The sequence below is a fragment of the Saccopteryx leptura genome, chromosome 11 (genome assembly GCF_036850995.1).
Source record: "Saccopteryx leptura isolate mSacLep1 chromosome 11, mSacLep1_pri_phased_curated, whole genome shotgun sequence".
In the NCBI taxonomy this organism is placed as follows: domain Eukaryota; kingdom Metazoa; phylum Chordata; class Mammalia; order Chiroptera; family Emballonuridae; genus Saccopteryx; species Saccopteryx leptura.
In genome coordinates, this window is record NC_089513.1 from 67022446 (window position 1) to 67310803 (window position 288358).

The 288358-nt window shown below is 42.0% G+C and overlaps 1 protein-coding gene and 1 non-coding gene across 5 annotated transcripts; both read right to left on the bottom strand.

The window, feature by feature from the left end:
• Window positions 1-6939: 6939 nt before the first annotated feature.
• MAGI3 (membrane associated guanylate kinase, WW and PDZ domain containing 3) lies at window positions 6940-222519 on the bottom strand. 4 transcript variants are annotated; one of them, XM_066352791.1, is made up of 23 exons: window positions 221673-222519; window positions 89785-89901; window positions 75846-75965; window positions 70056-70265; window positions 66457-66631; window positions 63273-63352; window positions 62539-62565; window positions 53607-53664; window positions 47453-47547; window positions 43390-43578; window positions 40347-40952; window positions 39098-39129; window positions 36700-36856; window positions 33850-33941; window positions 31559-31751; window positions 29285-29473; window positions 23971-24156; window positions 14608-14710; window positions 13726-13849; window positions 12994-13137; window positions 10214-10352; window positions 9366-9457; window positions 8696-8793 (listed from the first exon to the last, which is right to left on the bottom strand). In XM_066352791.1, the coding sequence occupies exons 1-22, from the start codon at window positions 221986-221988 to the stop codon at window positions 9408-9410; spliced, it is 3402 nt and encodes a 1133-aa protein (XP_066208888.1). In that variant the 5' UTR covers window positions 221989-222519; the 3' UTR covers window positions 8696-8793; window positions 9366-9407. The 4 variants fall into 4 exon arrangements, with proteins under 4 accessions (XP_066208885.1, XP_066208886.1, XP_066208888.1 ...); XM_066352788.1 differs by lacking the exon at window positions 9366-9457 and having other exon boundaries at window positions 6940-8793; XM_066352792.1 differs by lacking the exon at window positions 62539-62565.
• A 55780-nt stretch (window positions 222520-278299) lies between these two features.
• TRNAA-GGC (transfer RNA alanine (anticodon GGC)) lies at window positions 278300-278375 on the bottom strand. Its single transcript has one exon. It is a non-coding gene; the product is annotated as a tRNA-Ala (tRNA).
• Window positions 278376-288358: the final 9983 nt, after the last annotated feature.

Sequence of the window (288358 nt, forward strand, 5' to 3'; positions counted from 1 at the left end):
GTTTTGTCACAAATCATCTCTTTTGATGTTGTGCATTCATCACCTCCATTAGCTTTGTGTTATAATTATTTAATACTCTATTCTGAAGTAGACTTGCAGTTTCCTGTTTCTTCTGTCAGTCATCTTATTTGTAGTTTTGTCTGTCTACTTTTGTCTTTTTGTTTCCGGTAGAAGAACTTTCAATGTTTCTTGTAATGCAGGGCTTGTAGCGGTAAATTCTCTCAGTTTTTGGAAAACCTTTATTTCTCCTTCATCACTAAAGGTCAGCTGTGCTGGATATATTGTCCTTGGCTGACAGGTCCTCAGTATTTTGAATATTTTCTTCCACTCCCTCCTGGCTTGTGTCTATAATTAGAAAAAATCGGATGGTAAGCTAATGGACATTAGTTTCCTTTGTAGGTGATAGTCTTGATAGTTTTGATATAATGTGTCTTTGGAGAAGGTCTTTAGTGTTGATATAATTGGATGTTCTGTTAGCTTTCTCTATTCTAAAGTCTGGTTCTTTCCACAGGCTTGGGAAGTTCTCATCTACTATTTCTTTGATTAAGCTCTCCATTCCCTTTTCTCTCTCTTCTCCTGATCTACCCATTATCCTTATGTTGCTCTTTATAATAAAGTTAGATAGTTCTTTTTGAGTTCTTTTATTTTTTAAACTATTACTTCTCTCTCATCTTCCTTCTAGTCCATTTCCAGGTTTCTGTCCTGGAGCTTGCTGATTCTGTCTCCTGTTGTGTCTGTTCTTTTCCCTGTGCTCTCTGATGTATTACTCATCTCATTGAGTCTCAGCTCTAGAATTTAGTTCCTTTTTAAATTTCCATCTCTTTGGTAAAGTACTTTTCTTTATTAATTTTCTTCCTGAGCTCATTGAACTGCTTTTCTGAGTTCTCTTGTATCTCATTGAGCTTCTTAACTGCAGTCTTAAATTCATTTGAGTCACTGTCTTCCATGACATTGAAGTTGGCTGCTGGGGACCTTTCATTTTCTTTCTGTGTTCCCATGTGTACCTTGGTTGTTAATGGCATTTGGATTATTGTTTCTCTGCCTGTGCAGAGGAGGTAGTGAGGTCTTGTCTTGTTTAGATACTGTTTTGCTGTCAACAATTCAGTAGGTTGATAGGTGGGGTACTTGCTTTTGTTTTCCAGCAGGTGGCGTTATAGCACAAGTTGTTTTCTCTTACCTGCACTATTTGCTCCTCTGGGATCACAATGGAGTGACATCTACACTGGTACACCCTGGGATGGTGGATGTCCCCTCTTGGCTTGCTCACCTTGGTTATGGGGTACTACCAGCGTGGTGGGGGTACGTGGAGGTGGCGGAGAAGCAGTTTTGCGAGCTTCCAGTGCATCTTCCTTTTTACTAAGGTTACTGGGCCTGCTGTTTTTGGAGGCGTTTACTGCCCACTGGTCTCTGACAGGAGGGGTGGGACAAGAGGGGGCAAATTCACATTTCTGCGGGCTGCACCCTGCCAGAAGTACCGTTGGTATGCTGTGCTGTTCAAAGCTTCCCAGCCACCTCTGTGGGGGTCTCCTGTGATGAGGAAGGGACTGCTTTTCCCACCATCCAGGCCGCAGTGGGAGGGCCGTAGCTGCTGCTCCACTGCCACTGTGGGAGCGGGAGCGGGGAGCGGGAGCGGGGCGGTGCCATCCCGCAGCCATGGTAACCGTTCCTCCCTTCCCGAACCTGCTTTTCCAGGCACTTCAAGTATGCCCATCTTCAGATGTTCCGCTGTGTGGGGAGGATCTTCTAGGCACGTTTGTGTGTTAGTGGGGGATCCTAGTTGTAAATTGAAGGGGAGAAAAAGGAGTCTTCTCATTCCGCCATGATGCTGACATCCTCATCTTTATTGTTTCTATTGATGATGCCCCCCCCCCCCATTTTGAGTCTGTTCCTCCTCTGCATGCCTGGTAATTTTTTGGGGGGTATGGATTTTATGTTGTTGGGTGTTGGGTTTGGTTTAACTATTTATTTATTTATTTATTTACAGAGACAGAGAGAGAGAGTGGGATAGACAGCGACAGACAGGAACAGAGAGATGAGAAGCATCAATCATTAGTTTTTTGTTGTGCATTGCAACACCTTAGTTGTTCATTGATTGCCTTCTCATATGTGCCTTGACCGTGGGCCTTCAGCAGACCAAGTAACCCCTTGCTCGAGCCAGTGACCTTGGGCTCAAGCTGGTGAGCTTTTGCTCAAACCAGATGAGCCCTCGCTGAGGCTGGCGACCTCGGGGTCTTGAACCTGGGTCTTCTGCATCCCAGTCCAACACTCTATCCACTGCGCCACCGCCCGGTCAGGCGGGTTTGGTTTATATGTGTGTGTTCTCTCCTTGTTTAGGAATGCATCTGTTACTTGGAAACGCTTTGATCATTTCAAGGCTTGCTTTTAAGCTCTGTTAGAGCAGCCGTTAGTCTAGGCTGCTCCTCTCCACTGCTGAAGCGGTGTCCTCCTAAGTGTCTACCCGACGCCCTGTTCAGCGGCGGCTTCCAACCTGACTATAGAACATGATCTGATCCCACCGAGAATTGTTCCGCCTGCTTCCTTTTGGAGTTCCTTTCTCTGTTCCTGGGTGTCTCCTTGTGCTGATCAGTACTCACCTGAAGACTGGAAAGACAAGCCCCGGCTGTTTCCGGAGCTCTCCCCGCAGCTGTCTTCCCTCTGGGGCTCTGCCCTGCAGCATCCAGCAGTCCGGGCCTCCCTCCAACGTGGCAGGACTGCTGGGTCTGGTCGGGGTCCCCTCCTGCAGCCCAGCCGGGAAGCGGCAGGGCTCACCTCGTCATTCCACTCTTCGGTCCTGCCTGTTGTCCAACACCTAAAAACCAGTTCTCAGCTATTTTTTCTTTTCCTTCCTTTTTATTTTAAGGTGGAAGAAAAAATGTTTTTCTCACCTGAGTACACAGAACGAAGTTTTCCCAGTTGTTCAAGCCAGAGACTTCGGGTTTACTCCTGGTTCTCCCCCCGAATCCACCTCCAGGCCCTGCGGGTTCTCCACCCACTGCGACTAGGCGAGGCCTCCTTCAGGTCCAGTGGGCCGCGATGCTGACCCACTGGGCCCTTTCTCCATCCCTGCCTCCTCGTCGGTACTCCACAGCCACGTGAACACACGTAACATCTGGAGACTAATTCCAGCATTCCTACTGAAAGCTTTCCTGGCTTCCCTGTGGTGGCCTCCAGGCTGTCCATCATGGAGCCTGCCTCCCTTCCCAGTGTCACCGTTTCAGACCTGGCCACCAGCCCGGCCTCCCTCTGTCCCTCCTCGGCACCATGTTCTTTCTCAAGTGTTTTCCTGGGTTCTCCCTTGGATGGCGCTTGTCACAACCTGATCACCTGGTTTGTTTTGCCTACTTGCTTCTGTCCTTCCACACTAGAATGCAAGCTCCTTAAGAAAGGGACATAATTTTTTGTTCACTTCTAGGTACCCAGAACGTAGAAGAGGAAGTACCTGACCCCATAATAGGTGCTCGATATAAATCTGTAGAGTAACTGAAAAAATAGACCTCAAGTGATTTCCCATTCCTGCGGCTGTCTCCTGTTAGGATGGCCTCACGCTTGTCCTGTCCGGGGCGCTTCGCTTATGTCTGTAGAATGTTTTCTAGGAACTGGGGCTTTCATTTTGCTCCCCAAAAAGTAACATACTTTGATGGTATTACCTGTTACTGAGAAATTAAACAAAATGTAAACAGAACTACAACAGGCTATTCATACATTTAATCGGGATAATAATAACCGTGAAGGCTAAGAAGAATACCTCTTAATCTGTTGTATTGGGAAAAGTACCCTCCCTAAAACTGCTGTGGAAGTACCACCTCAGACTTCCCGAACGTGAACACTATGGGCCATGTATTGTATAATTTAAACTCAAGACTGAAAAGTTGAATAACCAAATACTTGTCTCATTGGAGTATGGTCTTCTTGACTTTCAGACACGTAGAAAAACTCTCAATACTAGTATGTCTCACAAAGTATAAGCTGGTGGATCCATGTTTTTCTTTTTGGTTAATTGCATTCAGACATAGACTTATGCATTATAAAAATAACCTTGTTTCAAATTAATGAAATTCACTTTTGAAATTCACTTTTAGATCTATGGTATATACTCATAATGGACCAAATGGGTTTCACTTTAAAATATCAAATGTAATCTCCTCTATATGTGTTGTTGACTGGTTGAGTCATTTAAAGTAATTCTTTGCTTTTTGCAGTTACTGGTGCCCATCTTTAATGAAGTTTGAATTTCACATGTGAAATACTTCCATACCTTCCCTGCAACACATCTAGGCCTATAAGCTGCAATGAGGTATTACTCAAGGTAAAAAATGTTGGTGGTTAAGGACAAAATACGCCTCTTGGCTTGTGTATTTGCTTGACTTTGATAGAAGCGTTTTAAGGTAGGCAAATACCCAAAAGACTCTATAGATTAGACTCAGTTCAAGCACTTGGCTCTGTTTTTGTATTTTAATGTGTATGTGAAAAAGATTCAGAGTTCTCTAGTAGACAGAATTCTATTCTTACCCTTCTTCAGGCTCTACTTGCATAGCAACATCGATAACATGTCCAAATTAGTGGATATCTTAAACCAACCCAGTTAACTAAAGCAAAGATTGTAGATTTCATGTAATAATTATGGCATGCTTTAAACAAGTCATTGTATTGCTGACAACCCTTAATAGCACGACCAGTAAAGAACTGCCTGAATAAATCAGTTGTTTAAAAAGTACGGCTAGTTCTTAGCATTGGCATGTGCCATAATGGTGTAAAACGTTGCTCTGATGTGTTCTTCATACCAGATTGCAGCATCATGTTTTGTGAGCGACATCTGTGTTTATACCAGTGTTCTGTAGTCAGGAACACACTATGAACCTAGCTTCAGCTTAAACACATCTTTGTGTAGTCGTTAGAGTGTCACACAGTTTAACTAATTTGAATACTCATGGCTTCTTTAAAACCCAGTTCTCTTTGAATGCTGGACTTGTTAAACATGACCTTCATGTATCCACATGTTTAAAAGCACTCAGCTTTTTATCCATAAGAATATCTTACTATTAAAAAGGAATAACCAAGAAGGAAATAACTTTTTCTTTCTCATGAAGCAATCAAAAGTCAAATGCTTCAGGACTTCTGAAATAGTTGACTCTCTTCAAAAGCTACTTATCCGTAACATTTGATGAATTAGGTTAGAGAAAGAAAACGTCTAGGAGCTTAGTCTAGTCTTTCTACTGAGACAGTGTAACAGCATCCCAGAACATTTCTGCGATTGTAAGAAAATACCTACTAAAATAACCCAAACACTGTGTTGCTGCTACTTCCTGTCCCTTTGGCTCTGATACACTTCCCCATTGTGTGGCTTAGCTTTTATTCTTAGTGTTGACTTCATGCAGTGGGAGGAATTTATTTTTCCCCTTAAGAGTATTAAATTAGCCATGTCTAGGAAGAGGTTTTAGGTATATTTATACTAAACATTAAATGAAATCAAATCAGAACACTTCATTCTAAAAGTAAGAGTAATCTCTAGCAAATAGAACTGACTTAAAAATAATGTCACATTTCACAGTCTGATGAAATAGAACTGGGACCTTGTGATGACTGGGCTTACCCAGAAGAAACGTCCAGTAGCTGTGTTTCCCGTAAGATAAGCCCTTTTTTCTCCCTGACCTGCCAGTGTAAGGAAGGAGTTTTACGGGCAGTAAAGTACTTTGCAAAGCTGTTTTCTTTTCAATAAGCTTGAAATTGGTTTGAGTTAAATGTATATCGCTAAAAGTATAGCTATCTAGGTCAAGTCATCATTACCAGAGTTTTCTTGATTGGAGGATTGAGAGTGTTATCTGGAGAGACAAAATCTGTTTGAGGCTTCAGACCGTGAGGAGAATTTGGCTATTTGTGGAGCTAACAGTTGAAGAAATGCAGGCCATGAATTGGTTTTTGTTTTTTTAATATCTATATAAAAAATAACGAGCGATTTACAGATCTCTTTCTCTAATCAGAACCTCAAGTGTGTATATATAAAGGTATGTACAATATATAAACATTTACAACCAGTACATCCATATTTTGCTTAGCATTCCAAGGCCACGTTGCTAAGTCAGTATATAATCAATAAATGACAGGTTACTGAGAAAGGAAAGAGCCACATCAGACTGACAACATATGACATCAAAGTTATGTCACAGTTAACAATAAAAATAGGATTTTTATCACTAATTGTGGACTATCGGGAAAATAAATCATTTCTGTGGTACTAAACTTAGTGTTTATCAAGCCTTCTAATTTTGCTCTATTCAAGTAGTTACGATAGGTGGGTAAATACAGGTCTGGATGAAAAGAGGGTTTCAAAACTCACTCTGGGAGGCATGTCTTATCTACAGGGACTGAGTCAGTTGTCATATTAGAGAGGTCACACTCGACTCCGGGAGGGAAGGGCCTGGACAGAGTGTTTCACAACAACAGGACGAGCCCAGGGTGACGGCACACGTGTGTTCACATACTCCAGAGGGTGGTTTTATTCTGAGGAGTTCCTGTAGTTATAGATGCTACTGAATGCTGCTTCAGGGGACTGGAAAACTGGATCTGTTTTATGGAGTTAAGAGCTGTCTCCGCCTTCCAACAAACATCTTTCATTAGACTTGAAAGAACTGGAAATTTCCTGTACAAGCTAAGCAGATGTTTGGTCTCCCTTTCTTGTTTTTAAACAAGAAAGTTAACTAAGTAAGATCCAGCAAGTACTGTGTGTTGCCATGTTTGTCCTTACCTGCTGAGTGGGTCTGACAAGGGTTCGGCTTCTAAATGCCGGACCAGTACCGCTGCTACCAGCAGGGCTGGCTCTCTTGCGGGCAGTGGACTGTGAGACAGCGTCCTTAATTCAGCCCCTCATGCAACCTGTATCAGGCATTCTGACTCTTCAAGTAAGTATTAATGACTCGTGACTTTGTAGGTACAACCAAAGTAGCCAGAAATAGAAATCTGGTGGTTTTTCTTCAAATAGCGATACGCACTATTTCCACGTGAGGTGCTGTCACTACGGCAGGGCTGGACGACCCAGCAGGAGGCGGACTCTTAACTGCTCGAAGCACTTCCTGCTTTTGAACATTCAATAGTAAGTAAGACCTTTAACAGTCAGTTATTTGAAATACCCAGCTGAATTAAAATACAAAACCGTAAGATGGTCCATATTTGACTACATTTTTTTTTTTCTTTACAGCAGTGATGTCTGAGTGGTCTTTTTAACCCGGATGTCATCTGTAGCTGTCAGAAGAGGTGACTGCCATCTCTAACGATGAGTTGACAATCTCCTCTTCCGCAGGGACTCAAATATTTCTCTCTGTAAACATGCAACATGCTATTGATAATATCAGCTTCCAAGCCAAACCTCATTTTGTCATTACCGTGAAAATATGAGAAAATAGACGCGATACAGTAGGTAACTTGGCACAGATACAAAGTGAGTTGTGACCACATTGTTAACATCAGCGCATGTCATCTGTGCAGACGCCGTGAGGACGAGCAGGGCGTGTCAGATGAGCGTGACAGAGGGCCGCTAGCCAGGGACAGTGGCTTCTTGGTGAACCTAAAGGCCCTTCATGCATTTGACGATCAAATCAAAATGTACTTACGTGTGTTTCAGAATTCCTGGAAAATGACTTTTGGGGGAGAAAACGCTGCTTTTTTTAGTAAGGAAAGCTTCCAGCTCGTTTTCCTTTGTTTTATACTAAAGTCACAGCCGCTTCTCAGCCACCCCAGCCACGCCTGTGGCTTTATTTGCACTCGGCACCTTCCAGGGCCCCGGAGTGATGGGCGCTTTCCTGGCTGGGGAGCCGCGTTCAGGTCTGAGCCCGCCGCTCTCTCGGCTTCTGTCCCCTTCTGTCCTGTTTAAAGCCATTCTCTCCGCTGGGTCCGCCTTCGCCTTCCTGTCTAATGTCTTGACACCATCTCCCATTTTTTCTTTGCCGGAACTCGCTCCCCCGAAGGTGGCCCTCTGTCCTTTTTCAGCGTCAGATGCTCCTCTGCTGCTGCTGTGACTCGTCTCTTTGGAGGGAAGGGGCGCGTCGTCCGTCCTCTTGCTTTTTTTCTCCGGAGACCTGGTTCTGCTTTTCCCAGACTGCCCCTGCCTGGGCTCCTTCCTGGCGACAGCCGCCTTTTCTGTGCCATCCGAGACGCGCTCAGCACTGTCGCCAGCGCGGGGCCCTGCTCCACGACTCTCGGCCTCGGGAAATTGGCCTTCCCTGCGCGGCTGGTCTTGACTGCCCTCCGCTCTCTGCTGCTGCTTTGGGCTTGAAGAGCGTCCTCTGCTTTTTCCTGCGCGATCGTGTCCAGGCCCCGCCCTGGGGCTGACCTGCCAGCTTTTCTTCTCCCCTTTCCTGGGGCTGAGTGACCGGTCCCTGGGCCTCCTTTTGGGGTCATTTTTGAGAGGGCCAGGAACCTTTTCTAAATGTTCCTCTGAATAGCGACTGGCTGGCTTCTTGGGACTCGCAGACCTGCCCCTGCGGGTAACGCCGTTTTCTACTTTTAAGAGGTTTTTCTTGTCACTGTGCCCGTGAGTGCTGGGTGGGTCCCTTTTACTCACATTCTTCTGGAGGGGAGACGGATGCTTCATATCAGGCTGATCTAAAGTGCTTCTCTTTTCAGGCACCGGGTCCCTGCAGTCCTCGGCCTTGTCACAGACCGGGACTCGCGCTGAAGGGCCCTCGGTTCCTGGCACGTGGGGCTCGTCAAACCCGGAAGCAGGCGGTGGGGGCGGGGCGAGCGGTGACTGTTCATCGTAAATCACGTGTGAAGATGAAGGATGAGGCATCTCCCAATCGCCTAAGAAAAAGGGATTTGAGTGGAACATCGTTAAGGCTTAGAATTACATCTCAGGAGCAGTAAATTGAACTTTGACAGCCATCTGAATTGTTCTGACTGCCTCAACAGTACGAGGAGCTTATAACTAGTTTATGTCTCTCTCTCTAAAGGCAGATGTATGCAGACAGCTATGTTTGATCATCACAGCTAGGTTGTTTATAAGTATTTTTTCCAATTACATGTTATTACGCATCATATATTATCTCACTAAATTCTTTACAAGTTGTAAAGCCCAGTAAAAAGCTTATACTCAGACCAAATGACCTGGTCCAAGCAGCTCACTATTTTCGCTCTTAGCAACGAACACAACTTAAGGGTGCTCCGCCGTCACCCATAAAGGAGACGGGACTGTGGGAACCCCAATGAGGTTCGTGGGCATCTGTAAATAATTTTCGTGCATTAAGCTGTCAAACTTAATGTCAAAAGGAAACTGAAAAGTGCAGAAGATAGAATTAGCTGTATTTAATAGCATCATTTTTAATTCAAAAGAAAAAAAACAAGGAGGAAGTGATTTACAAGACATGCAGATTTACCAAGTCTTTTTAAGGAAAGACCAAGAAAAGCCCTGAAAGCCTTTAATGTTGCTCAGGTTTCACGTAGGAGCACAGCCCGGAAGGAGCCAAACCTGAAGAAGGAAGAGAAAAAGCCTCGGACTAGGTAAAACAATCACAGCGCAGTTAGCAAAGACGTCACCGGGGCATTGGTTTACAAGCAGATGGTGGAAGGTCATACAGTCAGAGAATTACAGGCTGAGCGGGCTGGAGGAGGCCGTGTCTACACCCGTCCCTCGGATGCTCTCTGGGGGGGGGGGGGAGAAACCGCACAGGACAAGCACTCGTGGTGGGACGCCTGAGTTCGAGACTAGTGCACTCACTTGAAACAGGGATTTTTCAAAACCACACAGTAAAACCCAGGAAGTTTACGTTCAGCACAGGAGCACAGACGCGGCAACACCTTTTCTCCAGGTAGGACTACAGCCACTTGTCTGGGACAAGTGACCGTAAAATCCTCCAGTTCTTACGCTTCTCATTAAGAGAAGTGTATCTCGCTACACGAAAGTAACATTTGAAGAGATTTAAAATGTTTTTCATGACATTGAAATCATCTGCGTCTAATGCCCTGGTTTTTACAGGCACGCTTGTTTTCTGTTGGAATTAGTTGATGTATATATTCCATCCCAGTAGCAGCCCCACCCGCAGCCACTTACTTTGTAATATGATTTGTAACTAGTAGTAACTGTGCTGTGTAACTAGCTTTAGGCGACTCTGGTGTTTCCACCCTTGACTTCGCTAGTAACATAGCCCTTGCAGGTAGATATTCCTTCTGCCGACCCCTCCCTAACACGCTCAACTTTTCAGCTGCTGGGAGCTGCTTTTCTCACCGTGGTCAGGTATCAAGCCTGTTCCCGGCCTCAGAAGAAGAAGAACTTTATTCCCACCGGCCTGGATGAGCTCAATTGCGCGAGTATGCGTGATGCCTTGTGTCGGCTCTCCATTGATTTCCACGATCTGGTCACCAACCTAGACGGGGAACATTCACAGGGACAACATGAAACTAGGTGTCTTTCGCCAGGTTTGCTTCTGTCCATCTGGAGTCACTCAGCTTTGCTGAGCGCCTCTTTCATTTGTTCACTAGTTAACTTGCACACAGTGCTGCTGTGCCGGAGCTGAGGACCGGACAGACGGCAGCAACAGGAGGAGACGACGTCTGGTTTTCTCCACTGTACAACAATCCTACATGGGAGAGTCTTATATGGCTGGTAAGCAGGATCTGGGGATCTGGGGATCTTGAAATCAAGAACCAAATGAAACAGTCATAGATTAAACTTCTGAAAAAATTCACCTTGGAGAATATATTAATATGAGTACTATTTAAATCCAATAACTGGCTCACACTTCATTAACTTCAGTGTAAAATGAACTCTAAAAAAACAAATTATAAAAAAACTAGGGATTAAAATAAGACGCCTTAGTACCACTGTTACTAGAAATGCAGTTATATTAAAAGCAAAGGGGAAAATATGGATGAGTCAAGTATAACCGCGAAGGGCCTCATTAAAGATACTGATGGTAGTGATTTCATGCCATATTGAAAATACACTGCAAGGTGCCAAGCACTGAAGGGTGTTGGCTTCAAAACGGAAATGGACAATGGAAAATTACTGAAATTCCAAGAAGTGTTCAAATATTTAGAAGAGCTACTAAAACAAGGCAGGAATAATAAATGAGGAGGACTCATAATTATTCAGTGAAGGTTAGTGGGACAACTATGTCCCCAGGAAAGCCCAGGGGCCCCCTGGCAGCGTGGTCTGGTTTCCTGCTCCGTTAAAGGGGAAGGGTGGGGACGGACCTGCGGCCCCGGGGAGGATTCCGTGAGATGAAACTTGGTCGCACACCAAGCACAGATACATGCTCTGTATCCTCTGCTTTTCCCCAAACAGTTGTCAGTGTGTCTGTAGAAATCAGATTGAACTGCAGTGTAGACTGTACGATGTAAAAACTTCTAGTAAATCTATGAAACGAGTTTGTTGCATCTTATGAAAAACATGAGCATCTCACTTGAAATGGAGGGTATCAGATACAAGATTAATTCGATTTAACAGATAAAGTGGAGAAGAAATGTTTAAAATAAAACCTTATATCTGGAATATATAAGTGAAATGAAAGTTAATGTCCAGAATTCTCTTAAAAAGTGACTGAAGAACAATTTCCATGAGGAAATAAAGATGGCAAATGAGCCCAAGCTGGATTATCCTGCTGATAATTAGTAGAGAAGAGAAAATTCAAGTGTTTGAAGAATGCTTTGGGTATATATTGTAAAACATGATAGAAGTTACAATTAATTTTAATCACATTCTTTGGCTTGTATTAACTGTCCAAACCTGCATGTCTTATTGTTTTAGCACAATAAATTACAATAAAACCTGTAATTGAAAGATTTGCCACCAGGTGTCATTTTTGTTTATAAATCAGGGGAAGAGAGCCATGGCTTTAAGATTTATGGCAGGCAGGCCTGTGCAAAGCCAGGCAGAAAACAGCAGGCTGGGGAGGGAAGTGTAAATAGTCTTTTAAAATGTGGTAAGAATTAAATGAGAAATACATCTTTTGGTAAGGAGAATAAATTCATGTTTAGGTTTGTATTATTAAAAAAGTGTGAAAAAAAAATAAGTGTGGAGGACGGAAGAGAGGAGAGAGATGAAGAAAAAAAAAATAGGAAAACAGGAGGAAGAAGGGATAGAGAAAAATTAGGCTCCTTTAAAAAAAAAAAAAGACTATTTTTAAGGCAGTCTGTTTTTAAAACCTCCACTAAAGATGTAACACTATTATAAAATAACATTTGAACACATTGTTCACATTCTCTCATAACCTGATAAGGAATCAAACATCAGTGGACACTAACTGGGCTTCAAGGACGGCAGACCTGGGTCACAGGCTGAGCCCAGCAAGTGTCCCTGTCCCTGAGCCTCAGCTGTAAATCTGTGAGTGAGGATGATGGCACTGCCCTCAGAAGTTTTGAGACCTACTGTCTGCAAGATAGCGGACTCTTGCTATTTTTGAAGTCTGACTTTGTTCTGTGTTAAGTGTTAAGGCTAATACTACTCCCTAATACAAACTGTTTCCACTCAGCTGATCTCATTAGCTTTGCCCAGAATTTATTTTCTACTAAACTTCAAGCAGATTTAAGGATCAGCTTAAGACTCACTAAATTTACAGATCCTCTTAATGACTCTCAACACCCTTCCGTCTATTTACAAGTTAACATTTTGTTTTAGTGAATTAGTTTGCTAATCGTTTCCTATAACCCAAGTCCTGTCTACCCAGTATAAGTTCTATGTATTAAAAATAATTCATTAGAAGTATGATCAATCTCTTCTCCACTTCCGACAAAGACCTGCGAGCACGTACTACGAGTATCCAGGCACCGTGCCAGGTGCCGAAGACGCCGCACTGACGGAAAAGGAACACCGTACAGCACAGAGGGCGGGCAGAGGAAACGACGCCCGGGGGTTGGAAAGGGGTCTGGCACGCGCCTGCCTCAGGTTTCAGCAATGGGAGACTTTGCTTCTCAGATTCGAGAGCTTTCCGCGTTTCCTTTCATCAACCATCTTCTGAAGTTTCCAGTCTGGAGCCAAACTAAAGAGAGAGACAGAAGCCAACTCACGTGGATCCTGCCGTCCTTGATGGCGGGCCCGTCCTCGGCGAGGCGCAGGATGAACAGCCCCATGTTGTACTCCTTTCCCCCGCGGAGGCTGAACCCGAAGCCCCGGGGGCCTCTCTCCAGCTCCACGGGGTAGCAGCCCAGGCTCTGCAGACAAGTGTGGGGAGAGTTTGCACGGGCTGCTTTGTTTGCGGCGTGAGAACTTTCATAGCAGGGGGGTGGGACTTAGCTACACGCCCAATGTGCGTCTGGACATCATAGGAAGGAATGGGTGTTTCAGCGGAAGGACCGCGTGATCTAAGTGTAGCCTGAATGTGGAGAGTACAAGTCCTCTCTGCTAGCTGGCCAATGTGCAATGGAGCAGAGAACAGAATTTTGGGATGTGCTTCCTTTAAGTAGATTCTGACTAATTTTCCTGAAAACAAAACATAATGAAACAAAAAACAAAACCTCAAAAAAACCCCCCAATCCCTACTCTGGTGAACTCACACACTGCTCCTCGTAAGTATTTAACCAAGGGTCCAAATTTCTTCAACTGTTGGGCAAACTTCTTTCACCCTACATTCTCTCCTGGAAGCTTACAGAACACCAAACACACAGTAGGGCCTCAAGAATGATTGATTCGAAAACAAATTTATCTGATTTGCAATAAAAATTCACCAGAGCTAGAAACTCACCAAATGAGAAAAACAACCGAGCAGTTTGCGTCTGGGGTGGGGGCTGGGGGCACCGTACCTGGTTGTGCCGACTGCCCACGATGGAGATCACTGCGGTGTCGGGCTGCGCCAGGTGCTTGTGGTCAGACCACGAGTGTCTGTAAGAAGAGACGTCTTTTCCGATCTCGCCTTCCAGGGCACTCCTACAAGAGAAGAATCAAGGCTCTCTGAACTGAGCAAACAGAAAACAGGCTAAAAGGAAAGGCAGGTTCATTTCATTTTTTTAGAAGCTGGACCCGGCCATTCTCATCCGCCAGACCGCTATAGACAGATGGTGTCCCGAACCAGAGATGCTGGGCGTGAACCGGGTGGCTCACTCCAGCAGAGCTTTGAGTCTGTGAGCGTCCTGGCCTGTTTGTTTTTGTTGTGAGGGCGTCTCAGGGCAGCTCATATCAAGGAAACTGCACTCAAGCAACAACCCGAGGGCGCAGAGGCTGACCTTGTCACACAGGGCGCTCCTGTGGTGCCGGCGCCCATGAAGATGCTATGCTGAACTTCTAGAAATCTAATTTTTGTTTTATGGCCAATATTTTCAACAAAAGAGGAAAGAAATAGATACAAATATTGCTCTGCTTTGCTCAGGTCATCTGAGAAGACCGCAACCTTTGTGGTCGGGGCTTCCCTCCCAAAGTCAGGACCAAGAGCAGAAGCAGAGGCACCGTGGCTGTTTTCTCATCCCCGCTCGTGGGTGTGAAGGGATGATGAGGCCATGCCCAGAGGTGGCTGGCCCGGGGGCTGGCGGGAACAGGGAAGGCCCCCAAAGGTGGAAAATGCAAGAGCTCTGCGCTCACTCAGCAGCTGTTTCTACATCACTGTGGGGCCCGGGTGGGGGGGTGAGTGGGGTGGGGTGGGGGGGTGGAGATGAGGAGAGAATAATGCGGAAACCTGAGAACAGCCCCACCTGTCTCCAGGTATGTGGTTGGCCTGTGACTGTCCCAGGGGCCTGTGCTGCAGGGCGGGGCTTTGCCTGGCTGAGTTTGTGCCCGATGGTGGACCATGATGCTCTGTTCAAATGAGAAAACAATAGAAAGAAACATCTGTGCATAAAAATGTGAAGGTCAAGAGGATCTATGAAAACGAGACAATAACAAATGGCTGCTGCTTTACCGACTTCTGCTTTTTCGTGGACAGCGTGGTTATCAGCAGTCTGAAAATGAAACATGACCACCTTTTTCCCTGTGTCTTTTGATACTGTTTATGTTTGAAGAGAACAGGAGTCATATTCTTACTACACACACTTTCCCTCTTCCACCTCTGTTTGGCTTATCCATACAACAGGAAAATCAGAAATAAACACACTCAAGAGTAATACTACATTGAGGACAGAACTCCACGAACTATCTTGTAGCCCATTCATTCTGTGGCTTTCCAGGGCACACTCCCCATGATTGTAAACCACTAGATGACAATGACAGGCCTCAGGAATGCTGGAACGGGCCCGTCTGCAAATTGCACGCACATCTTTGAACTGCATCTTTGCAGTTATCTCGGCTGGCGCTGAATACCAACAACAAACTTACAAAATCATCCCCAGTGTTGACAAATGTTTATAAAGATTTTCCTGCTTCTGTTTTCTAAGAGCACAAATACAGGTGAAAAAAGGAAACACTGTCTCTGAATCTTTTGCAACAGCTTCAGATCTGTTGTTTTTTGAAGGCACATTTGGTAATGAAGCATTGCATCTAGAAACAGATGACGAGCCATGGGAGATGACAGTTAAAAGACTTTTCAGGCTGCCCGACTCATATTTTTAAAGCTGAAAAGTCCTAATGTTTTATGTCATCGAAATACCAAACACAAGATATTTAAAATATCAGAGAGAGAGAGTCTCGCTTAGTGATTAAGAGCATGAACCCTGAAGCAAGATTGATGAGGCTTCAGCTTGACCCCATCATTAACTACTTTGTGCTCTTAAACTACTTAAATTCTGTGCTTCTAATCACCTCATCTATACAAAGGGAGTCAAAGCTACTTTGTGGGGTTGCTGTGAGCAGTAAATGAGCTGATAAAAGTACATGTTAAGAACAGTTGTCTGACATCTCATATTCACTATATAAATATTTCCGTTATCATTATTGTCATTATAATCATCAAAATGATAAGCTCACAAGTATACAGTCTAAAATATTTACCTTTTTTAACAAAAATGCTTGATGCAGATGCCATTTTTAGATTAGAACAGTGGAAACGGATATAAACTGAGTCTTGGAACATAACAGATAAAAACCGACGTTGAAGACTAGGGATATGCATGTATAGGAAATAATTTCTATTGAGGAAGCTGAAATTTCAGGCCTTACTACATGCATCAATATTTTATGGCTTGGGTTAAATTTCTCTTCAAAGTTCTTGGAACTAAAAACCTGGATAAATTATATTTAAGAACTTCTTGCAATTGAGCTAGAGCAGCGGTTCTCAACCTGTGGGTCGCGACCCCAGCGGGGTCGCCTAAAGCCATCGGAAAATATATAATGCATATCAGGTATTTACATTTCGAATCATAACTGTAGCAAAATTACAGTTATGAAGTAGCCACCAAAATTATTTTTTGGTTTGGGGTCACCGCAACATGAGGAACTGTATTGCGGGGTCACGGCATTAGAAAGGTTGAGAACCACTGAGCTAGAGACTACTCTGAAAACACAGGCAAGAGTATGGAGAGCAGGAGGAGTCAAGGTTCGTGGTCAAGCTGTGGCCACCCCTGCAGGTTTCTAAGGCTTCGACTCGGGCTGCTGGGCTGTCTGCATGGGTTTCCACAACGTGTACCAGACGTAGAGACAGAGGGCCAACCTTTGCAGAGCTTAGTCAAGGGTTGTCTTTCCTCTTTAAAATCAAGTGTTCCAGGAAGGAAGAGTAGAATATGAACTTCTGGGGGGTGGAGGGGGTGGCCTGCAAATTTCTCTGTTGCTCTTATAGGAAATAACTTTATTTTCCTAATTAGACGAAATTACTCACATTGGCCTCCTTACTGGTCTCCTTGCCGTTGATTTTATCTCCACTGTGCCTCCTGCATTGCAGTCCTGGCACATACATTGACACACACACTGCCTTGCTTAAAAATCTCTTAACTTTTAATTGTATACCTGAAGCCTATATAATTTTATTAACCAATGTTACTCTAATAAATTCAATAAAAAAGAAAAAAAATCTGTTCCCTTTTTATGGCTAAGATACTATTTAAACTTGTCACCTGGGCACCCTTGCCTTTCCACTTCGCCTCCTGTTCCAAATGTCACCTCCTCTGTCAAATGGTCCCTGGTTCCGGAAGCCCAGTTTTCACAGCATTTAACACAGTGTTCCAGAGCTAGGTGAACACCTGTCTCCCCTGCTAGACTGTGAACTCCCTGACTGAAGGAATCACACCTCATTTGTCTTCCTATTCCCAAAAGTCCTTCGACCTTTGTGTACGGAGTATTTCCATTTCAAGGTACTGACCTCTAAACTTGGGAGTCCACTATAGAGTTGAATTCTGTCACTAAACTCATGGTTAGTATTAAGGGACTGGAACCTAATGGAAATAATTCCATCTGTGAACAAGACTGGAAGACACCTGTCCCTTTGTGTGAGTTCAGTAGATCATGTTCTGCCTTATCACTGGTGGGGCTAGAGCACTGGGTGTGAAGTTTCGGAACAGGACAGTAAAATAAACTGCCCAATCTCAGGTTTTCCTCTGCCCCCTTCCCCCTGGACGAGATGTCACTAGAGGCAGACGGCGCCACAAATATTATTCTTTCTGTTACATGGTTTTCGTTGTCCTTGTCAAGGTTAAATAAAACTTTCTGTCATTGCTATTCTTTTCATTTTGTTATTCTTTTCATTTTTAGTCATCCAAATTATTTCTGTTAAAAGCTATTCTACTTCTCAAAGTTAAATATTTATTCTGAGATGTCAAACAGGCTTGTGTTCTCTCTGAGTTTTATCTGCAATTTCTTCAACTAGTAAAGCAATAGGTTAAGTGTCCTTTGCCCTCAATGATCACTGAACTTTCTCTGGAGTTTCTGTACATAACTACTTAGGAAAAAATGTATTATTATCAAAGATAAATACAAAATCCCATAGTTAAACTGTAAGTGACAATGTATTGGTAATCATCTTTACCAAGAATAAATACCCTATGAGAGAACTTTCCAGAACTCTATTAAAGAACATAAAAGATGATCTAAATATTTGGAGACATTCCATGCTCTTGGGTGGGATGACTTAATATTTAAAGGTATATATTTTCCCAAAGTTAATATGTAGTTAACATATATTCCAATAAAAAATATATTCCAATAAAAATTGCAGTTGGATTTTTTTGAAGGAGCTTAATAATTTGCTTTAAAATTTTATATGGAAAAGTTTCATCACTATCCAGAGTATTTGGAACACGAGAAGGGTTGGGGAAAGATGTGCCTTAACAGAGACTAGGATGTGCCAGAAAGTTACAGATTAATATATATATTAACACACTCGAAAAACATTATATGTGAATTAGCCCAAGAACAGATAAATCAATAGAACAGAATACAAAGCTTGGAGATTCATGCTTAAAGGGGTCATTAGTAGGCCCTGGCCAAGTGGCTCAGTATATAGAGTGTTGTCCCAGCCTGCAGAGGTCACAGGTTTGATCCCCGGTCAGGTCATGTATGAGAAGCAACCAATGAGCATACAATCAAATGGAGTGACTAAGTGGAACAACAAACTGATGCTTCTCTCTATCTCTCCCTTTCCTCCTCTCTTTCCTTTCTCTCAAATCAATGGAAAAATTTTAAAAAGAGGGAGAGAGTTAATAACACAGATGGCGGCCCTGGCCGGTTGGCTCAGCGGTAGAGTGTCGGCCTAGCGTGCAGGGGACCCGGGTTCGATTCCCGGCCAGGGCACAAAGGAGAGGCGCCCATTTGCTTCTCCACCCCTCCGCCGCGCCTTCCTCTCTGTCTCTCTCTTCCCCTCCCGCAGCCGGGGCTCCATTGGAGCAGAGATGGCCCGGGCGCTGGGGATGGCTCTGTGGCCTCTGCCTCAGGCGCTAGAGTGGCTCTGGTTGCAACATGGCGACGCCCAGGATGGGCAGAGCATCGCCCCCTGGTGGGCAGAGCGTCGCCCCATGGTGGGCGTGCCGGGTGGATCCGGGTTGGGCGCATGCGGGAGTCTGTTGGACTATCTCTCCCTGTTTCCAGCTTCAGAGAAATGCAAAAAAAAAAAAATAATAATAAAATAAAATAATAACACAGATGGCTCCACATATGAATAAGGAAAAGGAATACTATCTAATAGCCAGTGCTAGAAAAACTGGCTCACTGTAAGAAAAAACCAGATCCCTTCTAAAACTACATAAAGGGAGGCTCCAGATGGATTAAAGGCCTAAATGCAAAATTATAAATCTAATACACCGGTGGTTTTCAACCCTTTTGCACTTGGGGATGGGTGAAAATAGAATTATTTTGGGGACCGCTAAGGCAGAAATCAACCCGAGCATAAGCAAATTTGACTAAGATCATTGGGTCTGTAATCTTCATACAGCATCAGGATGGCTGTCTTTTTTGGAAAATGGCATGAAATGTTTGGTGGCCCGGTCTGCGGAACAGTGGTTGAAAAACATGTAACAGATGACATGGTAAGAGAAAAATCTCTGTGACACAGGGTGAGGAAGGATAATTTTCCTTAAATAAAACTTCAAAAGCACAAGTCACCAGGTAAAAATTTTATGTGGATTTGTTTGATTACATGTAACTAAGACTCTCTGCATAATGAAGGGCACCATGTCAAAAGTTAACAGATGACAGGGAAAGATATTTGTACTTTCTAAAATTAAATTGGACTAATGCCTATATAATTCATAACTACTCATTACATATCAATGAGAAAAAGACAGAAGTTCCGCAGGAAAAATGCATAAAGGATGTGAGGAAGCAATTCACAAGAGCGAAAAAAAAACCTCTAAAAAACAAGCATCTAATCAGAGAAATGCAAATTAAATACCAACAAGATAACAGTTTCCAAACTTGAGCCAGCTGAAAAGCTGGATAGTGCCAAGCACTGGTGGGTGTGAAGGTACAGGAACCCTCAGTGTTCCGCCTGTGGGAGTTCAGGGGACGCAGCGATTATGGAGGACAGTGTGACAGTGCTCGGTCAGACGAAGCATGTGTAGATGGCGTATGTTCTCATCAAGCAATTCACTGCAAGAAATTCTCAGTTTTATAAGGTACACATATGAGGGTCTATCAGGACAGTTTGTGATAATGTCGAGTTGGAGACAATATGGCTTTTGAGGGTGGGGTGGACACGTAATATGTGGTAAATACACATTTTAAAAACCTGTCAAGCAGTTAAAAGCTATTGATTATGCTCACCCAGCAACATGGATCAGTCTTAAATATACATGAGGCTATGATACCAAAAGCACAAGCAACCAAAGATCTATATCTACATCTAATAAGGATCTAGTATCAGAATATATAAAGAAATCTTATAATTCAACCAAAAGACAACCTGATTAAGTGAGCAAAGGCTTTAAACAGACACTTCTCTGAAGAAGATACACAAACGTCCAGCAGCACGTGGAGGGCCACTCAGTATCACTAGCCATCAGGGAAACTAAAATAAAAACCACAGTGAGGCACTGCTCACCAGAATGGCTAGAATAAAAAGATAAAAACAAAGAAAATATACATTGGTGAGGATGTGAGAAATTGGAAGCCTCATGCACTGCTGGCGGGACTAGAAAACGGAGCTAACAGTGGAAAACAATTTGACAGTTCCTCGGAAAGTTACACAATTACCATGCCCCAGCAGTTCCGCTCCCAGGCAAGTACCCAAGGGAAGTGAAAACACATCTGTAGAGAAACCTGTACACTGCTGTTCACCGCATTACTCACAATAGTAAAAGAAAGAAAAAAGAAAAAGAAATAACTCAAGTGTTGCATTGTGGGTAATGCCAAGACACAGAGATAGTCACAAGTCTCGAATATGTTTGAGAGGTTTTATTTATTTATTTATTTATTTATTTTACAGAGACAGAGAGTCAGAGAGAGGGATAGATAGATAGGGACAGATAGGAACGGAGAGAGATGGGAAGCATCAATCATCAGTTTTTCACTGCAACACCTTAGTTGTTCATTGATTGCTTTCTCATATGTGCCTTGACCGTGAGCCTTCAGCAGACCGAGTAACCCCTTGCTCGAGCCAGTGACCTTGGGTCCAAGTTGGTGAGCTTTGCTCAAACCAGATGAGCCCGCGCTCAAGCTGGCGACCTCAGGGTCTCGGACCTGGGTCCTCCGCATCACAGTCTGACGTTCTATCCACTGCACCACTGCCTGGTCAGGCTGTTTGAGAGTTTTATACCAGACTGGACATACATAGGTTTGGGCACTTGGTTAATCATTTCCCTGGCAAAATAAACACAAATATTAAATGCTATCTTGGAAAAGGAGACAAGGAGGATGATGGGAACAAGCCTTTCTTTCGCCAGGTCTTATCCATCATAGGGAGTGGCTGGTGGAGCACAGAGGAGGGGTGCGGGGGAAGGAGGAGGGGAGAGGGGGGAGGGGTGGCACAGCCGCTCCAGGCGCTGATCTGAACGTGATTTCTGAAGGCAGCGCTGTTCTGTAAATACCCACTTGACATTAGTGCAGTTGGTAGGTTTCACACCAAGTACAATGAGAAATTCAGAAGACTTACACACTCTCTGGGATTTTTATGAACAGAAGAGAGACGTCATATTTTTTTTTCTGAGAAAAATAAGAGATTCTAAATGCTTCCACTGAATAAAACTCACAGTATAATAAGCTAAAGTACAATCACTGAAATGTGATTGTGGTTTAAGAGGCTGCACCCACACATAAAATACTTTTTAAAGAAAAACGACCAAGACAGCCTCTCAGAGAAAACACCATGAACAATAATGGGTAATTTGGGGGCGGAGGGCTCCTGAGAGAAAGAAGTGGTCTCCTGAGACTAAACTTCCAGTCTCCACGCCACTCACCATGTGGCTCATGGGTCAGAGAGCAACAGGGTGTGTACAGACGTTGAGAGTAAGAATCTACAACATTTTATAACACTTTGACAGTAATTTAACGTCTTTGTTTTTCATTTAGTTGTTATTATATTTCACAAAAAATGCTGTCTGTGACGGACGGGAAAATAACCACCAGCCCTTTCCTATAGATGGTTCGAGAAACACTGACGGACACTCCTGCCAGCTCCACCCACTCCTTCTAGCAGCTTCCAGACTAGGCACGCCATGCAGGGTGATGTAAGTGCCCTGGATATATCATTTTCAGAACAACCCTGAAGTGTTACTTCTTATGGTACTGAGGCCCACTTTTCTTTTTGGGTCACAGAATGAATTTAAAGCTGAAAAGTAGGTTCGAGAGATAATAGTAAATAAAGAAAATGAGATAAAGAAATTTGACCAAAATCACATTAAGTGAAACTAATTCTTCATTCAGAAAAATATTTTAATTGACCACTTGCTATATGCCTAACATTGCATTAGACCTGTGGGATTTATCAATGAACATCTTAAAATCTCTAGTGTCACGAGTTTACGACTTGACATTCTGGTGGTGGAGGTGACAGCAAAGGGTTCCACGATCCCAGCAGAGATCAGTGCCATGCAGAACAGCACAGCGTAGACTGGGAAGAGAATGGTGCCCACCTATGGACTCGTGTGAGCGTTGTATGAGTTAATCGATTTAAAGCCTTTAAAGACAGTACTGGCCACAGCCAGTGTTAATTAAATACTATTATTACTTCCTTAGGTGGTGAGATTTCGGCAGAGCCCTGAATGGGGGAGCCCGTGTGGTCAAATAATGATGACTGTCATCAGATGAGCACCTTGGAGAATTTATGCAGATTATGCACACTTTCACTCTTATTCTTCACAATGATCCTGAAATAGGTATTATTATTCCTGTTCTATAGTTAAAAAGCCAAAGGGCGGAAACGCTAAGTGGTGCTCAAAGTCATACGAGCAGCTGACAGTGTCGGTGAGCGCTGTCAAAGCCTCGCTTCTCCTGCTGGGTTTCTGTCGCCTCTGCCTGGGCTCAGGAGGCACCGTGCAGCTCCACTGACTTTTACTCTGTTCATTCATTCGATCGTTTGCTTTTCATTTACTCACTCCTTCATTCAAAAACTAACTGGGCACCTAACCTACTAAGTATCATCTGCAATTGGTTATATATATATATATATATATATATATATATATATATATATATATATATATATATATATATATTTTACCTTCAAAAACCAGATAATCCTTTTTAAAAGCAAGACAGTTATGTAAGAATGGTACTCTGGATCATAGGGATAAGGAGGCCGCAGTTGGGGGGGGGGCGCAGAGGCGTGCTCAGGAGAGGGTCTGAGAAGAACACTGGGAGGCAGATCAGAAAGGCAGGTGGGAGCAAAATTATAAAAAACCACCCTTCTGTGCAAAGAGGGGGCTGCGCCGGAGCACCCACGAGGGTTTGAGGAGGGGTCCCCGAGAGGGGCCAAGTCCTGCAGAGTGTAGAGCAGTGACAGGGAGGTCACAGGGCCCTAGATCCAGGACCTGCAGTGGGCAGCCCGGAGAACGCCCGTCCGATCAAGGACCCTGGACAGAAAGCAGGTTTCTGTAACACCTTAGACCCAAACGTATGACAGGGGACAGTGTATGACAGGGGACAGTGTATGACAGGGGACAGCAGGAGGAAAAAGCAGGGAAGCATTGAGAAGGAACAGACCCGAAGCCTACTGGACTGGAAGACCCCGGGGAGGGGACGGGACATGAATACACACTGCAGTGTAAGCCATTTTAATATGCAAGACTGGCCCTTCAGAATTCTGCTGTTTGTGGCTTCAACTCATTAGCTTTACAAAATGAGGAAAAATGAGATGAGTGTTATGTAATGGTCACCTTGTAATTCATCAACAAAGAATATGAATGGCTGCTATTCAAAATGGTTCCTAATTAGAAAGACCTAATGATCAAAAGACAACAGCAATCAAAGCAGGACACTGGTGCGTGCATGCCTCATGTACGCCCCACTCCGGCCGTTCCCACCCCCTGCCCCCCACGCACAAGGCAGCTCTGAGCAGAACATAGCCTGTGGGCCCACAGGAGGACTTCCAGGGCCCTCTGGGCACTCCTCAGGGACGGTCTCTCACTCACGCAGAGACATCGGCCATTATTCTAGAAGAAAAGATCTGAAAAGTCTCAGCAATCTCTTTCATTTCTCTGGCACATAAATGTTCTCTGTGCCCCTTCGATCCCCTGGGGAAGCTCGGTCTACTGGTCCCTTACCTTCTTCAGCGATGACCGTCAGTGTGACAGTGACGCCGGCATCCTTGATCAGCTGAACAATATTGTCATGGGACAGTTCGATGATGGACTGCCCATTCACTGCTGAGATGTGGTCCCCAACCTTCAGCTTCCCACAGCGGTCGGCGGGGCTTCCCTCTATGACTCGGCCAATTTTATGAGGAATGACTGTAAGAAAAATCCCCAGGCTTTTCAGTTATTTAAGATATCTGCTAGTGTTGGATTTGTCATCATCATTATTTGAAAATTCAACATATCAAAAAAATTCCTTTAAAAATACAGTAAAATGCATGACCTGTAAGCATCCTAACCGGACGCAGCTGTTCCCATCTCTCTTCTCTTTGGGCCACATGCCTTCTCTTTAGGTAGGCCTCTTTGCTGCGTACCATTTACCATAAACAAAATGTACACCTCTTTGCTGCGTACCATTTACCATAAACCTTTTCCCAGTTTTTCCACTGTTCTCCTAATACTCCTGTTTAAAGACTACCGACCTCACTGAGCCTGACAACAGTCTCTCTCTGATCTGCTGTTTCTTGTCTGATGTTGGTATCCAGGCTGTCACATTCCCGGCTATTTCAGAAACTGATCAATGAGACCATCTTCGGCTCTTGACTCCCACAAGGGACCTTGTAAATAAGTGCAGTTCAAACTCAAGTTGAGGGCGCAGTTGTTCTTGGTCAGAAATCCGGGGACAATGAAAGGACTGACCATTGAAATGAATCATACTTAGTAGGAGAGTAAAATTAACTCTTTTATTTAGGCCTTTAGATCTTTTTTAAAACTAGAAAAGCTGAGTGGAATTAGAACATTAATGTTTTATGTTCATATTTTTTGGTTCATGGGTAAAATCCTACCCCAATGTACAAAGCTGAGCCTAAGTAAGCCGTTTCCATAGACTCTGTGAGGTTCTACTAGAAACTCTACTAGCTCATCATGCTAAAGGCTTTCCTGACTATTAAAACACTGGCTGTTATTATGGCTTAAAATGCGTTCTCAGACACTCAGGAATCTTGCCTGAGTATGTGCACCATTTGCTAAGGGCCATTTCTATTAAGACACAAATGACCCTCTTATGTTCTCCAAGAAGTGTCTTACCTAGGTCAGTAAACTATCAGGCACTTGGGCTCCTGCTGACTACTGATTGTTATGAAAGGGAACAATTAATATTTTTAATGGCACTGTGATTATGTTTAATTCCCACAGTAAAATGGGCTCCTTGGTATTTCTGAGTCTTATTTGGTGTATTTTAGGGACATTTTAATAAACCTCCCTTTGGAACTGGAAGTTGTTGTTGGCTGTGACTTCGGTCCCCGTGGACGCTGCCATTCCTCGGCTCTTCTCGGACTGATTACACAGCGAGAGATTTTATCTCAAAGTAGAGGAAGTCCGTGTGGGAAGCAAGTGCCTTTTGCTCTGAATTATGTCAGGCACTTATTATGCCGTCTTCCTGACAAACAAAGCAATCAGAAGAGTGCCAGGTGGCGGGAGTTGACTCACTGACGGTACAACAGGTGGCCTATCAGAAACATGGTGACTCACACGGTGGCCCTGTGGTGACTTTCCAAATCAATACCTTAGTTATTCTCCTTCTCAGAAGAGGTTTACTCATACATAGTGTTTGTTCATTCTAGAGCCCCTATGAAGGAAATTATTCAGCTCCGTGGCCCATTGCAAGGGGTTTGTTCAGACCTGGGAAAGCATCACACAGAATTAATCCCTGGAGGCCCAGCGGCTCCTTTCTCATCAGGTGAGCCATGTGGTCAAAAGGAATTGGCCGATTTTAGGACAGGGCTTCCTGGAGGGTTAGCAGTCTGGGTGGGGGACGGTAAACGTGGTCAGACTGTCCTTGCCTTGGCATGTAGAGCCGTACCACCAGATGGTCAAAGATAGCAAACAGACCAGTAGAAAGATAGCTTCTGAACATTCTCGGAATGAACTGGGGAGTGTGCATGGTAACCCCGTTGGGTGCATGTAACTAGGGAAAGTCTGAAGCCTGCCTGGGTTTCGCTGGCACACAAAGTCTACAGACATTTGCCATAAAGTCAGTTTATCCATCTTCATCCATCTCTGGGTCAGTCTGTCCCGCAGACTGGCTTGCCCAGCTTCTGAGATCACTTTAGTGCTCTTAAAACATTTCACTTCAGGAAAAGAAAGGACAGTAACTGGAAACATCCCCTTCTCAAAGAAATCAACCAGAACTGAAAAGTATATGAGAAAGAGGAACACGAAAACTTCTGAAGAACTGGAAAGGCAAAAACTAGCCCAGCCCTTTCCATCTGAAGTAGAAATCTCTTCTAAGTACTCCATCCATTCAGCACCTGTTCCAGCCAGGTCCGGGGCAATACAGGTGCTTGACCTGGATCCCTGACTTTTGAAAAAGTCAATGGTAGGGAATCTCAGAACTTTCTAACAAGTATTAGAGATGCTCTTGGGAACCTTTCTTGTGACAAATGTCACTAGAAAATACATTTTAATCAAAAGGAAAAAATATACTGAGCAGAATATCAATCTATACCAAAACAAGGTCCTTAAAGAATGATCCGTTCGGACAGACAGGTTCCCCGCCTTGTCAAGGATGCTAAAACTCTTCCAAACCAAGCCTTCCCTGTTACATAGTCGGAAGCACTGGTTCATGTCTGAGCGAAAGCTCCTCATCCCAGCTTATCCTGGGCCCCTTCTTCTGTTGACAAGAGATGAATGGAGTTCCCAGAAGACTGCTTGCAGGGCTCAGCAATTTGTGAGATTGCTAACTAGCATTTCAGTGAAATTAGCAACTTTGGTTTTGCACCATGACCGAAAATCTCAAGTACTTTATATAAAATTCATTGCTAACCTAAGCCTAATTTACCATTCAAGCTGATAATTAATGAGCTGCAAACACTCATTTCCTGCCACACATTAGCTGCAGCCTCAATCTTACATTTTAATTGGGCTTTCTTTCCCATCTCATTATTCAAGCATTAATAAACTTTTAAAAGTTTCTTATAAAAAAAGATCAAGAGACAGTGTCAATTTTATAAACAACGATGACGATAATGGCAGCAGAGGCCAACCCAAGCAACAGCAGCTAACATGTATTGCAGGTCTCGGCTAAGGGCTCCAGTGCATCCTCCCCTTTAATCCTCAGACTCACAGGAGGCAGCAAGTGGAACCGCCATCCCCACTGTACGGTGGAAACTGGAGCTCCTAGAGGGGACGTAATTTGCCCGAGGTCAGACAGCTATTACAAGGGTTAAGCGGGGCTTGAATCCAGGTCTGTCCGACTATGAGGCCCAATACTTAATGAAACCACCTTAAACAGAGATCTACGTTACACAAAGCCATCAAAGTACTAAGCAACAATTTAAACGAATAAGTATAAAAGATTTTAAAATTGTAGATATAAACTAATACAATATACTCAAATAAGAATATATTTAATATTTATTAAAATGTAATATAAAATTTAAATATAATCAAGATAAAAATGTTACACATATTTAAGTAATGCAACTTATTTTACTGAATTCCTCTATATTAGTTTTATGTGAAAATCAACTCTCCACCCTAATTTTTACAGCGCTAGAAAAGGAGTATTTTCAATATAAAAAGTGCTTAGCATCTAGCACACTGAATCACAATCGTACACCATTTTGGTTAATCTGAAAGCCTGGGATTACTGCATGGTATCAGAAGGAGAATTTAATGACCTAAAATGGTTGTTTTTGGAAATCCTGATTTTCAATGCTCTAAGATAAAATCCACCTAAAAGCTGCTTTCTTTAATTTTTCTGAGACAGGCCACATAATCATCCTCACAGCATCAGAGACAGTTCCGGTTCCAAGTGTTACCATAGCAACTGCTTATGGAAAACGGGAAGTAGCCGCAGTGAGCAGTGACCTGATGCTAGAGTAATAACTCATCCGTGTCACGGAGTCTTCATCCTTTACACACTGGTGTTGGTTTCAACAAGGCCCCTGCAAATTCGTTTGGCTTACAACACTTTCCTAGAAGTGCCTGCTTTTTTCACTAAGGTTTTCGTGACCATCTCGTCTAAAAGGATCTCACGACCCAAGAAATAAGCAAATCCACTGGCAAAAGCAAGAAGCATTTTCATGTGATCAAAGATTTTTATCATTGGACTTAGAAAAATAAAGCTACCAGACAAACCAGACCAACACAATACATAAATATTCATTGGTTGGGTCTCATATTCATAATTATTTCTTAGAAACACTATGAAGAGACTAATACTTGATCTGTTGAATCACAATAGCCCTGGACATACTTGAGGTAATTCCTCTTCGTTGAGGGAATATACACATTCATCCTTCACAGATGAGAATATTCTGTTAAACCAGGTTCAGAATATTTAATTTTTAAAGGTTCTGACAAAAGTTTTACCTTTCAATGAAACATACATAAAAGGGAAGAATGTCTCTTATCACTCAGAAAGGTCACTTCAGGGCTAGAATATGGCAATTATTATTAAGTAACACAAAAGGACAGTTTAAGACATATTTGGGTCGAGACTTCTATTAATCTGTTTTGCTTTTCAACTGCTTCTAGCATTTAATTCATTTCTGTATATATGATATCTCATAACAACAAAAACCCTATGTCCGGCCCTGGCCGGTTGGCTCAGCGGTAGAGCGTTGGCCTGGTGTGCAGGAGTCCCGGGTTCAATTCCTGGCCAGGCCACACAGGAGAAGCGCCCATCTGCTTCTCTACCCCTCCCCCTCTCCTTCCTCTCTATCTCTCTCTTCCCCTCCCGCAGCCAAGGCTCCATTGGAGCAAAGATGGCCCGATGCTGGGGATGGCTCTGTGGCCTCTACCTCAGGCGCTAGAATGGCTCTGGATGCAACAGAGCGACGCCCCAGAGGGGCAGAACATCGCCCCCTGGTGGGCATGCCGGGTGGATCCCGGTCGGGCGCATGCGGGAGTCTGACTGCCTCCCCGTTTCCAGCTTCGGAAAAATGAAAAACAAACAAACAAACAAACAAAAAAACCCTATGTCCCCATATTAAAAAAATTCAGCACTAGTAAGTAATTAGGTCCTGTCCCCAATATATTGCCAAATATCATTTTGATGCAAACTAAGCTACTAATACTTATTTTCTGGAACTGAGATGATTTTGTAAACCTGACCCTTAGGAGGTTTGGTTCAGATTACCTAATTTTGAAAATCAAGAAAATACTCATCATTCTTAAGTCTAAGGCCTTTTATGCATAATTCCTAACCAGTTTCATAAACCCCAGTGGGGACTCGGAAACTGAAGTCATCGATAGGGACAACAGGACAGGAAGCCCTTACCTCCTGGAGGCGGCTTGTTTTTGGAGGTGAGGATGACAAAGCCAAACCCTTCGTTTTCCTTTCGTTGCAAGATGACATCGTAGGCCTCCTGGGGCGCAGTCCTGGCCGGGACTTCCCCTCGGTTCAGGCGGGGAGACCCGTTCTGTGTTGAAAGGAAGGCTGGAGAGCTGTCGTCCTCTGGTTGTTTCTCTACAATAAACGTGACCAGTTTTGATATTTCTGGGACATCATCATTTTTGATAACTGAAGTGCTTTTGTGCTCAGCCTTCCACAAAAACTGTAGCCTCTAATTAACAGAATAGAATAGCCCCCCCCCCCCCCCCCCCGGGAGCTCTGGACACAATGTGAGTGCAGATGTAGGCAGCAGCAGTCCGTCTGATGTCTTAAATACCCTTAACATAAACAAGTGGAAAAATACACAATGTTTTCTCACTTTAAAGGGGGCTTCTAAAAATTTCCATGAAACTGGATGGTAAAAAAACTCTTGGACAGTAAGAAAGCTCTTCTTGAAATTGTTCGAATTCCAGAAAGGTTTTTAACCTCCACCAGGAATTGTAACAAAAGTTGATGATAAGAATGACCCAGTAAGCTTCCTTTTAAATATATCAACTTTAAATGTAATTGAGCACAAGGACAGAAGTTTGTGACGTCGGGGAAGTCGTTGCGCCGGGTCAGGGATGCTGCCGGTTACAGGCTGAGGGCAGCGGCCAGCCAGGCCGGATCTGCCTCCCAGAGTGCACTTGACAGCTGCAGTTTCCTGATGGAGATTCCGGGCGAGATAACCAGCAGCAGCTCACAGGCACGACCAGCTGTCCACACCAGCAGCAACCCCCTAGGCAGAGATCAGGCCCCGTGGAATCCCCAGCACACGGCCAGTTAACCCACACCTTTTCCTCCAAGCATGACCTCAGAATTTGAGAATGAACAACACAAGTTAGTCCTAATTGTGTGTTTTTTTAAGGCAAATTTTGTGCCACCGATTGATACAAATCATCACGAACAACTACGATGAGCTGCCATTGCTGAATACACACTTATCTCACCTGCTGTGGCTCAGAATCTACACGATTCTGAGGCTGTTTTGGAATCTCAACAAAGTGTCACCAACAGCCCAATCATTAATGAAAAAGGATTTTTTGGTATAATTCATGGTTACTATGAATTAGCTAAATGCCTCCAATCATAGCAAATGAGTAGGAAGCCTCCTCAAGATGCTGTCCGGGAGACAGCCCAGCTCTAGTCTACAACACCCCCTGCCCCTGTGTGTGGTTACGTCTGACTCCAGAATGACCAAACGGACACCACACTGCATTCATATCTGCCCGCACGCTAAGCGCCTGATCTGTACGGAGAGAGGCAGCTCTCTGCTGAGGATGCTGCAATCAAGCACGCAGCGCCTCATTTTTTAGGAGGGACATGAACATTCATCAAGTTGACAAACACGTCCAGACGCCCAGTCGGTGCAGGCAGGCGCTGCCCCAGTGCCGGGCCCAGCGCTCTCCCGAGTGGCTGCACACCCCTGCCTCCAGGAGGCTTCCAGTCCTGTGCTGCAGGGTTGTCTTATTAACATTGTAAGTGGCAAGAATTCACTTCTAAAAAATCCTATTTAACAGTCACAAAGCTGTTGATGAGAGAAATGTAAGAGAGCTGCATATCTGAGGGTTTATGATAGTAAAAAAGGTTTAGACCCAGGCTCTATAAGTTAAACGCCCATTTTAATCCTGGCCCTACTACCTACCAGTTATGTGTCTCCCAGCCTGTCCGTGAGTAACTGGAAAACTAGATAATGGCAGTATTTACATCATAGTGTTGTAAGGATTAACTAAAAAATCCATAGACCTGGGACAGAGTAAGCCCTCAGTAAATGTTAAATTATATAAATTATATTATACTAAAACTTCTCAAGTAGAAATGTTCTGTCTTCTGAATATTTAGGATTTCATTAGGATCCAAAAGCTTTTGATGTTCAGCTAATGGGATGCCTCAGTATGATCAAATGACTTTGTAATCTGTTTTTAAGAAAACAGATTTCACCTGGTTAATTCATCAATATATTACTATAATCCTAATATGGGAGCCTCCAATTTCTCTTTTTTGACAATAGTAGGATCATTTTCGAATCCTTTTCACAGCAAGGCCCTGGATCCTGCCAAATGGACTGTCTCAGACACTATTAACCACAGAATGTAAAATAACCTGGAAAACCACACAGAAAGTGGATCAAATCTGTTTGATTCTTCTGTAACTTATCAGGGCAGGACCGCGTTCACCTACCCCCATAGAAGATCTTTCTTCTGACAGTTAATAGCACGTGGCCGTTGCGAGCAGCAGTGGTCATTAGGTCTAAGACTTGCTTGTGTGACTTCCCTTTAACAGGAATCCCATCGATACACATCAACTCATCTGCCGCCCGGAGCCGACCGTCCTTCTCGGCTGCACCCAGAGGGATGATGGCCCCGATGTATATCTGGTAAGACAACAAAGGGTAGGTTGGTCTATGCAGTCTGCCCAATCTACTAAGGTCCTTAACTGCTAAGTGAAGGGCTTCCTGACTCAGTGCTGTGCCGCCGACAGATTTTTGAGGTTCAACTATGAAAACCGTCAGCTATTGGAAAGGTGATGTCTCAGAAAGGGAACATCCTCCAAAAGGGCCCTTCAGATAACCACACCATCCCCTCCAGATCTCTGCTTGAGTACAGAGAAGACAGAAAGCAAAAAGGTGTTCTGTAACTTTAAAGAGTACCTCCGTCACTACCATCACTACAACAAAACAAAAACGTTAAACTCAGAAAATGCATTTCTGTGGAGTAGCTATCACAGACAAGTCTATTGCCATGAGGAAAACTTTTCACACGCTGTTCACAGCAGCCTGATGGTTCTTACAATACTCCCCTCACACAGCTCTCCGTACAGGCTCAGTATGTAGAACAGAGAAACGTTTCAGGTTCCTAAACCTCAAAGCGGTAAATATTTGAAGGGAACAGGGTGGCCTAAGGTTCACTGGCATCTAGGTGAACATGTCCAGGTCATTCTGCTGACCAGCAATTAAAATCCTAGAACTGGGCGATCCTAAAGGTTGGGGCTAGTTTCAGAGCTGTTAAAACCTGACATTTAAGAGAAAGGTTTCTCCCGAGTTGTCTGAGATAAATTCTTAAAATGTTTAAGGGAGCCTGACCAGGTGGTGGCGCAGTGGATAGAGCGTCGGACTGGGATGCAGAGGACCCAGGTTCAAGACCCCGAGGTCACCAGCTTGAGTGTGGGCTCATCTGGTTTGAGCAAAAGCCCACCAGCTTGAACCCAAGGTCGCTGGCTCCAGCAAGGGGTTACTCGGTCTGCTGAAGGCCCGCGGTCAAGGCACATATGAGAAAGCAATCAATGAACTAAGGTGTTGCAACGCGCAATGAAAAACTAATGATTGACGTTTCTCATCTCTCTCCGTTCCTGTCTGTCTGTCCCTGTCTATCCCTCTCTCTGACTCACTCTCTGTCTCTGAAAAAAAAAAAAAATGTTTAAGGGACCACTATGAGTACTGACCAATGGGAAGCAATAAAAAAAACTACCTCAACTGTCAGAAACAATTACTATTCCATGTTTGGCCCACACAAGGGGATCTATACTGCTCACAAAAATTAGGGGATATTTCAATAAGAATATGAAACAATAAAATATCCCCTAATTTTTGTGAGCAGTATATTAACAGTAACCGATATGATGCATTAGGGCACATTTATACTAAAGAAATTATATGTTCTATTCAGAAATAGAAGAAAGCCTGTCATTTGAAAAGACTGTTACTCACCCAACTTCCAAGCATGATAATAATGTAGTCTTTCTTGCTATTATACAAAAAACCCCCAACTTAAATATATTCTTAAATTCTACAAAGCACATTACTTAGCTGTCATTCAAACTAAGGGCAAAATTTAAAAATAATACCTACTACACTGCTCTCTAACTTTATGTGAGACTCGTGTATAAATAAAATTCTAGATTTCAAATGTTTTACAAATATAACCTGCATGCTTTCTGGACAGAAACATTATTTTTTATACTTCCAGTTTCACAGGTAACTTCAGATGGAATGCAAAATACTGAGCATAACAATGGCAACTCATTAACAATATGGTGAGTGACACGGACTAGGTGACATAATCTTCATGGCTCATGCCCACTGTTCACGGAACATTCCGAAGATAGAGTGACAATGGCAAACAGGATTTTGAGTTAGAGGTTTCATGGAAAAGGAAAATATCTTAAAATCTGTTAAACGAAGGTGAAAGGAAATAAAAATTTCAAATAAGGCACATAGAGGAAGCTCATCACTGTCCAATTTATAGCTGACATATCTAACTTTTACCTAACAGTTTTAGCCTCAGCTGCCCCAAGTTCATTGAGGAACTAGGACACTAATCGATATGCTATTCTTTTCATGTTAGTGAAACTGTCAGAGAAAGCAAAAGCTTTTAAAAAAAATCAAACAAAGCAGAAAACAACAAAAACACCATATTCCACCAAACTGCCACTTAAAAGCTTTTATCAGGGACAGCCAAAGTATTTCAACTCACAGACTGGTCAGGTCCGTCTCCGCCCAGCACCCTGAAGCCAAAGCCCGACTCCTGTTTCCGGAGAAAAACATCCAAATCTTTGGTGTTCGGTGCTAAGGAAAACCAGAAAACATTTAAAATAAATACATACATACACTGGCTTCTTTTAAAAGGATTAAAAAAACAAAGTTCAATATTTAGTAGGATAGTATTATAGAGTTTAATAAACTATATCCTCCAAACTTTGTGAGATGCAAAAATTTACACAGAGGTGTAACACCACAAAAAAATTCAACCATAAATCTTTGTTTTGTGTTGCCAACAAAACTTGGCATCGAGATTGCTTTGGGAGTAGCTACCCTCACGTTCATGTGCCCAGTGCTACACGGCCCTTAACTCCTCGTGTCTTTAAATCAGTATTACAACGTTAAATTCAGAATTATCCCATTTGAGTTTGATATTTGACAAATTATCTAAATTAACACATGGGCAAATCCTGGAAAAAAGAGAGCCCATGAAATGCCTTAATACCCTACATAAGTGAAATGTAAAACTGAGACTCATGGACACAGATAAAAGTGAGTGGTTACCAGGGGGCGAGGCTAGGGGGCAGGGCCAGGGGCAGGGAGTAGAGAAGGACAAATATACGGTGACAGAAAATGCTCTGACTTTGGGTGATGGGCACACAACACAATCAACAGTTCAAATGCTATAGAGATGATCACCTGAAACCTATGTACGCCTATTGATCAATGTCACCCTGTTAAATTTAATTTCTAAATTTAAAAATAAGTAAAAAAATGTAAAAAAGTTATCTTAATTCTACTCCTAACCATTTAATACTGTACCTTAGTTTAAGAAAAGCACTCCACCTGACCTGCTTTCTTAGCCTAATGTTGCAAAATGAAAGTATTTTAAAGGAAAATAAACAGTAACAGCTTTTATTAGCCCCATTTTCTAGCTGGGGAAACTGAGGGTCCAGAGGCCCACAGCAGGGAGATGGCACAGCTGGGGCTTACACGCAGCGTGGTCTCCATGGTCCAGGCTCTTAACCCGAAAGGGGGCACCCCTCAGAGTATTAAGTCAGGGAAGCTACTTCATGACTAAAACTTTATCTCTGTGAAATATTAATGTGATTTATAAGTTAGGAGCATTTGCTAGAAAGGACATGAGAGAGACATGTCAGGAATGTTATAGACAGTGAGATACCAGACAGGGTAAATCCTGGCAATAGTCTTTCGAAGCCATCTCTTTTGAGAAGTATTTCCTATTAGATTTATAGAACTTTAGGGATAAGAGGACTCATGAGTCCAACTCATTTATTTATGGGCGAGGCCCAAAGGGACTGACTAGTCTCTACCAAGTCTAAGACTGTTCCACGCCATAGACGGAAGTCTGCAGGGATTCTCTGTAGTTACACGAATTCAAATTATTGTATCCGTCTTTCTTAAATATGGCCTTGGGTGGATTAAGATAAAGATCTACAATTGGTCAAATAAGTATGAAATTAATTATATATATATAATATTTCCATCTGTGTACATCTTTGCCAAGGTGGGTTTAGAGCTGTTTCTTAAAACAAATACATTAAAAAAATTAAACCTAGTCCAACCTGCAGTTTTTCTTCGGAAAGGATTAGCATTGGTCAGTGTATTAATGTGGACCTGAATTTCTGCCTCTCACACTCTCTTCTCATCAGCTTTCAGATGGACTCCATACGGGGCCTGCGCTGGTTTCCTCCCCAGACTGAACTGAACGCCCCTCTGAGTCATCATCCTCTGTACCCCTGCCGGGAAAATCTGTCTGAAACACAGTCCAGTAGTATCATCCCAGGAGTTAAAACCATTCTGGGACTCCCCGTCATTCACCTGACCGACTCCAGTCCCTCAGAACGGCACTATCGACCCTCCGCAATCAGCCCCTGCCCTCTGGCTCCCCTTGACAACCACACTCAGCCAAACACAACATCTTTTTTTTTTTTTTTTTTTTTGGCAGAGGCAGAGAGAGTCAGAGAGAGGGACAGATAGGGACAGACAGGAAGGGAGAGAGATGAGAAACATCAATTCTTCGTTGCGATTCCTTAGTTGTTTATTGATTGATTTCTCATATATGCCTTGACCTGGGGGCTACAGAAGACTGAGTGACCCCTTGCTTGAGCCAGTGACCTTGGGCTCAAACCAGTGAGCCTTGCTCAAACCAGATGAGCCTGTGCTCAAGCTGGCGCCCTCGGGGTCTTAAACCTGGGTCCTCCACATCCCAGTCCAATGCTCTATCCACTGCGCCACCACCTGGTCAGGTCCAAACACAACATCTTGCAGAACCCAGGTCATGCAAGACCAATGTGCAAATGCTATTTCTTCTTTCTCTCCCTTCTACCTGTCCCATAAATACTTGTCTTGGAAGACTTGGTTAAAACGGAACTTCCTGTGTGAAGCGTGCCTGACCCTTCCTTCCGTCGTGGTGGTAAAATGGACGGCTTCCTCCTTTGGTCTCGGTTCATCCAGCCATCCTTCTGTTACTGCACCTGTTTGGCCTATTTGTACACATGGGCACACTTGTTTGATTACATACTTGTTTCTCTTTTAGGTTTAATCATCTTTTTGGGTGCAGGTCTTACATAACCTATTTATCTCTTTATTCCCATTACTTACTTTGATGTTGGATAGTAGGCACTTAATACATGGTTTAAAAAAAAAAAGAATGAATGAATGTTGAATGTAAAATGGAAGAAGTCCTGAGTCACACAAAAATGGGAATGAAGGAATAACTTTTCAACATGGTTTTTGAAAGTCAGGAAGGTGCCAGTTATTTTTCTTTTAATTCAGATTTATTCTGTCGCATGCCCTCCTAAAATATTCCACAACTACTTACGTTTATCTTCATATAAAGTCTTCGATTTCAGGTAGACCTCGGAAGGATCCAATTTCGGGGACCCCGACCGGATAATGCTGGGAGGAAAAGGCATTGGCTGGGGGATGGGCTCACTGATGGCCTCCAAACTTCCCGAATTGTCCTTTTTTTCTGTTTTCTGAAATGGGAAAGGGCCTTACTTAGTATTTTTAAAAACCAGATTGTTCATTAGTTCATAGAACGGTTGTCTAAACTGGGCGTGTCAACCGACTGCAGTCGCAGAGGCTGCGCGTCAAAGCCACCACGCAGCTGCGGTCGCACCGGAATGCGCTCTCGTAGCTGCGGGTATTTGGTGGAAACATATTTAACTGGAATTAAAAAAGGCTTATAGTGATGTCAACAGAAGGGCCTTAATTAGTCCTATGTTTAAGTCCTTTTGCCCTTTTCTCTAAGAGCAACGCACAGGTACCCTCAGAGAGGGCTCGCAGCGATGCAGAAGGCGCGTTTCCAAGTAAAACACAAGGGAGACCAAGAAAGTTCCCGAGAAACCCCTCCTCCCCACCCGATGAGTTTAATTCCCAGTGAAGACGTTTAAGGTAACATGCTTTCTGAGCGAATGGAGTAGAAAGTGTTAACTAACAGAGGCTGTGAGGATGAGCCTGTGAAAACCTGCCCAGCCCGTTCACACACATTAAGGAGAAGTGCACCACCGCTGGGCAGTCAGCTGAGGGAAAACGGAGCTGTGCGCTTCCACACTTTTCCCATTCAGACAGAACTTACGTAAAATAATATCCCAGGAAATTAAGTTCTTTAACAACATCTTAAAAATGAAATCCAATAAACAGCCTGAAAAAATAAATACAGTGTTGAGAATAGCTTGTTGCCCTGAATTACTGCAAGGAGGATTAGAGGCGTGTGTGGAGAAAGAATTCATGCTGGCTAGGAGGCAGGGGCAGCCACTGTGGAGAAGTAGTGAGGGGCCAGTCACTACAAAGCGTTGTGCCCGAGGGGCCCCTTCCCTGACCCAGACCCAGTCTGATGGTGTGGGGGTGGGGGGGGGGAGACAAGGGTCCCCTGGGGCTCTGTCCGAGCACGGAGGGTCATCCGAGCCTTCTACCAGTAGAAAGTGTTCGGTCCCCGTGGTGCACTGGCATCCATCACAAAATAGATATGGTAGCACGGGAGTGAGAAATTATTACCAGGGGACCGGAGAAATGTAGAAAACTACAGTGCAATTTTCACTGTCCACACCAGCCCTAAGTGGTACAGTCTATTAAAGTGCAGAATGCTTCCTTCCTCTGACCCATAAAACAGCAAACTTGCAGAGGATCCTATATGGTGGGCTAGAAAGATTTTATCCATTGTACAACTGATGGACTTTAACAGTCTATGGTTTATGGTTATGGACGGCCATCTTCAATTGTGAGATGACAGACTCCAACTCAGGCAAACTAGAATTAGGATTTCATGCATAATTATCTGTATATCCAGATCCACATAATTGTAGGGACGTAAGTAGCTACATGTGCAGCTAACAATTTTTTTAGAGCAGTTATTTGATGCATTCTTTTTTATTAGGTCTTATTCTCCATACAGGCCTTTACGTGGGCTACTCACAGTTATTCAGAAGAATGCCAGAGAACACATTTTTTTTTGTTTTGATAACAAGCAAATTGAATATAGGAGGCCAAAATTTTCTAAAAAGTCTTGCTTAGTCCGAAATGTGAGAAGATTATCTAAATGTGGGTATTTACAGCCCCCATGAAATTATGTGAGGCAAACTGTCTTCCCCTTGGGCACGAGGGAGATGATGTCACGGTGCCAGTCCACCCTCCACGTGCTCCTCCCAAACACAGAAAAAGGACTCCTGAGTAGGCACGTCTACGTGGCCATATTTCACTGTTTAGAGCAGTGATTTTCAACCTTTTTCGTCTCATGACATAAACTAATTACTCAAATTCTACGGCACATCAAAAATATGGTTTTTTTGTCAGATCAGCAAAAAATAGGTATAATTTTGATGCATTCACAGTGTGTGGCTATTGTCATTTTTTAGTTTGACAATCTAAGGGAAAAGAAGTCAGTGCCCCTGACTAAACAGTCAGGTGTTGCATATTTTAAACATTCTTGCAGCAGACTGGTTGAAAATCACTGGGTTAGAGGACAGAATTACCGTTCGTACGGGTCTCTAGAATTCCTCCAATAGAAATGCTTAACCAGGAGAGCACATCTCTCCTCTGTGGGGCTGTTTCTAACTCCCACACCTCCCTCAAGTGTCCGTACAAGCCCAGGGCAGTAGGGCTCCTGACTTCCCTCAGGGGGAGTCAACCCACCACCAGGGGGGGCTGCCCTAACAGGGGGACGAGGCATCTCTTTGGATGTGTTGGGAAGAAGCATTTGAGGACCCTTGTGTACTCACCATTTTGGCAGTTTTAGTTGGTGAAGGAGGACCTTAAAAAAAATGAGCCAAATTTTAAAAACAGAGGAAACATTTCCAGATCACAAATACTGTTAACATTGAGGATAAACTAGCTTCCACTTTTGGTAAGCTGGTAAATTCTCTGTCTGACACCTGCTGTGAACTAGGCATTACACATACATCATCTCGTTTTATTTTAATGACATTCCAAAGGCATCAATGTTACTACCATTTTATAGAAAAGATAACACCAAAGACTCAAACAGATGACCATTATTTCCCTATAGCGAAGAACCAATAGGTAGCAAGGCGTGAAACCGACACCCAACCTCGGGCCCAATGCGGCCGCTGTTGCATCTGCTGACACCCTGAGAACTACAGCGATCTCCACCTTACTCTGAGCACATTCCACATCACCCAGAGAAGAAATTTTAAAAGTTCAAAGAAATAAGAATTAAAAAAATAAGTGCCCCAATGATGTTAAACTGCTCATTTGCCTCAAAGATGAAAACTAAAAGCCAGAAATGTAAAAGAGTGAAGGGCCAGATTTTTTTTCTTTAAAGTACCCATCTTTCATAGGTATGGACCTAAGAAAGCCTATTAAAATGCAAACTTTGTGATCAGTCCTTGGGACTGGATTTATAATGTCTGGGAGCAGTTCATGCCAGCTGATGACCTTGGAAAATAAAAATTATATTTCTTCCACATAAGCACTGTGGGGTTTAATTAACATTTATGGATAGAGACTAAAGCTTAAGATAAAAGCTTTATGAGCACAAGTGATCATGATTGCTCTTACAGAACAGATTAGCACCCCATCCAACATTGTGCTCATTCAGAGACGCTAGCTCTCTCAAACATCTCTGGTACAGTACAGAGGTCCGGAGGAAGTCCTGGTGATGGAGAGAGTCAATTTCTACTGTTGTCATCAACAGAGAAAATGAAAGTAAGAGGATATATTTCATTTGAAGTAGCACAATGCGACTTCACAGTGTGACTCTCTCCTATCATTAAAGCCATAAATCAGATTTGTACAAGAATCTGGAGGGAAAGAAATCCATCATGTAGATGAATGAAACAGACTCTGCCGCAGAAGACGCTGCTCATGGAAGCAGCCGGACAGACCCGTGGGGGAAATGCCCACGAAGGACCAGTGAACTCGGCTGGGCAAAGACATCTGACCTGTAAGGACAAGTGACATACAAATGCATGAAGAGCGGCGCCTTTTGCTCCTTGTGCTTTTACTCACCTCCTCTCAAGATAAGCAAGGGCACGTCTGCACCTACTGGAAACTGCTTTAGCACCTCTACCACTTGGAGATGGGTTAAATTCTGCACATTTTGATGGTAAATTTCCTTAATTATATCCCCTTTCTGTAGGCCCGGACACCACTGACTATCCAATATCATTTTCACCTTCTGTCCGGTTGGGCTGTCAGCAATTGCAAACCCAAAGCCTTTGGGGCCCTTGACCAGAGGGACAGTCACTAGTTCCGGTTGGGAGCTGCCTGACGATGCCATGGACGCTCTCTGCTCGCTCGGATCTGACGGTCCGTTGATACGATCACTGACCAAAACGTGCCCCGATTTTCCATTCTGGTCCAGAACCATTGCTCCCGACTTAAAGTCCTGAGTGTGCATGCAAGTCTCTCCCTTGGTTAATGACTGTCCATTGATGACAGGGGTGGCAGCAACAATGTCCCCAACAGGGTCTTCATTGTCATCCGGGAGTGGATACCCACGACATAAAGTGAGGTTTACGTACTGATTGACAGGTACCAACTGAAACATCTGGACGACATCTGCGTGGGTGTGACCAAGGACACACTTGCCATTGATGTCTACAATAACATCACCTGGTAAAAGATAATCATGTTCAAAATATGAAAACCACCAAAGAAGTTAAATAGCTTAAATTCAGCATCTAAAGTTGAATTCTGGAAACTGAAAAGTTAGATTTTGAACACAGACATGTCATTCTCCCTTCTGTGACTCCTCTCTAGAAAGAATATATAAATCTTAATTATCTTTGTAATAAAGAGTTATGACCTCAAGCTCAAGGGAATCATAACAAAAATAACTGCAAATTCATGTTATCATGATTAATATATCCTTTGAGTCCTTACTACATGGCCATACAAGCTAGATACGTTGTAATAGGTGTAAGAGGAGAAAGGAACTCCATTGACTACTTGTACAAACAGGTCACCTTTAAATACCACCTTATTTCTTGACCTTTAAGAAGCCATTAAGATGTAATTAAAAATTCATCAGGTAGGGCTAAAGATTAGAATAACACTGTATTGAAAGTATTTCCTTTTAGCATTTTTCTTTAGATTTCACAAAGAGAAACAAGCAATAACTAAAATTCAACACAAGCAAAAAACATATTCAGACACTAAAAAGTCAGCTAAATTAATCTTATAAAAGTTGGTTTTGCTTCCTTGATTTTACATTATTATGACCACAACCACTTGACATTCATCAGCTGTGTTTTTAAACACAGCTTTAACTTAAAATTTGTCCTCTGTCTCCTCCATTTGCTGCTTTTATTTGAATATAATTACTTAAAAGGTTATTGCCAAATAGAGGTGCTTTATTTTGTTCTGATTGCATGTCGGCATTAAAAAAAAATCCACATGAATGGTATTTAAATACATTAGTCTGTGGAAATTTGTTTCATAATCTAAGAAGACACAGAAATTAGACTTAATTAGAAACAAAGTTTTGACTTTTTCCTCCCCTGAATAAAATCTCAGAATTTTCATGGAAGTACTGTATTGCTGTGCAAATTAGATAATTTTAGATAAATCTGAATATTAGGAAATCCCAACAGCATATACAGTGGCTATGAGATATGCTTCATGGACAAAATGTTCAACAAGTCAAAACTGAAAATATACCCTTATTATTAATTTTAATCTCTAGAGTTTATACAGTAATAGAGCTAAATAGTAATAGAGCTAAAAATCATTTTCTTTATAAACATAATTTTTGATTATTTAAATTTTCTTGTCTTAAGTTTCTATCACCTAAATGAAAAGGCATGATTTGAGAGATCCCATATCCTAATTGGAAATAACATCCTCCACAAAAAGCATTATGATAATGGGATTGTCCAAATGTGGCTACATTTACATGATATGTGAAATACCAGAGGATTAGAAAAGTCTAGTCCTGGCTGGTTGACTCAGTGGTAGAGCGTCAGTCCGGCATGTGGAAGTCCCAGGTTTGATTCCTGGCCAAGGCACACAGGAGAAGCGCCCATCTGCTTTTCCATCCTTCTCCCCTCTCCTTTATCTCTATCTCTCTCTTCCCCTCCCACAGCCAAGGCACCATCAGAGCAAAGTTGGCCTGGGCACTGAGGATGACTCCATGGCCTTTGCCACAGGTACTAGAATTAGAATGGTTCTGGTTGCAACGGAGCAACATCCCAGATGGGCAGAGTATTGCCCCCTGGTGGGCATGCGGGGTGGATCCTGGTCAGGTGCATGTGGGAGTCTGTCTCTCTGCCTCCCCGCTTCTCACTTCAGAAAAATACAAAAAAAAAAAAAAAAAAGTCTAGTAAACGGTACATAAAGCAACCTCAGTGGGATACTAAAATTCTTCTGGAAAAAGTGTTTAAACCTCCCTCATCATATGTAACTAGCCTCGAACTTCCTGTCAGCCATATAAAAATTTCTAGAAATCACGAGTTAGGAAAACTATAGAGCAGACAAACTTACACACAATGAGTCATTTTCAAAAAAAGATATAGATCAGTATGAGATATATTTCCAAAAGTACCCTACATAATCGAAGAAAACCAGTCAAATAATTTTCTAAGACGATTCACATATCTTCAGCTTAGTGCAGCTTAAGGGCTATCTCAAAATTATTCAAACTATTTAAAAATTAATAAATGTAATACCATTTTCCTAAGTTTCCACTTACTTGTAAAGATGCCCCTCGCTCAAAACCAGTATGCGCTCAGTTTAAAGAATAAACTATTTTAATCCAGAAATCTTCACTTGTGTAATTGAATTCTTTCTATGTATGTATGAAATTATATCTATGTACACATATGTTGGTATTATTTATTATAGACTTATTCATACATTTTTGCTACAGAAGTTGAAAAACGCTTGAGTCTGGGGTCCTGCCCTGGAAGCAAGAGGCCATGTAAGAGCACATGTATTTATGACACATATACAGACACAGTTATTATCTATATGTGTGTGTGTGTATGTATCGTTTTGCTCTAACTTTCGTTACTGAATCACTACTGTCCACGTCCCTCTGGAGAAGGCTCACCCGGTGCGATTTTCCCGTCCTGCGCTGCGGGGCCGTCCTTCAGCACGTTCTTCACCTGCAGGAACTCATCGGGCCTGTCGCCCCCGATGATGGTGAAGCCAAACCCCATTGTGCTTTTCTTCAGCGACGCTCGGACGAGGATGCCCTTCAGCTGGGAGGGGTCTCGGGTGAAATGGGACTTTTCCACATCTGCGCCAAAAGGAGTGGTGGGTTTGAGAACAAAAGTCATTGCAATTGCATAAGTAAGAGTCTATATAATCCTCAACAAGAAAAAGTTAGGCTCCGATGTTACTGAACCGAATTTAAATTCTGAAACAAAGTCACTGAAAAATAAACGATCATTTCTCTTTCGTATGATTCTTCCAAGCTATTTGAAAGTAAAAGCGCCTCCTTTTTCTCCCCCTGTTGCCTTATTTGTGCTTGCTTTCTCTCACCCCAGAGTCCCTTCTCTGGAGTCAGGATGAAAGGGACAGCCTTGTCATTAAACTCCGGAGAGCCATGGACACTCGGGCAGCGGCCCATTTCACTGGAATAGGCAGCCTGTGAGCTCGACGTGGGAAACACTGTACTAGGACGACGAAGAAAACGGTCACAGCCCTGGCCGGTTGGCTCAGCGGTAGAGCGTCGGCCTAGCGTGCGGAGGACCCGGGTTCGATTCCCGGCCAGGGCACACAGGAGAAGCGCCCATTTGCTTCTCCACCCCTCCACCGCGCTTTCCTCTCTGTCTCTCTCTTCCCCTCCCGCAGCCGAGGCTCCATTGGAGCAGAGATGGCCCGGGCACTGGGGATGGCTCTGTGGCCTCTGCCTCAGGCGCTAGAGTGGCTCTGGTCGCAATATGGCGACGCCCAGGATGGGCAGAGCATCGCCCCCTGGTGGGCAGAGCGTCGCCCCTGGTGGGCGTGCCGGGTGGATCCCGGTCGGGCGCATGCGGGAGTCTGTCTGACTGTCTCTCCCTGTTTCTAGCTTCAGAAAAATGAAAAAAAAAAAAAAAAGAAAACGGTCACAAATCTGGGAGAGAGACTATATGGGGAACTCCTTATAATTCACAGGCTTTCTGCAGCCTTGAATCTGTATCTGATGAGAGGAGAGAATCCTTAAACTCGGGAAACAGCTTCCGTTTCTTTCCCTTTCCCTGATGTTTAGTGGATACTTTAGGACAGGATTAACTTTTCCTGTCACTTCAAGATCAGCTCAAATGTGATGTGTCCTCTGCTTCGCCAGTACCCGTCCTGTGACTTTCTCCACCAAGCAGAGGTGACCTCCTCTATGCCACCACCGTACCCCGCATGTCTCCATTAGTAACAATGAAAGCTATCATGTCACCATTTGCCAGGTACCATCGTAAGCACTTTATAGGTATTAATTTGCAACTCAGTGGTTCTCAACCTTTCTAATGCCGTGACCCTGCAATACAGTTCCTCATGTTGCGGTGACCCCAAACCAAAAAATAATTTTGGTGACTACTTCATAACTGTAATTTTGCTACAGTTTTGATTCGGAATGTAAATACCTGACATGCATTATGTATTTTCCGATGGCTTTAGGTGACCTCGCCGGGGTCACGACCCACAGGTTGAGAACCGCTGCTTTAGGAAGAAAAAAGGCCAGCTCCATTGAAAAGCCTCTTTTTAGAGATTTCCTCAGAAGATCTAAAAGTGATCCATACTTGCACAGAACACCTCCCTTCCTTTCTCCAGAACCTTTCCCTCCCCGCCCCACATGGCCACCATCAGCACACTTCTGAAAACTCTCAGACGACCAGCGGCAAAGAGCTATAATTCACAAAGCATTGTCAAAACTAACTTTTCAAAAAATGGTTTAAAATTTCCTGCCATATATTTTTAATAGTTCTATTCAGCTATAATTCACATACAACAGAAATCAGCCACTTAAAGTGTGTAAGTCAGTGCTGTGTAACAATCAGCACAATCTAATTTTAGTAAAATTTCTCCTTCCTCAATAAAGAAATCCCAGACCCATTAGCAGTCACACCCCTTTCTTCCCAACCGGAACTCCACCCTCATCTTACACAACCGCTAATCTACCTCTGTCCATAGATCTGCCCACTCTGGACATTTCATATAAACAGAATCATGTACTATGAGGTCTTGTATGGCTTCTTTCACTTAGCGTAATGTCTTTGAGGTTCATTTGTGTCACAGCACGTGTTACCACTTTATTTCTTTTTCTTGCCAAATATTATTCCACTGTATAAATGTACCACATTTATTTATCCATTTATCAGTTGATGGAATTTGGGTTGTTTCTACCTTTTTGGCTCTTATGAATAATGCTGCTCTGTCCTCTGTCATTCATGTCCTCTAAAATTTCTACCTTTTGGACGTAACTTTTCCTGTCACTTCAAGATCAGCTCAAATGTGATGTGTCCTCTGCTTCGCCAGTACCCGTCCTGTGACTTTCTCCACCGAGCAGAGGTGACCTCCTCTATGCCACCACCATACCCCGCATGTCTCCATTAGTAACAATGAAAGCTATCATGTCACCATTTTCCAGGTACCATCGTAAGCACTTTATAGGTATTAATTTGCAACTCAGAACCACCTTAGGAGATAAGAATTGATATCCCTATTTTCTTAGATAAGGAAAAAGAGGCACAAAGAGTTTAGGGAACTCAAAATTAAATATCTGAGACTCAACCTGCTCTCCCCCCTGCACATTTAACTACTATTCTAGGGTGCCACCTGTCACCATATATTGTAACCATTAGTTTCCTACATTAGACTGTGAACTCTTGAGGGCAAGGCTTGTCTTACTCCTGGTTGCTTTTGAACACCACATGCCTCGCAAAGTGCTGGGCATATGGTAGGTGCTCAAAGTATTTGTTACACTAAAAATACCGTATTTGCGAAATCAAATGTAAAACTTAAGGAACGAGACTACATTTTTGAAAAGTAGCTATACTATAAGAACGAACTGTTTCTCTCATAGGCGGCAGAGGTGGGGAGTCTACCCAATCATTACAATATGACCAGATAGGCCATTAATATGGTTCTTAATGACAGATGGAGGAGGGAGGAGGAAAGAGGGAGGAGGGAGGGGTAAGAAGAAGGAAGGAAGGAGGAAGAAAGGAGGAGGGATGAGGGAGAAGGAAAGAGGGAGGGGGGAAGAAGGAGGCGGGAAGGATGTGTGAACAGAATGTAAGAAATTGCTAGGCAGCTTTTTCAAAATACACATGGCTAGATTCCCCAAACTCTCAGGACCTCTCTAGTTTAAAAATGTTGCCCAAATGAGCCTACTGTTATTAATACCATCCTATTTGAGAGACAAATAATATGGTGGGGATTTATTTAGTGTTCGTTCATATCAGTTCATGAAGAATCCAGAATGGTTATTGGTATCAGACCTAAGCAATTAACTTGGGAAACACCAATAATGACTCAGAGATCTAATACCGGCCTGGCCTTAAACCAGGGGTAGTCAACCTGGTCCCTACCGCCCACTAGTGGGCGTTCCAGCTCTCATGGTGGGCAGTAGCGGAGCAACCAAAGTATAAATAAAAAGATAGATTTAATTATAGTAAGTTGTTTTATGAAGATTTATTCTGCCAAACTTAGCAAAAATTTGACACAAAGTACTTGGTAAGTAATTATTATTATATGCTTGAACTTGCTGTAACTCTGCTTTATACATTTTATAAAGTAAAGTTACTTCCCTACTTTATAAATCACCATTACTGTGGAACTGTAAAATTAGAACATTTTACTACTTACTGAGATACAAAAGTGGGCGGTAGGTAGAAAAGTTGACTACCCCTGCCTTAAACATAAGAAAAGAATACAATCTTCAGACGGGAGCCTCGAACCCATAACAAAACTCTCCAGTCCCTTTCCCCAACAATTTCACTTTCTCTACAAGAAGCATGAGAAAAATCTCAGTATCCTCAAAATATTCCAATATTTTAAGATTAATTAATTAATTTTATCTTGACTGTGACACAAATCAGACATTCTCTGTTGAATTTTAGCACCTCAACAACGAAAAGCTCAGAGTCATGTTTAATTCATTTGGTGTATAAACTTCACACACTAGGAGAAAGTTCTACCTGGTTTTGAAGACCCGGTATCAGCCTGTCCTGACTGCTTTTTCCTTTTGGCTTCCTCCACTGGATTCTCAAACTGGGTTTTCTGGTTGAGGTGACTGTAAAATGTAGAAAAATACGCATTTCAGTTGAAGAGGAAAGATTTACATTATTTTAAAACCGACTCCCAGCCCATTCCGTCACTGGCGTAAGGGACGGAGCTGTACCTTTAGGCTGACTGGTCACACAGGGAGGGTTTGGCAACTAAAGAAAAGCCCACGGACGGTGCCTGGAAGTCAGAGCCGCTGAAGCAATCACTGTAGCTTCTTCATAAAAATACCCCAAATAGCCAATGACAGTTTTCAAAATTACGGCAGAAGCCCTCGTATCTAATGCAATCAGAACTGTTGGTAATTGGTTAATTTTTTTAAAGGCACTTAATAGTAGGAGGGTTTTAAGTTTCTCTAACGCGAAGCAGCTGCGAAGACACTGTTGAAGAAATGTGAGTCCAGAAGCCATCTACAATTTTACTTTGTTTCTTTTTCACTGACTCACCCACATCGATCAGCAGCAACTAAGGGGTTAGCTTTTATCAAATTACATCACCAAACAACTCTTCCACACTTAAATTTCTTCCTAATTATATAAGTAGTAAATGAATTACATAATTACAACATAAGATTAACTGGTATTTCTGATTTGGGGACAGTCATCATTGACTCTTGGAAAGCAGACAAGTCTGTGGAGGAAAGCAGAGAAGAGGGAGGTGTAGAGGGGAAGCGATTAGCCAACAGCTGCCGATACGCTGCAGGCAAGAGTATGACACGGAGGGGACAGGGCACTGGGGACTCAGCAGGTTACTGGACATTCACTGGACGTTGGTTAAGGATGCAACTACCGAACAAGATGTTTAGGAACACAAACAGGTCTGATACAGAAGCAATGGGAACGATATCCCAGCACTTTCAAAGCGTAAATATATTTCAGCCAAGTGACATGCATTTTCCAGCAGAATCCATTAGAATCCATTTTTAAAAAGTGACATTAGTGAACACCAGCAATTAAACATCAAGTCAACAGAATTTCAGATTATGATTGTCTCTAGATGGGCTGAGTATAATAACAGCTGCATGAAAATAGTCATACAACTTGAATAATTACTTTGCCATTTGTGAACATTAATGGTGGTGGCGGAGGAGGGGGCAGCTGCTGGGTTTCTCTATTGTTTCATTTCCGAGTGCATTAGTACCCTGCCACAGACACAGTTATTTTGTTCAGAGCTTTTTTTTTTTTTTTTTTTTTTTTTTTTAACAGAGACAGAGAGAGAGTCAGAGTGAGGGACAGTCAGACAGGAACGGAGACATGAGAAACATCAATCATTAGTTTTTCGTTGCACATTGTGACACCTTAGTTGTTCATTGATTGCCTTCTCATATGTGCCTTGACCGTGGGCCTACAGCAGACCGAGTAACCCCTTGCTTGAGCCAGCAACCTTGGGTCCAAGCTGGTGAACTTTTGCCCAAACCAGATGAGCCCGCGCTCAAGCTGGCGACCTTGGGGTCTCGAACCTGGGTCCTCAGCATCCCAGTCTGACACTCTATCCACTGCGCTACTGCCTGGTCAGGCTTGTTCAGAGCTTTTATTAAAGATGGCAGGTCTGTCTGCACAACACTTTTTTTTTTTTTTTAGCGAAAGAGAGGCAGAGATAGAGAGAGAAATGAGAAGCATCAACTCGTAGCTGCATCACTTTAGTTGTTGACTGCTGTTCATTTGTACCTTGACGGGGGGGCTACAGCATTGCGAGTGGCCCCTTGCTCAAGCCAGTGACCATGGATCAGATTGACGATCCCACACTCAAGCTGATGAGCCTGTGCTAAAAGCCAGTGACCTCAGGGTTTTGAACCTGGGTCCTCAGTGTCCCAGGCCATCTCTCTACCCACTGTGCCACCACTGGTCAGGCTGCTCAACATTCTTTGGGTTCTGATGTCACTAAAACTCCAGTGTGCTTCTGCCTCTAACAACAGGGGTGAGGGGGTGCTTTTCAACTGAGCTCTTAACCCTCTGGGAAAATGAGAGCAATAGTGTTAAGCTAGGTACTATTATTAAAGTGATTTATTAAATATTGACATTTTCATATTCTTGAAAAAAATCAACTAGAAACTGACACATAAAAATGAATACACCTGTTTAGAGAGGACCTTGGCTCCCTCCAATGTCATCTAAAGCCAGGATGACGCCCTTTGCCACCCAGGCATTAGAACATAAAAGTAGTCATTTGTGTTTGTTCTCTTTGTGATGTGTGGGGGAAGGGTACAGAAAAGAATATAAGGTCATAGTGAAGGGACTAACTGCATCTGTCCCCTTAGACTACCTAGATTAAAATGCCACCCCAAACCAAAAGAGGAAAAGCACTCTGCTTTTCATTTACTTATATCCACAACATTGTTAAGATGTAACAGATTTTGTTTGCCATAAAACTAGCTATATGAAGAGAGAGGAGATTAAAGATTATCAGAAAAATTAAACAAGGGCAGCAAACAAGCATGATTAAATATATATAATTTGGAATCTCATCCATATTAAAGTTCTGTGTCTACTATATGGATGTTTAAAATTCATCTCAGCAAACAGCACCATTATTCTTTATGAAGACTTTGATACACTAAAGCAGACACGTATTTTGACTTTGTCACTGATGTGCACTAAGACATTTCATGCACTACAGTAAGACAACATTCTTAATATATAGAGGCACTCTTATGGAAGGCCCACCATTAAATTTTTGGAACATTTTATTCTCAAAAGTAAATTAATCCACTTCAGAATCTTGTACTCCGAAATAAATACTTACCAAGAAACGCTGCCATTGCAGTTGGTGTTACTACTACAAGGCTCCTGCCAAGAGCAATCACTGTGCCATCTGGTGTGACTAACTGAGAGAGCCAAAGAGTAGCCATTCAAGTAACAGCTCTTTATCTCCACCAGTCAACTCGCTGTGGATTACTGTGGTCGGGATTCAAAACCCCAGCTAATCCGGGAAGCCTGCCACATTCCACAGCTCAGCTGGCTCCGTCCTGATGTGCATCTTGAGCACAGACTGCTCTTTCTTAATCTAACAAATTATCCTCCTGCAAAATGAGCTCGTTCTGGGAACAATCATACAAAACCCGGTCACCGCTGCTGCTAATGCGGGCTATTTTCACAAACCTCCATGACAACTGGGCGCAGGTCACCGCAGGGTTGGCCCCAAAGTTGCTTCAGGATTTTAGCTTTGTTTAATGAGAACCAGCTCATTTAGTCCAAGATTTTATAACAGGCAAATGACTTTCACCTCTTGCCCAAGTATTCAGATTCATTTGGAATGGACAACAAGAGAATGAGAATCGTTATCTCAGAAATGTTCAGCGGTGTCCACGGCACATAATGGTTGACTGAAGCCAATTTAAATAGACTAAATTACGGGGGGGGGGGGGGGGGGGGATCTCACAAAACCCTTTTAGTTGGCCTTTAAATGTCCCTTAGACTTGAAAATGGTTTCTTTTTAAACTAAATATGCTTTTGGGGGAAAAAAGAAAAGAACCAAAGAGCTGTTGTATTCACATCACAGCATTAGTAAGACAGGATATAGCAAAATGAAAATAAAATTATCAGAGCCTTTCATAGGAACCAAATATTTCCATTGAGAAGTTATAGACCTAAGGGTCAAACTGAGTTGTTTCATTAGGGTACAAATTATTTTATTTTTTTTTAATTTTTTATTTATTCATTTTAAAGAGGAGTGGGAGAGAGAGAGAGAGAGAGGAGAGACAGAGAGAGAGAAGGGGGGGAGGAGCTGGAAGCATCAACTCCCATATGTGCCTTGACCAGGCAAGCCCAGAGTTTTGAACCGGCGACCTCAGCATTTCCAGGTCGACACTTTATCCACTGCGCCACCATAGGTCAGGCAGGTACAAATTATTTTAAAGGATTTCTAAAACTCTCTCTAAACACAGTGACACAAGGAACAATCCACACATTAGAATAAAGACTGAAGTCAGAGGTACTTCTTTTTTTTTTTTTTCCTTTTGCATTTTTCTAAAGCTGGAAACAGGGAGAGACAGTCAGACAGACTCCCGCATGCGCCCGACCGGGATCCACCCGGCACGCCCACCAGGGGCGATGCTCTGCCCACCAGGGGGCGATGCTCTGCCCATCCTGGGCATCGCCATGTTGCGACCAGAGCCACTCTAGCGCCTGGGGCAGAGGCCAAGGAGCCATCCCCAGCGCCCGGGCCATCCTTGCTCCAATGGAGCCTCGGCTGCGGGAGGGGAAGAGAGAGACAGAGAGGAAGGCGCGGCGGAGGGGTGGAGAAGCAAATGGGCGCTTCTCCTGTGTGCCCTGGCCGGGAATCGAACCCGGGTCCCCCGCACGCTAGGCCGACGCTCTACCGCTGAGCCAACCGGCCAGGGCGTCAGAGGTACTTCTTTAAGGATACATACCAGGAAGTGGCATTTGTTTATGCCAACAAGTAATAAAAAATTAATAAACAATCATAAAACTAGAAGATTCTCAGGTTTGCTATTGTTTCCTTCATTTTGCTTCACTACTCAGGCAGCAGGTGCAGACTCCCAGTTTCCAGGAAAACAGTAACATTTCTGATGCAATTATTTGCCTGGTACTAGACACCTGAAGTCAAAACTGTATCTACATCATTTGGAAGGAAAGTAACTCCAACGGTCATAACAATGTAGCAATTCGATAAAGGAAGAAAAGGGAAAGAAAAATTAGATGTGACCTTTTTTGTTGTTTGTTCTTATTTGTTCCTCTTAGAAATGTCTCATTTTAAGTGGACTCAGGCTTAGAGGGAGAAGCTCTGGGAGAGGACAGCCCATGTCCCTTGGAGCTATGTTTCTGGCATTTTCCCTTGGCCTCCTTTATTCTCTTAGCCAAAAGTTTAGCATATTCATCGTGGCCTCTTCCTTGCTTTTCTTAGTACGTCGTTATTTCTTCTGAGAAACACACAGCGCTCCTGCTGCAGGACACGTGGAGTAACAAGATGCTGAATCCTGGGTGCTTTGGCCTTAGGTTTCTTACTTTCTTTTTTTCACAACATATTGGTGGACACCACCTTCTTTAGAGATTGAGAAGTTCGCGGGTTCTGCTAGCTCCTTTGGGCCCCAGTCAACAAGGCACAGTAGCATCAGTGAGACCAGGGTATCTTTCTCCCCTTTTCTTACACTGACCAAGCTGAGAACACCAATGGCACCGGTAGCGCAACCCTGAACAGATTTGCACTTTCTCTCCAGTCCTTGGCGTGTAACAGGGATGCCTGTTACTCAGCAGCAGGGGGACACCGCCATGGGTCCAGACACCTGCTTCCTGGGGAACCTTGTCTGTCGCTCCCACCACTGATGTGACCACATCACCTTTCATCCCCCCCCCCCCCCGCATTTTTCTGAAGTGAGAAGCGGGGAGGCAGAGAGACTCCCACATGCGCGGGACCGGGATCCACCAGGAGAGCCCGCTAGGAAGTGATGCTCTGCCTACCTGGGGCATTAATCCATTGCAACCGGAGCCATTCTAGTGCCTGAGGTGGAGGCCATGGAGCCGTCCTCAGTGCCCGGGCCAACTGTGCTCCAGTGGAGCCTTGGCTGAGGAAGGGGAAGAGAGAGAGAGAGAGGAAGGAGAGGGGGAGGGGTGGAGAAGCAGATGAGCGCTTCTCCTGTGTGCCCTGGCCGAGAATCGAACCTGGGACTGCCACACGCCAGGCCGACGCTCTGAGACCACTTTTAAACATATACTTCAAAATTTGGGATCACATGGTACACTGCCCTTACAGTTCTCTCACATCAATTTCAGATCTATACAGTATTAGTGTCGGCAGTGCCCTCATCCACAGTGTCCTATCTATTACCGTTCTTTCCAGAGGCTGGAGTGGTGAGGGTTCATGTCCAGCTCGCCATTGTCCGGTCATTCCCTCCAGTTGTCTGCATTTACTGCAAAGCCAACTTCCGGAGGCCCAGCCAATGACGTGAACGCTCAGCTAGGGATGTGAATGCGCAGGCGCCACCTTCTCCTTCCCTCCTGGAGCAACTCGGAAGCCGGACGCAGAAGGAGCTGTGCTGGACCCGGTATCCCCTGACACTAAGCAATAAGGGGAGTGCGTTGGGGAGAAGAGCAACGGAGGTAAGAGACTTACTCAACATAGTACGTCCCGTACTGGGGGTCCTCTATCTTCTCCCAGCCGTAAGGAAGCTCTGCAAAAAAAGAAAGAAAAAAAAAGGAAAGAAAGCAGAGCCAAGTGAAATGCTGGATTCAAAACCAACAGAAAAGAATTTGCCAGTAAGCGAATTTAAATACTTGGGAGACAGGAAGCCGAGGGCTCACTTTCAGTGACCCAACAGTTGCACCTGAGTGGCTTCAGCAAGTAATTAGAACCTCAGATCATAAGATGACATTAAACTCAAAGGTGTTTATCTGAATCACAAGCCATAAAATGTTAATTATTTTAAAAATCATCTGGCATAGAGTAGGCCCCCCCCCGTTATCTTTGGGGGGTATGTTCCAAGACCCCTAGCAGATGCCTGAAACTGCAGATAGTAGTAAATCAGTGGTAGTCAACCTGGTCCCTACCGCCCACTAGGGGGCGCTCCAGCTTTCGTGGTGGGCGGTAGCAGAGCAACCAAAGTATAAATAAAAAGATAGCCTGACCTGTGGTGGCGCAGTGGATCAAGTGTCGACCTGGAACGCCAAGGTCACCAGTTCGAAACCCTGGGCTTGCGTGGTCAAGGCACACACAGGAAGCAACTACAGTGAGTTGATGCTTCCTGTTCTCTTCCATCTCTCTCTCTCTCTCCTCCAAAAATCAATCAATAAATAAATTTTTTTAAAAAGAGTTAACTATAGTAAGTTGTTTAATAAAGATTTATTCTGCCAAACTTAGCAAAAATCCGACATAAAGTACTTGGTAAGTAATTATTATTATGTAATTATTATTATATGCTTTAACTTGCTGTAACTCTGCTTTATAAATTTTATAAAGTAAAGTTACTTCCCTAACTTTATAAATCACCATTACTGTGGAACCAGTGGGCGGTCAGAAAATTTTACTACTAATAGAGATACAAAAGTGGGAAGTAGGTATAAAAAGGTTGACTACCCCTGTAACTAAACCCTATATGTACTATATATTTTTTCTTATGCATACAAACCTTTTCACTTTAAAAAAGCACTTTATGGCTTCTATTTGGCATATCTGAATTGCCAGCATCATTACTCTTGCATTTTGGGGCCATTATTAAGTAAAATAAGGGTGATGTGAACACAAGCACTGTGATACTTAGTCAATCTGATAACCTAGATGGCTACTAAATGACTAATGCGTGGGAAGCGTTTACAGTGTGGATACAATAGTCAAAGGGATGATTCACATCCTGGGCTGGACAGAGCAGGACAACGCGAGATTTCATCACACTGCTCAGAACAATGCGCAATTTAAAACTTATAAATTGCTTATTTCTGGAATTTTCCATTTAATATGATATATTTGGACCGTGGCTGCCTGCAGGTAACTGAAACCGCAGAATGTGAAACTGTGGGTGGGGATGAAGGACTGTTGTGTTTCTTTCATTTAAAAAGCTCGATAATGCTGATGTGAGACACAGCTACCCCGCCATCTGACACAAGCAGCTCTTGCTCAGCAAATTCTTCACTATTACACCTAAGATGTATCAGTGATTTCTACCACATTCTAACCCACTTCTCCCCAGACGATAGCCCAGCCTTGGATTTTTACTATTTCAAGTGGGCAACCTCGATTTGCTTAGAATCTAAGAAAATACCCACTTTCCCTTGCATTAACCTGATCTGAGTATCAGAAGGAAATTTTATGTAACTACTACAGTGCCTGGTTATAGAGTCTGTATTTGTGTCTTACATAGGATTATTATATATTATTTATTCCAAGTAACTGACCCATAAAATATAACCAGAAAAGCTGACAATTTCCCGACATAAACTGATCCTGTCAAGAAAAAGAAAATCCTCTTTTCTCCCCCACTCTGTTTCCAAAGGTAAGGCTTCTAAGAATCAAGTTCTCAGTCAGATGTGGATTAAGCTGGCATGGATGTTCCGAGCACGTGGTTTCAGAGCTATCAATTATACACAGGAGCCCAGCAAGAAGGGATTAAAAAAACACACAGAGAAACCCACAGTTGTACACTATGATGACCCCACTACCATTTTCAATTTTTTATGGAGTGTTTTTCTGCTATGCTAAAACACACACGCGTGTGTACACACATACACACGGTGTATGCTAGACAGAAAATAAGCTTAGATACATCGAAAGATTTGTTGATGTTATATCACTTAGCCAGTTATGATATTAGTGACTTTATCAGTAAAAATTCCAATATAATGAGCCTAACAAGCCATACAGCCTCTTATGCACTAATAAAAATTATTATTCCACACTCAAAATAAAAAGAGAAAACAGATGACCAGTCTCGCAATGAAGAGCTCTCAGTCACCCCCCACCCCCTTTCCCCAACAGGCTTTCTGCCTGTGTGTTCTGTGACTGGGGGTTTTGAAGCATGGTGTTTGTGGTTTTCGTTTGAATACCTGGGTGAAAAGTCTGAGGCGGGAAAGACAATAGTTGAAAAGCAACCACTGGGTGGAAACAGGAGAACTGAATCCACTCCAGCTCGCTTTGATCCTCCAGCTATGAAGCCAACCATCACCAACTCACTGGGAACAATATTTTACAACCAAGCAACTGTTTCATGGTTAAGAATACTTGTTGGATTATAGCTGTAAAAAATGCTCCATAATAATATAACCAAGGTGTTATCATTAAGGATCACTCACAAAAGAGTTTTTCCTTTAATAGGAATTCTCTTGCACCAGCATGGACACTGGATGGCGTTGTATAAAGTTGACTTGTACAACCACACACAACTGGATTATGCACGGTCTTTAGAGAAGTTTGGAAAATCAAAGATGCTATAGAAATAGGCGAAACATTCCATTTGACCTCTGAAAAATTCACTGCAAAGGATGTATCAATACTTAACAAGGACAAAAGATCAACATATATATACTTTAGAGTTAACCTGGAAATTAATTCAGCAGCAATAGAGGATGAAATGGATGGAGTGGAGTGAGAATAAAGGCAGACCAATAAAAAGTATTAATAGCCTTGATAAGAAATTATGAAGGCTGGAACTGAGGGAGTGGTAGTGGGAATGGAGAGAAAGAATGAATAACAGAGACAAAGCAGTCACAGCGACAGGGCTCAATGGCTAACGAGCTGATCTGAGTGAGGAAATGAAGGCACGAGGCAAAGGTGATTCCGGGTTAATGGCTCTTCTAGTATGAAAATGATGAAAATAAAGAAGTCATCGAATATTTATTAAATATCTACTATGAACATAGCTGTGGGGGTAGGAAGAAGGTATGAATTTGGGCCCAGAGGCATTTGGGGATAGGTAACATGTAAAACATGCCTGGTGCAGGGCCCAGCACCAATGGACACTCAGGGACGGCAGGTTTTTACCAGTCAGAGTGGACAGAACGTGGTAGTTAACGGCAACGGAGAGAGTGTGGTGAGAAAAAACGTTGAGGATGGTGATTGGTTTTCGGGTACTGGGAGGATGTGATGTCACTTGCTGAGGACCGGAGCGTATGGGAGGATGTGATGTCACTTGCTGAGGACCAGAGTGTATGGGAGGATGTGATGTCACTTGCTGAGGACCGGAGCGTATGGGAGGATGTGATGTCACTTGCTGAGGACTGGAGCGTATGGGAGGATGTGATGTCACTTGCTGAGGACCAGAGCGTATGGGAGGATGTGATGTCACTTGCTGAGGACCGGAGCGTATGGGAGGATGTGATGTCACTTGCTGAGGACCGGAGTGTAAGGCATGCCCAGGAGTGAGCTCAGGTCAGGGAGGGCTGCCATTGAGGGGCGTGTGCGACATGGTGGCAGAGAGATCGAATGATCTCCTCAGACTCTGACCCTGGTCCTCAGAAGAGAAATGTAGCAGACAGAATTTGGGGGATACTAGTGAAAGCTATGGCAGTCGACAAGATCACCCAGACTAACTATGAATAGAAAAAGGGAGGGAACAGTACCGGAGGAGCACTGCACTGACAATTTAAGGAGAGCACTGGAGGCAGCTTGGGATGCTGTCTGGAGAAAGCTATCGAGGATGACCATGTAATGTAGTGCACACTCTGGAGAGTCAAGGGGGCACTATTTATAACTATGCTGGGACAACAAGAATGAGTTGGATTAGTCCTCAGCTAACCAAGACATATGGTCATTCTTACTGTAAAGAGCATTAGGGGACAAAATTATCCAATTTTTCAATCTTCTATAGAGAAGAAAGAATGGGAGATATGTTTCCAGTGTTTCTGAGCCCTTTCATTTTCTTCTTCAAGGACGAAGAAACATCTTCTTTAATTGGTGAGTTTAGCGAATGAATTCAACATGCTCGACTCAGGTCCTCGTGGGTCTCCTCCCTGCTGTAGATGTCGGCCTGCCTGTAGAGAGGGTGCAGTCTGGTCTGGTCTCCACCATGCCTGCCTGGTGGGTGGGGCTCTGCAGCTGAACACAGGGGCCACACACTGAATACCACGTCCTCCTCCTCTAGGCGTAAAATGTTAGCAAGTCCACACAGACGCAGAGCCAACGCCACGTCGGTTCACTCGGCAGCGACGAGCCTCGTTCTAACCCTATCCCTCTGTGCCTGTGTTTCCTTCCTCTACTGACTCTGAACTAGTGAATGAAGACAGGCTTAGTATTTATCGCCTCACCCCAGAACTTTATCAAGAAGGACGGCCAAAATAATCTGGGGGCGTAGAGTAGCCTTTCATTCCCTCCTTTCTCCCCTCCTTTCAAACATTGCAGTCTCTCTTGAAGGGATGTACAGACGAGTAAGACAAAACCACTGCCCTTCTAGATACAAGTATGTAGTAACAATGCACTTATTAGTGTGATAATGGACACATGTCCTATGGTACTACTGAGCACAGAGGAGAGAATACCTATTTCTGATCTGGAAGAGAATGACAGAGGAGGTGACAAAGAAATTGTCTCCCCCCCCCCAATTCATTTTAGAGAGAAGAGAAAGAGAGAAAGAAGAGGGGAGGAGCAGGAAGCATCAACTCCCATATGTGCCTTGACCAGGCAAGCCCGGGGTTTCGAACCAGAGACCTCAGCATTCCAGGTCTACACTTTATCCACTGCACCACCACAGGTCAGGCCAAAGAAAGTGTCCATTAGATGTGAGTTTAGAAGGATGCGTGGGTATGAGCCAGGTGGACACAGGGCACAAGGCTGGTTCCTGGTAGACAGATGGGCATATAGCAAAGGCAAAGACAGAATTATGTCATATGTATGACATGAAAATGCTGAGGGGGAAATATCGAATATGGTTCAATTATAAAAAATCTTCACTACTTCCCCAGGAAGTCTAGATTTTATTCTGCTGACAGGAGGGGGCCAATATGGGTGTCTGAGCAAGGGAGACATATGAAGGCAGTTATCTGTCAGAAAGATTAATAGGCAGAATAGCCAGTTTTTGATCATGTAGCCTTATCAGTAAAAAAATGTGAACACATACTTCCAAGATCTATGTATTTATGCATAAATACAGTGTGTCCGTAAAGTCATGATGCACTTTTGACAGGTCACAGGAAAGCAACAAAAGATGATAGAAATGTGAAATCTGCACCAAATAAAAGGGAAACCCTCCCAGTTTCTATAGGATGATGTGGCAGCATGTGCACATGCGCAAATGATGATGTAACACCGTGTATACAGCGGAGAAGTTCACGGCCATGCCAGTCGAGATGTGGACGGTACAGAGGAAAGTTCAGTGTGTTCTGTGGCTCGCTAAATTCTAATCCGTGACCAAAGTGCAACGTGAATATCGGCACGTTTATAATGAAGCGCCACCACATAGGAATAACATTACTCGGTGGGATAAGCAGTTGAAGGAAACCGGAAGTTTGGTGGAGAAACCCCGTTCTGGTAGGCCATCTTTCAGTGACGAGTCTGTAGAGGCTATACGGGGTAGCTACCTAAGGAGCCCTAAAAAATCTGTGTGTGAGCCCACATCAAACTGCACCGAATAGGTATGAAACTGGGAGAGTTTTCCTTTTATTTGGTGTAGATTTCACATTTCTATCATCTTTTGTTGCTTTCCTGTGACTGGTCAAAAGTGCACCATGACTTTAAACACACTGTATGTGTGCTACTCTGCTAGTGTATGTAATAAAGCATACACAAAACATGGACACTGTCAGCTCTGCCGTTTTCTCACTGTTAGCTTGGGTTTGTGTATTTTATTATTTCAACTGGAACTATCTTTGCTATCTTTAAGGTCACACTTCAATTTTGTCTGGATTAAAAACTATGTAACATCGTCTCTAAATCCACTGAACTGGGCACAGGAAACTGCAGAACCCCACAGTGCCTTCGACAAGAGTAAGGCGCTCAGGGTGTTGCATGTGATAATCACATAGAGAATTGCCAACCTGTGCCTAAAATATATAATAAGAGAAGCTTAATTTTTTTTTTTTTTGGTATTTTTCTGAAGCTGGAAATGGGGAGAGACAGTCAGACAGACTCCCGCATGCGCCCGACTGGGATCCACCCGGCACGCCCACCAGGGGCGAAGCTCTGCCCACCAGGGGGCAATGCTCTGCCCCTCCGGGGCGTCGCCATGTTGCGACCAGAGCCACTCTAGCGCCTGGGGCAGAGGCCAAGGAGCCATCCCCAGCGCCCGAGCCATCCCCAGCGCCCGGGCCACCCCTGCTCCAATGGAGCCTTGGCTGCGGGAGGGGAAGAGAGAGACAGAGAGGAAGGAGGGGGGGGTGGGGAAGCAAATGGGCGCTTCTCCTATGTGCCCTGGCCGGGAATCGAACCCGGGTCCCCCGCATGCCAGGCTGACGCTCTACCGCTGAGCCAACCGGCCAGGGAAAATTAATTTTTACCCCTGAAAAGAAACATTATGAAACAGTACGTTCTAACATTTCTTTTCCTGCCCACCAAAAGAGAGTTTGAACACCAACGTTGTGAAGACCGCTGGTACAAAGGCTGTATTACTAGTATATTGGAGAACTGTCGGACACAGTCTCGGGATAATGCAAATGTGTGGCAACCAGAGGAATGGAGAGAAAGACAGAAAAGGAAAAGCATGGATAGAAAGAGGACAGATGGGCAGAGCTGTGTGAAAAAGAAACAGAGCAAAATGTTCACTGTGACATCTCAGTAGTGGACATATTTGTATTCAGTATCTGTATGTATTCTATCAATCTGTCTATGTGTTGGAAAGTGGTCACACTGCTATATTGCCAAATTATAGGAAAAATAAAGGGCACCGTGGATTGGTAACTATATAGGTAACAGAGCAAGAGAGGGAGATGCAAATCTGAATGCAGGGATTTGGGCGCAGATGAGGAGGAGGATGGTGACAATGACAGAAAGAGGAATGGGTGACATCAGGAGAAAAATGTTTAGTTCTAAATACTATGTTTATTTGAAGTATGAGTAGGACAATCAAAACAAAAGTCAATAGGAAATACAGAAATAGCATTTGGAATCAGGGACAATACTAGAGATTTAGATAAGGGACCCGACTACAGTAAACTAATAGTTAAAGCTTTGAAAATAAATACACTCTACACGGGAAACAGGAAACAGCAGAGAATTGAACTGAAACAATTAGTGGGCAGGAAAAGGATGGAGACCAGCAGAAGGGGCATGCCTAAGAAGACTAATACCACATTCACAAGCTTGGAGAAGTCAAATCCAAAGTGGTATATACCCTAGTTTACCTTTACAGTGGCTGACTTCACCATAAAGAACTTACTGTTGAAAGCCTTAGAAAAAAGGGAAATATGTTATAAAAATGATTTAAAAATTATTTCTTAATGTAATAAGTGTTGGAGGGGCTGTGGAGAAGAAGGAACCCTCCTGCACTGCTGGTGGGAATGTAACTGGTACAGCCACTGTGGAAAACAGTATGGAACTTCCTCAAAAAATTAAGAAACAGTTACCATATGACTACCTAGCAACCCCTTTTCTGTGCATCTACCTGGAAAAACTTTGAAAATACTTATTCATAAAGACATGCACCCCCATGTTCACTGCAGCATTATTCACAGTAGCAAATACATGGAAACAAAGTGTCTGTGGATACATGATTGGATAAAGATGTGGTACATATATACAATGGAATAGAGCCTTTGTATTTACATACATATTTTAAAATCAGCTTGTCAATTTCTTCAAAACAAATTTGTAGGATTTTGATTGGAATTATATTTAATATAGATGTCAATTGGGATAGAATGAACATCATTAATGATATTATGTCATCCAATCTATGAACATAGTATAGCTCTTCAATTATTTTAGGTCTTCATTTTTGCTCCAAGTTATGTAATTTAAAAAAAAAATCACTAGAAATAGAATTTTAAATAATTTAATTTTCCAATACAGGGAGTCCTTGGGTTACGACACCTTCGACATAAGACATTTTGAGTTTACAATACTCACTCCCATAAAAACTTTTAAAAATTGAGATGTGAGTGTTTTGGCTTACACTATTAGCATTGTACTTATGAACTATGTGGGCAAACTAGTTTGAATGTGCACAGCAGAATATGCAGTTAATGTGGCATATGAGGGAGGGAGCTGGCATCCCCCGTATGCTTACCTACGCCATTTTGGACTGTTAAAAGGGCAAGTGCACAAACTAGTGTTTTGTTTGAGTTAGGCTAGGATGTGTTTCGACTTACGCCAAAATTCAGGTTATGTCACTGTTATAGGAACGGAACTGTGTTGTAACCTGAGGACCCCCTGTAGTTTGTTCCTATGAAAATTTTTAATATTGCAATTATGCTGAACAAAATATGTGTAAATTGTTTATTTTTTTTTAAAGATTGAATTTAATCTATAGGGGGCTATCTGAACCTCATTCTAAGCCACTTTTTTTTTTTAGCTAAGATAATTAATTTCTGATGAGTGATAACAAAATTAATGCAAATTTTATTCACCTGCACCCCATATTCAAGAAGGCACAGCAAACAACTTTAGTTAGGGTAAATTCTATACTTACTTGTAAGACTATACCACCAAACACAATCTGTAATATATACAAGATAGACAAGCATTACTAACCAATAAAGAGAAATAATTTTACTACTAAGCAGTAAGAATTGTTTACAGGGTGGGGGGTTTACTAAAGAATTTCATCAGATTTCTAATGCTGCTCTAAATGGCTAAGGATCAGCCATAGAGACTAGCATATCTTCCTAGTGATACTGAATTAAATATATTTTTGAAGGCTCAGTAGGCATGATGAGGCTACTCTGGGGTTGAGAATGTACCTAACTTATTAAAACATTTATTTTGAATTTTTAAAGTTTGTCTTTAAAAATAAATGTAAAAAGGGGGACAAACTGATTTTTATGATGGAGGGGGACTTGACTTGGAGTGGTGAACACACAATGCACTATCAGATGATGTATTATACAATTGTCCACCTAAAACCTGTATAATTTTACTAACCAATGTCACCCCAATAAATTCAATAACACATTTAAAAAAAGATTTTTACAAAAGGGATTTAATTGTATAATCCTTAAAAAAAGAGAGAGAGAAATAAAATCTCTCCTAAAATCAGACACAGTGACATAATTACTAGCCAGCTGATTACAGCGTCCACCCAATGGCTGCGTGCGAATGCACACGATGGTTTGTTCGAGATTTCAGAAAACTCATTACCGAAGCAAGAAGAGCAAGAAGGGATTAGGAGAATAAGTATAGTACAAAAGGTTTCTGAATCCCTACCTCCATCCTCACAGTCTTCAGGGGCTTTGGCTTTCTTACAAAGACGCGGATCCAACCAGGTGGTTGTTTTGGTATTGTGGCTGTAGAATAAAGATTTCAATTAGAAAGGGTAAAATAAAGATGGAGAAAAACATATCAAAAGCAAAGATTAAAAGTGACTGAAAGGTGCATGATGTTAGAATATCTGTCTCCCCCTGGCTCCACTGGTCGGCCTCTGATTCAATAATCCCACTGTTATCAGTCTGTTACTTCAAAACTGCCTCAGAGGAGCAGTAATGCTGCAGGCACTCATTTGAGAAGGGAGATTCTAAAGGAGGGATAAGATGCCAACCCCAGAATAACAGACGCTTATTTAAACCGTCCAAATGTTTCAAAGGCTGAGCCAACCCCATACTGTGCATGATCTACCAGAAAAAGCTGTACTGAAAACCATGTTTGCTGTCTGGCTGGATGCCTTCCTCCTTCCCTTCGAAACACGCTATATTGCTTGAGTCCCTGTGATGTGTGGCCACCAGGCTGGGGGCTGGGAATATCGAGATGAATGACTGGAGAGAGCCTCTGGACTCACAGGGTTGTTTCGAACAAAATGATGGTAAGGTTAAAGAAAATAAAAAGTTTAACAGTGTCTGTTTCTGCAACGCCCAAGTAAAAATGACAGGTATCATTAAACTCAACTTGACGAAACTAAGTTCTCATCAGCATGGACCATATATTTGATAGAAAAAGAAAGGTGGAACGAAACATCTCCCCACAGATGTTTTCAAAGAGCAGTGTCTGTTTAATTTCATTTCAAGTCACAACCAGCTGGCTTCAGATCAGGTCACCATGCAGTAGATACTGATGCTAAAACAACTGGCACACCACACTGTGGGTAGACAGTGTTATAGTTGAGGAAGCTGAAATATGAGGATAGTAAAGAAAGCAAAATCATAGAAGAAAATATATATAGGAAGGTAATTAAGTGTGAAGTTATTATCAAATAGTATGAGAATAACAATGTGAACAAGTTATCTTTTCTTGGTGTGTTTATCATCAGATTAACTCACTAATCTACACGGGCCTTAGTCATGTTTTCTATGCCTTTTGACTCCTGAGCTACTCACAGGGCTAGCTAGGGAGCCCCTTCCTACACATCGCCGGGTAGGACACTACTGTGGTGGAAACACTCTCTGTATGCTGAATATGGACAATCTAAGGAGGAGAAATTGGGATTGTTTCTAGAAAGTCTGTTACCTATTCTGTCAGAGAGAGAATCTCCCCCAACTAAAACCAGTTGAATCAATTTTAGCAAAATGAGAAGAGTCAGGACTCCAAAGAGGCCTAGCAGCATGCAGATTGTTTTAAAAAAAAAAAAATCATGGACATATCTTACAAAACCAAACTCAAAACTGCTACTTCAGAAATGCTTAACTTTGGTTTCAATGATCCAAAAATTTCTACTGCTACATTAACAGATGTAGGCAATCCATGGGGATTTTACCCACTATTTCTCAAAGGAAAGAAATGCCCACAGGGGCTACACCCAAAACATGGCAGCTAGTAGCTAAAGACTATAGACCAGTATTATCTACTTATAGATGCATGATTTAACAGCAACCATAACTCAGACCAAACACATTAGCTATCGCAAACAAGAGAGCTTCATCTAGCAGCAAATCATATTCAGTTCTGGTCTGGATAGTAACCCCGTTAGACAATGGTTTGCAAATATTTTCTATTATCCCTTAGGTGTTTTTTTCACTCTGTTGACGGTTCCCCTTCACTGAACAGAGGTTTTTAAGTTTGATGTGATCCCACTTCTCTGTTTTGTCGCCTGTACTTTTGTTGCCAGACCCAAGCAGTCCTTGCCAAATTCAACATCATAAAGCTTTTGCCCTCTGTTTTCTTCTAGAAGTTTTATAGTATCAGATCTTATATTTAGGCCTTTAATCCATTTTAATTATGTTCACCTAGAAAGACATTTCTTGTATAAATTCCCCACCCCTATAATTTAGTAACTTACCCCTGTTTGCAGGGTAAAGTACTGTCAGATTCAAAGCCTCTTAATCTGTTTCTAAAGATACTCTAGCTACTTTTAGTGACTACACATCTTACTTGGGGGTTTAGTTCTAAAGTCAGCATGAAAGTCAAAATTACACTTGAAAAACTTCTGAAGTTGTCCACAGAGAAAGGTATATCTGATTTTATTTATTGTGTATAATCCTGGTCATTAATGTTTATATAACTGTATAACATAATAATTTACCACACATGGTAAAAAGAACACCAGGTACACACAATCTATGTCTTTTAAACACTAGAATCTCACTTGATACAGCAAGATGCTCATTCTATGCGACGGATGTGCAATTTGGGACCAATTAAGGAAACTCATTCAAATCTCCCACCCCTAATTTATTTCTGAGTACATGTTCTTTTGAGTGTAGTACTCAGCTCACAGCATTTTAATTATTATATTCTGTAACTTCACTACATTGATATTCTACCTCTGGGTAAATTAGTTTAAAGATGAGAATTACAGCTTCATGAGAATATAAAAATACTTCCTAATGAAACTTCGAATAAATTATTATATAATATTCTCAGGTGTAAGCAATATAAAATTTTAGGTTGACAGAATACATATGGATGGTATTCTACATATCTCTGTAAATATAAGCACATTAGTGGTGCTTTTTCATAAAATGGGTGTTTTTTTATGTGTGAATTTATACCAATTACTCTGAGGATCAATGATTTTTCCCCCTCCTATACTATTTAACTATGTTGCCTGAAAACATCAGACCCAAACTCGAGGGCTGAAAATATTTAGCTCAGGTAAGAAATATATCCGGCCTCATGTAATTCCCGAAATGCTTATTAAGCGGGACAGTATACCCAAAGTTAAAACAAGTAAAGCAAAACCCTCTTTATTCCTTACATTTTTCATTCTTAGTGATAAATCTGTTTTTCATCCTCTTGTTTTTATAAAACCAGAGGTCAGACACCCTATGCCTTTATCTAAGTCAAATAAAGACAAAATACCATCCAGGGAAAAAGTCAGATTAAGAATCAACTGTAATGTGGATGAAAAATATTTTTAAAGGAGGAAAAAAGACACGGAAGCCTTGAGAAATGAGGTGAAACATTTTTCAGATGAGCCTCGCGACGGCAGGGCACGTTGGGAGGACACACATGTGCTTACTCGATAAAGTAGATCATCCCCGTGTCAGTGTAGGCCATTTCCCAGTTTTTGGGCAGTGGTTCCAGATTCTCATCTCTCATCATGTAATTTCTGAAGTCCATGGAGCTACTGGTTTGGTTGTAACTCGGGACGGTCTTCATCCAGTCAGATAACTCAGAATGCCTCTCTCTGTTCTCTATTCAAAACAGAACAGCGTGAGAAGGAGGGAAACACATCCTCTTTTCAAACAGCCCTCTTCATCTCCAACAAAATGCCCAATATTTATTACAAATTTCCTTGTCTTTAGTGTCCATATTCTGCTATAATTTTTGAAAAAAAAACAAACATACTGGATTTTTTTTCTTTCACCAAGTGACATTAACCCTGTATAGCATCCCAGATGCTAGCCTGGGAAAGAAACAAGAAACGACTCTAGAATCAATTCAGTAGACGCTGAACTTACATCAATCTATAGATTACTAACAACAACAGCCTTAGCAGCACTTACATAGTCCTTGAGTGTATCAGGCTCCATTTTAAGCACTTTAAATGTTAATTCATAACCCTTGCTTAACCCTCTAAGTATTTATTGTTCCTATTCCCCTTTTATAGAGCAGAAACTAAGGCACAGCAAGATGAAGTTAACGTGGTCACAGCCACACAGCTAATAAACAGCAAAGCCAGGGTGCCAACCCACGTGGTCTATGCTCTTAACTGCAGTACCGTGCTGCCCCGTATACAGTTAACCTAGGCCTTTCAAATAACGCCGATTAAAAAAAATTATACTCCATATTTCCTGTTGTTAAAGATCATTCTGTTGGTGATATTAAAATGCTTTTAGAGTCCTGAAGTTCATAAGGTACCAAATTTCAGAATACTGAAATTTGGGGACTGTCTAGAGCAGCGGTTCTCAACCTGTGGGTCGCGACCCCGGTGGGGTCCCCTAAAACCATCGGAAAATACATAATGCATATCAGGTATTTACATTCCGAATCATAACTGTAGCAAAATTACAGTTATGAAGTAGCCCCCAAAATTATTTTTTGGTTTGGGGTCACCGCAACATGAGGAACTGTATTGCGGGGTCACGGCATTAGAAAGGTTGAGTACCACTGAGCTAGAGAGTGCACAATTCATGCACTTGAAGCTCGTTTCTAGAACTTAAAGGATAACACAACTGTAGTAACTCCCGACTGCAATCAGTGCCTCAGAGACTCTTAGAGGAGGCCTCAGATACATTCTCCTGCATTCCTTATCTTTATAGTACTTACACCCATCCATCCCTTATCCAACCAAGCTCTATAATCCTTTAATCCTTCAACTTACCCCCTTTCTCCGTCCCTCACTCCCATCCCTGCCCCAGCCCTGTCCCGCTTCCCTACCTACTCAAGAACATGAGTTCCCACACTGGGACAAGTTCACGGTCTCTCATCCCAGTCTTAAGCATTTAAAAATGTTAACAGACTTAAATTTTGTGGGTAAGCAAAGCTGGCACCAACATCAAGAGGCTCTACGATAGGATGGTTTTCCTTCACAACCCCTAAAAAATGGGATGCAAATTTACCTAAAACTTTTTAGACTTGTTTTTACCCAAACACACTGAAGTAACACATTAAACATCAAACATATCATGTGGCATAACAATGTGAGATGACTAGAATATGGGACTCACTCTTGAGGGAGATGCAAGGGATGACTGTAGTCAAACAATAAATACAGAATATATAGTAAATTTTAATGATGGATAAAGGAAAATATCAAGACGGGAACGGGTTCTCCAAGTCTGGGGATGTGATCAAAGTCATTTAGTTACAGGGTACTAGTAAAATACACTGCTCACAAAAATTAGGGCATATTTCAAAATGAATATGAAGCGATAAGAGCATTTGATTTTTTTTTTTTATTACAGAGACAGAGAGAGAGTCAGAGAGAGGAATAGATAGGGACAGACAGACAGGAACGGAGAGAGATGAGAAGCATCAATCATCAGTTTTTTGTTGCGAGACCGTAGTTGTCCACTGATTGCTTTTTCATATGTGCCTTGACCATAGGCCTTCAGCAGACTGAGTAACCCCTTGCTCGAGCCAGCGACCTTGGGTCCAAGCTGGTGAGCCTTGCTCAAACCAGATGGGCCCGTGCTCAAGCTGGCGACCTCAGGGTCTCGAACCTGGGTCCTCCACATCCCAGTCCGACGCTCTATCCACTGTGCCACCGCCTGGTCAGGCTGATTTTTTTTTTATTATTAAACAAGAACATCAGAAAAGCAAACGACAAGTCAAAGAAAGTTGTTCTGTTATGCAAATGAGATGCAAACCCAACTGTTATTTCATTGGTGAAAATGCACTATACAAAAGGCTGAAAGTACTGGAGTATCTGCATGTTCCCTGATCCCCTAATTTTTGGGAGCAGTATATGTATTTTTAGTTCCTACTTTGTGCCAGGCATTGTTTATGGTACAAGGGATAAAACAATGAATAAAACAAGCAAAAATTCCAACCCTTATGAAGCTTCTTTGTAGTATTTGGAATGGAATTATTACCATACCCAGCACTGAAATGAGTTCTGCTGTGTTTCTGTGGTGTCTTCCTCAGACTCTCAATGACTAACCTAAGTCTCCCAGGCACAGATGTAGGGGTGCTCGAAGGAAGAAGATTCTCCAACAGTATATGTCTCGGGGTGTTGCATTTAATGAAAAATATGAGAGTTGCATTTCAAAATTTTCTTTGAGTGATTCTGAATTTAAAGTCAAAGTAGTGCTAACAAACCTAATAACCTGATAATGTGTACTAGCGTATTTCAAAATCTTCATACTTTGTTTTAGTTGAAGGTTGTCTTATTTATTTATTTATTTATTTATTTATTTATTTATTTATTTATTTATTTTTACTGTATTTTACTGAAGTGAGAAGCAGGGAGGCAGAGGGACAGACTCCTGCATGCGCCCGACCAGGATCCACCCAGCATGCCCATCAGGGACTGATGCTCTGCCCATCTGGGGCGTCACTCTATTACAACGGGAGCCATTCTAGCATCTGAGGTGGAGGCCCTGGAGCCATCCTTAGTGCCCGGGCCAACTTTGCTCCAATGGAGCTTTGGCTGTGGGAGGGGAAGAATCAGACAGAGAGAAAGGAGAAGGGGTAAGGATGGAGAAGTAGATGGTCGCTTCTCCTGTGTGCCCTGGCTGGAAATTGAACCCGGGACTTCCACACCCTGGGCCAACACTCTACCACTAAGCCAACTGGCCAGGGCCAAGGTTGTCTCTTATAACATCTACATTTTGTCCACATCTTATAAAGCAGGACATAGGCCAACAACACTTCCATATTCTAGCATCAAAAATGAATCTTAAATCTTTTAAGTAGGAGGGTAGCGTCATCTTACATGATTACTGATGACAGCTTATTACTGATTTATCAAAATGGCCACTTGGGGCAACTCACTTCAACTTACGAGATGATCACCAATGACACATTTTGTTCCGCAAAACCTTCACCAGAAAGTATTAGAATCCCATCACTTACTCTCTGTATGCTTGGTGAAAAATGTTACTACTTCCAATTCCATGTCAAGTAAGAGTCAACCTGGAAGGTCACTTAGATGCTGTCCATTTATTTACAAACCTGCATTTCCAGTGCCGTTAACAGCTTCCTTGTCTTCCTCTTCCTCCTCTTCAGGAAGAGAGCTGTCCATTCTTTCCATCTTGCTGACAGATGTTGTGCGTTTTCTTTGGGATTCTGTGTCAAACTCATTATCAAAGAGGACCTGATCGACAGGATCGGGCTGGAAAGGGCTGGGCTCTGCTGGAGGCTTGGGAGTCCCATAGAAATTTCCTGGGGTGAACAAAACAAACAGTAGCTCTAAATACCAATGTTGACTTGAGAATCAGAACAATACGATCTAGTGTCTGTCTCTGCCCTGTTATCTGTTATACCAGAGTTTTTTAATAACCTACCAAAAGGAGGTGAAAACACTTCTTGGAAGAGAAGGGGGCAGAAAGAGCAAAAATAACTAATTTCCAAGTGCCCCTCATCATGTATTTTCTAACATTTTAACACTATTTGTACTAAAGCCAGGATATCCAGGACTTTATGTGGATAGCTTATTTATTCTAACAGATCCGCCTTTTTTGCATAGCTTCCAGAAAAGGGACGACTTTGTGACTTTAAGTGCATTACTGCTCTCGTGTGAGCCTCACTGGCATACAAGTGGAAGGAAGGGGGAAACAAACTCCAGTAATTTCATTCTGAGTGTAACATAACCAACTCTGTTATGAAAGGAGGAAATCTGTGGGCAAAGGATAAAGCTAAGAACCAACCAGGCTGTGTTGAAATGTAGGCTATTTATGTAAGTGATTTCTGAAAAGTTTTCCTGAGATTCTCATTATATCACTTTATCTGACAATTTGTTGGACAAATAGAGACTTTATTAGCATAATTCAATATTGGCTTACTCTCAGGAAAGAAAGGAATGCTTTAATATGGTAAGTCTTGAGGATCAGTAATTTTCGCAGTTAAAATAAATGTTCCAGAATAGAATGAAAACAATTGAGTGTCGTCTCCATTTGTCACGGAGCTCTCATTAGGCAGCCAGATACAATGGGAAAGTGCTCAGTAGATCTAGCTACGGTAACAGTGTGTGGCTCCTGCTTGTTTTGACCTGCTATCAATCACTACGCTTATGTTACAGAAAGATAAATATGATTATGGAGTAAAACGCTTAAGACCTTTTATTTTTTAAATCACATTTTTCTAATCAAGTTCCTTGGCTCCTAAGGAGGTAATTAAGGTGCTCATTCTCATAAGGTAAATTAATGGGGCAAGGAATAGATTATTTTTCCTGACTGAAAAAAGCATGGGTTGTTGATCATAACATTGAGGCAAATCTACAAATAACATAGTTTACCTTAGGCCGGGCATGCTTTGAAGGGAAAAGTATTAAAATGAATCTTTTGGAAATCTGACTTAAGGCGGTATTGTTATTAAAATACTCAAGACAAAACGGTGGAATCAAACTAAAAAGCTTTTCAACTATATCTTGCCTCCCCCACACTCCACTACTCCTTTGCTTTCAAATCCATGTTTGAAATGGAGATACTCCTGTCAGGAAGACGGATGCAAAGGTTCGTAAAACAGACTAAGCGGATCTCAGCAAACTTTCTGACCCGGAAGTAAAGCAAGTAACTGATGAAAAAGCCAGTTCGCACTTCTCTAGAGCAAAGGGCAGAGAAATGCCCCAAATCAAGGTTTGGCTGGGGGAAAGGATGCTCTAGGTATTTTGCGTTATATTCAATACTCACACTACCGTGGAATTTGGATGTCAAAAATCAAAAGTCCAGTTTTTCTAAGGATGATATTTTTATAGAAACACATTTTATTCCTAGTAATTCCTAGTGTGTATTCCTAGTAATTATTAACTAGTTCTAGGAAGTTCAACTTTTTTTTGAGGGTGAAAATTTTAAAAATTCAGGATATTGTGATTGGTATCCATAATCATTGATAAGATTTTAGGAATTCTTAATAAATTCTTGCAGTTTCCTCATTTAAAAAAATTATTGGTTTTAATAAGCATTGCTTATAAGTGAATAAGGTCCTTTATTTTTTTCTGGAGTTGTTGGTAAATATTAAGATTGCAATTGTCATCTTGCTGTATTGGCCAAGAGTTTGCTTAAAGGCTTTAATCACTGTAAAAAAAAAAATAGAAGACTGGATAAAGAAGATGTGGCACATATACACCATGGTATACTATTCAGCCATAAGAAATGATGACATCAGATCACTTACAACAAAATGGTGGGATCTTGATAACATTATACGGAGTGAAATAAGTAAATCAGAAAAAAACAAGAACTGCAGGATTCCACACATTGGTGGGACATAAAAACGAGACTAAGAGACATGGACAAGAGTGTGGTGGTTATGGGGGGCAGAAGGAGGGAAGGAGGGAAGGAGGGAAAGGGGGAGGGGGGGAGAAGGAGGGGCACAAAGAAAACTAGATAGAAGGTGACAGAGGACAATCTGACTTTGGGTGATGGGTATGCAACAGAATTGAATGACAAGATAACCTGGACATGTTTTCTTTGAATATATGGACCTTGATTTATTGATGTCACCCCATTAAAATTAATAAAAATTTATTAAAAAAAAAAGATTGCAGATTACAGTAAGGTATAAAATGAGAAAGTTTGTGAGCCCTGACTGTATAGTAACAGAAAAATTTTTTCATCCTTTTGAAGGTGTTTTGAAGATTTTCATTTTTCTCTTTTTTTTTTTCTTTTCTGAAAGTGTTTTCATTTGTACAATAGAACTACCATAGATACTAGTAACGCCCTAAATTCCTGTCTGTCCTTCCCACTCTCTCCCTCTGAGTTACCCTGAAGTTAGTATGTATTCATAGAGGACATATGCATAAGCTTACATAATGTATAAATACACTACTGTTCATAAAACATCATTAAGTGTTCTTTTACTATTTCCATATCTTGTTTTTAAACAGTATACTGTATGTGTCCATCTGCAACCATTTTTTATACTATTCTATTTCTAAGACTTATTCCTGTTGACACGTAGATTCTGGTTCATTTAACTGCTGAAGAATAGTCTATTTTCATGAACAAGTAAAAATGTATTTTACTCATTCCCCTATTAGAAGAGAGTTGTTTCCATCTTCTCGCTGTTTTAAATACTGCCTTAGCGACAACTCTGGTACTGTCCATACATGCACACAGACGAGGGCTTCCCTAGAGCAGGCATCCGAGAGGGGACCGCTGGGTCACACTGTGTGCATCTCTGAATTTACAAGCTATTGTCAAGATGTTCTCCAAAGGGATGGTATCATTTGATACTCTCACCAGCTGTGCATGGGAGTTTCCATTTCCCTCAATTATCAGACTTCAAAATTCCTGTCACTGTGATGGATGTGAAATGGCGTGTGATTGTTATTTCAATTTGCATTTTCTCTGACTTGAGCACACGGTCATTAATATCACACAGTATGCCTCTTTATCATATACCTAATTTGTTCTTATCCTTCACTAAAGAAAAAGTAGGAGAATATCTTTGTGACCTAAGGGCAGAGAAAGACTTCGCAGACAAAACTTCCAAAGTGCAGATCATAAGGAAAACAGTGATAAAGCTGATAGATGAAAATTAAGGGTTTCTGTTTACTGAAGAAACACAGGACAAGGTGATTAGGTGAAAGAATGAGAGAAAATATCTATACCCGATAAGGGGTTAATACCTAAATAGGTATCTAAATGACTAAAAAATGTCTGCAAACTGAAGTGACTGAGATGCCATTTAAGAAAAAACAAAACAAAACAGACAAATAGACCATTTGCAGAAGTCCAAAAACCTAACAAGGTGCTCAAACTCCCTGTCTTCCAGAGAAACTAAAATTTAAATGAGATGCCACTTCTACAGCCATCAAACTGGCAAAATTACAAAGCTGGATAATGCCAAGTGGTGTTGAGAATGCACAGTCATTACTACGGCTGCGACAGGAAGCAAAGCCTCCTGCCCTGCTGGTGGGGACCGAGTAGGCAGAGCTAGCTATCTGAAAGTACTTCATCAGATGGGTATACAACCCAACAGTTCTATGCTTTGGGTATAGACTGCACAGACACATGGGAGAATGTGTGCTGTAACTTTCTTGGTGGTGGTGGGTACGGGAGGCAATCTGGAAGTCCATCACTAGGAGAGTGGTTAAGTAAGATGCAGTGGCTTCATTATAAAATACTGTGCAGCAGTTAAAAAGCAATGAGGTACATGCAAGTATAGTATAGCAACATGCGAATACAGCGTAGCCACATGGATGAACTAAAAACAAAGTAGTAAGTGAAAACAGTTAAAACTGAATGAAATCTAGAACACAGACCAGATGTAAATAGTAAATACACGCACATGACACACATTTTTCAAGAACACATGCAAACAAAAGCATGCATATGAAACACATCGGGATGGCTGCCATTAAGAGGGAGGCAGAAGAGAGTGGGCTATTTGCATAAAGTAAAAAATAAGTAGCTGTCATTTCCTCTGAAAAATCTTCACTGGCCACCTTATGTAAATAAGATATTCCTATTATTTTTCTTGAATCTCATTTTTTGGTTTCCCTCATATCATCTCAATTTATAGTTACCCTGTTTGTTGTGACTGCCTTCCCCACAAGGATACAGGATTTACTAAGGCAGTATCATCTCAATATTGTTCATCACAGTATCTCCGGACCCTCTGATAATGTTGGGCACATAGAGGTACTTACACATAGGTTGAATGAATGAAAAAAGGAATGAATGAATGAATTTGTTGGAGCTAAGTCCACAAAGGGTAGTTGGCTTGAACTTAGCAGGCAAAAAAAATCACTGAAGATTCTGAAGAGGAGAGAGACATGCCCAGAGCTGTGCTTGAGAGGGCAGCAGGGGACCAATGGGCAGGACAGAGTGTAGAGAGAGAGAAGAAATGGAAACAATGGTACCAACTCAACAGCCGAGACGTGAGCTAGTTCAGTGGGCCTACCAGGAGGTGATGAGGCGAGAAGAGGGGCACTGAGAGGCTGTGACACAGGAAGAAGTAACTAGATTTGGTAACAGAGTGGACGGGAACTGTGAGAAAAAGGAAGTAAGTGACCACTCCAGCATTTTGAACTCGTGCTGCGACTAAAGAGAGAAATTATGCAGACTTACTCTTTCAGACAGAACACATACACATATTTGGATATGTTGAAATCAAGCTGAGGTATGTATTGAACCTCATCTCTAGGCAGTGAAGATAACATTGAGTAAGAAAGACATGATGTGAGCCTTCCCTGAGCGTGTGAAAAAAGACAATTACAGTAGCATGATGAAGCAATGCTATGAGCATGGACCTTGCCAGGGAAGAGTGTTAAATAAGGGGAACAAAAGGATCTAACAGAATCATTTAAAAACTGGACTTGATCTTAAATCTGTACGTTCTAGAATCAAGTAGGTCAAGAGACTGAAAAGGAAACCAATTACTCTGTGTTGATGTCCCCCTCAATCTATATTCTTTTCTCCAAGCTAGCTAAGGTATAGATTTTTTAAAATGTTCAGTATTTGAATTCTCAATTACAAATAGAAAACAATCTACAAATACTTGCTGAGTTCATATAATGAATGGGAATTACTACAAAATATGCAAATTAGCTAATTTGAATAATTCCAGCATATTGTTCATAATCAACTTCATAATACAATGTAATTCTTTTGCTTACTGTTTAATCCTATTTTAACTAGTAAATTACAAATGTCTTGATTAAAAGAAAAAATTTCTCCAAAACCGAGAGAAAAAACTTTTTTGTCAAATTGAGTATTTTACTGATCAAATTCCCTCTGAAATAATTCTGGTCATTCTGATAGTTTCCTGGGTTGCGATTGTCAACATTTGGGGACATACCATCATACGTTCCACTTTCTAATAATGCTCCACTCTCCTCCAGGGCTTTGAACTGTTCAACAGAAATGAAATTATAGTCCACCCCTGGTACTTCCCCATCCCTGGGGGCCCTTGTGGTGCCTAAGGAAAGAAAACAAGAAAAAAAAATAGGTTGTAAAGTGCTTTTAGACTTAAAAAATATCACAAATAATAGAACACACAGTCCATAGAGAACACCGGGGACAAACTGACCATTGAATACACTGTACCTACTAGAATGAGGATCAGAAAATTTGAGGCGAGTTAACATTCCTCAGTGAAAGCAGAACAATAAATGTAGGATGAGTCAACATATTTCAATAAAATCTAGAGATAGCTGTGAAATTCAAAGCTACAAAACCCACACAATTTTAGTGTCAAAAAGATCTTAACTTTCCAAGGCACAACAGTTCATTCTCCTTTTAAACTTCAATGATCATTACTTAAAATGATCCACCAATGATAGACTTTATTTTTATATAGCTATCTTAGGTCTTTTTTTTCTTCCAGAAAGAAAAGAAACCAACATTGTACTTACTAGAGGCCTGAAGGACAATTAAAAGAGAAAAGAAAAGTGTAATTCTTTTAATGAATCTTATTTTTAAAACTTGGACAAATATTAATCTTGAAAGTATTTTAGACAAACGAATAAAAAGCCTTTCAATATTCACATATTGCTTCTTAGCCATTATTCTCTTCAAGTAATTTGTAAGAATTAAGCAGTAAGTAAACTGTTTAATGAAATTCAGCAACAGAGCACTAAATCTCTATCTACTAAGAGATTCAGGCTCAAGTACAATTGACCCTTGAACAGCGTGGGGATTAGAGGCACCGACCCCGGATACACAGTTGAAAATCTGCGTATAACTTTTCACTCCCCCAAAACTTAACTACAGCCATCCTTCAGTATCCTGGGGGTTGGTTGCAGCACACCTTGTGGACACCCAAGTCAATGGATACTCAAGTTCCTTATATAAAATGTTGTAAAACAATGCATATAGTCAGCCCTCCACATCTCTAAACTCCCAACTGCAGATCAAAGATACTGTTTTTAATTCACGGTTGGTTAAATCCCAACACAAAACCTGGGGATATGGATGGCTGACTGTATATTTACTGGAAAAAAATCTGCACATAAGTGGGTCTGTGCAGTTCAAGCCTGTGTTGTTCAAAAGTCAACTGTAAAAATCTTTCATTCAGACCAAGAAATCCAGATTTCTCCCTTTTAATTTTACTGAACAAGAATCGATACTTTTAGCCTGACCAGGCGATGGCGCAGTGGATAGAGCATCGGACTGGGATGTGGAAGGACTCAGGTTCGAGACCCCGAGGTTGCCAGCTTGAGCGCGGGCTCATCTGGTTTGAGCAAAGCTCACCAGCTTGGACCCAAGGTCACTGCTCGAGCAAGGGGTTACTCAGTCTGCTGAAGGCCCCCAGTCAAGGCACATATGAGAAAGCAATCAATGAACAACTAAGGTGCCGCAATGAAAAACTGATGATTGATGCTTCTCATCTCTCTCCGTTCCCGTCTGTCCCTATCTATCCCTCTCTCGGACTCTTTCTCTCTGTTAAAAAAAAAAAATTGATACTTTTATGAAACATTAAAAAATGTTGTTTCAAGTGCTAAAGAATATGAAAAAGAGATACAGGTATTTAACCCGGAAATAGAGCTGGGATGTTGCAGCAAGTCTCGTGCAAGGGGCCTCCCTAAATCTGCCCCGTTCATGGAGGGCGCTCCAAGCCAGAAACCTGGTCATCACTTTGGGGTCTGCCTCCCCATCCAGTCACCAAATCTGGCTGATTCCATCTCCAAACGTCTCTGGGGTTTATATACTTTTCTTCATTCCCACACTCACCCAATTCATATCATTATCTAGGTGTAGTCTGTATTGTTGGTCCCGTGCATCAACCCTGTCTTCTCCCTGGCTATATTCCTTACCCAAACTGCTGTCAGTGACTTTCCTAAAATAATAATCTAAGAAAAAACTCTAAAACCATCCAGTTTCCATGAACCTCAGCATAAAACCCAGACTCTATCTTCCCAGTTTCACTCTTGCCGCACTCCTTCCACATTGAAGGCGTTAGCTTGATAGATTGTTTTCCAATTATTTTAATGCTCCTTGCACGCACTTACCTCCAAGGCCTTTGACCAAGCCGTTCTCTTCCCTGGAAGACGTCCTATTCCCTTTCCCCCCCTTACCTCAGCTAACTGCTACTCACCCTTCAGGTCCTGGCTCAGAGTTTCTGTAAAGAACCCTGTCTGTTCCCATCTAGGGTATGACAGTATGCAGGGACCATGTCTACATGGTTCAGACTAAGAGCCCCCAAGTCTTGGCACAGTGTGAGAATCAGAACAGGTACACAATATAGATAGTTGTTGAGTAAATTAAATTTTGTGTGTGTGACAGACCGAAAGGGAGAGAGATGAGAAGCATCGATTCTTCGTTGCGGCACCTTAGTTGTTCATTGATTGCTTTCTCATATGTGCCTTGACTGGGGGGCTCCAGCAGACCGAGAGACCCCTTGCTCAAGCCAGCGACCTAGGGCTCAAGCTAGTGAACCTTGCTCAAACCAGATGAGCTTGTGCTCAAGCTGGTGACCTCAGGGTTTCGAACTTGGGTCCTCTGTGTCCCAGTCTGACACTCTATCCACTGCACCACCGCCTTGTCAGGCAAATTAAGTAAAATTTTATAGCAATGTAATTAACACTGTTTGGCAATCACTATTATTATAAGTTAATTCATGGGAAATTAGTAATTGCTCTTATTTTTTAATTGTATTACATTCTATTATAGTCTGCAATGTGAAAAAATTTACAAACATGATGATAAAACATTAATGGTAATGATATAAATATATAATGGTTAAGCCAACATTCTAAGCAACAAAGATTATATTCAATGAATTCTGCCCCCCCCCCCATATTTTTATAAAAAATGAACATTTCTTTTTGTTTTACACAAAAGATACAAATCTGAAAAAAACATCTTTTTCAAACATAGCACTTTTTGTTGTCAAATTTGTTTCTCACATTAACTAAAGCTACATTGTTAGATTCCTCCAAATCAACAGCTTTTAGCTCCATATTAAGTAAAACTTAACATCAGAAGACAAATTCAGTGATTAAATTTAAAGTGTATAATTATCTATAATAGATGAAAAACATGGCCACAATATTTTTTACCTCATTCTATCAAGAGATGGGGCCTGTTGTTTCACCTCTTGAATTTGGACTGGATTTTTGACTTGCTTTGAATAATTTAATGTGAAAGATATGAGGTATAAGTTCAAGAGTAGAGACTTCCATCTTGGCTGCCCTGGAATGCTCCTACTACCATGTATGGAAGTCTAGTCTAGACTACTGAATGATGAGATCCAAGCCAACAAATAACATCAAGGCCCCAGACGGGTGAGTGAGGCCATCCTAGTTCCTCCAATCCCAGTTGAGCTACCAATGACTACATGAGGGATCCCAGTTGAGCTCAGCCAACTCATGGAATCATGAGAAATAGCATATGAAGGTTAGTTATTTATTTTTGTATTTATCTGAAGTTGGAAATGGGGAGGCAGTCAGACTCCCGCATGTGCCTGACCAGGATCCACCCGGCATGCCCACCAGGGGGCATTGCTCTGCTGTAACCAGAGCCATTCTAGTGCCTGAGGCAGAGGCCATGGAGCCATCCTCAGCGCCCAGGCCAACTTTTTGCTCCAATGGAGCTTTGGCTGTGGGAGGGGAGAGAGAGACAGAGAGGAAGAAGAGGGTGAGGGGTGGAGAAGCAGATGGGCGCTTCTCCTGTGTGCCCTGGCAGAGAATCGAACCTGGGACTCCTGCACGCCAGGCCGACACTCTACCACTGAGCCAACCGGCCAGGGCCTATGAAGGTTATTTTAAGTCATCAAATTCTAGGGTGATCTGTTATGCAGAAAAAGCTAACTGAAATATTATCCAAATAAACTTTACTATAAAATCTAATGATTGCCTGACCTGTGGTGGCGCAGTGGATAAAGCGTCGACCTGGAAATGCTGAGGTCGCCGGTTCGAAACCCTGGGCTTGCCTGGTCAAGGCACATATGGGAGTTGATGCTTCCAGCTCCTCCCCCTTCTCTCTCTCCTCTCTCTCCCTCTCTCTCTCTCCTCTCTAAAAATGAATAAATAAAATTAAAATTAAAATAAAAAAAAATTACTAAAAAAATAAAAAATAAAAAAAAATAAAATCTAATGATTATATAAAACCCAATATAAGAGCAAACCATATTATAGATAATACTATAAAAAGAGTACTGACCCAAGGAATAAGATTACTATTAATGTTAAAATTTTAAGCAGGCACTTAATCCCTCTGGGTTTCATTCTCTTTCTGCAAAGTGGTGGTGAGCAAGATGGTGTTTGTGCTCCTTCCCATCGGTAACTATGAAATGTTCTGTGTCATCCCAGCATACATATTTCCAGACTCACAAAGTAGCTTTAATGTTAATTTTCTTTACAAATATAAATAGTATATGTTTTCACTTCCTTCCCCTAAATAACATCGCATGTACCTAAAAAGTTCTCTCCCTTCCCTTATCCTACACCCCACTGCCTTCAACATTGCAGAAAATTTACCTTTATATTATCTTGATGCTCTACATATTTAATAGAAAGCTTTCTACATCCCCTCCAGTTGGCACTCTATTTTTCCTTTTTTTTTTTTCTTTGTATTTTTCTGAAGCTGGAAACGGGGAGAGACAGTCAGACAAACTCCCACATGCGCCCGACCGGGGTCCACCCAGCACGCCCACCAGGGGCGACGCTCTGCCCACCAGAGGGCGTTGCTCTGCCGCTACCAGAGCCACTCTAGCGCCTGGGGCAGAGGCCAAGGAGCCATCCCCAGCGCCCGGGCCATCTTTGCTCCAATGGAGCCTCAGCTGCGGGAGGGGAAGAGAGAGACAGAGAGGAAGGCGGGGGGTGGAGAAGCAAATGGGCGCTTCTCCTATGTGCCCTGGCCGGGAATCGAACCCGGGTCCCCCGCACGCCAGACCGATGCTCTACCGCTGAGCCAACCGGCCAGGGCCTATTTTTCCTTTTTACATAAAAATTTCTCCAACAAGTTCCGTTGACTCACCATCTCCAAACCTCTCCTCTCATTAATGCTCTCTGGAGCCCAGGCCTGTCAGACCCTTGGCCTGACCATTCCACTGAGACAATCAGCTATGTTCATCAGTAGTCTCCACCTGGCTTAACCTCCAGTGGTGGCGACTCCGGCCTCCTATCACCTGACCTATCAACGACATTTGACATGCCTGATTGTTCCCCCTTTAAAGTTTATTCTGAAATCCACAGAAGAGTACATAAAATGTGTATGTAAAGTTAAACAAGTTATAAGAAAGCAAACCATCCAGGTAAAGAAACAGGACGTTACCATTATACCAAAGGCCCCTTCGTACACCTCCAATCACACCTCTCTCCCTCCCTTTCTCCACTCCCAAAGGTAGCCACCAACTTTACATTGGTGATGGTTTCTTCTTTTATTAAAATTTTTTTTACTAAATAAACAATGTATTTAAAGAAATTTTATTTAAAAAATTAAATTTAATGGGGTGGCATTGATCAATAAGAGTACATAGGTTTCAGGTGAACAATTCTATAGCATTTGAATGGTTCTGTTCTGTGCCCATCACCCAAAGTCAAGCCATTTTCTGTCACCGTATATTTGTCCCTCTTTACTCCTCTCCTCCAAGCCCCCAAACAGCGCATTTCTAAGCAACACAGTTTAGTTGTGCCTGTATTGTAACTTCATGTGAAGGGAATCATACCACATGCATCCTTTCATGTCCACACCAACACTTACCAGGTTTTTAAACTTCTGTCAACATGCTAAGTATGTGAAGGCATCTTGGGTATTTACTGAGCAACTGCCTTATGAGATAAAACATTCCTGTTCATCTGTTTACTAGCCATAGAGATTTCTTCTGTTGTGAAGTGATTAACAAGTCTTCTTGCCACTTCTCACCTGGGTTGCTTGTCCTTTTCAATTTGCTTTGTAGTTCTTTACTCTCTGGATACTACAGTATTTCATCAAATGTAAGGAAACACCAGGTTCTAAAATGTACCATTATTGTCTGACCAGGCGGTGGAGCAGTGGATAGAGCGTCGGACTGGGAGGCAGAAGGACCCAGGTTCGAGACCCCGAGGTCGCCAGCTTGAGCGCGGGCTCATCTGGTGTGAGCAAAAAGCTCACCAGCTTGGACCCAAGGTCGCTGGCTCCAGCAAGGGGTTACTCGGTCTGCTGAAGGCCCACAGTCAAGGCACATATGAGAAAGCAATCAATGAACAACTAAGGTGTTGCAACGAAAAACTGATGATTGATGCTTCTCATCTCTTTCCGTTCCTGTCTGTCCCTGTCTATCCCTCTCTCTGACTCTAGCTCTGTCTCTGAAATAAATAAAAATTTTAAAAAGAAATAAAAATTAAAAATAAAATATACCATTACTTTATTGCCCCCCCAAAAAAGAAAAAAAACTTTGCTATTATAATCGAAAGATTCCATCTATTATAAGATGCATCTCAATTGTACAGAGGTCAAAATGAGAAAAAACTGTCTCAGTCCTGCCGAAGCACAGCAGATATATGTGTTGTGAATGGGGTGTTTCTGCTAAAATGTGAAACCGTGCTTTCTGCAAAATCATGCGCCAGAAAGAGAGATGATGAGAAAACACAGAATCAGGGTTGAACTCTCAAAACCTATGGCAACTAATACCACTAAATCAATAACAATTTTAATTAAAAATACTAATACAGCTGAAAAGCTAGTTACATTCCTAATTACAAATACTAGAGTAAGTAAAATATTTAGTCTTTAAAAAGAAAAAGAAAAAAAATGAAAAGCTGGCTTGACAGAAAGGGGACCAAGGGAGCGTCGAGGCTACTGGACAGGGAAGATGAGGCAAATGCGCGATGAACAATTTTAAGATAAAGTACGCGTTCACACAAGAAGAGAAGCCACACTGAGCTGAATGGGCGTCCTGCGTAGCCTGCGTCACTCAGCTGTGTCCGCCTCTTCTGTGCTGGCTTGCTGCTACTTGAGGATGCAAGCCATGAGCCTGTTCGGGAGAACGGAATAAATCCAGCACTACCTCAGTCACACTGACATCATTCTCCTGCTGTTTACCAACGACATACGGGCTTAATTGCATAGAAACAAACGCTGTTGCAGAACAGACAGTATCTTTCTCCAATCTGTATTTTCTTTCCACTTTTTTTAATAGCCTTTTGATGACAGAAGTTTGTTTTCATTTTTATGTTATCAGATTTATCAATCCTTTCCTTTATAGCTAATGTTTTTGGTGTCTTGAAGATCTTTTCCAAGACCGTGAGGATAGCCTGTATTCTTTATAAAATAAAATAAAAATTATAGCTTTGCCTTTCATACTCAATACTTCAATGCACTAAAATAGTTTTTTTGGGGGGTGGCTGAGGGGAGGTAGTTGCCCACTTTCCTTTTTACCAAACGGCTGCTCACCACGCTTTATTAAGCCGTCAGTTATGTGCCTTCTGTTCAGCCACAGCGCTTCCGTCAGAGAAACCTGCCCGGAATGTCTGTGTAAGACTGGGTATCTGACCCTGGACTGCCTCCCACCATCGCTCCCCCTCTGGCCATTCCTGCACCATCATCAGTGTTGGAATTATTACATTTTCGTGGTAAATCTTGAGCTATAGGACAGCAAGTCCCCTGAAATGGTTTTTTCTCTTTGTAGCCTTTCCATATAAATTCTGGTACCAGATAAACAGGCTAAAAAAGCTGGAATTTTTATGGAATTAGAGTGAATCTACTAACCAATTTGCAGAGAACTAAGTCTTTAATCGGTGAGCAAGAATTCTCTGCCAATATATTTAGATCTTTAATGTCCCTTCATTAACCTGGTAGAGATCTCTGTACTTCTTTAAGGATTAATTTCCAAGTATTTCAAATATTTTTATGCTATTATAAATAATATCTTTTTGTGAGCTTTCATATTGTGGATGGGATAAAAATACAATTGTGGAAATTTATTGGGTCACTGAATTCAGATATAATTTACCTACAATAGAATTCACTAATTCTAACAGCACAATTCTATGAGTTTTAGGAACCATCACCGCTGACAAGGAAAATGAGAAAAACATACTATAATTCTCCTGTGAGAATTAAATGTTAACAATTTGATGCAGAGATGTTATAGGTTTGAAGGAATCTGTAGACATCAACTGAAAGCAAAAACAGGCAACACTGTAAAGTAGAAGCAAATGTTAAAGTTGACATTTTCAGGGACCAGGACAGAACTGCGTGGGGGCGGTGGTCACCATCTGCTCAGTCTTCCTTGTAGCTGTTCCCACGCTTTAAATGTGTGGTCAAGGCCCCGCTTCTAATGGTGGGTCTTTCTTGCAAAAACAATATTATTAAGATTATACACATTTATACTCCATATAATTTCTATGAGTGATATTCAAAAAAATCACAACTTTTGAAAGCTAAATAAGCCCTCAGAATTGACAGTTTTGACATGTGATTCTGTGTACTGACATTAGCCTTATTAGGAGTTCTGAATGTTATTTGAATACTGTTCAACAGTGCTCTCCGGCATTTTCCACTGTTGGGAGTATTTGCTACGTGTTTCAGTGCTTTGCAAATACTTCAACAGAAGATATGCAAAGAGAGGATGTGAAGGTTGACGAGGGATGCTCCAACCTGAATTCTAAAATCAGGAGGAAAAGATTTCAAAGGCAAAACCAAAATCTGGGCAAGGAGACGAGTATTTTCATCCTTAAAAAAGAAAACAGGCTTATAGGAATGACCAGGGACTGGTGCTCAGTTGAAAGATGCTCTTCGATCCACACTTTCAATGTGAGGTCTAGCAATGCAAACACAAGAAATTTTTTCTACGTCTGGATTATCTGTTACGCAACAGAGATAAGACCATCAGTAACTGATACTTCGTGTGCTTTCAATTTTCATTTTCGGCTTGAAAAATTCAAATAGTGTGTGTGGTAAGAGCTTTCAAATTTTAAAATTCTTTTTATTGTATTAATGCTCCCTTCTTTTAAGGTTATTTATTTATTTGCAAATGTCACTGTCAGGTAATTTTAGTGTTATTATAACCTTGTTATAGGAGTACACGATAATAACAAACCGGCTGATTCCATACCACCATTTCCTCTCTTTAAGCACGTGGAGTACACGAGAGGCACCCTCAGCCCGGTGTTTGCAGCCATTATTATTGCCATAATGGTCACATGCCACAGTCATTTTGGGTCTCAAGGTACCTGGTTCAGCTGGCACTTTATCACAATCGACCACCAATTACACTGTGATTAAACTGCGATGCCACTTCTCATCATCAATTACAAACACCGTCCTTCCACTGGAGGAGCTTGACACTGCACTACGCTGAAGAACACAACCCAAACCCATTCTAAAACTCCTTCTTGCCGGGTCAGTGTCCTGGGACCACTGCCAGTACCAATTCTGTATCAGCCAGGGTCCCAACAGCAGAGAGAAGCCACATGGCAATCTGAACAAGGACAGCTTAACATAAAGAATTAACGCCCTGGCTGGTTGGCTCAGTGGTAGAGCGTTGGCCTGGCGTGCAGAAGTCCTGGGTTCGATTCCCGGCCAGGGCACACAGGAGAAGCGCCCATCTGCTTCTCCACCCCTCCCCCTCTCCTTCCTCTCTGTCCCTCTCTTCCCCTCCCGCAGCCAAGGCTCCATTGGAGCAAAGATGGCCCGGGCGCTGGGGATGGCTCCTTGGCCTCTGCCCCAGGCGCTAGAGTGGCTCTGGTCAGCAGAGCGACTCCCCGGAGGGGCAGAGCATCGCCCTCTGGTGGGCAGAGCATCGCCCCTGGTGGGCGTGCCGGGTGGATCCTGGTCGGGCGCATGCGGGAGTCTGTCTGACTGTCTCTCCCCATTTCCAGCTTCAGAAAAATACAAAAAAAAAAAAAAAAAAAAAAAATCTCCAGCAAGCTCCTTGTGGTGGTGGTGCTGGTAGTGGTGGTGGTGCTGGGTGTTTTTAACTTACTAGAAAACCAGCTGGGACACTAGCTGAACTTGCCACAAACCCACTGGAAAAAAACCACTTGCAGGGCAGAGTGCTAAAACATGGGGAGCCAACTGGGGTGGCCATGGAACACGTCAGGAAACAGAGGCAGGCAGCTGGTGCCCTGGGGAACTCCTGACGCCACCTGGGAACGTGCTGCTCATTTGGCTTCGGGGCCCCGACAGAGGCGCCACCCACCAGCCTCTGGGAAGCCGACAAGTCTGCTGCTGAAACTTGCTGAGTAGCTTTCTGCAGGCAGGAGCCAAAAATAAAAAAATAAAAAGACACTGGAAACTTCCTTTCTTTGTTTTTGCTACCAGTTAAGTTACATGCATATTCGCTTGATCCTTTGCGGTTGCTTAATTAAGCCCTGTTAGGGCAGGCCTGGAGGAGCTCGTCTCCGGCTCTGTTAGCCCTGCAGGTAAGCCACCAGCCTCCTGAGCTCTTCCACTCAGGCTGGCTGGAGCTCGGATTTCTCCCGCTCCCGGGAATCGTTAAGCGCCCGCTCCCAGAGTTCCTTGCCTGGCCATGTGGAAGGCGACACATTCTCGGCTTAGTGTTCAGCAACAGAACAGACGGGGACACTTCTGTAGACTGCTTGAGCTCTCTCCTCTCTGACACCTTCCTGTGAATTCCAGGTGCCTCTGACCTCAACCTTCTGTCCCCTCCACTCAAGAGTCTGCTGTGCTCTGCATGGCGCCTCCACCCCCAGCCGCGGCCCAGAAACTGTATCCAGGCAGAGAGTCAAGGAAATCCTGGGACTCTGCTGTGCGTGGTCCCTTCCCTCTTCTCCCGGGACCACGGTCCGGTTCTGTCTGTAACACAGCGCCTGGCCGCTGTACATTTATTCTCGCTCTTGCATTTATTTCTTTGCTCTAATTGCCTCAGATTTCGTCAATGGAAACTCTCTAGGTGGCTTTTTTTTTAAGTCCTTCAGATAGGTCCCCATAAATTTTTATGCCTTTATATACTTTATGGTACAATTAGCTGTCCCAACCTCATCTTGTATTCCCTGGCCCCAGGCCTGAAATCAGAATTTTCTCCAAGAAGCTCTGGTATCTTTCAGTAAAGAGTCATATTCAGAGATCAGATGGGGTTGTAGCCACTTCAGCGCGTAAGTGAAGAGGTCCTGTTAGGATCTGAAAGGCTGCAGCGGTTTGCACCCTCTGGATGAAGACGACATAAATGGCAGCTCCTTTCTAGGACAAAACCTCACACTGAGGAGAAACTGCAAAACTGGGACAGGAGTAAATGACAAAGAATATCCATGGAAAAGTGGCAGCGGGCAGCCGAACGCACAGCTGTGTTTTTATTAACTTGTTCTAACCAGGAGGAGAGGGCTCTCAGGCTGGGAGGCAGAGACAATGCTTTCCAAGACGACACCCCATGCCGACAACACGCCGAGCTCCCTCCGAGGAAAAGCAAATCAGGCTGCTTTCTGACTTTAGAAGAGCAAGGCGTTACAGCAGAAGACCATTATCTAACTGACTAACAGAATTAAGATAGACACGGAAAGACAATGAGCCCAAGATTTCATATCTGTCCAAACAAACGCTGAAGTATAAAAACCATACGCGAACTGCTCCCAGTGATGCTCTGAGCCCTCCGTGGGGGGTCTAGTGGAGGACAAGCATCACTGAAGACAACCACGGTCACTGAAGACACAATACTATGGGTCGATGGTTAGATTAAACTACCCACATAATAAATAAATGATGGTTATGTGGGGAGAGCGCAGTATTTAATGGCTCTTTACTTTGCCAATATAGATATGGCTCAAATAGCAAAATATGGTGAGAGGACAGCATATGCAAAGTAGAATACACCTGCCGATGACCTCACATTTGTTGGGGGTAAAAAGATATTATGCTAAGTCAGGTGGAGGAAGAGGAATAGGGAGGGGTTAGAAGAGACAAGGTAATTTGCAATTGATCACAGCAGGGAGGAGGAACAGGGTATTATATAAAATAATGGTTGCCATTAGAATAAAGATACAAACCTTTGTAAAAAGAGAGAGATCAAATAAAATAGACTACACGGTGGAAAGCTTTTAGATAAAAGACTTGTACGTGGGTAAAACAAACAAAAAGCCACGAGGAAACAGAGTCAAGCTATTGAGGACGCCAATACATAGAGAGAAAGTGTCACACTGGCCACAAGGAGGCTCCGGGAGACAAAGGAGAAGAGGGACAAGGCTCGAGCCGGCAAACGCAGAGAACAGCGGCAGGAGTTCCGACTCAGAAACCTGACAGGGCAGATCACAGGGGGGAATCACAGACGAGGTCAGGTTTGAAAGCAAAATGCAAAATATTTTACACCATGGAAAGGACTCTAGACAGGCTAGACTGAGGTGACAGAGGTGACATGGGAGACGGGACTTGTGGGAGTTAGATTGGGGAACACAAACACTGCGTGAGTGCCTACAGCAGGCCAGGTAGCTTGCATTCATGTCTTCACTTTAGTTTGAATAGCAACGGTATGAGTCTCATTCCCATTTTAGACAAAGAGATGCTGAGGCTCGAAGATTAAGTAACTCACCAAGTGAAGCAGTGGGAAGGCTCTAGAACCAGGACCTTGCGCTCAGTTTTACCTAGCTCCTTGCCGCTACATAATGCTATGGTTTTGTTTATATATTTTTTTAAGTCCATGCAAGAAAGGGTGAGGGTCTGAAGCAGCTTGGAGGGATAGATAACGAAGAAGTTTAATTAGAAAAGATTGGTAATGGACTGGCCATTGTGTAAGATTACATAACAAGAAAAAGAAATCAAGAATTTCAGAGCCATTATAAAAGCTGGTAACCGCAAGGAGACAAATATACTGAAAAGGAAAGCAAACCAGAATGTCCTTCTCCGTCCTTTTATTGTTTGCTGCTTTCTTTATTCACCAGACCTGCACTAACTAAAGCTAACACTTAAGCACACAAGATTTCTTCTTAAGGGTTTTATAAAAACCTCCATAACCGCTTGACTGGGCGGTGATGCAGTGGATAGAGCATTGGACTGGGATGCGGAAGACCCAGGTTCAAGACCCCAAGGTCACCAGCTTGAGCGCGGGCTCATCTGGTTTGAGCAAAGCTCACCAGCTTGAGCCCAAGGTTGCTGTCTCGAGCAAGGGGTTACTCGGTCTGCTGAAGGCCCACGGTCAAGGCACGTATGAGAAGGCAATCAATGAACAACTAAGGTGTTGCAATGCGCAACGAAAACTAATGACTGATGCTTCTCATCTCTCTGTTCCTGTCTGTCTGTCCCCATCTATCCCTCTCTCTGACTCTCTGTCTCTGTAAAAAAAACCAAAAAAAACAAAAACAAAAACAAAAAACTCCATAACCAAAACACCGTTACAGCAACAGCCAGGTCCCATGAAAACTATTCAATATTAAGACGGGAACAGAAGCACCAACATCCCCGTAAACATTCAAAATGGATTAGCAAAGAGAAGGCACCGCCTTTTTCTCCCCTTTTTCCTGCGGGGAAGGGGCAGACTTTAAAATCAGTAACATCCTAGTAAGTAACACAAAACTGTCTCAGTGTACAGGCATTGCGATCAAAGAAGTCTTATTACTGCATAGGCTGCAGAAATTGACTTATAAGAGTAAAATCTAGTTAGCAACACATACATAATCTTAAGTTTTTAAAGTCTAGTGACTTCTTAAAGTCACAATATAGAATCGTCTGGTTTTTCTGCTTTGAAAACAAAACCCCTGAAAGTCCTCTGAAAATTTTTCTTCTTATCCAACTTTTTGTTGCATCCTAGTGGCCTGACTCAGACTTCACAATTTCATCTGAGACACTCCACTGAATTATTTCTAGATGTTGGATTGGTTACATAAGGATGTCTCGGCCTCATTTCTTCTATTCCATTTCCTACTCACATGGAATGGTTCTCAAGTAGAGGTTGTCTCTGATCACTTGCTGCAGCTTGTGGTCAATGGATCCTTTCTGAAACTGAAGACTCAGGTAATGTCGCAAATCTTTATTAATGACTTTGCCTACAAAAGAAAACAACAGAAGACAAAACACGTAACTGTTAGACTCTAGTTAAATATGCATATAGGCTAGTGATCAAATACCCTTAAACCATAAAACGAAAGCAGAATATTTTACTAAAAACAAGATAACACCAAATTACTAATGGCACTATAATTAAAATAGATAGATGTAACGGGGGTGTGATTTTACAATGTAGGAGAGGGAGATGACAAATATACAAAGTAGTTTCACTCAGTCCCATGGCTTTAAATACCATCTCTATACTGATAACTTCCAAATTCTTACGATGCCTCTCTTCCTGACCTATCTACACCAAGCTCCAAACCCAACAAACTTGTTCACATATAGTCAGATGTATTTACACATCACATAAGCACCTCAAATTTCAGACAGCCGAAAAACAGAACTCTTCATTCCACCCTTCCCCAAAGTTTCTGTCTCCTCTGGTTTTCCCCATCTTAGAAAATAAAACAGTAGCCCTGACCCAGTAGAATAAACTCAAACACCAGAAGTCCTCCTTGATTTCTTCTTTCACTTCTACTCCCAGATCCAATCCATTAGCAACTTTTGTCAATCCTGCCTCCAAAACATCTCCCTTCCTGTCCATTTCCCTCACTTCCATTGCAACCCTAACCTCGGCCACCAGCACCTCTCATTTGGAACTCTCCAATAGCCTTCTCGTTGGTCTCCTGGGTCCATTCTTGCTTCCTTCCTGCTCCCACCATTCATCCAGATGCCAGAGTGAGATTTAAAATATAAGCAGAGGCCCTGGCCGGTTGGCTCAGCAGTAGAGCGTCGGCCTGGCGTGCGGGGGACCCGGGTTCGATTCCCGGCCAGGGCACACAGGATAAGCGCCCATTTGCTTCTCCACCCCCACCTCCTTCCTCTCTGTCTCTCTCTTCCCCTCCCGCAGCCAAGGCTCCATTGGAGCAAAGATGGCCCAGGCGCTGGGGATGGCTCCTTGGCCTCTGCCCCAGGCGCTAGAGTGGCTCTGGTCGCAGCAGAGTGACGCCCCGGAGGGGCAGAGCATCGCCCCCTGGTGGGCAGAGCTTCGCCCCTGGTGGGCGTGCCGGGTGGATCCCGGTTGGGTGCATGCGGGAGTCTGTCTGACTGACTGTCTCTCCCCGTTTCCAGCTTCAGAAAAAATACCAAAAAAAAAATAAAAAAATAAAATAAAATATAAGCAGAGAGTCACGACTCTGTTTAGCGCCACCCAACGAATCCTTGTTGCACTTGGAATAAAATCCAAAGTTCTAAACAGGGTCTAGAAGGCCCTGTATGTTCTGGCTCTGGCCATCTTTGACCCAAACTCCCCCCCCCCCCCCCAGATATGCTCCAGCCACGTATTGGACCATCTCTCTCATCTTCAAAAAGGCCAAAGGGACCCTCGGTATCTTCTGCTAATCACTAAATTGAACAGGCACTTTCTGTGCACTTACTTAACTCCTTGATACAATGTGAATAAGACTGAAATATTCTTATTTGTGGGGGAAATAAGAGGTATAAGGAAATATTAGGGGCATCTCCAAGAAATAGTAAGCAGAAAAATAGGAGATTGAAGAAATCTGAGAGCAGCAAATTTGTAGTAAAGGTTGAACTTAAAATTAAACACAAAGCAATCAAATACTTCTCAGTAGATAGGACTGCAGATAATTAGAAAAGAGCAACGCTAATCTAATTTAGATTACTAAAAGAAAAATAGTTGATTAAAAGACACTCTTTGCTTTATTTGAACAGCACAGTTATGACAAGGTTAGATGAATTAAAAGGTTACTATAGATCCATTCATTCTTTTAACTACGCAGTATTCCATAGTATAACATTTCTAATCCCCTCTTTTGCTCTTTTCATATTTATAAATAAACATAACCCTTAGGAAAGGGTGTTAATATAATCAGGAAATCAGAGTCCTCCTAAAGTTAGAGATAATATTTAGATCCTAAACTAATACACACAAGCCAAGAAGTCCCTGTTCTGCCAAAACCAGACGCTGAGGAAGCCGGAACTGTCATGATGAAGGAGAGACCCTGAAAGGGATCTGGAAGACTCCCTAATCCCCCAAGCTGCCTCTGCCAGGCATTCAGGGGCCCCACTGACTGGAGTCCAATCTAGATGGAATCTTATTATTTCACTTACTTATATTATAGCACTTGTTTGCTCCTAAGTTGAAGAAAACCCTAATTCATAATCAATGTTGCACAGCCTCACTGTTTACTGAATAAAAACATACCCGATAATGGGTTTATTACGTATTCTAAAAATTAGGCAAGGGGTGTGTGTTTCAAATGCTTTCTAGTAAATATGCAAAAATCTGGTAGGTTGTTACATAGGTGCTTAAAAGCGTTTCAGTCTTATTTGTGGGAGTTTACTTAGGGTTTTTTAATAGGCAGAGAATGCATCGTTTTTTTCCCATTTAAAAGAATATAATACAGGCTCTAATATCTAAAAATCTGTTACCTGACATATTTCCAGGAATCTATTTAATTTGGATAAAGGATAACGCCTGCATACTTAAAGAAGACAACGTGATTCAATACTTTTTAATTTAAGATTTTCTTCTTTGTTATTTTTTAATTTGAAGCTTTACTATAAGATGTGATATAAGTCACAGAGGTAACTCTAAAATACTAAGAAACCAGATTGAATTTTCATCTATAAAAATAGCAACCATTAAATTAGATATAATTAAAGTCAAAGCCATAATAAAAATCATAGATCATAAATCATAGCATGAGGGTTTTTTTTAAGAGAAAATGGAGTTAAAACAGCTCAGGTCCTGTTTCAAGGGTCTGCGAGGTCTTAGACTGCGAGGCCAGTTAGAGCAGAAAGCCACCCAGATTTAAAGAAGAAAACCTCCCATTCTCAGGCTGGAAAACTGCCCTTTCAGTCTTCACCCTCAACTTCCACGGGGTTTCTGGATGTTGACTGAGCAGTTACAAAGAAAAGAGGGACAATCTCATGAGAGTGATAATGTTTATTTAACACGTGCAACTAGTCAAAAAGCATTATCATGCTTTTTTTTTTTAAGTGCGAGGAAGGGAGATAGTGACACAGTCTCCCACATGCACCCCGACCGGGATCCACTCCCCACAACCCTCGTCTGGGGCCAGTGCTCAAATCAACCGAGCTATCCTCAGTGCCCAGGGCCTGCGCTCTGACAACTGACTGGAGAGGAGGCGAGAGGGAGGAGGGAGAGGGAAGGGGGAGAGGGAAGGGGGAGAGGGAGTGGAAGAGAAGCAGATGGTCGCTGCTCATGTGTGCCCTGACTGGGGATTGAACCCGAGATGTTTGGAACCAGGCTGACACTCGATCCACTGAGCCAACGAGCCAGTGACTATCATGCTTGATTGAGGTTGGAGATAAAATATTACAAATATCAATGAAACGTCATTTATAAAAGGTTAACAAACTATATGCGTTGGCATTCTTTGAGATTAAGAATGAATAGTAAACTGTATTAGCTATAGCAGTCATCACAGACTCCCTTGCCTCAGGAAACAGAAAGAATTTCCTCAGGGGAAAGGATGTTACTGTTCTCTCTTTGGTATGATTCTATGAAATTTTTTTAAAGTACAAATATCTTGAACAGGCAGATGACTAAAATTACTGAAGGGTCAACAAGAACATCATCTCGCAGTTCCCGCAGTGTAATCTACACTATCCACTTGTATGTGAACCTCTGCCTTCTGTTCAGTGAGTTACACATTCACTTGGTATTCCAAGGGTAGGAAGCACATCTGCTGGAAGTTAATGCAATTGTTGTGAAACAAATAAGGAAAAAGATGCTTCCGAATAGCATTCTCGCACAGCCAACCTTTGCTTTGAGTGTTGAGATTGTTCTATGATTTATAAGTCAAGTTGATTTATGAAACTTAAAAATAGATCTATATATCTTACAAATACAGCTCAGGTGAGGAAAGGTCTATAAAGAAAACTTCAATCACATAAATAAATCCAGGCACTCAGGTTTCAATATATAAATTCTTAGTCAAAAGAACTCATAACTACAAATTCATACTTTCTGAATTACATGCTGATTAATATTCATCATTCGTTCTCCTTGTGGAATCGGGGTATGGAGTCACTGATTATGATTTAGAACAACCCTGTGGCTTGCCAGCATAGGTGTGGCCACATGAGCAACTGTCAATCAGTCTAAACACCAACATGTCACCGTACTTCCTATAAGGATAGTCTAGGAGACTTTACCAACCACTTGCTAAAGTCAAGCTAGACATGCCTTTAGTATTCTCTAATCCAGTAATTATAAAGTCAAAAAAAGAAAAAATGAGGTCTGTTTGACATGTCTTATTCTTATAAATTCACATGGATTCATGGTGATCATCCCAATCTTTTCTAAACACAATATTATATATTTTTTAATCTCTTCAAATTCTGCCACAATTTAAATTTAGGGAAGTGAAGAGAAAGACATATATCATATGATTTCACTTCTATGTGGGATCTAAAGAACAAGATAAATGACTGAAACTGAAACAGACTCCTGACACAAAGAGCAGACCGGTGGCTGCAGAGGGGAGGGGCGCTGGAGAAGGAGAGGGGTTGGGAAGTAGATTGGTGGTTATAGAATACGTAGTCCCGGCGACGTGGAGTACCACACAAGGAATACAGTCAATAATATTGTAATGACCATGTACAGTGCCGGGGGGTACTGGAAGCATCAGGGGGGTCATTAGGACCATTAAGGCTCATGAGATGTGACATTCTGGGGAAAGGACTGTCAATCAATGCTATGGAAGAGAACCCCAACAGAGAGAACCAGCCTTGTCTCATACTACTCTATGTTCCTGAAATTAATGCAAAATCGTATTGAAAGTAATCTGCAATTGAAAATATAAATAAAGTTAGGGAAGCAGACTTGCATTTTCACAACCTACTTTAGGTCCTTTTGAAAACTAGGACATTCGTTTCTCTTCATTCTCCTGGTACTTCGACAATCTCCGTGATTTCTCAAAGAATACTGACAACAACCCTGAGGTCCTATCTGAGAGTCCCTTCAACTCCTGTGAGCCAATTCAATTGAGTCCTAAAAACTTAAATTCGTTTCAAGTAAATGATATTCTTATAATCTCCTAATCTTTTTAAAATTTAATTTCTCCTGTTTTGGGTTGTTTTACCTTTTACTGTTGGAAAAATAATTCTCCTAGCTTGAGATTCTGGAAGCTAGTAAGAATGGTATTGATCCAATCATCTGCTTATTGCTGGTCACATTGCTTACTGCTAATTTTATGTATGCTATCTGACTTTGGCTATAATCAGCTAACATTAACAATATCTTCTGATAGTAAGCCTACTTTTTCCTGGGTTTTTTTCCCCATTGATTTGAGAGAAAGAGGAAGAGAGAGAGTAAGGAACAGAGAGAGTGACAGAGGGGAGGGAAAGAGAGAGAGACAGAGAGAGAGAGAGAGAGAAAGAAAGAAAGAGAGACCAAAAGAGAGAGAAGCAAAGACTCATTGTTTTACTTAGTTGTGCACTGATTGGTTGCTTTTCTTCCGTGCCCTGCATGGGGATCAAACCCACGACCTCGCATGCCGGGCTGACACTCTGTCCACTGAGTAACTCAGCCAGGACTACCTCTTCCATCCTGTCTCTTGTGACAAACACAACCTTGAAAGCTCTCCGTGCTCACTGAAGTGGCATAGCTCCTTGTAAGCTTTGGCCTAAAGAGAAGAAAACCCCTAAATAGTTATTTCTCACAGTCTGCTTAGCACTGTATAAATGCAATTATGTCTCCTTCCAGCTGTCAATCATACACATCTTTTAGAAAACCCGAGCTGCTCCGAGCATTCTGTGCACCCTCAAGGATTTCTTCATGTACTTCTTCTTTTAGAGATCACTAGTCTTGCAGCCATACCTGTGGATACTATGAACTTTTTTCCTCAAAGGCAAAGTATGGACATGACCATGCCTCAGTTCTCTTCCTTACCACGACTCAAGGATGGCTTAGTGACTTTCCCCAATCAACTGTCCAATCTAACTAGCTCAACACAGCCAATGTTACCAACTAGTCCTTTCCCGTCAGACCTAGACACGGAAGAGCGGTGCGGTTTTTGACTCTTCCGCCACCTCCTGAGCGCCGTAGCATAGAATGGTTCAAGTGACACCTGTAAGCTGAACTCCACGCTGGCTTCTTGGCCTAAGGCAGGGCGTCCCTAAACCAAAATTAACTGAACTGTAGTCCACTGTGAAAGGTCTTTGAACAGGACTTTCCTAGATAATCAGTATCTACACACTTCATATTAAAATGTATCCTAAGACACAAAAGTTACTTAAAAATATCTTATGCATTGTTAAACAAAAGTTTGTAATTTGAGAGTCAAGGCCATGGTTTGTTTTACAGGTTAATTCCCAGTATCTAGCACATGAAAGCAGTGAATCAGCTTAATTTTGTATTTTTAATTGTTCATTTGACCCTCCACAGCTCGGATACCTGAAATATCAGAACACTCATTCACTTCACCACTACAGCACTCTTTAATAGTCGGTATCAGCGATTTTCAACCGGTGCACCACAAGACTTTTTAAAACATGAATTACTTGACTTGTCAGTCAGGGGCAATGACCTCTTTAACCTTAGATTGTCAAATAAAAAACTGACAACAGCCAGCACAGCAACAGCCATCTGGTGTGACTGCCCTGTCTTGAACCATAAATATACAGGTCATATAATAAAGTTGCATCTTATTGGTCACGTCACATAATAAAGTTGCATCTGCTTGGTTAATTCTTGGTACCAGAAATCTTTATACACAAGTATAAAAACCTGATTTTTCTATTTGAAAGTCACTTTGGAGCAAAAAGGGTAGGTAATTACTGTTATGATTTTTCTTTTAAATCAAAATTATACCTATTTTTTATCGGATCACCAAAAAATTTTATTCTTTGGTGCACTGCAGAATTTTAGTAACTAGTTTATGTGTGCCATGAGATGAAAAGGGCTGAAAATCTCTGCACAACTCTATCTTAAACGATGTTTCTTTCTTTTTTTTTACATTTTTTTAAAATTTCTACTTATTATCTTTTTTTTTTTTACAGAGACAGAGAGTGAGTCAGAGAGAGGGATAGACAGGGACAGAGAGACAGGAACAGAGATAGATGAGAAGCATCAATCATTAGTTTTTCATTGCACGTTGCAACACCTTAGTTGTTCATTGATTGCTTTCTCATATGTGCCTTGACTGCAGGCCTTCAGCAGACCGAGTAACCCCTTGCTGGAGCCAGCGACCTTGGGTTCAAGCTGGTGGGCTTTTCATCAAACCAGATGAGCCCGCACTCAAGCTGGCAACCTCGGGGTCTCGAACCCGGGTCCTCTGTATCCCAGTCCGACGCTCTATCCACTGCGCCACCGCCTGGTCAGGCAAACGATTTTTTTTTTTTTTTTTTTTAAGACTTTATTCAATTTTCAGAGAGGAGAGAGAGGGAAAGAAGGAGAGAGAGAGAGAAGGGGGAGGAGCAGGAAGCATAAACTCCCATATGTGCCTTGACCAGGTAAGCCTGGGGTTTTGAACCGGCGACCTCAGTGTTCCAAATCTAGGCTTTATCCCACTGCGCCGCCACAGGTCAGGCCCAAACGATGTTTCTTAAACAATGAAATTGACTTTGACTCTGTCCAAATACTAAAATAAATTCTTCACTAAAACAATGAACTAAGTCTTTAAAAGTAAATTTTAATTATACAGTGGTACCTTGAGATACAAATTTAATTCATTCTGTAACCGAGGTTGTAAGTCAGTCAACTTGTATATCAAACTAATGACACTGGACCCGTGCACCAACGCGCCAACTAGCAGCAGCTTCCCGACTCATGACTCGTATCTCGGAATTTCGCTCAGATCTTGAACAAAAATATGGACCGAGTCATAGTTCGTATCTTAAAAAAAAAAAAAAAAATCATATGTTGGTCTGTTTGTATCTCAAGATACCACTGTAGTTTATATGTCAAATCTTCAAATTCTATTCTTTATTAGTATTTTAAAATGTATTCACAAGTGGTCTCTGGCTCTCCTGAAATATAAAATAAGGCTAAATTAACCATGTGAATCTACTGTCTTCTAGGTCCACTAGGGATAACAAAGTCTAAAACAGGAAAAAACCACCTTCTCCTGCTTTTTCTGGGGGGCAGATGGAGAAATGAGAGACAATGGGGACTAGAAAGAGAACACTGATGCCCAGGACTGTTATTTTAGTATTAGCATTATCATATCATACATATTATAAGCTATATGTTTTCACTCATGAATAGGTGTTGTTATTCTTTTACACATAAGGATATGAGGTAGAGAGCCAGTAAGTAACTTGGCCAAAGTTATATCACTAAAAGTAGCAGACCTGGGACCTGAAACAGGTCCATCTGGCTCCAGACCCCCGCTGTAAATGTTGGGCTGGAATGCCTGCCCCATCCATCTGTCTGTCCATCTGTCCACCCATCTGTCTGTCCATCCATCCATCCGTCCACCCACACATCCACCTATCCATCCGTCCACATCTTTTGAAGAATTTATTTTCCTGCATAAGCTTATAAGAGGTAAGCCTTGCCTGACCAGGCAGTGGTGCAATGGATAGAGCATCAAACTGAGACGCACAGGACCCAGGTTTGAAACCCTGAGGTCGCTGGCTTGAGCACGGGCTCATCTGGCTTGAGTGTGGGTTCACCAGCTTGAGCACAGGGTCACTGGCTTGAGACATGACCCCATGGTAGCTGGCTTGAGGTCAAAGGTCGCTGGCTTGAAACCCAAGGTCGCTGGCTTGAGCAAGGGGTCACTTGCTGTGCTGTAGCCCCTGGATCAAGGCACATATGAGAAAGCAATCAATGAACAACTAAGGAACCGCAAACAAAGACACTTCTCATCTCTCTACCTTCCTGTCTGTCTTTCTGTCCCTATCTGTCCCTCTCTCTGTCACAAAAAAAAGGAATACAAGCTTTTAAGAGTTCTTTCATAAGAGCATACCCTTCCATGAAGCACTCACCACCATTGTATAAACAATTATTTACTGAGTCTTGAGTAGGCACTTGGGGGTAGAGCAGTGAATGAGAGTACCCCTAAGCGGGAACTTAAAGCCTTGAGTGAAAGATGAACATTAAAGTAGAAATTTCCGCCTGACCAGGTGGTGGCGCAGTGGATAGAGTGTCGGACTGGGATGCAGAGGACCCAGGTTCGAGACCCCAAGGTCGCCAGCTTGAGCGCGGGCTCATCTGGTGTGAACAAAAGCTCACCAGCTTGAACCTAAGGTCGCTGGCTCCAGCAAGGGGTTACTCGGTCTGCTGAAGGCCCGCGGTCAAGGCACATATGAAAAAGCAATCAATGAATAAAGTAGAAATTTCCAACAAGGGAGCATTATGAAAGAGAAGTCCACAGCGCTGTGGAAATCTGTAATCTAGATTCTCGGTCAGGAGTCCGGGAAGACTCACTGAGAAAGTCCTATTGCAGCTGTAACCTAAGAATAAATGGGAGCCAGATAGGGAAGGGGGGGGAAGGGGAGCAGGACACCCACAGGTGCTACTACATGAGGTGGGAAGAACACAGTGCTTAGAGGAACTGAGGAAAATCCAGTAGAGCTGGTTCTTAGGAAAAAAAGAGTTCACACAAGCTGGGACAAGAGTCCCAGGCACCAGTGGGTTCAGTAGAACTTTTAACAATAATGTAAAAGAACATCAACTAGCCTGACCAGTGGTGGTGCAGTAGATTGAGCACTGGCCCAGGATGCTGAGGGCCCCTGTTTGAAACCCCAAGGTCATCGGCTAGAGCATGGTGTCACTGGCTTGAGTGTGGGATCATGGGCATGATCCCAAGGTCGTTGGATTGAGCCCAAAGGTCACTGGCCTGAAATGAAGCCCAGGTCACTGGCTTGAGCAAGGGGTCACTGGCTCGACTTGAGCCCCTGGTTAAGGCACGTGTGAGAAGTAATCAATAAACAACAAAAGTGAATCAACTAGTTAATGCTTCTCATCTCTCCTTCCCTTCACCCCCCCCCCCCTCAAATAAATAAATAAATAAGAGAACATCAACTAGCTGAGGTCTGATACCAAGGCCCTTCCTAACTGCTATAAGCTAACAACTATGGATATATTCTTACTGGTTGCCTCTATATTCCACATTTGTATTCAAATGTCATTCATTATCCTTATTCTGTCTGTAAGAGCATATTTAACACTATAAACTTAGAAGATCAGCCTTGGCCAGTTGGCTCAGTGGTAGAGCATCAACCCAGCATGTAGAAGTTCCAGGTTTGATTCCCTGTCAGGGCACACAGGAGAAGTGACCATCTGCTTTTCTCCCCCTTCCCTCTCCCTGTCTTTCTTTTCTCCTCCCACAGTCATGGCTCAATTGATTTGAGTGCATTGGCCCCAGGCGCTGAGGACATCTCCACTGTAGTGCATCAGCCTCAGGCACTAAAAATAGCTTGATACTTGTGCATCATCCCCTTATGGGATTGCTAGTGGATCCCGGTCAGGGTATATGCAGGAGTCTGTCTTCCTTTCTCTCACTTAAATTAAAAACAACAACACTCATTACAAAAATAACTTAGAGGAGCCACATCTACAACATTCTTTAAGTCTGCCACTCTCATTATAGGAAAATAGGAACTTAATGAAGTTTAAAACTAATTCATATAATGCTTTGTCAGTCTCAAATTGGAAAAGCATTAAATACTCTGGATTCTCTCAAGGACCCCTACCAGGACAACTTTGGCAAATGGATGTTACTCATATACCTTCATTTGGCAAACAGTCCTATGTCCACGTTACAGTGGATACATATTCTGGATTTATAGTAACCTCTGTCAGAACAGGAAAGGCTGCTAAGCATATTATAGCGCATTGTCTGTATGCATTGTTCTATTATTGGATTTCCTAAACTGGTTAAACTGAAAATGCTCCTACATATGGAGCAAAAGCATTTACTGTATTTTGTCATTCTTACAATCTTTAAAGTTAAGGTATTATTAAAGTGTACCCAGCAAATATTTTAAGGTCAATTTAAAAAAAATTAAAAGGGAATAGTCATATCCTGGAACTCCTACGGGTCTACCATATCGTGCTTTTTAAAAAAATTTTTAGTTTCTTTGGAATGCTGATGAACAGGAGACGCCAAATCTTTTTCTCCTGCAAACTACTACCTTCTTTATTTGATCCAGCTAATAACACTGTTTTGTCTTTTTCCAAATAGCTCCAGACATATGGAAAAGATTTATATAGGAGGATGGGGATCCTCAAACCCCTCAGCGAGATCTTCTGAGCATGGCTTTTAAGATACCAAGAAGCAGAAAAAGCCCAATAGAGATCAGGGGAACTACCAGCTTTTAGGATATGCCCTTAAAGGCTCCAACGCCCCAAAGGGGTCTCACAGGATGCCATCTGGGTCCTGCTTCAATAGTGGAAAGGAAGGTCATTGAGCTAAAGCCTGCCAGACTTACATGCCTCTGTTGTGAGGAAACAGGGACACTGGAAGGTAGGCTTCCCCCTCGCTCCTCTAAGGGAGGGTTCAGTCTCTTCCAGCCCTGCTCCAGCCACCTATGACCTAACCTTGCCCAGAATGCTGGGATTTGCCACGGAAGGCTGAAAGTGCCCAGGTCCGTCGGCCCCATCTATGACACTGTGGACGAGCCTAGGGTATTTCTTCCAAGAAGCAGGTAAACTGATCTCATTTGCACAAGGGCCACTTAACTATGTTTTGCCTGAATAGTCAGGTTTTTTATTCTTCCCTTGAAGATTTCTGTTGTGGGTGTTGATAGTCCTATTTTCTGTCGCTTTGTTTAATATATAGTGTTTCCTTTATTCCTCCTACCTCAATGCCCCACTCATATTTCAGGCTGGGACCTACTCCTAATTTAGAGCTCTCTTTCCCCCATTTGTCAACTTCGATTATGAATCTACCTTTGCCACCCAGCTTAGTGTATCCCAAGGTTCTCTTTACCAAGCCACAGTCACAGAGCTCCAGGGAAAAGCAACCTGGTCTCATCTCTCCAGGCAGAAGAGAATAGAAGCTCCATATCCACGCATGCTGCAGATGGCTTTTCCAGTCTACCTGAATCATTACTAGCTAGAAGCAGCGGTCATTGGGACTTGGACGTGAGCTGCAAAGTATAGAATTGTGACAACAATTCCAGTGCCATGCGGACTTTTCCTGGATGTGGACTTTTCCTGGACTCCTGCTCCCTGTGACAGCTCCTAACAGACTGAACTGTGGTTGGGTTGCATTTTTCAGGGATTTGGCATGGTGTTGGGGCCAACTTGGACTTGGTGAACATGTTAGGGACACTACTCTTTTATGGATTCTTGCTGTATTGGCTAAGAGTTTGCTTAAAGGCTTTCATCACTGTAAAAAAAAAAAAAAAGAATAGAAGACTGGATAAAGAAGATGTGGCACATATAAAAAAAAATACTCTGAATTTTCGTGAAGCCATTTCAGTTTTGAAAAGTGGTCATCTTTTAGTCGTCTTCCGAGTTAAATTGAAGAAACAAACTAAAACAATCAAGCCATATTGCTACCTTCTGCAAAATTCTGCTGCCACCTCACCAGTGAGGAGAAAGTCTATTAATGGAGATCACATTTGTTTGTTTTCACTCCCCAGCTTCACTGAGATGTTACTGACACACAATGTATGTAATTGAAGGTGTACAACGTGATGATGTGCTACATGTATATACTGCAGAATGATGACCACAATAGGTTGGTTTGCACCTCCATCCCCTGACATAATACCATTTTTTGTGCATATGGTGATAACATTTAAGATCTAGTCTCTTAACAACTTTCAAGTAAATAATGCACTATTGTTACTACAGTCACCATGCTGTACATTAGACCCCCGGACTCACCCATCTTACAGCTGGAGGTCTGTACCTTCGGCCAGCATTACCCACTCTCCCCCTCCTTAGTCCCTGCAACCGCCAACTAGTCTCTATTTCTATGACTTCCGCTTTGTTAAATCCCACATTTAAATGACTGTATTTGTCTTTCTCTGTCAGAGGTCACATTCTTTGTCTACATCAGTGGTAGTCAATCTGGTCCCTATCACCCACTAGGGGGCGTTCCAGCTTTCATGGTGGGCAGTAGTGGAGCAACCAAAGTATACATAAAAAGATAGATTTAACTATAGTAAGTTGTTTTATAAAGATTTATTCTGCCAAATTTAGCAAAAATCTGACATAAAGTACTTGGTAAGTAATTATTATTATATGCTTTAACTTGCTGTAACTCTGCTTTATAAATTTTATAAAGTAAAGTTACTTCCCTACTTTATAAATCACCATTACTGTGGAACCGGTGGGTGGTTAGAAAATTTTACTACTAATAGAGATACAAAAGTGGGTGGTAGGTATAAAAGGGTTGACTACCCCTGGTCTACATCGTAAATTATGACAACAGTGCCTGGTAAAAACAGAGGTGTCTGTTCCCCTTTGGTTCCCAGAAGCAGACACCATAAACACACAAGTCAGCTTCATCTACTGCTCTGGGTCCTACATCACCAGCAGTTTAGTTATTTTTATTTTTTATTTATTCATTTTAGAATAGGAGTAGAGAGAGAGAGAGAGGAGGGGGTAGGAGCAGGAAGCATCAACTCCCATATGTGCCTTGACTGGGCAAGCCCAGGGTTTCAAACCAGCAACCTCAGCGTTCCAGGTCAACGCTTTATCCACTGCGCCACCACAGGTCAGGCCCACCGGCAGTTTAAAGTCAAGTCTACGACGGCACACCTGGTTCCTGCCCTGTATACTCTGGGGAGATTTTTTAAGCCTTCCCTTATTTTTTCCTTCTTTTCTTCCTTCTCTCTCTTCCTTGCCTATTATTATTTTTAATGGACTTACACTCAAAAGAATTGGGAGTATAACTGAAGAAGGGACCCGCTCATTTGGGAAGCCTCCACACTGGAGAAGCCCCTGACCCTACTGAACTAAAGTATCCACTCCTAAAAGCCTAAGATTGTCAGTTGCATGTAGATTTCAATGGTAATGCAGCATGGAAATTGCTTCATTATATAAACATTATAAGAAAATAAAACCCATGATCATGTGGTATATTTAAAAATTGTTTTATGGTGCTTATTTGTGTAAATAATGCAAACATGTCTGTGTAGGACGTATTTGCAAATAAACATCATTTCTCTAAAGACTCGGATGCGTGGTCAGGGATCTGAGTCACAAAGAAAGAGAGCGGGTGCTCTGGAGGAAGACGCTGCCGTAAGGACGGATGTTCTATTGACACCCCCACCCAGTCCTGTCAGCACCTGCCCTGCCCTGACGACCTCCACACTCAGCCATGTCCCCTGGGTTCCAGTTTTGTGTCTGCTCCATCTGTCAGGCACTGTGCGCGCGTAAGGACAGTTAGGGCAAAAGGCCGGTACGCTGACCACCCGCGTGGGACACAGCCTCCCCTCCCCCGCGTCTCAGACCTGTGTAAACCAGGAGCAACTCCTGCTTGTCTCCGCACAGCATCGCCCACACTACCCAGCATGAGGTTGAACAAACACTTCTCTTAAGACACACCAGAACGACACTAAATAGTGTGACTGCTGTAACCAGAATGACACTAAATAGTGTGACTGCTGTAACGACTGGGTTTTTAATAGAATGCATCTCAGGAAAATACATGTATTCTACTCCTCAAAAACACAAAAACGCTTTCAGTCAGCAGACCATTAAAAGTAATATTTTGACTATCACAATGTGATCAAAGGCTCATGACATTTTAAATGAAGAAAGGTCACAGAACAGAATATTTGGTGTGACCCTAAATGAAAACATACCTGAGGATATGCAAATGAAGATACGTAAGGGACGTACATAGAGCAAACTCATCCTTAAATACTTCATAATACCTGAAATATTAGTGCAGGGTATAATTACTGGGTGATTTTTAAAAGCCCTTTTTTTTTTTCTTTAAAAACCTTTCTCTTCATGGTTTTTATATTTTCAAATTTTCTACATTGAAAAACCTACTACTATAATGAGAAAAAACACTCTTTCAAAGGCTGTGCCCTTCAAAGGTTATTAGCAGGAAAGGATACCTGACATAATGACCCATCAGGATGAAGAGTGACAAAAAGCTTGCCAAAGTTCTAGGTGAAAGCGGAACGTGTGTAGGTTTTCCTCCTCTTGGTTTTACTAAGTCTTCCTGTCACCAGAGCTCGGTTAAACTGCAACCAATTTACTTTTAACTGAGACTCCAGCTGATGAACAAGCTACAGAACTAGGATCTACATTTTAAAATGAAGATGAAAAGCATTATTCTAGGAAAGACGCGCAACAAAATTTTCCCTTCAAAAGCCATACGTCAGGAAGAACAACATGAGATGCACCTTCCTAGCAGAACAGAGTGGAAAAAATAAGGACTAAATCATCCAAAGTAGGTCCTTTGCTTTTCAAAGCTTTTATTGGATGGGATCAGGTAGATTTACTACTTAAGGAAAACAGTATTTTTAAAGTGCTAACCTGAGGCTGTTTATAATTTTTTTTCTTTGAGATACCCTTGTTCAGTATCATTAGCAAAGCTGTCATGATGCCGATTAACCAGAGCCTGGTTGGCACACTGGGGCCCGAATCACAGTGTTAAAACTTCGCTGTTTTGACAAGAGGGTACAGACCCATCTGTGGGGCCCTGTCATTTCCCCTGAAAACACAGTAACTGGGCTCAGTAGTCTTTGCAAATCAAAGTTATGTGCTTCCTCGCTTCTCAGCCTTTTGGCTTAGATCAAGTGCAAAGTCAGGACTTGAGGTGGAAGATGTCAGTGATGTTGCGTTACAGAGATAAGGAGGCAACAGAAAGGGAACACGGATGTTCTTGATTAGAAGGCTCACCGGGAAAAATAAATGACAATTAGAGAATTCAGATTGTATTATTAGCAAGATAAGAGAGACAGACAGACAGAAAGGAAGGGAGAGAGATGAGAAACATCAGCTCATAGTTGTGGCACCTTTGTTGTTCATTGATTTCTTTCTCCTATGTGCCTAGACCAGGGGCTCCTGCTGAGCCAGTGAGCCCTTGCTCAAGTCAGAGACCTTGGGTTCAAGCCAGTGACCTTGGGCTTCAAACCAGCAACCTTTGGGCTCAAGCCAGCCACCATGGGGTCATGTCTATGACCCTACATTCAAGCCAGTGACCCCACACTCAAGCTGGGAGCCTGCACTCAAGCTGAATGAGCCTGTGCTCAAGCCAGTGACCTTGGGGTTTCGAACCTGGGTCCTCTGCATCCCAGGCTGACACTCTATCCACTGCGCCACTGCCTGGTCAGGCCAGACTGTATTTAAGATGCATCGTTAGGTAAACAATGTCAACCTCTGGGTTTAAGCAGTAGACTGTGATAATGAACCACTTAAACAAGCAACTTCAGTTTCTTTTTCTCTGATAGCTTTTCAATGTAAGAATTTATACTAATTCTTAGAAATTTTCTAAAACGGTGGGAAAGGTCCTAAAACTATATTATACATCCAAAGGTCCTTATGTAGCTTTATAGTACAGTACTAAGTTTCAGTTCAAAGAACTGGAAGAACCCTGGCTGGGTAACTCAATTGTTTAAAGCTTCCTCCAGACATGCCAAGGTTGTGGGTTCCGCCCAACATGCCAAGGTTGCGGGTTTGATCCCTTGGCAGGGCATTTACAAGACTCAGCCAATGAATACATAGATAAGTGGAGCCTGACCAGGCTGTGATGCAATAGATAGAGTCAGACTGGGACGCTGAGAGCCCAGGTTCAAAACCCTGAGGTTGCCAGCTTGAGTGTGGGGTTGCTGGCTTGAGTGTGGGATCATAGACATGATCCCCTGGTTGCTGGCCTGATTCCAAAGGTTGCTGGCTTTAGCAAGGAGTCACTTGCTCTGCTGTAGCCCCGGTCAAGGCACATATGAGAAAGCAATCAACGAACAACTAAGGAGACTAAGTAGCTGCAACGAAGAACTGATGCTTCTCATCTCTCTTCCTTCCTGTCTGTCTGTCCCTATCTGTCCCTCCCTCTTTCCCTCTTTCTCTAAAATTAATTAAAAACAAATAAACAACAGAACCGGAAGAGAGTCTCCTGGGCAACATGGCACTATAAGTCACTTTTACAAAAAGCTCTCTCTCCAGTACAGAACACAATGAAAAGAAATAATAGAAAACAGGTAAAATGAATCTCTGTCCATTCAAATATCAACTCCAAAGAATAAAGAACAGTTTGGACCACACTGAGAAAATGCTGGAGGCGGACACACAGTGTTCGTGCTCCAGCTCAGAGATGGTTATCCTTTCTCATCGCACGGCGCCCATAAACTAAAATCCTGCGGCACAACAACAAAAAAACCATTCTTTACCAATCTGACCAATAAAACAACAAAAAAAACACCGTAGGTATAATTTTGATTTATTCACACTGGATGGCTATGGTTGCATTGGCTGTCTTCATTTTTTGTTATTTGACAATCTAAGGGCAAAGAGGTCAGTGCCCCTGACTAAGTAGTTGGGTACTGCATGTTTTAAAAATCCTTGCGGCACACCAGTTGAAAACTGCTGCTCCAGCTCATAAGCACAGCACGTTTTGCAGACTCTGAGTACAAAATGCTCACAAGGGCGCCCATGACGTCCCGGGCTTGTGTGGGCTGTGGGAGGGCAGGGAGGGTTGAAGGCAGAACTCACTGGCCAAGCCCCACCATTTTTCTTCTCTCCAAGGTCCTTAACTAGGAGGTGTACTGTCAGCAGGTAAACCCACTTCAAAGGTGCCACCAGAGTGACTTTGAGAGTGGACTAAAGATACATGTTGATCTACAAAACAAAAGGTGTGTGAGCTGCTGCTCCTGACTCCTAGGAGCAGAAGACAGGAAGATTCTAAGAGAAACAGCAACATCTCCTCAAATGTCGCTGTCCTTGGCTCTAACTCCCCCGTCCCCCCTACCTCCTCAGACATCTGAATAGCTAAAATAGAGGAGGCTTGCCTCTACATCAGGATGGAGAGGTCATGTGCTAATGGTAAGAGCCAAGTGGTACCCAGGTAAGTAGGAGAAATAGCACTGAGCAGAGAAGTAGCAAGATTAGACTGGCATATTCAAAAGGTGACTTTGTGTGACAATACAGGGGAGGGACCCTAGCTATGGGGCATGCAATTCCAAGGTGAGGACCACTGTCTGAGAGAGAGGATTTAGATCAGAAATGCTGGTGGAGAAGAAAAATGGATGGACTGAGAGTCACTGGATAACTCACATATATGAAGGGTTTGCATACCACACACTATCCTTAGTAGAAGGCACTGTCTTTTTTTTTTTGACAGGAACAGAGAGAGAGAGTCAGAGAGATGGACAGATATGGACAGACAGACAGGAAGGGAGAGAGATGCGAAGCATCAATTTTTCATTGTGGCACCTTAGTTATTCATTGATTGCTTTCTCATATGTACCTTGACTGGGGGGCTACAGCAGACCGGGTGACCCCTTGCTCAAGCCAGAGACCCTGTGCTCAAGCTGGTGACCTTGGGGTATCGAACCTGGGTCCTCTGCGTCCCAATCCGATGCTCTATCCACTGCACCACCGCCTGCTCAGGCTAGAGGGCGCTGTCTTATACGCTGTCTTATATTTGAACCTTGTAAGATCTCAGGTTGCAGAATGATCTAGATATTATTTTACCATAAAGAAAGAAAAACATACAGAGGACTGTCTGGAGAAGACATGTTAGCCTGAACCAACAACTACTGTTTAAAAAGATAATCTGACACGACTGATAAGAAAGGGTGGAAGCAAATAAAGGGAGAAGACTCAGTAATTATTCCATGGGGTCTTTCACAACGGCAAGCGGTCCATGTCCCTGTCAAGCAGTCTTCTAATGATCTCTTGAAAAATGCGAGTTGGTCCAAGCTGAGGCTATGAGAACATGAATTGATGACAACAGAAAAAGTGAGCAAAAAAAATTCTGCCCTAATTGTACTTGTGGCTGGGACAGCATTATACACAGATTTTTAGAAAATACAATAGCCGAACAACTCAGATGGAGGGAGGGGGAGCATCTAGGGAACTGGGCTGACTCATTCCAGTGTCAGTGAGACACCAAGGATGCATGTTGGAGAGTCTGCCCAAAATTTTTACACAAAACAGTGGGAAAAGCAGTATTTCTGAATATATGTGTAATAAATATCAGAAGTAGAACTCTGATTACATCCTTAAAAGTTGAGATTCATGCCTGACCAGGTGGTGGCGCAGTGGATAGACTGTGATGCGGAAGGACCCAGATTCGAGACCCCGAGGTTGCCAGCTTGAGCGAGGGCTCATCTGGTTTGATCAAAGCTCACCAGTTTGGACCCAAGGTCACTGGCTCGAGCAAGGGGTTACTCGGTCTGCTGAAGGCCCACGGTCAAGGCACATATGAGAAAGCAATCAATGAACAACTAAGGTGTCGCAATGAAAAACTGATGATTGATGCTTCTCATCTCTCCATTCCTGTCTGTCTGTCCTTATCTATCCCTCTCTCTGACTCTCTCTCTGTCCCTGTAAAAAAAAAAAAAAAAAGTTGAGATTCATACTGCCTAATCAAATGTGCAATCAAATGTGTCTCACACGATTGTGGGATAGCTTAACAAGGCCTCCTTGTATTTGGATGTCCATGATATTGTGACTAGAGCCCATAAACCTTGGTGATATACAGGATATAAAAATTCAGAGAAAAAGAAACAAAAAAGGTACTTTAGGTTTCTAACTTGAATAAGGAGGTGAATTTTAGTCCCTTGAAAAGGAAAGCTATAGAAAGGGAAGAAACATGGTTGGGAATTGAGGCAGAAAATGGGGTTATGGTTTGGGGTATGTTATGTGAGATGCTAGTGAGCCAGACACCATGTGGAAATGTCATGAGATCTGAATTTAAAGCTCCGAGTTGGGAGTCTTTAGCTCACAGGTGTAACTGACAAAAATCTAGCCCTGGTGGAGATGTGCACAGTGGGTGATTCCGTCCACGCCCGATGGGGATGCAGGTTGGTACACCGCTTCTGAAAGGCATCATGGCAACACAAAGGAGCTCTTCTAAAGTTATATTAACACATTAATGTAAAAAAAAGAGATGAATGTTTATTAACACATTATAAGGAATTTAAATGTTCAACTATAGGGAACTGTGAGTAAATTAAAAACGATGGAAAGCATCTTCAATTAGTAATGCCTAGTGGAGTCAAAGTATTGCTGAGTAAAACAGAGGGAGCATTTAGTGCAAAGTGTCATTCATGAAATAGGTACATGTCTCTCAAGTGTGTGCACGCAATAACATATTCTAACGTATGCTTCTGTGAATGGCAAGATGCTTGAAAAAAACTTACCCTCATCTTTGTAATTTTCTATAAAGTTTGAAAACAACAACAAAAGCATATCATTTTTTTAGAAATCTATAAAGCCTTTCCCCCCCTTTTTTTCTACATGTTTAAGAATTAAAGTGCGCCTGACCAGGCGGTGGCACAGTGGATAGAGTGTCAGACTGAGATGCAGAGGACCCAGGTTCGAGACCCCGAGGTCGCCAGCTTGAGTATGGGCTCATCTGGTTTGAGCAAAGCTCACCAGCTTGGACCCAAGGTTGCTGGCTCAAGCAAGGGGTTACTCGGTCTGCTGAAGGCCCACGGTCAAGGCACATATGAGAAAGCAATCAGTGAACAACTACGGTCTCGCAATTGAAAACTGATGATTGATGCTTCTCATCTCTCTCTGTTCCTGTCTGTCCCTGTCTATTCCTCTCTCTGACTCTCTCTCTCTTGTCCCTGTAAAAAAAAAAAAAATTTAAAGTGCAATATAATCTTGGAGGTGAACAATAACAGGAGAGGAAGATCGCCCTGGCTGAGTACAGCGGCTTTCAAATGTCAGGGCTGCACACCTGGGAACACGTTGTCAAGGCTAGAGCACCCCCCCCCCCCCAGGCTCGAGACCAATCAGGCTAGAGAAAGCAGCCTGTAATCTGATTACTGAAATGGACGGTGATTGGGTATCCAACAGGTCATATACAGCAGTGGTCCCCAACCTTTTTTGGGCCACGGACCGGTTTAATGTCAGAAAATATTTTCACAGACCGGCCTTTAGGGTGGGCTGGATAAATGTATCACGTGACTGAGACAAGCGTCAAGAGTGAGTCTTAGACGATGTAACAGAGGGAATCTGGTCATTTTTTAAAAATAAAATCTTGTTCAGACCTAAATATAAATAAAACGAAAATAATGTAAGTTATTTATTCTTTCTCTGTGGATCGGTACCGGTCCGCGGCCTGGGGGTTGGTGACCACTGATATACAGAACTGGTTCCTGAACCCTGACCCAGGTACTACATACTATCTGGTGGTTTAGGATAAGGTGCTGTAAGACCATATCTTATGGTTTAGTAAATTACATACAAGAGAACATACACTGGAAGAAAAGAACTAATCTGACTCCAGAAAAAAATATTTCCCATAACAAAGAAAAAAGATCACATAATAGTGGTCAGCCTCTCCCTTAAAGTTAAAAAAAAAAAAAAAAAAAAAAAGACGAGGGTAAAAAAACAAAACACCAAGCACTGAGCTAGTGTTGAGGTTATAAAACTCATAATACAGTACCTGCCCTGGGCTCATGGTGTCACAGGCAAGTATAAACAAGTCAGTACAAAAGCCGGTTCAGAGCATTTACTAGCTGCACAAGACGGTGTGGCCAAGGGGAGAGAACTATTGAATACTTGTGTTTGGTGGGGAAAGGCAGTTGGTCTAGGCTGGGAGTGCGGATGGGGTGGGACAGTGGGATGGGGCACCGTGGGCATTCTGGGTGGGGAAGAGCACGAGTGGGGGAAGGTAAGAGCACAGAGGCACTGGATTATAAGACAAGAGAGGGAGGCAGCTCAGGTAACAGCCGCCTTTACTTACGACACTAAAAGGTTAGAATATTACTCCATAGTAAAGAAGTCACTAACAATTTTACCAGGGGAATGACATAGCCAGGCTTGTGTTTTATTTAGATGGATCATTCTGGCAACAATGTGGACTACGGAGACTGGGGAAGAGTCAGAGGGCACTACGACCAGCAGAGAATGGACTTAGCCACAAACCATTAATACTGGCAGAAGCAGTCACCGGAGACTCAAGTAGCAGAAAATCAGGTGGGCAAAGAGGACTCAAGAAACATGCACTGAACGAAGATAAGAAATTGACCAAGACATGAAGCGAGTGCTTGCAGATGTGCAGGGTACTCTAACTCAAACTTCAAATGACAGGACTCCCTGGCGGAGAAAAGAGAACACACGAAACAATCAATAAACAAGGAGTGCAGCCCAAGAGAATGGAAAACGTTTTAAAGAAATGGGACTGAAAATTGAAAGGCTCACCCTGTTTCAAGAAAAAGGACAACGGCATTGCAAGGACACAAGTTTAATTTTTTTGCTTGAGTCTCTAAGCTTCCCAAAAGAAAAATAAACACCTATTATTTAGAGTCAAAATTAAGAGAGATTAAGAAAACTCCATGGTGAAAGATGCGTGATATCTGTACTCCATTTTCTTGGCAATCAAAAGTCAGACTTGTGCCCGACCTGTGGTGGCGCAGTGCATAAAGCGTCGACCTGGAACGCTGAGGTCGCCGGTTCCAAACCCTGGGCTTGCCTGGTCAAGGCACACATGGGAGTTGATGCTTCCAGCTCCTCCCCCCTTCTCTCTCTCTGTCTCTCCTCTCTCTGTCTCTCCCTCTCCTCTCTAAAAATGAATAAATAAATAAATAAAAAATACTAAAAAAAAAAGTCAGACTTGTGGTGGGTTAAAGATTATTTTATTCATCTAACTGCCTTTTTTTCAGAGAGCAATGGCAGGAATAATGCAGAACTATGCGACTGAAGCTACAAGAAAATGTTATCATTTCAAGCTGCTGGAGGGAAATACAATATTATACTACTGTTCCTGTGATAAAGCAGCAAACCGGTGACACGTGAGAAATACAGGCGGGGTAAGAAGGCCAGTAGAGACAAGGGAAGTGGGCACAGTACACAGGCTGTGTTATTTTTCATGGTGGAAAGTCCAAGTTTACTGCTCCACAGAGAAGCAGAAATTGGTCACAAATAGGTTGGAAAACTTTGTGGTAAGTTCAAGGCTAACATCAATGCTCCTTGTTGGCTCCTCAAAAATATATCCCTTCATAACAATATGATTATAGCACCTTGGAACTGGCATGAGACACTTTGATAACACACACGGTTGGAATAAATGCCTCTAAACTCTCAAAAAAGAATGATTCATTATATCTTAACCTCAGTAAATGTCGCATACTTCGTTAAATTTTAAATCTAAAATTAAAATCAAGTCCACATTTGCTACTCTTGAAGAATACTACTTTCTGTCTTATGCAAGAGAGACCAACAGATCACAAAAACTACTATTGAACAGTATTCTTAGTTATAAAAGCTTTAGAAGAGTTCATGTGAGGACTCTAGACAAGATCTTAAAAAATAAGACAATTGGCAAAAAAAATCCCAAAAAACCAAAAACAAATAGTTGCTAGTGGTAAGACTATGGGTGACTGTGCCTTAAGTTTTTGTCTTAAGTGTTGTTGCTATTTTTACAATTAAAACCAGAACAAATCTAGATAAAGCCCAAACATAAACACATAGGTATACTTGTTTATAATATAAAAGGCAAAGATATGCACATTAATGCTGACTAAAAAGGAATTTGCAGATATGGAAATAAAGTTTCATGTTCAGTTCTATTTCTGGGAGGCTATGTACATTTATAGCATAAAAATTTAATGAAAAACTGAGATACAAAAAGATTCACAGTTGACTATAAAAATGAAATGTACCACTTTTCTTACAAAATATGAATAATCATTAAACAGTAAGCTATACGCATATAAGAACCACTTTAATTAAATTACCTAGTCAATTCAGTGAAGAAAATAATTTAACTGATCTTGTTAAATTAATGATTCCTAATTGACTTTTAATTATATATCTGTCATTGAATAATGGTATATTACACAATTTAAAAGAACAACCCTTACTTTATAGCAGTGGTTTCAAAGAATTGTTCTTACAAAATTTTATCTTCCAAAAAATTTTATGAGGTATTCCAAATGTACAAAAATAGGTAAGGCTGTAGTGTCCAATTTGAGAAGCATCGCTTCCCAAGTCATGAGTTGACCAGGTTCATACAGTAAGGATGTCTCAGTTTCTCAATGCGGCTGCAACACCTGTGTGTAGGCATCGGCTGCCTTAAAGGGGGAAACAGGCTTTCTGTTAACATCAGGCCATAGAGTACGGCTTCCTCAAAGTAAGATCAGTTGAGTCAAAGATGGTGCCCAGCCTTTTCTTTCCAATACAATCTCTGTTTAAATACAGAACTTGTTTTTTAGAAATTGAAGAGAGAGAGAGGAAAGCCATTAAGAAGAAAATTGGCAAAATAAATGACTAGACAGTTCACAGGAAAAGAAACATGATGACCTTTAAACATATGAGAAGATATTAAAAAAATAAAAGAAGATATCCAGCCTGACCAGGCGGTGGCGCAGTGGATAGAGCGTCGGATTGGGATGCGGAGGACCCAGGTTCAAGACCCCGAGGTAGCCAGTTTGAGCGCGGACTCATCTGGTTTGAGCAAAAAGCTCGCCAGCTTGGACCCAAGATCACTGGCTCGAGCAAGGGGTCACTCGGTCTGCTGAAGGCACAGATGAGAAAGCAATCAATGAACAACTAAGGTGTCAAAACGAAAAACTGATGATTGATGCTTCTCATTTCTCTCCATTCCTGTCTGTCCCTGTCTATCCCTCTCTCTGACTCTCTCTCTCTGTCCCTGTAAAAAATAAAAAAAAATTAAAAAATAAAACACAAAAAAGAAGATATCCAACTTCTCCCATAATCAGATGAATGCTGATTAAATCCACACTGAGATGCCATTTCTCACCCACCAGACAGAGGAAACACTCAACACCATTGGTGAGGTTGTGAAGCACACGCAGTTCTATACGTTGGTGGTGGGTGCACTGGCATACCTGTCAGGATGGAGTGGTGGAAACAGACCAGCCACGTGCTTAACAATAAGGGGGGTACTGTCCACAGAGAATTTACAAAGTAAAACAAAAGGTTGAACTGCTTCTCATCATCATGTGCCAGCGATTCTAAAATAAATGTCAGCAATAAAATACTCCCTGAAAATACTCTTTCATTGCTACTAAGTCTAAGTAGTTGTCATGGTTGCTGTTGAATCTTAATAACATGTAAGCAAGCTTCATAGTAGATATTTTTATTACTTATTCCTTAAATATTAAATAATTTATGGAACTTAACCTGGGGAACTCCCAGTTTGGCCCCTGGTATACACGGACTCAGCTCCGCCCATTCATTTCAGAAGTCGTCTGTAGTGTTTTGAAATGTTTCAAGCTCCATTTGAGCACAATTTTGTCTCTACCCCTTGTGATATATTCCATTTAAGCAACATATTCTAAACAATGACAGCTGTGCACTATTTCTCTTTTCTAGGTTATCTTTTTTGTTTTATTGTTTTTCCTGGTAGGAAGTGTTAGATGAGTTAATCAGACACAAAAATATTTGCAGACAGCCGGAATCAGTCTTGAACAATCAATAATAGTATAATGCAGTTTTAAAAACAGTTATTTAAAGAACAGTGCACGGAAGCTGTGGTCAAGGTCATTAGCTCTACAACAATATAACATAAGGAAACAGACAGTTACATAGAAAAAAGAATCAGATTCTGAAGAATGCCAGGAGAGACAACAAAAGGTGCCGCTCACACGACTGGAAGAAGCCAGAGGGCGATGTTTGTCTGAACACCTGGTCGTAACCTGCGGATCACAGCATGTCCCCGACCCGGATCGTTCAGTCATTTTCTGTCAGTTTTGCAGAAGAAAAAACAAGGAGTCTTGTTTTAAATAAAATATAATAGAAATCTAAGAGGAATTTTCTGGTGGAGATGTTTTGGTAAACATTTTGTATCATGACTTTTTAAAATTCATTTTTACTAGCACGATTATATATTCCAATGTTCAATAAAAGAAAATATTTCATGTTTATATTTCTTCTATCATTATTATATTTCATTTTATTTCATAGCTATTATTTAAAATAATTTTATCATATAGAAGAGGAATTACCTGCTCTAAGTATCAAACGCAATAGGTACGCCACTGTGGGTGTTAAATTATATAATCGGGGTGGAAGAGACACAGGGGCAGGGAGGGTTATAGTTACATAACAGCAAACAGAAATACTAAGAGCCTAAACCAGAAATAAATAAAAATCGCAACCTATGGTCAAAATCCTCAAAGGACTAAAGGAGGGGCAGAGATAGAAAACAGAAATAAAACTCTAAGTATACCTTTTTTTTAGAGAGAGACAAAGAGAGACAGAGAGAGACAGGAAGGGAGAGAGATGAGAAGCATCAACTTGTAGTTGCGTCACTTTAGTTGTTCATTGGTTGATTCTCATTAAGTATACTTTTTAATATAGTTTGACTTCTGAACCATACAAATGATTTCTACATTCAAGAGAATAAAACTAAATAATAAAGTCAATAGGCAGCCTGACCAGGTGGTGGCGCAGTGGATAAAGCGTTGGACTGGGATGAGAAAGGACCCAGGTTCGAGACCCCGAGGTCGCCAGCTTGAGCGCAGGCTCATCTGGTTTAAGCAAGGCTCACCAGCTTGGATCCAAGGTCGCTGGCTTGAGCAAGAGGTCACTTGGTCTGCTGAAGGCCCGTGGTCAAGGCACATATGAGAAAGCAATCAATGAACAACTAAGGTGTCGCAACGAAAAACTAACGATTGATGCTTCTCATCTCTCTCCCTTCCTGTCTGTCTGTCCCTATCTATCCCTCTCTCTGACTCTCTGTCTCTGTAAAAGAAAAAAAAAAATCAATAGGCAAACCTTAACACAGAGAAAAACAAATGAGAATTAACTGCATTATCAGGTTGGTAATATGAGCATCTAAAGACAAAAATATATTTAAAGTCATTTGTGAACGTAATATTCTGACTTCCATCCTTACTGGGATATAGTCTAAGGATAACAAAAATTGAAAAGAAATCTCCAATTTCACAAAATGGTTATAGCATTGGTATTAGTTTTTATAATCTTGCACCTATTTTATCTGTACTAAAGGACAAAACAAATAGGTAATTATGTAAATGTGATTAGGAATCACATGCTTAGTGAAAGACAGAAGGTACAATATTAGAATTGTAGTGTTAAATTTGCATAGGTATCAACATGAAGTCATGGCTTAAAAAATACATACATACACTGCTCACAAAAATTAGGGGATATTTCAAAATGAATATGAACGATAAAAAAAGAAGCATTTGTTTTTTTATTAAACAAGAACATCAGAAAAGTAAACGACAAGTCAAAGAAAGTTGTTCGATTATGCAAATGAGATGCAAAACCAACTTTTATTTCATTGGTGAAAATGAACTATACAAAAGGCTTTAAGTACTGGAGTATCTGCACGTTCTAGGATCCCCTAATTCTTGTGAGCAGTATAGATATCAATGTAATTAGAAAAATATGTATTATAGACATACTATTTATATCCACCAGAGCTAATGACATCCTAGTAGCAATGAACATCTCCAATACTCAGATCTTGCTTTCTAGATTCCCTTCTCTATTAATGGAACCAGAGCTCCTTGGAGAAATGACTGGTTGCAGATCTGGGGCAGGGAAAGTGCAGGCCATTATGTTCTTCTGGAAAGTAAAGGGAAAACTAATAAAGGGCTGTCAAAAGGGCACCAGAACACTTGCTTTCAGAGGTTCTCACCAGCCATTTGAGACAATGTGAGCATCAATAAGAAAAATAGTTATAACAGATTACAACTAATTGAATTAATGAAAATCCATGAGTCTATAATGATACTGTAAAGAGAGAGAGAGAGAAAAAACAAATTCATCAATTGGGAGGGAGACTATAAAACTCCCTGATCTCAAAACTTCTCATTAAAAGTAAAGAATTAAGCATTTATTCTGCTTTTTGGGAACAGAATGATTGTTGATCTCTAGCAGAAGAGGGAAAGTTCTTTACCTAAGAATGCCAGCTCACAGCTGTAGACGGAATGATAGAATTAGCACCCCTAATGAAATAACTGATTTAGTGTTGGTCAAATAAGTTTGTAAATATGATATAAACATATATACATATATATATGGTTGCTCGCTTATAGTTTGCATTGGGTGTGGGGGACAGGCTGTAAGCAGGCAGGGTCGTTATAGCCTAAGGCTTAGTTTTAAGACTAAGCTTTTCCCCACACCCTTGACTGTTGCATGATGTGGGGCGGTGTACTCTGCTGAGGAATCCCATTATGCCTCAGATAAGTGACTTTGTATCAGAGACTTCTTTGTTTATATATTGGATTAAAGGTTTTGATTTCTACACTATAAAATGGGGCAGAGGAACCCATGCTGGAGAAGAGCAGAGAAAGGCCACGTGGAGGAGAGGAGAAGCAGCCAAGATGGCGGAGTGCTGAAGGAGAAGCCAGTTTGTGCAGAGTTTGAGCAAAGAGAAGGAGATGGGGAACAGAGGTGAATAAAGCTGGTGAGGTAGAAAACTTTGATTCTAGGAAACTCAGATGAGTCAGTGGCTTTGGGAGCCCTGAATGGAAAGGGAAGTGTTTTCCCACTGTGTGTATTTCTTGCTCGCCCGGTGCAAGCTAGGATTAAAGGTAATGGCCCTCCAGTTCTTGGCTCCGTTGTTTTATTACCGTCTGTCCCAATCAAATGCGAACCTACATGGGCCAGGTGGCTGTGATGGTGGTTGTGGCTACTGGCCATACATTCAGCCAGGATGATTTCCCTAAAGGACACATCTGATTATACCACATCTCTACTTTCATGTACAACCTTCCAGTGGCTTCCAACTAAACTAAGAATATCACCCACGCCTGACCAGTAGGTGGCGCAGTGAATAGAGCGACAGACTGGGATGCAGAAGGACCCAGGTTTGAGACCCCGAGGTCGCCAGCTTGAACACGGGCTCATCTGGCTTGAGCAAAAAGCTCACCAGCTTGGACCCAAGGTCGCTGGATCCAGCAAGGAATTACTCGGTCTGCTGAAGGCCCCCCGGTCAAGGCACATATGAGAAAGCAATCAATGAACAACTAAGGTGTCGCAACAAAAAAACTGATGATTGATGCTTCTCATCTCTCTCCATTCCTGTCTGTCTGTCCCTATCTATCCCTCTCTCTGACTCTCTCTCTCTGTCCCTGTAAGAAAAAAAAAAAAAGAATATCACCCAAACCCATTTATTTGGCTTACAAAGCCTCCAGCTTTCTTCCCAACCTCATCTCCAGCCTCAATTCCTCTACAGCTCCCTCTCCATACTCCATACTCCATACTCACTGATCATTCTTACATCCCTCAAGCTTATGTTTTCCTCCTTGGGCTCCGTATGAGATGCTTTTTCTCCCTGGAACACTCTTTCTCCAGAAAGAGTAGCCCCGGCCTGGCTACTTCTTACACACCCTTCAACCCTTTGGCCATGTCCGTGTGTGAATACCATTGCTTTGAAGTCTCCTATCTCCCAATTCTAAGTTAGCTGCCTCTCTGACTTAATTCCTTAGGGCCCTGTAATCCCCTTATCAAATAAACATATGCTATCACACTGTTCTTTAACTCCTAATCACTTGTCTGTTTCACTCCCTGGATTATAAGTGTTAGGAGACCAGGGACAGCACAGCAAGAGCTCAATAAATATTGGGGAATTAATAAAACGCAACAGAACTGAAAGCCTTTGTTAAATAATACAACCCCCTTAGTCCAATCGAATTTTTTTCTTTATAAATCTAATAAATCTTATCTTCTGGAATATTCTACTCAAAATGTTTATTTAACTTTTAATGATCTCCCATATTACTCAAATTATCTCCAGAATTCATTTATCTTCTCCAAACTTTGACCTGGAACAGCTAAGTGAAGACTATAGCGAGAAAATATAATTTAACAAAGTCTGCTATCTTTTCATCTCTATACACAGTTTTCAAAAGAACATTACAAAAGAATTGACTAGACTCGTCAAAATGCCATGAAAGGAAAGAAAAAATAAAAAGGAACAAAAAAGCAGGAAGAGTGGTTTAAATTAACAGACTCAGGAGCCAGGACAAGTAAAGCAAATGTAATTCTTGATTGGATCTTGGATGTTGAAAAAGATAGAAAAAAATGGAAAAAAGCTATAAAGGCCATTTTTGGAACAATTAGGGAAATCTGAACATAGCCTGCATATTATATATAAATACTTTAGTCTCATCCTTACATTTCTTGACTGTGAAAATGGTCATTGGTTTATGTAGGAAAATGTCCTCATTCTCAGGAGATACAACCCGAAAAGATATGTTACATCATGAGAACATAATATGTACAACTTCCAAATAGTTTTTTTAAAAAGTCTCACACACACACACGCGCACACACACACGAGACTCAAAGCAAATTTGGCATAGGTTAAAATTTGTCTTAACAAAGAGTATATCGATAGAGTCACTGACTTCACGTTTTTGTAGGTTTGAACTTTAAAAAATGTTGGGGAGAAATAGCTAATATTTACTCAGTTAATACAGGCTCAACACTTCTAGGATATTTACATTTAATACTCAATCCTTACAACACCCCTGTGAGTCTAACTAGAGTACTTACTATTATTATTCCCATTTTATAGACAGGTAGCCTGAGGCCCTGAGAGGTTAAGTAACTTCCTCTAAGTCACACAACTTAGTTGTACCACTGAGGTAAAACAAACAAACAAACAGCCTCTAAGAGGACAGGAGGTGAAGGCAAGCACTCAATTATAATGAAATATGCCACTAACCGGAAGAGGCTCATCTGGCCCTGCAGGAATTCAGGGGTTTAAAATGAAGGGGAAGGGGAGTAAGTCAAGTCCCAGGTGCAGAGCCAGGCTCTCTGATTTCCCGGCTTGTCCTCTTCTGGACAGCTGGGAAGCTGGTACTAGCACAGGCGACCGACTGGAACAACCATCTCAGAGGAGTATTGACCAGAGGTAAATTATGTAAAGGTGGTCAAATCAAAGAGGGAAATGAAAACATGAAAGAAGGAAAACCTGATTGATAACTTGGTCATTCAAGACTAGACATGGGAGGAAAAGGGCAGACTGAATGTCTGACACAGGGAACAATGATACTTTCTTTTCATGTAAAATCGAAATATGGTTACTACTAGTACTGAACATTAAGATTAGCCACTAAATGTAAAATTTTTCTTAAACTCAGTTACTAAAATGTCTGTGGAGGCTGTAAGTAGGCTCCAGAACAGTGTTTGATCAGAGCCAAGAACGGTTTAATCAAACACACCTTTCCTTTTCTAGCACAATAACCCAGAAATCTGAATAGGACATGAAAGAAAGAAGCCTTAAGATTACACAGTAGTGTCCACAGAATACACAAAGACACATACATAGTAACAAATGATGTGTATTTTAAAACCTGTTATGAACCCTGGCCTAATAGCTCTGTTGGTTAGTGTCATCTTGATACACCAAGGTTGCAGGTTCAATCCCTGGTCAGGGCACATACAAGAATCAACCAATGAATGCATAAGTAAGTGAACAACAAGTCAATGTTTTTCTCTTTTTCCCTCCCTCCCTTTCTCTCTCTCTCTTAAATCAATAAATAAAAACAAATAAAACCTCATAAAATACAATTTAATAAACAAAATAATGTTGCCTATGTTGATTTATAAACATTATTTGTTTATATTTCTATCACTTTTGTTAGAATATGAGCTTCTTCAGGGAAGTCACCATGCCTGGTTCAATTCTACATCCCTAGCATAGAAAATAAAGATAGCTATACAGTGGGCACTCCAATGTCTGCTGAACCTACACAAGTTATAAAACTAACTTACACAAGAACTGAGGAAAATCAAGTCTCAAAGCATTCATTTATATTGTGATCACTCTGTTACATGTAATCTTTTATTTCTATTTAACAAATAATGTCAGATCCAAAAGTTAATATGCTTGTAGCATTAAAATATGAACTATGTCTATATTAATTTTAAACCATAGAAATTAGTTATCATATAATAAAACAGGCATGAACTTATCATCTTCCAAAGCTATAATAATTATGATAGACAAATTTGCCACTCAAGTTAAATTGCAAGTGTGCAGAGAAGAATTTAACACAGCCGACCTGAGACTCTATCCTTAGAAAGACCTTCTCTCAAACTGGCCCATGGCTCGTCCCTGGGAACTTGCATTTCGGGAGGGTTCCCACCATCCCCTAATAAGAATGGCTCATGTGCCTAAACCATTTGGGAAAGCAGGGTGGTTCATGCCGACTATCTGCTTCCCCCTCTGGGGAGTCTGGAACTCTGGTACCTGCAAACAGAGGGTACACGCGTGATCAGCCCCCATAAAAACTGGGCACTAGGTCTCTAATGAGCTCCCCTGGTGGACAATACTTCACACATGTCATCATAACTCGGTGCTGGAGGAATTGGGGGCTCCTCTGTGACTCCACTCGGAGCTTGGGCCAGGCTCCCTCCAGGGGTGCCATGTGCCTTTCCCTCTGCAGTAAGAGATCAGCGAGGAGCCGGGCTCCACACTGCGTCTGTGAGTGCTCCCAGCAAACCCCTGACCTGTGAGGCATAGGCCTGCCATGGCCGGTAGCAGTCCCAGTACTAGGGGACAATAAACACAATCAAACATTTAGCACATTCCTGTAAAAAGTCATAACAAAAAGAAATTTACTTTGGACTGTGTTTTATAGTACTTCTTCTAACCAATGGTTAATCTCAGCTTCCCTCATGGGGTAAGGAAGCAAAAAGATAATTAATTATGAGAAATTCAATCATACTTTAAGCTCTGAATTATGTCTCAAGCCTCCAAAGTAATGGAATTATTCTTAAATCTCATTTCTATTCTACCTCACCATCAAAAAGTTTGTATCAACCCCAAAAGACACACCTCTAGACCAGGTTTCTGAAGCTCAGAGATTACTTTTAAAATTAATTTGAGAGAGAGAGTGAGAGAGAGCGCACCACTGATTTGTTGTTCCATTTATGTATTCATCGGTTGATTCTCGTATGTGTTGGGACCGGAATCAGACCCACAACCATGGTGTATCAGGGACAATGCTCCAACCAACTGATCTACCCAGCCAGGACTTCAGAAATTACTAAAGAAAAATATCCTGAGGCTGTGTTTCTGTTTCATAGACAGGATTAAGGCGATGGCAGAAAGCATCAATTGCCCCCTTTCTCCTAAAATGATGGGTACCTCATAGGAATGGGGAAACACAGCTAGTTAGTCATTGCTCTGAAGATATAAAATTTGGGACAGTATATATTCAAAAATTGTTTAGCTGTCTTGTGCTTTATATATCTCCATTTATAAATAAGCAAAGACAAGAACTCTTAGATATTCATCTTTAGGAAAAGCATAGTTTATGCAAAATATTAAATAATGTTCTTTTTTTTTTTTTTTTTTTCTTTCATTTTTCTGAAGCTGGAAACAGGGAGAGACAGTCAGACAGACTCCCACATGCGCCCGACCGGGATCCACCCGGCACGCCCACCAGGGGCGACGCTCTGCCCACCAGGGGGCGATGCTCTGCCCATCCTGGGCGTCGCCATGTTGCGACCAGAGCCACTCTAGCGCCTGAGGCAGAGGCCACAGAGCCATCCCCAGCGCCCGGGCCATCTTTGCTCCAATGGAGCCTTGGCTGCGGGAGGGGAAGAGAGAGACAGAGAGGAAAGTGTGGCAGAGGGGTGGAGAAGCAAATGGACGCTTCTCCTGTGTGCCCTGGCCGGGAATCGAACCCAGATCCTCTGCACGCTAGGCCGACGCTCTACCGCTGAGCCAACCAGCCAGGGCCTTAAATAATGTTCTAAATAAATATAATTACTTTTTAAAGTTAAAATGGTTAGGTTTGCATTCTCTTGAGAGGCAATACACAATACTCATTTTTATCTATCACAGGAAAATATATTTGACCTAACAAGCTTCATAACAATTTCACTTTGAAATACTCTGCTAGCTACAGAAAGATCAGGTGCTTTGCCAAAACTTTAAACCACAGTATGAACAGAGCCAACAAATAAATGGGAGCAGGGGTGGGGGTCGGAGATGTGCTTCAATAGCTAATCAAACAACCAAGCTTAAGATACCAATAATTATGCTATTATGGTACTATATGTACACATATAAGAAAAAAGCACAGAAAGCTTTCTGATGTAATTTTAACTACTCTGCATATATATAACATATATTTTTATGTAAATTTTACTTTTTTTTATTAATTTTTTTATTTATTTATTCATTTTTAGAGAGACAGAGAGGAGAGACAGAGAGAGAGAGAAGGGGGGAGGAGCTGGATGCATCAACTCCCGTATGTGCTTTGACCAGGCAAGCCCAAGGTTTCGATCCCGCGACCTCAGCATTTCCAGGTCGAGGCTTTATCCACTGCGCCACCACAGGTCAGGCTGTAAATTTTACATTTTAATATGTAAAATATATGTAATATATTATATATCATACAATAGAATGCATAATACAGGTATATTTTATATATAAAGCGACCACTTCTATAAATTTAAAAATCTGGTTGCTAATTTATAAAGCCACACACAAAGAAATATCAAAACACAAGAAACCAGTCAAGTTGAACTACAGCCATTAGTCTAAGGCTTCACTCATACACTTATTCATGAGTAAGTCAACATGAATAAGCCAACCCCGAGGACAGACAGACATGGTTTCTGCACTCTGGGAGTAATATCAAAGCTGTGTTACTGGTGTTATGACAGAAGCCAGTAAGACAGATCTGGGGGCACAAGAGAGGGAGTGGTCAACGTCAGAGGTATGGAGGGTAAGACAGTCGAAGAAAAGCCTCACAGGCAAAGAGGAACCATTAAAGCAGGGGTTGGGAACCTATGGCTCGCAAGCCAGATGTGGCTCTTTTGATGGCTGCATCTGGCTCACAGACAAATCTTTAATAAAAAAATGATAATAACGTTAAAAATATAAAACATTCTCACGTATTACAATCCATTCATTTCCTACTGCTCATGTTCATGGTTCTGGGTGGCTAGAGCCAATCACAGCTGTCCTCCGGGACAACACCAAATTTTTATTGGATAATGCATAATGTACACGGGTCATTGTATGGCTCTCACGGAATTACATTTTAAAATATGTGGTGTTCATGGCTCTCAGCCAAAAAGGTTCCCGACCCCTGCATTAAAGGGTTAGGAGAAAGGGTATTGGAAGGACCAGAGTTCTGTTTCTGACCCACTCTGACAGAAGGGAAACACTGGGAGTAGCAGATAAATGTGATTTTGAATCCAGCCTCTGCCATTTATTTCCTAGCTGGGAAAGTGCTTTACTTATCTCTGGTCCCTCACTTTTCTTATCTGTAAATAAAGATAATAGCTATTCTATAGGGATGTTTACACGAGATAGTGACATAATCATGTAAAAAAAGGTTTATTTAGCATACTGGCTGGCTGACACAGAGAATGCATTCAAAAAATGTCAGCTCCCTTTTGAATATCACAAAGAAAAACTTTAGTTACAATGTGAAATTTAAAGTAATGACGTTCCTAACTAACAGAAATGGTTTTCTCCTTCTCCTCTTTCATCCTGCCTCTATGAAGTTCTACAGAAGGGAAACTTTCATGTAGAGACCAAAATCAACATCTATCTGAAAAGCTCTGCTCTAACCCACATTGGACTTACATATAAAGATGCATAATGTATGCTTAAAAATACCAGGCTAAGGGTGGCAATTAGGGCACTGACCCAGAACACTGGATGACAGAATTGATTAGTCTGAAAATGCCTCTCTCGCTTGCTCTTCGGATTCTACATTGTAGTCTTATTCTTGCCCTCTCTCATATCCTGGAGGTAAGTTCTATGTCTGGATGGCGGATCTGTGGCTGTAGGGAGCTACAGGAGAGCAAATGTTTTGCATCACCATTAAGCAGACCACTCTGGAGAGGACAGAATAAAAGGAGCAGGCTTTAAAAATCTTAAACATGACGACCCCCTGGCATCTTTTCATTCCTCTTCCTTACAAAAGGAACCATTTTTTTTTTTTTTTTTTTTTTTGAGACAGAATTAAAAGAACACAGTGCTGGGGATGGCTTTGAAGAAAGTTCTCTCCCTCAGTTTTAAACATGCAAAAATGTTTAAATCTTTGAGTGCTGGCTGCAGTAACAGTTAATGATGTTCTCTTCAAGGCCTGCGATTTACAATTACACCAAATAAAGAGAGATCTTAACATTTCATTTCTCAGTCTTTTATTTCTCAGAACAGACGATTAATGTGCTTACACCTCTGCAAAGTATGACTCTGATTTAGAAATCTAACACTTGACATATAGAAAATGTTTTTTCCTTTAGGATGAACCCTTAGTCCCACAAATACATATGAGTCATTTTTATCCTAAGAATAATTATTTTATTGATTTTAAATGTGGGATTTGTTTGGCCAAAGTATTGTTAAATTAAAATTATTGTCTTTTTCCGCTTAAAATACTAAGTGACCTCCAAATTTAAAGGGAAATAAAGGAGACAAAAGAGAAAGTTTTTTCACAAGGGCAGGAAATTTAAGGCAGGAATTCCAGCCTCTCTCACCCTTCCCGAGGAGGTCTGCGGACAGTGTAATGGAGAAAAAAATTCTCAGTGATGCTACCGTAATTTTAAATTAAGTCATGCCTTTCCCATTTACCTCAACTCCCTCAATACCTTTCAAATAATTAAATCTTCTTCCATTCTTGTACTTGATTAATTCTAACTAGCCTGTGAAAGGTAGTTTATACCTCACTATGATTATTTTAAAGCCCCAATTTGCTGTCCCTTGGTGAGCAATGCTCCTAAATGGTGACCTTTTCCTCAATTAATTAAAATTCCATTGTGACAAAACTACTTAATTTATAGGTTAATATCAGATTCATTAAACATCTTCTTATTCATTTTCATAAAATAATGAGGCACTTAAAACTACCAGTAAGAAATCTTTCAGATTTCTGCTTCAATCCTTTAATAGTACTATACAAAAAACTGAGGCACAAAAAAAAAATAAATTAAAAAAAAAAAAAATAAGAGAAAGATGAAAGGCCTAGCCAAGGCTGCCTAGACAATTAATACGTGACTTTTTTAGAAAATTATTTTCACTCCATTTCCTGTTACTACCTAACACAGTGGTTCTCAAACTTTTTGAAGTTGGGATGCATTTAAAATCCTACAAATAGCCTGACCAGGCAGTGGCGCAGTGGATAGAGTGTCGGACTGGGATGCGGAAGGACCCAGGTTAAAGACCCTGGGGTTGCCAGCTTGAGCGTGGGCTCATCTGGCTTGAGCAAAAAGCTCACTAGCATGGACCCAAGGTCACTGACTCGAGCGGGGGGTTACTCAGTCTGCTGAAGGTCCGTGGTCATGGCACATATGAGAAAGCAATCAATGAACAACTACGGTGTCGCAACGAAAAACTGATGATTGATGCTTCTCATCTCTCTCCATTCCTGTCTGTCTGTCCCTATCTATCCCTCTATCTGACTCTCTCTCTGTCCCTATAAAATTAAAAAAAATTAAAAAAAATCCTACAAATAATTGTAGGCACACTATATACAAATTTCTGAGAAATATGTTATAATAATTCAGTCAAATATTAAAGAAAAAAATATAAAGTCCAAGCGTGCTTTTATAGTAATTAAATGAAATAAATACAAAATTAAATTTATTCTGACATTAAAAAACATTTTTATGTTACATTTTTTGAGTTGTGCTTTTTAGAATTCGTAAAAAAGGGGTTAAAAAATTAAAAAATGACAAAAGGTTATCTCTCTCTCTCTCTATATATATATATATATAGATAGATAGATAGATAGATAGATAGATACGTTCTTAGTAAGGTTTAGTAAATTTGGCAGGTCCCGACACAAATGTGTTAAGTTTTTTCATCCTTGTGTTTATGAGAAACATGAACCTGATGTGTCCTAGCGATTTCTTCAATGTTTGAACATGTATTTGAAAGGCAAACTCTCATTTCTTCGTCAATACATTGAAGAATTCCTCTCTTTTTACTCTTAATTGTGTTGAATGCAGAAAACCCCCACCATAAGTATCATCTAACTTTACACCAAACAAAGGATAGAAGAAACTTGCCTCCAGTCTTTCCAGGGAACATGGGGGCTAGTGTAAACAATCCAGCACCACAGCTTAACAGCCTTTTGCAACCTGATCAGGCAAGTGAGGTGGGGGGATGGGTAGACTGTCAGCTTACAGCCAATTCCCCACACCTCTGTCCCCCAAAAATCTAAACTCCAAAATCCCTGTTGGTTTTGTGGTCCCCAACAGGCACATATTTCTCTGGAACACCATAGGGTACACCTGGAAATCTTCTAGGCCACACCAGTGCGCCCTGGCGCACACTTTGAGAACCACTGACCTAATAAAATGATCAATTCTACTACTGAGTTTTAGAAATCAAAAAATAAAAGAAAAACATTTAGAGCAAAATACTCTAACTTAACTTCAAATAAAGAACTTCCTTATATTTTTGGCAAAAACTAAGGAAGATAGTAGGTGAGAAAGGTAGTACCATTTTGGCTATTAAAATATTAAAATAATCAAAATTCGCAGCCATGCATTCCCTTAAACACTCATTGGATGCCCAGTCTGTGTGAGGTAGGGCCTTCGATAGATGCTGACGGCTGGCTCTCATGTCCATAGCAACAGGATGAAGCTGTTCCTTAGAGCTCAATAATATAATACATACTGATCAGGTTGTACGCTGGAGAGTGGCTTTCTTTTCTCCTTCAATACTATTTGTGACATTTGATTTAACTTGACTTTACTTAAGTAAAGATGTTTTGGTCATTTTTTTGTGGGTGTTTCTGTGTGCAAGGTAAATATTAATATAAATATTTGCCTGATGAATGCAATCGTTCAATGTAGTGATATGCCAAATTTTTGATGCAGCGATAGGTCTATTTTCATGCAGATACAATACAAAAATGTAATCGATCTGTAATTACCTTGTGGAGGCAGAAAAAACAGCTCCATTTCCTGAATCAAAATCTTCTAACTGATCACCCAGTGACATCAAAATGAAAAAACACAGCCGTAACATTTGCATGGCAGATACTCAAGTTCAGTCAGACTTACATTTAAATCTGAAACGGGCTCGTTGCTGACTGAAGAAAAGGGAAGCAGCAAACCAGATGATATAAAGCAAAATTGATTTTTTTCCCCTCCAAGCATGGACACACTCAATCCAGCTGCATCAACTGACAGGCTTCCAAGTAATCAGCATTTGGTACTCTGACCTGACCACTCTTCTATTCAAGCCTAAAAGAATTCATGCAAATAACTCAGAGAAGCACAAATGTAGATCTAATTTAAGAGTTTGAGCACGGTACTGGGGAAAAAAACAGACATATAGATCAATGGAACAGAACAGAGAGCCCAGAAATCAACCCACACCTATATGGTCAATTAATATTAGACACAGGATGCAAGAACATTCAGTGGGGTAAAGATAGTCTAGTCAATAAATGGTTTGGGGAAAATTGGACAGATACATGCAAAAAATGAAACTAGACTACCTTCTTACACCATATATAGGAATAAACTCAAAATGGATTCAAGACTTAAATGTAAGATTTGAAACCATAAAACTCCCAGAAGAAAACATAGGCAGCAAAATCTCCGACATTTCTCTTAGTAACATTTTCCCCCTAATATAGTTTCTCAGGCAAGGGAAACAAAATAATAAAAGGGACTACATCAAACTAAAAAGTTTTTGCACAGCAAGGAAAACCATGAACAAAACAAAGACAGCCCACTGAATGGGAGAACAATGACACATTCAATAAAGGGTAATATCCAAAATGTGTAAAAACTCATACAACTCAACACCACCGAAACAAACAATCCGATTTCAAAATGGGTTGAGGACCTAAGTAGACACTACTTTGAAGAGGACATACAGATGGCCAGTAGACATATGAAAAGATGCTCAATGTCACTAATCACAGAAAAGTGCAAATTACAACCACAATGAGATATCACCTCACACCTGTCAGAATGGCTATCATCAATAAATCAACAAACAAGTATTGGCGAGGATGTGGAGAAAAGGGAACCCTCCTGCACTGCTGGTGGGAATGCAGACTGGTACAGCCACTGTGGAAAACAGTATGGAGGTTCCTCAAAAAAATTAAAAATGACCCAGCAATTCCACTTCTGGGTGTGAGGATATGTGCACCCCAATGTTCATTGCAGCATTATTTACAATGGCCAAGATATAAAAGCAACCCAAGTGCCCATCAATAGATGAATGAATAAGAAAGTGGTGGTACAAATACATAATGGAGCCTGACCAGGCGGTGGTGCGGTGGATAGAGCACTGGACTGGGATGCAGAGGACCCAGGTTTGAGACCCCGAGGTCGCCAGCTTGAGCGCGGGCTCATCTGGTTTGAGCAAAAACCCACCAGCTTGAACCCAAGGTTGCTGGCTCCAGCAAGGGGTTACTTGGTCTACTGAAGGCCCGTGGTCAAGGCACATATGAGAAAGCAATCAATGAACAACTAAGGTGTCGCAACGAAAAACTAATGATTGATGATTCTCATCTCTCTCCGTTCCTGTCTGTCTGTCCCTGTCTATCCCTCTCTCTCTCTGAAAAAAAAACAAAAAACAAAACCATAATGGAGTATTAGTCGTAAAAAAAAAAGAGTAAAACCTTACCATTTGTGACAGCATGGATGGACATAGAGCATATCATGCACAGTAAAATATTTATAAATCAGTCAAACAAAGACAAATACCTTATAATCTCACTTTATTTTTTCGTGGAATCTAAAAAACATAAACAAACCAAACAGAAACAGACTCCTAGATACCGAGAACAGATAGACAGGGTGGGTGTTGAGGGGCTGGGTAAAATAGTGAAGGGATTGAGAAGTACAGATTGGTAGTTACAGAACACTCCCAGGGATATAAAGTCCAGCGTAGTGAACATAGTCAATAATATTGCCGTAAGTATGTGGGGTGCCAGGTGGGTACTGGAAATATTAGGGAGGGGGACACTCTGTCAAGTATGATTGTCTAACCACTATGCTCTGCACCTGAAACTTACACTAAATATTGAATATAATTGAAAAAAATTATTTTTAAGTTTGCACGATTTAAAAATGTCTATCCCCTTTCTGTCTTTCCCAGTTGTGTTTGTATATGATCACTCTCCTGTAATATGTATTTATATTTAACGCCGTTTTAAATGTTACCAGGTAAATTTTAATAAAGTTTTATATATCATGCTTTGAGGATATTTCCTCACACGTACAGCAAAACTACCAGAATATTTTAAACAGGTCCTACCTTGGAAAAATGTGATGAACAGAGAATACTCTATATTCCTTACACAGTTTTACAGTTGAAACAAATTCTTTTGGGGGAAAAAATATTAAAACTCTTTTATCTGTCTCCAATTCAACATCCAAAGGTATATGAAACATCTACTATGTGCCAGGCACCACAATGGGTACAGAGGGTGAATTTACAAAAAAAATGACTAGTCCACACCTCTAAAGAGTCCCTAATCTAGTGGGAAAGACACAAACAATTCATCATACGGTGAAGTACCGGTGTTATAACAGCGATCTGGACACACGGTTTTTTGTGGGATATTTTTTAGGTTTTATTTATTCATTTTAGAGAGGCAAGAAACACAGAAAGAGAGAGAAGGGGAGGAGCAGGAAGCATCAACTCCCACATGTGCCTTGACCAAGCAAGACCAGGGTTTCAAATCGGTGACCTCAATGTTTCAGGTCAATGCTTTATCCATTGTGCCACCACAGGTCAGGCTGGACACGTGTTATAAGGATGTAGTGTCCTAGAGAAATCAAAGGACATCTGAACAGCCAAATAAGAGAATAACACTCAGGCAAACAGTGCGTGTAAAGATGGGGTCATGAAGACAAGTGTGGAACCATGAACCAGCAGTCCAATGTGGCTTCCCACTATGGTGGCTGGGAAGGGTGAACAGGCCGGTTATGAAACTAGCATGTTTGGCTGAGGCCGAAATGTTGAGGGACTTAAATGTCATGCTGGAGCTTAGAATTTTCCACTGCACATTCAAGGTGTCAGAGATGGTGAGGTCAGAGTGTGAAGTGACCAAGACTTGCCTTTAAGGAAGACAGCCTGGCAACAATGTGAAAGCAAAACAAAGTGTGGAGAAATTTCCAGAAGGATCCCAATTGACGTTTTAGTCTTAGTGAAAGATGAAGTTATCAGTAGAAAGGATAGATTCAAATAATACTGAAAAGATCATACAGATATTTGGTGATCTGAACCATGTGCACATTTACATACTTGAAATGTCATGGGGGTAAAGACTACGGTCCCAAATAGAGAAGAAAACAAGTTAGTCAAGACCTAGTTTATTTTATTAAGTTTATTTTAAATGTCTGTTTAGCTTAGTGCTTATTGTTCTTCTGTATCATGTTTAGGAACATCTTATCAAATACTTAAGTTTCTGTTACCTAAGAAGCAGTGACAAAACCAAGAATATGCAGGAGATTATGGTTTTTATATATATATACTGCTCATAAAAATTAGGGGACATTTCAAAATAAATATGAAGTGATAAAATATCCCCTAATTTTTGTGAGCAATGTATATATATATATATATATATATATATATATATATATATATATATATTTTAAAAGCTCAATACTTGCATTTTTATCTATTGAGCAAAAATAGGGACCATAACTAATAAATAATGATACACAAAAGACTTCATAGGCAACCTTTAAGAATTACTTTTACCATAGCATGCTCATTCTCACACCACAGAAACTGGTAACGACTTAATTTACATGAAAAGATAATTGAATAGTATTCATTCGTGACTTAAACTGAAACTTTGTCCTAATTTCAGCTGATAGAATTCATAATAAATAGGCAAAAATAACCATAAAGTCATTTAATTTAGGGTTGATAAATAGTGGGATGTGTAAATAATTGTGGTGTTCTGTGTCTTTTTTTTCTAATGCCTGTGTGTATATGGTTTTGTTGTTTTGGGTTAGAAAAAATTTCTAGATCTCAAGTAATTTAAGAACAAACATTTCTATCAAAGAGATCAAAGAATTATGGTAAATATGCAAATGTAATAGCAAAGTTCTCACAAAAAAAGCCCTTGCTTAATGTTAAGAGTTGCCTAAGTGAAAATGGGAGTTGTTGATAAATTATAACATAATTTACTCATTTTGTGTAATTTCTTCCCACACAGTTGTAGGAGAAAAAAATCAAGAAAAATACTTTCTCCATTATTTATGCATCATTGTTTTCCTGTTTTGAAACAGCAATGCCAACATCCAACAAAGGCTCTTCAATGGTGTTGCTGTTTTTAAATCAATCACTTTCACAGTGGGAGGAGTGATGTAGGAACACGGATCAATAAGGCTTAGATGTTTCCTCTTGCTCCGACTCCATTCTTCCATTAGGGAATCCTCTCTACATTGGGAGAAGTGTGACATCGGTGCATTTAAAGGGACAAGGGGTAACACTCAGATGCTCACCAGCATTAAAGGGAGCAGAGCATAACAGCACGCACACTCTCCCAAACAGTTCTCTAGCTAATTCCCTTCTTTCTCACACCTTCAACACCGTTATCAGAAACCAGCTGGGCTGACTGGGAACTGTGATAACCGCCCCCAGCAAGTTCAACTAACAAGGTGAGTTGTGATAGCTTCAAACTGCATTTACTTACCACTCTGATGAGCTTTGCTTCTGTGAGGAAAACAGTGGAAAATTTTAGCACCAGAGGGCCTATAGCAATGCCTACAAACACAGCCTGGTCCCAGCCCTCTGGCCGGAGAGATTAAGACTCCTACATGGAAAAACAAAGAGGTTCTCACCCTTAAGATGCATCTTCCAATTGCTTCACAGGGTCTCTCTCTTTCCCCTTTAACAAAAGTATTAGTAAATGCATATTTCCCATGTTTACATCCCACTTTTTTTTTTTTTTAATTTGCACTTTTCCACAAATTAACAGGGGTTAAGAGAGAGGAGACTTGCTTTAAATCCTAATTATTCTTTGTGGTGGACAATGATAGATACCGTGCTGGTTTGCTCAAGCTTCCTTCCAGAATCTGCCTGCGTAGCATTAGAAGGAAACATGAGCCCTGGCAGGGCAGCTCAACTGGTTGGAACGGTGTCCGCTAGGCCAAGGTTGTGGGTTCGCTCCCCTGTCAGGGCGCAGACAAGAAGTCAATGAATGTGTAAGTAAGTGGAACAACAAACCCTAAAATCAATCAATAAAATAATACATCTATTAGAAAGAAACATGACCTAGGCTTGGCCAGGCACAGTGCCAACTTCTGGCAGTGGAGTACTGATCGTCCAGAGGGCCAGGGTTTTTGGTAAGGCTACCAGGTAAATACTGGGCGGTAATATCTTTCTTCCCACTGGGGTGGTTAAACTGTCTCTAAAGTAAACTTGTCTTTCTTTAGGAGATAAAAATTATACCATACTCCCAAGAGAAACAGGTCTGCCCATTCAATCATTCATTAACATTTATCGAACATCTGTGCGCTAAGTATTGTGCCGGGCCCTGGGGATATAAAACCTAAGCAGCATGGGGCCTACATTTATCTGTAGAAAGATTTTTATGCAACTTCTGCATGTGAGATGTCATCTGAGAGATACTTTTAAAAAGCATGGTAAGTTTGAAGACATTTGGGTAGTCTGAGGGGGAAAACAAGTCAACAGGATATTCTCAATAGAAGTATAAAAGAAAAAGGCACATTTTACATAATTATAAGGCATCCTCACTCCTCAAATTAGTTTTTCAACACCGTGTAAAATATAAGAATAAAAAAGGCTAGTGAAAAAGCAAAACATAAATGCCATCCCGTCACAAGTAGGGTTCGGGACAGCATAAAACACAACCTGCCACAATGAAGAGGCTATTGAAATGCGTGTATGCTAGATGCTTCCTCACAGGTGAAGTGGGCACAAGACCAGCAGCTACCTCACAGGGCTGTTTGGGAATTAAAGGATTTAATATGTGAAAAGCACGGTAGGGAAGAGTAAAAAAGTTCCCCTTTCCTGCCTCTGGTTCTTTTGGCTGGCAGAATAATCAAATCAACAGGAAGCAGATTGATGAGAGAAAATCAAATTTAATATCGTGCGCATGGGAACCCCACGTATGCGATTCCGAGACCTCACACAAGAGAGTCTCTGAGATAGAAAGGGGGACTGAGGTATGTAAGACATTCGGAGCTCGGGATGCGGTGAGATGCCTTTGAGGCCCTAAAAGGTCAGTACCAGCTAGGGATGCGGTAAGGTAAGGTGCCTTAGGGACCTCAAAAGGTCATCATGGGAAGATAAGAAGAGCAGACCTTTAGTAAACAAGTTTGCCCTCCCCTAAGAGCAGTTCAAAAGAGGTTATCTGATACCCTCTAGTCCTCTAATTTAAATTCTTCTAGGTCTTTAAGGGTTGTGGGAGGTCAGAAGTTTCTCTTGAGCCTGAAGCTAAAACTGCCTTTAGCTCAAAGTCCTCTGCATACTACTGAGGCACACCTTGGGGTGGACCCCGCCTCCCAAGCACTTAAATCAATACTTTGCACATGACAAGTTTATAAATAGTCTTCATTACCGCACCACTTACTCCCATTCCAACACAACAACACTGAGAGCCAAAGCAAGTTCTGAAAGAACAGAAAAAGCAAAACCCTGGAGTGATCTAGAACCATTATGAACTACAACAAACACGACTGTGAAGTTTGGAGGGGACTTGTAATTGCTTTGAAATTTACAAAAAAGATAAGTTTAAATTATTAATCCTCCCTTTTATTTATCTGCTTTGCTTTTTAATACCCTAAACCAGTGGTTCTCAAACTTTTTGAAGTCAGGGCGCATTTAAAATCCTACAAATAATTGTAGGCGCACTATATACAAATTTCTGAGAAATATGTTATAATGATTCAGTCAAATGTTAAAGAAAAAAATATAAAGTCCAAGTGTGCTTTTATGGTAATTAAATGAAATAAATACGACAAAATTAAATTTATTCTGACATTAAAAAAAGTTTTATGTTACTGTTTTTGAGTTATGCTTTTTAGAATTTGTAAAAGAGAGGGGCTAAAAAATAAAAAGTGACAAAAAGTTATCTTTTTATATATATAGATACATTCATTCTTAGTAAAATTTAGTAAATTCAGCAGATCCCAGCATGAATGTGTTAAGTTTTTTATTTTTGTGTTTATGAGAAACATGAGCCTGATGTGTCCTAGCGATTTCTTCAATGTTTGGGCATCTATTTGAGAGGCAAACTCTCATTTCCTCATCAATACATTGAAGAATTCCTCTCTTTTTACTCTTAATTGTGTTGAGGCGTAGAAAATCCTAATTCACATAAATAGGATGTTGAAAACTGTAGTAAAATGTTCAAAGCTTTTTTAGATATTGCCACATATTCTTTTATAGAAATCCAAAAGGCTTCAAGAGACAATTCCTTATGCTTAATCATCAATCCAAAACCCCCACCTTACATATCATCTTAACTTTACACCAAACAAAGGATAGAAGAAACTTGCCTCTAGTCTTTCCCAGGGACATGGAGGGTAGTGTAAACAATCCAGCACCACAGCTTAATAGCCTTTAGCAACCTAATCAGGCAAGTGAGGTGGGGGATTGGGCAAACTGTCAGTTTACAGCCAATTCTCCACACCTCTGTCCCCCAAAAATTTAAACTCCAAAAACCCTATTGGTTTTGTGGTCCCCAACAGGCACATAATTCTCTGGAATACCATAGGGCGCACCTGGAAACATTCTAGGGCACACCAGTGCGCCCTGGCGCACACTTTGAGAACCACTGCCCTAAGGGTTCTCTTACTCTGTTAAGGCTGAAGGTATTAAAGTCTACAGTAGTCAAATTCTAAAGTATTTGTTTTATGTGATTCCAAAGTAGACTCAACTAAAATATATACAACCTTTCATAACTTTCATATTCCATTCCCTCTCCCTTTCAAATCGATCTGAAATCTGACCCCTTCCTCACTGCCTCCATTACTGTCTTGTTAATAGAGACGGCATCATCTCTTGCCTTCACCAGTCGGAGTCTTCATTGCTCCTCCTCCATGCCCCAGAGCCAGTTCTTCTAAATGCAAATGAGCTCATCTCCAACGTTCATAACCCTCCAATCACTTCCCATAACAACCAGATGAAAATCCAATTTCTTTACATGAGTAATAATGGACAAACTCATCCAGTCCCACTTTCCCCTCACTCTCTCTGCCTTAGTCTCTCTGGTCTTCTGCTTCTAGAATATGCCAAACCAATTCTGGCCTCAGGGCTTCCGGGCTCTTCTCCCATTTATCCACCTGGCTAGATTCATTTCGTTCAGATCTTTGGTCAAAACACACCTCGTCTAAGAGAAATCTTTCCCAACTACCCTACCCTACCCTATGCAGTGGACTCACTCGTCCTCCTCTCCCATCCCCTGCCCTGTTTCTTTTGTCCCCTCTAAATGCCTTATTTTCTTCCAAGTATTTGTGTGATCTACCATATATGTATTTATTATGTCAAATACCTTGCATGTCTTACTTACCATTGTAGGGACTACAACAATGCCTGCCACAAAGCAGGTGCTCAAATAAATATTTGTTGAATAAATAAAAGCTTCCCACAAGCATCAATTAATATGTTTTCCTATAAGCTGGTTGAAGCAGAAAATATTATAAAACATATTGCTTTGCTCTTGCTAAGGCAAAGAAGATACTGATACAAATATATGGCAAAATACCAGCAAATGCTGAGAGGCTAGCCATGATTTTTGTTGGCATCTGATATCACCTTTACAGTGTGGACTCTCAAATTTAGATCTTGAGTTTTGACTTTCTCCTTGAGTTCCAGGCTCACATCTAATTGCCCCTTTTTTCTTCCTCATCCTGATGCTTTATTATCATTCCTCAAAAACATGTTAAGTAGTATTCATCTTCTATGTTCTACATGCTAATACTATCTTATGAATATATCAATGTGCAGGTACTCAAACTCATACCTAAACTTATAAACAGGACTTTTTGGTTATTTGTTCTACAAAAAAACAGGACATATTCACATATACTTCTGTACATATTTCTTTCCTCATTCAACAACATGGCAGGGAAAGTCCTCTAATTTAGCTCATATAATGCTGTTTTTAATGATGATGCAATAGTCTATACACTATAATTTATTTATACTCTAATTTACAAACTATTAATAGAAATAGTTTAGTTTGTAATTTTTGATATTATAAACAGTCCTGAAATAAACATCCTTGTACCTACCAGTGCTTTTATTATTTAGGGCTAGATTTCCTGAAGTGGAATTTCTCAGGCATAGAATATATATACTTTCTATCTGAATAGATGCCAGATTGCCTTTCAAAAAAAGGCAACAACAACTCATATTTTCATCAGCAATGTATTCCAAAACTTCCTATATCCCCATCCCAAGTAACAGATGTTTTCGGTCATTTCAATTTTTGTCAATGGTGTGGACGTAAAGTGTTGGTTAGGTGTCATTTTAATTTGTATTTTATTGACTCCAAATAAGTTTCACTGTCTTTTGAAATATCATTGTCCATCCGAATTTGCTCTTCTACAATTGCCTATTCATATCTGTTGCCCATTTTTCTATTTGGTTGTCTTCTTATCAAATTGTAAGAGCTCTTTGCATATTATAGATACAAACACTTATCTGATATCTCTATTGCAAATATTTTATTTTCCAAATTTGCTGTGGATTATTAATTTTATGTTCTATTTACCATATATGTTTTAACTTTTATATAGCCAAAAGTCTTTTTTTTTCCTTGTCAGGTTCTAGATTTCCTATTTAATTAAGAACATTCTCTCTCTCTTTTTAATTCAGCAAGAGAAGGGGAGGCAGAGAGACAGACCCCTGCATGCACTCAGTGCCTGGACTGGGATCCACTCAGCAAGCCCACGAGGGGGTGATGCTCTGCCCATCTGGGGCTATTGCTCTGTTGCTCAGCAGCCGAGCTCTTCTTAGCACTTGAGGTGGAGGCCATGGAGCCATCCTCAGCACCCAGGGCCAACTCACTCCAGTCAAGCCATGGCTGCAGGAGGGGAAGAGAGAAAGAGAGAGAAAGAGAGAGAGAGAGAGAGAGAGAGAGAGAAACAAAAGGGGGAAGGGTGGAGAAGCAGATGGGTCCTTCTCCTGTGTGCCCTAACTTGGAATCGAACCTGGGACATCCACACACAGGGCTGATGCTCTACCACTGACCCAACTGGCCAGGGCCAAGAACATTCTCTAGAGGATGATTTCTACTTAAATATCAAAGCTTCTTCCCTCCCACATAAATTATGAGAAATCTTTAAATTCTATTCTTATAACCAACCCACATTTTTTTTAAACCTGGTTCTTTTGACTCTAGTTATTATGCTGCAAAATATTGACATTCTAATTATTAAAGTACTAGGCTTTTCACAGAAATTTGAAGATTAAAGAGAAGCCAGATATCACCTTCAACTTTCTATACATCATAAGGACTCTCCTCTTCAACATCACAGCAACAACAAAAACAAAATTCAACCTCTGCTTACTCATTTCCAATGATGACATACTTATTACTTCTCTAGACCTTATTTTCCAGAAGCTTCTATTCATTTCACTCTGAGTCATATGTATCTTTCATATTCCTGTTGAAATAACCAAACTAAGCAAATATAGAAAAGAATGGTCCTCAGACTGGGTAATTTAACCGTGATGTTCTTAGTACCTAAAGATTATTCATTTCCTTCCTCATTTCCCTCCAATGAATATCTATTTTATGCCAGGTATTAGAAATACAAAGATGGTCCTGGCCGGTTGGCTCAGTGGTAGAGCATCGGCCTGGCGTGCGGGAGTCCCAGGTTCGATTTCCGGCAGGGCACACAGGAGAAGCACCCATCTGCTTCTCCACACCCCCCCTCCTTCCTCTCTGTCTCTCTCTTCCCCTCCCACAGCCAAGGCTCCATTGGAGCAAAGTTGGCCCGGGCACTGAGGATGGCTCTGTGGCCTCTGCCTCAAGCGCTAGAATGGCTCTGATTGTGGCAGAGCGACGCCCCTGATGGGCAGAGCATCGCCCCCTGGTGGGCATGCTGGGTGGATCCCGGTCGGGCGCATGCGGGAGTCTGTCTGACTGCCTCCCCGTTTCCAGCTTCAGAAAAATACAACAACAAAAAAAAGAAAAGAAAAAAAAAAAAGAAAAATACAAAGATAAAGAAAACACAACTTTTGGCCTTAAAGCCACAGTAAATAGTAAGATATATAGTGTATACATGCATATATTTGAATATACAAATATATTGACTACAGACAGAAAACTACTGTGCAGTGAAAATGCTATTCAAGATCTATTTTAAGAAATTCTAGTGCATAGAAACTATACAGTAACTGGGAAAACTGCAAATTATAGACGTTAACCAAGCTGAAGATTGAAAAAGATAAAAAGAAAATTTAGCACTGTTTTCTTAAATCTGGTTCAATCAGTTAAGCTCTAATCACATTGTTTTACCTAGATAATATAATATTCAAGTCAGGCATATAATACATTTTAGAAGAGATCTAAGAAGCCTCAGGCAATAGATCACATATCTTGAAGGGTAATCTGGCCTAGATAAAAATTAACTTTTAAAAAATGTGTCCAGCTGGCAAATTTACTTGCTTATTAATGGTCATCTTAACTTTGGTAATCAGTACTGGTCCAAGACTGAGCAAAAATGTAGAAAACTGTAAACACTAAACATTGAAACATCTTGAAAATATAAACGATTGAAAATTGGTTCAAGGGGATTTCCAAAATAAGGAAAACTTCCTCAGTAAAACACAATCATGATAACAGTAAGAGTCACAGATCAATAACTATGAAATAAAATGCTCACAAAATAGACAAGAAACTGATGATCGATGCTTCTTCGGGTGCAGCCTGGGTTTGCTCCTCCTGCGGAACTCTGAGACGTTGCCGACTCCGACTCGGGGCTGGGGAGTACTGTGCTTACTGACTTATTTACTTCACGCTGACGGTCACACTTAACACATGGGAAGACTTCATAGGCAGTGAACATTGAAAACATTTATCCATCTATCACCACACCCAATTCCTAATTCTAACCTCAAAATAAAAAACATGCGACATCTTCCGGAACAAGAGAACAGTATAATTACATTTTTAACGATCAGAAACCTTACCCTTGGCCAAGACAAACTTCAGCTAATTTTAAATTGATGTAGAAATCAATTAAGGTATATTATCAATCTGAAAATTTGCTTTTGTTCAAAATTAAAGTTGCAATATTTAAAAATCATAAAAAGCATGAACTGGCAAAAAAAAAAAAAAAAAGCCAAAAATTAACTCTTTGAGCATAATTCCCTTATCAGACTATGAGGCTAAAATAAGTATCAGGTAAAGGTAAATAAAGTTAAAAGTTGATGAATAATTTTAACCATTAAAAGCCTCAAAACCGCCTGACCAGGCGGTGGCGCAGTGGATAGAGCGTCGGACTGGGATGTCGAGGACCCAGGTTCAGGACCCTGAGGTCGCCAGCTTGAGCCCGGGCTCATCTGGTTTGAGCAAAAGCTCGCCAGCTTGGACCCAGGGTCGCTGGCTCGAGCAGGGGGTTACTCGGTCTGCTGAAGGCCCATGGTCAAGGCACATATGAGAAAGCAATCAATGAACAACTAAGGTGTCACAACGCGCTGCGAGAGACTAGTGATTGATGCTTCCCATCTCTTCGTTTCTGTCTGTCCCTGTCTATCCCTCTCTCTGTCTCTGTTAAAAAAATAGAAATAAAAAAAGAAAAAAAAAAAAAAAAAAAAAAAAGCCTCAAAACCACTAGTCAGATTTATCTGGAATATTTTCTTTTTTAGATATACATGTTTACTTTTTTTTAAAATTTATTCATTTTAGAGAGGAGAGAGAGAGAGAAAGGGGGGAGGAGCAGGAAGCATCAACTCCCACATGTGCCTTAACCAGACAAGTGCAGGGTTTCGAACCGGCGACCTCAGTGTTCCAGGTTGACGCTTTATCCACTGCGCCACCACAGGTCAGGCTATCTGGAATATTAAAGAAAACCTAGGAATGCCATAGTACCGTGTGTCACAACCATCTGCCAAAATCAAAGACCTCTATGAATCACAGCAAGCCTAATGATGTCAACTGTTTTGATTTATGGAGTCATAATACAGCGTTGCTTTCATGTGGCAGTTAGCTGAGCTCTGTTGTGTTTCTGTATTTTCTCTGATGCATTATTGGAGATAATTTATCACAAGGATTTGCTTATACCTTTGTCTCTTCTGCTAGTCTGGAAGCAACTAGAGATAACGGACTTCATATCCCCGATAACAAACACACACTTTAGCCCTGAATGTCCTCAGTGTATCTGCTTGTGAAATCAATGATGGTGCATAAACAGGGTGATCCTCCTCGGGGTTAGTTCCTACTACGTATGTCTTGCCTTCATAGACTTACAAGGTTCTAAAATGCACAATAAGATAGCATTAAAAGGAAGGTACAGCATCCTCCAAAGCCAAACCAAAACCAAACACCACGCTCTTTGCAAGCCTACAAACGAAACACCTTGCAAGCAGCGTGAGGAGCTCGCCTTCCTAACTACTGCATTTTTATAAGAGCCTGGCAAATGGGGCTTTAAAAGATTTAGACCCTTATGATTTTCTTAATCCATGTATTTAGTGTTGTTTCCAATCACTCAGCAAGTGATACAGCCTCCAATTGTTTTGTATATTGAAGTAAATGGAGCATCTGCCTGCAGACCAGATGGTCTCTAAGAGGTACTTTATAAGAATTAATGCCTAAGAAAAACCAGGGAAATTAAAACACTAACAAAAACTATGAAGATTCTTTCCAACATAAATGTCTGAATTGTTTGTGTTTTAATGTTTGGCCTTATTTTGAGGATATATTTAAACTAGCACAGCAGATCTGGGATCCATCATTCTTAAAATTAACAAAAACAAGTAAATAAACAGAACCTACCTAGTTTAAAGTATTATTAAGAAAACCCACACATTTGTTTTAAGTATATAAAAGTACTCACACCAGCTCACACTCAAGAGTTTTGGCCTGAGCAATCAAAATTCAAAACTAACTAAAGCAGAGTTGTTTGTGACGGACGCGCTGATGAAGCTGTCAGTGACACGCATAAATTGTGAACAGTACTTTTGAATCCTTCGCCTTGAAATGACTCTAGTACTGGAAAATGACTGAGTTTCTGCCAAGTTTTATATCCTAGAGAAAGATACTCTGATACATCATTTAACATGTATGGACCATTACTTATTTAGAGATTTTTATAAGCATTTTCACCTTAATGAAATAATCAAACTTAACATCACCAATGAGACAGACTTCATGACTTCCTAATACATTCTTGCCAAAATGTGTAATCCCAAACTAATCATGAGGAACATTCTGCAATTCTGCAAAACAACGGACCTAGAACCCAAAGGCGTCAATACCAAGGCAGACCCCTTTCCACTCCCTAAAGCTGAAAAATTATTCTAATTTAAAGGAGACCAGGCGGTGGTGCACTGGACAGAGCGCCAGACTGGGATGCTGAGGACCCAGGTTCGAGACCCCAAGGTTGCCAGCTTGAGCATGGGCTCATTTGGTTTGAGCAAGGCTCACCAGCTTGACCCCAAGGTCACTGACTTGAGCAAGTGGTCTCTCAGTCTGCTGTAGCCCCCCAATAAAGGCACATATGAGAAAGCAGTTAATGAACAACTAAGGTGCCACAACAAAGAATTGATGCTTCTCATCTCTCACCCTTCCTATCTGTCTGTCCCTATCTGTCCTTCTCTCTGACTCTCTGTCTCTGTCACAAAAAATTAAAATAAAATAAAGGAGACCAAAGAGACTTGACAACTGAATGCAATATGTGATATTGACCAGGGGTGGGTCAGTCATAAAGGATTTTATTGGGACACTTGGGAAAACTTAAATATGGACTGTATTACATGAAGTGATATATCTATATTAAATTCTCGAGGGTGATAATTATGCTATGTAGTAGAAATCCTTGTTCTTGGGAAATACATGTTTGGGGGTGGGAATCACGAAAATATTTAAGGAAGAAGAGATACAATGTCTGTGATTTATTCTCAAACAGTCAGGGACAAAAAAGGATTCGCATACAGAGAGAGAACAAGTGTGGCTGAGTCTAGTCAACTGATAAATTAGAGGTCAGGGGTTATTGGTAGTTCTCATCTTTAAAATCTGAAATTCTCAGGTTAAAAAATTTTTTTTACATCCAAAAGTTGGGGGGAAAATAATCAAATAAAAATTTTAGAGCTGAGCCTGACCTGTGGTGGCGCAGTGGCTCAAGCATCGACCTGGAATGCTGAGGTCGCCGGTGCAAAACCCTGGGCTTGCCCAGTCAAGGCACATATGGGAGTTGATGCTTCCTGCTCCTCCCCCCTTCTCTCTCTCTCTCTCTCTCTATCGCTCTTCTCTAAAATGAATAAATAAAAATAATGTTTAAAAAAGGCAGTAAAAAAATTTTAGAGCTGAAAAAGATTATAATAAAAATTTAGAACTTCATGGACTAGGCTCACAAGCAGGCTTGACAGAACAGGCAAAATTTTTTAAGTGCTCCACGCCATTTGTGGTTAGAAACTATTGTACAGGACCCTGCAGGGCTAAAGAGAAGACAGGTAAAGGGTTTCCCACGAGAAAAGGTCAGGAGCTTCGGAGGGTTGATTAGGACAACAATAAATCGCTCAAGACTACTGAAGACATGAAATTGGCCAGGTCTTGGACAGGGATCCTATGTATATTAGCACTGGAGGAGGCTACACGGGAGTTGTTGGAAGAAGCCTCTTCTCCTTCAACTTGTGACGAGAGTAAGGAAGAAAGAAGTCAGCGTTGAAATGAGAGGAAGGAGGGGAGGATCTGAGAAGTTCTGTCTTCAGTCCAGGACGCTAAACGTTAAAATACACATTAATGAGCACACTGATGTGAAATAACAGTTTTGAAAACATTATCTCAAATAAGATTAACTGACCATGTTATCACTAGCACCTAAGAACTTTTAAATACTTGACTTTAAGAAATTTTGAGATCTTACTTCTTTAGAGCTTGAGAGACTAGGTTTGGAAATTAGTCTAAAGAGACTTTTTTTTTTTTTTTGTATTTTTCTGAAGCTGGAAACGGGGAGAGACAGTCAGACAGACTCCCGCATGCGCCCGACCACCCGGCACGCCCACCAGGGGCGACGCTCTGCCCACCAGGGGGCGATGCTTTGCCCCTCAGGGGCGTCGCTCTGCCACTCTAGTGCCTGGGGCAGAGGCCAAGGAGCCATCCCCAGCGCCCGGGCCATCTTTGCTCCAATGGAGCCTTGGCTGCAGGAGGGGAAGAAAGAGACAGAGAGGAAGGGGGGGGGGGGGGAAATGGAGAAGCAAATGGGCGCTTTTCCTATGTGCCCTGGCCGGGAATCGAACCCGGGTCTCCCGCACGCCAGGCCGACGCTCTACCGCTGAGCCAACCGACCTGGGCAGTCTACAGAGACTTTTGACAATGTTGCTAACTAAATATTTCCTGCATCCAACAATCTCATTTAGTGGAAACCAACCATGAAAATTTCAGGTGCCAAAAGACATCTGTATTGAACTCCCATTAAGTTCCCGGAACATCCCTTAAAATTCTTCCAAAAAAGTCTTATTACGCAAGTTTACAAATTGAGTTATGACATATAACTCAGAGGATTAAGATTTTTACACAAAATAAGTAAAATGAAGACTAAAGATGGCAAGCTGTAAAGAAGTTATTTTGACCCAAGTCATAAAACTTATGAAATTGGCACACCTACGTATCCCAAATATTTAAAAAAAAATCATATTCCAAATCTAAAGCACATAATTAAGAAAACTATCTAAAGTGATCAGAGTCAACTTACAGTGTAAGGCTATAACCCTAACTCTCTGGAGAAACACGTTTTAAGGAAACAAATGGTATCCAAAATAGTATTTTAACTACAAGTTCTAACTCTTCCAAATTGACCCATTCGATGGATATTTTAGTAAATCAGTTGCTACAGTAAAGGTTTTTAAGACGTTTCTTCTATTTTAACTCATTATAACTCAAAATATTTTTCAGGATGTTTTTCTTCATAATTCTAAACAACATTCACATATAAAAACAATAACTAAATTAAAATTTTAGACTTTTCTAAATTTAATACTATTTCTATTCATCTTATCAGAGAGCAATTATTACAGTTCGTATAAGCCCCAAGAGATAAGGAAATCTAGATGGCACGAATACATTCCCTAAAATATTAAATGTGGCCCAGAAAACTGAGATTTGATTAACAAAGATGTCAATTTTTCCCTATTTATTGCATCATAAAATCAGACTGGAAGGCCAGTAGTCAGTGTTTTTAGTCTCTAATAGGCAAAAGGAAAGTAAAAATCCTAGCAGAATTTTTTTATCATCAAAAGAGAAAGAGAGGCCCTGGCCGGCTGGCTCAGTGGTAGAGCGTCAGCCTGGCGTGCAGAAGTCCCGGGTTTGATTCCCGGCCAGAGCACACAGGAGAGGCGCCCATCTGCTTCTCCACCCCTCCCCCTCTCCTTCCGTTCTGTCTCTCTCTTCCCCTCCCGCAGTGAGGCCCCATTGGAGAAAAGATGGCCCGGGCGCTGGGGATGGCTCCTTGGCCTTTGCCCCAGGCGCTAGAGTGGCTCTGGTTGCAACAGAGCAACCCCCCAGAGGGGCAGAGCATCGCCCCCCTGGAGGGCAGAGCGTCGCCCCCTGGTGGGCGTGCCGGGTGGATCCCGGTCGGCCGCATGCGGGAGTCTGTCTGTCTCTCCCCATTTCCAACTTCAGAAAAATACAAAAAAAAAAAAAAAAAAAGAGAGAGAGAGAGAAAGAGAGAAGGAGAGAGACCTTGACTAGGGGCTGCTATGCCCCTTTCTAGTGAGTATTAACATGAGAATGTTAATGCAGAGCCCTAATATGTTCATTTAAGGTACGACATCTCCCTGGCTCATGCCTCCAATTCTAGGTACTCTACGAATTCCTCTCAGTCCCCTAAAGTGGATCAAAAGAAACCCCTACCAACTACCATTTCTCTGCTTTCTCTTCACAGCAAAGTCTACTGAAAAAGTTGCCTTTATATTTTTTATCTCTTCTTCCTCAATTCAATCCATTTACGAACAGGCTTCTGTTTCCACTACTTCAACAAAACAGCTCTTCTCAAGGTCATCAATGATCCCTATTTTTAAAAACCTCTCTGATCTCACTTTAAAAAATTATTCTTAGCAATCTTTGACCCAACTGATTACTTAAAACACTCTTCTCTAAATGATATCACAGGTTCCTACCTCACTGGCTACATCCTTCCAGTAGCTTTTTCCTTTACCAGACAACTAAAGCCTAGTGTGCCACAGGAGTCTATTCTTGGCTTTTTCCTCTTTTCAATTTATAGTCTCAGCCCTGGCTGGTGGCTCAGTGGATAGTGTTGGCCCAGCGTATGGACGTCCCAGGCTTGATCCCCATCAGGGCACACGTGAGAAGTGACCATCTGCTTCTCTCCCCCTTTCTCTACCTCTTCCCCTTCCACAGCCAGTGGCTCAATTGGCCCCACAAGCAGAGGATAGTTAGGTTGGTCCAAGCATCAACCTCAGGAGCTAAAAATAGCTCAGTTGAATCAAGCATCGGCCCCAGATGGGGTTACTAGATGGATCCCAGCCGGGGCACATGTAGGAGTGTGTCTCACTATCTCCCCTCCTCTCACTTAAAAAAAAAATCATTATACTCCCTTCCAGGTGATCCCATCTAGACCCAAGGCTTTAAAAACTATATGTGTTGATGACTCTCAGACTGAAATCTCGAGCCTGGACCTCTCCTGGGAGCTACAGACTCAGAGAAAAGCACTATTCCACATCTCCACTCGAATGTCTAACAAGATTTGAAATTTAATTCTTGGTAATACCATCAGTGTCTACTAGATGCAAGTTTTATCTCTGAATTTGTTTTGAGCCACTTGTAAGGACTAGAATTCCCCATCTTTTTTTTTTTTATTAAGAGTTCTACCAAAGAACCAAGAGAAAATTTACTTTTAAAAAATAGAATAAAATTTGTTTTACTTAGAATGACCGTATAGGTCAACTGGACTCTTATAGATCTCATATATATTATGGAGCCTCAGTGACTTTGTTTTTCCATTATTTTGAAATCTTTTGCTAAGGTTATCATCCTGGAAATAATTTCCACATTACTTATCAATCATTTCCAACTATACTAAAAAGTAATCAAAGAATATAAGAACAATGAAATTGCCTAGAAGGATAATGTACTAATGTACCATCCCTCATGGTTTTTATCACATTACCCAAAGTATTGCCTCATCTTTCAAAATAAGCCTGAAGACACCACCCCGGTATTCTTGGTTGTTTATTTTTCTTTCCATGCTAAATTGTTATCTGAATATCATACCAAAAGTATAAATATTTGTTCAATATGCAACAATTATGACATCCATAGCAACTTTCTTAGAGAAAATAAGACTGCAAACACTTTATTGCACATATCCTAACAAACTTTTAAGCTAGTGAAGTTAAGAATTCAGAACATGAGGCCCTGGCTGGTTGGCTCAGTGGCAGAGCATCGGTCCTGCATGTGGATGTCCCAGGTTCAATTCCTGGTCAGGGCATACAGGAGAAGCAACCATCTGCTCATCCCTTCCTTCCTCTGTTCTCCCTCTCTCTCCCCCAGCCATGGCTCAACTGGTTTGAGCAAGTTGGCCCCAGGTGCTGAGGTTGGCACCATGGAGCCTCTGCCACAGCTCAGTTGAGAACATGGCCCCAGTTGGGTGGAGCATCCGCCCAAGACAGGGGTTGCCAGGTGGATCACAGATGGGGTGCATGTGGGAGTCTGTCTCTCTATTTCCCCTCCTCTCACTTGGAAAAGAAGAAGAAAATAAAAATTCAGAACATTTAATTTTTCCACCCATATGGCAAAGAGAACTGACAGAGGAAGATATTTCATAATTATTAGATGCTGAATGTAAAGAATCAGGTAGTAAAATTTCACATTATACATCTTCAGTTTGACAATCCTAGATGAATTTTTCTATATCAAAGAAGCAAATGAGTGTACAATATACTTTTTTTTTTTTTTTCATTTTTCTGAAGCTGGAAACAGGGAGAGACAGTCAGACAGACTCCCGCATGCGCCCGACCGGGATCCACCCAGCACGCCCACCATGGGGCGACGCTCTGCCCACCAGGGGGCGATGCTCTGCCCCTCCTGGGCGTCGCCATGTTGCGACCAGAGCCACTCTAGCGTCTGAGTTAGAGGCCACAGAGCCATCCCCAGCGCCCGGGCCATCTTTGCTCCAATGGAGCCTTGGCTGCGGGAGGGGAAGAGAGAGACAGAGAGGAAAGCGCAGCAGAAGGGTGGAGAAGCAAATGGGCGCTTCTCCTGTGTGCCCTGGCCGGGAATCGAACCCGGATCCTCCGCACGCTAGGCCGACGCTCTACCGCTGAGCCAACCGGCCAGGGCTACAATATACTTTTTTAAGGACAAAAAGAATATATGAGATTTGTAGTCAATTAAAAAAGGACTTCATCGAGTAATATGTTATAACAAGAACCTGGACTGTCCCTTTTACCCAAAAGGATGTCTGATGTTACTCTTTCACCTTTCACTATGTATGTGCAGCAGAATTACTTGATAAAATTCATAGGTAAGTATGTGCTAAGAGGCAGGAGTTTTTACAAAAGTGTATGAGGAGGAAACAGATGACAGAAATTGTGAAGCTGTGAAGCCTGTGCAGGGGGAAAAAAGACACCTATGAAGAAGGGCTCCTGGTGGCTCACTGGGCTCAAATTTTTTAAAAACAGAGCTTAGTAGCCATTTCTGCACAGCGGCCTCTCATGTAAACTGCACTTCCGGGTGAAGCCTCTGTGATTGGCTGCCTGCCTCTGCACTCAACTGCCTGTCTGCACTGTGTTTCTGTCATCTGAGCAAGCCCTTATATAGGATATCCTGGAGTCCAATTCATCAACAGGACCGAGGCTTTCCCCATGCGACTGGAAGCTTCACAGCTCTGACCAATCAGGGTGGCTCTATTCTGACCAATCAGGGACAGGGACGGGGACTTCTGTCTGTACAAGCCAGCTCCCCTCGGGCTCAGGAAGTACACTCTCCACTGAAGACCCGTGTCCCTGGCTGGAGGTGAGTGGAGGAGAGCAGGCAGGCAAGGTCTCATAGCCACACTGTTTTCACAGCCCTGATATAGAACTGGGGAGCTGTTCCACAGCCACACTGTATTCCCACTGAGCTGTCTGCATGAAACCAAGTTTCCTCTTCACCACACCCCAAACTGGGAATTCCTATTGGTGTTTGAATTGGCACCAATAAACACAGGTTGACAAAATGAAAAAATTTATTGGTTTGATCACTCTAATTGGAATTTATAAATCTAAAAAAAAAAAGAAAATGGTTTCCCTTTCTTCAACAAAATCAAAGTTTTCAAAAGTATTGCCTTTTGACAATGAAAATGGAAGAGCCAGAAGTAATGATAAGCCAAGCTTATTAGAGATGTAACTGAAATCTTAAATCAGTATTTCTTCAATAAGTCAGGTTTATGAATAAAGGTTGATGAGCAATTAACTGTATTAAAGGGTTTTTCCTATTTTGAATATGTATATACCTTCAGATGCAGGAAAACAGAAGAAAAATTTGAGTTTGATCCCAGCAAGTTATTTTGTGGATATTGAAAAATTGATTCTAAAATTTCTATGGACAGGCAAAAGATCCAGAATAGCCAACAAACACAATATCGAAGGACAAGAACAAAGTTCAGGGACTGACACTACTTAACTTCAAGACTTACTATAAAACTACAGTAATCAAGTCAGTCTAGTATTGGCAAAAGAACAGACAAATAGATCAATGGGCCAGAACAGAAGGCCCAGAAATAGACCCACACAAATATAGTCTCTGATTCCTGAGAAAGAAGCAAAGGCAATACCATAGATAAGTCTTTTAAACAAGTAGTGCTGCAGTAATTAGATATCTACATGAAAAAAACGAGTCTAGACACATCTTATACCCCCCACAAATTTTAAATCAAATTGAATCACAGACCTAATTGCTACAGGGAGAACTGTAAACCTCCTAAAACACAGGAGAAAACAGATGACCTTGAGGTTTGGTGATGGCTCAACCCATGAAATGAAGAATTGATCAGGTTGAAGAAGAGCATTGACTAAATTAAAATTAAAGAGTTCTGCTCCGTGAAAGACACTGTCAAGATGATGAAGAGACAAGCCACAGACTGAGAGAAAATATTTGCAAAGACATAGTTGTTAAAGGACTGTTACCCAAAACATACAAAGAACTTTTAAAACTCAATAGTAAAAAAACAACTCAATTACAAACAGGCCAAAGACCTTAACAGGCCCCTCACCACAGAAGATGTACACATGGCATGAAAGCATATGAAAAGATGTTCAATGTCATATCATGAGAAAAATGCAAATTCAAATAAGATACCGCGACACACCTGTGAGAACAGCCAAAATCCAGAACACTGACAACACCAAATGCTGGTGAGGATGTGGAGCAACAGTAAATCCACGCATCACTTGTGGGAATGCAACATGGTTCGGCCACTTTGGAAGACAGCTTGGAGAATTTTGACAAAATTAAACATACTTTTACCTAGGATCCAGCAATCATACTCCTTGGTATTTACCTAAAAACGAGCTGAAACTGATGTCCATGCAAAAACCTGCACACAGCAGAGTAGATTTATTCCATGTACAGAGATCATGTATCATAGAAATGTATACCTGACACCTATATAATCTTATCAACCAATATCACACCAATAAATTTAATTTTAAAAAGTATGCACACAAAAAATTTGTAAAATAACAAAAAATATAAAAATTGGAAGTCAAACTGGTGTGATGGATTGAGAGATAAATGATTACCATTTTCCTTGATATACGGAGGGTTAATATGGCCCCAACAGAGTGTTCTCAACCCACACCTACACACCTGACTTCAAGACTTGTCCAATTCAGTAAACAGTAGCACTATGCACTTAATTACTAAGGCCAAAAACTGACAGTCATCCTTGTCTCTTCTTTTCACACCTTTCCAATCTATCCGTCAAGTTCTACTGGCTTTCCCACCAAAGTATATCCTGAATCTCCACTGCCACCAGCCAATCTAAACCACCTCCATCTACCCCTTAGCCAGTGATCAGCAAACTCATTAGTCAACAGAGCCAAGTATCAACAGATTGAAAATTCTTTTGAGAGCCAATTTTTTAAACTTAAACTATACAGGTAGGTACATTGTTATTAACTTAACTAGGGTACTCCTAAGTTGGCCAAAGAGCCGCATGTGGCTCGCGAGCCGCAGTCTGCCGACCACTGCCTCAGCCTATACCAGTGTCCTGCATGGTCTATCTCCACTCTGCTGTCCTCTTGACTGTCTTCCACACACACGATGAACATCTCACTCTGGAAAACTCTTCAAAAGGGCCTCTGTTACATTGTTAAAAATCCAAACTCCTCCTGCGGCCTGCAGGTCTCTGTGTGACCTGGCCCTGGTTGCTTCTCCAGCCTTCTCTCTTACTACTCTTCTTCTTTGGCTCACTGTTCTTCAGCCCCAGTGGCCTCCTTTCTGTCCTTGAACATACCAAGTTTATTGTCACCTTGTAGTTCTTTCTGCCGGGAAGTCAATACAGTAGGTCCTTTCATGGTTTCCTCACCATCCTTCAGGTCTCGGTCTTTGAATAGATAGACAGTCGAAGGTCACCTCTTCGGTGAAGCTTTCTCTGACTCTGGTGAAACAGCTGTTGCCACACCTCATGCCTTCACCAATCAATCAACACCTATTTTATCGTCTCCTTAGTTACTGATATTATCTTCCTGATGATTAAAATTATCTTATTTATGGACATGTTTATTATCTATCTACCTCCCTCTGCAATCTGCTCAAGGGTAGAAACGATCTTATTTGCCACCATGTTCCCACCACTTACTAGATAGTCAAAAAATAGTGGCCTTATAGACAAAGAAAAGGAATCCATGTAAGTTACCATATACTCCTTGAGGATGAGATAAGAAACAGAGGTCAGCACATGCCCTCCACTTCCACACGTGCTCAACAGTCCTTACTGGATAAGGAACAGACATGTCTGCACCAATCCATTACCATTATAGTCAGACAGTCTCAGACTCAAATAGACTATCAGCATTAATACGTTTAATCTCCATGGGTCAAATGGGTATTTCAACAGCGCTACTCTAGTGTAATGAAAATACTCAAAACATCTCTTCTTTTGAACCCTTGAGGGAAAGGCAATGCAAAACAAATCTTATGAAGCAGATTCATAAAAAGGGATACATTAATCAAAACCCATGAATAATACTAGTATTTTATGCTTCGCCAAATTAGTATAATTTTGATTTAAGTATATGCATATAAAGCCAGTTACCATCCTTAAAAACAAGCACAGAAAAAACAAACAAAAAAAACAAAAACAAAAACAAGCACAGGTCAAAGTTAAAACATCTGTAACCCAACTATCAATACTAGCTTGAAACTTAAAACCATAAAAAATAACCCTGCTTTTTAGATAATGAAAACAAAAGCTTTGGGCACTTTCTTTTGAGCATGCTTTTCTCTTTCAGATAGGGCCCGAAGGGTAAGAGCTGTCGTCTGCATCTTTTCTTTTTTAATGCCTTTAAAATTTTTATATCCATCTACCTACAAGACAAAGCCACTGCTATCTATAAAAGGTAGCAGATCAAATTCTACTTTCTCTCCTGACTTACATGAATAATTTGAAACCAATTTCTGGGGCACAACCCCCATTAAATTCCTCAATTAGTGGACAAAAGAAAAGTATGTCCAGATTCCTACTCAGATTACATTCTGGTCATTCTTCGTCATTTGAAACTGTTTTCTGCCTCCCAAACCAGCTGCTGGGATAAACTCTAGTCCCCTGAATTGCCACCCTTTCCCTAATATTAACCCCTCCCTTGCCAAACTCTGGAGCTTTAGTGATTTTTAAAAAGGAGCAAGGACTGAAGGATATAAAAGCACCACTCTGTCTTTCTATATAGAGAGAAACACAGAGAGTTTCTCAGCAACCCAATAGCACAAGGGTTCAGGTTAAAAGGGTCACAGATTTTAAAAACAAGCCTGACCAGGCGGTGGCACAATGGATAGAGCATCGGACTGGGAAGCAGAAGGATCCAGGTTCGAGACCCTGAGGTCGCCAGCTTGAGCAAAATATAAATAAATAAATAAAAAATAAAAAAGCTCACCACCAAGGTCACTGGCTTGAGAAAGGGGTTACTCGGTCTGCTGAAGGCCCCCGGTCAAGGCACATATGAGAAAGCAATCAATGAACAACTAAGGTGTTGCAACAAAAAACTGATGATTGATGCTTCTCATCTCTCTCTGTTCCTGTCTGTCCCTGTCTATCCCTCTCTCTGACTCTCTCTCTGTCTCTGTAAAAAAAAAAAAAAAAAAAAAAAAAAGGAACTTGAGGAATCATTCAGTCCACCTACCTCCTTTACAAACAAAAAAACAAAAGGGGGGTGTGTGTGTTAGTTGCCACTGAGTAGGCTCTGCTCCAGGCGGGCCATTGAATGAGTGGTGGCCACAGCGTCTGTCCTCAGCAGCCTGCTCAGCTCCTGGAGACTCATGGCCCTGGCTTCTTCCATGGAGTCAGCCCATCTCATTTATGGTTCTTCCTCTTTTCCTGATGCCTTTCATTTTCCCCGCATTACAGTCTTTTCCAAGGAGTGTGTGTGTGTGTGTGTGTGTGTGTCACAGAGCTTCTAAAACCCCTGGAATCTTTTGTTATCCATGAGCCCCTTTTGAGCATACTTGAATTGAGGTTACAGAGATGACTGTCCCAAGTCTCTCAACAGCTACAGGGTGGGAGCTGACTGCCAAGGGAACCAACCATGTGACTAGAGGGTGGAACATTCAACTCCACCCAGACCGTTACAGCCTGGAGATTGACCAAAGATTTAATTAATCATGCTTACATAATGGAACTTTCACAAAAAACTCTAAATGACAGGGTTTGGAGGGCTCCCAGGTTGGTGTAAACATCCATGTGCCCAGAGAGCGGTGACTCCCAACTCCATGGGACAGGCCTCCTGCATGGGACCCTTCCAGATCTCGCCACATGCACCCTCTTTGTCTGGCTGTCCATGTGTTCTTTCTCCTGTCTTTTCTAATAAACCATACTTACATAGTAAGTAAAGGGTTTTCCTGATTTCTACTGCATTGTCCAGAACTGAGAAACAACAAGAAGGGCTAAATAATGGTGGTATTAGTGAGCCTTTGTTTTATTCTATTTACAGAAAAAGGTCTCTAGCATTTCATCATATAGCATGATATTGGCTATTGGTTTGGAGAGAAATTCTTTTTCCTTTTTTAACTAAAGTAGTCTTCAACTGATTAAAGATAATAAAAATGAATACTGAGTTTTATCAAACTTTTCTAGCATCAGTTAAGATAATCACATAGTTTTTTTATATTTGACTTAACATCCACTCACTTTTTTTATTCAATGAATAAACTCTATCTGATTAGATAACATATTGTTCCTGTTGAGGCTGATCTGCTTGAATTTTATATTGGCTTTTCCCATGACTGAACTAGGTCTATAATACTATCAATACTTTCAGGTGTTTTGTCAAATTTATACCGGGTCAGAATGAACTGCTTAGCTTTCTATGTATATACAGGTATACTATGAGACAGTTTAATATAGAAAATTATCTCTTAGAAAGTTTGGCAGAATTTGTTCATAAGACCATTTGGCTTGGGTTTAATTTTGTTTGACAGAATGGGTTTGTAATTCTCATAATTAAAGAAGAAACAAAAAATGTTATTTGACTACACAGATATTGACTGGGTATCCATCTATTCACCAGGCACTGGTGTTCAATGGCACACAAGACAGCCATCAAGGCTGTCCTCAAAGAGTGCAGTCTGGCTGGGGACAAAGAAACAAATACTCCGAAGTGATTGTTCACAGAGTTAAATAAGAAGAAGAGGTATAAGAAACCATGAGAACATATGGCATCGGGAACCAAACCTAGTCTGTGAAGATGAAGGAGCCGTTTCCCCACGGGTGTGAAATTTTGAGTTGAAACCCTAAAGACAAATGGCTATTAACATCAAAACAAGGGTAACGGCAGCCCAAGGAAAACAGATAGGATGTGCAGAGACCCTTGTGTGAAAAGGGGCGTGTCTGTCAGATGAATGGAAAGAAGATGGCGAGGTGCTGGGGCGCAGGAGCCGAAGGGGAGGGCCCAGGGCAGATCACAGGGGAGCTGAAGGCAAGTTGAATGTTTGCGTCTTTGTCTTGAGAACAGTGGGAAGCTATTGAAGGGAATCTCGAACAGATGCATGACACAATCAGATTCTTCTACCTCTCTAGTAGATATCCATCTATATTTGCTAGGATAATTTAGATTTCATCCAGATTTACAAACGTATTACCACAAAACTCTGCATAGCAGTCTCATATAATTTTTAAGATCTTTCCAACATATCATACTTTTTTTTAGTTTTTAAAACCATTTCCCTCTTTCGTTTCTTCTTAACTAGGTTTGCTACATATTCCTGGGTTTTATTGGGATATTTCAAAACATCCAGTCTGGGTGGAGGAGTGGGGAAATGGGAAGACGTGGTCAAAGGGTATCAAGTTTCAGTTCTACAGGATAACTAAGTCCTGGAGATCTAATGCACAGCATGGTGACGACAGTTAACACTGTACTGTACACATGACATGTGCTATAAGCATCATCTTAAATGTTCCCACCACACACATAAAATGACAAGCATGTGAGGTGTTAGATGTTAGTTTGATTGTGGTAACCATTTCACAATGTATACATATATCAAAACATCACATTGTACACCGGTAATATATTTATATATAATTTGTCAGTTATACCTCAATAAAGTTGGAAAAAAATGTTAATGTCCATTCTCATATTTACCACACTGTATTTCTATTCTCTAATTTTATCAGCTTCTATGTCATTTTTATTATTTCTTTTTTTAAGCTTATTTTGTACTTCTACTTTAAGCCACAAGTTAGCTTTAAGTGAATAAGAGGTAGAGCCCAGAACTATAACTATTCTAGACCATACATTAATTCTCACTTAGGCCTTCCCTGGCTCTCCTACTTCTTTCTGTACGTAATTGCCAACACTGCATTATCTCAAGGTCATCTCCCAGGCCACGTTTCCGACAACGACCTCTTTATTCCCCTTTCCCATCGATGATAAGGGGGATGGTGGCTATCCTTTATTGAGCATTTGCTATACACCACTGCAGGGGTTGAGAACAGACCTCCCCACGGGCCACGCTGCACACGCATTCTTTTTACCTGAAGGCAGTTGAGACCCTGCAGGCTCGCAAGAAGCTTTTACCTCCCCCTTATAGGACATAAATTAAGGGCCTTGCCCATAAGAAGTGTTATCGCCAGAAATAACTTTTTATGACCTATCTATAGGCGGCGCAAACAACTAATTACTGAACATCTGCTCTTCTATGGTCCCGCAGTGACCCTCCTCCCCTCTGAAACCCCAAGTCGCCTGACTCAGAATGCCATACACACCTCATTCTACGTTTCTACCTCTGAACTTACGTACGTGGGGTTCCCGTACGTATGTACGTCATTAAATTCAGTTATTTTCTCCTGTTAATCTGGCTCGTGTTGATTTAATTATTAGACCAGCCGATAGAACCTGGGAGGGTAAAGTTTCTTCCTCCCCCAAATCAGCCTGTTCTAAGAACGCTTCATGACTTGATTTAATCCTCATAGAAATTCTGTGTGACAACCACTAATCCCTGTTTTATAACGAGGTAACTGGGACAGGAAAGGTTAGGTAACTTGTCCATAGCCACATGGCTACCAAGTGAAATAAAAATGTGTGGACATATTTGTTAGTCCGACCCAGCACCTAAATGACGTCACCCTTCCTTGTCCTCAGGAACTGAATCAGGGTCCAGCCTGCCTGAGCTGTCCCTACGAGGAAGAAGACTCTGATACCTAGTCAACAAGCAAAGACTTCCTCCCAAATAACAATTATCAGCCAAACTGGTTTTTAATGTTGCTATTAATTCATAATTCTACGGTATTTGGATTTTGTCTGCATAAATGGTTTGCATAATTTCTGTTCTTACTAATTTACTGCCGTACTGTTAGCCTAAAAGATCAGTTTTGGTAATTCTTCCAGAGATATCTGCAAAGAAGATATACTCTATTTAATATAGAGAACAAATCAAAATTATTATATTATTTTCTATGCTTCATTTCTTATCTACTTGCTGTATCGTGGACACAGAGCAGTAGGCTAGTTCTTCCCACAGGGGGAGCTGTAGAGAACACAGCCATCAAGCCCAGAGCTCTGAAGTCAGACTGCCGGTCTGTTTCTCTTCTCCCATGCTAGCTTGTGTATATTTAGCTCCTTAACAGCTTGCCTCACCAAAGATTACTGTTAAAAGTCGTAACCATAGGGTCTAGTACAGTCCCTAAAGAAGAATATAGGCATTAGCTAAATAAAACACAATAGACACTCCCCAAGTGGGCTGTATTTACGGCCTTGCTCTCCATTTCCTCGTTAAAAAATACCCAGTTAGCCAAAGCTAGCTAAATGCTTGAATCAACACACTCCTCCATTAGCAGTATGCTGTCATGTTCTGTTTTCCCAAGTTAAAATACATATATGCATGCGTTCACTTGCATCCTTTCATGACAGTTGGTGATTGCAAAATTAAATATTGTGAAATGTGAATGCAAAAAAGTATCTCTGTGAAATCTAAAATAAGGAATGTTCTGGGAAGACATCAAACTCTTTGGAGAGGTAAATCTCTGAAAATTAGAAAAGAGAAATTCTTATTTAAAACCATAAACATCAAGGAGGATTGCGTATTCAGTTTGCTTTGTAAATGTCTCGGTTCCTGGTCTATTTTATGGAAATTGAAATTGAAAACAGGAGGTCAGCATTGTAAGTCGTTGATGCAAGAAAGATGAGAGCAGTCCCCAGTCAGTCCCAGACTCAATGAAAAGAACAAAACTTCACATCAAAAGATACTAATGTACAGTCATGGGCAAAAGTAGGTTTACGGTTGTGAATACACAAAACAGATTTTGCATTTCTTAATTATTGTATTATCTATTATTTATTTTATCTATTATATTATACCTATTATATTAACCTACTTTTGCCCAACCCTGTATAGTATGTGCTTTTAATTGAAAACAATATGTTCACAGACTGTATTTGTCAACTTTTGTTTAACTCTCTACCTTAACTAGCGTTTTCGATTAATCAACTGTTGGCTCCAATCAGACCCTACAAGTCGAGGGCAGGACCAGGAAACATACCAGCAAGGCTGAGCTGGCTGCCTTCCCACAGGGAAGCTATAACTTACACCTATATTTGTGCTTCTATACTTATAACATTCAATAGCCTACTTACAAGGCACTGGCTGTTTCACACAAAGCAGAATGTATCAGTTTGCCAACTATCTATTGATTCCACTTTCACTTGCTGGATAATGAATAATCAAAGTAAGAATTCCATCCGTATTAGTCTTTGTGTCCTTCAGTAAAATTTCTTCACTGAATCGTTCTAATCTCATGTTTTCTTTTGTCCTATTTTTCTTGTTCCTCCTTCACCTTACTTTAACCTCCTTACTTTTTGGTCTGTGCCGTTCTGCGGAACAGGCAGACCCCCGAGAGGGGGTTTAATCCTACTCAAGTCAACAGAGAAAAGAATATACAAACCAACTACGGTGTTTGTGACTCTCCTTTTGTCATTTTAAAATATTATTCAAGCAGTCTCTGCTTAGAGACTGTCCTGTCTTAAGGCTCTGAAAAAAGGCTTTAATGTATTCTTTAAAATGAAATAAAATGACACCACCTTTATTGTCAGTGCAAACTCAGAGTAATGCATTTCCATCAGAACTCTCTTTAACAATATACAAAAAAAAGGTCAACTCATTAAAAAATAAAAGGTTCAGGGAACAGTGAAATTTCTGCGTGTGTGTTGTATGCACAGAAACAAACCCAATAGAGTTCCCACATTTGTACTTGGCTACCAATGACGTCCTAATGGAACAGTTACAAAGAGATCTTTTAGCGAGGTTATGAATTTTCAGAAAAGATTCCAGATTAAAATTTTGCAATGAGGCAGTCATTTACTTCAAAACCCCCAAAATGAACTGATGCCCAATGACTTCCCTGCATCTTCATTCCCAAACAGAACACCCTGTGGCTACATACCCTGCCTTCCTAAAAATTCCTCTCTAGATCTCCAGACTAGGAACATTACTGCACTTGGTGCTAACTGTGCCCCATTCACCTTCCTGGTTCCCACTCCTCTCCTTTCCTTCAAGGTAGGTCGGGGAAGTAAGCAAGATCCTCTCTTTGCAGCAAAAGAAGGCATCAACAGCTGACACTTCTACAGCTCAGGAAAGAAAAACACTGATATCTCTCTCTCTCTTCTCATAAGAATATCCTTCCAGAGCAAAAAGTGGTCATTTTAGTATGTCTGTAATTGGCTGTTCTTATGAAATGGAATTTTTCAGATCCCTGTTGAGAGCTAAGGAAGTAATCAGGAACAACCATTATCCGTCCATCCTCATTTTGCATAACCAGTCGGGGGACTGGTGATGGGAGGCAGGCGGCAGAGAGAAAGAACAAATGTAGACACACCGCCACTGGCAATTAAGATCAGGTTTGCTTCTGCTATATGTTTATTTCCTCTACATAAAATGTACAAAAATAGAGAAGAAAAAAAAAAACAATGCTAGAGAATAAAAGCAACCCACAATCCCGTCATACAGGGAAACTTGCTATTCGGGACCGTTTCCTTCCCTTTGTGCTATATTCCCCAGGGGAACATACCTGCCCAACGGCACTGCCCAAGTCCACCTTAGGGAAAAAACACAAAACTCCCTAAACTGGTGTCTATTTCTTTAAGAGGGGCAAAAATCTCAAGTATAACATGGTTCCTGTGGTGATCTTCACGGTGACCTTTTCAGGAACACTTAGTATCAAAAAGTAAGCCCTCTGAAGCATCAGAAATGAAGGGTGATATAACTGCATATGAGCCGATTTTTAAAAATATACTTAATACTGTGTACACTGCTTTTTTAAAGATTTAAAAATCTACTGTGGCTTGACTCTTTTTTAGAAAAATATAAATTACCAAAAATAATTCTAGAACATAAGAACTATCTAAAAGACCCAAACAGACATCAGGAAAATAGTCAATTATTTATATATCCTCAAAGTCATTTAGGGTGAGATCATTTATAGAGATTAAAGCCTAAAATAACACATAATCCTTACAGAAAGTTTATCAGCTCAAAGATTGGCATAATCCTGATAACAAAATTTAATAAAAATAGCCTCCTCCGATGCAAATGCTAGGCCTATTTCACTTAATGTAGGCAGACCTCATTCTTTTTTAAAACATTAGCAAACGGGGAGACCGCTTTGGCACGCCTTCCGGCACCCACAAACCCACCAGTCTGCAGCCCCTGGCCGCCCTGCGCCAGGCCTGAAACACCTTTGCAAACATTTTGTTGCATGTATCTCCCTACTTTTAAAATGCATATATATCTATGTAAACAGGATCCCCACTGTGACCCATTTAAGAATGCTGAGCGCGCTTCATCCAAGAGGGCCACAGCTGCTGTTGTGAGGGAGGCTGATGAATGGTCCACCGGGCAGCTCCTTTGCTGCTGTGGCTGCTGCTCCTCAAGGAGCCAGACTAGCCTCCTCTGCTTCTCCCACTCCCACGCCAAAAACACGGCCACCAGCAGCTCCTGGGTCCACCTGGACAGAGACGGATGCTCGGCCATTTGCCTGGCTTCCGGGAAGATCTTGGACTGGCTAATCTGGCACGGGTTCACCGGGTTAGTCGTGGCCCTGGAGGAAAATTGAGTGAACCCCGCTGTGCAGAGCCACCAAGGGGGGCGGGTGACAAAGCCAAGAGCTCTCTGTCACATCCCTCCAGAGCCGCCCTGTCCAGTCGGTGGACACTGCCACGTGGGATTACTTAATTGTAACATGGAAATTTCTCAGAATTAAATATAATAAAAATTTCAAAAAAATTAGCAAATTGAATGTTGATATTAAGTGAATCGATTAAAAAATATATAATGGCATACATTTTACCCCAAATCTTCAGGGTGTTCTGAATGAAATTATAATCTCTAAATGTTATGATGGAAAATACAGATCCAGCTACAAAATCTTCTAAGAATTATCTTGTGTTTTATCTTACCATTATGTAACTTAAGGACTGAAGCCTACACACACACACACACACACACACACACACACACACACACACACAACACTACACTTACAAAGGATTTATTTCCTGCCCAACGTAAAGCGGAACAAGGGAACTCAATGTACACGTCACCGGCCAGGCCACGTGAAGTCACTCTCATCATCAGTTGTGATCAGCGCTTTCTTATCCATCTTGTTTGGCCCATCCATCTGTTACCATTGACCACCCCCCCCATCCAATAAGTCACACTGTTGCCACCAAATACTGCAAAATACTCTTTTTCTTTTAAGCAACTAATGTTAACAATTAAATTCACTTCGATCATAATACCATAAATCATTGTGTTAAAAAAAAAAATTAGGGTTACCTATATAAAAACTTATTATTCTAAGCAGGCACATCCCAGCCACCCCGGGGGGTGATGATGTTAGTTTGCAGGAAGGACATCACCCTGATCAACAGATTGGGAAAGAATACAGAAGGACCACCCTATGCGGGTTATTTATCAATTAAAGCTAGCTTTCCTGCCCGTTATGTAAAAGAACATCTGACAAGTCTGCTCTTAAAGCCGCAGAACACTGGCGATAAGTAATGTGACAGCAGAACACAGTGAGACCATGCAGTGACTTCAACCCCAGCAGAGACCTGGGAAGAGAAAGATCATTACTGGCGTAATCTGGGACCCTATTCTTTTTTTTTTCTTCTTCTTCTTCTTTTTAAAATTATTTTTATTTATTTATTCATTTTAGAGGAGAGAGAGAGAGACAGAAAGACAGACAGACAGAAGAGGGGGAAGAGCAGGAAGCATCAACTCCCATATGTGCTTTGACCAGGCAAGCCTAGGGTTTTGAACCGGCGACCTCAGCATTTCCAGGTCAACACTCTATCCACTGCGCCAACACAGGTCAGCCTGGGACCCTATTCTAATATTAAACTTAATCCTTATTCTTTGACACACCCTCAAGAAATATTTGAAAAAATTAGTCAAATTAGCTAGATATGCTTACAGAGAAAATCAACAAAAAACTCAGGAAATCATTCAAAGAACTCTAATAGCCTTTTCGGTGGGCTACCACCTTGAAAGTAAGTTCTTGGCTCTAACTAAGACCAACTGAAGAGAATTATTAAGAGCATTAAGACTAATTCTTTCCAAGTCTCTGCCTACCGAAGATGTAGTGAATACTACCCAAACTAGCACAAGACATATTCCTGTTAGAGCTTGTTTTCATTTTTAGTCACTCCAGCTTCCACTATCCATTTATGTATTCCCACTAAAATGCTACATTTGCACATTTTTTAAAGGAAAGGCTTGAAGTGCTATTTAAATTACACCATTAAACCTATTAGAATCAGTGTGAATATACTGACTAAAGAACTGGTCTTTTATAATCAACAGTAACTATAAAAGCAAAAGCAATGCTCGATGAGCTAAATACTTTGCCTTAAATATATAAAAATACTTCTCAAATCTAGTTAGGTGGTAGAGTACCAGAAACAATTATGAAACACGAATACATGTAATTTTTTAAAAAGAACTATATAATTTTTTGTATCTGGAGCTAGTATAAGTAATTAATAGCAGGTTTCAATGCTTTAATAGCAGTTCTAGAAGAAAAATGAAAGTTTAGTTACTTTGCTATAAACTAGAAAATAACTATTAACTTCATCTAATTTAATACTATGCAACAAGAAAATTCTCAGAGACCCTTTCTCACCCACTGGAATGTCTCTAATCAAAAGGACAGATAACAAGTGTTGGTGACAAACTAGACTCCTCAGGCACTGCTGGTGGGAATGCAAGAAGATATGGCAGCCACTGTGGGCAACAGTCTAGCAGTTTCTCAGATGGTTAAACATAAGAGTTGTCATGTTACCCAGCAATTCTGCCGCTTTGTACACACCCAAGGGAACAGAAAACAGTCACATAAAAACCTGCATGCAAATGTTCACAACAGCATCATTTATCATAGTCAAAAAGCAGAACATCCAAATGTTCATCGACGGATGAATGGAACAACGTGATAAGCCATACTATGGACTATTATTCAGCTATAAAACAAATGAAGAACTGATACATGCTACAACGTGGATGAACCCTGAAAACATGCTAAGTGAAAGAAGCCCAGACACACAAGGTCATGTTTTGTACAGATCCATAGGAAAGGTCCAGAACAGAAACGTCCATAAAAGCCAGAAATTAGTTTAGTAGTTGCTAGGGGCTTGGCAGACAGAAGAAAGGGAAGTGGCTATTAATGGACACGCACTTCATTTTGGGGAGATAAAAACGTTCAGGAAGTATAGATTGGTGATAGTTACAGAACTTTGTGAATAAACCAAAGCCACTAAATTATATGCTATGAAAGGGCAAATTCTACTGTATGTGAAGTATATCTTACATTTTAAAAGAAAGAATAAATGAACACAAAAAAAGTGAAGTTAGTGAAACTTACTGAGATATTAAATAAAGCCTATTTTAAATATTTAATCAGGCACAAAAAATGTATCCAACAATAAGTCTAAGAAGCTTGTCTTGAAGGGGGTCGATTGTATGATTATATGGTGATAGAAGATGATTTGACTTTGGGTGGTGGGCACACAATGCAATATATATATGATGTATCATAGAAATGTACACCTAAAGCACATATGATCTTATTAACCGATGTCACCCCAATAAATTAATAAAAAGCTTTTATGATATATTTTTATTAAACATGTTTCGACTGGTAACACCTGTTTTTTTTTTTAATTTTTATTTATTTATTTATTTTTTACAGAGACAGAGAGTGAGTCAGAGAGAGGGATAGACAGGGACAGACAGACAGTAACAGAGAGAGATGAGAAGCATTAATCATTAGTTTTTCATTGCGCGTTGCAACACCTTAGTTGTTCATTGTTTGCTTTCTCACATGTGCCTTGACCGCGGGCCTTCAGCAGGCTGAGCAACCCCTTGCTGGAGCCAGCGACCTTGGGTCCAAGCTGGTGAGCCTCGCTCAAACCAGATGAGCCCGCACTCAAGCTGGAGACCTCGGGGTCTCGAACCTGGGTCCTTCGGCATCCCAGTCCGACGCTCTATCCACTGCGCCACCACCAGGTCAGGCAGGTAACACCTAACTTTTACCATGTTTCGATGTATCCATCAAAACTCTAGATTAAAGACAACTTTAAAAATTTGCAAATTAAAACAAAACCAAGTGTAAGATTATACCCATTACACTATTCCCTAGGGTGGTTCATAAATCATTGGTACATCTTGAGCATCATAAATGATCCTAACTATAGACTTATTTATACAAGGTAAAGATGATAAAATTTTGACTTAGCATCAAATTGCTAACAAGAAATCATTGGTTGCTCATTTTTACTCTCCACTACCATAAATATCCAAAACCTAGTGTTTATGCTCTTACTAGATCTCAATTCTGTTAATTCCCTTCTGGAAAAAAGATAAGTCTACAGGAACCCAGAACAATGGCATGTAATAGCTGAAAATCTTATTAATTGAAATTAATATCACTGGAGAAGTGTATGAATTCTCACTACATTAAAATAACAATGTGTGAATTATTAGCACACCAAAATAATCTTATTACTCCTACTTCACAGAGTAATTAATTTTAATACTGGCAAAGCATACCAAATTGCCAGGCCAAGAACCGGCCTAGGTCTACCTCATTAAGTCAACAACTATTCACTAAGCAGTTAGGACCACAATATTGTGAGGAATGCAAAGATGCTAGTGCCCCCCCCCACACACACACTCAAGGAAGTTACAATCTAATACAAGATGGAAGTAAGCAGGTAACAGAAACTGGACACAGATTATAAATGCTGAGGATCTACTTTAATCTGTAAATAATGAGGAAACCATTCAACAATCTGAACCATCTACCACTTTACACAAAATTAAGACACAGGGAGACCAGCTGAGGTCATGGCAGGGGAAGGACAGAGGAGGTAGAATGGACAGGCCTTGGGTGGCTGCGGGCACAGGGAGCAATGTCACCAGAGGTAAAGGTGTGCACAGGCTTTGAAAACACACCCATGGGTTAGAGGTTTGGCTCTGACTCATTCCAGATGTATATGCTGGACAATGACTTCATCTCTGTAGGTTTTCATTTCCTCTGTAACATGGAGATAATAACAGTGCCTACATCGGGTCATCAGGAGGACGAAATTAGAAAAGAATGCCTGTAAAACACTTAGCATCGCGCCTGTTAGAAGTGATGACAAGGCAAACAGTGGTCCAAATGACCACGGTAGAAAATAGAGGAAGACTCGTAAATGGGGATAAAGGTAGAGATTAGTTAACTACTTCAACTTGGGTCCGACAGGCAGAATTCTTAAATTGAGAAAGCGATGAATAGTACAATAGGATTTGTGAAGGTAAATTAAATAAAACGTGACTCTAAAGGTTTCTAGCTGTGAAAGGGATTGAATACCATGCAGGATTTGGACTGAATAATTTGAGACTGAAAATTTGGGATTTGGACTTAATTTTAAATCTACTCTCTCCAAAATACAGAAGTTAGAGCTCATCTATTATGCCATGTCCTTTATTTTCTAGATAAAAGAACTAAGACTCACAGAATGAAGAAACGTCTCAAAAGCCACACCATCCATTGATACACACACTATGAGCTCAGTAATAATTTAAATGCTGTCTGTAGTCTTCATTGCTTTACAAAACTGAGTCCTTATATAAAACTTCCTCCAATCCACTTCCTTAAGATAATGGCAAATCTGAAATTACTGGCATAAAAATGGAGAGGATTTACTATATAATCCAGTAGCAATGGTTATAATAGAGGTTTTCAATAAATATAATTAAAACCCGTTCATAAAAAATAAACTACGGAATATTATAAAAACCCAAGTGTTTTCCACGTGCTGCCCTTTTTGGTGATAATGTGGCAGCTCTTAAATGTGAAAATTTATCTTTAATGATCACCTTTAAATTACGCTTTTACTCAATTAAATGTATTTCCTGAAATAGTGTTCTTACAGAAATTCAATTAACATTATTTTCTTCATTTTGAGAAATGAATATAATTACATGGACATGAAGCTTCCTTTTTATAACCCTCTGTTAAGACCCTCCTCCCCACCCCCAGTTCACAGAGATACTGTATAAATTAATGGAGGATCTAGAAGGCCCTGCAGCAAGTTTCTAAATGACTGAAACGACCACTATGATTTTCCTCTCTCTCCTTTTTCTAATTCACTCCCTCCACCGCTGGCAGCCCTGCCTCTCTGCCCACTTCTTCCTAAGCTTCATAGGGTACTACTGCCAGATTGGTGCATAACCAAACACAGCTTCTCTCTTTCTCCTCAACACGCGGACAATGCTATATTCTGTGCGTAAAACATTTTCCACTCTAATCAGAAGCAGAGGTATATAGGCAAAAGTAAGAACAGCCCGTGAGCTGTCATTTTTGTTGATATCATAACCAGAATATTATAGATTACGTGAGATGTCAAGGGCCTCGGAATCCTAGGTTTTAGTTAAAAAATAAGTTATATATAAAGGAAATTGAATCCTCTAATGAAAGAACCTCTCTCCTGACCCATAATATTATGAGCTCTATCTTTAGTTCTTAAATCAAAGTAAAAATGTTTTCAATCTATTGCAGACAAATACAGGAATAACGAATACCAAAGCTAACCAGTTTTTGTGCAGCCTAATATAATCACATGCACACATTAATAAATGTATAATCAAAAGTATAATCAGGCCCTGGCTGTTTGGCTCAGAGGTAGAGTGTCAGCCTGGCTTGTGGAAGTCCTAGGTTCAATTCCAGGTCAGGGCACACAGGAGAAGTGACCATCTTTTTCTCCATGCCCCTTATATCTCTCTCTCTCTCTCCCTCTCTCTCTTTCTCCTCCTGCAGCTATGGCTCGAATGGTTTGAGCAAAGTTGGCCCTGGGCGCTGAGGATGGCTTCATGGCCTCGCCTCAGGTGATAAAATAGCTCAATTACCAAGCAACAGAACAGCAGTCCAGATGGGCAGAGCACCATCGGGTAGGGGGCTTGCCAGGTGAGTCCCAGTCGGGGCGCATGTGGGAGTCTGTCTCTTCCTCCCCTCCTTTCACTTAATAATAATATATATATATAAAATCAAAATTAATTATATTTTTATTTCATATTAAGACAAATTATGTTAGCCTTGATTTTCATAGTTTGAAGGTATTTCTCTAAGAAAATTCTATTTTGTGGTTTGCAAGCTCTCTGGTACTGAGGATATAAACTGCTGAACTGAAAGAAACTAATTGTAAAGAGCTGATAGAGCACATGGAAATAATCTATGGGTATAAAATTTTCAATTTTTGATTCTACAAGAGAAAATGAAAGATTATTTTAAGATCTGAAGAGTGAATTTTAGCCTAAGTAGGCCATCCTAAAGGTTTTACCATCTAGTCAACCCGAGAGGGAAGACTTAGGATGAGAAAGCCTGCCCCTTCCTCCAGAAAACCATGACAGTCTGGGTCAACAGTGCTGCGCTTTGCAGGTAAATGCTCATACCTCTCATCAGGCAAAGGAACATGTCAGTAGAAACCTGAAAAATAATTAATAGATCTGACCTGAAAAAATTCAAGGGACTTAACAAAACCCAAACAAGAAATCTGTTTCATAACAAACAAAAGGGCTAATATGAAATTACTTAGGCTCAGCCTTGGTTAGGTAGCTCAGCTGACTAGAATGCCATCCTGATACGCCAAGGCTGCAGGTTCGATCCCCAGTCAGGGCACATAAGAGAATCAACCAGTGAAAGCATATTTCTCCTCTCTCTCTCTCTCTCTCTCTCTCTTAAATCAATAAAAAGTTATTTAGATTCATACATACCAAGTGAAATTTATTTTACTGAAATAATATTTTTCACTAAGTCGAAGTGCCAAGACACATAATAGTAATATTTAAGAACAAAGATTCTAACGGGTTAAGCACTGTTTGTGGGGGGAGTGACCTTGGTATGACTTACCCACAACAAATTCAACTTTTCACTAACACAGATGGTAGACTAGACACTGCCAATGTTTTAAGCTTAGAAAATGCTTTTAATTTTTTTTTTATTTCCCCATGCTGTGTTTACAGCTTTACATATGTCTCTGACTGCCAAAGAATTGTTAACTAATCGGCATGAGATTCATTTTGTTAGTACACAGCTGGGTACTTTAGTCATACAACATCTGCTTCTCGATATATCTTCTGTCTCTTCTTCATGGACCTCAAAACTGTTTCTAAAAATTGTCACAGTAAAACTTACAGGCTTCCATCAATATCTGGAAGCTGAACTCAGTCATCATTGTTATGTTTATTATTATAGGACTAAGTTATCAGTGGCTTCTGAATAACTAAAAACCATCCAGTGGATCTAAGTTCTAGAAAATCTGGCGTCAACATCGATTTGTAAAACAATATTGTCGAGCCAAAGAACGAAACTCAGTAAGAGTCATGCAATAATCAGATATTCTTCACAGAGATGTCTCTAAGCTCTCCGAGTGAAGACCTAATGGGAAAACAACTGAAGCTTTAAAATATGCATATTTAAAAAAAAAGAAATGCAAGTACCCACAGGAAAGAGCACATTTCGATCTGCAGACAAGACTCAGATTTTCTGTATAATTTCCTTGTTATTACAGAGACTAACTAGTCTATGCATATCCGTGCCTTAGCTTCTCCTTCTCTCTCATTCTGGATGAGAGAGTCCGGTGTCCTACCCAGGTACGAGAGGGGAAACCCAACCGCAAGCCCTGGAGCCCATCATATATTCTATTCCAAGTATTTGTTTTCACATTGCTTGGAAATCATAACATATTTCCCTCTAGGGATGATACATATTGTCAGCTGGCTCTCAGGTCAGTCCTCAAAAGCCAAAATGTAACTGAACTGGAGAACTAGTAACAGTATACAACTCAAACATTCCTCCTGTCACTGTTTCTACAGAAAAACTCATCCCAGGATCCAGATGAGCATTTGAGTAACAGCAAAGCATCAAGGGCTACACAGTCCAGTCTCCTTTTCCTCTCCCAAGCCGCCCAAGACCACCAGGGTGAGCAGGTGGTGAAAGGCCTGGTAATTATGAAAGATACCAACAACAGGGAGCTGGGTGGCAGGAGGCAGACCTACTGAAGATCCCACTGTCCTCATGGAGTCTGATGAAAGTGACAGTGACAGGAGATGTCCCAAACATGAGACACTAGGGGAAGGTAGTGACTTCAAGAATACCACCAACTTTGTTGATTTGAAGCTGAAGCTTTAGGTCTCTCAAAAAACAAACAAACAAACAAACAATCCCAGCAGCCACCAAACCATCAGAGGGACGCCAGCAATGTCATGAGGTTTTTTTTGCTCGTCTATACAGTGGTGGTGGCTGTCTACCCGCTATTTGTTGTTTGTTGTGTTGGCTGGGGTCAGGGTAGGGGTGGCACAGTCAGAATCAGTCACAATTTTTTGTAAGCATTCTTGAGCCAATGAGACAGAGAAATGAAAAGCCAGTTTACAAAATATTAGCACCTAAATAATGATACAGCCAGGACATCCGTGATGTACTCTTTGCCTTTACTTGATGTGGATTAAAACAGCGCCCAGGGCTTCTGTTATCTGCTTCGCACCCATGGAGTGGCAAGTGTGACTCCGTGATGTTGTCAGTGCTACGTGTACATATAGCAGCAGCATGGCCACAGCTACTGTGGGAGATACTCCTTTAATTTTATATGAGGGTGCAATGTGCTGGAGGAAGAATGATTGCTGGACTAACCACAGTTACCCCCTTCTCCACACTCCCAGTCTCCCTCGTAGCTTGGATGATGGCAAGACTAGCTAGGAGTAGTTAAACCATGCGGTAGCCCATGCCTTCTTTCTCCCTTTCTTTGGCTTTTGACAAGAACCCTGAGACTTCACACATACACTGTGACTAGGGGAAAGAGAAGAAAACTAAGTCACCGAAGACAAGCTATCTCCAGGTTTTTAATATGTGAAGCCGTTTTCAATCTTTTCTTGCTTATGGTTTTGTTAGTCTTTCTCTGCTTATAGTTATATACAGTCTCATCAACTTACAACTACCATCTAAGATGTATATCACATGGCTAGCATTGCATAAAACCCTCTACATACTTTGTTTCATTTTCTCAGCAATCTCTAAAGTAGGTAATGTTATCAGTCACATTTTTAAAAAGGGAAAACAGATTATAGATTATGAAATTTACCAGCAGTTGGTTAAATGGCAAAGTAGAATAAAACTCAGATCTGTCTGATGTCCAAGTCCATGTTCTTTTCACTACTTTATTCCATATTCCATCATCAATTATAACATTTGTTTGGTAAAATAAAATAACCAGAGAGCCTGACCGGGCAGTGGTGCAGTGGATAGAGCATCGGACTGGGTATGCGGAAGACCCAGGTTCGAGACCCCGAGGTCACCAGCTTGAGCGAGAGCTCATCTGGTTTGAGCAAAAAGTTCACCAGCTTGGACCCAAGGTCGCTGGCTCGAGCAAGGGGTTACTCGGTCTGCTGAAGACCCGTGGTCAAGGCATGTATGAGAAAGCAATCAAGAACAATTAAGGTGTTACAACGCGCAACAAAAAACTAATGATTGATACTTCTCATCTCTCAGTTCCTGTCTGTCCCTGTCTATCCCTCTCTATCTCTGTAAAAAACAAACAAAAACAAACAAACAAAACCAGAGATTATAGTCAAACCCGGTCTGGGTTCAAATCCTGGTTCTACCACTTTGCAACTGTGTATCAATGGGCAAATTAACTCCAGTTTTTTGAACTATATAGTGGAGGTAATAACATGTTCTTGCAAAATTATTGTGGCAACTGAATTCATTCAACTGTGTCTAAAACAACTAAGCACACTCTCTGGCACAGGAGAGACATTCTAACTTCAGGATCCTCTCCCCTTTCTGTTCTAGCATGAGTGTTTTATGCAAAGCATGGCGAGCGAGGAGTCCCTCTGTCTTCTCCCAGAAGTCACAGGCAGGTGAGGTGACGGCACAGTACAGTGATCTCACAAGCTCACACAGGATGCGGTAGGAGCACAGGATGGCAGGAAGTGTCATGAACTGACTCCAGGAAATGACCTCTGCACAGGCTTAGAGAAGACGGCCAGGGGGTGATGGAAGGAGGGGCAAAAGCAGACCACTCCACATAGAGGGAACAGTATGTGCCAAGGCCCAGGGGAGAGAAAACAAGAGTTATTTCTCGAACTACACGTAATTCAATACAGTTGTGGCTTCTGATGAGGAGTGACAGGGAAGGGGCTGGAGAGTTAGACAAGGAACAGATCATAAAACGTCCTCATATATATATAAAAGGATGGCCTTACCAAGTGGTGGTGCAGTGGACAGAGCATCGAACTGGGGTGCAGAGGACCCAGGTTCGAAACCCTGAGGTCACTGGCTTGAGAGAAGGCTCATTCGGTTTGAATGCAGGCTCATCAGCTTGAGCGCAGGGTCACTGGCTTGAGTGTGGGTCATAGACATGACCCCATAATCCCTGGCTTATGCCCAAGGTCACTAGCTTGAGCAAGGGGTCACTCGCTCTGCTGTAGCCCCCGGGTCAAAGCCTATATGAGAAAGCAATCAATGAATAACTAAGGTGCCGCAACGAAGAACTGATGCTTCTCCTCTCTCTCCCTTCCTGTCTGTTCTATCTTTACCTCTCTCTGTCTCTTTCTGTCACACAAAAAAGAAGGATGATTGCTAGTGAGAGTCGAGCATGTATACTAGAGAAGGACTGTAGAAAAAACAATAGTACAAGTATGAAAAATAAGGACACAAGCCTTTGAGCTTCTGAACCATTAACTATAGTGCTCCAAATACAAGTAGGGAAAATTCTATATTTTTTTGGATTGAAAGAGTAACTGGGTATACATAATTTAATGTATTATTCAATATGTACACAGATAGTAGAGAAATATTTCTGCCATTGGCAAACATAGTTAAATAATAAATAAGTGAATGAAACAAAAAGTAATCCTTATTCAACTTCTGCCTTCTTGCCTGACCAGGCGGTGGTGCAGTGGATAGAGCATCGGACTGGGATACGGAGGACTCAGGTTCGGGACCCCAAGGGCGCCAGGTTGAGCACGGGCTCATCTGGTTTGAGCAAAGCTCACCAGCTTGGATCCAAGGTCACTGGCTCAAGCAAGGAGTTCCTCAGTCTGCTGAAGGCCCACGGTCAGGGCACATATGAGAAAGCAAACAATGAACAATTAAGGTGTCGCAACAAAAAACTGATGATTGATGCTTCTCATCTCTCTCCGTTCCTATCTGTCTGTCCCTATCTATCCCTCTCTCTTTCTCTCTCTCTTTAAAAAAAAAAAAAAAAAAGTTCTGCCTTCTTTACTTTTGTATTACCTGGAGGGAAAATACCTAAAAAACAAAGGGCCCTAGCCCAGTAGCTCAGCTGGTTGGAGCATCATTCTGACATGTCAAGGTTGCAGGTTCGATCCCCTGTCAGGGCACATACGAGAGTCAACCAAAATATGCATAAATAGGTGGAATAAACAAAATGGATGATTTTCTTTTTTTCTCTCTCTTTAAAAAAATTAATTAAAAAAGCTAAAAAACATATTAATCACAATACAATGTCATAGACAAGAAAGACACAAAAAGAGAAAGCAAGGATCCAGAAAAATCAAGATATTTTAGTTATGAATGATAGGATTAATAATCAATTTAAAAGATAACATGTGCTTGCTTTAATTCCAACTCTACTATCCTTATAAACATTAATAGATAAGGACGAATTTAATTCCAAGACTGTTCGGAGGGAAAGAGAAAAGGAAAAGACTATAAAAGAAATATGAAAATTGAGAAAATACAAATATTAAACAATTACATGGGAACTAGGCTAAGCATGAGTAGGGAGGAAAAAGAAATAAGATTTCTAAGATTGTTATTTTTAATTACTTCATTTTAAAAGTCTTAAAATATCAGGGTGAAACAATAAATTTGGTTGAGGGGCACATTAAATACTATGTATTAATGTAGAGGCATCCAGCTGAAGGTGCCCAAAAAGCAGTATAAAAAATGACAAGGTTTATTCATTCTGTAAATGTGTACTGAGTGACCACAATGTACTAGGACCCATATTTGACAGCAAAAATTTGGTAGCTGACCAGGAAGACCCAGTCCCCACTTTCATGGAGCTCACAGTCCGTGGCAATGAAAACTTAAATGAAGACTTCCTGGATAAATATATTAAGCAATGGAGAAGAATCAACACAGAGGTGCCAAGTTCACCACGGGAGTGACTGAAATCAAGAAAGGACCAAGAGCCTGACCTGCGGTGGCGCAGTGGGTCCAGTGTTGACCTGGAACGCTGAAGTCGCCGATTTGAAACCCCAGGCTTGCCTGCTCAAGGCACATAGGAGAAGCAACTACTGCGAGTTGATGCCTCCCTCTCTTCCCCTCCTTTCTCTCTCTCTTTCTCTCTCTCTCTCCTCTCTCTAAAAATCAATAAATAAAAATTTTTAAAAAAGGAGAAAGGAGAAAGAGTAGAGAAAGTAGAAAGGACCAAGGGCTTTAACATGACTATGCAAACAGGAGGTGGAGCCATGAAGACAGACAACCAGATAAGGAAAAATAACAGTAGCTGCAGGAGGAGAGAGTTCCAGAAAGAGAGAGGAGTTGTTAAAAGTATAAATATAAAGTATCCACAAAATGAAGTAGGAGAAAACACACGTGTGAGGATTTTTTTTTTTTTTCATTTTTCCAAAGCTGGAAATGGGGAGGCAGTCAGACAGACTCCCGCATGCACCTGACCGGGATCCACCCGGCATGCCCACCAGGGGGTGATGCTCTGCCCCTCTGGGGCGTCGCTCTGTTGCATCCAGAGCCATTCCAGCACCTGAGGCAGAGGCCACAGAGCCCTCCCCAGCGCCCGGGCCATCTTTGCTCCAATGGAGCCTCGCTGTGGGAGGGGAAGAGAGAGACAGAGAGGAAGGAGAGGGGGAGGGGTGGAGAAGCAGATGGGCGCCTCTCCTGCGCGCCCTGGGCAGGAATCGAACCCGGGACTCCTGCACGCCAGGCTGACGCTCTACCGCTGAGCCAACCGGCCAGGGCCACGTGAGAGGATTTGATTCAGCACTTCATTCATTTGACTGCTTCTCTGTTGAGCACCTATGATGTGACAGGTTCCTCTGGCTTCTATTCTGAGTGCAAGGCAGGGGCATTACCGAATGCTGAAGAGAGGCAATACACAGTTGATCACTTAAAAGGTTGCTCCGGGTGCTGTGCTGAGAGGACCAAGGGCCCGGCAGGAACTGGGAGACCAGTTGGGACACTCCTGCAGCAAGCTAAGCAAGGGACAGTGGTGACGGCAGCAGAGATAGCGAGAAAAGGTTCGGTTCTGAATCAACTGAAAAGGTAGAGCCAATGGGATTCCCTGATGGATCGCATGTGAGGTTTGAGAGAAACAGCGGTAAGACTAAAATTTTCGACCTAGACAACAGGAACCGCCATCAAGTGAAATGGAGACAATGGGGCAGGTAGAGATCAGGTCACCTGGGACATGTCAAGTGTGAGAGTTCTGCTAGAGATCTGAGTGACAGCGGCTGATGATCACTCGGACAGGCAAGTGTGGAGTTCAGGGGAGAGGTGTGGAGTTCGGGGGAGAGGTGTGGAGTTCGGGGGACAGGTGTGGAGTTCAGGGGACAGGTGTGGAGTTCGGGGGACAGGTGTGGAGTTCGGGGGACAGGTGTGGAGTTCAGGGGACAGGTGTGGAGTTCGGGGGACAGGTGTGGACTTTAAGAAGCCAGGGAGACAGGAACCAGCAAAGAAGAATGAAAAGGAGCAATAAGTACAAAGAAAAAAAATAACAAGAGGGCCCTGGCCGGTTGGCTCAGCGGTAGAGCGTCGGCCTGGCGTGCGGGGGACCCGGGTTCGATTCCCGGCCAGGGCACATAGGAGAAGCGCCCATTTGCTTCTCCACCCCCACCCCCTCCTTCCTCTCTGTCTCTCTCTTCCCCTCCTGCAGCCAAGGCTCCACTGGAGCAAAGATGGCCCGGGCGCTGGGGATGGCTCCTTGGCCTCTGCCCCAGGCGCTAGAGTGGCTCTGGTCGCGGCAGAGCGACGCCCCAGAGGGGCAGAGCATCGCCCCCTGATGGGCAGAGCATCGCCCCTGGTGGGCGTGCCGGGTGGATCCCGGTCGGGCGCATGCGGGAGTCTGTCTGACTGTCTCTCCCCGTTTCCAGCTTCGGAAAAATACAAAAAAAAAAATAATAATAACAAGAGAAGCGATATTCATTCCCAAAAACAAGAGAATAAAACATTACCATGGAAAAATGAGTGTACTGTATCTGTGGTTCTCAACCAGGAGTGATTTTGTCCCTTCAAGGGACATTTGGTAATACCTGGAGACACTGCTGATAATCAGGACTAGGGGCAGTAGGGGTGATACCAGCGCTGAGGAGAGAGGCCAGGCATAATGCTATGTGTCCTATAAGACACAGCCCAGTCCCCTCCAACCCGAGGCTGAAGTTCAGACCTCGCTGGAGAGGGTGGAGTGTTAGCACCCTGGCCAGTGGAAGTGCCACAGGTTTGGACTGTCAAGCAAGAGATCACCCACTGGGGTAGTAACCAAAATCACTAGGAAACTGCCTGAGGTGGCCAGAGGCACTTGCTCAAAGACACCTGGGATGCTGCTAACACTCAGGTGAGCTCCCCTGGGGGGCCCGCATGCAGGCTGAGAGCCAAAGAGCAGGAGGAGAAAAACAAGCCAGACCAGGAAGATGAGTCCCTTCCTTCTGCGTGCTTTCTCCAGCATCTTCTTCAGACGACACTTACCATTACGCCGGCTGGCAAAGGGGAAGTGTCTCAGGGTGCGGCGCCAGCATTACGAGCCAGTGTGGGGAAGGGTGGACGGGAGCTGAGAGGCAACACACTGCTCACTGGCGCATGCTCCCAGCGCCGCTCTCAAACGGACTGAAGGTGGTCAGAACATTCAAGATCATGCCCAGGAAAACCTCAACTTCTCTGTGATTAAATTTCTATATATTGATAATCAGGATTACCTTTTTTTTGCATACTAAGAAATTAAAGTTTTTCTTTTAAGGGGAAACTTATTCTCAACTATGTACATTAAGACAGAAAAAAAAAGACCACAGAAGCATATGCAGCAAGAGTTAAGTCACAGTTCCCTAAATAGTTGATATTATCTACATGTTTGTGCTTCTCAAATTTTCTTTTTTCTTTTTTTTTTTTTTTTTTTCTGTATTTTTCTGAAGTTGGAAACGGGGAGGCAGTCGGACAGACTCCCGCATGCGCCCAATTGGGATCCACCCGGCATGCCCACCAGGGGGCGATGCTCTGCCCATCTGGGGCGTTGCTCTGTTGCAACCAGAGCCATTCTAGCGCCTGAGGCAGAGGCCACAGAGCTATCCTCAGCGCCCGGGCCAACTTTGCTCCAATGGAGCCTCGGATGCGGGAGGGGAAGAGAGAGACAGAAAGGAAGGAGAGGGGGAGGGGTGGAGAAGCAGATGGGCGCTTCTCCTGTGTGCCCTGGCTGGGAATCGAACCCAGGACTCCTGCATGCCAGGCCGACGCTCTACCACCAAGCCAACCAGCCAGGGCACTCAAATTTTCTTATACAAATTTCTTACAGAAATTACTTTGAGAATTAGAAATTTTAAAACTTTTTTTGTTGAAGTATAAGTGGTCACTAAATATCAACATGTGGGATTAAAGCCGTATATAGCCTCTTATGTAACAGGATTCTGAATTCCTTCGAAAGAGTGCATATTAGAAGAAACGATTTCCACAAAGTAAATCCTGAAGTTTTAGGTTATTTCCTAATAGCTGTGGACTTAGACTAAATCAAATGTTAATCCCTTCAAATGTTATGAGCTGTGCTAGCAAATTCATCATATTCTAGGAAATGATTTAAGACTATAGTCCAAAATGAAGATAAATTAAAATCTCTCAGAAATATAAAATCAGCCAGAAAAGCCAATCTGATCATGGGTGCTTCTCTGATTAGACTCATAGACCCAGGAAGAGCTGGAGGTAGACTCACAACCTACTCCCCAAAGTGCCCATGGTCACCCCATGTCCTGTCTCCTACAGGCTAGAGGAAAACACAAATGGCCATTAATGCAAATTAAAACCATAAATATGCCATTTTATGGCCACTGGGGTTAGAAGAAATTGAGATGTCTAACAATACCAATCGTGGAACAAGATGTAGACCAACAAACTCTCATGCTTTATTGGTATGGCTGGAATTCATTCTTGTTATGGTTACAATCCTTTCTTGTTATAAGTATTACAAGGATCTCCCGATTTCTGACTTGTCTCTTCACTTTCCTTATGGTATCACCTGACAAACAGAAGTTCTTAATTTGGGCCCTGGCCAACTGGCCCAGCGTGTGGATGTCCCGGGTTCGGTTCCCGGTCAGGGCACACGGAAGTGCCCATCTGCTTCTCCACTCCTCCTCCTTCTCTCTCTCTTTCTTTTCCTCTCCCGCAGCCACGGCTTGATCAGTTCAAGCAAGCAAGTTGGCCTTGGGCACTGAGGACTCCTTGGCCTCTACACCTCAGGCGCTAAAAACATGGCTCGGTTGCTGAACAACATAGCAATGGCCCCAGATGGGCAGAGCATCACCCCCTAATGGGCTTGTCAGATGGATCCGGGTCAGGGCGCATGTGGGAGTCTGTCTGCCTTCCCTCCTCTCACTAAAAACAACAACAACAAAAAAAACCCTTAATTTTAAAGTACCCAAGTTTATTAATTATTGTTCCTTTATGATAAACAGCAAATCCTTCCCCAAAAAATCCTTCCCTAAACAGAGGTGATAAGGGCATACTTTTATACCAAAAACTCTAGCCTTTGTCCTGCACGGTTAAGGGGCAGTGAAGAATAAGGGTTAAGAGCAGACATTGTTAGTCAGACTCCCTTGGTTCGCATATGGCTCTGCTACTGAGACCCTGGACAAGTACTTGATTTCTCTGTTTGCCTCAGTTTCCTCATATAAAAAGTGGAGATAACAACAGCACCTACCATTAAAGATAAATGCGATGATCAGAGCAGTAAATGTATATAAAATGTCAGAACAAAGTCAAGTTATAAGTGCTACGTAAGTCTAGCTGCAGAAGTCTAGTCTTCAACCTGCCGGAACTTGATTTTATACACAGTGTGAGGCAGAGATCTATTTCTTCCCACAGCGCTGACCAATTACTCCAGCCATATACTGTGGAGTGAGCTTCCCTCTTCCCACTGACGTGCAGCGTCACTCTGACACGTTAGGTTTCCATAAAGGTCTGTGGCTGTGCCTCTGTTCTGTCTCATTAGTCTATTCATCTGCCTTTGTGCTGCTACCACACTGTCAAATTACACATTACTGACAGTAATTATGCTGGACAGTGTAGAGGCCCCACTCCCAACTTGCCGACTTGTTCTTCAAGTTGTTTGAGACTTTTATGGCCTGAAGCAGGAGCTGGCAAACTGAGGCCTACAGGCCAAACCCAGCCAGTCACCTGTATTTCTAAGTCAGACTGTGGTGGAACACGGCCACAGGCATGCGTCTGCATATTATCTATGGCTCCTTTCACAGCGGCAGGGCTGAACAGCTCCAAGAAAGCCCATATGACCCACCAAGCAGAAAACACTACTTGGCTCTTTATCAAAAGTTTGTAAACCCCTGAAAGCATGGGCAATTTTCATAAATTCCATTATATGCTTGAGAAAAAAAAAAAGTTTATTTTCTAATGGCTGGGACAGAGTTCTAGATACAGTCACCCAATAAAATCTGTTAATAAGGTGCCCTCTCCTATATCTTTAACTTTGTGCGCTGAATCTAAGAAGTACTGAGAGAGGCATATCCTACTATAATGATGGGTTTGTCAAAATTTTCTTTATTTCAGTCAACTTTTTTTCTTTATAATCTGGAGTTAGGCTATTAGGTTCTTACAAACTTAGAAGTATTATAGCTTCCCAGTAAAATCAACACTTTATCATTATGTAGTAACCCTCTTAGATGCTAACATTTTGCTGTAAAACACATTTGAGTTTGACAGTATCGTTTCTACACAAGAAATGCTGTGGTCAGTTTTTGCCTCGTTCTCCCTTGTCTGCCATCACCCTTTGGTCCTCTTTCTCAGGTGTTCTCTTACAAACAGCACGCAGCCAGATCTCGTTTTCCTTGTCAGTCTGGCCCGTGCATTTTAACTTAAGAATAAAGTCCATTAATATTTAATTTGATGACTGATGTCTGGATTTATTTCTACCATTTAATTTTATCCATTTTCCCCACATTGTTTATTTTTTCTCATTTGCCCTTCTGTTGAATTGACTAGTTTTTTCTCATTTCATATTTTTTCTCTCTTCATTGAGATTTCCACTGTTCTCACTCTTTTGATATTAAACTTTGATTTTTAACATTCATATTTACTAAAATCCTATTTTTTTAACTCTTCCCAAATAATGCAAGGGCCGTACACAGGTTTTGCTTTTTCTAGCGAGAGAAGGGAGGGGTGGGGACGAGAAACATCAACTCGTAGTTGCAGCACTTTCGCAGTTCTACTGTTTCTCACACGTGCCTTGACTGGGGCTCCAGCCGTGCCAGTGACCCCGTTCGAGGCAGCAACCTTGGGCTTCAGGCCAGTGACCTTTTGGGCTCAAAAGGTCCTGGGCTTCAAGCCAGTGACAACGGAGTCATTTTCATGATCCCACACTCACACTGACGACCCCTTGCTCAAGCCAGAGACCTCGGGGTTCAAACCTGGGACCATCACCAGGCTGATGCTCTATCCACTGTGTCACCACCAGGCAGGCTGAGAAGGTTTTAAGTCTAGTTATCCCCTTCCCACTCATAAATAGTCGTAGTACACTATTTTAGCACTACCCTGATATTATCGAGGTCTTTTCAACTCCACAAATTAGATGTTTTTGTTTTTAAATAATTAATGTATGTTTAGATTTAGTCCCCTACCTGCCATTTTACTTCATCACCCTCCCTCTTACCTTTCAAACTCCCCATCTAAGATCAGAAGTAGACGACTCAGAGTTATTTGGGGGGAGGGGGCAGGGTCTCGGGTAAATAGGCAAAAGCTCTCTGTGCTCATGTGAAGATACCCAGCTTTTGCCCTCATGTTGGAAAGACTGGTGAACTAGAAAAACTGGCCCTTCAGCACTTTGGTTATTCTGCTATCTTCGGGTTTTAAGATCTCTGCCTTTGTCTGCTCTGCTTTTCACTGCGATGAGACCATGTGTCTACGCCCGATTTCTTTGTATTTCTTGGTCCTTCAAAATGTGATGATTGCAATCTTTTTTCTAGAAAAATTTCAGCCATCAATCACTTCAAATATTTTCTCTTCCCCATTCTCCCTTTAACATCTTCTGAAATTATTCCCTGTATCTTTCATCCTTCTCATCACAATTTCCACACCTCTGCCTGTGTGCTGCCTCCTCTATACTAGCTTCACACCTAGCTGCTGCGAAGTTTTCTCTTCTGTTGTGTCTAATCTGCCATTTGATCTTTTCATTTATTTTTTTAAAATTTTTTAAAATTTTTATTTTATTATTCATTTTTAGAGAGGAGAGAGAGAGAGAGAGACAGAGACAGAGACAGAGAGACAGCGAGAGGAGAGAGAGAGAAGGGAGGAGGAGCTGGAAGCATCAACTCCCATATGTGCCTTGACCAGGCAAGCCCAGGGTTTTGAACCGGCAACCTCAGCATTTCCAGGTCGACGCTTTATCCACTGCGCCACCACAGGTCAGGCCTTCATTTATTTTTTTTAAAAATGTTTCTTATTTTGCATTTCTGTGATTTCTGTTTGATTCGCGTAAAAAACTGCTCAACAGTTGCTTGCTCCTGACTCATGTTGCAATTTCTTCTTTGGTTCCTTTAACAATATTAAAATACTCATTTCATAAACTGCATTTATATTCTAGTAAATGAAGTCTCCCGAGCTTCGTTCTTTGGTGTGCGGTTCCTACTGACTCTCACTCCTGGTGGCTTGTTAGGACAGGAGTGGCTGATTGCGTGTCCCCATTGTGTGAACTCTGTAGCAATCCTCTGCCACTTGGCTGAAGATGTTTCCCCCAGGGAAAATCTGGGTATGGTTCTGCCGAGCACTTGGAGTGGTAAAGACCCAGGTCCATGTTAAATTATAATTTTGCATTTAGACTTTTTCAGATCATGGAAACAATATGAATTTAATCCCCAAATGTAACACATGAAGATGGGTAAGTGGCCATAAATTCTCAGGGGAGACTCCCCCCCCCTGCTTTTCACCCCCATTCAGACCTAAGGCCAGGGAGGCCGTTTCCTTTCCCTGCTTCTAGAGGGCGAGCACTTTATTTTTTAATCCCTTCACATGTGCTTGTCCTGGCCCTCAAGTAGTCTCCAATCAGGCTTCTCACCTGTGGAAGCCGCATCTTTCTCCCAGCCTCTCTGCGACCTGAAGTCACAGTCACACAGGTGTGTATGTCTCCAGGGCACCCGTCCAGTAGTGGCTTCAAAGCCACCCCGATATCTTGCTTGCTCCTTTTTGCAGTCTCATCCATTCATTTAAAATTACTTTCTGTTGTCCTGTTTCATTTTGCTTTTTAAAGCAATTAAAATGTTTTAAAACTGAAAGATTCACGCAGTCACACAGTTAGAAAAAGAAATCCAATGAGGGCTTTTGACTACTTGATCTAAAATCTGGTGTTTTCTTGATTTCTCAACCTAATACTATAGCCATATTGAGTTCTTAAACATTTCTTTGCTTAAAATAACTGTATAGAAATTACTTTAGGATAGTCTATTCCAATAGGAAAATCCTTTGGAATAGGAACTTAAGTCAGTTCACTGGAGTGGTGATGAAATAAAAAATATAAATGTGGCAATGTCTGTGTTAGAACAATTAACCAGATAACTGGCCAAATGTGAATACAATTTGGGAACTATTTAAAAAACATGAGATGATTTACTTTAATAATGTTCTATTCAAATCAGAGAAATTCACTTTCTAGTCATACATCATGCACTGTGAGTTATATACCAAATTACATACTAATTCTATTGTAATTATGTCCCCAAATACCTCTTTTCCTATTTTAAAGAAATGTCACAAAGCCAAAATGCCAAATATGACTGTATAATATTACTCAGTCACTTTAGCCAAAAAGTCTCAGTTCATAGTAGTTGAAGGCCTAGCTTGTGAGCTACAAGTATAAGGGCTCCACATCAGATCAAAGAAGTCTGTTCCATATATTGCTCCATTTGTTGATTCAAATATTTCAATGCCTACTATGTGTCAGGCCCTGTATTAAGTAAGTACCAGAAATAGCACAGAGAAGTCTATTTCCTAAACCATCAAGTCCTCCAACCTCTTCTCTGGTCCTGTATATGTTATAAAAATAAAACAACCATATAATCCAGCAATTCCACATCTGGGTATTTATCCTAAGAAAACAAAACACTAACTTGAAAAGATAGGAGCAACCCCGTGTCCACTGTGGTGTTACTTGTAACAGCCAAGATAGGGAAGCAACCCAAGTATAACATCTATCAGCGAATGAACGGATAAAGAAAACATGGTTCCATACAATGAAGTAGTATTCAGCCACAAAAGCAAAAAAAGCTTACCATTTGAGACAACATGGATGGACTTCAGGGAGTTATACTAAGTGAAATAAGTCAGAGAAAGGCAAAAACTGTATCATTTCACTTATATGTGGAATATAAGAAAAAAATAACAAAAACACCAAACTCATATAAACAAGCAACAGACTGGTAGTTGCCACAGGCAAGGAGTAGAGGGGGTGGGAGGAATGAGAAAAGGGGGTGGGAGGAATGGGAAAAGGGGGTGGGAGGAATGGGAAAAGGGGGTGGGAGGAATGGGAAAAGGGGGTGGGAGGAATGGAAAAAGGGGGTGGGAGGAATGGGAAAAGGGGGTGAAAAGGCACAGCTTCCAGAGATAAAATAAGTAAGCACTGGGGATGTAATGTATGGTAACTATAGTTAATAATACTGTATTATTACTCAAATAACTGTTTGAAAGTTACTAAGAGAGTAGATCTTAAAATTTCTCATTATAAGAAGAAAAATTTTTTGTAACTATGTAAGGTGACAAATATTAAGTAGACTTATTGTAGTGATCATTTCACAAGTATACAAATGTTGAATCATGTTGTACAGCTGAAATTAATGTATATGTCAATTACACCTCAAGTTTAAAAAAATTATAATGATAAAAAATTAGAAGTTATACGTAGAAAGGAACCAAATGGAAATTTCAGGACTGAAAAATATATGGACAGGAATAAAAAATATTCTCTGGATGGGCTCAATAGTTTAGTGAAGATGACAAGGGACAGAATCAGTAAACTGAGAAAAAAATGATAGACTTTAACCAATCTGAGCAACAGAGATAACAGACTAGTCACATATGAACAAAGCCTCAGGAACCTGTGAGAATCTAATGAAAAAAACAACATTTGCATCATAAAGGAAGGAGAAAAGCAAATAGGAGTGAAAGAGAATGCAAAGAAATAATGGCTAAAGACTCACCCAAAATGGCAAAATACACAAATGTACACATTCAAGAAGCTGTGAAATCATCAAACAGGATAAACCCAAGGAAATCCATGGCAAGACACATCATAATTTAACTTCTGCACACTAAAAACACAGAAAAATCTGGAAAGCAACCAGAGAAAAACAATGCATTATCTATATAGGAAAACCAGTTTGAATGACTAATTTCTTATTTAAAATCATGGAGGCCAGAAAGAAGTAACATCTTTCAAGCACTGAAAAAAAAAAAAAAACAACCAGAATTCTCAATCAAAAATTCTATATCCAGAGTAAGTATCCTTCAGGAATGAAGTGGGGAAAAGAAATTATCAAACAAAATTTCTAAAAGAATTTGTCACTAGCAGACATACCATTCTTTAAGAATGGTCATAGAAAGTTCTTGAAAAAAAAAGAACATGATGAAAGAAAGAAAGAAAAAGAAAAAAAGAGAGAGACAGAGAGAGAAAGAAAGAAAGAGAAAGAAAGAGGGAAAGAGGGAAAGGGAGGGAGGGAGGGAGGGAGGGAGGGAGGGAGGGAGGAGAGGGGAGGGAGGAAAAAAGGATGGAATGAATCTTAAAGCATCAAAAAGAAAGCAAAAATAATAAGAGCAGAGATACGGGCATATATAAAAGACTATCCTAGCCCTGGCTGGCTGGCTTTGTGGACAGAGCATTGGCCCCCTGTGCGGATGTCCTGGGTTCAATTCTCAGTCAGGAGACACAGAAGAAGCAATCAACTGCTTCTCTCTCCCTCCCCCTTCTCAAGCCACTGCAGCCAGTGGCTTGACTGGTTTGAACACTGGCCCTGGGTGCTGAGGATAGCTCACTGGTCCAAGCATCAGCTTCCGATGCTAAAAATAGCTCAGCTGATTCCAGCATTGGCCCAGATAGGGGTTGCCGGGTGGATCCCAGTTGGGGTGCATGTAGGAGTCTGTCTCACTATCTTCCCTCCTCTCACTAAAAAAAAAAAAAAAAAAAAAAAAAAGACTATCTTTTCCATGCATTTTATAAAGTATATTTGAGGACTGAAAGAAAAATTAAATGCCTAATACTTAAAAATGAGGAAGGTAAAGGAACTTAAATGAAAGTAAGGTTTTCACACTTTCCTCAAAGGGTAACAGGGTAACATGTTGTTCACATTTTACTCAAAGTGATAAAATGTTGATACCAGAAGACTGTGAAAAAAAAAAAATCTATATATACATATGTGAAGAGAGAGAGAGAAACCACTATAAAAACTAAAGATTATTTCAAGTAACCCATGTGAAGCAAGAAGAGAAACAGGAATGGGAAGCAGAGGAAACAAACAGAACACAAATAACAAAATGGTAGACTTTAGCTCTAACATAATAATTACTCCTGTGGACCGAATCGTGTCACACCCTCCCAATTCATACAGTGACGCCCTGACCTCCAATGTGACTGTATTTGGGGACAGGGACTTTAGGAGGTAATTCAGATTAAATGAGGTCAAAAGGATGGGACCCTAATCCAAGAGGATTCGTGCCATCATAAGAAGAGACAGGAGAGAGCTCCATTCTCTCTCCAGCCAAGCAGAGTTCCCAAGAGCACACAGCGACATGGCGGCTGCCAGCAAGCGAGGAGGAGGAGTGTCTGAATGAGACACCTTGCCTTCAACCTTAAGATTTCTCAGTCTCCAGATCTTTGAGAAAATAAAGGTGTTATTTATGTCATTTGGTCTATGGAATTTTGTTACAGAAGCCCAGGCAGACTAAGACATTACCTTAAATGCAAATGACTAAATAATAAGACAGAGATTGACAACTTGCTTTAAAAAAAGATGACCCAAATACAACTTGTGTACAAGAAACACAGTTCAAATTCAACCACAGAAGTTGGTTGAAAGTAAAAGGACAGAGAGTAAAAGGTAAAACAGAGTGGGGGCCAGGCTTGTTTTCTCTACAGCTGTAAAGTCAGTTAACACTAATCAGAAGAGGAAAAATTCCAAAGTCAACATGACTTCTATGGAATCACACAGTCCAGCATCCAGGCAGCCAAATCCTGTGTCAGCCAATCAGTAAGCAAAGCCAAATGCAAATACTTATTGAGTAAAAAAAAAAACAAAACCCAAGGTAGTTCCCAACAATAGAATATAACAGAGAACAAGTAGACCAGAAAACCCCACAAAGCAAAGAACCGGAAGTAATTACAGAACGCTGCCCCTGAAGTCTGGCTTACTGCCTGCATAGGTTCTACTCCGGAGATGCTTCCTAAAAGAATCAGACCACTGTGAGATTAACTTAATTACAAGCACTATTGGCACCCATTCTTATAAGAGCAATACAGTTCCCTATCTGCTCTAAGGTTGGTTACTTCCTACGTGCTTTGGATAAATCAAAAACCCAAGTCTGTTAAGAATTATATGTTGCCTGACCAGGTGGTGGTGCAGTGGATAGAGTGTCAAACTGGGATGTGGAGGACCCAGGTTCGAGACCCCGAGGTCACCAGCTTGAGTGGAGGCTCATCTGGTTTGAGCAAGGCTCACCAGCGTGAGCCCAAGGTTGCTGGCTCGAGCAAGGGGTCACTCGGTCTGCTATAGCCCCCCCAGTCAAGGCACATATGAGAAATCAATCAATGAACAACTAAGGAACTGCAACGAAGAATTGATGTTTCTCATCTCTCTCCCTTCCTATCTGTCCCTATCTGTCCCTCTCTCCGACTCTCTGTCTCTGCCACACACACACACAAAAAGAATTATATGTTAATATAAAAGGCCCAAGTCCCTTGTACAAACTTGACACATAATATTTATAAAAGAATAGAAAGAAAAAAGGAATAATTCATGAATAAATTAATAAAATTGATAGACCTCACAATCACAGAAATTTTGCATGCAATCCCAGAGGGTTCTTGAAGGCCTTAAAGTCCCGATTTTATCAAATCTTGGTTTAAATTTTGCATCTTGAGGAATCTAGTTGAGCAATATCGGTCAGTAGGCTACTTCAAAAGCAGAGGGTTAGATCAGACAATTTCTCAAAGCCCTTTCCGAGGCTTTTATTTAATGATCTAGCTACACCCTGGCCCAGCGCTCTGAGGGGATTACCTCTTTTTTACTGTCAAATGTAATGGCACGAAATTTTTAACTGAACATTTGGTTTATCTCACAAGCTCCTTAGAAGCATACTGACCATCTGGGACAGGTTTGAAGTATGAGGAGGAAGCTAGAGAAACCATGGAAATCTTCTGTGTACCCTTAGTCAAGTCACAAGGTCGTTAGTGAGAAAACAGGAGGCACAGTGGCCTCAGGAGACAAAGGTCAACGCCACAAGGCTGCACCGAACCAGACTGGCTGGAAAGGAGGCTCAATTTAGCTCAGTTTCAGCAGAAACACTTCTCAAAGCAAACTGCAGTAGCACTCTCAAAAAAAAAAAAAAAAGTTTTAATCTATAAAACTCATTAAAAATGTATGAAGAAAATGAATCTGGTACACGATACATTTTGAGATGTCTACAAGTACCCGAACCTCTCCAGGCGGCCGGCAGTGACCGCAGCGTAAGAGTCACTCTCCGGGGATAGTCCTTTGACTTAGACTTCCTGAGCTGCAGTCGAGTTTCTGGGGTACACTTGAAAGTGAACTACCGACAGAGACCAGATGTTCCAATGGAAACCTCAAATATTCAGCATGGATAAACCGACTCATCTCACTATAATATTTCACACCTAAAGTCTTCACGTCGGCCCACTGAACTCCAAAAGCATTTATCCCCTATCAGGAAAACTGCAGGATTAAGTATTCTAACTCCTTTTCACATAATTTTTTAGGAATGCCATCTGTTCTATTCTTTTAAAGTCTGGGTTTTTTTACACCTGAATGAAAGACTGGAGTTATTAAAATAAGCAAAAACATATTTAATCCATAGGAATTTTTAGCAAATAGAATTCGCAGTGAGTTCCCAATTGTGCAGCCCTGTTTTCAGTTTCCCTTTTTAGACCCTGTGTTTGCCGCAGTGCTGAAAGAGTGACAACAATGCAGCAAAGCAACTAATGGAGTGAAAGTTGAATTCCTTAAGGCAGGGGCACGTTTCGTATCCAAGCGCTCAGAGCACTGGGCCCGCCTGGAGAGTCATTCCTGTCAGCGCGAGCCCCGGTCCAAGGCTGGGCTACATCCAGCCGGTGCTTCGGTTCCCTGCGCAGCGATTCCAGGAAGAGGCCTCTCATCCCCTGCTCAGCACGGCCAGTGTCTGGGACAGGCTGCTGCTTTCTGAGACTGCCCACTCCATCCCCGCAGCTCTGACTGTTAGAAAGTTCTCTTATCGTGGGGACAAATCTGTCTCTGTCATTTCCACCCACAAGTTCCAATTCTATCCCTTGGGACCACACGCAAAAAAGCCTAATCCCTCTTCTACCTTCCGCAGGTCAGCCCTTCAAATAGTAGAAGACAGTTATCAAGTCTCCCATGGTCATCGTGGGAGGTTGAATAATGGCCACCACCCTACCCCCAAAAGATGTCTAAGTCCTTAGCTCCGGAACCTATGAGAATATTATCTTATTTGGCAAATGGGACTTTGCAGATGTGATTAAGAGCTTCAGAAGGAAGGACCAGCCTGGATTATCCTGGTTGGCCCAATGTAGTCACAAGCATCCTTATAAGAGGGAAACAGGAGGGTCAAAGTGAGCGAAGGAGATGGGACAATGGAGCAGAGACCACAGTCACGCACTGTGAAGACGGAGGAGGGGCCACAGCCTAGAATGCAGGCAGTCTCTAGAAGCTGAAAACAGCAAGAAAATAGATTCTACCCTATAGCCTCCAAAAGAAATGCAGCCTTGCACACCTATTTAGACATTGAGCTTCCAGAACTGTAAGGTAGTGTGTTCTTTTACACCACTGAATTTGTGGCCATTTGTTATAGCAGCGATAGGAAACTAATACACTCATTCTCTATCTAAACTGAAAGACTGCTTCAGCCACTCTTCAAATGACAATTTCAAGTCTTTCCAATCTTCCTCATCTAAAATCCCATGTGTTTCCCTTCCCCTGTCCCGGTACCCTTCCCTCCTGGCCCAAATACCTTTAAGATTTCTCTCCAGCAATGATGTGCAAAGCTCTATCCATTTGATCCTTTTGCCTTTACCAAGCACGTTCTCAGAGTAACTGCCCAATAAACATTAAGTTGAAATGAAATAGCTGTTCAGAACTCCCAATAGTTCTGATCTTCTAAAAGGTTAAACGGCCTCCTCTACTCTCCTCCCAAATTGAGTAATAATAATATAATTTAACCTTTAGAATCCTCAAGTTCCTCCCCATCTGTAAGGATTTAAGAGTACAGAATGTAGATTAGATAGATGACTTCTCAACTGAAACTCATTTACATGACACCTGATTAATAGAATGACTGTGGAAACTGAAGATAAAAATTCCCTATATTATGTATACGACTAATGTATCCTAATACCATGCCCCCTAAACTCTATTTATATTTATTTTTAATTACCATGCCAATTGTAGAATTATAAAAACCAATTTTAAAAAAGTACAGCATTTAAGCCAATTTTTTTCAAAATAGTTAAGATTTATAATAGCTTTATCTGCCAACATTTATTTCTATCAGCAAAATGATGCAGCAAAATATAAGTACAAATATATTTTAATAAACATTGTGCTTATTGTATAATTCACTTTGCAATCTTAAAGGTTTTTCCAACACATTCTATTCATAGACACTAAAATTTAGTGCACTGATATTTCAGAATTTTATTAGATATTAAATGATTCACTACCATACTTTCTCACTGGGCTTCTATGCATAAGGGCAAACAGGTCTCCACTTATTTTAATCAAATATATATTTATGGAAGACCACGGAGCCCAAGCCCTACATTAAAAACAGTGGGAAGTTCAAGTGTATGTAAGACTTGGCCACCAACTTTAACCTGCTTTCAATCTTGTACCAGATGATGGCTTGTTTATAAATAAAAAGAGGGGGAAAGGGATGACACAGGCAGCATAACAAATGAGCAGCACAGATAGTTAAAAGACTTCCAAAGAACAAGGGCTCTGGGGGGCAGGGGCAGGGGGGGTGAGTGAAAAGGTGAAGGGACTACAAAGAACAGATTGGTAATTACAAAATAGTCACAGGGATGTAAAGCACAGCATAGGGAATGTAGACAATAATACTGTAATTACTATAGGTGTTGCCAGGTGGGGACCTGAAATATTGAGGGATCATTTTGTAATTATATGATTGTCTAATCACTATTGCTGCACACCTGAAACTAATACAATATTGAATATAAACTGGAAGACAATTTGACTTTGGGTGAGGGGTATAGAGCATAATCAAATGTCAAAATAATCTGGAGATGTTCTCTCTCAACATATGTACCCTGATTTATCAATGTCACTGCATTAAATTTAATTTTTAAAAAATCCTCTCCTGAAAAATAAACTAAACTGTAATTGAAAAAAAAAAATTAAAAAAAAAAATTAGAGTGCTCTATAGAAAAGAATGGTCAAAGAAGTTGGCTTGGGTAGAGTTCAGAAAGAAATGGGAAAAAAGAACATACCAAACTCATGAAACAGTGCAAGAGAAGGCAAGAAGGCAAAAGACGTGTCCAAAATCTCGTAAGCAAACAAACGAGACATTGCAGGAATTTCAGATAGGAAATGGAAAAACATGGCAGGCAAGGTGGGCTGGAGACGAGTCACAGAGCCTAACAGTTAACCTGCCACAGTGCATTAGTCACATCAGACACTGAAACTTCTTAAATGAATTGTAAACAAAGGTCTTGAATAGTAGACAAATAAGGTTATATTTTCTCTGGTAAACAACAGGGAACCACTGAGGTTTCTGGATAAGAGGACGACTTACAACAGAACTGTCTACGAGGTAAGAGAGAAAAGCAAAACATTGAACTCACACAACCCCAGGTTTGAGCTGGGAGGAGCCCAGACAAAAGAGTAGACATGAAAGTGAGTGAGCGGGAACATTTAAAATATTACAAGAAAGAACGGACAAAGCTTGCTAATTGTCTTTTTCTCTTCTTCATGAGGTGGATTAAAGAGTCTAAAATTATTTTATTTATTTATTTTTTTACAGGGACAGAGAGTCAGAGAGAGGGATAGACAGGGACAGACAGACAGGAACGGAGAGATGAGAAGCATCAATCATTAGTTTTTCGTTACGAGACCTTAGTTGTTCATTGATTGCTTTCTCCTATGTGCCTTGACCGCGGGCCTTCAGCAGACCAAGTAACCCCTTGCTCGAGCCAGCGACCTTGGGTCCAAGCTGGTGAGCTTTTGCTCAAACCAGGTAAACCCGTGCTCAAGCTGGCGACCTTGGGGTCTCGAACCTGGGTCCTCTGTATCCCAGTCCAACGCTCTATCCACTGTGCCTGGTCAGGTGACTCTAAAATTATTTTAAAGAGTTTAAGTCTGGGTTGGGTGACAATGAAAATCCATTTAGAAATTATTTACTGAATACCTACTATTCCAGCCACTGAGCTAGGTGGTGAGGATAACATAATGATCTTGATAATGAACCACCTCGGTGGGGCTTAAAGACTAGCAGCACCACACAGAGAAGTCACAGTAGTAACAGTGTGATAAATGCTACGGATGACAAAAGTAAAACAATGAGGAAAGTGCGCAGCTGCAAACCGAGGTAGGAAGGAGGCTGATCTTAGGAAGGAATTCAAATGCGGAAAGGAAATCAAAAGTAGAAAAATGAAAGTATACATATTCAGTAAGTCCCTTTCTTACTCAATAAAAATGTGAAGGATTCACAGTAAGCTACCAGAAACCAATATATGTGATCCCCAATTTCAAACCTCCAAAAACTTGCTTCCATAATAATTTGATTAGTTGAAACCCAAAACTTTTATTATATATATATATATATATATATGATTTTTTTCTCTTTTTTTTACAAGGTAAAACTGCATTCTCAAAAAGTCACCAATCTATAAAGGGGCACTAGAGAATTTTATGGGTGATGAAAAATTCTCAATTTTGACTGTGATAGTGACTACATGACCATACATTGATCAAAACCAATACAACTGTACAACCAAAAAGAGTGAATTTTACTGTATGTGAATTACATCTTAATAAAGCCAATATTAAAAAAAATCAATGATTTCATTGCTAAATTCAGTCGCCATTGTTCAACAGTTTATGAATGTTATACTAGAAACAAACTGTATGTCAATATCATTTTTTACTATTTACAGTATCTATACATATGCTATAAACATATACTTTTTTAATAAATAATTTTGATTATTTATTAAATGCTTTTATATATATAACTCAATGCTTTTCATCGTGAATTCAAGAACCAAGTCTCAATGCTCAGGCTCGGGATCTAACTTGAGGTCCCAGTTCCTATCCTATCATCATTTTAACAAATGTAAAATCTAAATTACAGTCCTTTAACCAGTTCTCCCTCATACTCCTGCTGCTTCTCAAGATACCTGTTATCTTCCTGGTATCCCTTCCCAAAGGCTTCCATACTAACCTCTACCCCCTCTAATTTCTCCTACACACCATGACAGATTAATCATATATTCTTTTTTTAAAATCTATCGATTTTTAGAGAAGAGAAAGGAGAGAAAAAGAGAGAGAGAGAGAGAGAGAGAGAAGAAAGGGAGGGAGGGAGGGAGGGAGGGAGGGAGGAAGGGAGGGAAGAAAGGGAAAAGAGGGAGGCAGAGAAGCAGGAAGCATCAACTCATAGTAGTTGCTTCCTGTATGTGCCTTGACCAGGCAAGTCCAGGGCTTCAAACCAACAACCTCAACATTCCAGGTTAACACTTGATCCACTGCGCCACCTCAGGTCAGGCAATCATATACTCTTTTACTAATTGTATAAACCTTAGCTCAAAAACATTTGGCTATTCTCATTGACTTTAAAGTGCAAATATCTGTGATTAGCTTCCAAATCCTCCATTACCTGACCTAATCATAGACAACTGTATCTAGACGGTATAAAATGAACTGATTTTAAATTACAGAAAGAGAAGATATTGGGAACAGGAGGTGGAGGGTGGTAAAGAGATAACATACTAAAAGTTTTAAAACTTAAAAGAAGCACAAGGCAGCCTGGCCAGACAGCTCCATGGGTTGGAGCACTAGCCCAAAGTGCAGAGGTTGCCGGTTCGATCCTTAGTCAGGGCACATACCAGAACGGATTGATGTTCCTCCCTCTCTCCTTCTCTCTCTCTCCCCCTTCCTCTCTAGCTGAAATCAATGAATAAAAATAATTAAAAAAAAAAAAAGAAGTACAAGGCATATTCTGGAGTAAGGACTAGACAGATTTCACCGGTATGAAGGAAATATTTCGAGATGTGGCTGGGAAAGTGGGCAGGGTGCATATTCATAAGGCATGTGCTGAACTGAGGATTTTAGTAGGCAACAAGGGAAATCATGGCCTTTTTAATTTATTTTTTGGGGGTTTTTTTTGTTTTTTTATTTTTTATTTTTCTGAAGCTGGAAACGGGGAGGCAGTCAGACAGACTCCCGCATGCCCACCAGGGGGCGATGCTCTGCCCATCTTGGGGCATTGCTCTGTTGCAACCAGAGCCACTCTAGCGCCTGAGGCAGAGGCCACAGAGCCATCCTCAGCGCCTGGGCAAACTTTGCTCCAGTGGAGCCTTGGCTGCGGGAAGGGAAGAGAGAGACAGAGAGGAAGGAGAGGAGGAAGGGTGGAGAAGCAGATGGGCGCTTCTCCTGTGTGCCCTGACCGGGAATCGAACCCGGGACTCCTGCATGCCAGGCCAACACTCTACCACTGAGCCAACCGGCCAGGGCCAAATCATGGCTTTTTTTTTTTTTATTTTTTTATTTATAGAGAGAGGGATAGATAGGGACAGACAGATGGAGAGAGATGAGAGGCATCAATCATCAGTTTTTCGTTGCGACACCTTAGCTGTTCATTGATTGCTTTCTCATATGTGCCTTGACCGTGGGACTACAGCAGACCAAGTAACCCCTTGCTCGAGCCAGCGACCTTGGGTCCAAGCTGGTGAGCTTTTTGCTCAAGCCAGATGAGCCCGTGCTCAAGCCAGATGAGCCCGTGCTCAAGCTGGCGACCTCGGGGTCTCGAACCTGGGTCCTTCTGCATCCCAGTCCAATGCTCTATCCACTGCGCCACTGCCTGGTCAGGCAAATCATGGCCTTCTTAAAAAAATGTTTATTGCCCTGGCCGGTTGGCTCAGCGGTAGAGCGTCGGCCTAGCGTGCGGAGGACCCGGGTTCAATTCCCGGCCAGGGCACACAGGAGAAGCGCCCATTTGCTTCTCCACCCCTCTGCCGCGCTTTCCTCTCTGTCTCTCTCTTCCCCTCCCGCAGCCGAGGCTCCATTGGAGCAAAGATGGCCCGGGCGCTGGGGATGGCTCTGTGGCCTCTGCCCCAGGCGCTAGAGTGGCTCTGGTCGCAATATGGCGACGCCCAGGATGGGCAGAGCATCGCCCCCTGGTGGGCAGAGCGTCGCCCCTGGTGGGCGTGCCGGGTGGATCCCGGTCGGGCGCATGCGGGAGTCTGTCTGACTGTCTCTCCCTGTTTCCAGCTTCAGAAAAATGAAAAAAAAAAAAAATGTTTATCTTCTTTTTTCCATGTGAGAGGAGGGAAGATAGATTTCCACATGTGCCCTGACAGGGATCCACCTGGTGACCCCTGTCTGGGCCAATGCTCTGCCCATGTGGGCCATGCTTATACCCGAGATATTTTTAGCACCTAAGGCAGAGGCTCCAAGGAGCCATCCTCAGTGCCCAACGGCTGATGTGCTGGAACCAATAGAGCAGGGGTCCCCAAACTACGGCCTGTGGGCCGCATGCAGCCCCCTGAGGCCATTTATCCGGCCCCCTGCCGCACTTCCGGAAGGAGCACCTCTTTCATTGGTGGTCAGTGAGAGGAGCACTGTATGTGGCGGCCCTCCAACAGTCTGCAGGACAGTGAACTGGCCCCCTGTGTAAAAAGTTTTGGGGACCCCTGCAATAGAGTCATGGCTGCAGGAGGGGAAAAAAGAGAAAGAGAAAAGGGGAAGGGTGGAGAAGCAGATGGTCACTTGTCCTGTGTGCCCTGATCAGGAATCAAACCCAAGACATCCACATGCCCAGCTGACGCTCAACCACTGAGCCAACCAGCCAGGGCCAATCATGGACTTTTTTGAACAGAGGAATAACAACAAAACTAATGCTCATGGAAAATTGTTCTGGGGATGGGATATAGGACGTAATGGTGGAAGAGTAAAATAGAAAACAGAGGCAAACGAAGATTATGATGATTGTAAATATATTATAGTAGTCAAAGCATAAAATGAAAGGATTTGAATAGTGGCAGGAAAGTTAGAAACACGGTTATTGCTGGAATACAAGAATCTCCCAAAATAACCAACTGGAATTAATGTTAGAGGTATAAAAGAAGCTCTTAAGTCTTAATTAAGCATCTAGCACTGGCTTACACATATGCATTGTTTATTTATTTATTTATTTATTTATTTATTTAATGTGCCTTGGCCGTGGGCCTTCACAGACCAAGTAACCCCTTGCTTGAGCCAGCGACGTTGGGCTCAACCAGATGAGCCCTCGCTCAAGCTGGCGACCTCAAGGTCTCGAACCTGGGTCTTCCGCATCCCAGTCCGATGCTCTATCCACTGCGCCACCGCCTGGTCAGGCTACATAGTTTATTTAAATATGCTATAGTCATATACGTTGACTTGGATTGAAATAATTCATCAAACTGTTTTATTACTATTACTAAAATAATATAGATAGTTTTATTTTTATAGATCTTAAATAGCAAATTTAACTTTATTCTTTAAAAATCAAATTTTGCTCATGATTCAGTGAGGAAACCAAGAAATAAATCAATTCCTTCCAAAGATGCCAGTTTTGTTTAACTTCCAATGAAATTCATACTCATTTAATTCATCCGTTTTTTCAAGAATCACTGTAATTTGAAACATCACTTCCAGATACTTGCTTGAGGTTGTTAGAGATTTTGTGGGAAGTAATCAGAAGCAGTCATTCACAAATGTACCCAATACACAAGAACACCAGCCTTTATTTACAAATTAGCCTTCCGACAAAAGAGACAATAGAGATGCCTAATTATACTATCAAAAGCAATTAGTGAAAACATAAGGTTTAAAAACAATAATTTTAAAATAAGGCATTTTGTAGAGACTGTGAGGGAGGCTGTGGCTGTGGGAAGCCTCCAGCTTTCCCCTAGATTAAGGTCAACGTGTCCAAACAGCTCAGCTTTAATATCCAAACACTGCCACTCAACCAGGAGATTAAGTTCCTGAGAATAGTCACATATTAAGGGTTTTATATTTGTCAAGTTTGTGTCTTTAAACACTTTGGCAAATTCTTGGTAGCTTACCCCAAGTTTTGGGTTTTCATTTGCTTACGGACTTGAAATTTAAGACACTCAATTTTTTTAAATGGAAATATTAACAGCCTGGTAGTACAGCCAAGATTACTTCTGCTTTTACACAAGAACCATCTGGCTGTCTAAAGGAGGCCAGAAACTGGGAAGTGGGGAGTTAAGTTCCAGAGATACAAATCAGAAGAGAGATTTACATATAGAATAAAAGGACCATATCTTGTATTGAAAAAAGCAGTTATCGGTGGCACAATTTCAAGGGTAGAACACAACCAATCAGCGGTAGATAGCAGGCATCCTTACTGGGCCATTTAACAACCTGCTATATCATGACTGGTTATCAACATGACAGTTACTGCTGAGGGCAGGGCTGGGTTTCTTTCTGTAGCGTTAACAGTTTAGCAAATAATCCAAAATAATGGGTGACCTTTGGAACCAAAAGAGAAAAGAATCTCTTTTTGACTAAAAGGTCTGACATTTGTCTAAAAAAGAGAAAATAAAACTTGAAAGATACTGAGACAATCTAGTATATATATTTTTTAAATGTATTAGTTCCAGAACCAGAAAGAGAGAATGTAACAGTTATCACAATTCACCAAAATGTTCACATTTTTCGGTCAAGTGCTCCCATGTCTGGGAATGTCGTAGCAAAATAATTTTAAATAGAATAAAAAGGAAAGTAATTATTATAATGGCTCCTGGGTGGTAAATGATTAGTAGTAATTTTTGTCCTGATTCTTTTTTTTAATTGAATTTCTTGGGGTGACACTGGTTATTAATAAAATTATACAGGTTTCAGGTGTGAAATTCTGCACACATCTTCTGCACACTGTATTGTGTGCTTACCTCCCCCAAGTCAAGTCTCTGTCTATCACTGTTCGTCCCCCTTATACCTTCCTGCATGCCCCCCACCCCCAGTAATCACCACGAGGGGGTTTTTTGGCCCTTTTTTGCTCACTCCCTCTACTCCCCACCCCCTCACACAGCCCTGCCCCACCACAAATTCTTTATACTCTATGGAACTTCTGAATACAGAATTGCAGCAGGGCTGGGATCCAAATTTAGGAATAAAAACCAAAACCCAGGCTCTAGACCCCTTTGTTATATAAGGGGAGGTCTGCCAACCCCACAAAAGGATTGTCACTCAGGAAAAAAATCAGCTGACTTACATTTCAGCCCTCACAAAGACTCTGCAAAGACAGGGCACTCCCTCAATTAATTTATTTTGGACAACAAAGCACTACTCGCAAAAGCAATCTGGTAAGAAGACAGATGAACAAAGGTTACTCTCGGGCCAAAAATGCAGAAATGCCTGAAGAACACGATGATCAGAGTGGACAGGAACCCAGATATCTTCCCCGAACTGTCCAGAGTCAGCTGATCAGGCAGAATAGTTTCAAGGGGTGAGTTGAGGAAAAGTTCTTATAACAGTCCTTGAAATTCTGTTCTTTTGAGTCATATAGGAGGTTACGGTGAAACTGTTTGGCAGTGATAATTCATCATGTCAGTCTGATACGACTTAGTATAGTATAGGTCACTCAGATAACTTGCCTGGCCCCTACCTATGGGAAGTGACAGGTGGGGGGAGGGGCAACCCAGGAGAGGGTAAGAGACAGTGAACAGATGCAGGAAAATAAGAGCAAGAAGTAAAACTGAGGATGAGATGGGGGAAAGGGGAGATGAACTTCCAAATGCTAATTCCACTATGACCTTACCTATGTCTAGATTGTAGCCCCATCTCTCCCTAATGCCAATGATGCTATCATTTTAAGTCTTAGCCCAGACATCCCACTTCACTGTGACCAAACTGGTACTGATTCTGACCGAACTAGCCGGCCTTCCTGTGTTACATGTAAAATTTTCAGGAGTATTTCACAAGAATAAATCAAATATGTTCAAGAAAAACCTCATATAGGAGAATTTTATACTTGATAAAACTATGTACATATTCAGCCTGACCAGGCAGTGGCGCAGTGGATAGAGCGTCAGACTGGGATGCCGAGGACCCAGGTTCGAGATCCCGAGGTTGCCAGTTTGAGGGCGGGCTCATCTGGTTTGAGCAAAAGCTCACCAGCTTGGACCCAATAGAGAAAGGGGTTACTCGGTCTGCTGAAGGCCAGCGGTCAAGGCACATAAGAGAAAGCAATCAATGAACAACTAAAGTGTTGCAACAAAAAACTGATGATTAATGCTTCTCATCTCTCTCTGTTCCTGTCTATCCATCCCTATCTATCCCTCTCTCTTTCTTTCTCTGTTAAAACAAACAAACAAACAAACAAACAAACAAAAACCTATGTACATATTCAGTGTATGAAGGAAGATGTTACCTTACTGAATTTTGTTTCCAGGGCTTAAGGTTTTTTTAATTTTGGTTTTTAAGGACACAACTTGCTTACTTTAACTGGGTAAAGTCATTCTGTGTCTGTTGTGTTATGTTTGTAAAAAAGGGGGGGGGAGTCAGCTCCTAGTCGAAACTATGTTCCAAATAAGTTCAGACGGCCATCAATTTTGGCTGCTTCTCCCGTTCCGTATTTTTCTATTCTTACTAATAAGGACTTATAGTCCACTCATTTCTCTTTTTCCTTGTCAAATCCTGGAGCGTAAACTATGTTCCTCTTGAATTTTACACCAAGGTGAAGCTCTTCAGTCAAAGGTCTAGAATGGCCTTCCAGTTTGAACTGTTTTATTGATCAATGGAAATTTCAACATTTTTCTCGGCATTGGTGATAGAGCAATTCTATCACCGGGCCTGTGAGGTGGAGTCTAAATGACTGGGTGAAAAGCTATAAAATTAATACCACATAATGGCAAAGTACAAACCTTCTTAAGTGCCCTGGGCTTGCGAAATATAGAAATAAAAATTATAATAGAGCAATACTAGAAAAATCTCTGAAGGAACTAAATTTAGAACTAGACCTAAAGAAGTACGGAAAATACTTTGGTTTGGCTAGAATGGAGTGCTCATGTTGGGGCCCTCACGAGAAATGAGCTTGCAAACTGCTGAGAGGGCTGTTGGAGGATAGGAAATGTTAGAACAGACAGTAACCACACCAAGGAAGGAACACACTGCTCCCCTGGCTAATTTCCTTAAAATCCAAATGATTATAAGTCGATAAAGAGTGAAAACGCTTGTTTTACAAGAAAGCATAACAATATCAACGTAAGACCATTAGTTTGACTTTTTAAAAGACAAACACGTCTCCTCTTTTTGTACATCCTTAAATCAATAACTTCTAAGCCCCTCACTGACTTAGCTGTTAACCTGGCTGGCTAATTCAGTCCATCGCAAAGACACTAACATGACATATTTTCACTCTTTAGAAAATAAGGAGCTCACATAAAGCAAATGAAAACTCTTCAGCCTCAGTCCATACACATCTCATTTTTTACCCAGATGCTAAAGTTGTTTTGGGGGTTGTTGGGTTTTTTTTACCTAGATTGAAGAAGCTTTATCTTTTTGAACTTCAGCTTTTATTACATTTTTTTAAGCAAACACACAGCAAAAGATGGAGAGAGATTTTAGAAAACTGGAACGAAAGTCAAAGGCTAAATTCCTTGAAAGAAAGGAAATGAATCACTCCCTTTTGCATTTCAGCCTGGCACAGGCTTCGTGCATAGTAGGCATGCAAGGAACATTGGCTAATTAATTGCAAAGGGCCTTGCCAGCGGAGGATTAATGCTTGGACATATCCCAAGCTACATTCCTGGACCAAATATCTGAAAATGTGCTTAATTCTCCACCATTAGATTGTAAATTCCAACAAGCCCTAAGTGCTGAGCTAACTTTGTAATCCTATCAAACGCAACAGTAGCTCAGCATCCTTTGCATTTCGCCTTTAAAATGTGGGTCCAAGAGATTTTTAGCACATAAACCAGCTGGCAGCAAAACTTGAGCGGCCTCCAAAATTCACTTTCCTATTTATAAGTTAAAACAGAATCAAGTTAAGAGTCCTAGACTAACGATAATGTGCGTGCTAATCCCATATCATCCATAATTAGCTTTGTGGCCTTGAGCCTATCACTTCTCTCCCAGCCTCAGTTTTCTCGTCTGTAAAATGATAAAAGGAGGCGTTTGAAAGCCTTCCCTGGAGAAGTGTATTCAGTTTACTATGAAATGCATAAAAAGTAGAAAAGACTGATGGGTGATCAGAGAGAGAGAGATTAATATATAATAAGAGTTAAGAAGATAATCTAGGTGGTCAATATACCTCCTCCACAGAAAAAACCCTGGTCAATCCTCCCAAACTGTCATCTTTCCTATTACCTGGAATTGGTACCACCACTCACCAAGGTGCTCAAAGCAAAAAACTAGAAGTTATGCTGAGTTCCTCTTCTTCCCTTCCCTGAAAACTAATCAGCAAGTCCTGTTAGCTCCTCTTTCAGACGCAGCTCCGACCCATCCACTCCCCTCCATGCCACTACTCTGTTCCAGCCCAAGCCAGCATCTTTCACCCGAACTACAAGGTCTCCCCCTTCTCCCACTCCTGCCCCCTCCCAACTCACAATGGCTTTTTGAAATGTATACCAGACCATCATCCTCCAAGTTTACAACTCCCAGTGGCATGAAGATCAAATGGAGTCCAGGCCTCCGCCTGTGGCTTACAGACCCTCACAGGCCCCTGTCTGCTTTGATCTCACCCCCATCACTTCCAGCCCCTCGCTGACTAGGTGCCAGCCACACCAGCCTTTCTGGTGCTATATAACACACCAACTTCCTACATTAAGGCCTTTGTACTTTGCGATGGGCTTTGGCTAGGATGTTTTAGCCTCAAAATTTTCACATAGCAGATTCCTTCTTTCTAGTCATTGAACTTGCAGCTTACGTGTCCCCTCCTACAGGAAGCCCTCCCTCACCACCCAATCCAAACAAGACACTCTCCATCTCATCATCCTGATCTGCTTAGAGCAGGAGAGTATAATGCTTATGAGCACAGACTGCAGTCACATGGCCTGGATTCAGGGTCCAGCTCTGTACTCTCCTATGGGTGACCTTGGCTAAGTTATATAGCTTTTCTGTGCCCTGGTTTCTCATATGTAAAATGGAGATAATAACTTCTTTACTGGGTCACTGTGCAACTAACTATGAAGGAGAACACTCATGAGCAATGTCTGGCCCATAACAAGGGCCATTTAAGTCTTTGCTACCATTATTATTATGGCATGAGTCTATATTTTCTTGTTTGTTTTCTCTCTCCCAACTGGAATGTTAACTGCATGAGAGTTCTTGTTTGCCTTGTTTATGTTACGGCTATATCCCCAATGCCCAGAACATTATTAAGCACTTAGCAGATGCTCAGTAAATATCTGCTGAATGAAACAATTATTGTGCTCTCATATTTGATTGTGGTGCCATTGTATTTGCCCTCAGTAAAAATGCACTTACAATGTAGTATTTTTTTTTCTTTTGCTTAAGTTCCAGGAATTATTTGGAAGAAATAAAGCCACTAAGCAATATAAGATGCAACTAATCTCTTAATATTAACGTAAAAGACTCCTCTCATTAAAAAACAAAAATAACTTAAAAACCAAGTTATTTAAAACAAAACAAAATGTCAGTTTCCTTTTCTTTCCTACCTTAGCTAAAAGCATTAAAAAGCAGGTTTAGCTCTCCCCTGCTCATTTTATGCTAAAAGTGTAATACCAATACAACATATCTTTCCAAGAATAAACAAATTTTTTGTGTGTGACTGAGACAGAGAAAGGGACAGATAGGGACAGACAGACAGGAAGGGAGAGAGATGAGAAGCATTAATTCTTCGTTGTGGCTCCTTAGTTGTTCATTGATTGCTTTCTCATATGTGCCTTGATGGAGGGGGGGGCTACAGCAGAGCAAGTGACCCCTAGCTCAAGCCAGCGACCTTTGGGCTCAAGCCAGAGACCATGAGGTCGTGTCTATGATCCCACGCACAAGCCAGCAACACCACGCTCAAGCTGGATGAGCCCACAGTCAAGGCAGTGACCTTAGGGCAGGCATCCCCAAACTATGGCCCGAGGGCCTCATGTGGCCCCCTGAGGCCATTTATCTGGCCCCCTGCCACACTTCCGGAAGGGGTACCTCTTTCATTGGTGGTCAGTGAGAGGAGCACTGTATGTAGCGGCCCTCCAACGGTCTGAGGGACAGTGAACTGGCCCCCTGTGTAAAAAGTTTGGGGACCCCTGCCTTAGGGTTTCGAACCTGGGTCCTCTGTCTGACGCTCTATCCACTGCGCCACCACCTGGTCAGGCTAAAAAAGAATTTTAAAAGGGCTGTGGCTAACGGACAAATCCACTACCTTAAGGTATGCACTTGTCCAGTCTGAGGAAGGTCACACATCACCCTGCACCTATAAACTACACCTAAAGGCATGAGTTAATCATGAGTGCTGGAGGGCGTGAAGAGGAAGGCTTACTCTATATATTGTAGCCCTTGAGCCTACAAGATTTATACAGTAATAAGCTTTTGTCATGTATCATATTAATTGCTGAAAGAATAAGATATTTGGCTAACCATAGCATATAAATCCACAGTTTAGTATGTTATAAAGAAGCTGATAATTTTAATATTTCTTAAATAACATGGACATATCTATCATTATAAAATATATATTCATTTCCTAGGGCGCTATAACAACATATGACAAACTACGTGGCTTAAAACTATAGAACTTTATTCTCCCACAGTTCTGGAGGCTAGAAGTCCAAAATCAAGGTGTCAGCAGGGTCATGTTCCCTCTGAGACCCTGGGTAGATCCTTCTTTGCCTGCCCGGCTTCCGGTGGTGGCCATTAACCCTTGGCTCTCCTGAGCTTGCACCGATAAGCCTTCAACGATAAGCCTTCAACTGTCACCCAGGTCACATGGCCTTGCCCCTATGTACCTGTGTCTCTTCTCAAGGGCCCACCCTACTCAGGAGGACTTCATCTTAACTTATTTCATCTGCAATGACCTTATTTCCAAATTTCAGTGCTATGGGGTTACAACTTCAGCATATCCTCTGGGGGCGTGCAATTCCACCCATAACATATACCTGTATACCACAACAGATGCATTGGTACCTGAAGTTACAAACTTTGCAACCTGTCAAGATATTGCTTATCTTTAAGGTAAACACAAAGCTATTTCTGAAGTTTGAGACTTAATAACAAGGGCTATATTCATTGCTGGTCCTGGTTCTCTAGGACTGTGTTATCTCAATGGTTGAATTAACAGCTTTATAATTATGAGAAATATAATTAGGTCAGTAATCTAAAATAGTAAATATTCTGAACCTATTACAAACAAGTAATGCCCCATTTTAAAGCTTTAGGAAAAAAGCATGTCACTTGATTGTATCTGACATTGTTATAACCACTCTATGAGTTATGGAGTTTTATCCTCACTTTATAGATGAGGAATCTGAGGCTAACTAAGCAAGACCAGGAAACTGTTCAAGTTTACACAGCTGACAAGTGCCGGAACCAAGAGCCCACCACAGGCTGGTCTGACCCAGACCAGTATTTGAAGTCATACAACTAAACAGTGCTTTGCCAGGATTCTATGTCAAATTCCATTGAACTTTACTAATATCTGTTCAGATTTATTTGGCCAAAAGATGGGTTGAAGGTTATAATTTCACTTTTCTTCTTATATCTACTAACATAATGAAGACAATTAGTCCAAAACTGTGATATATCAAGTAACATTACACATATTATATCTACTGTTTCCATTTGGTTACAGAATTTAAAACAAAAAAATAATAAAAAAGGTACTCTTCTTCCCTTCCCACTAGTGATAAGATTCCTATTGCAAGCACCGAGGGAGAAACTCTGGGAAGAAAGGGACTTGGCCACATGGTATGTGAGGACCAGACTCTAACTCAGCTGTCATTTCGGGAGTGACGGTCCAAGCAGTGAACTTATGAACAGCACAGGGAGGCTGCACCACTGCTTAAAGGGACAGGGCTCCACATAAACACATAAGAAATTCTGGTCATATCTCCTCATCTAGTCAGCTCCAAAATGCAGTAAATGACCACAGAAGAGCTGTGAGGGTTTTTTTAAAAAGTTGTTATCGACTCTTTTTTATAGAGAGAGAGAGGAAAGGGAAGAGAGGGAGAGAAGTAGAGAGAGAGAAACATCAATATGTTGTTACACTTATTTATGCATTCACTGGTTGACTCGTATGTGGGGATCGAACCTGCAACTTGAGCGTATGGGGATGCTGCTCTAACTAACTGATCTACCTGGCCAGGGCTGAGCTGTGAGCTTTAAACATTTGTATAGATACTTCTTCAATCACCAGCAGTACCAGTGAGGGAGAAAAATAGTATCTTAGGAAGTAAAAAATTTGCAAGCTGTAGGTAATGAGAAAAATTATACACATTTCCAGTTAGTATTTTTTATGATATTTCAATATTGTTATTTATAATAAGAGGTTCCTGAATACATGAAAAGTGCTGATGAAATTCTCAAGTGCATTATAACACTTGGACAGTGGATTCATCTGCCACAATTAGACCATTTTTGATTCTTTCATTTAGTAAGAGATTATCCTAAGAGATGATCTACTGGCCTTAGAAAGACCCATTTCCAATCACTATTCTTTTAAATGATTTTTTAAAAGACAGTCTGGTATTCTAAATGTAATCCAGCCTGAACCTCTGAAACAAGGCTATCAAACAGTAAAATATTATCTAGAGATCAGGCTTCTGGAATATTTCCAAGTCCAGAAATAGAAAGAATACATACACATGTTCCAGGGGTAAAGATCAAGGACAAACAACACAAAACATTGGAACACCACCCCAGGTTTCCACCCGACCCCCCGAGGCTGGACGATCCACGCGGGAGGAGCTAAGGAGCGCCGTGATTGGCTGGCGGGATCTACACAAGGTCAGGTTTTTCTTTGGAAAGCAGAGACGCGTGGGAGAAGCCATCAGCATAAAGAGAAAACAGAGCTGGAGAGATGGGCAGAGAGCGAGCAGCGGATCAAAGGCAGCTGAGGAGGCTGAGCTGCGAGCCACAGACAGACATGCTTGTCTATGGTCTGTACCTTAGCTCTTCCTAAGGCACAAGCAGGAGCGACAGGAGCAAAGAAAAAGGGTGTCAGCTACGCCCCAGGATTCCAGCCTTGAGGCTTGGGCGTTCATACAGCAACAAGCCACTCTACAAACCAGCGGCTATGATACTCGGGGCAATGTTTACAGATGAAATGTACCACAGACTAAAACATACATATATTTATGTAAATACATATATGAATATACATTTAGAATAGTCACTTGTTAATAGAGATTTCAATCTTATTCCAATGTAAAATGTATTGCGGGGACCAGTGGGCACCGTAAACTACAAGCTACAGATGTCCCTCTGGGAATCCTGCTATACCACGTTTCTTTCTCCCTCTACCTCCATCTCTAGCCCAGAAAATCTGAACCCAAACTTATCATACTGCCTCTCCTCATGAGAAACAGGCGCATGAACCTAAGTAACCAAAATAAAATTCCAGAGTGTTCTGGTAAGATTGGTGACACAGAAACTCACAACTTCACATAATTCCAAGAACAGGGAATAAAACAGGGCGGAGTCTCTTGGAGAGGCGAGCTGGGGATGATTCCAGATTGAGCCTGGACCTCAGAAAGCAGTGTGCGGCCCCGCCCTCAGGGCGCTGCTGTTAACACCACCTTAGCCTTACATCATGCATCAGATTTTCTGCTTACTCATGGCTTCTTCTCCCGTAATTTTGGTTTGCACGTGGTTCAGCATGGCCTCCCCAGCTTGACTCACGCTCCCCACCCTCACGATCAGTGGTGTGTTGGGTAAAGGTCAACGACTCTCCCCAAGGCTGCGAGGACAGTGAAGACAGAGCTGGGGAGGTGGTGCAGGAGCAGGTCACTGATAGAGCATGTCTGCCACACAGACACCATGCACTAAAGAAACAGGAGCACCGACAACAGGACAATCTAGTGAACTTGGGAAATGATGTCAGGTAGAACTCACCAAAACAGTAGAATGGTAACTGCCAAGGGCAGGGGGCTGGGGGAAATAGGAAGTTGGTAAAATGCTACAAATGCTCAGTTATAATGAGTAATGCCTGGCAGTCCAATGTAGAACATGGTGACCACAGCTGATAATAGTACTGTGCACCTAACGACGTTTCAAGTCGACATACACAACTGTAGGCCCGTAAGGTTATACAGATGAATTTCTGTAAGAAATGGAAGAATATGTGGTTCAGGAGGAGCTTTTTTCTTCCTCTCATGGGAGCAGTATTTGTGGACTTGCCAAGAGATTCCCTCTCACTCACAGCACCTCAATTTGGAGTACAGACAGCCGAGAAAACCAACAAAACATAAAGACAACCTACTAAATGGAAGAAGTTATTTGCATTCGTACATCCTATAAAGGGTTAATATCTAATAAAGTATATAAAGAACTTATACATCTCAACAAAAACAAAAAAAAAACAAAAACCCGATTAAAAAATGGGCAGATCTGAATAGGCATTTCTCCAAAAGGACATACAGATGGCCAACAGGCACATGAAAAGACGTTCAACATCACTAATTATCTGAGGAATGCACATGAAAACCACGATGAGATCACCTCATATGTGTTGGAATGGCTATTATCAAAAAGACAAGGAACAAGTGTTGGCAGGGTGCAGAGGAAGGGGGCCCTCCCTGCATGGCACTGGTGCGGCCACTGTGGAAAACAGTATGACCAGTCCCCAAAAGATTAAGACTAGAACATATGATCCACGTTCTACTTCTGGATAGTTATCTGAAGAACAAGAAAACACTAATTCAAAAAGACATATGTATCCCTGTGTTCACTGTCATGGTGTTTATAATAGCCAAGATACGGCAACAGCCTACGTGTCCATCAACAGATAACTGGGTAAAGAAGATGTGGTTCATACGTACAATGGAGTACTACTCAGCCATAAAAAGGTGACGTCCTGCCATCTGTGACAACATGGATGAACCAAGAGTATTATCCTAAGTGAAATAAGTCAGACAAAGACAAATGCCACAAGATTTCACTCACGTGGAATATTAAAAACTGAACACAAAATCAAACTCATAGAGGCAGAGAATGGATTGGTGGTTACCAGAGGAGAAGGGGAGTGGAGGAAGGAAAAGCAGGTAGAGGAGGCCAACTGAATGGTGACAGATGGAAACTAGACTTTTGGAGGCAACCATGATATAGTATTTAGATGCTGAATTATACACACCTGAAATTTATATAATGTTCTAAACCATTGTTAGATAGATGATAGACAGATGAGTGACAGAAGTTTTGAGTGCACATATTACATTGCAGTCAGTCAGCCAGCGAGTGACCCGTTCCAGCACAGAGGAGCCTGTCCCCCCGGTGCCACATACTCAGAGGGCGCTACAACCCTCCCTGATCTAGCCTGATGGGATTCAGAGCACATTGCTACAAATTCTTCACTGAGAACCTAAGACCCTGTACAAGGACACAGGTCCACAGGAGCTACCTTAACAATATTAAGTGTCACTGCCGCCTTACTAAAAGCTTTCTGTGGTCGTGTGGAGCCAGCCTGTCCCTGAACTTTGGAAATACTTTTAGATTGTAATGCTGTAAAGCATAAGTAAGTTTAATTTCTTCCATCCATTTAATGCCAGAGAGAGCCCTTTGTACCAGACAGGGTTGATGGAATCAAAAACAAATTTCCAAAGTCAAAATATTGAATCTGAGTCACGGCACCAAAATAAAAAAAAAATTAAAAAAAAATATTGAGCCCTCAGTTCAACACCATCTCTGTGTTAAACACATTTTTATGAATACCATAAAGTTCTTGAATCTGACTTGCTCCAACACACAACAGCCAAAACCACCTCGCCATGACATTCCGTGCTCCTTTTTCTCTCCACCTCGAGTCCTTATTCCTACTGACCCTCCCGCCACCTCTCACTCCCTCCCGACGGTCCCTGTGGGGCAAACCACGCCTCACCCAGCCAGTCTCCTTGATATTTCCAACCAATCCAGCCCACATCCCTGGTCAGGGAGCAGCGCTGACAGCTCTGATGTTCTGTGTCCGGCCCTGTGGTTAGCAAGCAGGGGGAGGCTTGTGGGACACTGTCACAGAATCCATGGTCTCGCTCAGCGATGTCCCAGCCTTCAGTCACTCCCCACGCCCCACCCACTCAGCCAGAGCCGCTTCCAGTCCTGCGAGCTCCAATCACTTCACGTACCCCAAACAGGTGCACGTTTTTTAGCTTTTGTTTTTATTGTACCTTTTCTCTGTTGAGATACGCAAATACTTACCATGGAGTTGCACTTGCAAACAGTGTTGAGTACAGGAGCATGCTGTACAGGTGTGTAGCCTGGGAGCAACACGTGACTAGACCACGTAGCCCAGGTGTGCAGGAGGCTGTACCCTCTGGGTGCGTGTAAGTGCCCTCTGTTATGTTTGCACGATGACAAAATCACCTAACAACACATTCCTCAGACTGTAGCCCTGTCATTTAATGACGCATGACTGTATATTGTATAATTGAAATTTGCTAGGAGAGTAATACAAGTGTCTCCACCAAAAAAAAAGTAAATATGTAAGGTGACAGATTTGCTAATTAACTCAATTGTGGGAATCCTTTCACAATGTATACAATACATCAAATTGCCATGTTGTACGCTTCAAATATATTACCATTTTGTCAACTATGCCTCACTAAAAAACAATAAGACAATAAGAAAAAACTTAATTTTGAGCAGTTTTTAGTACAATGTTAATATCATTTATTAATTATAATGTTTTATTAATACAATAGAACATAATTTGGTTTTGATATAATTTACTTATCATTTTATGCAATTTATTTAGTTTTTAACATCTGTGTTGGACAGCCAACCTGCAACATTCCTGCAAGTTCCCCAAAGAGCCTCGGCGAGAGCACAGGCCGTGCCAGCACACCGCCGCTGACCCTCTCATCTCCAGCTCCGGCTCCTAATGGGATTCCTTCTCTCTGTCTCGGCTCAAATCCCTGGGAAAGATCCCGACTGGCCACACTCATCTTCTCAAGCCACAGAACTCAGAAATGGTTGCTTCAGCTGAGGTATCCATGTCTGGCAGGGGAGGCTGAGATCAAGTGACATGAAACAGAGACGTCTCATCAGCAGGGACAGCTGGTAGGACAGACCAGCTCACCTAATACAAAAGGTCCCTGCAGACGTTAATGCTCCATCAGCCATGAGTGTTCCAACTACAGGTCACTTCAAAAAGAGAAGCTCCCAGAAGTGACAGTTGTCAAGAAAGGGCTACACTGGACTGTACTTAAAATCCTGTGCTTAGTTAGAAGAATCTGGAAGGTTCAGCGGTGTTCAGCAGTCACCCCCTGACAGCAGGCCTTCCTGAAATGCAGAGGTTGGGAAACTAAAAGACTGTCTTTTTCCAAGTCCTTTACAGCGAGCACTCAGGATGCGAATCTGACTCCGCCACTAGGATGCAGGACACAAAACATGGAAGGGGGGAGGGAAGCAGAGCCCAACCAGCCTATAGTTTTAGCTGCTTTCAACTAGTAAAGGTCACGGTCATGTCATTGCCCAGGCTCCCGCACTGAGGGTGTTGAGGGACAGTGGCAGGAAGTGCCAGACTCAGCATCCCAGCATCTAGTCTCTAGTTCACAGGCATCAAGGAGAAGATTTAACAAACGTCGCCAGAAGCTACATTCCAAATTTCAACAGTTCTGATGACAACAGCAATGACTATTGTCATCGCCTGATCAAACAATGGGGGTGTCTCCTTGCCATGGTTTCAGTGGGAAACTCCTGATTGCCGCTTTCCTGACTCCGGCAAAGGTGGCAGCTCTGATGGTGAGTTGTCCCACGGCGTCCTAGAGCCCAGCCCTCCAAGCCCTTGCAAAGATTCCCTATGCAACTGGTTCCCTCTGTTACACCCCCTTCTGCTCCCTGCAGTGAACCCTGACTGATGTTGCAAAGGTGCACACAGCAGTCGAACCGGAGCAAGATTTTTCTCCCGTCCACAGCCATGCTGTTCTTCCTCAGGCGTACAAAGGGCCCAAGCGAGACTCAGCATTCCCGTTCGTTTTACCCAATGAACGTGCAGTCTCCCCAGAACTGCCACCTCGTCCCCTTCCCTCGGTTGCCTCTCACAGGTGAGTACCTTCCCCTGCTCTGGCCAGCTGTCTGTGACCAGAGACATCAACCTGTCCTGGACCCTGCAGGAGCCAGCTCCTCCTTTCGGTCACGTCAGTTACGTCACCCATCATCACAGCTGGACAAGCTCTGGGACCCTGAGCCAAAGTGCCCTTGACAGCTCATCTCCCACACCCCTGAGAGGCCAGAGCCCTAAAACTCACCTTCTCCCTCCATCATCTCCCCGTTTGGGGGGGCCCGGGTGGGGATACAGCTGGCTCTGATTCAGACCTGTCGCATCACCCCCACGGAGAGCAGCTAGGACAGCAGGGGCAGACCCTGTGGGCACACCCATTCCCAAGGATTTTACCGAAAGCACTGTGAGGAACATTTCCAAGTGAAAAATTATTTCTCAAAGCTGAAACAACATTCAGCTGTTGCACCAGCTAACCTATTTCTGACAATTTAAAGTTTAACCACAAGCTACAGCATCCCTGAAAACCTGTGGCACGTGATGATGAAGGTTCCTGTGCTCCAGCCTCTGGGTTACCCCTGCTTCTAACACGCTCGCGTGGTCATGGCCTCACCAACCCAGTCAGCACGCCCTACATCCTTCCTAAAGAAGGCAGATTTCATAAAGAGACAGGTATGTTTCACGGATTAATTCTTTCTTTCACTAATTTCCTGCAGAAATTCTTAGGCCCGAAACCAAAACAATAAAAGGAACCTGAGTTCTAGTCCCCGTCCTGCCAGCTTCCTGCTGAGACCCCTGAGCAGGTACCTGCCGTGTCGAAGCCGCCCCTTCCCGGCAGACCACGGGCACTGGACGGATTGCTATGGCTCCTTCCGGCTGATGGACTGCCTCTAAGCCCAAATAGGAAACACAACAGCGCAAACACTTGAAGAGTAAGAGCTGTCAATACTCCACACCTGCTTTAACTGCCTCTTCAACACAACCACCTCACTGTGTGGTCCTCGAAGCCTGGAACAAGAGAGAGCCACTTGACTACAAGGAGCTCAGCTTGGTAAAAATTTTATTTAGGCAAAGGATACTTTGAAAAGGGTCTGCGTAGTACGTATGAAAATTTCCTAATTCTAACACATATTCACTCCCACATTCATCAGAACATTTTCTAGGCTACCTGTCTCAAGATGAGTGTAGTAACAAATACCTTCCTGGTGAGTGAATTATACAGCAAGTGGACAAGAAACGCGAGAACATGATGTCATTTCCAGTAGCAAGTACACAATTTCACAAGCACATTTATCCTAAAAGTATCTAAGCTTACCCATAACCATTGAAAATATTTTCTTACAAAGATAGCAAGAATGAATGCTAGCTTTTTGTTTGATTAGTCATTCTTGGGAATAATTCATTTATCAAGATTTTCAGCTGTACAGATTAAACCACACTGCCATGAACTTTGTTTAGAAATAGAACCATGCGACAAAGGTTGTATTTTAAGGATTTGCCCAATGTTTCACTGCACTTAACACAATTCAGAATTGTGGATGTTTTCCTTTTAATAGAGAAAAAAGGCAATGAGACAGAAATTTGTCAGACAAAATGAAATAATATTCTATCTGGAAGTGAAGGGGGAGACTTCCGGGGGGGGGGGGGACTCAGCTGTTTCAATTCATGATCATCCCTGTGAATCTGCGTGACCTTCAATGAGTTCCTTTTCCAAGCCAACCTCAGTTTTCTCATGCATAAAAGGGAAGTGACACTACCTGACTCGTGCAGAACAACAATGTACAAACCTCTTTCTAAGCATTACATGTACAGTAACATACAGATCCTTATACACCAAATGAGATGGGTGTATACCACCCCGATATCTGGTTGTTTCTCAGGGAATGGCAGTGAGTATTATCATGACAAGTCCCCAAGTCAGAATATTCCTATTAGACTAAGAGCAAAGTTGTCAACTTACAGTCGCCACCAAAGGGAGTTTGATATGTCATTTCACTCATCAACACTACGATGTGAGATAGTGTTAGCAAATTTTCTACTCAAAGGGAATTAAATTTTTCATTAGCGTGTACATTCCCACTTAATTCAAACACTGAAATCAGTGAATAGTATCCTTAAATATTTTGACACAGTGCTCTGCCAACAGCCACAGAGGTGGGATAAAATAGAGTTCTGTGAGCAGAGGTAAGGAGGCTTGTACTATTTTAACAAATTTCATGGCTTAATTAGTGAATATATGGGATTAATGTCGGAAAAGTCTGGTCATAACAGGCTCCTACAATAGATACAGTGACTTTCCACACATGGTAATCCCCAGGGGGACATAAAATCATCTAATCATATAGAGTCCCTTCTATAATTTTTTTTTTTTAGGTGAGAGGAGGGGAGATAGTAGGCAGACTCCCACATGTGGTCTGACCAGGATCCACCTGGCAACCCCATCTGGGCTTACATTCAAGTACCAAGCTATTCTTAGCACCTGAGGCTGATACACTCGGATGAACTGAGCTATCCTCAGCACCCAGGGCCACGCTCAAACCAATGGAGCCCTGGCTGCGGGAGGGGAAGAGGAAAAGAGGGAAAGAAGGGGGAGGCTGGGAGAGAGCAGATGGGCACTTCTCATGTGTACCCTGAATGGGGATCCAACCTGGGATGTCCATACACAAAGCCAATGTTCTAGCCACAGAGCCACCGCTAGGGCCCCTTCTAAGATTCTTATGATAAGTCACACCCAATTCTGTGATGTTCATTTTTATGCACAACCTATGTATTTATCAATAACCTACCAACAGTGAACACTCACTAAAGCCCAACTACCAGGCACAACTGCAAAACTCCTACTGTGCGCATCATTCATAAACTGAACTTTTATCCTACAAACTCTTATGGCACCAAAGTTGAAGACATTAATTAGAACCTAAAAATAGTGTGAGAAGATATGCAGGGCCCCCACCCTCCCTTTCAGCCCCTACCTCCACTCCCGTACCTCTCCTCCTCCTGGGCAGGGGCAGGCAGGAAAGAAAATTAACAAAGGTGGATCCTGCAATGTTCGCCAAATAACTTTTTGGTGATTAAACTGACACCACATTACACACTTAAGCAGCGTTTCAAATTAAGTCAGTGAAGTACTTCCTTTATGTATAACTTCTATGAGATCATGGTTAAATGGTATTATGTAGAAGCCAACCCTTAGAAATCATACAATAATAACATGGTCTCCATTTATGTTTTAAGACCATTGTTTTAAAAACAAAACACCTTTCAGTTTAGAATCTCATTTTCAAAAAGGCACAATACAGGGGTGAGCAAACGTAGGTTTACAGTTGTTCGGAAAAAGACTCGCAGTTTATGATTACTACAATAGCTTTATTAATTCAAAAGAATGTCAAAATGGCACAGTAAACCTACTTCTGCTCACTCTTGTATTAAGTTTAAGAAACTGCATTAACTAAACTAACAGCATTTTCACAATGCCAAAGATAATGAAATGACCCTCTCCCATCTATCCAAGAATAAGTCTGTCTCTTCTCAGGTATTTATATATGTCACAAGTCAAATTATGGTCTTCAAAATGTAGTCCATGCTCCTGGCCATGCTGGGATGACTGACGTTGGCAAGGGGGCGGAGCTCCTAGGAACTGCTGTAAGGGAGGTGCATCAGGGTAAAATGGCTGGGATTAGGGGAGTGGAGATGCCTGGAGCTACCCTTTCCCCTGGACGTCAGTCAACTGTGACTGTAACAAGAGAGAAAGCAGAGTCAAGGTGGAAATATATTTTCAGCTCCCTTTCTACTAGACCAGCAAATTACGTTTTCCCATAAAATTGGCTAGGCTTTCCAAGCAACCCAAGAAAGCCTATTAACTGTAAAGTACAGTACTAATGATAATATTTCATCATCCACATTATAGGTTAAATCAAAATACTCATAATATCATATTATGCACTGAAAAAGGTTGAAGGTAGAAACAGCATTTAAGCACCTTAGCAATATTACTGCTCACAAAAATTAGGGGATCAGGGAACGTGCAGATAGTCCAGTACTTTCAGCCTTTTGTGTAGCGCATTTTCACCAATGAAATAACAGTTGGTTTTGCATCCCATTTGCATAATCAAACCACTTTCTTTGACTTGTCATTTGCTTTTCTGACGTTCTTGTTTAATTTAAAAAAAAAATCAAATGCTTCTTTTTATTGCTTCATATTCATTTTTGAAATATCCCCTAATTTTTGTGAGCAGTATATTTATAGAAGAAAAAACATTTCAAGTTCCAAATAAAAAAAAAAACTACAGGAGACCCTTATAATGGAACACTTACACATTTAAACGATTACTATGATTTTCCCTCTATTTTCCAACTACTACATAATGTGGATTTTGTGCTTTTATACAAAATAAAAATTTTTACATACATGAAACTACTGAGATGGGCCATACTGCAAACCCTTCCGATTACAGGTTCTTAGCATGTGTTTTTCTCCTCCTTTACTTCCACCTTCCACTGAGCTGATCTTAACTCCATTCCGCCACTGTATCCATCCATCTTTCAAAGCCAGGCTGAGTTCAAAATTATTCACAGTTTCCTCCCCTACCAGCCAAGTCAGAAAATAAAGGCGGGTGGCAAGAACCCTAGTAGATACAAAAATAACTTCTACAAATGTACTATGCACACCCACATGAGATTCATTTCATAGAATTAAAAGATGGGTTTAAAACAAAAGAAAACAGATCTCTTTAATGCGAGCAAACTATTTCATCTGCTCTTCAACCAAAATATAGCAGTTGTTTCCAATACCGGTAGAAAAGCAGCAGGTAGGACTCATCCTAAAAATGGTACAATACAAATACAATGTGTAAAGTACACTATAAAGTAACATACAAGTTATACTATAAAATACATTGTAAATAAAATACATTATATTTGAAGGCTAAATTAAATTTAAGGGCTTTTCAAAAGATAATTTTGTTTATATTTCATTTCCCCCTTTTGGTAATTGACTTGAGAACCCAACTCCTAAAATCCAACTTCACACCATTTTTAGAACAGCATACTAGGCAACAAATTAATTAGTCTAGCTTCCATCAAAAGTCATATGGAAAACATGCATAAAGAGTTTTATTTAAGAACTGGGAGAAAGTGAAAAAAGAAATAAAACCCTTACTACAGCCTGACCAGGTGGTGGCGCAGTGGACAGAGCATCGACCTGGAACGCTAAGGTCCCAGGTTTGAAACCCCAAGGTTGCTGGTCTTGAGCCCAGGCTCATCAGCTTGAATATGGGATCATAGATAGGATCCCAAGTTCGCTAGCTTGAACCCAAAGGTCACTGGCTCAGCTGGACCACCCCCCCCCCATCAAGGCACATAAAGAGAAGCAATCAATGAACTAAAGTGCGACAACTATGAGTTGATGCTTCTCATCTGTCTCCCTTCCTGTTTCTCTCTCTCCCCCAAAAAGGAAACAATAAAATAAAAATAACCTTACTACAGGTATTACTTACCAGTAAATCACTAAATTGTGAGCCTCTTGAAGACAGACACTATTTCTGACTCATTTTTATATTTTATATTTTTATATTGCCAGTGAGAGCTCACATAGTAGATGCACCACTAAATGAGGGAATGAATGGGTGCCAGTAATAATATAAGTTTTATGTTCTGTCTTTTTTTTTTTTTTTGTATTTTTTCTGAAGCTGGAAACGGGGAGAGACAGACAGACTCCCGCATGTGCCTGACCGGGATCCACCAGGCAGGCCCACCAGGGGCGACGCTCTGCCCACCAGGGGGCGATGCTCTGCCCCGACCAGAGCCACTCTAGCGCCTGGGGCAGAGGCCAGGGAGCCATCCCCAGCGCCCGGGCCATCTTTGCTCCAATGGAGCCCTGGCTGCGGGAGGGGAAGAGAGAGACAGAGAGGAAGGGGGGGGGGGGGTAGAGAAGCAAATGGGCGCTTCTCCTATGTGCCCTGGCCGGGAATCGAACCCGGGTCCCCCCGCACACCAGGCCGATGTTCTACCGCTGAGCCAACCGGCCAGGGCCATTATGTTCTCTTTATAAATCAAAATAATCACTTAAAAAAACATTCTGACTAATATTTCTTCAAGGAGGAGAGCAATGAATGTGCCTCTCTTGCTCCACTAAGTCTCTGTCCATACCACCTCCAAGCTATTGAAAAGCTTGTCCTTAGGAACAGTTTTAAAAGGATATTCATTCTCCCTCCCAAGATGAAGAACTGCAAGAAAATTACTTCTCAAAAATTTATAAGAGAAACAAAAAATAACCAATTAATTAAAATACAGTTCTAGTCTTCAATAACAAAACACTTACCCTTTGTCAAATCACAATCAAAACTTGACCTGGAAACTGAAAGTCTGAAACTGACAGGTGATTCTAAAATGTTTTATAAACATGACATTGTTCTACAACACACTCCCAAAGCATTAAGTGCACAAAATTTCCAAAGCACTTGGGAGTTATAAATAAAATAAAGTCATTATATGAAACTATTCACCTGAGCCACTGACTTCATAAATCAGATACATTGACAAATGGAGGGGATTTGTTTCACCATCAATTTATATAATTAGAGACCCAGGGTTGGGGCAGGGGTAGTCACTGAAATTTGTCTCTTATAACAAGACTTTTTTCAAGTACATCCAAGGATCTCAGAGGAAAAACAACATATATTTCTCAAGGAACACAGTATGTGTGCCAAGAAAATCAGTCTTAGCATTAAACTGAATAAAGTAAAAATGATCCGAATATTGAAAGGGCCAAATGTTGGGTGTTTTTCCTGCCATTATGGTATAATCCCAGTATTCGTGAATTGCACGTGTCAATGAGTACAGTCCAGAACTTGAACCTTGTGTTATTAAGACTAACATCAACCCCTCCCAAAAATGCTACCAAAAATTGAGAAAGCAGGAAAGTTTCAAATTTAAGCTTTATCAAAATTTTATGCTATTCTTCCTAACAAGGGTTGCCGCACCCTACCTCTAGTTCCTGAAATCCCTTTTTTCTTAAAAAAAAAAGGATGAGAAAATTTTTGTATCACAAACCTAGGAAGCTAGCAATTAACTCAAATCTCTCTCACCTTCCCTTCTTCAAACATTACAGCCATCTAAATATAACTCATCTCAAGACCCAACTTACCCACTAAACCAAAACAACACAAGAACATCCAACAGTTAAAAGAAGAAAGGAGTAGAAATTGTTTAAAAATATACTCTGAATCAAAATGAAAGAAGCTAATCCTAGCCACAGGACTGTATCACGAAACAATTTCACCAGAGGTCCAAGTTCAACTTTCCTTACTGCTAGGAAAATACAAAGTTCAAATGAAAACTTTCCTCTCTGCAGAGAAATGAACAATAGCATTGTAATTAAGAAACAGGTGACTAGTTGGATCAAGCATTGGTGGAACTAAACAATCTTCTAGAAAGTACTGCTGTTAAGTACTATAATAATAATAAATAAGGATTCAATAAGGAATTCTTTAATTCTCTCAGGATAAGCCTCAAATTAGGAACCTTATTTTAGAGTTACTTTCAAATCTCCATTAAAGATTATAACAAAAGAAAGAAAAAAGAAATCCCCAAGTCATAGCTAAAGCTAGTCACTGCCAGAAGAACCTTCATTAAGTTATCTGAAGGGTTGCTGGCTTTGGCAGGGCTCCTCTTAACATCTCCTGGGTGAAAAGGAAAACGCTGAAGAATCAGTGTTCAGCAGCCTATCCTCCAGCCCAGCTCACCCCACACCCCATCACCCTTCCACCATGGGCTTTCTCCAGAGACAGTATGTGATCATTCCTGGCTATTCTTACATCTTAAAGCAATGGTTAAATTTACTCTCGTAATCGTTGCTAGTTTCTAATTGACGTTACAAATACAGTTTAATAAAGAGTTATTAACCAAGACAAGAGACAGAATGCTGAGTATACTTTTCAATACCTTATTAAATTGAAAAATCCATTTATCTCCCAAAGTTTACTTTTAAATATTACTGATTGAGTATAGAGAGAAAGAGAGGGAGAGAGAAAGGGTGAAACAACGAGGGGTTGCTCCACTTAGTTGGGCATTCATTGGCTGGTTCTTTTATGTGCCTTAACCAAAGATTGAACCCATCACCTTGGTGCACTGGGGCAATGCTCTAACCAACTGAGCTATCCAGCCAGTGCTCCTCCCAAAGTTTAGATAAAAAGAAAAAAACTCCAATGTGTAGGGCAAATTCCTTTCTAAATGTACATTCTCTGTATTTTCATGCTATTCACATTTAATCACAGCAGTATAGATCTTTGTCTTCTCTGGAGATAGTATTTATGTGGTCTTTAACCACTCAGAGTTCTATGAATAACCTCTTCAAGTCTTTATTTCTAATATTTAAAGTCATGTGCTTAGCTTGCAAAAACTTGCTATTTTATAACAAATGTTTAAGAAAAGCCACTTAAGAAAGACATTTAACATAATGCCTAACATGAGGCTATTAAAATACTATTTTTAAGAGATTAAAATTTTTTAATTACAACTTGCTTAGAAACAAAAATATTAATCTTAGGACACATTACGGTCAGAAATTATTGAAGCAGAGTGTATCTTTAAAAAGTAGGTGTAGTATTAAATTTTCACTATTAATGATTACAAAATATGCTACACTCATTAATATAAACTATTCTCTTTATTTTAACTAAACAATTAAAATAGGACAGTACCTACAGTTGTTCGAGAGAGTAAAATTTTATTCCTTTAGAAATGTCAACTACATTCTGGGACATATGATGCTTACTCAACAATTACTATTATTAAATACACTCTAAATTTGAATTATTTTCTTAAATTTGGTATAAAGGTTGAGAAAATGTGTAACATGCTGACCAAACTAACGTTAAAGACACATCTCCCCAGCCTATAACTTCCTCCTCAATCAACTTTTAAACTATTTTTAAAAATAAGTTATACTCTCATCAAAGCCAAACACACAAAGCAATGATGCCCGTGTTCTCATTATTCCCCGACTCACAGGATTTGAACTAAATGGCACTTAGACCAATAGGTGCTATATATATAGTAGTTTGCATATGACAGAACCTGACTGGCTTAATTATAGCCCCAAAACCTTTCCTCTACCCTTCCCGTAGGCTCTAAAAGCCTGAGGTAAGAAAGAATTTAAAAAACTACACAGAAAGAGTTATTTAAGTCTGCCACAGTATTTTAAATTAACAAAAAAAAGAAAACCTCACATAAACCAGTGAGCTTAAAATGAATGATGGAATGACCATATGAAGAAAATCTTGATTTAAAATTGCAGGAACAAGTGAGTATGTATGTCTATGTATCGACCCACAATACATACACATGTGTATATTGCACCACAAACTGTCAGTTATGATTAAGCCCAGGGACCATTAAAGAGATATTTCCAAAGTGAGATGCCTAGAAAAGGGGGAGGGAATGTAAGGAAGAGAACATGTTAAATTTTTCTCCAGAATTTTCTAGCATTTTGCAGTGAAGGGATGGGCAGATATTTTTTAGCCCAAGTCACAATTAGGCAGCCCATTATATTCTGATGCACTGCATATTCAGTAGAGCACATTCAGCAAAGATAGTCTGATTTCTAATAACGTTGTAGTCGTAATTCTCTCTCCTACAAACATCTTGGAAAACAGAACCACATTTTACCAATGCTGAAACCGACCGACTCTGTTGTCAATTCCAAATACGTAAGGACTATTACATACTATTAGATTTCACTGTTCGCAGGCTGATCCAGGCTTTGAAACGGACAAGAATGTCATAAACGTGGTGTTTTGAAGCAGATTTCACAAGCATAAAAGATACCAAGGCAGCGGGGACCCTTTCGTACCCACTTCAACAAAATTCTGTAGAATCAAAGATTTACGGAAGATTTTGCTCAGAGAAGCACCGAGGTCTTCTTCCTTCGAAACCCAGACTAATCAACAGCTCCTTGCAGGGACTAACACGCCGCTCGGTCACAGAGCACGTACTGTATACACCACCCGTGCCCAGACACCTGAACCACCTGGGCTGGCCTCGAGAGTTAGGCTGTCAGCTCCAAGGTGTTGCTAGTGCGCAGGAAACACTGAAGCAGCTGAGCCCTCCCAGGTACACGAACACTAGGTGGTCACCTTGGCACCAACTGCCTCAATAGTAAAGATCTCTTTCCCGGTTAGAAAATGCGTAAGACTGTTCCAAAGACAACGTTGCAATCCTGAACACCTTTTCTACAAAAGAGAACAGAAAAGGGCTGGTTTTTCTCTCGAGTCAGAAAACTCTGGGGTGGGAGACGGAGCTAACAAATGTAGGCAACGCAGCTTCTGATCACCATTCTGGAAGAGCTCACAGCGCTGCCCCGCCAAGACCGAGCTCAGTTTTCCCGGTGGCAAAATGGGATCACCACAGCCACCCTGCCTTCGCCAGAGAGCACGACACACCCTAGAGGTCTAAGATTACCCGGACGATAAGCAGTGGGGAGGGGCCGCCGCCCCCAGGACGCCCACCCCGACCTCCCCCAAACCCCGAGAGAGACAGGCAGGGGCTGCGTACCAGGCTTCACAGTCTTGAGACGGATGGGCTCGCGGAAGTGGCGGATGACAGCCAGGGTGTCCCGGTTGGTGAGCCCGCTGACAGGGGTCCCGTTCACCTCCAGCAGCACATCCCCGGGGTTGGGCGCCTTGCCGGAGACGACGCAGCAGGTGCCCCCACCGGGCTCCTCACGGAGCCGCCCCAGGTAGGGGAACTCGCCACGCTCCGCACCGCCCCGGATCTCCACGCCCAAGTCGCCCGGGGGCCCGGCCCAGGACACCGTGCACTCCTGCACCTTGCTGAGCCAGTGCTTCTTCTTCTTCAGAGTCTTCGACATCCCGAACCCCGCTGCACCATGGGGGGGACCCCGCGCAGGCGGCGGGGGCCCCGGGCGGCCCGCGCAGCCCGGCGAGGGGGGGGCCTCGCCGCTCCGGCGCCCCCTGGACCACAGCCCGCTGGGGGCCGGGCCACTCCAAACCCCGAGACGCCCCTCGGACGCTCCTCCCGGCTGCGCTCCTCGGGGCTGGCCGGGCTCCACGAGGGCTACCCCGGGTTAGACTGCAGAAAGGAGAAGGGAATTGTCCCCAGGCAGCTCTGGAGGGGTTTCGGGCGGGGTCACAGGCGACCGCTGGCCCCCCGGGCTCCTTGCCGAGCACCGGGAAAGGCTGAGGCTGGGGGGCGGGGAGGTCAAGGGGGAAGAGCTGGGACGGGAAAAACCCGTCGGGGGCGCGCAGAAGCACGCGTGGACCCGTCCGCTGGATCGATCGTGGCCGCTGCGGAGCTGGAGCACGGAGACCAACGCCTGCCCAAGCTGCCAGGAAACTGCCGCTTTCAAACCCGCCGCAACCTCCTCCTCCTCCCTCTTCCCTTCCCCCGCCCTCGCCCATCCCTCATCCAGAGCCCCGCCCCCTCCCGCCGCGCGGCGCCCGGCGCGCTGCCGTCACAGGCCAGGCGCTTGGGAACCGGTCCCAGCACTCGACACTCGCGCGGGGGATTGGCCCCCGGCGGCCAGGGGGCGGACCCTCGCCAAGAATAAGAACCACCAATTGGTTGGTTGGGGTGGAGGAGGCGGGTGCTAGGGATGACTGAAGTTTAAAGAGGGTGGAAAAAAGAAGTTTGAAGAGTAAGGAAGGACGAGGGGTGGGGCAGGGGGGAGTGGAACCGGCTCCAGATCCTCAAGCCCGGAGGCCCTCCTGCAGAGGCTGGAGCTAAGAGAAAACTCCGATAGGAAGAGAAGTTCAACTCCCCGAGGTGGAGGCGTGGCTGGCAAGCCGGGCGGAGTCAGGGGCGGAGCCTACACGAGGGGCACTCAGAGGAACGGTGTACTTTGGACTTTAGACTACTTGCTCAGTCCACGGCCAGAGGTGGCTAGGCTGCTAGGATGGCCTGTTATAGCTGATCAGTTACACTGAGTGAACGTGTCTTGTTAGTTCATTCATTCAACAAATATTACTGAAAGCCCATTGAAGCAGGGACTCTCTTTGATGAAAGGTAAAATCGAGCCTGAGTCTGGCACACTGCTCTGTGCTCTTAGGCAAATTAGACCACCCCTCTGAACTGCAGCATCCTTAACTGAAAAGTGGAGATAATTCTACCCCACCAAGTTGTTAGGGAAATGCCAATCGGTGCATATAAAATATATGCACAGTGCCTGGCAGGGCATGTATGCTTCTAACCACCTGGTAGCTGATGATGATGACGATTACTTTATGTCAGAAATTGTTCTAAGTACTGGGGTTCAAGGATGAAGAAAACTGAAGCCCTGCTCTCAAGGTCACAGTCGAGTAGGTGGGTAGGAGAGACTGGTGAGCAGACTGCCTGGGGTGAGGAAGGGTGGAGTGGAGATGGAAGGCAGATTAGGAGCTAGCTGAGAGTATGGGTTGGAGTCCTGGCATGTGACTTCCTTGCTATTTGACCTTGGCCAAATCTCAGCTTCAAAAATCACATCTGTAAAGGAGGTGGAGGGGGAACTAACTTTGAACAAAGGGCATCTTAGGTCCCCTTCCGGCGCTAATTTTTCATTAGCTCTTCTTGAACGCTTTCTTTCCTGACTTGATTCACGCTCCTGTCTGTCTTTTAAAAATCCTCTCCATCTTCAGCCCAACTGCCATCTCTCCCAGGTAGCCTTTTCTGATCTCCTGTCCTCAGGCAGAAAGGGTTTTCTCTGGGCTGTGATACTATGTTTCACTTTTCCACATGACATTTGTGTTGTCTCCTGTCTCCCATTAATGGCTGGGGAAACCCCTTAGTTAAGCTGAATAACTCCACAGAATCTCCCCACATCTGAGACAGATCGGGCCAAGCTTCAACAGCTGCAGTGATTTTGTTTACACCACTGTATCAGTCAGGAACTAGCAGGAAACAAATGGTATGTTACAAAGATGTGGGCAGGGTGCAGGAAACCATAAGGGAATCTGGAAACCTGCAGCTACAAGCTCCCAGATCTGTAAAGGCAAGGTGAAAGGAACAGATATGAAAACTCAGCTCAGAAAGGGCAGCCTGACAGATGCCTATGACCTTTTGTCAAGTGATGGAATCACCCAAGGAGGAAGCTGGGAGATTTAAATCACTCACCTTCCTCCTCCCCGTCTCTTGCTGGTGCATTCTGATGGCCAAATCCAACCGGAAGCCAGAGAGCAAGAAGCCTTTTGATGCAGTTCACATCAGTCAGACACACACAGAAGAGGAAACTGCATCTGGAGAGAAGAAAAGAGGAAATATATTCAGCACAGTTATGTGAATTGCTCAGATTTACCCAGATCTGAGACAAAGCTGGAGTATTTCTTTCTGAACTACTACACTAACAGATTCCTGGATGAATTCTTGATAACCTTCACATCATCTATTTTTGCAGCAACTTTCAGAAAACATCTTTCTCTGCCCAGATTGTATCTATTAGGATACATTTGGCCACAAAGAATAGAATAACTGACTAACAGCAGCTTAAAGTATGAGGTCATTTGTTACATTTTTAATATGATATTCCGATATAAGATATAGGCATTGCTAATCATCTTTACAATTATGTATGTATTAAATTCACCCCTCTTCATAAGCTTGGGTTCAGTTTTTTAAATGCTCTATAAATAAGCTGTCCACAGCAGTGAATTAATTCTGGTAGGATACTATTCCAGAAATAACTACATAATGAAAGGAATCACATTACAAAGGTCTATCTCTGAAATGGCACCTAAGCAAATAATCAGATTGTATCCATGCTTATCACTGCTTCCCAAACCTAATGGTTGGCTTAATAGTTGTGATTTCCATTAGAGAATATTAATAAGCCAAACAACATGGAACCTGGTTTAACAAAATGGAGAAAGTTATAGTTGATGATCTCCAAGGTTTCTTTGGGCTCTAACCATCTAATCTATAGATATAAACAGACATGCTTCAATATGCACACGCACGAGTTAGGTCCCAAGCAAGCTAGTATCACAGTAATGTCCAAAAACTAAAAGGACGGAAGAGAGCATCTCCTTTCCTTCATGCCTTCTTATAAATTGCAGAAATCTTTCCACAAAGGCCCCCAGCAAGACTTCCCCTCCAGCTCATTGGCCAGAATTGCCTACATGTCCTCTCCTAAACCAAAGATGCAAAGGGTAATGACCCTTATCCAGTTCATCCTCTGAGCAGAAGAGGACCCAGCATCTCGAACTACATAGCTATACAATACATTAATAAAGCGTGTGTGTGTGGGGGGGGGGGTCTCTTAGCAAATATGAAAAGGATACATTGGCTTTAAGGTAAAAAATCATTCACAGTGCCCTACACAAATAATTACACTGCATTGACTTGCTTCTCTGGGGTAGGAGGGTAAGGTGAGAAGTTTGGTTTTTTTATAATATCGTGTCAAGTATTTCTTAATGAGAGTTCAATAAAGGCTTTAAGTAGAAAGCTTCGGAAAGGCGAATATAGACATCCAATTCTGATGCTTAGTTACTCCCTGTACAGTCAGAGTGGACTCAAATGCAGCTTGTGACAAGCTCCAGGGCCATCACTCACAGCAGAGTCCGTATGGGTAATGGCCCTGTGACAGTGCGGGACTCTGTCAAAGCAAGACAGGTACAGGGAGAAAGGTTAGACTTCACGTATGTCAGGTGCTCACAAGATTCTTTCATGGAAACCTGAATCTCCAGTAACAGTAAATCAAATCTTCATTGTTTAGGTGAAGTTGTTCTCTAGTCGGAAGGTGGCAGAGGGCGGGGGAGAGGCGGAGTGAGCAGGTAAAACAAATATTTGCCTCCTATGCAGAACATTTCTCCTGCTTTTAATTCCCACAGATTATTATAAAATCCTCCTGAATTTTAAAAATTCTGTTCCACATAATCTTTCACTGGCTTAGAAAATGTTCAGATTTACCTGTGTTGTGGAGATGATATATGTAATGCAATCTAACATTAATATGCTAACTGAATTCAGTATTAATGATCTAGTGTATCCTTACATTTTATTAGCATTTTTATTTGCCTAGGTCTATGGACTAATTTGTATGCTAATGCCAAAAGAAGCTTAATTACAAAAGCAATAACATGGAAATTTTTATTTTAGTTAAACTAACTTATTGTCTAAAATCTGTTTTACTATGTTTCAAGCCTAAGCGTGCATTTTTGCCCATAAGTGCCCTTACCTGCAAATGACTAAGTGACTCCAACCCCAAATCACAGAACAGAAACATTCAAAACCAACCGCATGCCAACATGCTCTGAAAGGGATGGCTAGTTAAGCAGTCAGATGTCAGGTTTGACGAACACAGCAGGGCAAAGAGAATACTGAGCGAAATGGAAAATACCACACTACCCATCTCGTATCTTTCAGCTTAAACACAGTCTCCTACTCCAGATCCGCCTTGATTCCCTACAGTTGGGTGTCATCTCATCCTTCTGGAACCAACAGCATACTGTCAGCTACACGTTTTCTTTTTCAGTGGACCTCAAGATGCTTGAGAACAGGGTCTCTTTCTGATTCACTTGTGTACCCCCCCCCCCCGCCCCAGTCGGGCTGGGCACTTTGGTCTTCAGTATAATTTGCACAAACTCGTTCATTCATTCAATTCAGACAACAGAGAGAGGGAGAGATCCTCTTCCGAGCATTGTTTTAGGTGCTGGTGTACAACAAGGAACAGACTTACAAGGTCCCACCTTTCACCAGGAAGAAGAAAGCGTAGAGAAGGAAAATGACTTTTCCTCAACCCTCTTAGGGTCCCTGGCTGGAACCCTGAAAATTAAATTGACAAAGACAGATGAACAGGCATAAAACATACCAAATTATTTAATACACTTTTAATGTGACACCTGAGCCTTTATAAGGAAATGAAGACCCGAACAAATGGTTAAACCCAAGAGCGTTTATATGCTCTTGTTGAAGAGTTGAAAGCTGTGGAAAGCTATGAGGCAAAGAGTATGAACTAAGTCAGTGGTTCTCGAACTCTTTGAAGTCGGGGCGCATTTAAAATCCTACAAATAATTGAAGGCGCACTATATACAAATTTCTGAGAAATATGTTATAATAATTTAGTCAAATATTAAAGAAAAAAATATAAAGTCCAAGCATGCTTTTATGGTAATTAAATGAAATAAATACAAAATTAAATTTATTCTGACATTAAAAAACATTTTTTTTTGTTTTTTACAGAGATAGAGAGAGAATCAGAGAGAAGGATAGACAGGCACAGACAGACAGGAACGGAGAGAGATAGAAGCATCAATCATGAGTTTTTCGTTGCGCATTGCAACACCTTAGTTGTTCATTGACTGCTTTCTCATATGTGCCTTGACCGCGGGCCTTCAGCAGACCGAGTAACCCCTTGCTCGAGCCAGTGACCTTGGGCTCAAGCTGGTGAGCTTTTGCTCAAACCAGATGAGCCCTCGCTCAAGCTGGCAACCTCAGAGTCTCGAACCTGGGTCCTCCGCATCCCAGTCTGACGCTTTATCCACTGTGCCACCGCCTGGTCAGGCAAAAAAAAACATTTTTATGTGACATTTTTTGAGTTATGCTTTTAAGAATTCATAAAAAAGAGGGGTTTAAAAATTTAAAAATGACAAAAGTTATCTTTTTATACATATAGATACATTCTTAGTAAGATTTAGTCAATTCGGCAGGTCCTGGTGCAAATGTGTTAAATTTTTTTATTCCTGTGTTTATGAGAAACATGAGTCTGATGTGTCCTAGTGATTTCTTCAATATTTGGGCATCTATTTGAAAGGCAAACTCTCATTTCTTCGTCAATACATTGAAGACTTCCTCTCTTTTTACTCTTAATTGTGTTGAGTGCAGAAAACGCCACCATACATATCATCTTAACTTTACACCAAACAAAGGATAGAAGAAACTTGCCTCCAGTCTTTCCGGGGGACATAGGGCGTAGTGTAAACAATCCAGTACCACAGCTTAACAGCCTTTTGCAACCTAATCAGGCAAGTGAGGTGGGGGATTGAGCAGACTGTCAGTTTACAGCAGTGGTTCTCAACCTTTCTAATGCCGTGACCCCGCAATACAGTTCCTCATGTTGCGGTGACCCCAAACCAAAAAATAATTTTGGTGGCTACTTCATAACTGTAATTTTGCTACAGTTATGATTCGGAATGTAAATACCTGATATGCATTATGTATTTTCCGATGGCTTTAGGTGACCCCACCGGGGTCACGACCCACAGGTTGAGAACTGCTGGCTTACAGCCAGTTCCCCACACCTCTGTCCCCCAAAAATCTAAACTCCAAAAACCCCATTGGTTTTTTGGTCCCAACAGGCACATATTTCTCTGGAATACCATAGGGTGCACCTGGAAATCTTCTAGGGCGCACACTTTGAGAACCACTGGCGTGCCTATCAACCTGTGAATGGACAGTTTGCGTTTATCTTATTTATCTACATACTTATATAATTAATATATAACAGTATATTAGTTTCATGTGTACAATGTAATGACTCAATGTATGTCTATACTGTGAAATGATCACAATAAGTTGTTACCATCCATCACCATACAGAATCTTTTTCTTGTGATGAGAATTTTTAAGGTCTACACTCTTAGCAGACAGTTATATTAAATGTGTGTTATTAAATGTGCCAAGATTAATGTTAGCATCTAAGCACAGAGGCGCTTCATCAGAACCCATATTATCTAGATTCTAGAAGGTTGCCTTGCTTCTGGACTGAAATTCAGCTCCTTCCTTCCCTCACCCCAAATCCAACAAGATCATTCTACATTTTTTGAATGAAGGAAAATAGAGACTTGATTTGGAGGTTTTTGTTCAGTGGAAGACAGGCCACAATACCCAGTCTTTGAATAGGTTGTGTTTATTTTAGGCTCATGTGGTGTGTTTCCAATCACTTTTACTGTGAAATTTGGAAGTGTGCATTTGGAAAGACTTCACCTAAGCTTAGCCAAGTCAGTCAGAATTTTCCTTCTGCGGAAGAAGGGGCCTTCACATCACGCTTTGTATTGGAATCCACTGAAGGCACAAGCTGTTTGCTTTCAGTCTGCAGTGAGCGAATAAGTCTCAAGGGCCTGAAGTTTTCCAACTAGTGAAGGACGTAGAAGATTTTATATAGTGGTAGAGGTCTTTTAAAACAAAGCTAGTGAGTTCCTTTATAAGTCAAGAAACAAATCTCACTTCTTATAACAACGTATCCTGTAGGTTAAAAGAACAATCTCTGTTATTTTACCAACTTTAAGGTTGTCTGTATGCTTTGGTTGGATGTTACTTCCCTAAGAGTTTAAACAAAACCGTTGAAATGAACATTCCATCTCTCTGGATGCTGTTCTCAATAAAGACAAGAAAAGAAAGAACCTGTATAAATTTAAACTTAATTAAGAATTTTCCCCACTTTTTATTTTCTAACTTCTTCTTTCATATCTTACTGTGAAGGGACATTTCAACAAAGCAATTACATTCCACAAAGCTTCTTATTAAAGACAACTGTAGCATATTTCTTTAACTGCATTCAGTCTAGGAAATTAAAACTATAATTTCTGATTTCCACAATGCCTTTGATAAACGTTCACCTTCACTGCTTCTGCCATGGTCCACGCCACCATCATCCCTCACTGGGCTCCTCAGGTACCAGCTTTCTATCTGGGGTCACTGTTCCAGCTGTCACCCCCACCCTTCTCTATCCGGCAGTCAGGATTATCAGTCTAAAATGTAAATCAGATTCTGCCACTCCTCTCTTAAAACTTCTCATTGTGTACTGAATGAAATTTAAACTCCCTTCCTTCGCTTGAGAGGCTCTGTGCGATCTTGCCTCCATCCTAGCTGTATGTATTCTTTCCCACCATTCTCTCTGGCATAACCACACTGCAGCCATGTTAGCACTCTTCCATTCCTCAAGTTCAGGCTCAGGTCCACGTCAGGTCTCCATATTGGCCTGGAGTACTCAGGCCTTCGATCTTCAATTTAGGTCTTAGCGAAACTGTTCCTTTTGAGCCAGAACTTCTCTCTGGCCTCTGTCTCATGGAGCCTGTGTCCTCTCCTAACTTCCCACCACTCTATTCTGTTTCATCTTCTATTTTAATTATAATACTATTAATACTGGGAATTATCCTGATCATTTACCTGTTTCGTGTTTACTGTTGGTGGGGACATGATACCCCAATAGGGCACGTTGAGTATTTTGAGCTGAAGGAGTTTAGGCAAATGGGAGTTGCAGGAAGGTTTCTCTTACCTCTTCGCCCTTCTTCTTGGAAGCAGATCCTGAGATGCTCACATGACAGGTGCCCTTCCTGTTCCCAGAGGGAAGGAGCTTCGAGAGAATCCAAGCAAACATGTCTGGCTGAGTCCCCCAGTTCACTACACTTAGCTCAGTGGTTCTCAAAGTGTGCGCCAGGGCACACTGGTGCGCCCTAGAAGATTTCCAGGTGCGCCCTGTGGTATTCCAGAGAAACATGTGCCTGTTGGGAACCACAAAACCAACAGGGTTTTTGGAGTTTAGATTTGGGGGGGGGAAAGAGGTGTGGGGAACTGGCTGTAAGCTGACAGTCTGCCCAACCCCCCACCTCACTTGACTGATTAGGTTGCAAAAGGCTATTAAGCTGTGGTGCTGGATTGTTTATACTACCCCCCATGTTCCCTGGAAAGACTGGAGGCAAGTTTCTTCTATCCTTTGTTTGGTGTAAAGTTAAGATGATATGTATGGTGGGGATTTTCTGCACTCAACACAATTAAGAGTAAAAAGAGAGGAATTCTTCAATGTATTGACGAAGAAATAAGAGTCTGCCTTTCAAATAGATGCTCAAACATTGAAGAAATCGCTAGGACACATCAGGCTCATGTTTCTCATAAACACAAGAATGAAAAAACTTAACACATTCATGCCAGGACCTGCCGAATTGACTAAATTTTACTAAGAATGTATCTGTATATATAAAAAGATAACTTTTTGTCTTTTTTTATTTTTAACCCCTCTTTTTTACAAATTCTAAAAAGCATAACTCAAAAAATGTCACATAAAAGTTTTTTAATGTCAGAATAAATTTAATTTTGTTGTATTTATTTTGTTTAATTACCATAAAAGCACGCTAGGACTTTATATTTTTTCTTTAATATTTGACTGAATTATTTTAACATATTTCTCAAAAATATGTATATAGTGTGCCTACAATTATTTGTAGGATTTTAAATGTGCCTCGACTTCAAAAAGTTTGAGAACCACTGGGTTATACCAACAGCAAACCTTCAGAACCATACATGCAAACAATGCATGGTTAGTTTTTAAGGTTACTTTTTCAAACTTGGTGTGTTTGAGAATGTTAAGAGATTAAAGATTTCAAGTTGCAAGCTACAATGGACTAAATTATGCCCCCCTCTGTACCCCCACCACCCAAATTCATATGTTGAAGCCCTAACCCCCCATGTGACTGACTATATTTATAGGAGCTAGAACCTATAAAGTGATCATTAAGGTTAAATGAGTTCAGAAGGGTGGGGCCCTAATTTAGTAGGATTGGTGGCCTTTTAAGAAGGGGAAATTTCTCCCCTCTGCCTCCCTACAGCAAGGAGGAGGCAGTCTGCCAGCGAGGAAGAGAAGAGAGAGCTCTCACCAGACACTGACCATGATGGCATCCTGACTGCAGACTTCTAGCCTGCAGAACTGTGGAAATACATTTCTGTCATTTAAGCCATCCAGCCTACGGTGTTTTGTGATGACAGCAGAGCTGGCAAAGACATACACAGCCAGAGGACCCTCTTTTTTATTTTTAAAGCGAGATCAAGTTACTCTCAGCTCAATACTGCATTACATCTTCATCTCACTCAGCAAAAGCCATTGTTCCTACAGTGACCAACACACCCACCATCATCCAGCTACCTCTCTGATCTCATTTCTTACTATACTGCTCCCCTGCCCTACCCGACTCCATTCCAACTCCACCCCTGCCTGTCTCCTTGCCATTCTTTCAGCAAGACAAGCGCTCCTGCCTCAGCTCTGTCTCTGCTTGGAGTGCCCTTCCCCCAGATATCTGTAGACGCATACCCTCACCCCATCTGACAGGGGCTCAAATGTCACTTTGAGATGAACTTTATCTTCCTATCTAAAAGCACAGCATCACTTACCCTGCACCAAAACCTCCTGCCCTTGCTCTGTTTTCCCCCTTTTGTCCACAGCATTTATCGCTTTCTCCTATACTATATAATTTACTTAGTATGTCTGTGGTTTGGGGGGTCTTTTTCTACCCCAGCATATAAGTTTCAGAAGGTCAGGAAATCTTTGTTTTGTTTTCGGATTTATCCCTGGTACTCAGAACAGGCAAAGTTCCTTCTTTTACAAAAAGTTTTTATAAATTAGGTAAGCAAGCAAAACAACAATAAATAAGTAGTCCTGTAGAAAGACAAAGTTATATTATTGAAAAATAATAATAAACTGACTTTAAACATATGAAAAGATGTCCACTTATTTTTAAAACAGAAATAGAACTCCATTCTTCACCTAACAGATTGTCAACGATTGAAAATTTTGATGCTATGTTGCCGAGACAGGACTATAAATTGGCATACTACTTTGGTGGGTAATATACCTGCAACAAAATCTTTAAATTTTCAATGCAGTTTCACTACTAGGAATTTTCAAAGACTTATGTACTAGCAAGAGTTATGTATTGCGGCACAATAGGTAGTAGAAAACGTCTAGAACAAAGGCTAGCTAAATGAAATATGATATATACATTCAATAGAATACAGAATGAGGCAGAGCTTCATATGCTGATGTAGCAAGAGCCCCAACACAGATTTTTAAAAGTACAGATGTGCTTGTTCCTATTTGGCTTAAACAGTGGGGGCCGGTGGATATTTGCATACATGTATATGTGCCCGCCTCCTTCCTCCCCAGGAGACCCGCAAGAAACTCAAGGCTGTGTTAGTTTCTGGGCAGTGTGACCAGGAAACTGAAGGGGAGAAAGCCTTTTCACTAAATACCCTTTTGTACTGTGAATGATTATTATTTTTATTAAGTACATGTATTGCTTGGGGGAAAAGCAAAAAATAAAAACACTGTATAATACAAGGAAGAGGAGTGAAAAGGAGAGGGAGTGGGGGAGGGGAAGAAGGAAGAGGAGGAGATTAAAAAGAAAAATAATCAAGAGCTCCATTTCTGGGTGCCGCACGTGGCCTAGCCCTGTGTCTCACACAGAGCGGGCTAGATGAATACCCCCCCGCCCCCCCCCCCCCATCAGCTCTCCCAGTCCTGACCCTCATCCAAGTCCCAATTCAACATTGTCAACTCCAGTTAACCTCTTAAAACCAGACTACTAGGGCATGAGATACTCAGGGCAGGGAATTTTCTGGTTCTTGAAGGTAGTCTGTGCTGGTGAGAAGTTAAACTTTACCCAGTGCTTACTATCTTCAGATGAGATAAAGGGTAAGTCAACACTGGTGAGAAGCACTAGCACACCAGAGCGGCCGTTTCCCAGCTGAAGCTCAGCGCGGACGTGTCAGAAGTCACGAGGACAATTCAGCAGTTCTCTACGTGCGCCAATTTTGTGCTTCTGATGATTTTAGACAGAAAATGAATAGCTTTGCTTTCTGTTTAATTATACTTTAACTAAAAGCTGGGGTTTTGTTTGTTTGTTTTAAAAGAAGTTACTAAGACAAGACCCTATTGGTAGCAATGTCAATGTTAGTTTTTGGAGAGATTTGGGATTGAATTTATTTCTTGGGGTGGCTTGTAGAGAGTGTTCTAACCCATGTTTCTCATGATCTAGGGGACAATTTGTACTAAAATATAAGTTGTTTTGTTTTCCTCCATCACCTTTTATTTGGTTTTCTTTATGCCCCTCCCCCCCCCACCCTCTCCTCCCTTCTCCACCCCCTGGCAACCACTGCACTCTTATCTATGTCCCTGAGTCAATTTTGTGTCCCACCTATGTATGGAATCATACAGTTCTTAGTTAAAAAATAGCTTTTTGAAAGGGAACTTAAAGTTTTATAGACTACTAATAAAGCAACAGCCAATTCATTAGAAATTCATTTTGAATGTATTCATGTCAAATTGGCTGATTTGTAGAGATTTGGTAAAAATAAACAAACAAGGGGACAATGTTATCTATCATGAGTAAGAGTCCTTCCGATTATAAAAGTGTCTACTCCAAATAATTAACATACAGAATTTGTTGTTTAGAAACACAATGAAGTCCTACTTTTTTATTAAAAAAGATTATAACCTTTCATAGTTGCAGAAGTCGAGTGTGGTGAATGCAGCATGGCTGAACAAGGGACAAGCTTATTCAAGGGACCACAGTCCCCAGTTCTGGAGGACCTCATGCTCCCTGTCCCCAGCTAAACATCACGCCTGTTTCTCCTCCCATCACCACCAGGGCAGAAATGAATATTGCAGAAGCACCCTGACCTGTGGAGACAGATTCTCCCCTCTTTTTTTTATTTATTTATTTATTTATTTATTTATTTATTTATTTATTCATTCATTTTTAGAGAGGAGAGGGACAGACACAGAGAGAGGAGAGACAGAGATAGAGAAGGGGGGAGGAGCAGGAAGCATCAACTCCCACATGTGCCTTGACCAGGCAAGCCCAGGATCTCGAACTGGCGACCTCAGCATTTCCAGGTCGACGCTTTATCCACTGCGCCACCACAGGTCAGGCCCTCTCCCATCTTTTTTTAATTTGCAAGTTTTCCCTTCCAGGCTGATATGCATTCTCTTGATTTCTTTTTTTGTGAAGCTCAGAAAAGTGCTTATATAACAGCTTGGCCTTTTCACAATTAGATTCTAGGCTGGGACAAGTTACTAGTTGGATCAAGAGTCCTGAACTTCGAAATCCCAAGGTATATTATTTTAAAGTTCTTGAGTGTTCATTCGGATTATAAATTATGACATTTATACAGAAGCCAGTCTGGACTGAATCGTAGGCTAGCCAGTGTGGCTGGAGCACAGGTCTATGGAGACAAGGTAGTAGAAAGAATTCCGGAAAGAATGTTGGAAGACCTTGACTGTCAAGGAGACCAGACTATATTTGGTAAGCATGGAAAGCCCTAGTGGATTAAAAAACAGGGCAATAACATAATCAAAGTGCTGCTTTTAGGCCACTTTAGAAGATATGAGAAATTGAAGGAGAAGAAATTAGTTTTGTTTTTAATTTGCATACACAGTAAAGAATGTCAGGAACACATTACAAGATATTAACAGCAGTTTAGTGATTATCTCTGCGTGATAGAATTATCAGTGCTTTTTATCTTATTCATCTGCGTTGTGTAATGTTATCAAGAATGCGTATGTGTTGCTTTGCATTCAAGACTTAAGTTATGTAAATTTTTTCATAATTAAAAATTCAAACAAGTATGATAAATAGTAATAAGAATTACTCCCACCCAAATTAAACAATTACCAATATTTTGCCAGCCCTGGCTGGGTAGCTGGGTTGGTTAGAATCATCCCCATACACTAAGGTTATGGGTTCGATCTCTGGTCAGGACATATATACAAATCAACCAATGAATGCATAAATAAGTAGATGATGTTCTCTTGCTCTTCCTCTCACTCTAAAAATTAGTAAATTAGGATGACGTCAGAGTAATGGCGGGGTAGGAAGCGATACCGATAAATCTCCCCCAAAACTCAACAAGATCTTCAACCAGAAACAGAAAAACCTATACTTGGAGCCTCCAGATGCTTCGCAATACACCCAAAGGTATGGTCGAGTGAAAAATTGGCTAAATATATAACCAAACCCCGAAGGAAATAGGGAGTAAGAAATGCTCCGCCTTCCTCACTAACCTAAACAGGGCAGCTTTCTCTGGTAACTGTGAATATAGAAACTGAGGCGGGCAAAGGGGGTGAATAGATCCAGGCCGCGGCACAAACGGCCGAACCAGGCTGTGGCACGGAGATCCAAGCCGAGGAAAAACTGATCCTGTGGCAACCCGGGCAATACAAGCTAACACTCGCGCCAAACCCAAACAAAGAAAGACAAGCGGGGCGGCCATTTTACCCAGTCTCCTGGTCGGCGTGCGTGCAGTTAGTGGGTGAGAGATTTCTTCCTAAGCCCCGGAAGTGGGTGCCCGTGTTACCCCACAGAGAGGCAGAGTCAGAGGCCTTTCTGTGGGCCGAAAGCAGAATCTCTGGGCAGCCCCAGCGCCCTGGGAAAGCCGCGCACGTGAGGGAGTGAGAACTATTTCCAACGGTGGAGATTTTCCGTGCTGGAGGGGGTTTCACTCAGAGGAAAACGCGGCCGGCCTCATATCCTGGTCTGCGCGCGCAGATAGTGAATGAGAGATTCCTCCGAGTGCCTCGGCAGTGCGCACCCGTGTTATCGCACAGAGGGGCAGAATCAGGGGCCTTTGTGTGGGCCAAAGCAGAATCTCGGGCCGCCCCAGCGCCTTGCAAAAGCCGCGCACGGGGATGGAGCGAGACTCAATTCCAATGCTGCAACTTTTCCCTGCGGTTGGGGGTTTCACTCAGAGCGTGAGACTGCTGGCCGGATATCCTGGTCTGCGCGCGCAGACAGTGAGTGAGAGTTTCCTCCAAGCGCCCCGGAAGTGGGCGCCCGCCTGTGTTACTGGACAGAGTGGCAGAGCCAGAGGTCTTTGAGTGGGCGGAAACCCTGCCTGATTATGCTAGCAGCTCTGACTGACTGAGCCTTACCCAGAGCCCTGTGCTGAGTGGAAATAGAGTGGGGAGTTGCCAGCTCTTTGAGCCTCTTACTATCCAGGCAGAGGCAGCAGAAACCCCATAGCTGGATTATCAGGCTACTAATTGAGGAAGGAAAGACTAGGAGAAAGGCTCCAGGAACACGGACTCTCTCACTGTCGGAGCGTATAAATGCTAATGAGCCTTGACTGCCAACGAGACTAAAGCACAATACATGACATTGCCATAGAGACTTATCAACTGCAAACCTCTACCTGAGCGTGCCAAAGGGGCAGAACCCGGGGTACAGAGTCACCGACCAGGAAGAGGGAGAGAAAAGAAAAAGCAAGAAGATAACCTCTCAAAATCAAGAATAATCTGCAGACTTTATAACCTATCCCATTTTATTATATTTGTTCGTTTGTTTCTCTTATCTTCATTCTTTTTTTTTTTTTTTTTTTTTTTTTTTCTTCCATTTTTCTGAAGCTGGAAACGGGGAGAGACAGTCAGACAGACTCCCGCATGTGCCCGACCGGGATCCACCCGGCACGCCCACCAGGGGCGATGCTCTGCCCATCCTGGGCGTCGCCATGTTGCGACCAGAGCCACTCTAGCGCCTGAGGCAGAGGCCACAGAGCCATCCCCAGCACCCGGGCCATCTTTGCTCCAATGGAGCCTCCGCTGCGGGAGGGGAAGAGAGAGACAGAGAGGAAAGCGCGGCGGAGGGGTGGAGAAGCAAATGGGCGCTTCTCCTGTGTGCCCTGGCCGGGAATCGAACCCGGGTCCTCCGCACGCTAGGCCGATGCTCTACTGCTGAGCCAACCAGCCAGGGCTTCTTATCTTCATTCTTGATACTTTTTTTCCTCCTCCAATTTGGCCGATTAACTCTCTGCCAGTCTTACTCTCTCCTCTCCTTGAACTACACTACCCATAAGTGTTACATCTCCCATTATCTTTTCTCTTCTCTTCCTTTCTCTCTATGAGGGTTGCACTCCAAAACCCTTAACTCTCTCTCTCTCTCTCTCTCCTTTCTTTTTTCTTCTTTTAGTGGTTCCCTCTTTTTTTCTCTCTCTCTCTTTCTTTTCTCCCTCTATATTAGTTTCTTCCTTTCTCCTTTACATCTCCTCTCATTCAAACCTCAATAACAAACAAATTATCTTATCTGGGACTCAAACTTATGTTTGTGGCATTTTGGGGGGTTTTTACTTCACCTTTTTAACTCACTAGCAGTGCTCCCATCCCTGGCTCTCCATTTTATCTAGTTCTTGTTCCACTAAATACAATAGTAATTTTTTAATTTGTCCCCCCATTTTTCCGTTTTCCTCTTATTCCTCTCATCATAACTCTTAGACAACCAACACCTAAAAGCAAATCATTTTATTCTTGACCCAAATTTTTTCCTTATTTGCTTTTTGTGGGTCCATATGCTCTTTTTTTTTTTCTTTCTTTTTTTTTTTTTTTTTTTTTTTTTTTTTTTTTTTTGTCCCTTTATTACTTTTCCCCAATTCAGGCCCTCCATCACAGGCATTGTTTGTTATAATTCACAGTTCACCACAAGATTTTCTCAAGAAAGAGGGGAGAGGAGAAGAGAGGAAAAAAGGAGGGGGGGAATAATTTCCTTTTTTAAAAATTTTTATTTTATTTTATTTTTCTTTATTTCATTATTAATTTTTTTTAAAAAAACTCTTCAATTTTTTATTTTTTTATTATTTTTTTATTATTTTTTTAACTTTTTATTCTTTATTAAATCTCATTAATACTATCAACAAAACCACCCTCAGATGCCATTAAGGAAGAGAAAATCAAATATCATGGATACAAAAGAAAGAGAGGTAACACAGCTAGATGAGGAAAAATCTATGGAGAAAAAATTTAATATATTGGAAACCTTGGAGCTAAATGACAGAGAATTCAAGATAGAAATCCTAAAAATCCTCCGAGATATACAAGAAAACACAGAAAGGCAATTTAGGGAGCTCAGAAAACAACTCAATGAACACAAAGAATATATGTCCAAGTAAATTGAAACTATAAAAACAAATCAAACAGATGAAAAACTCAATTCACGAGCTGAAAAACAAAGTAACAAGCTTAGCTAATAGAACAGGTCAGATAGAAGAGAGGATTAGTGAAATAGAAGACAAGCAACTTGAGGCACAACAGAGAGAAGAAGAAAGAGACTCAAAAATTAAAAAAAATGAGATAGCCCTACAAGAATTATCTGACTTCATAAAAGAATAACATAAGAATAATAGGTATATCAGAGGGAGAAGAGAGAGAAAATGGAATGGAGAACATACTCAAACAAATCATAGATGAGAACTTCCCAAGCCTGTGGAAAGAACTAAAGCCTCAAGTTCAAGAAGCAAACAGAACTCCGAGTTTTCTTAACCCCAACAAACCTACTCCAAGGCATATCATAATGAAATTGACACAAATCAACAGCAAAGAAAAAATTCTCAAGGCAGCCAGGGAAAAGAAGAATACAACATATAAAGGAAGGCCCATTAGATTATCATCAGATTTCTCCGCAGAAACTCTACAAGCTAGAAGAGAGTGGACCCTAATATTTAAAGTCCTGAAAGAGAGGAACTTTCAGCCACGAATACTATACTCATCAAAGCTATCCTTCAAATATGAAGGAGAAATAAAAACATTCACAGATACAGAAAAGATGAGGGAACTTATCATCAGAAAACCCCCACTCCAGGAATTACTAAAGGGGGTTCTCCATTCAGATACAAAGAACAAAAAAAAACAGAGCCACAAGTAAAAGCTCCAAGAAGAACACAATAAAACCAAATTTAAACTGTGACAACAACAAAAAGAAAGAGGGGGAGAAGATGGAGATTAACAGTAGCAAAGGACGATGGAGTGCAAAAGTACTCACAAAATAGTTCGCTACAATGAACAGGGTAGGGACCCTTTTCATTACTCAAAGGTAACTACCATTGAAAAAACCACCACAGAAGCACATGAGATAAAAAAGATAGCAACAGAGGAAAGATGTATGGAATACAACCAAATAAAAACAAAAGATAGAAAAACGAAAGAGAAGGATCAAACAAGACACAAAACTAACAGAAAGCAAGATATAAAATGGCAATAGGGAACTCACAAGTATCAATAATTACACTAAATGTAAACGGATTAAACTCACCAATAAAAAGGCACAGAGTAGCAGAATGGATTAAAAAAGAAAATCCAACTGTATGCTGCCTACAGGAAACTCATCTAAGTAACAAGGATAAAAACAAATTCAAAGTGAAAGGCTGGAAAACAATACTCCAAGCAAATAACATAAAAAAAAAAAGCAGGTGTAGCAATACTCATATCAGATAATGCTGACTACAAAACAGGAAAAGTACTCAGAGACAAAAATGGCCATTTCATAATGGCTAAGGGGACACTGAATCAAGAAGACATAACAATTCTTAATATATATGCACCAAACCAAGGAGCACCAAAATATATAAGACAGCTACTTATTGATCTTAAAACAAAAACTGACAAAAACACAATCATACTTGGAGACCTCAATACACCGCTGACGGCTCTAGATCGGTCATCCAAACAGAGAATCAACAAAGACATAGTGGCCTTAAACAAAACACTAGAGCACCTGGATATGATAGACATCTACAGGACATTTCATCCCAAAGTGACTGAGTATACATTTTTCTCCAGTGTACATGGATCATTCTCAAGAATTGACCATATGTTGGGCCACAAAAACAACATCAGCAAATTCAGAAAAATTGAAGTTGTACCAAGCATATTTTCTGATCATAAAGCCTTGAAACTAGAATTCAACTGCAAAAAAGAGGAAAAAAATCCCACAAAAATGTGGAAACTAAACAACATACTTTTAAAAAATGAATGGGTCAAAGAAGAAATAAGTGCAGAGATCAAAAGATATATACAGACTAATGAAAATGACAATACGACATATCAGAATCTATGGGATGCAGCAAAAGCAGTGATAAGAGGGAAGTTCATATCACTTCAGGCATATATGAACAAACAAGAGAGAGCCCAAGTGAACCACTTAACTTCCCACCTTAAGGAACTAGAAAAAGAAGAACAAAGACAACCCAAAACCAGCCGAAGAAAGGAGATAATAAAAATCAGAGCAGAAATAAATGAATTAGAGAACAGAAAAACTATAGAAAAAATTAATAGAACAAGGAGCTGGTTCTTTGAAAAGATCAACAAAATTGACAAACCCTTGGCAAGACTTACCAAGGAAAAAAGAGAAAGAACTCATATAAACAAAATCCAAAATGAAAGAGGAGAAATCACCACGGACACCGTAGATATACAAAGAATTATTGTAGAATACTATGAAAAACTTTATGCCACTAAATTCAACAACCTAGAAGAAATGGATAAATTCCTAGAACAATACAACCTTCCTAGACTGAGTCAAGAAGAAGCAGAAAGCCTAAACAGACCTATCAGTAGAGAAGAAATAGAAAAAACCATTAAAAACCTCCCCAAAAATAAAAGTCCAGGCCCTGACGGCTATACCAGCGAATTTTATCAAACATTCAAAGAAGACTTGGTTCCTATTCTACAGAAAGTCTTCCAAAAAATTGAAGAAGAAGCAATACTTCCAAACACATTTTATGAGGCCAACATAACCCTCATACCAAAACCAGGCAAGGATGGCACAAAAAAAGAAAACTACAGACCAATATCTCTAATGAATACAGATGCTAAAATACTAAACAAAATACTAGCAAATTGAATACAACAACATATTAAAAAAATAATACATCATGATCAAGTGGGATTCATCCCAGAATCTCAAGGATGGTTCAACATATGTAAAACGGTTAACGTAATACACCATATCAACAAAACAAAGAACAAAACCCACATGATCTTATCAATAGACACAGAAAAGGCTTTCGATAAAATACAACACAATTTTATGTTTAAGACTCTCAACAAAATGGGTATAGAAGGAAAATATCTCAACATGATAAAGGCCATATATGATAAACCATCAGCTAACATCATATTAAATGGCACTAAACTGAAGGTTTTCCCCCTTAAATCAGGAACAAGACAGGGTTGTCCACTCTCTCCACTCTTATTTAATGTGGTACTAGAGGTTCTAGCCAGAGCAATCAGACAAGACAAAGAAATAAAAGGCATCTATATCGGAAAAGAAGAAGTAAAGGTATCACTTTTTGCAGATGATATGATCCTATACATCGAAAACCCCAAAGAATCCACAAAAAGACTACTAGAAACAATAAGCCAATACAGTAAGGTCGCAGGATACAAAATTAACATACAGAAGTCAATAGCCTTTCTATATGCCAACAATGAAACAACTGAGAAGGAACTCAAAAGAATAATCCTCTTCACGATTGCAACAAAAAAAATAAAATACTTAGGAATAAACATAACAAAGAATGTAAAGGACTTATATAATGAAAACTATAAACCATTGTTAAGGGAAATCGAAAAAGATATAATAAGATGGAAGAATATACCTTGTTCTTGGCTAGGAAGAATAAATATAATCAAGATGGCTATATTACCCAAAGCAATATACAAATTTAATGCAATTCCCATCAAACTTCCAATGACGTTTTTTAAAGAAATAGAGCAAAAAATCATCAGATTTATATGGAACTATAAAAAACCCCGAATAGCCAAAGCAATCCTAAAGAAAAAGAATGAAGCTGGGGGCATTACAATACCTGACTTCAAACTATATTATAGGGCCATGACAATCAAAACAGCATGGTATTGGCAGAAAAATAGACACTCAGACCAATGGAACAGAATAGAAAGTCCAGAAATAAAACCACATATATATAGTCAAATAATTTTTGATAAAGGGGCCAACAACACACAATGGAGAAAAGAAAGCCTCTTCAATAAATGGTGCTGGGAAAACTGGAAAGCCACATGCAAAAGAATGAAACTGGACTACAGTCTCTCCCCCTGTACAAAAATTAACTCAAAATGGATCAAAGATCTAAACATAAGACCTGAAACAATTAAGTACATAGAAGAAGACATAGGTACTCAACTCATGAACCTGGGTTTTAAAGAGCATTTTATGAATTTGACTCCACAGGCAAGAGAAGTGTAGGCAAAAATTAATGAATGGGACTACATCAGACTAAGAAGTTTTTGCTCAGCAAGAGAAACTGATAACAAAATAAACAGAAAGCCAACTAAATGGGAAATGATACTTTCAAACAACAGCTCAGATAAGGGCCTAATATCCAAAATATACAAAGAACTCATAAAACTCAACAACAAACAAACAAACAATCCAATAAAAAAATGGGAAGAGGATATGAATAGACACTTCTCCCAGGAAGAAATACAAATGGCCAACAGATATATGAAAAGATGCTCATCTTCTTTAGCTATTAGAGAAATGCAAATCAAAACGGCAATGAGATACCACCTCACACCTGTTCAATTAGCTGTCATTAGCAAGACAGGTAATAGCAAATGTTGGAGAGGCTGTGGAGAAAAAGGAACCCTCATACACTGTTGGTGGGAATGTAAAGTAGTACAACCATTATGGAAGAAAGTATGGTGGTTCCTCAAAAAACTGAAAATAGAACTACCTTATGACCCAGCAATCCCTCTACTGGGTATATACCCCCAAAACTCAGAAACATTGATACGTAAAGACACATGCAGCCCCATGTTCATTGCAGCATTGTTCACAGTGGCCAGGACATGGAAACAACCAAAAAGCCCATCAATAGATGACTGGATAAAGAAGATGTGGCACATATACACTATGGAATACTACTCAGCCATAAGAAATGATGACATTGGATCATTTACAGCAAAATGGTGGGATCTTGATAACATGATATGAAGCGAAATAAGTAAATCAGAAAAAACCAGGAACTGTATTATTCCATACGTAGGTGGGACATAATAGTGAAACTAAGAGACATTGATAAGAGTGTGGTGGTTACGGGGGGGGGGGGGGGGGGGGAGGGGGGAATGGGAGAGGGAAAGGGGGTGGGGAGGGGCACAAAGAAAACAAGATAGAAGGTGACAGAGGACAATCTGACTTTGGGTGGTGGATATGCAACATAATTGAACGACAAGATAACCTGGACTTGTTATCTTTGAATATATGTATCCTGATTTATTGATGTCACCCCATTAAAAAAATAAAATTAATAAAAAAAAAATTAGTAAATTAAAAAAAATTTAAGCCCCGGCCAGTGGCTCTGTGGATAGTGTTGGCCCAGTGTATGGATGTCCGAGGTCCAATTCCCAGTCAGGGCAGATAGGAGAAGTGACCATCTGCTTCTTTTCCCCTCCGTCTCCCCCTTCTCTCTCTCTTCTCCTACCGCAGCCAGTAGCTTGATTGGTCCAAGTTTGTCCCTCGCTGCTGAGGATAGTTCGGTTGGTCCAAGTGTGTGAACCTCAGACATTTAAAATAGCTCAGTACTCAAGCATCAGCCCCAGACAAGGTTGCTGGGTGGATCTCAGTCTGGTTGCACGCGGGTGTCTGTCTCACTATCTGCCCACCAAAAAAAAAAAAAAATTGCCGCATTTGCTTTCTCTCTCCCTTTTCCATTCCTTTACCAGTATCTGCTAGTTCCTGTGTCTTTCTGACCTGACCCATTAGTCCCTGATAGCTTCCTTGCTTCCAGCACAGCAAGATGTCCCAGACTCCACTTAATTTCCTGCCACAGGCCTGAAATCAGCCAATCTTTCAAGGTGCTCTGTTTCCCTTTGCCAGGTTCAAAATTATTTTAAGAAACAAAGGTACAAGCTAATCACCATTTTTTTTTTTTTTTTTTTTTTTTACAGAAGTGATTCCTGGACAGCTGTGGGTGTTACCATGCTAAGAGTTGTAGAAAAAATATTAAAGATAGCCTTGACTAAATGAGACTATGTAAACATTCTAAAATGAATCTGCTTTTAAAACAAAACAGACTTGTCAGCACTAAAAACTTGCCCCAGTTGGTAACCCTTCTCCTGAGTGGCCTTCTTCAATTAAGGAAATAAATACTCAGCTTCTCTGTGATCTTTGAAGTAAAAATTGCAAGCCAGCTCTTGCTGGACAGAATTTAACATCTTTAACAATAGCACCCTCTCATAATTTTCATAAACCTCAACAAAATGCTAAGTAGTGCCTCATACTGTCTGCTTTTGTTTAGGAGAGTTTTCATTCTCTAGTACCTTTGCTCCATTCATATAATGGGAACAAAACATTTTTTTTTGTCTGAAGTGAGAAGCAGGGAGGCAGAGACAGACTCCTACATGCGCCCGACCCGTATCCACCCAGCATGCCCACCAGGGAGCAATGCTCTGCCCATCTGGGGCATTGCTCCGCTGAATCTGGAGCCATTCTATTGCCTGAGGCAGAGGCCATGGAGCCACCCTCAGCTCCCAGGCCAACTTTGCTCCAATGGAGACTTGGCTGTGGGAGGGGAAGAGAGAGACAGAAAGAAAGGAGAGGGGGAAGGGTGGAGAAGCTGATGGGCGCTTCTCTTGTGTGCCCTGGCTGGGAATTGAACCCAGGACATCCACACACCGAGCCAACACTCTACCGCTGAGCCAACTGGCCAGGGTCAAGAAATTATTTTTTATTTTTTATTTTGAGAGAGAGAGAGACAGGAAGAAGGAGGAGAGAGTGTGAGAGTCATCAGCTCATAGTTGCTTCACTTTGGCTTTTTATTGATTGCTTCTCAAAAGTGCCTTGACTGGGGGGCTCAAATTGAACCAGTGACCCCTTGATCAGGCCAGTGGCCTTGGCCTCAAGCCAGTGACCTTGGGATCATGTCAGTGATATCATGCTCAAGCCACCCACCCCATGCTCTAACCAGCAACCTCAGGGTTTCAAATCAGAGACCTCAGCATCTTAGGTCGACACTTTTTCCACTGTGCCACTACCAGTCAGGTGGGACCAAAACATTTTTTTTAATCTTTAAAGCAGTAATTCTTTTTTTTTTTTTTTTTTTAGATTTTATTTATCCATCTTAGAGAGAGAGAGAGAGAGAGAGAGAGAGAAAGGAGGGGGGAGGAGCAGGAAGCATCAACTCCCATATGTGCCTTGACCAGGGGAAAGCCCAGGGTTTTGAACCAGCGACCTCAGCATTCCAGGTCAACACTTTATCCACTGCACCATCACAGGTCAGGCTAAAGCAGTAATTCTTTTTTTTTTTTTTTAATTTATTTATTTCTTTATTCAGTTTAGAGAAGAGAGAGGGAGAGAGAGAGAGAAGAGGGGCGAGAAGCAGGAAGCATCAACTCCCACACATGCCTTGACCAGGCAAGCCCAGGGTTTTGAACCGGTGACCTCTGCATTCCAGGTCGACGCTTGACCCACTGCGCCACCGCAGGTCAGGCTAAAGCAGTAATTCCTAACGTTTTCTCCCCATCACAAGTGCGGAATACCGAACTGAACTCGTGTGGTTTTAAATAACAGCAGCTAAGGTGTACGAAGTATTGGCTGTGTGTACCAGCCATCGTCTCAGTTGTCACGTGCATTGGCTCCTTTGACCCTGACAATAACCCTCTGAAGTAGGCACTAGCTGCCTTCATCTTTATCGACAGGACACTGAGGCGTAAAGAAGAATAAGGAAGGAGCCCAGCATGAGTCAGCTGTGAGGTGCTGGGCCAGAACTTGAATCCAGGCAACTGAGCAACAAAACTTGCTCAGGGTGTTTTTCCTCCCTACATACACTGAAACATCTGAAACCTCAGAGCCACCACGGGAGAGAAAGTACTTGTGTGACTGAACACCAGAACCCTTCGCTTTAAAAGCAAGAAAACGAGGTGCCCACTGTCACCATTGAACTGTCCTGGCTAAGCCAATAACGGCACGTTCAGTTCACAACTGTGTTGTTATTACTCAGAAAAGAACTCAAAAATGGGTTTGTTGAGCTTCTACTGTCATCACCTGGCACTTTTCCCCTACGTTCAGATAATGTCAACTCCACGTGGGCAGGGACCATAGCTTCATCTTTGTCTGGCATATTGGAGGTAAGTAATACATAAAATAAATAACTTTTAATGAATTAAGCTTGATCAAGAGCTCTAAATTCTTTTTAAATGCATATTGCACCACAACTTAGGTATAGGTGACCATATTTTGACCTAATAAATTAAATTTTTTTTAAATTTATTCATTTTAGAGAAAAGGGGAAGGAGCAGGAAGTATCAACTTCCATATGTGCCTTGACCAGGCAAGCCTGGGTTTTTGTTTTTGTTTTACAGAGAGAGAGAGAGTCAGAGAGAGGGATAGATAGGGACAGACAGACAGGAACGGAGAGAGATGAGAAGCATCAACCATTAGTTTTTCTTAAAGTGTGGCACTTTAAGTTGTTCACTGATTGATTTCTCATATGTGCCTTGACCGTGGGGCTACAGCAGAGTGAGTAACCCCTTGCTCAAGCCAGCGACCTTGGGCTCAAGCTGGTGAGCCTTGCTCAAAGCATATGAGCCGAAGCTCAAGCTGGCAACCTTGGGGTCTCGAACCTGGGTCCTCTGCATCCCAGTTCAACGCCCTATCCACTGCGCCACCGCCTGGTCAGGCGTAAGCCCAGGGTTTTGAACCTGCGACCTCAGTGTTCCAGGTCGATGCTTTATTCACTGCGCCACCACAGGTCAGGCAGGACACTTTTTAAAGTGATAGAGGACACCAGTGCTAATCACACCAGGACAACAAATCCTTATTTGAGTAGTTTTGCTTTATAAAGCAGCACAACTAACCAAGTCAACTGAACCAAGGCAAGGTCATGCATGATCATGTTAGTGTAGCATATCTGAGAAGAAGGCAGGCTATGTTGTAATTGTCAGACAGCCCTATACCTCCTCTCCTTTACCTGTTTTCATGACGCATTAGTAAAACCTTTTCCTCCCATCTTTTAAACCCTTATTTATGCTATTCTAAACAAGTATCTGAAGATATCTGCCTAGACCTTTGGTCTTTGTTCTTAGTTGAAGTTTTCAATTAAACTATAAATGCTAAGCAATATTTTTTAAAAATATTTTTAATTGATTTGAGAGAGAAAAACATCGATTTGTTGCTCCACCCATCCTGGGGATAGAACCCACAACCTTGGCATATTGGGATGACACTGATCAACTGAGCTACCCAGCCAAGTAGCTTTTCTGTGACCAGAAAATCAGTATTTATGATTTCTATGAAATCCTTTCATAGTCTAGCATTTGGGAGATAGAGGTGGTGAAAAGTCTAGTTGTTTACGTCCTTATAAATGATTTAGCTTCCCTGTTTTGCCAGCTCAGCCCTTTAAGTCTCCTATGAGCTACAGCAAGAATATAATATCATTTGCAGTGTTATTTGCAAACATAAAAGGAAATGACTGTGTGTCTCATAGAAACCACTTACATTCCATTGTAGACAAGAAAGCAGAAACATAGGCATAGTAGTTACAGATTTAAATGGTTTGCCTATTGTTCCATAAAACACTTGTTTCATTTACTCCTCCAAGTCTGCGCAATTCAGCTCAGTTACTGTGAAGCAGAAAATATTATCAATTAGAGCCACAGTGCGTTAGTCCTGAATCACAGGGCTTCAGTGCCCTGGTGTGTTGTGAGACCCAGCGCTGTACCCTGCTCCCAGCCCCAGCACACACATCCCAGCAGGACTGGATGTGTTCAGAGGCTAGCTGTACTGAAGCTTAATGGAGAGTGAAACCAAAAAGGCTAAAAGTTAAGAAACAAAAGTTTCTTCTTAGGTAAAAATTGAAAAAGCCACATCAGGAATAAAAGACAGATGACCACAACCCTTGCCCCCTTTTAGTAAAGACTAAATCTCTAAATTGGCCAGAGCCCTCCCATCAAACTCAGTACGTCTAAAATTGAACTTCTTTTCTCCTTCCCCCGCCATCCATCATTGTAACCGAAGTCCAAGTTTCTTCCCCCTGCCCAGCACCAGCCGCTGGTGCTGTGGACCACGTGTGGTTTGACATAGTTCTTGTATCCCGTGTTCGTTTCTCACTTCCGTTGCTCCACTGGCGCCCAGGCCTTCCCCGATTCATCCTGGGACCATGAGAACAGCTTTCCAGCTGGTCCCTCTCGCCACACGCGATCTTCCCCTTCCAATCCACCCTCCGTGCTTCCTAAGTGGCAGATCAGTCTACCTAAAGCACCACTTTTATTTTCATCTAGAGGGAGGCCCAGCAGCTCCGTCAACTTCAAGGCCCTCCACCATCTAGGTTCCTTCCGTCCTCCTTAGTCTTATGTCATTGGTTCCGAGGCTTCATTCTCTGACCTGCTCAAGTCCTCCCCTGCCCAGCTCACTAACAGCTGCTCCTCGGCCTCCTCCCCCCTCATGTCTTTCCCCCTTTGTCCATTAAAATTCAGCGACAAGTTCCAGCTCTAGCTCCAACCCTAGCTTTCCATGAATTGTCTTGTTTGACCAACATTTGACTCCTTTTTTCAACAAGCAAGACACCATGCTATCACTGTGGGTGGTTCACTCCATTTTAACCGGAGAGGCAGAGAGAAAGTCATAGTGCTTGAGGGTGAGCTCCCAGGTCAGATGTCCTCTGTGAAGAATGTGACCTTGAGTTCGCTACTTAACCTCTCTTGGCCTCCGTGTATTAACCTGTGTAATGGGGATAATAACAGGACTTCTGTCATGGTGGTATGGAGAGATTAAATGAGACAATTCAAATGAAGTGGTCAGCACCGTATCTGATATGTCAACAGCCCAATAAATGCTAGATGTGATTATTCATGAGGCATTTGCTGAGTCCAGGCTCACGAGCCAAGGCTTCAGGAGTTTTTAATCCAGTGGAAGACAAAGACTCGTGTGTGTGTGTGTGTGTGTGTGTGTGTGTGTGTGCGTGCGCGCGCGCGCGTGCGGAAAGGACAGGAAAGGCAGAGTCAGGATGACACTGAGAGACAGAGGCATCATTACCAAGGTAACTAAAGAACCCAGGAGAAAGGTCGGGTTAATGAAGGGAGGATTATATCGTCGGTTTGGGAAATGTGGGTGCCAGCAGGACATAACGGAACCACGGTTGTCAGAAACATTCCGTCTGCCCCTGCGGGTCTGCTCCCCGTCCTCCCCGGCTCCACACTGGGCTCCAGGCACCCTCATCTGAGGGCCGACCTCCATAGCAAAGCACCCCCAGCCCTGCACCCCCACCCTCCTCTCTGGCTTCTGTTTGAGTGTGGCCAGCGGGGAACCAGCAGGAAATAGGGAGAGAGGAGGGAGTGAGGGCTGCGTGCTTATTTCTCTGGTTTCTTTCTAACGAGGCCATCTCAGGCAGCTGGGCAGCCGTGTCCCCAGATAGAGGATCACTGTTCTCCCCAGGCAGCCTGCTGTCCCTGACTCCCTCTCCTTCTGGGTCTGGTCGCCTCTCCCTCTGCTCACCCCTGTGGCCTCAGGGCTGCTGAAAGCCCAGCACACAGCCCCCTTGGGGTTCCCCTATCCCCAACCCCAAACCTTTGTAGATAAACCCTCCTGCAATTCTCCCCGTTTGAATGCGCCCTCTGTCTCCTGTGGACACCCTGGGTGACACAGCACGTTGGTCTGGCCATCGGATTCTGGTCTAGAATTTGGAAGAGAGGTTAGGGTGATGACAGAAACTAGTGCAAGCAGGCAGGTTGAATGAGATTACTGATGGACAGGGACTCGAGGAGGAAAAGAGCAGCAGGGGCCTGGAGCGCGGGCGACCTTCATCTGCTCCAGGCACGGAGGGGAAGAGCAGCACAGTGGCTCGAGTGTGAGAGTCATAACTCTCTTCTTATGACCCTGATGCTCCTGACAGCACCTTCCCAGAAAGATGCAGAAATGTAATAATCCCATCGACAGGGCAATGTTGTAAAACATCATCAGGATGCCCGACAGCCTGCCTTGGCGTGGAAACAGATACTGAGGTCATTACACACATATTTGTGGGGGAGCTGCACCTTTCGAATTGTTACGTTTATTTTTCAGTAGGCAATACATTGACACGATTCAAAAATCAAAAGGTAAAAAAAGGTATATATCAAAAGTCTCTTTCCCATTTCTGTCCCCATTCACACTGTTCCTTGTCCCCTGCTTTCTCCAGGACCATTTTTTATTAGTTGCTTGTGCATAGGGTGGGGGCAAAAGTAGGTTTACAGTTGTGAGTACATGAACACAGCTTATTCTTGTATTATTATTTATTAATTATTGTATTATTTTCCATATGAACAAGTGTAAACCTACTTTTGCCCCACCCTGTATTCTCCCAGTTTCTTTACATAAATACTATATAAGGAAGGTATTATAAATAACTCTTTGTACTTATGTTTCCTCACCTTGTGGGTTTTTTCTGTTTGTTGGTTTTTATTTAACAGGGTGTCTTAGTGTTTCATCTTTCTCTAGACTGTTCCTCATTTTTCTTTAACTGCATAGAATTCCATCGAGCAGAGATGCCATCGTGTAATTACCCTGATGGAGGGGAGCTTTGATGGGTGCTGCCTACCCACCCACCACAGGCTCCTAACAACAGCTCTCCCACCTTCCCTTCTCCCTGAAGACGCCACCCGCTTCTCTTTAGGGCTCCTCCCTCCCAGCAGAGAAGATTCAGGGCTTCAGAAGGAGCTTCCTCACATTGCTGTTAGCAAAGATAAAACCCACCTATATCTGGCCTTCCCTCGGATGCACTCCAGGAGCCTATCACCTCCTCATTTAATGCAGGTCCTTTGCTCTCTGGTTCGGATCCCATCTTCACTCAGTTTCCCAAGACCTTCCATAGTCAGCCCTGGTTTCTTTCTCGTGGATTAAACTTCTGCATCGTATCAACATACACACACACCCCTTACACCCCATTCTCTCTTCAGCCTTCGTCTTCTCCTTCTCCTCCTCTTCCGAGCCAAACTTGTTGGGAGAGTCGACCGCAGTCAAAGTCCCAGTTTCCCTACCTGCTGCTCACGCCCCAATCCATTTCGGCCCAATTCCGCCCCCGTCAACCTACCCAGGCTTTTCACACTAAGCTGCCGATGATGCTCAGGTCACTCAGCCAATGAGCCTTTCAGTCTTCAATGACACGGATCCTCTCCCTTTTGGAAATACTCCCCTGATGACACTCCTCTCCTGCATGTCCCCTTACGTCTCTGCTACTTCTTTCCCTGATATTGGGAATAATCCTTAGTCCACAGCTAGGTGATCAAGAAGTAGGGCCCGAAGTAGGGTGAGGGGAGGCATTCACACTCCCTCAATTAGGTGCAACATTTAAGGGGGTGCTAAACAACATAGCAAACAACATAAATCATATTTGAGCGCAATCATTTTAAAATTCCATTAATGCAAAAATAAAATCCACAAAATATCAAAATTTTAAATGAAGACCGCTATTGTGTATATTCAGATTGAAGCCTGAGGCAAAATAATTCTATAATGCTTCATTTGTTCCCTAAACATTGACCCAGTTGGGAAAATATTGGAAAGCTGAAAAGTAGATGTATTATCACATTATTTTAAGTTTAGTATATCTTATATATACCAAAAATTATGATTTCACTTCAAGTTAATTATTTAAGAGTGTCACTTGGTCAAGAAATATGGCAGTTCTGTTGTCTCAGTTGAAAATGAGGTAAACAGAAAAGTAGATTTTGAAAATGTTATTGATGAGCTTGCTTCCGTTAAAGTCAGGAAATTTTTCCCTTTTGTCTCAGGCTCCAATATGGCATATATAATATATAATAGAACTGTCAAAAAATGTCACATTTTGTTGTAGTTTTTAAAGCAAAGTTCTGACTTCTTTCTACTGTCCCAGCAGCCTGGTGAGAAATGTAGCCTCAGTGGTTCTTTGGAAGATCTGGAAGCCATTATACCCCCAGACACTGGGGAGAACTCTCTGCCCATTAGCTCCACACCATGCTTGCCCAGGGCCACCTGGGGCCTTCAGCCCAGTGGTTTCACTGCATCTACAGGCTCTGAGAGGCCCTGGGATCTTGGCTAAGGGTAGGAGCTTGAGGCATGTAGGTCTTGACAACTCAAGATCCTCAGGCCTCTTTCCCTTGCCCCATAGTGTTTCTCTGTCTTCTTGAATTTTATCAAAAACTGCAAAAGGCGTTCACTCTAGAATCCTTTTATCTTAGGTACTGCCAAGATCTCTGAAGCCAGGAATAATGAAAACAAGCTATCAGCTTAAAATGTGATGAAAGGGAAAAGTAAGGGCGAACACAAAAATTCATGTTTCCACGGACCATCTTGCCGCATCAGCCTCCATTGCAAGTTCATCACCTTCTCCCTCGCCATCCAGGGCTGGGCCTCACTCTCTGCCCGTCCCCCCGCCCCAGACAATCTCCTTCGCCTCCCTGGCTGCAGCCTCCATCCCGTAAGCTTGGGGCACCCTGACTGCTTCTCTGGCCCAGACCCCCACACTGAGCACCGGACGGAGCAGTATGTCCCATTTCTTAGCACCTCCGTTTGGACATTTCTCAATGACATCAAACTAAATATGCCCAGTGTCACACTCAGTCGTTTCTCTCCCGGTACAGTCCCACTCAGTAGTCACTCTAGACTCCTCCCACTCCCAGTTCATCTCCGACTCCCTCCCTTCCACTTCCTCTCCAGCGTGGTTCTCAAATTTCTTGTGACTTCATTCCCACTGCCTCTGCTCTTAGCTCCCATGGTCTGTCAATTAGACTATTGTAGTAAAAACCTGATTGGTCTTCTGAGCCTCTTCCAACCTTGTCTCCAAGATGCAACCAGAGCAACCTTTCTGAAATACAAAGCTGAAGGTGTTACCTTCTGGCTCAAACTCTTCAAACGCTTTCTTTCCATTGCTTCTGGAAATACACCCAGTGCGTGACGACCCTGCCAGGTCTGGCCTCCTCCCTCTTTTTTCACCCCTCGCTTCCCTTGTGCCTCTCTGCCTCTCCTCTGCCCCCTGAGAGCCAGCCACACAGCTGTTCTCTCCTAAGTACCAGTTCTCATCATTGTCATTTACATACTCATTTGCATGATTATGTGATTAAACTCTGCCTCTCCCTCTAGACCACGTGCTCCATGAGAACAGAGACTGGGTGTCCCCAGGGCCTCACACAGAGCCTGCAACATTAGCTACAAATGTTTTGGGGAAAATTAATGAATATACTGCATTATTTCTTTGCGAGTTAAGCCCTTCTGAAGTTTTGAAGCATATCTGTAAGGAATCTTTCTCTTTCAATAATGGTTCAGATGCTGTTTAAGAACTTGACGTGGATTAACTCAGTTCATCCTCAGTATCAACCTAAGTGGTAAATGCTATTTTTATCCACATTTTCAAGACACAGACACTGAAGTCAAACAACTCACTGTGCTCTGTAGCTAATAAGTGGTGGAGCTAGGAGTCTAACCTACACTTTTTTTTTTTTTTTTTTGCATCAGACTTTGTATTTGTTTGGCAGCTGTAATGGAGCAAACTGCCAGGCACCATGACAAAAATGGGCTAGAACATCTTTAAAAGAGGAAAGAATAGAAAAAAAGGGATTACTGTGTCAGTGACACTATACAGAGTATATCCCTGATTTTATTTAATCGTCTCAAAATGGATTAAGCTGGGTGTTGTAATGCCCATTTTACAAACAAGGAAGCGGAGGCAGAGAAAGTTGGAAGATCGCATAAGCAGGCCTACCTCGAACCCAAAGCAGGCGTCTCCCCAGCGCTCTTGCCACAGATGGAGTCGCCCCGCCTCCGGAGAGAGTGGTTTTCCATGGCTGCCTTCCCACCCCAAACGGATTTATCTACTGGTCTGACGGTCTGCACCTGGGACTGGGCACCGGCCTCACCTGGAGAGCTTGTTGAACTCATGGCTTCCTTGGTTTCACTATTGGAGATTCGGCAGGTCCCCAGGTAATCCTGCTATGGGTGATTCTAGTCTGGTGGTCCCAGAACTTTAGCACTAAACAGAACCACCTGGACAGGTTGATCTTCTTATTCAGGAGATCTGGGGCATTCCGAGAATGTTAATTTCTAGCAAGTTCCTAGGTGATGCAGGGAGCCGCTTTTGAGATCCACTGCCTGTCCTAGGACAAGACTCTGAGACACACTTCATTGTTATTGCATTTAACTCTCCCTGATTCCACCACTTTTGAAGCAATTTCCAAAATACATATGCCCCTGCTCCGCCGTTCCTCGCAGGGGTCCCCAAACTTTTTCCACAGGGGGCCAGTTCACTGTCCCTCAGACTGTTGGAGGGCCACCACATACAGTGCTCCTCTCACTGACCACCAATGAAAGAGGTGCCCCTTCCAGCAGTGCGGCGGGGCCGGATAAATGGCCTCAGGGGGCGGTATTGTGGTCCGCGGGCCGTAGTTTGGGGATGCCTGCTCCACAGCCTCCTCTTTGAGAATCACGGAGGAAAGCGGACTCAGGAACTTGGAGAAAATTTATCTTGGGGTGAAATCCTTCAGCATTAGGAGGAGAATCTACTTGGGGTGAAATCCTTCAGCATTAGGAGGAGAATCTACTTTCAAAATAATGTGACCTTTGAGCAAAACTCCAGAATATTTCATGTCTTTAAGTAGGACTGATCCCAGATTTTAAAAAGTAAGAGCAGCACTTCAGTAATTTTTTTTTTTTTACTTATCCTGTTTAAGATGTAAAAGGCAGGGAAATTCATTTCTGTTCAAGTGTGTGTGTGTGTGTGTGTGTGTGTGTGTGTACATATATTTGCAAGTGTAGTCAATAAAATATAATTTCCATTTCAAGTTGTTTAGCTTTAAGAAAACTTGAAGGACATTCAGTTTAATATGGTGTATATTTTATTTTCTTAAAAATATTTTATTTAGGCCCTGGCCGGTTGGCTCAGTGGTAGAGCGTCGGCCTGGCGTGTAGAAGTCCCGGGTTCGATTCCCAGCCAGGGCACACAGGAGAAGCGCCCATCTGCTTCTCCACCCCTCCCCCTCTCCTTTCTCTCTGTCTCTCTCTTCCCCTCCCGCAGCCGAGGCTCCATTGGAGCAAAGATGGCCCGGGCGCTGGGGATGGCTCCTTGGCCTCTGCCCCAGGCGCTAGAGTGGCTCTGGTTGCGGCAGAGCGACACCCCGGAGGGGCAGAGCATCGCCCCCTGGTGGGCAGAGTGTCGCCCCCTGGTGGGCGTGCCGGGTGGATCCCGGTCGGGCGCATGCGGGAGTCTGTCTGTCTCTCCCGGTTTCTAGCTTCAGAAAAATACAAAATAATAATAATAAAAATAAAATATTTTATTTATTGATTTTAGAGAGAGAGAAAAGGGGGAAAGGAGCAGGAAGTATCAACTTGCAGCTGTTGCTTCTTGAGTATGTGCCTTGACCTGGCAAGCCTGAGGTTTTGAACCGGTGACCTCAGCATTCCAGGTGGACAACTTGTTCACTGCGCCACCACACGTCAGGCTAATATGGTGAATATTTTAAATTGAAATAAAAATAGGGTTAAAATTTTTTATCTTATACTGTTCCTCAGGGAGAATCATCTTGTCTTAGGTTACCTAATATTTCCTAAGATGCAGAAAGATAATGTGTGTGTGTGTGTGAGAGAGAGAGAGAGAGAGAGAGAGAGAGAGTGCACCGTGGTAGATTTCATGGCCCAAACTCAGCAAAGTGCACAAGGTAAGCAGAAAGGATGGAGATGCCATGATTCAGGGCCCATCTACTTGATGACTTTCTGAGATATGATAGGCAATCTTTTCAGCATCTGTGATTCATGAAGATGTTTTCCGTAAAGGCATTTGGTGAATGAGTGCCCGATAAAATGTGCTTTCAGGCCTCGGTGTCTTCAGAAATAACTCAGCCCTTTCATATTTTTGAATTAAATAAAAGATTTATGTTTCTTCTAAGCATCCAAGAGGAAAGCTGTCAATATTTCACCCTGAAAAACCTTTGCTAAGATCAATGTCTTCACAAAGCCTCCTCTTCTGACCCTCCAGTTTCTGGTCCCAAAGCGACAGACACGTCACCCGTGATCCTGCATCCCCGTCATAATGAAACTCAGACATTGCATTTACTGTTCTAGCTCTTGTATATGCTTCATCGACTGAGGATCAACTCAAGTTCATTTATCTTCCCTTTCTCTTTTAACTGATTTCATCTTAAATACAAACTCTTCTTTCCTACAGCTATCCATAGGAAGTATTTTCAAATCACCAAATCAAATGTCTTGGTGTGTAAGGGATTATATTTTTGCAGACTTTTTTTTTTTTTAAGTGAGAGGAGGGGATATAGAGAGACAGACTTCCACATGCACCCTGACTGGGACCCATCCGGCAACCCCCATCTGGAGCCAATGCTCTGCCCATCTGGGACCACTCGCAACCCAACTATTTTTAGCACCGGAGGCAGAGGTTCCACAGAGCCATCCTCAGCTCCTGGGGCCAATGTGCTCAAATCAATCTAGCTATGGCTGCGGGAGAGGAAGAGAGAGAGAGAGAGAAGGGGTAGGGGGAGAGGAGGAGAAGCAGATGGTCGCTTCTCCTGTGTGTCCTGACCATGAATTGAACCCGGCATGGCCACACGCCAGGTCAATGCTCTATCACTGAACCAACAGACCAGGGCCTATTTTTGCAGACTCTTGATGATTAAGGCTTCTGAGAATGCCAATGGATATCACAGATATTTTCTTTTTTTCTATTAAAATAGACTCAATTTCAGGAAAATGAGATATATGGCAGTACCCCACTAAGTGTGAGCCTGGGCTAATGAGCCTCCTCCATGCTGAGGCTGGTTGAGGGCAGAGCTGCTAAGCACCTGGGCTCTGGAACCCAACTGTGAGTTCAAATTCAGGTTCTTACAATCTCTCATCCTGTAATCTCGGGCAAGTTACTTCTCTGTATCTCATCTGTCAAATGGGATTCTCATAGCATCAGTTCTGGGGATTATATGTGAAAGACACTTAGAACAATGCCTTGTACATAAATACTCAATAAGTTAATGGTAATTGTGTTATTATAATTATTATTGAAAGGTGATATAATGTTAACCCAGAAACGAGAAACCCTTTGATTCTAAAGGGACAAATATTAACCATGGTTTGGTAACTGAAAAATGTGTCAATGTTATATCAGGGAAAAAAGAATCGTTATTAGTTTACTTGATTTCCAAATTAAATGAGAAAGCTCTTTTTGTAAAAAGCTATGTTTTATTGCTAAGATTAGATGTTATAAAATATAACAAAAATAAAGCTCACAAATATCCCTTCTAAAATACCCTGGATTTCAGTTATGAACAGAAGCCATTACATTATTACCTTGAGACATTGGCTGAGAAGGAAGCACAATTATATAATCACATAATGAATGCATATTCATTTATTTATACTGCAACGTATCCCAGAAAGAAATACTGTAGAGGCTGCTTTAATGAGTGGCTCACAAGAGAAACATAAAGATAAGGAAATTTTCTAATGTCGGAGGCTAGCTTTCAATGCATGTATAATACATTGTGGGAAAAGGTATAAATAAGTAAAATAGAAAATGCTCTTTCTCCATTTTTATTGCTGGTACCATATTTCCTGTCTTGAAGAAGCAACATTTTATTTGAATTTTTCCCATCCCTCGTTCCTCATAATCAATCAACAGCCATGACCTATCAGCTTTGCCTCTGAAGTATTTCTTGTATCTACATCAGGGGTCCCCAAACTTTTTACACAGGGGGCCAGTTCACTGTCCCTCAGACCGTTGGAGGGCTGGACTATAAAAAAAACTATGAACAAATCCCTATGCACACTGAACATATCTTATTTTAAAGTAAAAAAACAAAACGAGAACAAATACAATATTGAAAATAAAGAACAACTAAATTTAAATCAACAAACTAACCAGTATTTCAATGGGAACTGTGCTCCTCCCACTGACCACCAATGAAAGAGGTGCCCCTTCTGGAAGTGCAATGGGGCCGGATAAATGGCCTCAGGGGGCTGCATGTAGCCCGCGGGGCCGTAGTTTGGGGACCCCTGATCTACGTCTTCACTTGATTTCTAGTGCCAATATTCTAGCTCACATTATCTCTTTGATGTTAAAAGTTTCCTATTCACCTCTTGGCCTCAGTTTCTCCCCTCCTCATCCTCCTTTCCTTCTCTTCTCCCACTCTGATTCATCCAATACAACACCACAGAACTAATTTTTCTAAAGTACATCTCTGGTCTCGTCATTATCCTGTTAAAAAACTTTCTGTGGTTCCCCATCGCTCTATATGGTATTTGTAACTCTTCTACATCACTTAATGTTTCCTACCTCTTATTATGAGCAGTTTTGTATTGTTTGAGCCTCTCTAGTGGAAAGAGCGCCCCGTTTCCCCCACAGCATCTAGTACACTGTCTTAAGATATTAATGAATGTTGAAAAACGAAGTAAATAAAACCTTAGAAGAAAATGTCATGTTGCTATGCCTTTTTAACTGCTGCCATCTTATCTTTATGATGATGATGTCATTTGATCAGGACAAAGATGGACAGAAATCAGTAAGTTAGGAAAATGCACCTCATTCAAGACCTTAATTGTAGATTTGCAAGGTGGTCACATAATTCCTTTAATTGAGAAAGACACATTTCCATCTTGTTGCCTGCTGTGTGGGTTGTGCCAACTAAAATGTTGCTCAAAGGTTAAGGAAAGCCAGGGGAATGGGGAAAAACAACAACAACCCAGTAATTGAAAAGAAACACATTGTAAAAGGTAGCCTGACACAAGAGGTTAAAATGAAAATGGTAAACACGGATGTTCTTACAGGTAAGGTAGCAGGCTATTTAGTAAGTTGGACGCCTTGGAGAAAATGTATAAATACGTGACCATTGGAAGAGAGTAATTCATTTGTGCATTTATGATTCTGCCGACAAACAGTGTTCTTGGCAACATGCACTTCAATGTTGTGACCCCAGAGTACAATTATAGGAAGATAGATTTCTAGCTTGTGTACAATTTGCATTGTAGCATGATCAGCCTCGGAAGAAAATTCATCCAGGGATTTCATCAGATGTTAAAAAAAAAAGAGCTTAGGAAAATAAGCAGTCATTTTAATAACAACTCAGGGAAGGTAAAGATAACCATCTCCTAGTATCTATAATTATTACAGGGATTAAGGTTTGTGTCTTTCCATACAATGGTAATACCCGTAGCTACTTCTAGGGATTACAACTGTTGCTGTATAAATCTCCAAAATATTTCTCTTCGTGGTATCCTAAAAGTGTACTGAATTGAATTTGAATGAAAGACAGGAGCTTTATTGTACATTCAGATTTCTGCAGATAAGATGTTTCAAAAGCGAGCCACCCCCCCTACTTCCTTACTCCCCGTGAGTGTGGTCTAGATTTAATGACTTGCATCTAAAGAATTGAGTGTGGAAAGAGAAAAACAGCGACTTTACAGTAGAGAAGCCCAGCAAATATCACATTAAGCAAGTGACGAAGTCGATGTCATGTGGGTGTCAGGTTCATCCTAGTATGTGTGATAAAAAGGACACCTCACCTTTGTGGGATTCTTTCCAGAAACCCACAACACCAGTTTAATCATAAGAAAAGCATCGGCCAAACCCAAACTGAGGAATACTTTACAAAGCACCTGGCCAATATTCCTTAAAATTATCAAGGTCATGAAAAATAAGGAACGTCTGACAAAATCGTCACCACGAGAGACCGTGGAGATATGTCAACTGACTGCAGCGTGGTATTCTGGGTTGGATCCTGGATGGGAACGGGGACATTGATGGTAAAACTGGTGAAATCCAAATAAAGTCTGGAGTTCAGTTAACAGTAACATATCCATGTTAGTTTCTTAGTTTTAACAAATATACCATGGAAACGAAAGGTGCTATTAATAAGAGATACTGGGTGAAGGGTATAGGAACTCTTTGCAACTTTTCTATCCATCTAAATTTTTGGCAAATAGAAGTTCATTTAAATAATCTTAGCTTTTCGGCCTCTGACCTACAGCAGACATACAGCCAGGGCATGCTTTGCTGTCTAATGCTATGTGGTCATTCCTGGAGCCCTTGGATGACCATCCTATTCAGTGAAATAGACAAGAAAATGGACGGGAAAAAGCAGTTTAAAGACAGGACATGGAAGAGGTGGAAGAAAATCAAACACTTTGCCAACAATGTATAATTTAAAAATTTTAAAAGAATATAGCGCTTTTTACAGACAGGTAATAGAAATTCACTCCCACTGTATTGTGATTCCATTAAACTACAGGCAATCTCTGTGTTTATGCTTTTCTCGGGAAAGGCTCTGTCCCGTTATCACAGAGTCGAATTCTAAGCCGCTATCACCCTCTGGGGAGAGTTATGTTTGTTGGATTGCGTGTAAGGAGGTTGCAGCCTATATACACACCCTTTGAGAGACGATCTGAGCAGTTCGAGTTCTTTTTTCCTTTTTCTTAAAGCAGAATTTGGCTCTTTGAAATGTGAACAAAGGAAGATGCCTTTTAAAAATTGATGTAATCGTAAAACTGCAGACCAGCAAACCAGGTTATGGCATTCTCCTCCCCGTCTTTGTTTTCTCCATGGCAGACTGTCCTTGCTGAATAGTCATGAGGACCGTGGCTAGCTAGTCTTAAATATTTACAAGAGGCCTGGCCGGTTGGCTCAGCGGTAGAGCGTCGGCCTGGCGTGCGGGGGACCCGGGTTCTATTCCCGGCCAGGGCACACAGGAGAAGTGCCCATTTGCTTCTCCACCCCCACCCCCTCCTTCCTCTCTGTCTCTCTCTTCCCCTCCCGCAGCCAAGGCTCCATTGGAGCAAAGATGGCCCGGGCGCTGGGGATGGCTCCTTGGCCTCTGCCCCAGGCGCTAGAGTGGCTCTGGTTGCGGCAGAGTGACGCCCGGGAGGGGCAGAGCATCGCCCCCTGGTGGGCAGAGCGTTGCCCCTGGTGGGCGTGCCGGGTGGATCCCAGTCAGGCGCATGCGGGAGTCTGTCTGACTGTCTCTCCCCGTTTCCAGCTTCAGAAAAAAAAAAAATAAATAAAATAAAAATATTTACAAGAATTTAATTGTTTTACTGCCTTTGGGAGGGCTGGTTCAGATTCTCATTGTAAAATTTCTTCCTGATTAATTTCAATAACCTATAAGGAAGTTTCGCACAGTATTTACCCTTTCCCACGATTCTGAGTAGATTTTAATCCTTGTCATAGAGTTGCAAACACTAATATCATTGGTTAACTTATATGTTGCTTCCAAAGGGAACATTTCAAGAACTACAGCATTTTGCTCCTAAACATCTAGATGAACGCCTCTGTATCCAGTTTCATATTGAAAGATTCATTCATCCCCGATATCTCCTGAAATTCAAAAACTCTGGGTCCTCATAGAGGAAGGACCTCATAGATTTACTGTAGGTAAAATGTTGCATGTCAAGCCGTCTGTTCCTGTGGACGCCAGGAACAAAATAGTCCGTGATTTTCAGCGTGGGGTTGAATGAAGGAGTGAAGTCTCTTCGGGGTAGAAAGAGCAATGGCCATGAGAAAGAAGTACGGACCGTCAGAATGTCAGGTATAGAAAGACTGGCTGTTTCCCCTGGGCTTTCTTCTTGTCTCTGCTTCCTGAGTCCTCAGCCTAATGAGACAGCGGTGGGAGGGACAGGACGCTTCTGAAGAACGGATGAGTTGTAAAGGTTCACCATCCTTCCTTCGTTTTCCTCCCTCCCTCCCTCCCTCCCCTGTCAGTTGGACTTCAGGGCCAGGCTGCATCTGAGGGCTGACCTCAGAGACTTGAACTCTTCGCGAATTGCTGGCTCCGCGCTTCGGGATTGGCTCTAGCTCACGGGCTGCACCCAGTACAGGGAACGGTCATTTTATACTGTTACGGCTTCCAAGGAAAAACTCATCTCATCTAACGTTCAGCTATTGGGATGTCAAATAGCTGCTGTCGTCAACACGATGCACATGGTTTGTGTTTTTTTTTTTTTTTTTTACATAAAATACATTTATGTCACTTAAAAAGCAGCTTTCCATGTAGATAATAATTTCCTTATATTAAAAATGTTTCTGCTTCTCAGCCAATGGTTTTCACACAGAGCCTGGGTCTTCACGGGTTCCATGCTTTTTCATAGTCTTCTTTCTGTTGCTTTTATAGGGAAGTTTGCACATATGTGTGCTGGGTTTTCCCCTGCCCTGGCTATGCATTTGCCAAGGAAGTTCCCTTGAATGGGACCTGCTAAGAATGAGGACTTCTTACTTCAATATTTATATCTAGAGGCTAACACAGTGGCTGACACATAAGATGTCTTTCATTCCTGCCAAGTAAAATACACAGAAAACCATTTTCTTATCCCTTTTGTTCTATACGGATATGTGTTGCTGTGGCATTCAGGATTCACACTTTGGACAATTCTGTGATGTCAAGGGTCCTGCATCATTAATAGGTTCTGGGGAATTGTGAGTAAACTTACCAAGTTTCTTTCCTGTTGGCTGGACGTGGGTTCTCACGAATGACCTGATTCTACAGCAAATATCTATTACCTCTCGGTGTCTGTTGTCTGCTGACCTATTTTTCTGGGGGCCACTTCTTTTCTACCTTTTCGTGTTGTTGGGGTGTTTAGTTGCTTCTATTTCTGACCTCATTTGCAAGAGTAGAACCACTTAGAAAGCCTATAACAGTCTTCAGAGAGTTCAAAGGAGGTTGGGTGGAGAAAATAAGTTCAGTGAGGGGATTCCACAAAGGTAGGACCCAAACCAGACAAAACTGCGAATCAATCCTGAGACCAGGCCTACCATCGACCTCCAGAGGGAGGAAGTTTGTAGATGCAACTCAGCTAGTTGGAACCTTAAGATGGGTTAGTGGCAAACTTCTCTATGAACTAAACTTCACTCCGTGAACAGCACCCCTTCCCCAGCTCTGACATATCCCTCCAACGACCTCAGCTTTGATGTTGATGCCTCACTAATGCGGAGCACACCCCTTCTCACGCTGACCTCTTCCTACTAACTCATCTATTTAGAACTCTACTATCGGCCCTGGCCGGTTGGCTCAGCGGTAGAGCGTCGGCCTGGCGTGCAGGAGTCCCAGGTTCGATTCCCGGCCAGGGCACACAGGAGAAGCACCCATCTGCTTCTTCACCCCTCTCCCTCTCCTTCCTCTCTGTCTCTCTCTTCCCCTCCCGCAGCCGAGGCTCCATTGAAAAGATGGCCCGGGCACTGGGGATGGCTCCTTGGCCTCTGCCCCAGGCGCTAGAATGGCTCTGGTTGCAACAGAGCGACGCCCCAGAGGGGCAGAGCATTGCCCCCTGGTGGGCATGCCAGGTGGATCCCAGTCGGGCGCATGCAGGAGTCTGTCTGACTGCCTCCCCGTTTCCAGCTTCGGAAAAATGAAAAAACAAACAAACAAACAAACAAAAAAAACTCTACTATCTATCTAGAACTCTAACTCATCTATTTGTAGAACTCTACTATCTCAGCCCACTTTCCCGTCACGTGTCCCCTCTTCCCTTGTGCCCAACACCTCTTTCTGTTTTCTGTTTTGTCTTGGTTGAAACCAACAATATCTTGGGGAAGTTTTTACACTCTGATATTGCACGGCCGCCCTTGCAGTTCTGCCTGCTCACATTCCTTTCTCGAACTCCTGTCGACTTCTTGGGCTGGTGGCAGGAGGTCTGCATTTTCTGTTCCCCATCTCCTTTCCTGGACCACTGTTCCTCCAACTGCTGCCTCCGAATTTTCATTAATGACCGCACTGTTTGCTGCTCAGTATGTCAAAGGCTCAGAAGCAACTCCTTTTCCGCGTCTGCCCACGAACACTGCCTCTGCATCTCATCGTCTCTCCCACTGCAGCCACGACACTCAGGAACTCTCTCCTCGGCCCACACCACTTTGTGACATTCCAACTAGTCATCTTGATACCAGTCTCTCCCTCTCCCACTTGAACCCATTGCCCACCCCACATACTGCCTATTTAATCTAAAAAGTCAATTTGGATCTATTTTTAAAAAAGAAATCAAAGATTTCTTTGCTTATTGAAGTAAGTTCGAACTCCTCACACCGGCTCCAAGGCTCCCTGTAATATGGTCCCAACATTTCATTGCAGGCTTATCTTTCAACGTCCTTCCCTTTAACCAGGAAGGACTATGCACTTTTCCTGTCTTATGGGATCTTCTGCTTTGCATAATAACTGCTGCAATTCATAGAGCATCACATCCAGGCATCACATTAAGCACTTTATGCTTCAATTCAACAGCAGGGTAGGGTAGGAACTAGTATCCAATTTTAATAGATGATAATCTTGTCACAGGGAGTTACAGGGATCTCCAAATCACATAGCTAGAAAGTGGCAGACCCAGATTCGAACCCTGTCTCCAAAACCCATGCTCTTTCCTTTGTTTGAAAGGTACTACTTTTCTTTTAAAAAGTCTTCTCAAAAGAATTTCTCCAAAAACCATCTCAAATGCCTTTTCCTTTGTGAAATCATTTTTTATCCCTCTGACCAAATGGGAACGCCCCTCCTCTGCACCATTAGAGTCCTTGGATTGAACCTCTATTGTGCTACAAAATATCCACCTTGTCGTCAAATTCTATAGATGCCTTGCTTAGCCTTTTCAAAGCCAAATTGACTATTGGATATGGTTGCTGCCCTACTAGAACTTACATACTATTTGTTACTTATTGCTTTTATATTCCCTTTGAACACAGTGGGCATTTATTATATGGTTAATACATGTTATTAATTGGTACTGAGTCAATATCTGTCTATCTATCTATCTATCAATCATTCTATCTATATCTATCTATCTATCTATCTATCTATCTATCTATCTATCTATCTATCTATCTATCATCAACAATCACCCATTATACACTGGGCTGTTTTTATGGAGAGATCGGGCAGAATGCTGCCCTAGACATTTTTCTCAGACTACTGTAGCCACAATGGCATTCTGAAACCTCATTTTTATACTTGTCATTTGTATATAAAGGTGCATGCTCTCTGCTCAAGAAATTTTTTGTTCAGTTCAAATAATCAACTGTTTATCTCTCTATGGATGATCAAAGGACCCATGTCATCGGCTGCTTTTCTTTTTTTAAGTCCCACTTCTAGAATCTGATGTGAAGACAGCCTGTTTTTCATTCACCAGCACTGGGGGGAAATCAGACATGAGGAATGAGAGACGAAAGTAACAGTGAGTGGCAGAATCAGGATTTAAATCTAGGTGCATCTGATATAAACGCCATAGTTCCTAACCAAGAAACTCTACTATCACAAAAACACTTCCTAGCCATCCTGTTGCCTGCAAGTACAGTCATGCTATTTTGACAAGACATGCTGGCCACTGGGATTCGAATTTGTGTTTTCCCTAAACAATTCAGCTGCCCATTGGTAATTTAAGACGGGAGCTCTTTGTTTTTTCCCTTGTTTTGTTTTTGGCATATAGGAATTGCCTTACGATTTGTCCAAGGGAAATCTCTTCACTGTGCTTTAAATTTAACTCCTGTTCAGGATTAATCCATGTTGATCTTATTATGTGTCATGTTTTCTGATCACATTTCAGAAGGCAATGCCAAGTTTGGGGGTTACTTGCTGTCATCATGCTGTTTCTTCTGTTTATAGAACCCAAAACATGACTTGGAGAATGAAGAAGAGGTAACTGCTTGCATGTTTGTCTTTGCCCAGCATTTGCCAGACCAGAGGCGGAGCCAGTGTGCAATCAGCATCGTGCCTATGGGAGGAGAAAGGCAACTTCATCTCCGTGCATAATAAGAAATTCATTAAAAAGGACCTTACACTCGGTGTTCATAGCTTTCAGAAGAATATGTAAATTTCTTCAGAAGGTGCATGTTGTTTTTCATAGAATGGCCCTTTCTTTACCATTCTAGTCTCTTTTTCTCCCCATTTTCTCCCTCACTTCTATTCCAGACATGCTGAACTTCTTATACATGTTCCCCAAAGACGTGACTTTTCTCACTTCCGGAACTCCGCCCCTGCTGGTCTCTGCTTCTGCTACCTTATCCACCTACAGCGGTCCTTCAGAACCACACTCAGGGTGTGCGCCCTGGGCGCCCTAACCCCCACTCCCCAACAATGTCACAACAAGTAGGCTGACCGTGCTTTGTTCCCACTGGTGGCAGATGTTCTACTGATTTGTAATCGCAGGTCAGCTTGCGTGACTTCCCAATCAGCCGCTAACCCCTGCCCCTTGAGGGCAGCAACTGTGCCTTGTCCACTGTTAGAGTCGAAGGACCTTGGACGGTTTTTGGAACATAGTAGGTTTTGATTCTTTTTTTTAAAAATTAGATGAATGAACATATGGATGAATGTATAAACTGTTTTCTAAGATGAGACAGTTGGTTTTGTATCTGTTAGGTGTAGCTCTCATGCTACACCTCCCCATGACCTATTATTCCCTGAAGGATGTGAAAGATGAATTATAGTAGTTTAGTAGCTTCCAAATTATTTCAATATTTGGGCAACTGCCAGCTGTCTCTTTCTCATATGCATACTTTGCATCTGGATATTTTATTTGCACAGGGAATATTCTTCCGGGAAAAAATATAGGCATCCCTAGTGAATACACCATCAAAAGAGATGGATCAGTCTAAATTAATTTGAGAAACTAAATATAACCGAGTGGAAGAGAAATAATGCTTACTGTTATTAAGAGGAAAAGCACATTCTATTTTTTCTGTACTCAATTACAAATTTACATTTGATAACTCTGGTTGTTGTTTAATCAAAAATGATTATCTTCCTTGATTAGAAGTATTTTTTTTTAAGGAACAAGAATTGCTAATTAGTTTGCTATCGCTCTGTGGAAGGTGTTTGCAATTATTGCAGAGGTAAAGAAAGCTGCAAATGATTCAAATGCTGAAATATAGTTGCAAAATAGTGAAGGAATTCCCCTTTAAGCTATGTATAGCTTCAAATTTCTTTTAAAAATAAGTGAATGCTACTACCTAAAAGCCATTCTTACAAAAAAAAAATACTGAAAGTCACTCAATCATTACACTTAAAATGAATGAACTTTACAGTCTCTCAAGTAAACCTTGATTAAGCTGCTAATAATAATTATTCTAAAAAGCTATATTAGAAATGAAAATGACCTAGAGATCACTTAGTCGAACACTCTCATTTTATAGATGAACTCAAAGAGGTTAGGATAGCTTTAGCGATGTGCTTAAGGTCATGGAGGCAGCCAGTATCCTAGTAGGACAGAGAACCCAGGCATTTGAAGGTCAGCATATTCACAAAGTCTCTTTCTTGGCTATAAATTTCTTGACCACCTGAATTAGGAGTGGTCACCTTTTAATTTTTATTTATTTTTTATTTTTGTATTTTTCTAAAGTGAGAAGTAGGGAGGCAGAGAGGCAGACTCCCACATGGGCCCGACTGGGATCCACCTAGCAAGCCCACTAGGGAGTGATGCTCTGCCCATCTGGGGTGTTGCTCCATTGTAGCCAGAGCCATTCTAGCACCTGAGGTGAAGGCCATGGAGCCATCCTCAGCACCCAGGCCAATTTTGCTCCAATGGAGTCTTGGCTGTGGGAGGGGAAGAGAGAGAAAGAGAGAAAGGAAAGGGGGAAGGGTGGAGAAGCAGATGGGTGCCTCTCCTGTGTGCCCTGGCTGGGAATCAAACCTGGGACTTCCACACACCAGGCCAATGCTCTACCACTGAGCCAACCAGCCAGGGTCAGTGGTCACCTTTTTTTTTTTTTGTATTCTTCTGAAGCTGGAAACGGGGAGAGACAGTCAGACAGACTCCCGCATGCGCCCGACCGGGATCCACCCGGCACGCCCACCAGGGGCGAAGCTCTGCCCACCAGGGGGCGATGCTCTGCCCCTCCGGTGGCATCGATAATGCCACGACCAGAGCCACTCTAGTGCCTGGGGCAGAGGCCAAGGAGCCATCCCCAGTGCCCGGGCCATCTTTGCTCCAATGGAGCCTTGGCTGTGGGAGGGGAAGAGAGAGACAGAGAGGAAGGGGGGGGGGTGGAGAAGCAAATGGGCGCTTCTCCTATGTGCCCTGGCCGGGAATCAAACCCGGGTCCCCCGCACGCCAGGCCAACGCTCTACCGCTGAGCCAACTGGCCAGGGCCAATGGTCACCTTTTTAAATGCTCTCACAACACGCCTGACCGGGCGGTGGCACAGTGGATAGAACACCAGACTGGGATGTGGAAGACCCAGGTTTGAGACCCCAAGGTCGCCAGCTTGAGCAAGGGCTCATCTGGTTTGAGCAAAAGCTCACCAGCTTGAGCCCAAGGTCTCTGGCTCGAGCAAGGGGTTACTCAGTCTGCTGAAGGCCCGCGGTCAAGGCACGTATGAAAAAGCAATCAATGAACAATTAAGGTGTTGCATTGTGCAACGAAAAACTGATGATTGATGCTTCTCATCTCTCTGTTCCTGTCTGTCTGTCCCTGTCTATCCCTCTCTCTGACTCTCTCTGTCTCTGTAAAAAACAACAACAACAACAAAAAACAACATAAATGCTTTCACAACACTGGGTACATTTTCTTTATGGCCTTTAATACAGCTTATCATTGTCCTTTGTCTCTGACAGGACAGCCAATTCCATGAGAAGTACACCCCTTTTCTGTTTTTGTTCAACATTTCATCCCTAGTGCCCAGCACAGAGTGTAGGAGCAATGCAGACTCTCAATAAACATTTTTTGAATGAATGAATGAATGAATGAAGCCAATACTCACTGTGAAGTAATGCCTCAAGTGGAATCTTCCCCAGATGGAGGCTGGGTGACACCCTGCACAGAGGTCTTCCGAGATGCACATCACCCACTGTAGCAAGGTGAAGCTGAGTACTTTGTAGGATTTCATAGTAAGAACAAATAGCTTCTTTAGACTGAAAAGCACGGCCATTGCAGAAGAAAAAGTCACCTGGGTTTTGCTAACCGTAGGGAAGGAAGAATAGAGACCCTCCCCTAAAAAGACAAAAGCCTGCAAAAAGCCATCCACCATGGAGAGCTAATGTAAGGACTTCATAGGCTTTGTCACTGCTGAGCAGGTCACTTTTGCTATCTTTTGGAATATGTCTAGAGGAGGGACCACATACAGAACAGGAAGAGAGACTGTGGGTTGAACAAGAGTCACACACTTTTAAACATTTTTTAATTGCCCCAACGTTTTAAGTGTCATGAAGATTACCTAAAATATAGCTGAACACAGAACTTCCTATTACAAATATAAGATTAGGAATGATTTCTGCTCCTAACCAAACAGCTTTTCGGTCAGTGCACTGGCAATGCGATGTTACAGGGGTCACGGTTCCCATTCCCTAGGAGTACATGGTGCTAAGGGAAGATTGACCACCGAATTGTACAGAGTCCCAAGCGCTGACCACTCAGGCCCTGTGCAAACTACACATGCTAATCTGTTATCTCGGGCATAAAAAATAATGCTTCTGTAGAAAGGTATGTGGCAGCTCTTAGAACTTAAGAAAAAGATGAAGAACCAGCTCTTCAAGACAACAGAAACTTAAATAGCTCCGAGAGCTAGAGGACAGGGAAGAATAGAAAACCTCTTCAAGGCTCCAAGGTTGGAATGAATCAGCTTCATCCTGTCTCAACATCTTGTCAATCACTCTTACTCAGGGTGAACTTCAGAAGAGTCTGATTGATCCAGGTGGATCACATGTCCGTCTTTTGTCCAGGGAGCGCCAGGCAGCTTCACTAACAGTCTCACCAAGATTGCATGTGGCCGGGAGGGACAGCTCCCCAGAGGAAAAATGAATTGTTATTTCCAGAACAGGGGCAGACACAAGCTACAGACATCCCCACTGAGAGTATTAAATCGAGGATCCACCAAGCAAGGCATTATGAGAGCATAGCCCTAACCAGGTAGGTTAGGTAGGTTTCAGGTAAGTTTCCGGAGCAAGTAATACATAATCCGACTTTCTGGGAGAGAGTGCTGCAGTCTTCTTCTTCTGATGTTGGAAAGAAGTAAAATTAGAACTATCAACTTTTCAAAGTTCAACTTTGTTCTCTTAAATTAATTCTAAATCTTGGGGTAGTTAGAAGGAACAGAAATTCTTAAATAAATCAATATTTGATAATAACAGGCCCTGGCCGGTTGGCTCAGCGGTAGAGCATCGGCCTGGCGTGTGGGGGACCCGGGTTCGATTCCCGGCCAGGGCACATAGGAGAGGCGCCCATTTGCTTCTCCACCCCCCTCTCCTTCCTCTCTGTCTCTCTCTTCCCCTCCTGCAGCCGAGGCTCCATTGGAGCAAGGATGGCCCGGGCGCTGGGGATGGCTCCTTGGCCTCTACCCCAGGCGTTAGAGTGGCTCTGGTCGTGACAGAGCGATGCCCCGGAGGGGCAGAGCATCGCCCCCTGGTGGGCAGAGCATCGCTCCTGGTGGGCGTGCCAGGTGGATCCTGGTCCGGCGCATGCAGGAGTCTGTCTGACTGTCTCTCCCCGTTTCCAGCTTCAGAAAGAAAGAAAAAAATAAATAAATAATAACAACAACAGCCAGGCTCATTATGTTCCGTACACTGTAATCACAGTATTTCATTTAAACCTGTCAAGAACTGGTGAGGCTCCAGTTTCTCTCCTACAAAAGGGAAAGCAAGGGTTTGTTTGGAGGGCTCAGGAAACTTGCTCAAAATGCCCCACCATAGGTAGTGCTGCACGGTTAACAGTCAGGCTGGTCTGACTCCAAAGGTTTGTAACAAATTCGTACTAAAATCTCCCCACGTTTGACTATCAAAAGTCAATTATACTTTCTTTTGTTAGTTTTTGGTGGGTGTTATTCTCAAGTTCAAAATAGATTGTTGGCTTATTTCTATATGAATGATAATGGCGTTGAGGCTATAACAAATCTAAAATAACAAGTTCTAAACTTCAGGGGTCTGGGTGGGGTAGGGTGGAGGGATTGAGCAAAAGAGAAAAAGTTCATGGACACAAACAACAGTGTGGTAATTGCTAGAGGGCAGAGGCGAGGACATGAGGGCAGGTGGAGGGGTAAACGGTGGTGGAAGAATACTTGTCCTGGGAGGTGAACACGCAATACAGTGTACAGATGACGTTTTGGGGAGTTGTGCGCTGGAAACCTGTATGTATGTGTATATATATATATATATATATATATATATATATATTTTTTAATTTAAAAAAAAAATTTTTTTTTACAGGGACAGAGAGAGAGTCAGAGAGAGAGATAGATAGGGACAGATAGACAGGAACAGAGAGAGATGAGAAGCATCAATCATCAGTTTTTTGTTGCGACACCTTAGTTGTTCATTGATTGCTTTCTCATATGTGCCTTGACCGTGGGCCTTCAGCAGACTGAGTAACCCCTTGCTCGAGCCAGCAACCTTGAGTCCAAGCTGGTGAGCTTTTGCTCAAACCAGAGGAGCCCATGCTCAAGCTGGCGACCTCGGGGTCTCGAACCTGAGTCCTCTGCATCCCAGTCCGATGCTCTATCCACTGTGCCACCGCCTGGTCAGGCTGGAAACCTGTATAATTTTATTAATCAGTGTCACCCCAATAAATTCAATATAAAGGAAAAAAATTTCAAATTTAAAAATTAACCTTAGGACCCTTATCTTACATATACAAATAATAAATCAAAATGGATCAAGACTTAAAGTAAGGACTAAAATTATAATACTTCTAGAGGCGGAAACCTTCACAACATTGGATATGACACCGAAAGTATAAGCAACAAAAGAAAAAAAAAAGACAAATTAGAACTAAATCAAACTTTAAAATAATTGCACATTATGAAAAATAGTCAACAGAGTAAAAAGAAAACTATGAAATGGGAGAAAATATTTGCAAATTATATATCTGATGTAGGATTAATGTACATAATATATAAAGATATCCTACAACTCAATAACAAGAAAGCAAATAACCTGATTAACAATGGGCAAAGGACTTGAATAGACATTTCTACAAAGAAGATATGTGAATGGCCAACAAACATGAAAAGATGCCAATATCAGTCATCATCAGAGAAATGCAAGGCAAAACCACTGGAAGATAGCACCTCCCATCTGTTAGGATGGCCACTATACAAAAAACAGACAATAAGAGGTTGGCAGCAAGGAGGTGGAGAACTTGGAACGCTTGTGGACTGTTAGTGGGGATGTAAAATGGTGTAGTAATGATGGAAAAGAGTATGGAGATTCCTCAAAGAATTAAACATGGTATTGCCATTTTATATAGCAATTGCCAGTGTTGGAGAGGGAAGCGGGCAGTTGTTCAACGGGTATAGAGTTTCAGTTTTGCAAAATGAAAAAGTTCTAGGGGTATGTTACACAGTAGTGTGCATCAAGTTAATACTACTGTACTGGTTGAGATGATAAATTTCATCATGCTCTTTAAAAAAAATTTTTTTTTAATTGATTTTAGCCAGAGAGGTAAAGAGAGAGAAACAGGAGCCTCAATCCATTCCTGTATGTGCCCTGATGGGGGATTGAACCGGCAACCTCTGTGCCTTGGGATGATACTCTAACCAGCGGAGCTATCTGGCCAGGGCATATGTTTTTTACTACAATATTTAAAAATCACTGTTGCTCAAGTTAAGTTTATGGTCACAGAAATTCCCTAGTTTTTTATTGTTGTTGTTTTTTTTACAGAGACAGAGAGAGTCAGAGAGAGGGATAGACAGGGACAGACAGACAGGAATGGAGAGATGAGAAGCATCAATCATTAGTTTTTCTTTGCACATTGCAACACTTTAATTGTTCATTGATTGCTTTCTTATATGTGTCTTGACTGCGGGCCTTCAGCAGACCGAGTAACCCCTTGCTTGAGCCAGCAACCTTGGGCTCAAGCTGGTGAGCTTTTGCTCAAACCAGATGAGCCCTCACTCAAGCTGGCGACCTCGGGGTCTCAAACCTGGGTCTTCCACATCCCAGTCCAACGCTCTATCCACTGTGCTACTGCCCCGCCCAGTCAGGCAGTTTTTTTTTTTAAAGACTTTATTCCATTTTTAGAGAGGAGAGAGAGAGAGAGAGAAGGGGAGAAGCAGGAAGCATCAACTCCCATATGTGCCCTGACCAGGTAAGCCCGAGGGTTTCAAACCGGCGACCTCAGTGTTCCAAGTCAACACTTTATCCCACTGCGCCACCACAGGTCAGGTAGAAATTCCCTAGTTCTTAATGTACAAGTTATGCCCAAATTCAGTCTCTGTCATCCTGTACCTATAACATTGATTTTTTTTCCCAAAAAAATCTTAAGTGGAGAACTTGGCGTGTATTGCTTTAAAATTTCATCATACATGCTTTAACTCATCATTCCAAGCCTAAGATAACTTAGTATCTTGATGTCACTGACTAGTCCCACCAACTTGGAGGTAATTTGTTCAGTACGTTTCATAACATCTCCATCCAAGTCACTGTAAACAGGACCGAACAGCCAAGGTCAGGTCCAAAACTGACTTCTCTTCAAGCACTTTATCTGTACTTTTATTTTGAATATACCTGTTCAATCAACCCAGATATTTATTCATCAAACTTTTATTGGTTACCTACCAGGTGCCAGGCATGCACGTGGTGCTGATGGGACAATATGAGCACACACACACAGACTACTGTCTCTTCCTGTGAGAAGACTGTCGTTCTATACTTGATTAACAAGCGTATCATCAAAGACTGGAAAATATTCCTTAATATTAAATCCCTAAAATAGCCATTGGGCAGCAAAGGTCAAGTTCATCTTCCCCTCAGATCTAGGCTGATCTTTTTTTTTTTCTATGACTGCCTTTAAAATTTCCTCTGAATCCATTTCCTATGCTTCACATTTTTATGGCTAGCTTGCCCGAAACTGTTCTTTTTAATTCTAGCTAATCATTAAACAATATCTATGCTGAGCTTAAATATTCAGTAAGAAATAAAGATTGTGTTTGGTTTGGATTTGTATGGTTCATTAAACCTATGTTTTTTTTTTATTATAGTAATATTTAGAGGACTAATTATCTCTGAGTAATCACAGGGTATGAAGCAATTTAAATGTCACTCCCAGCACAGGTTAGAAGCAAATTTACTTATTAAATTATGAGTAGTTTTTTATACTGGCCATTGAATAATTTAAAAATGAACACGACATAATTTCAAAGATGTAAAAACAGACGTGACAGCAGTAGCTTTGCATTAACACAGACCAGTCTGAACTGAGTTCCTTTCCTTAAATAAAAATTGAAAACCTCTGTCTGTTAGAGGCACAGTTTCAAATGTGATCTTCAAATAATTTATTTCACTACAACATTTTCAAAAGGACTCCATTCCCAAGCTGAAGTAACATTTCAGAATGGGGATTAGCACCTTTTATTTAAAAAAAGATTCATTTTTAGTTGGACAAAGATAATACAGTATTAGGTTGAACCAGGTATTGTTGTTTTTGTAAATTTTCAAGAATGATTGGAAATCGGCAATTTCATACAGTTCAATCTAATAAAAAAAATACCCAGCATATGATAGGTCTTTAAAAATAAAAATTAATTTAAAAAATAATAAATAAGGCCCTGGCCGGTTGGCTCAGTGGTAGAGCGTCAGCCTGGCGTGCAGAAGTCCTGGGTTCGATTCCCAGTCAGGGCACACAGGAGAAGCGCCCATCTGCTTCTCCACCCCTCCCCCTCTCCTTCCTCTCTGTCTCTCTCTTCCCCTCCCGCAGCCAAGGCTCCATTGGAGCAAAGATGGCCCAGGCGCTGGGGATGGCTCCTTGGCCTCTGCCCCAGGCACTAGAGTGGCTCTGGTCGCAACAGAGCGACGCCCCGGAGGGGCAGAGCGTCGCCCCCTGGTGGGCGTGCTGGGTGGATCCCAGTCGGGCGCATGCGGGAGTCTGTCTGTCTCTCCCCGTTTCTAGCTTCAGAAAAAAAAAAAATAATAATAATAAATAGAATTTTAAAACATTACATAAGATCTGGAAAAAGAGACTGACTGGTGGTGTCAGGGAGGATAAAGTGTCAACCCCAGATGCTGAGGTCACTGGTTCAAAGCCCTGAGGTCGCTGGTTGGTTAGCGTGGGGTCGCTCGCTTGAGCGAGGCGGGGAATTGTCCATACGATCCTAAAACTTTCCAGCTTGAGCCCAAAAGGTCGCTGGCATGAAAAGCCCAAGGTCGCTAGCTTGAGCAAGAGTCCTCTGGCTCAAGGCACGTATGAGAAGCAATCAAGGCACAACTAAAGTGAGGCAACTACAGTTGATGCTTCTGATCTCTCTCCCTTCCTGTCTCTCTCTCTCTCTCAAAAAAAAAAAAAAAATTGGAGAAAGAAAAATCCATAATCTCACCACAAAAATATAAATTCTATAATCATTTCTGAACATCCCACTCATTATTTTATCTTGTACATATTTTTATATGCTTGTAGTCATAGCATTCATAAATGTTTGCATCTATAAAATGTAAAACCTTACATCATTTATATTTTTAAATTTGTGAGACAATCTTTATAATTGTTCAAAATATATAATCCACTCAATGAATATGCTATAATTTGCTTACTCAGCCCCATATTATTAAACACTTATGTTGCTTCAATTTTTCCTGATATTAAAAATGGTGCTATGATGAACATCTTCTAAATTGCTGAGCAAAAGCTATCTTTTATTTATAAAACCCATTAAAAATATACGTCTGTATTTTTCCACTGTTTGAATTTTTTTAATCAAGTAAATTGTGATAAATACTCTCAGTTCATCAGAAAATGGAAAGCAGTTCCATAAGATTTTCTCTATAATTTACCATTCCCACTCAAAACTGATTTCTTTTATACTCATTAATTCATAAGGACAACATAATAATAATTTTCAGAGCTTACATTTGGCTTCCAAACTTTCCACTGAGCTTGTAATTAAATTGTCAGAATTCATTTGTCCTTGACAACCATTTTTTTTTTTTTTTTTTTGCTTCTGATGATTGATTCAAAACTGTTTTATAGATCTTAATTCTCACATCTGCTTCAGAAGCAACATGAATCCTCAAGGTAAAAAACAAAATAAGAGTTTCGATTTAAAACCTGTTCTCATTAGGCTGACATAGATAATATAGTCAGATGGTCTTGCTCCTTAACATTTCTTTTTTTTGCATACTTAAAAATAAAAATTGGAATTGTTATAGCACCAGGGTTTTAACTTTTCTGTTGGACTGATGATGTCAGAGTTATGAAATTTTAAAGAGTGCTATTTCTGTGTGTTTTAAGGAGAATGTGTTCAATTTCTTCTTGAGTTAGAGTCAGCATCTTGGTCTGGCCCGGATTTTACATTCTCATAGGAGAGCAGAAAAGATGGCTAAAGTAGAGTATAAACTTAAGATACTGACCAATGTAACCTATTATCTATCCATTTTTGGGGTTACTTCCTAGCATGTTGACTGTAGTCCCCAAGTTAACTGGAGTTCTAGGAATCATAATTCCATCGGAGGACTATTCAACATTATTCCACCCCAAAGGGCTGTTAGGAAGTGGGCAATATACATCTTTGCTTTGATCATTTAATTCGGAACAGTGGAAGTAGAAAAACACATCATCTTTCACTCATTTCCTCTAATCCCTCGGGATGGTAACACTCAATGGTTGGCAAACCTACCCCAGTTAACAAGGACTCAATATCTAGAATGAAAACAAAGCATTTTTATCAAGACTGTGCCAATCTACTTTCTGTCCGCCCTCCAACATTCTACAAGAAGAGGCCACTCAATTCGACAAATATTTGAGAGCCTTTTGTATGTCGGGTAAGGTGTGTCAAGAGCAGCTGTGTTGGATTTTTTTCATTTTTTCTCATCTAATGAAGGGCTACATTCTTTCCAAGCACATCCCGCGGCTGCAAATGTTTTTGTTAGCAGTTATGCAACTTTATGAAAAAGCACAGTCTTCTCCAAATTGGATATACTATAAATTGAAGACATTAGTCATCGCTGGTGCTTTTTTCCCCCTCCATTTCTAACACACACACACTTTGATACTTTTCTTCAGGTCAAATTTTAAGTGGTGTATTGAAATATTGGAGAAGAGATATCATATGTAAAAAAGAAAAAACCCCAAAAGTTGGACAGATAATATTTTTAAAAGCAATCTGCCTCAGAAGGAGAAGAAATGGTGTCATTTTCCTCCGTTTCAAGCTCGGGGGCTTACACGTATAATTTAACAAAATGCAATGTGATGCGGCCCTCATTCATAGCCTCAGCATGTAATTATCAAGCACTTGTCGTGGGTGTCACACTGTGATCATCTCTGCCGGGATCCAAAGGAACCAAGGGTCTGCCTTGCCCCCGGGCAATGCATGGCACCTTTGGGAAGATAAAGCAAGCCTGAAAAGCTTAATGATGGTGGAGGCACAGACTCTCTGAAAGAGACCTCCATGCTTCAGGAAGGAATGGGGGAACGGTCTTGGGGGGGCTACAAAGAAGCAGGGAGGCCCGAAATGACCCTTCAAGGAAGAGTAGGACTTACCTAGGTGAGGAGAGCCGGGGAGGGGACACTGGACAGAAAAGAACATTTTTTTTTTTGTACTTTTCTGAAGCTGGACACGGGGAGGCAGTCAGACAGACTCCCGCATGCGCCCGACTGGGATCCACCTGGCACGCCCACCAGGGGGCGATGCTCTGCCCATCTGGGGCGTCGCTCTGTCGCGACCAGAGCCACTCTAGCGCCTGGGGCAGAGGCCAAGGAGCCATCCCCCAGCGCCTGGGCCATCTTTTGCTCCAATGGAGCTTCGGCTGTGGGAGGGGAAGAGAGAGACAGAGAGGAAGAAGAGGGGGAGGGGTGGAGAAGCAGATGGGCGCCTCTCCTGTGTGCCCTGGCCGGGAATCGAACCCGGGACTTCCGCATGCCAGGCCGACGCTCTACCACTGAGCCAACCGGCCAGGGCAGAAAAGAACATTTTTAACAACAGGCAGGATTATGTAACAGTGTCCAGGGAGATGGTAAGTCATTTCCTGGCTGATGTTAAGTGCCACATTATGATTAGATCGGAATTAGATTTGAAGGTGGGAAGGGACCGGAAGGGCAACTGATTCTTATTACTACCCTCCTTATGCCAAACCCTTTATTTTAATCCTGCTGAATCCTTCTAACAGCCCTATTACTCCCCAGCTTCATAGATGAGAAAACTGAGGCTCAGACAGACTTGCGATTTTTTTCAGGGTCATAAGGCTGTCAGCACATCCTTGGTCTTTTCACTATATAGTTCCTTTGAATACCTTGCAGAAGACTTGAACTTGGTGCTGATTGAATGTGTGAACATCTAACTGAGGAAAACACAACCAGACGTGGCAACTTGTCCTATGAGAGCCTTGGCCTCTCATAGCATGAGATCCTAAACAAAGATCAAATAAGTGCAAAAATGCACTAACTTCCTTAGATCACAAACTTCATAAATCCCCACGGTTGCAATGGTCCAAAAGTCAGGTTGGAGTTCACGAGTGCTTGGGTTTTGTTGTGTAATTTAACACTTTAGTTCAGTTTTACAGAATGCAGTCCTACTTAAACCCCATTCTGAAAAGCTTGCTGGTCCTCTTGAAGTTATCCACCCTAAACTTTATGCCAATGAATGTTCCAGAGGAGGATGAATAATAGACTTTTTTGTGTATCTGATAATAAAATTTACAGGCGTCTTCTGGTCTCAACTGCTGAAGACTGGTATTTTGAAACCGTGGCCCTGGCTGGGAAACTGAGTTGGTTAGAGGGCATCCTGATCTGCCAAGGTTGTGGGTTCGAGCATCAGTTAGGTCACATACAAGAATCAACCATGAATGGGCCCTGGCCGGTTGGCTCAGCGGTAGAGCGTCGGCCTGGCGTGCAGGAGTCCCGGGTTCGATTCCCGGCCAGGGCACACAGGAGAAGCACCCATCTGCTTCTCCACCCCTCCCCCTCTCCTTCCTCTCTGTCTCTCTCTTCCCCTCCTGCAGCAAGGCTCCATTGGAGCAAAGATGGCCCGGGCGCTGGGGATGGCTCTGTGGCCTCTGCCTCAGGCGCTAGAATGGCTCTGGATGCAACAGAGCGACACCTCAGAGGGGCAGAACATCACTCCCTGGTGGGCATGCCGGGTGGATCCTGGTTGGGCGCATGCAGGAGTCTGTCTGACTGCCTCCCCGTTTCCAGCTTCGGAAAAATGAAAAAAAAAAAAAAAAGAATCAACCATGAATGCATAACTAAAGTAGAACAACAAGCTGATGTTTCTCTCTCCCTTCCTTTCTCTGTCAAATCAATCAATAAAAAAAAAAATAAAGAAAAGAAACCATGGTACAACATAGGCTCATTTTTTTCTAATTAAAAAAAAGAAAGAAAGTTGACGCTTTACAGTATAAAGAGGAAAAGAATTCCCTTTTGGCCACAAAGCTTTCCCGCTGTTTCTTCTTTGTGGTCTGTTATAGCAGCCGTTACACACTGCCCTTGAAAAGAGGGATCTAACAGTTAAATATTCATGGCCACTTGCTATTCAGTGTGTGCTCTTATTACTTTTCACAAATAACAGACTATCTAATGGTTCATTTAACCCAGTTTACAAACTTCCAGTATCTAATTTCTATCTTTCACCGACAGATTTCTGCTTTCTCTGAATCAGAACGCATTAGCCTTCCAGCCTGCTGGAAAAGCCCTTTGGACAGTCCCGGGGGTTTCGGATCTCAGGTCTGAGAGTTGGAAAGGGGGGTAAGTAAAGGCCGGACGGAGCGCGGAGGCACAGTCCCCCTTCTGGGCGCACAGTCCCTCCAAAGCACAACCCGGTGACCTGGGGCGGAGACCGGTCAGCACAAGAGATCTGCGGGTCTTCTTTCTGTTTTACCGTTAAGAAAAGGGTGGCATTTTCCAGAGGTTATTATTCCCTTAGTAAAGCAAAGAAAAAATAAAGCAGAGAAGGAGGGAAAATGTTTTCTAAAATGTGTTTACCCTCGGGCCTCTCGGGGCTGGCTTAGGCCGGGGTCACACAGGGTTGAATGCTCCACCGTCACTGTCTAGAAATTCTTCATCATGTTGAACCAGAGGCCTTGCATTTTCATTTTGTGCAGATTATGTAGCTGGTCCCGCGGCCTAGGGAAGTTATGATAAAGACGCCTTTTGGCTCTAAGCGAAAGGCTTATATTAAGCTGGCTGAAGGAAAGCAGGCAACACGGGGAACCGGAAGAGAGGGAGGAGGGAGCAAAGGAAACGGTCCACGGTCGTGGGCCTTTTGTCACTAACAGTGATGCACACGCACCTTGTTCTCAAGGGGAAAAGAGAAACGTGCTTGGGAAGAGAAATCATATATCTGACACCTCTTCCCACATGGCTACTTTAGATCCGAATTCTCCACCCCTTGCTTACACCCTCCGTGTACCCACCCAGTTCTGCCTCATGCTCACCCGGACATAGTCTGTAGCTTTGTGTATATCATCCACAATTGCTACTGATCTCAAAGGCAAAATATCTTATGTTTGTTTGTTTTTTACAGAGACAGAAAGTGAGTCAGAGAGAGGGATAGACAGGGACAGACAGACAGGAACGGAGAGAGATGAGAAGCATCAATCATTAGTTTTCGTTGAGTGTTGCAACACCTTAGTTGTTCATTGATTGCTTTCTCATATGTGCCTTGACTGCGGGCCTTCAGCAGACCGAGTAACCCCTTGCTGGAGCCAGTGACCTTGGGTTCAAGCTGGTGGGATTTTGCTCAAACCAGATGAGCCCGCGCTCAAGCTGGCAACCTCGGGGTCTCGAACCTGGGTCCTCTGCATCCCAGTCCGACGCTCTATCCACTGCGCCACCGCCTGGTCAGGCATCTTATGTTGATACTACTAAAATCCAGAGTGTTACCATTATTTCTATGTTCTCAGGTGTGGAAATTAATGATCAACCCAACAAGAAAAACAAAGGCTAGTTATTCCGAGTTTACTGTAACAAAGGAGTCAGCCACTGTCACTTGCTCCTTGGCAGAGACTCTGGGTGGACAGAGGAGTGGGGGGCTTTATGGGGGGAGGAAGGGGGGCTTCAGGCTGTTGTCCTGGGGAAGGTGTAGGTGAGCTAACAAAAAGGTACTTCCTGGGTGCTGGGTTAGGGGAGCATCCATACTTGGCTTTCCCTGGAAGTGAAGACAAAAATTATGGAAGCTGCTGGTATTGATCATGTCCTGGCCATTTGGGGCTGATTGTTATAGAAGTTATTATTTACCTTCTTGGATTGTTAACAGAGATAGTAATCTGGCTTCCTGCAAGTCTGATTTATAGCTGGCTGGCTTCCCAGGTTGTTTATTGTAGATAAGGGATAGATAATCTTCTAGGGCTGGTTGTGGGTCAGAGTGCTATTTTTATTTTTATTTTTATTTTTCCAAAGTGAGAAGCGTGGAGGCAGTCAGACAGACTCCCGCATGCACGCAACCAGGATCCATCCGGCATGCCTACCAGGAGTGATGCTCTGCCCATCTGGGGTGTTGCTCTGCTGTAATCGAAGCCATTCCAGTGCCTGAGGTGGAGGCCATGGAGCCATCCTCGGTGCCCAGGCCAACTTTGCTCCAATGGAGCCTTGGCTATGGAAGGGGAAGAGAGAGAAAGAGAGAAAGAAGAGGGGGAAGGATGGAGAAGCAGATGGGGTGCTTCTCCTGTGTGCCCTGACTGGGAATCAAACCCGGGACATCTACACACCGAGCTGATGCTCTACCGCCAAGCAAACTGGCCAGGGCCAGAGTGCTATTTTTATATACAGGCTGGCCACTGTTCTTTTGTATATTCAGTATCTTACAAGATACCCCTTAAGAAAAGGGCTTTATCCATCTGGTTGTGAGACATTCGCTCCTTCAGGTGTTTCCCTGCACAGGTTCCCTTCCCCCGCTCCTCCCCCAGTCTAGGTAGTGATCATTTTTCATACCAAATGTAACAGATAATTATAAGGTCGGTGGATAATGGGGGATGGTCAAGTGGGGAACCCAGACCCGCGAACTTTGGCTAGGACCGCCCACAACCAAGCATGCCAAAAGAAACTTCGCAGGAACCCTTCGGAAAAAACGACCCTCTGCCAGCCAGTGAGATTTCACCACGTCATATTAGCTCGGCCATCCTAGGAACCCTTTAAATATCTGTCACACGGGTCACTCCTTGCGACTTCCCTGGCCTCCATCTTTCTTCAGGGCCAGGGAACCTCGCCAGGCGGGATGCGCGCTCTGTACTCAATAAAGCCTTTTACTGTTCCACACTTAGTGGCTCCGACCCCTTCCTTCCTTCTCAGCGAGGAAAAATACCTTACAATAATGAAGATGCTTTACTAGCTGATTCCTTTTGAGAGTTTCCATGTTAGAAGAAAACCACTTGACTTAAGCTGAGCCTTGAGCAAGTCCTTGGTTTTGCTTCAGTGAATATACTATGAACCCCTCAGTTTTTCCTCAGATATCTACACTTCTGTCTCCTCTGAACGTCCATGAAATGATTCCTTACCTTCAAGAAGGAAATTGGGTAGAGGCTAGCATATGTTTTGGGATATAATACTTTTAGCCATCTATTTCTAACAAATAACTGGGCATTATTTTCCCCTGCTCGGGAGAAAACAACAACAAAAGAAATCTTTACAGATTAAGAACAGAGTGCCTGACAGAGTTTTTGTTACACCATGATTCCACTTGACAGACGTGGATTTCAGGCTGATGGCTGCTATAATGATATGTGACGAGCTTTAAAGTCTCGACTGAATTAGCCGAGATTCCCGCCTTCTCCAGTCATCCATAATTCACATGAGTTTCATTGGTAACACGGATGAAAAGTTCAGGGTCTGGATGATGAAGTACAGTTGACAAAGAAATCCTTGTCATTACTGAGATTTACTAAATAGTGCTTACAAATAGAAAGTTGTTGGAGGAAATAGTCCTCTAAAAATACCTATACTTTATCGAATAGAATAAGGTAAAAGAGAAGACAGGGAATCTGCAGAACTCAAGCTTGCAGCAGCTGCATGAACACCTTCTGCTCATGCTCCTGGTGGGCTCGCTCTTTCCTTGCTTCCCCCGCATGCCGGCGGAGCCAGCGCCCAGGGCCAAGGTCTCCCTCGGTCCGAGCCAGGTTGTTACAACAGCATCTTCCCTACCTTTACCCAAATGCTCCTACCTAGTCACCAGGGAGAGTTTCCACAAACATCTTTTTTCATTACATCCTCCAAGGCTGAAGCAACTCAGTGGCACTGTAAACATAATTAACATTTGTGGTCACTTCCTGGATGACAGGTGTCATGCGACTTTACAAGCACACTAGTACCAGGAGCTGGCTTTTGCTCTTTTGAGATATGGAAACCACTACTGGAAGGTTAAGCACCTTGCTCAAGATCTAATCATCGGAAAGTGTGGGCCGATAGCTTTGTGACCTGAAAGCCTGACCTCTTCTCTTACCCAACGGGCTCTTCTGAGCAGTGGAAAGACGTAGGCTTCAGCATTAGACAGGCTTGGCATTGAACTCTACCGTTTATGAGTTAGATGACCTTGAGAAACTTAACCTCTACGGGTCTCGTTTTTTTTCATATGTAAAATGTGAATGTTTTGTGGATTGGATGATGTAGCAGAGCTGGGATTCAAATGAGGCTTGAATTCTGGAGTCTGACTCTTAATCGTTTGCAGGCAATATGCACTAAGGGCTTAGCACTGGACCTGGAACAGAGTGGGTACTCAATAAACGATGGCTGTCTAGCCAGAATAACTCCTTAGACTAGTTCTCAAGACTCTCCAACAGCTGGGTCCTGCTCTCTACTCACCCCTCTGCCTCTCTGGGTACACCTCTCTCATCTTAGCAGGGAGCAAGGCTGAAGGAACAGAGCATCGTGTTCGGGTCAGCACACCTGGGCACCAGTCCTGGCTCCATCCTACGAGCTGCGTGACCTTGACCAAGTCTATGGTCTTTGAATCTTGCATTTCCTGTCTATAAAATAGGGATTATGCCTTCCTTGTCTCTTTCACAGGGTTACGATGAGGGTTAGAAGTGTTAGTATATATGAAAGCCCTTTGAAAATGTCACAAGTGGTATCGATCTGTTTACTTTTAGGAAGCAGTTGTGAGCCTCCAGTGAAGTGTGGGTGCTGGGAGGGGCCCCACCCAGCCAGGCCGGGCAGAGAGGTCTCCCCGAGCAGTGAGGTCAGAGCTGACACTGGAGGGAAGCGGAGCGTCAGCAGGTGAAGAGGGCTCCGCTCTGAAGCAACGATGGGAACTAGGGAGGTGTGAGGTAGCCGTGTGAGCTCCGAGCACCAGGAGCCCTGCTGCATTCTGAGAGCGGGAAGGGAGGGGGGCCATGCAGACAGGTCTGGTCAGGGGAACCTCACCGGCTCGCCGGGGAACTTGAATTCTTATAGCTCGGGAGCTGTAAGAGCCATGGAGGGGCTCAAGCAAATAAATCACATGCACACAGAGCAGAGTTTGTCCTCCCAGCACCAGTGGAGCCAAACGGCCACACTGAGAACTGCAGCGGGAAAGTGTTGGCTATTATGAGTGGCACCGGCCAGGAGAACAGGAAGTTGAGGCTCCAAGCCCCAACTCCCCGATGGCGTGTAGGTTACAGATTAGGGCAAAATCACAAGACACCGTGGGTTAGGGGGGTCGGGTTGTGCTGGGAGCTGATCGGTCACAGGTGAGGTGAGAGTAATAAATCATTTCTTCAGGTCTTGAGGACAGCTCTGAGGTCTGTTCCAGTTTCCCCTGTCTGGTTTGATGGGGAAGGAGCAAGGGGTCATTTCATCTTAGGGCTCAGGAGCTGAAACACAACTTAGGTCAAGATGTTATCCGTAGCCTGCCAGAGGTCTGGACCGTGTGGCCATTAGTCAGGTCCGGGCTACTGTCTTCTGCTGCCTTGGGAGCTGCTGATTATTCAGCAGAAAGGCTAGGTCTCTCTCTCCCTCATATGCATATGTTATATAATATCTATGTATCTATACAATAGCTATACAATATCTATCTATTGTTGTATATACAAATATATGATATATACACACACACAAATATATACAGGGTTTACAGCTATAATACAAATAAATACAATAATTAATAAATAATAATACAGGAATAAACTTTTGTGTACTCACAACTGTAAACCTACTTTTGCTACCCTGTATATGAGAGAGAGAGAGAGAGAGAGAGCTAGAATTTAAAGCCAAATGTAATCAAAATCCTAAGGACCCTTGGCTTCATCGGGATTGTGAAAAGATGACTCTCATGGCGGAGCGGAGGAAGAGAGGAAGGGAAAGGGAGTGCAGCTCAGAGGGGACTGGGATCAAGCCTCGGCCCGGGTCAGGAGTGGGGAGACAGTGCGGGAAGGCGGGGTGATGCCAGGAAATATTTAGGAGACAAAGTCAACGGTGCTAGTGATACATAATTAATGTCTTTGCATAAATAAAAATTGGCAAGTTTGATGACTGATCCTTGGCAAAATGCTGCAGTCAACTTTTGGAAATGTTAAGTCAGCACTTAATTTAGAAATTAATCTGGTAGATTAATTTAATAGCAGAATAGGTTGATTATGAACAAATCATACCAAATGTGCCTCATTTCTTTCTTTATAAAATAGTTACTTTTTCCACTATAAATAATAAATACTTGTTATAGATGTTATAGAAAACTTGAAAAATATAGAATACTAGAGTAGGAAAAGTTCTGCCATCCACTAATAACACTTTGTTAGTATTTTTTAAAGAATATCTGTTGATACATTTGTAATCATTCTGTACACTATGTCTAATGGTGAATCTGTTTTTTTCTCTCTCTCTTTCTTTTTTTCTTCTTTTTCAAGTGAAAGGAGGGAAAATGGAGAGACAGACTTCCACATGCACCCTGACCCAGATCCACTCAGCAACTCCTGTCTGGGGTGGATACTCTGCCCATCTGGGGCCATGCTTGTAACTGAGCTATTTTTTTTAGCATCTGAGGCAAAGACTCCAAGGTGCCATCCTCAGTGCCTGGGGCTGCTGCACTCAAACCAATTGAGCCATGGCTGTGGGAGGGAAGAGAAAGGGAGAGAGAGAAGTAGGAGAGTTGGAGGAGTAGATGGTTGCTTCTCCTGTGTGCCCTGACCAGAAATCAAACCCAGGACATCTACATGCTGGGCTGACACTCTACCACCAAGCCAACCAGCCAGGGCCTAGTGTTTTCTCTTAACATTATACCTTAAACATGCTTGTTTTGTGACAAAATCCAAAAATATCACTTTAATTAGATATTAACTTCTATGGATGTGCTTTAATTAATATATTATTGAATATTTAAGTTATTTCCAATTTGAGGACATTTAAAATAATAATTTGATTGATACTTGTATGTATAAAGCACTTTGCATAGGAGGGGACAGATTCTCTCAGGTTCGATGTCTAAAATTCTTACAATGTTAAAAGATATCCATATAAATATTTAAAAGCTTTTTTTTGGTCACATATTATCAAACACTTTCCAAAAGAACTATAACAATTGACAGCACCTCTGGCAATATATAGGAGTGTCCATTTTACATCTTTTTCTAAATAAGTATCATTGAAAAAGAATAAGCAAAACCAAAACATGTTGCTACCTTGATTAGTAGAAATGAAGTCTCACTTCATTTTTTTGTTTTGTTTTTAAAAATGTGAATAGTACACACATACAAGAAAAAGTCAAGTTGCATGGAAGGGCATAAAATAAAAAAGCAAAAATCTTCCTCTTCCTCCCAATCTCAAACTTCCTGGCTTCCCCAGAGCAACACTATAAAAAGTTTCTTGTTCATACCCTTCTGAATTTTTTAAAGTAAAGTCTTTGCAAACAAATACTAGGTACGACTTATATCAGACTGCTCCGGGTCTTGAAAACCTTTCCATGTCAATGCACACAGTTCTCCTCTGTGAATATATAACAATGTATTGAACCAGTACCCTATTGATTGACATTTAGGTTATTTTAAATATTTTACTGTTGTAAATAATGCTGCAATGGACATCTTTAAATTAAGATCAAACGTGTAGGATAAATTCCTACAACACATGTAGAACAATGTTAAATTTGAGATCTGAAAGATGTTTGAGGCCATTTACAACCTCACCAACGATATGTAAATGTTTATTTCACATACTTCCACTGATAAACTTTGAGTTACCAGACTTACTGGTTTTTGTCAGTCTGATAGATTAAACAATGTAATCTCAGCAGGCGTGCATTCATAAATATCCCTTGAGTTCCTACTGTGTGCCAGGTCTTGCTCTAGATGCTTGAGATACACAAGTGAACAAAAGAAAAATCCCATTCTAACACAATACACAATAAACATAATGCCCAAGTAAATCGTGTAGTAAGTCTAAAGTTAAGTGCTGGGTGCACTAGAATCTCTGCCTTTGCTGCCACTGAACAGGTTGTCATGGCTGTTCTTGTCACAGTGCCACCGGAATGAATTTGGGGCAGTCACTTCTTCTTAGCCTCACTGGTTTCTGCTGCGAAAGTTGGCAATAGAGCACCTGATGGGTGAAGCCAGATGCCATAACAGCACTCCTGCTGTGGAGATGACCGGGAGAATGAGGATACGGAAACTTCAGACTCTGCAATGAACAGAGGGCTCTCTCACAAGGAGGGGGAGTCCTCAAACACAGGAAGGGGCCCAGATGCTGAGCAGCCAGAAGGACTGACAAATGTCCACACGCTAGGTGTCTGATTCCCTTTCACATGTGCCTGGGCAGACCTCAGGGAATAAATTCCTCCCCAAAGCAAACTAGACCTGGGAAAGTAGAAATGCAGAGTGGCCAGGAACTGATTTATAGAATCTGATGGGCAGGTACAGGCAAGAGCCAAGGTCAGTACTTAAGGAGCATGATCAGTTGTTGGACCTAAAGGAATAATGCAAAATGTCACAGACGTGAAAGCCACATAGCCCCAGACACTAGGAGATTTAGGGGGATGTAGAGCTTGCC

Bases quoted from the DNA above. Each gene is read 5' to 3' on its own strand.
- MAGI3 (XM_066352788.1), bottom strand. From the start codon at position 221,988: ATGTCGAAGACTCTGAAGAAGAAGAAGCACTGGCTCAGCAAGGTGCAG. The intron at 43,579-47,452 runs GTAGAACTTTCT...CTTTTGGCGCAG, and splicing joins TACCGGGTCTTCAAAACCAG to ATGTGGAAAAGTCCCATTTC. The intron at 33,942-36,699 runs GTAAGTAGTTGT...GGTTTTCCTTAG, and splicing joins GACTTTATATGAAGATAAAC to CACCGAACACCAAAGATTTG.